This window comes from Megascapheus bottae, chromosome 19 (genome assembly GCF_031878675.1).
Source record: "Megascapheus bottae isolate mThoBot1 chromosome 19, mThoBot2.hap1, whole genome shotgun sequence".
Classification (NCBI taxonomy): domain Eukaryota; kingdom Metazoa; phylum Chordata; class Mammalia; order Rodentia; family Geomyidae; genus Megascapheus; species Megascapheus bottae.
In genome coordinates this window covers 5,648,381-5,936,738 of record NC_143527.1, presented here as the reverse complement: position 1 = coordinate 5,936,738, position 288,358 = coordinate 5,648,381, and the positions used below count along the sequence as shown (strand labels likewise).

The following is a 288,358-nucleotide window of genomic DNA, read 5'->3' as shown; positions in this document are numbered from 1 at the left end:
CACTGGTGACATAGCATTGCCCTGAGTGTTCACACATACTAATTTATTCAGTCTTACCACCAGGATAGATTTCATTTCTCTGCTCCCAATGCAAGCGCTAAAATGGAGAGGCAATTAAGGTTCAATCACATTTTCAAGGTCATCTTTCTGATAAGTTGCAGAGCGGAGATGGTAGGGGTACAAAGCGGAATATAATCCAATGAGTAAATTCTAAAACAGAATAGAGAGCTGAGGAAGAAAATTCATGTGTGAACACAAGCAGAAAAGACATTGCAGTGTTCCAGTTTCAACTCGTTTTGAATGGATGGAAAAGAATGATAATGTAGCAAAGAGACTTGGGGGAAAAGGTGCATAAGGAATATTTCCCTACTATACTACCAATAACTACTGTCATCCTGAAGGGGGAAGCTTCATTTGAACACTATTTAGAGAAGGAAGATAAAATGAGAACAAAGACTTATCTTTATTTGGAAACTGCACAGGGATGGATAAACTGTATCGATTCATCTCAGGGTTTGACTGAAGTGACATTAAAAAAAAAACCTGAATGAAGAATGAAGAATAATTTGACAGCTAAAAAGGAAAACCCAGAAACATTTGAGAAAAAAACTTAAATAGGTGGTATGCATTAAAAGTAACTTTAAGAAAAATGTGAAAGGATTAACTTCATGAGATATTACTTTAAGGAAATAAATCATATAGAATTAAGGACATTAAAAGTTATAGTTGCACTTCTAATACTAGCTACATGGGAGGCTGAGATAGGAGGATTCAGGTCTGAGGTCAGTGAGATCGAAAATTTCATGAGATTCCCTTCTCAACCCATACCTGGACAACACGGTGAGCTAACATCCTCAACTTCATAAAAAGTTCAGATTGGTTCCTTTATCAAAGATGAAGTGGCCATAGATTTGCTGGTTAATTTCTGTGTCTTCAGTTCTATTCCATTGGTCCTCAGTCATGTTCTTGTACCAGAACTAAGCTATTTTTATTACTATAGCTTTGTAACAGAGACTGAAGTTTGGTATTAATATTCCTCCAGCACTGTTCTTTCTGCTAAGGATTATTTTTGCTGTTCTGGGTCTTTCATTGTTCCATATGAATTTTTGGATTGCTTCCTCTAGTTCATTAAAGAATAACATTGGGATATTGATGAGTATTACATTGAATATTTAGATAGTACCTAGCAGGTTTGCCATCTTCATGAAGTTAATCCTTTCAATCCAGGGGCATGGGAGGTTTTTCCACTTCCTTAGTTCTGCTTTACTGATCAAGAAGATGTGGTATTTATACACAATGGAATTCTATGTTGCCATTAGAATGACATTGCCCCATTCATAAGAAAATGGAAAGCTCTGGAAACAATCCTATTACATGAAGTAAGGCAGACCCAAAGGAACATAGGCTCCATGAATTCCCTCCTTTGTAATAATTAGTACACATCTAGGATTCTCCTAGAAGAGGATCACAATAGCTAAAAAGCTATGTACATATGGTCACATGGGATGAGGCTAAGCAAAATGAACTCCAGGATATGGAAACAGGGTTATCTTTTGTGATTGTTGTTCTTGATGTACTATGTGACGTTTTCTCTCTCTTTATTTTTCTTTCTCCTTATAGTTCATCTCATGTTTTTACTGCATCTGACTTTGGTACCTGGTATATTGTACATAATTTGTTTTTTTGAAATAGGGAGGTGAAGGGAAAAAAACAAGATGACTGGGAAGGTTGCAGAGAGGAAACTGGGATGAAAACATGGGAAGGGGTTACCATGTTCAAGATGTACCCACTACCTGACAAATGTAAGATAACCCCATTATGCACCACCGCGACAATAAAATACAAGTATTATAAACGAAAAAGAAGGAGCAAGCTCAGATTGGGAGAACCATGCTTGCAGAACAGACCAAAACCACAAACAGAAACGTCCTTGAGACTCCATCTCCTTGCAGATAAACTCCACACAGTGGTTCCATTTCTTCTACCCCACCAACTATGGAAGCCCCAATCTTCCCATTTGTGCAAAGCTGTAAGCCACTGGATACCCATGATTTCTTATTTGGAGTAGCGAGAACTTCTGCTCCCTCACAAACTCCACTATTTTCTATCACTCTGACCACAAGTCTTTGAATGCCCTAAATTCAGCTGGAACACAGACTGGCTTAATGTGCCTGCCTCCCTGTTAAGATTATTTATTGTCATCATTACCATGCAGTTAAGGCTCCTTAATGTGACTTATAAAAGCGTTCACCCCTTGCTTACGGTGAATTTTTTTAATCTCCAGTTTTTGCCCTTTCCCCTTTCATGCTTTACCAGTTGACATGAGGGCACGGTCACCCTGGTCTCCGCATGTACTTTGTGTTGTCTCCCTGGCTGCTCATTTATGTTTGGTTTTCTCTCCCTGGCACATTCAGTTCCTTTGCTCTTGCTTCATAAATGTGGTGCCCCCACAGTAATCCTAAGATCTGTGGGCTTTATGCGGGGCCAAGACAACCTTGCAGGCTTTGGGCACTGTCTGGAGATGGTTTTCTGATGACCACTGGCACTGAGGTTGGACTGGGAATGGTGTTGAGCATTCCACAAGGGCCCCCAGAGCCCCACCACGCCTCCCCGCCAGGGGTTCTCACAGGCTGCAGGACCCTGTGGTGCACTGGACTAGTTAGTTACTCCAGGGCTGAGGGCAAAGATCAAACCAATGTGATTCCTGCCTTTCCTCTCACCCCCCATCCCAGGGCCTGGTTGCATGCTGAGTGGCACCTACAACACCAGTGCCCTCGCCTCTCTGGGAAAAACACAAATACAGTGCTTTCCTTCCTTCACTCCTTCAAGGAACAGGCTGAAAATAATTCACTTTGTCCTCACTGTGGATCTGGCTCCGTGGAAAATCTGTTTTGAATTCATCCTCCCCTGGGTAAAATCTCCAGGACAACTGAAACACAAAGCAAAACACCACATTTGTAATTTCCCCCTAACCACCCAGAATTCAATACTGGACTGAGCTGGGGTGGTGATTGGATGGTAATCCTTCCTGTTCCAGATCACAAGACTTAAATGTCATTTAAGTGATATTCTCAACGATGATTCACAGGTTTATCTCCACAGGGAATAATTCAATTATTCTGCTTCTCTACTTACCATGTCTATGCCTCCCTTCCCTGTTGATCAGCTCATTGGGGTTCCCACAGAAATGTGAGCATTAAGACTTGGACTTCCATGTGGCCCTTAGCTCCATGTATCTTGGTTGTTGCTGAAATAGGAAATTTAATCTTTAGTAGCTATAGACAACCAGAGATAACATGTGGACGGATCAATGTTAGCTTGGCTGAGAGTGAGAATATTTCTATAAGTCTGAATGGAAATGTTCAAAGTACAAGTATGTATTAGGCTAGAGAACTCTTTCTGACTAGCCAGGAATTTCTGGTGAAATGCTAGGGTGACCTTTGACCGCCATGAAACTCTCTTCCACAAATGATATCTGCTTTAGAAGCTCCAGATGCGGTTGTGCTCCCTGCCCACATGTCCTGTGAGATCAGTAGTTGAAACCTAAATGCAGTCCTCTCACAGCCACCAAAGGTACATTAGAACCCTGTTTTTCCATTCCTGCTGAGCAGACAGGAGAACCAAGCTTCACCTCCTTCCACCATGGCAGAATGGGTTTACTTATGCTCACGTCTTCCATCAGGTACATTGCACCAACAGCTTGTCTCCAGAGAATCATACATGTGTCCAGAGAATAGCAAGGTGAAATAATCCAGAAGGTCTCTCTACAAAAAAAATTAAACTAGAAACACTTTCTTTAAGCTTATGAATCATTTAATCATACCTATAAACCATCTGTCAGCCATTTACACTTAAGGAATGATGCCAAATCGGAGAGGTTACAATTACTAGGTCTTTTAAATTCTGAATTCCAAGGAGCTCTCACAGCCTGGTGGTTTAGGAAATGGACTAAGCAGAAATATGTATGGTGTGGATTAATACATTTCTCTGGGTTTCATTTGCATTTGTGCAATGTAATGACATCCTGTGCAGATTGTACTACCAAGGAAAGACTGATGGAACTAACACTCTAATTAAGCTGGCATCCAACAAACTTTCCTACAGTTATTCTATCACTTCACATGACTATATTCTTTTCTTAAAATTGCACACACAATTCAGGTTCAAAACTATATGTAAAATCATTTAGCATGGATAGAAATGTGAGTTTTACTCAAAGGATCCAATTAAACTTCTGGACCTTTATCCTTTTGTTAATGATACAAAGTAAAGACCACAGGGGTTATGAATATAGCTGAAAAAGATTCTCAGAATATCCCCACAGCTTTACATCATTTGTAAAGTCATTTGTTAAAGTTAGTTGAGAAGAAAAATTAATGAAAGTTCCAGGAAGGAAAAGTATGTTGATGATCACATTCAGTACCATCAAGTATTAATACCTTGTTTAAGTTTTATAATTAAATCCTAATGACATACCTATACACATATATGTATATTATATACATATGTATATATATGTGCGTGTACATGAATTTATATACATATATGTGTATATATGTACATATACTGCAGACATGTGTACATATATTCATATATATACATGCATACACACACACACACACACTCACACACACACAAAGGACAGTAATTAAAGGATATTCCAGGTAGAAAAACTGAGGAATCTTCACTTGCAAACAAAAAGTAGACCGGAAGCATGGTTCAGGTGGTAGAGCACCAGATGAAAAATAAGCATTAATTCTTGACTTTGAAGCCTGGTTGAAGAAAGAAACGGCAATGTATAAAAAGTGTTGACTACTTTAAAAGCATTTATTTTTCTGGAGAAAATAGTATCAGATTTGAAATAGTTTGAACCAAAATCAATATTAAATATTGAATAAATAACCATTTTTGAATTATAAATCTAAAATGCAAGAAGGCTTATTTGTATTGCCTAGATATTCTAATAACTGTTATTCCAGTTGAAAAGACATTTTAGTCTTTGCCAGTTCTACTGCATAGTTCTGTTTCTATTCGTTTGCTCATGCTAATTCCTCTGCCTCCCGTGATAGAAATTGAACCTTCCCATTTCTTCTCCACACTCTTCAGTAAGCTTCCCACTTCTGAGTGTTTCTAAAATAAAACATCTCTATTCTATGAGAGAAATCTAGCCAGACATATCCACTAAGGTCCTAGAAGGTATGTGCTTCCATACCTTGGGCACATTCAATTTATTGTAAAATTTGAATAATAAAAAGAACAATGAGAATGTTGGATCAAATTATATATATATACACTATATATTATAATATATTATATTATATATGTGTACACACATAAATATATATATGTATACATAAATATACCAAAATTCTAATTGACTAAGAGGACAGCATAGTCCCCAAGAGTTTTCAGTGTAGAAATCATCTAAATTACTTCACATGTAAATCAAAACATTTTTCTGCTGCTTTTTTTCCTCTATTAAACATCCTACACTTCTCTGGGCTGGACTGAGTTCACTCAATGGATCAATCCATATCCCTGAAAATTACATGTTATTATTCTAAACATGTACAGAGCCAAAGACACACAAATACAATTAAACTGGTCTAAGTATGCTACCTGCAGTTGTGGTGTCCTGTGGTGTAACTCCCTCGACAAACATGAAGTTTAACAGAGTGAGTGCCAGGAAGAGGAGCTGTGACTTGTCTGAGGAGAATGGGGGGTGGGGGGGGGTGAGTCTTCAGTGCTCATGCATGTATATGAAAGCAGAACTGGGTAATGGAGGGAGGAGTGGGGTTGGGTGGAGGAGGGGAAAATGTTGGAACTGTTACATTGACCAAGTTGCCTTGCACACATAGAGACACGCTTCACTGAAGCACCTTTGTAGAACTATTTAAAGATAACGAGCAATATTTGAAATTCTCTAGCAGTAGAAAAACTCGCTCTTCTTTCTTCTTTGTGTTCAAACAGAAACTCAGAATTACCATTCTTCTCTGTGCTGAGACTTGAACTGATGTTTCTCTCTCTGACTCAGTAAACCCCTCTGGCAGACACTGCTGTCATTTTACTTAAAATTTAGGTATATTTATGTGTATATATGCATATATATGTACATATATGCATATATATACATACATATTTGGGTCACTATTCTCCTTGGTCTTTAAAGTATTCTAAATTTATACTAAGTTTAAGGTGTCATCTGAATTAACTTATTTATATCATATTTTTTCTATTTCTTTCTTTCAAATACACAGCCAGGAAGGGTAATATCACTTGAGCCCTCACTTTTCTGCTCAAGCTTGAGAGACTTTCCAATAGAACAATATTAATGTAAGGGCACAAGACAACATTATCTGCTCATTTTCTCATAATTCCCTATCTTGCTCCACCTTTAAATTCTCTCCTTGGAATACTCCCATTTTTAATAGTTGTAATTACTGTGGCAGTGTCAGCTTAGCTCCACTGATTCCACTATAGGCCCTCCATCATCTGTTACCAGCTGACTCAGCGTTCATTCTCTCTCTGAAGACAGGGTCAGTGGTTAATGCACAGCCCTCAACCCTAAATCTCAATTTCAGCCAACATTGAATGGCTAGGCATTGAATTAATGCTTCCATTCTCTGTTGGACAAGATGACTTTACATTTATATTCTTATTTTAATATTTCCCTGTTACTTATGTGAAATAGGATAGGGAAGGGGGAAAGCAAGATGAGGGGTGGGGGTGAGGGGAGGGAAATGGTGACCAAGACATGAGAAAGGTTATCAATGTTTGTGAAGTAATGCACCTTCTGTCTGGTGAATATAATGTAACTCTTCTATTAATTACAATACAAAATATAAGGGAAAAATATTTCCCTGTTACTGATATTATCAAGCATAGTTCAGTTCAATCAATTATATAAAGGAGTGTGATAAAAAAAACACAATTATTATTCTTAACTATAACTTAACCATATTTTGCAAACTTCTCCCACATAAATTCAGCTTCCCAGTTTATGAAGTTTAAAATGGGGGCAGTATTTTCACTTTCAGTCTTTATTTGTTTTAAAGAGGAACTGCTTTAACATTTAGTATTGTAATACATAGAGCTGTTTACATTGTAAACATTGTATCCTGTTTAGCAAAAAGGCATCAGGGAACTTGGAATTTATTTCCTTGAGTTTAAATTTAGAGATAAGTATCAGAAATTTAAATGTGAATTTACCAGTTTCAAAAACTTTGCCTGTCTGTTTTTTAGAAAGGACAGGGCTTCATCCTGTCTCTTCCTTGCAGACTGACACTGAAAATCCGATGGTAAAGTGGGTGATGTGATTAGTATTTTTTTAAACTTGCCCCCTAAAATGTATTAAGAGAAATGTTTAACTAAAGTGTTACATATTAAAAGTTTTAAAGAAAATTAGAGATGGGTTTCCTGACAAAATTTGGAAGTGAGATTTCATAAAAGAGAAAAAAGGAAAGTTAGGGCTAAAAAAATGATTGCTTAATTGCTATTTCAGTTGGGCCTTGTAAGTTTACTTGTAACAGTTTCCAGCAGTTAGCCCTTGCAAATTTGTTTGTAAGTTTCCAGCGGGCCCACAGAAAAGAACAGCAAATCCTTATTCAGATGTAATTTTGGCCATTACCAAGTTTTAGGTAAAATCATGACTACAGACTATTTCTGTGTTGACCACCTTGGTGCTTTAATTGGAGTGAAGTGGCCTTTTAATGCTTGGCCATTCAAAATTATCAGAGCCAGGAGGTCATAGAAGAGTTTGTAAGCATGCCTTACTAATGCCTGTGTCTACTGGGCAGAAACTTGTCAGTATAATAGTAGGTAGTTAAAATTTAAGATTGTTAAAATAAATTTGTAGTTTACAATCATAATTTTGCACAAAGGCCTAAGGGAGCAGATTTGGGGTTGACACCAACCACAAATTCAGGAAAGAAGCTTGTAAACCTGAGGCTGTGTGCCTATCAATCTGTAAAATAGGCTAAGCTTTTAGGGTCCCTGGCCACATAGAGACAACGCCCCTGAGTCAGCTTGAAGAAATTGCAGAAGATGGATCTTTGCCCAGATTCCACTCCTGGGGCTTTAGCTAGCCTACTCTTGTCCCTAGGCCCCCTTAAGAAAACAAATCTAAAAGGGGGAATATGGGTACCTAAAGCATGAGGCTTCAAGATAAGCTCCTTGATGTTTTATTTACATGAAACTTTTTAAATTTTGATAGCTCAGAAGCATTGGGGTACCCACCGTGCTACCTCGCCCCACCCCCTGCCCCTTGTCCGAAGGAAGAACCTGATCACTAACGCCTCGCAGGAGCCAGCCCCTCTGTTAAGAGTGGGGTGACGGTTTGCTTGTGTTTTCCAGACAGAGCAGAAAAGCCTCTCTGCAATTTACAAGTTTCTGCCACCACACAATGGCCTCTCAGGGGCACCTTTGCTGGCCGCAGCCAGCTGGCCTGTGTTCTGCCTCCACCTTTGGGACCTCACATGTACGGCCTAGGACGCTGACCTATCCAGAAAAACCGCCCTGGATGACTGCTCTGCGGGATATGGATGCCACAGACGAAGCCTCCACACTCTCCTCAAAGCTGCCTCATCCTCTGTCTACCCCAGCATGGGAACCAGAACTGTGGATAATCATATCATAGTCCCGTGCCTGGGGGTCAAATATTTATTACTCCACCCTCCTAGACATCCAAGAAGGACCCCAACAAAGGTGTTGTGCAGAGGGGATTACATAAGTCAGGCAAAGACTACATTTTTGTTTTCAGTCTTTGTTGGTTTTTGTTTTGTTTTTTGAAAGTACTGGAGTTTGAATTTATAGACTGGCCCTAGATTTTTTGATGATCATGTTTCAGATAGAGTGTCCTTTACATGCTGGTCAGGCACCATGTCTGTCAGAATTGGAAGACTTTAGGTTCAACATTTGACGGTGCCATTTATTGTGATTACTGAAGGGAGTGTGTGTGTGTGTGTGTGTGTGTGTGTGTGTGTGTGTGCATACACTGGCATGAGAAGATGAAGATTTTTTGACATCATTTTCAGATAGATGTAGTAAATAAAGTATCTGTGGGAAATATGTGGTCTAGATAGTAATATACACAAGTCTGGAACTTAGGGGATAAAAAAAAGGCTGAAAATTATTTGCTCATCCATTTTTAAATTAAAACCTTGAAATCCAAGAATATAAAGACCTTCCAAGGGATTTTTGTCAGTAAGAGATTAAACTGACTACATTTTATTTGGAATAAAATATAACAGAAAGATAATTGTCTAAGCTTGGGAGACATATTGGACTGAAGAGAAAAAGAAGGAGGAGGAGGAGGAGAAGGAGGAGGAGGAGGAGGAGGAGGAAGAGGAAGAGGGATAGATAGAGGAGGAGAAGTGGAAGAAGGGGAGGAGGAACAATAAGTGAAGCCATATTGGATGACACATTTCTGAGAAAAATTTAACCAAAGCAATCGGAGAGATATTTCTGAGTCAGTATTGGCCAGGAGAAGACACTCAATCTCCCAGCTATGAGCTGCTGTCATTAGTCAAGCCATGGTTGATTATTGTCTGGAAGCAAAACTGTCAGTAGATTCCAGAGCTCGGCAGTCAGGGCCTGGTTACTGTCTAGCGAATGCTGAAACAAATCACCACAACCTCAATGAACTCAAATTACCATCAATCTATGCCCTCCTAGCTCAATGGACCATAAACCTGAAATAAATATCAACTAGGCCTACCTGAAGTTATTGCCTGGCCATGTTCCTTCCAGAACTCAAGAAGAATTCCCTCCAGGACCCCTCTTCAGCTACAGAAACTGCTTCGTTGTGTGAGGAGGGGGTGGGGGAAGCAGGATAGGAGAAGTTTCATGAGGAAGTCGTGTTTACTTATTTTTGCTCCCTTTGAGGAAATTGGACAAAGAAGCTTCAACCCAGCATGTCAATTTATGAAAACAATGTACCTTTGTACTAATCTTTTAAATTAGTTTTAAATTTTTCAATGTGTCTTGGTTGCTCTCTTCCTTTCCATCATTCTCAGGCCACTCCACCCAAGATCCTCAGGTCCACTCATCCCATTAGCTCCCAGGAACCACGAATTCACAGCTCAACAAAGTGAACACCCAGATGCTAACACACATTTTGTCAGAAGAGAGTAGAGCTTCGGGGAATGGGTAGGAGTGGGGCAGGTGGAGAGAGGAAAGGGAAGCAATACTCACTGATCATATTGGAAATGGAAGGACATCAGCAGACAGTTCCAGGTTTGCAGCTCCATTGCATTAATCTCTGCATTCTTCCTAGCAGGAGCTGAGTGCTGCCATTTAGGGTTGAATTCTGACCCCTTTAGTCTTATGCTAAAATGGGAATCCTCTAATAGCTCGGGATGTAACCATGCCTAGTTTCTTTGCAGAGGAATTGCAAACCAAGGCCTGGTGACTCTGGCCTGTGGTCTTCTTCTCCCATAGCTGCCAGGCCTGGACAGCTGCTGGCAGCCATTCTCTCTGCTCCCAGCAGCGCTCTGGAGGCACACCCGGGCCTCAGAGCATCCCCGGGACTTCCCCGTGGGTCCTCAGCCTGTGCGGGCCTGCACACCCCACCATCGCTCTCCGCCAGGCCTCTTCTTCTGGCCTTCATCTTGGCCCTGTGAGGTTGAGTCACGGTATGTCCACAGAGACCCACTGCCGTGATCACAGAGGAAGCAGCTCGTCAATAAATGCTAGTCAGAGCGGTCACCTGGCTACGAAGTTGCTGCTTTAAATTGAGCTGTCCAAAACATGGCGTATGCTGTATTCCCTATTCCTTGTCTTTTATTCACATTTCATGAGAAAAGTACACAGATTTACTCTTACGAAGCTGCATTTTAAAGATCTGGTTTTCAAAGACCTAGCAGATTTTTTTTTTAACATAAAACAAAATCTGTGTTCTTTCCAACTAATGTTCAAAATCCAAACATAAAAGGCAAACTTTATAACACTCTTGGCATAGTTTTATTCAAGAAGAGAATTTCTTTTCCTTTACAAAATTTTACTTTTTTCTGAATTCCAGTGTATATCATAGAAATATTCTTACTCCAAGGATTTCATTCTAAATTAAATGTTTGCTATTGTTCTTCAATATTATATGACACTGTAAAGTTCTAAATATCCAGAGAAATGGAAGATGCCTTCCATCTCTCTAGTACAGGGCTCCGTAGAGAACAAGGATGGCAAATTTAATTGAGAATGAAGAGATTGAAGAAATAATTTTTAGACTATGCACATTCTGAGCTTCAAACCATGGAAATAAGTTAAAGGGAAATTATAAATTCAAACCACTTCAGAGTAAACTTTCCTGGCAAAAAGAGAAACATCCAAATTTTCTTTGTATTGCATCAACAAATGGCATGCAAATATATACATATATATGTTGACATGCATATAATAAATGTATATATGTGAAATATATATATATACATATACAACTTTTGAACTGACATTGTAACTGTTTTTACCTTACAGCATCTTATCTTGGGATTAATAATCAAAATGTCTTGCGTGACTATTCTGTGGCTCATAACTTATAGCTATGGGAACCACAAATAAATCTCACTATAATTTTATTCTAAGTCAGCATCAATGTACTGATAACTGCTATGGGACAAGTTATGTTCCTTAAAAATACTGAAATTCTCTCCTGTCTTTCAGAAAGTGATGCTGTTAGGAAGCAGAGCTGGTGAAGTGAGCACACAGGTAAGTTCCAGCTGAAGTGCCATCCAGTGGTGACCCAGTGGTGACCCAGTGTGGCTGGGGTTCCTACAGAATTGGGAAGTCTGTATGGAGATTCATACGCAGGAGGCTCAACATGCAATGATGTGCAAGGAAGGCAGACTGACCATGGGAAGAGGAGGTGACAGGGGACAGACCCTTCCAGGATCTCCTCAGATAAAAGGCCAGATGGCGCCATGATTTGTGATAGGTACTCTCCAGAACTAGGAGATGAGACATTTCTACTGTGTCAGACACTCAGGCTTTGGAATTTTTTCAAAGCACATGATAAACACGCATTGAATTCGTGAGATAGTGAGTTGAAACTTATCCTACTTCAATTTGTTTGAAAAATTTTAAGGAAAGCCTGATGGTGAGCCATCTGCAGAACAGAAAACAAAGTGATACTTTTGTAACACTCACATTAGGATGTATTTTTGGCTCTAGCAATAATGGAAGCATGGCTTAGCTTTTTCTCTTAAAATTTTCAAGATAAAACCACATTATTAAATATTAATATGCTCAATCCTTTAATGTGGCTAAGAACAAAAACAAATTGATTGACCATGCCAAACAGTCTGCTAAATGTTTTCCCTTAACCTTATTTAATCCTCAAGACAACATTTTCGTGGAAAGTGCTAGAGTTTCATTTTACAAATAGAAGTTTTCACTAGGAGACATTTAATAGTCGACTTTATGCTAACCACTAATGGAACAAGGATCAAACTCACATTTGCCTCATCACAAATCCCTCTGTTCTTTCTGGGATTAAACAGGATACTTCCATAATGAATTCCATCACAGCTAAAGTTACAGTTTCCCAAAGTAACTGAGAGTTTATCTTCTGGTATGTCAAAGTAAGCTACTTCATACCACTTTCCTATGTGTAACTATTAATTTAGAACAAAATGAATTAGCTAAGGATTCATAAAATGGAGCAAAAGAGAAAAGTGAAATCAAAATGTATCTGGAAGAAACGGAGTTTTCAATTGGTGACTTTAAACATGCCAGATGAGTACTGGCACCACATAAACGACAGCTTTGCGCGGCATGCACTCTTGTCTCTGTGCTGAGAGGAAACCGGAGTACTCACAGAAAGTGAGGAAGGGATATCACAAAGGATACAGGACAAGAATCACACTATGAGTGTGAGCTTGTCATATTATATAACATTAGAACTCTAACCTCGTGCCCTGGTGATTTTAATCACACATCTATCTGGATCAGAGAATTATCAGGCAGATAATTTTATAGAAAAGACAGAGGTTGTAAGAAATAATAAGTATAGTAGAAAATCCTGAACTATCAAGAGGAAATCCAGGGCCCATGCACAAGGAAGTCTAAACAGAAAAACAAAAGGAGAAGGTATGGAAAAGATGAAACGTATTTATTCAAAACAATAACTAGGGAAGCAACAGCTATACATTTATTTCCTATGTCTTTGCTAGTACACACACAAGTGAAGATAGAGAAAGGTAATGTGTATGAAGACACGAATGAAGAATATATATAACAAGTTTCAACTCACTAAAACTGTTGGAACTTATAGTTGTAATATTTCACACTTGAGATTATTTGTTTCTAATAAAATAAAAGACAGTATTAGAAGCCCATCCGGTTTTTTAAAATATTTTTATTGTGATTAATAGAAGGGTTACATTATATTCACCAGATAGAAGGTGCATTACTTCACAAACATTGATACTCTTTCTCATGACATGGTCTCCATTTCCCTCCCACCCTATGCCGCTTATCTTGATTTCCCCCCTTCCCTATCCAATTTCAAATAACCAAATACACATACATACAATATATCAGATAACAAGGTGAAATACTGTAACAATATGAGATAACCAAGGGACAGCAAAAGAGATGAGAGATAACATAGTACATTAAAGACAACAATCACTCATTATATGGCTTTTGTTTCCTTTTCCTAGAGGTTCTTACATTTAGCATCATCCTATATGGCCTTATATGTCTAGGTTTTGCTCTATTGCAAATCTCTGCTAGGAGAGCCCAAGGTTTCTACTGATTATGACAAATGAGGGAAACCATTGAGCCTAAGTTCCTTTGAGTCTGGCTTACTTCACTTAATATGATTTCTTCTAAGTCTTTCCATTTCCTCACAAATGGGGCGATGTCATTCTTTCTGACAGCAGCATAGAATTCCATTGTGTACAAATACCACATCTTGTTGATCCACTCATCAACTGAGGGACATCTGGGTTGGTTCCATATGTTTGCTATGGTAAATAATGCTGCAGTGGATATTTAATTCATCCAGTTTTTTACAATGCAAAATCATGAAAGATTAAAACATGTCTATTCAGAAATTGAGAGGAACTGGTGCTGCCCAAATCAAGAATATCTAGTCAATAGAAATTTTAATATTAACCACACCTGAGATATCACTGACTCAAGAGGAGAGGCAGGGAGAGAGAGAAGGAGGAAGAGGAGGAAGGGAAAAAGGAAGGAGAGAGAACACTACATGTGAGTAAACACATTCAAATGCCAGCAGACTGGAAGTGGATAGGAAGACAGTCACACACAGAGACTCCAATTTTGCTGAGAGAGAAAACACTGTATAGATGTTCTCCTAAACTTGTTTGTCTGGCTTGAAATGGCAAAGGTTAAAGCAATGTGAAATCTACGAATTTGACAGCGCCTTGGTTTCCTTTGGGAAAAAATCACCAGTATGATTTTAATGATACCATACATGGCTCTAACTGAAAAGAACACATAGTTATGTTTCACAGGCTCTTTTACTGCAGGTTTATCTATTTGCCATCTTCAAACCATTTTATTTGTGTTCAGCTGCTCTTTTCATTTCTTCTTTTCACTAAAAGTAGATAACTTTTTAAAAAATACAAACACCTGTACTGAGTCTACATAATAAACCTTAGCCTGGATGCTACCAGTTTGAACTCCAAACTTAGCCATGGTGATCTCTTTTCTTTCTTTTCCTTTTTCTGATGGTTTTTGTTTAGGGAAGCATAAGGAAGAGAAAGTCAATAGTCACTAAAGAACATATCTCCAAACTGACATATGTTTGCTGTAATTTCCACTTGTAAATGGAAGCATTTCCATACTGATTGTCCAAAGATAAAATGTAAATTACCCGAACAAAATTGAACACTGTAGAGAAAATGCTGAGATTCTAAGGCATTTAGGAACAGCACACCTGGCTTTCACTAAATTGCCAAGTTCCTAATTTTTCTGTGTTTAAAAGTATAAATGGGCATCCATGAAGAATCCATATTTTAAAAGTTTCATTTACTAAAGCAGTTGAGACTCATGTTTCTACTCAAATGAAAACAGCATTAGAAATCTGTCCAATTTCCTATAATGCAAATTCTTAAAAGTTTAAGGCATTTCTGGTAGGAGATTGAGATGGATTGATATTTCACAAATCAAAAAAGAATCATCTAGTCAAATTTTTTAAAATTACCCGGTTCTTTTGAGCTATCAGGGACTTAAGCAATGACAGCAAATCAGAAGGCCAGCTAACCAACAGTTCCCAACAGAGTTCTAATATACATAGTTTTCCATTGGGAAAGCCAAGGATTCCAGACATGATTGCTGCTTTGCATCTGTCCTATGTTTATGATAATGTTGTCAGATAAATTACTTCATTCCAATCTTCCACTTCAAAAGTTTGTTTCTACATCAACTGAATCAGTTTGGACTCAGAAACTGATCACATATGACAATCTTCAGGAAGAAAAACTGGGAATGTCCAGAATTAGGGAAGGCTTCCCTCAGGTGACCACCTGCTTTCCTGGAGATTGTGGTCCTTTTCTTTAGTTATTGTCAACCTCACCATCTGCTAACTATACTTAGAAATACAATAATGTCACTGGCTCTGCAGGTTCACTCTAAATAAAAGACTTACTTTGTAGCTTTCACATAATCAGAAATCCCAAAGTCAGAAAAAAATTATTTAACATTCAATATGTAATCGTGGACCATCATCACCTATAAGCTGCATCAAAGGAGAAGAGTCAGGTTAGATCTTCTTCATTTCCACCATGTCACAGCATGCTATGATGAAGTTGAATCACATATTAAACAACTGAGCAAATTCCATGGAAAAGGCCATCCATTCCTTGTCATGTGTTTGGGATTCCAATGCTCACATGCACAGCAATGAAAGAAATAGGTACCACCGCCTACAGAACCAGAAGGTGATCGTAGATGATCAAGAAAGCAATAATTCAATGTTTTAAGAGACAAATGTGAAGAAGGGTATTGGGGGAAAAAATGGAGTGCTTTTTATCTCCATATATTATTTATCAGTGGTGTTTTACTGTCTTAAATAAGAGGTAAGGGGGAAAATTAGGAGAGAATGAGGGAGGGGTGACACTGTTTAAAAAGAAAGGTCCTCATTTCCTAACTTAGGTAACTGTGACCCCTCTCGACATCAAATAAAGAAACAATAAAAAAAATTTTAGAGAAAAAATGAAGAAACAATTATCTACATGAAAAGGTTAATGAGGAAAGAAACTCTTTGTATGTATAGAGTAATTTCACTGCTTTCTACTTCTTTAGAGTGACCCAAATTACCATTCTTATAATTTTCCTTATTCTGAAGGTGTTTATTATTTTCTGACCATGAAATCACAATGGTAACAGATTTTTAGCTCTTCTTTATCTGACAATGTCTACCACTTTAAAAGGTGTTTTCACCAGATACAACATTCTCTCTTTTCAATATATAGCAATATTTTTATGCGACTGGTAGTTTTCCCGAGAAGACAGTGATAATTCTTATAGTTTTTTACTCTGTGTAAAATCTGTATATTTTGAAACTTTTGCAGGTCTTCAAATATACATTTCAGTTTCACCTACTAGACTATTGATAATGCACCAAATTGAGTGTCTCCTCATTTGCTATCAGTAGTTTATATTCCTATGTTTGGGTCAGATTTTTAGTTATATTTTCGCATTCATTTTTTTGTGCCCAGCTCTGCTCTTTGGCCCATGCAGTAAATATTTACTTTAGATTGTGTTTCATCAAAATTTCATTGAATTTTATTATAATTTCATTGAATTTATGTATCAAACAATAAACTTTCATTTATCTATCCGGCATGTTCAAGTTTTTGGTTTTTTTTTTTAATTTGGAAGGTGTGAATTCTGAGCCTCGACACTGTCCCAAAACTCTTCATCTCAAGGCTGACACACTAACACTTGAGCCATAGAGCCACTTTCTAGTTTTCTTGTACTTAATTGGAGATAAGGATCTCACGGAATTTAGTGCCGGGGCTGGCTTTGAACCTTGATCCTCAGATCTCAGCTTCCTGAGTAACTAGGATTACAGGTGTGAGCTACTGCACCCAGCTTTGTTCAAGTTTTTATTAAATTCAAAATCAAAAGTATCATACATGATTTACCCTGCTATATACAAATGGTGACACCCCTGTCATTTCTTTGCCTCTGTTACCTAATCTTAGTTCTGACTAGATGCAATAGTTTGCTTTTCCTTTATGTGTTTAGTAATATTTTATTGCATACAAGAAATTCTGGATATCTTTCTAATGGCCTGGATTGTGTTCGCTCAAGAGATGAATTCTGGCTCTCAGCTATGGAAGACATAGACTGGTGCTGCTTTGGAAATTAGGCTGCATTCCAAGAAACCTTGGCTGAAGGATTCCCTAGCACCATCATGACTCTCCCTTATGAAACACCACAGAACATTCAGGGTTCCAGCTCTTCTTGAGTTTTGAAAATTACCTACTGTATGAGTACTTCAGGTGGTCTCCCCTGTACAGGTAGGCATGCAAAGACTCGAGGAATGAAAGCACAGATGTCTAGAAGGCTGTCTCTGCAGAGATTTCTCTTCCAGGACTCTCCTGCACCTTATGGCTCCATGGTTGCTCCCTCTGGTGACTGAGAACACTGGGTTTGGCTTGACACCCTTCCCTACATCACAGTGCAGTGAATGACTGCAGGCAAGAATCCTTCTATTGCAGAGTGAAAGAGGTAGAGAAGGAGTCTAAATGTTCAGATCTCACATCTCTAAATGTGCTGCCTTGCCAGGGTGATATTAGGAAAATTATTAGGTAGATTTTGTACACAGTGATCCCAGGAAATATAATTATTAACTATGGAAATAAAAAATGGCCACTATCCTTAGACATAATTGTAAATATAATAAGTGAGTCCAGCAAATCTAAGTGTCTATTTCTACCCGAGATAAGGTAAAGGGGTCTTGCAATGAGTAATCAGATAGAAGGATGAACACAGAAAACCACTGTTTCCAGATGTTGTGCAAAAGAGGCCCCAAGGCAGCAGGAGGTCTGGGTTGGATGTGGTGACAGAAGATGGGGCCTGGGATGTCCCAGCTTTCTGCCTGCAGTCATTCACTGCATTAACTGATCATTGAATTAGAAACAGACTTTAGTGACAAATATTTTATTTTACTAAAAGCTTTTACTTTCTTCTGGACCCATTGGAAATGATTAGTGAGTACCAATTAAAATTTGCTTGTGTAGATCATCCATCTTGTTTGAAGAGTTTTCAGAGAGACGCAAATTTTCTCCTGTAGGCATAAGAATAGGAAAATAAAGCAACCTGTGCTAAGCATATAAAGCCCTACATTGGTCATCTCCCCTTTGTTTGTTCAGAAAGAAAGTTGAGTGCAATAGTTCAGTGTATTTTGACCTAAATGGAGTTTCCTATAGAGCTGAAAGGGTTTTTTTTGAAAATCAAAAATCTTTTATTCACAAAGTGTTTTATCAAAGTGTCTTTCAAAAAAAAGGTGTACAGCAGTTTTCCAGAGACACCAATGAGGATGCCTGCCTCAAAATATCTCTCCTGACAATCTATCATTTCATCTTCTACTGCTCATTTTTTGTGAACAGTCCCTCCACAGGTATCTACTTTTAAAATGCCATTACTGTCGGTCTCAAAATGTAGAGAAAGGAGAATTCTGCATAAGTTGAGTTCTGCTAAAGGTACCTTGTTCTTTTTTCTTTCTTTCCTTTTTTTGGTCCCATTAAAAGCAACTTGTCAGTTGCCATTGATTGACAGCCAGAGTTTCCTCCTAGATCCAAAGTGGCAGAAAGTCTTGTGGGGTCATGAACCAGAACAGCTGAAGCACAGGAAATAAGAGCAGGTTTCTCTGTGAGGTGTGTTAACACTGGCCGGGCAGCAGAGACATAATCAGGAGACCAATGTCTAGAACAACAGGGAAACAAGCAGTTACAGGGTGAGACAGGAGATTATGGCAAGAACAACTTGTTTAGTTCAATGAAAACCAACCAAACAGAACATGTGAGCTAGGACTAACTCCCGACTTGAATGAAAATTAAAAATAAAGTAAAATACAGAAGGGAAAGGAAGAGAAAAGGAAGGAAGGGAGGGAGGAATGAAGAAAGGAAAAAGGGAATGAAGAAAGGAAAAATGAACTGAAAGGAAAGAAGAAAAGGAAGGAAGAAAGGAAGGAAGGAAGGAAGGAAGGAAGGAAGGAAGGAAGGAAGGAAGGAAGGAAGGAAGAAGGGAGGGAGGGAGGGAGGAAGGAAGTCAATATAAATAAAACTGATATGGACTTTGAAAATATAGTTCAGATCGCAAGGTCTTACCAAATAAATCTTAATCCTAAAAAAACAAGGATTCATGACCACATCTTGTTTAAAGGAGTTTGTTATATTCTGCTCCTGTTTTCTCATTACATTCTTAATTTTCTAGTTCCTTGAACATGTTTATTAAATTATTATAATTATAATGTATGTCAGAATAGATTAGAATAATTTAAATCCCAATTATGTGCCTACATTTTCCTTTTACCAATGAATCATGCTAAATTTTCTATGGAAATCTCTGCTCACGAAGACATTATTCTTTATTATCTTTATTGTTAGCTCTGCAGGCTTCATTTTCTTGTGAGAGTTATCTCTGCATAACCACAATGAAATTATATTTTGTTTACTCTTCAGAACACTTCAATGGCCACTCATTAAATTGTGTATACACACGCACACACACACACACACACACACACACACACACACACACACAGTTGGTTTCCAGTTCAACCAGAATATCTTGAATATAATTTGATCAAATCAACAAAAAATTAGTAGAGCTCAATGTCAGGACTTCAGGTTGCAGAAATAGTTTCTTTGTTGCCATTACTTATGCTATACTTTAAAATCTCTCACCATATACATTTTTTGTAAGTCACATGGAAACTAGCTTTCTTGAAGCATTGTTTTTCTTCCCAAACTACTCTGAAGAAAGGAAGAGATGACAAGGAATTCCAAGTCTTACTTAATCGAACCTCTTCTCTGGCAGCAGCTTTTTATTTTAAAGTTACTGCTTACTTAAACCTGAATTTCACCAGAGACAAATGTGTTTTTACAAGAGTATTATGCCGTGAGATTCACCCTTCCTTTCTTATGTGTGGTTTACTGGCAAAACTGGAAGCAAACACAACACTGCCATCCTTTGACACACATCCCCTGTTTGTTTCGTTAGCATGACGCGCTACCATCTCCTATACAGTCAATACATAAGGATGAGTTTTCACTAATTAGTCCTTAAAAATGTGTTTGCAGTCAATCCAAAGAACGTCTCATCCTAAGAGGTAATTGTTCCAGGAATATAACTTGTTTAAATCACTCAAATCGGTGACCTTGAAACTGTCGTGTTTGTGGGTTATATTGACAAATTCTCTGTGAGTGACAAGAATTGTATCCTATTAGTATCAACACTAAACCAGAACTAAAGTCTGAGTCAGAATAAATTATTACTAAGTTCCTCATAGGAATTATATGTATCATTCATGTCTTCTTAGAGAAGGCTAAGATGCTAGAATTCAGATGGTTAGTTAAACTAAATAAATAAGACATCCACAATTGCTATGCTGGACTTCAAAAAGTAAATTGCAATTAAAATGCAGATGAAGTCATATGCATAATACTTTCGTTGAATAAATAAAAACAGGGCAAAACTTACTATTTTGCCGGATATTGCAAAAGGAATGTACACACAAAGTTTTTAATTCCATTCAAGTATCACTATGGTGGCTCATTAATCTCTTTCTTCAAGGAGTTTACTAGTGCAATGCACACAAACACAGGCAAACACACTGAAAATGTGTGCTACAGCTTTATCCATTAAAATTTCCTCATGACAAATGGAAAAGGAAAGTTTTCAGCTGAGTTTTGAATTGTGAGGGATTTTATAAGAAATTTTACAAATGTGCTGAATACATGTATAAGGTCTCAATTTGTGTGTATGGGAAGGGTAAATTTTGAAGGCACTGAAAACTCTGATGCTAAGTACTTGCCAGAGTCATTTTGGGGAGAAGTGGTCAGATATGTAGTTGTTCCCAGTTTATAAAGAAAATTGTTTCATGCCATTCTAAGAATTTAGAAGTACATCCTGGTAGGTAAAGGAAGAACTCAGGTCTGTTGGAGGCCTATCATTTATTTTGCACTGTAGACAAAGTCAATCAGGCCACGAAAGGAGCATCTAAGTAAGCTGAAGCAACCTTGGCAAGAAAAAAATACTAGGAAAATACTAAGAATAAGAAAGGTCTGTAACTGGATCCAGTCCATGGAAGTTAGAAAGCAAGTTGAAAATTAGAAGAAGAAAAAAGGCATCTTGAGAGAAGAAATGTTGCTCTGGGTTTGGAGAAATCTTGTTTGTAACCTTCTTTCTCGTGTGTGGGATTAAATGTTGGAAGTGGTAGACTAATATAGGAAATAGGTATGTGGGGCCTTGTGAATCAGTGATTTGGCTTAGAATACTTACAAACAAAATTTACAAACAAAATGAATGTATATACTCCATCTGAGCTGAAATGTTTTCTCTGTTATGCACTCAGCCTGGTAAAGCCACAGACTTGTTCCTCTGCAGACATGTCTCCTGCATATTGTAGAGATTTTGTGCGGATCCTGCACAGCTACATCTCCCGTAATGGTTCAGTGCAGGTGGACCACCTCTCTTAGGACACCATAACAACTGGAACAATTACTGTGAAAAAAGGAAACCTTTTGCTCCATAAATGAAGGGATGGCTCAACTGCATAGCTCTAGGAGCTGTCCTAACTGAACATTGCAGACCTGTGTTGACGTCATCCCTTGTTCTTCAAGAACTCATGGCTATCACTATCTCTTGTCACTCTTTGTCCAGGTTCCAGCAAACATAATTATGATGAACATGTAGAAAATTCAGTACAAAGACTTGAATATGTCTTTAATGCGAATTCTCTTAAGATCTAATGCTGAATTTGTACAAACTGTACTTCTGAATGATCCAAGAAAACCACTTCATAATTTCTTTCCTGATGGAAGCATGATAGGTCTTTTTACAGAAATAAACCTAACATATTTACGTGACTGTTTTGTTTTGCATTTCAGTTTTAAAGATTTCTCCAACCTGCTTCATAGTATGCTATCTTCTTGTTATATGTGCACATTCTGAGCATAAAATTAGTTAAATGAAAAGTGTGTCTTGTTAAGCATGTGCAAAATAGTCAGACTGAGGTCGAGAAAGATATTCCTCTTTTATAACAATTTCAAGGTAGCATGGGAGTTTAGAGTGCATACAGTGATCTTCAGACCTAATTCAATTCTTTTGCTCTTATACTATTAGGTATGCTGAGAAAGAAATATATATTCCATTAATACAAATGTCTAACTTTTAATGTAATTATTGTCTTGATAAAATACGAGAAAGAAAACAATCATGATTATTCAAGGATTTAATGAATTGAAAGTCAACATCTTATTTCTATTTCTAGGTTAAAGACCTAAGATGCTCAATGATTGCAGTTAATTAAATTTGTTCTATGCTGTTATCCAAGACAAAATTAATAATAGACTAATTATTTTTCCATATATTTGTACTGTAATTAATAGAAGGGTTACATTATATTCACCAGATAGAAGGTGCATTACCTCACAAACATTGATACCCTTTCTCATGTCTTGGTCCCCATTTCCCTCCCCCCAGCCCTCACCCCTCATCTTGTTTTGTCCCCTTCCCTATCTTATTTCAAATAACCAAATATGCATATATACAATATATCAGATAACAAGGTGAAATACTGTAACAATATGAGATAACCAAGGGACAACAAAAGAAGTGAGAGATAACATAGTACATTAAGAACAACAATCACTCATTATATGGCTTTTGTTTCTATTCCTGGAGGTCCTTTCATTTAGCATCATACTGTATGGCCTATGTATGTATCTAGGTTTTGTTCTATTGTAAATCTCTGCTAGAGAAGCCCAAGGTTTCTACTGGTTATGACAAATGAGTGTAAACATTGAGCCTATGTTCCTGGCTTACTTCACTTAATATGATTTTTGCTAAGTCTTTCTATTTCCTTACAAATAGGGAAATGTCGTTTTTTCTGACAGCAGCATAGAATTCCATTGTGTATAAGTACCACATCTTGTTGATCCACTCATCAACTGAGGAGCATCTGGGTTGTTTCCATGTCTTTGCTATGGTAAATAGTGCTGCAATGAACATCATTGTGCTAGTGGATTTAGTATGTCCTTGTTTCTGGATGATTGGGTAAATGCTAAGTAGTGGAATTCCTGGATCATAGGGGAGCTCTATGATTAGTCTTTTGAGGAACTGCCATACTGCTCTCCAAATAATAGACTAATTGTAAACATGCGGTTAATGATAATATAGGTTATCATCTTCCTACTAGTAATTTTTCCAGTATTTACAACTAGGATTTTCCAATTCGGGTATGGTAGGGCTGGAGTAAAGTGATCGAGATGCCACCTTCTCACTGTGATGTTCTACAGTCACTGGCTAAATAGCAGCATGGATGAGTCATTACCACCTATGTGAATAAACATTCTGTCTTACCATTTGTAGGGCATTCTCTGAGGAAAAGTCACCTTGCTCAAAGATGGGGGCCTGCCTTTTCTGTCTTTATCCCTTCTCTGGAGATTGAAAGCCGCTTGCTTCTGTTTTATAGTTTTTAACACCATTTAGAACAGTGTGTGGGCCATTCTCATTGAGAGTGGAAACAACCCTCTCTTTACATAGACATCCTTCACCCACGTTTATTTCCCTGAGGAATTTTCCTGCTCTCCACTGACTTCCCCACAGGGTCCAGAGCACTGGGTTGCTGGGAAATCTCCGAGCAGGCTCTTTTCCAGTATGTCTATGACTTTTTGTAGGAGAATCTGTCTCTTCATCTGTTCTTTCTCAAATCTATTATTTATAGTGTAAATGCTGCCTTTTCACACTCAATAGAGAAGGCTCTGATGACACAAAGCCTGCTTCTCTCAAACCTCTTCTCTGCCATGGATGTCAAAAGTCAAGTTTCTCTACTTAGGCAGGTCAATGTTTCTTTCTCTATGTTTCTATGGTAACAATTTTGATCTGAGGTTGGAGTGTAAAGACTTCTCTGCTACTGTTGAGGGAAGAACTAGAAATGAAAATCTCCCAAGCTTACGATATAAAGCATATATATGGATATAAACAAGTAATCTATTATACATGGTAGGTATACATAGCTTATAAGTATGCCTAATTTTATAGGTAGCTTTGTAAGCTATCATATGATCAGGATGCTTGGCATAATGATTTCCTTGCTTTATGTGATTACAAGTATTTATCTACATCTGTATGTAGATATTTATAGGTATATTTTATTGTTCAGCTATGTCTTTGTTCATGAACAGTGCTATGATGTGTTTCTTTTCACAAGCACTAATTAGAATCACAGGCAGTAATCTAGGAATGGAGCCCCCACCATAGATTTTGACATAGCAAGATCCTTAGTCTCACCCCACGTCTTCCATTACAAGCAGAGTACAATGAGTTAGATATATTTTATACTTTTGTCAAATGTCTTCTATCGTCCACAAAGTATCTAAGCAGTATAACCATTGCAAGGCCAGCTTATAACAATAGAATATGAACATCCCTGCTTCTCCAAGTGTTTGTCAGAATGATGTTTCAAAATTCATGTCTAACCAAGAAATACTAGTATTATCTCAAAAATGTTGTGCTTCTTTGTTTTGTTAGGCTACCTTGAAAGAATTATATTTAACTGCAAGATGATCATGAAATAGAAGATTTGGGTCAGATATCTTGGGTCAATGAAGAAAATTAATCAAGGTTCTTTGAATTATATAAGGAATACACAAATGATAAGTGAATACTAGCATTCAGGCGGGTGACCAGATATCCACAATTATTGCAGATTTCTGCCCGTATTATTTTTCATTAGTTGATGTGTAAAATTATTACTCTTAACCATAGAAAACTTATGTGTGCTTCTACCTGCAGATCAGAAGGTAATTTTCAAATTGGAGAAAGACATCCATGTAAGTTAGACTCCTACTCACAATAGAAACTGCAATACCAGGGTACAATCTCCCAGGAAAATTAGATTTCAGATAGATAGCTCCAAGACACTTGAGAAAAAGCATTACTGAGAAGTCGACATAGCAATTGGCTTAAAAATTTACATCTCAAAGAGGCACAAAAATAATCTGCAATGACAAGATTTTGGAAATAAATAGTCTAAGACAAAAAAGAAGCCCTATCATTTTCCTTTCAGAGAGAATTGATTCTTACTGTTTTATTCACCTTGACACTGTCAAGTAACATCCTAAATGATTCCAAGTTTAGTTACCCTATAGAACAGAATACACGGGTGGGTCTTGTGCTGGAAGGTGACCTTGAGATAGCTGAGCAGAATCTGGAAATTTAGCCAGAAGTGAAAAGGAAGAACACACTCCCTCCTTATATCTGTGTCACCCCAAGGAGCCCCAGATATTTGAGGAAGGCAGCCATCTGGGACTTACGCCTGCAGGGGTGGCACCCAGAGCTGCTGCTGTGACCTCTAGTCAAATGTCTGTTGCATAGATTCTGGAGCACATAAACGACTGCTTTGAACCACATCAATTGAAAAGCAAAAAATATGTGTGTCAGGAGGAAAGTCTGGAAACAATCTAAAATATTGTGAAAGGATGACTTCTAAAATTAAAACTACTACACACCCAGGCTGGCTTGCTCTGTCTCTGCAGAATGCCACCACTCCCTGGGTCAACCTCTCACCTACTCAGCCTTTGCATTTCCAGTGACATTTGACTTTGTAAAGTTAATTTAGTTAGGTTATTCCATTTCTGAGGAACTTGAACTAAAATATGACACCTACTCTTTGCTCTTTAATATGAGTATTTTCTCACGAAATATCACGCATCATTTTCTATGTTTTCCTTTATACATGTCTAATTCTGTGCATAAGAAGGTCAGCTGTCTGGACTGTTTACCTTTTCTGTACAGAAAGGTTTACTTTACTGTAGGGATCAGAACAAGGAAAGAAAACTCTGTTTTAATATTACCTTTTTAACAATCTGATTTATCGTAACTTTCACAATCTTGGGTATTGAAATACCTATTCACAGAAAGGTCTAGTTCTTTGATCTATTCATCTCTGCATTGCACAGAAGGTTCCTGATCATTTCTCCTGTTCGTGGCATCTCTTCTGGGCCATGTGCTCTGAATTCTTTTTACTTTATCTCTTTAAATTTTATGGTTTCATGATTTCTGGTGAAAGAAGAAGTTCATGCCTCAGACTTAAGAACGTAACTGCTTTTTTTTAATGCACATAATTAAAATTGCCTTTTGATTGTGCTTTTCTGTCCACCTGATAAAAATAATATGTCCTGAACTCTGTATTTCTTTGCATCTACTCTATCTGTGTGGTTAATCTTTGACTCAGCCTTGAGACCAGCAAACAAGATGATCCTAGGTTAAGGTTACTTAACTCAAGATGGAGAAGCTGACATGGAAATGACTTGCATGAGAAAGTGATTTTATAATTGGTCAAAATAACTGCATTCTCAATAAAGCACTGTCAGTTTTAAGGTTTTCCCAAGATGCTAGGACATGCCAGGCATTTTTTTGCCAGTCCTGGGCTTGAGCTCAGGGCCTGAGCACTGTCCTTGGATTTTTTTTTCTCAAGGCTAGAGCTCTACCACTTGAGCCTCAGCACCACTTCCGGCTTTTTCTATGTATGTGGTACCAAGGAATTGAATCCGGGTCTTTGTGCATGCTAGGCAAGCACTCTACCACTAGACCAAACTCCTGGCCCCATGCCAGGCATTTTACAAGCACTCTAGGGTGTAACTAAGGTAGCCTTCACCACAACCTTTGCCAGATGAGAACTACTTCCCTCATTTACTGGTGAGGAGATTGACATACAAGGAGCTAGGCAATGCACTGGAGGGGCCTTCTGTGACAGAGAACTTGGATTTGAAATCAAGTTGTCTAGCTCCAGATTACACTACAGTTATATTAGAGAGTCTTTGAGGGAAAGAATTTTGAAACAAACCTTTTTAAAGCTGAAAGCAAAAATCCAGTAAATAAGGGCAAGTGTATTGCCTTAATATAAATATCATTTGTGAATAACTGTATCAGAGAAAAGTCTTTGAACTTGACCCATATTTATTCCAACAGGAAGAAATAATAAATTATGTTTGCTAGATGAAAGGTAACATTACAGTTAAACTCTTGTCTTGAAAAAAAGTCTACTGGTAAGTATAAGTATTTTATTTAGAAATAATTAAAAAGAATAGCTGAGAACATTGAAATTTAAATGAATGTGTGGCCTAGTACACAATTTCTTAAGGTGTTTCTTTTCTCATTGCATTCAAAATCTATTGGGAAATTACAAAGTTTACAATTTTCTATTTTAGGAAATGATTCACTCAAAAACTGACAATGATGAAATCATTTTACTTTCATATTTCTATTATAAGCAATTCCCAGGATGTGTGAAAGTACAGCCAGGACCTGAAAGTGCATCATTCAAAATACATTAATACTTCTTTTGCTTTGCTTGAGGTACCTTAAATACATTGGCACCCTCTTGAAACTAGAAATAAATCTCTTGAGTCAAGTGATATCAAGTATCTTCATTAAAAAAAAAACCCACTTCCTAGAATGATTTTTAGTAGGTATCTGGTCCTAGCACGGGTTGAAATCTGAAAGAAATGTTCTGCTTGAGGGTCTGGAGTGTAGTCTAGGGGTAGAGTGCTTGCTTAGCACGCAAGAAGCCCTAGGTTTGATTCCTGGGAACCACATACACAGAAAAAGTCAAAAATGATGCAGTGGCTCAAGTGGTAGAACACTAGCCTTGAAGAAAAATGCCCAAGTACGATGCCCAGGCCCTGAGATGCCAGGACTGGCGAAAAAAGAGAGAAGAGAGGAAGAGGAAGAACAAGAAGAAGAAATGCTCTGCTCTCCACCAGAGCTGTCAGCTGGACAAAACCCAGACCCCAAGTGTGTCCTTCCTCCATGGCCTCTCACATGGTCACTGCAGCCCTGCAGCTGGGTCATCACTCCTGGACTTCTCCTGCAGAGAGAACCGAGTTTATTCCAAGACCATAATCCAACTACTCATGCTTCTTATCATTCCATAGAGGGACCGGGGAAAAGTTAAGAATTCTTTCCTCCTTCCCATTTCTTTCACCATATCTAAAATCATCCCATCGCTATCACTGATGTTCTGTCTTGTGCTCCCTGCCTCGCTCACAGCCATGTTCTGAGCACAGTCTGACGCACTGCTGTGCCTCCATCTATATCTGACAAGTAGAGGGATGAATAAGGAAAGAAGATCAGAATATATTTAATTCCAAAAAAAATGTACTGACTGAGGACAATGACAGTTACTGGATTTTAAAGGATAAGAACAATGTGTGTGTTTATTAGTAATAAGAATTCCTTGCTTTGCTGTTAAATCAATTGAAAAAGTAAATATGATGATCAGTCTTCCGTGACTTTTAGAATGTCATAAATAAATATCAACTCCAGACAATTAAATAATTAGCATGAATGGGAATTTTTTGTGCATTTTCTAAATGCAGAAGTGACCTTGTATATGATTAATAAAAACAGTATTCAGAGTATATGTAATAAGTGCATAATATTTTCCCTTTAGACAACCACTTTGTTGCTGTTTGCATTTATATCCTAGACTTATTCACTCAGTAAGGAAAATGAGTAACATGGGAAGTTTTTATCATGAAAGAAAAAAAAGTTTGTTGCATGAGATGGGAAACCATCACGATGAAAGTGCCTGACAACCTGCTATATGAGGAAGGGTTTAATTAAGTGACATATTTAGCTGGAGCAGAAATGTCTTGTGGGAAGAATTACTTGCAAGTATTTGAAGGACTGTCATGTAGAAGAAGACAGTGATATAGACCCAGGGCTCCAGAGAACAGAATTTGGACCGATATATGGAAATTGCAGAAAGGCAGACTTATGACAGAGTAAAAAGAAAGCTTTCCAACTCTTTTAGCTTTCTGAAAGGAGAATGGGTTGCTATTAAAAGATCTCTGAAAGGAAGTAGAAATTTAATACTATGAGAAAATTCTGCTTTGGAGGAGAGTCCTCCTATTTGGCATGTTTAATTTTTAATGTAAGCTGTAATTTTTAAATTCTATAAGTCTTGAAACTGTTTTTCTTGTATCACTTCAAAAATTAGGTATTGATTTTCCTAATATTGTCTTCAAGGATATAAAACATTCTGCAGCTTAAAAGGTTACTTTAAAATTGAACCTATAAATTATTATGTTGACATAGGGTGGGACTGAATGCATTTGTTTTAACTTTAATTTGCTTCGTTGCAGAATGATGATAAACTCTGTATTTAAATGTAATAATTCAAGGGTTGAATCTATTTTGTGCATGCAAAATGCACATATATTCTTGTACATACTTAAATTTTCAACAATGCAATGATGTAGGTGAAACACTCCAGTCTGAAAGCTGCTTTTACTATATTAAAGCTCTCATAAAATCTGCAGTAATTTAACCTCACTTGGGTTATTATTCTGTGGAAATATGCTGCTTCCTAGGACAGGGAGGAAGAGCCACTTCTTGTTGCTGTCTTCATGATCTTACAGGTGTTAATTCCTACAACAGCTGATATAGCAGTGAAAGGGGACTCCAGCAAAGGTAAGTATTCTCAAAACTGGGTGAGCATTCCTACAATAATTGTTCCTGGCATTTGTGTGACTACTTCTTTTCACAAGAAAATAATAATGGATTATAGGGCATACATAGAAAATGGATAGACAATAAAACTAGTACTTACCACACAATCGAATTCAGGAAGCTTTTTCTTTTTTTTCTCAATTGAAGGATGAGATTGCCTCACATGCAAAAATCAGAGAAGAGCTGCTCCCTGTACCAGCTTGTTGGAAATTCCTAAGTGTACATGTATCTGCATGCAAACCAGCAACTTGACCTGAGAGCTGAAAATCACAGAAATGATATCCATCCATCACTCACTCCATCAGACTCAGGCTGTTTCCTAAGTATCGGCAAGTACTGCTCCTTCATGGCAGAAGACACACAAAACCAGGGCAGGTGTGTCAGAAAATTGTGCACACAACAAAATAATTTTAGAGAAATTGTGGGGGGTTTTTGGTCACTGCACATGAAACCGTAGCATAGTAAGGTGAATCGTGGCTGGAACACAAATATAAGATGAACGCAAGCATTCAAATGAGGGATAGAGAAGAGAATTCAGGTGGAAAAGGAGGGAAATGTGAAAGATATTGCTTTTAAGTAACAAACATGGAGTACATTGTGGTTCTTCATTGATATTTTCTTTAAAGTATGGACAAAATGCCAAGATTTATGCCTTAAAAACTCACAAAGGGCTCAGGTTATATGCCCTCGGAAACAGCTTCACAAAGCATTAACAAAACACAATGGAAATCCTCATTTGTGGTAATTTATGAATTTGAGCTACTTAATGAAGCTGCCTGAGGTGTGGTTCTATCATCATTTGCCAACATGCAAATATATGAATTCCTTATCAGAGCGCCGTCATTAAAATATCAGTATGGTCCCAGCTGGACAAAGGCCAACACAAGAGAACACTGAACAGTGTCCTGCAGGAAGTGTGAACAGCCCCACCCTATTCGTTTTATTTTATCCTAAAGCTATTCTGGAAAACCCATCAACACAAAAATTAGAAAACTTTGTTTTCTTATCCCAATGGAATGTAACTCAATAGATTTTTTTTTTAATTTGAGTTAGAGGCAGTTGATAATCAAATAGTTGTCATTAAAATATTAGTTTAAAATGCACAGATAATCAAAGAGTAAGGATAGCATTCTAAGGTTTAGATAAGTAATTATAACTAAACTTTTGTTCAAGAATATATTACTATGAAGAATAATGAATGAGAAAACCCAGAAGGTGGTCACAGATGACTTTTAAAAACAAAAATCAGAATATCAAGTTCGACATTGTTTGCTGTCTATAGAGTCAGATAACTCTTTAAGGAATGCCAGGCAGAATATAGTAATATGTACGCTTATATATTAGATAAATATCTATTGTATAATAATATGTATATATTATATATTATATGTATTGTATAACAAATATTATATAAACAAATGCAAGTATTATGAAAGCTTTTGCAATAAATGAAACTTTTTCAACATAATGTAAATATGTATGAAATTCACTTTATTATCAATGCATACATATTGAACACACTTGGAAGTAAATCAAGTTGATGTTTAAATAATCATAGGGTAGAAAAATATAACCAAGAAAAGAGATAGTAAATCATCTCAAAGAAAAAAATTAACATACATATAAATACAACAAATAACAAAACTATACAGATTTTGAAATGTATTCTTAACTTTCTTGCCTATCTATTGCTCTTAAACCTGCCAATAATCTAAAAGTCTAAGTCACATACTTTCTCCACCCAAATTGGATAGGTGATCAAATTGGATAGGTGATACCACTTGGAAGCATATTGAAACAAGGATAGTGGGTCTAACTGGTGCCCTTGTGGTAGGTAACAGCACTGGGTCTAACTGGTATTATCTTGACTTCTTGGTGGATGAAGGTGTGTTCCCATCACCAGATGATGGGTGTGCCTCAATGAATCCCTAGAGGCAGGGGCAGGGACTTGGACAACACATTACTGGACCTATACCATAAACTGATGAGACTCACTAACCTCTTGAGCTCCCTGTGACCTTGACCATGATCCTATTTAGGTCCCAACCAGCTCAGCTGCCATTTTGAGCCATGCCTGGTGTCTCCTGGCTCTCCTCATGTAACATGGTTTCCCCCTTCAGGTCTCCATTAGCACTGATCAGGTTGGTTGCAATTGTTTTTCTGCTCTCTCTTTACAGGTCTACATTCATGACTCAGTTTCCTAACAGTATTGTGTATTCGAGGCTGGAAGCTTTGGGGGATATGTGTCTGTTCGCATTTCTAGTAAGGATTCCTGATTCTACCTCTCAAAATGTGGCTTCCTTGTATCTTGGGATCGAATTACCACATAACAATATTTGTGCTAATTTTCATATCTATAAACAAAGACTTTAAGAAAAATGAAGGAAACTTCCAATGGGACAATATAACACAATACCTCTTGTTTTTAACTTCAAACATTCTCCTCCATGGAAGCTTCTGAATCTTCTTCAAGGTGCTTTGTATGCATGTTTTATGTGTTCTCTATTTGTGTGTTATCACCTACATCAGCAGACTGAGACTTAAAGACCTGAATAACCATATTGGAAGTTTTACAATTTAATTCTGGAACCCTCTCCTCACTTAATTGAAATCCTCTTATGCCATTCACTCATCTGGGTACTTAATTGGTTCTTAATCTTTATCTCTTTTCTGTCAGCTAATTATTCTTCCTCCTTATCTTGCTGACCATGATAACTTCAGCCGAATTCTGGAACCTTCCAAATATTTATGTTCCTCTGATCGCTGCTGAACAATTTATGAGGTATTTCTCAGTTTCTGTTGCATGTTAGTATACCAAAGTCAACTGTATATTTCATCAGAAGTTACATTACTCCTTATATGTAGTGCCTCTTTCTATTATGGAAATGTAACATCATGTATTAAAAAGAGAGATTTTGCCATGAGACAATGGAAACGACTCAATAAAATGAAACTGAGAAAAATAATATGCAATTTACCCAAAGGAGAGTGGAGATAGATGTCCAGTGAAAATTAAAAAAAATAATAAAACCTAATTCATCCCCTCACTTATCCAGGAAAGAAAAGGAAACTATAAGAGCAATTTCCTACCCAAAAAAATAGCAACTATTTACATGATTTGGTTTGGTTTGTTTTTTTAATCAGAAAAATCCTCTTTTGCATGAAGGTGTATGTGACAGCCCCATGAATATAATATAAGCTCTAGTGGACAGGGACATTGAGTTCAGGGTCCATCTACATGTCCTGGGGGCCCAGTTCCTAATGGGGACATTCTGGTAGCTTCTCTGGGAGACACCTACGAAGTTTCCTCTCAAAAACATTGTGACCTGCAAACTCAAAAGACTGCCAGTTAGTGGCGAGAGGACAGATGCCTACATTTCATCTGCCAGGGGATGAGTAGGGAGAGGAGAGAAGAGAAGAGGAGAAGGAGAAGAAAGAAGGGGAGGGGAAGGAAGGGAATAGAACACATCTACATGTGTAATTATTGAGATCATACACAGAGAATCTGGAGGTTTTGACGGGACACTGCTGTACTGATGATTTCAATACTTTTAGAATAGGAACCTGAAGAGCTGATGGAATGTGAGTCGAAGATGGAGGGGAATCATTCTCACTATACCAGCCTCTGACAGCACGACATCATCCACCAGCTTGGCATGCAGGCAGGCGGAAGCCGGCAGGGGAAGCTGAGGAAGTCACATGGTCAAGTACTGATGGAGAGCGGGTGACAGCACCCAGAAGCACCTTGGCTCCAGAAAAGAAGTGCAAAAGGGTGCACTATCATCTCATGTGAAAGATGCAGAGATGGAGTCCAGCCATAATGAAGCAGGCTGATAAAGAAAAAGGAAATCTGAAGGTACAGTTATGGCTTTGCAAAAATGACCCCGGATTAGTGAGCATATCAACCCAGGAAAGTCTCCTTATCTTCACTGATGCCTGGGAAACTACATGTTTTCAAACGGAGTTCTAGGCAAGAGAAGATGGAAGTAGCCCCTCAACATGCCAGGCTTTCATTTGCCCTTAAAATGAAAAGACCTGCTAACTCCTGAAAGTTTCATTTCCTTAGATATTTTCATATCCCTTACTCTTAGTAGTGGTAAAAATTATTTCTCTGACAACAAGCAAAAAATTTTTTAAAAAAAATGCAAAGAGAGAGAGAGAGAGAGAGAGAGAGAGAGAGAGAGAGAGAGAGAGAGAGTGCACAAAATGTGCACCTCAGAGTTTTGCTAACAAAACCAAACATGATTTCCATAAACTAACATATAAGGGGGAGGCTGAAGTTTGGTTTGGTATAAAGGAGAACATTTATTAGACTATTAATTGAAAATTTAGCTGTTGCTTCCAGCTTTTATTCACAGGTCTTAGGAAGGGAAGGGAAGAAGAGAAGGAAAGGAAGGAGGGAGGGAGGGAAGGAGGGAGGGAGGAGAAATAAAGGAGAGAATGAAAGGGAAAAGGGAGGAAGGCAGATTCATTTGTAACAATTAGTAATTAGTGCACATCTAGGACTCTCCTAGCAGAGGATTACAATAGTGCAAACCCTAGATACATAAGGTCACATAGGACGAGACTAAATGGAAACAAGAGCTCTATCTTGAGTGATTGTGTTCTTAATGTACTATGTTATTTCTCTTCTCCTTTGTTGCTCTTTGGTTAATCTCATATTGTTACTGTATCTGACTTTGTTACCTGGTATATTGTATATATGTTCCTTTGTTTATTTGAAATAGGAAACGGGGACAAAAACATAAGAAGGGGTGTCACTGTGTGAAAAGTAATGCACCTACTATCTGGTGAATGTAATTGTTACCCCTCTATACATTACCTGGATAATAAAAAAGAAAATGGAAAATAAGAAAAAGGGAGGAAGGCAAAGAGGGAGAGTTATTCTTTTCCAGAATGAAAACTGCTCCAATTGATATCAAAGACATCAGGTGAATTGATCCTCACTGTGAGAACTACCAGCTCCATCCGACACATTCCCCAGTTGGCTCCAGTAAATTGCATTTGGCAGAAATTCAAGTGCCCTTCTCTGAAGTAGCATGCAAGTGCATCCAGTGCCTTAAATCTTTTCTGAAATGGACAAAGTATAAATAAATGAACAGGCCTAAAGACAAGAGTATATTTTCACTATGCTTTGATAGACCTATCCATTTCTTTTTTTTTTTATTGTCATGGCAATGAGTCATGTCCATTTCTTGTTATTTGCTTATTTAATGCTTCTGGAACTTTTATGAAAGCAAACTGTTTATTTCAAAGTCCGTCATGAGCACTCTGAATATGACAGGCTTAGAAGACATTTCAGGATAATCACAAAAATCCTCACACCCACTACAAATAATAATGATAACAGTAAATATAATATAAAATGATCATGGGCCCTCAAGTGTGCCTTGGCTCACATTTCCCTGTAAACAGGTATTTGGTGTTTTGATAAACAAGTATTTTAAAATTGAATATGATGATGACAGTTCTGTTTATAAGAACATCTTTAAAGTGACAATTAAACTTAAAATGATGAAATTTAGGAAATTGGCCTGAAATATAATAATGTACTTCACAACATTTGCTAAATGTAGAAATTATTTTACATTGTAATCATCTTGTGCAGCAATTATAATTCCATGCCTACAAATGAAAAAAATAAGCATATCAGTGAGTTCTTGAAATAGTAACAGTAAAATTAAGGGTATGGGAATTCTACTCATCCATCATAAAAAATGGATATTGTACCATTTGAAAGGAAATGAAAATGCATGGGAAAAATTTATATTAAGAAATGTAAACCAGACACAGGAAAACAAAGGTTTCATGGTTTCCCTCATTCGTGATAATGAGGATGCCCTCAGAAATCTGCAACTAAATACTCCAGGTGGTAAACAAGGGCTACAAATACATTAATGGAACTATTATAGACTCTGGAGAGTCTATAGAGAGAAAAGGTGCTATAATTAAAAGACTAAGTCAAAGCTCAACAAAATGAGTACCAGAAAAGGTACTTGCAAGAATGGAAGGAAGGTCCAAGAGAAGAGAGGTAGAAGAATTACGGGGAAAGTGAGGAGGCAAGAATTCACTGTATATGCCACAGAAATGAGAAAATAAGGGAAGGGGTGGCTAAAATGTGGATGAAGATGTTGAAGTTGTGACACAGATCAAGATTCATTGTACAACAAACTGCGTTGTTAAACGGCAAAATACTAAATATACATCCTAAAATTAAGTAAGGGGTGGATTGAAGGGGGTAGTTGATGATGTTGAAAAAAAATGATGTTGACCAAGATACACTGTATTCATAAACTGCTTCAGTGAACAGCAACTCCTTTGTACAACTGCTTAAATGTAACGATATTCAAAAAAATTCAGAATTTGGAAATGGTGAAATTTCGCAGGAACTAGAGAGAAAAGAAAACTCACCCAGATCCAAAGAAATGGGACATAAATGAAAATACATTTGAATTTCTATTTGTCTTCATCCTATATGTATGTGTGTGTGTATATATATATATATATATATATGACGTACAAAACTCTGAGAAATTCCCTCAACTTTTGTTTCATGTTTATCAATTTAAAACCTTTTACCCCTGAATAGTTTTTCAACAAGTCATGATTTTTTCACAGACAAACTGCAAGCCATTTCAAAACATTTCAAAATGCTTGTGGTAGATAAATAGGTTTGTCCTTAGAAGAGACTCGTTCTTCATGAAAGGTTTTGTATCCATGTATTTGCATCATGCTGGCTGATAAACACGTATGGTAGATGTATACATTGAGCTCTCCACTCTGTCAGATGACATTCAATATTATTGGCCAAAAGCTAGAATAACCAGGGGAAAAAAAGAGAATCCATTGCCTTTTGAATGAGGGACTAGAATTATTGGGACATACATTTATTTATACAAGACATTGCCAGGATTCTAAAGTCAAATTTCTCATCGTCTTTCAACAGAAAGAAGAAAAGGCTTCTTTGTGTGTATTGAGATTTTTTAGAAACTCTTTCGTGAGCTGTAAAATGCTGTACTGTGTGAGGCCCAGGGGGCCTAGAAGTTACTCCTGGATTGATTTAGAGTGAAACATTGCAGAGGCAACTTTGACTTCACAGGAAGCCAGAGGGATTCACTGACTTTTCACAGTTAGGAAAACTGCTCTGGGAAAATGAATAGAAGAGGGTCACCTTGGCTGCCTCCAAGAAGAAAGCAAAAAACAGGAGCTGGACCCAGGGGCTTCTGCTGAGATGTGGACGCTCGAATGGTTGTTGTGATTCAGATTCTTTTACACAGCTTCCCAGAAGCTTCTGTCTGTAGGAAGCATGCAACAAGAATCCCTATTAGGCAACTTTATCCATAAATCACTTTATATGTTAGCTTCCTGTTATTTAGAGGGTATCTGCCACCATCTGGATGCTGGAACCTGACCCGTGTGTCAGAAATACTGGTTTTTGCTATTTGAAAAACCATTCATGGAATGTCCAGAATGGGGAGCTGGAAAATACATTGGCCTGAACAGTTCATTTGTCTGGCACCAAGAAAGTAAAACAACATAAACCACAATCCCAACTTTGTCAGAAGAGCAACTCTCTGAAATAAGGCAGAAAAGACACAGGGACCCAGCCAAGGATGCCTTCGTCCTGTCTGATGGACATGAGAGAAGCAGGAGAGAAAGGATATCCAGGACCCAGGATGGAGATACCACCGACTTTCCTAGTTTCTTTTGGTGTCAGAGAGAGCAGATGAACCATGGACAATCGGTCTACAGTTCCCAAAGGCAGCTTAAATAGCCCTTACCATACAGGGCCTGGATGAGGAAGGTTCTCTAAGAAAGCGTGGCTTTGCACGTGAGTCAGAGGTGGTGAACTGAGTCGTGGAGAATGCAGAGGCTCACCTGGCACATCCTACCTGCAGGGACTCCCTGCAAGTGTCAGCTTCTCTTCCACCTGTGTTCTTTTCTTGAGTGTTATTTGACTGATGTTACAGTCTGTCTCATATGCCTCTCTTTGGCTGTCTGTCACTATGTTTCTATACAGTTCTGGGAATTGAAACAAGAGCCTCGCAAGCATATTTGAGCACTATGCCCAGACACACTCCTTTTTAGCATTTATAATTTTGAGAGTCACTTGTCTTTTTCAAGCTCCTAGTTCTCTTGCCTCTGATGCCCAAGTGGCAAGGGTTGTAGAGCAGTGCCATGCTTCCCTATCAATTCTTGTTTTTAAATACTTCAAGAACTCTAACATTTTTTGGTAATGGTGGTTCTATATGAATATAAACTTCCATGAATTAGAGGAAGGCTACAGTCCCACTCTTCTCCTAACCTTTTGTTCTCCTTTGCTATTTTTGTGTTGGGATTTGACCTTAAACTCAGAACTATCAACTCTTGCTTGGCTCTTTTCACCTCTATCACCTGAACCACACCTCTGCTTCCAACTTGCCTGGCTTTTGGCTCCTTCTCTTCAAAGTAGTACATTTCATCATGGTTCTTTCAAATTCTTGTACATTTCTGTCATAGAGACCAATATATAATGGATCTTGGCAGTTTTCAAGGTCAGAGATACGCCAATATACCAGAGCATTTGTTTTCTGTAGCCTAATAAGAATTATTTTAAAATAAAGAAATGGGCCAAAGGAGAGACAGTTCCTATATAACCTAGACATAGCCTGTCCTTGACCATGGATGACAATTTGTCTCATCACAAGGCGAATGTTAAGGAATCATTTTAGGTACCATGTAAGCAGGGATTTGCTGTCTACTCTAGCTGTCACAAACACCCCACTGGACAGATGTTATTGAAGTCATTTTTCACTCTACAAAACTGAATGTGATCGATGGTGACAGTTAAGAGCAAAAGAAAAACAAAAGTCTTGCAGTTAGAAAAAGACAGAATTCTGGTTAAATCTGAGTCTCATTCCAAAATTCACAAATTAAAGATCCACAAGTAAATGTTAAGTAAATGCTATAAATTCTGACATAAAAGTGAAAAGGTGCTGATGGCTCATGCCTGTAATCCTAGCTACCCAGGAAGTTGAGATCTGAGGATCTTGGTTCAAAGCCAGCCTGGCCAGAAAAAGCCCTAAGACTCATCTCCAATTAATCACCAAAATGCCCGAAGTACATCTATAGCTCTGGTGGTAGATTTGGTGCTCAACACCTACACTCGATACTTCTGTGTTGAGCACAAAAGCTCGAGGGAACAGTGTCAGTGCTCTGAGTCCAAATGCAGGGCTCACATACAAATTAAAACATTCTCAAAACGTGAGGAATACTGCAACGAACCTCTCAAGCACAATATAAATATACAACCATTATTGATACTTGAATATCTGTTTCATCTATGCTTTAGAAAGACACCTGGAAGGACTTGACTAAAGGTATTTCTCAAATGGTAGAGCACACACACACACACACACACACACACACACACACACACAGAGAGAAAACCTGAGGCCCTGAGTTCAAATTTCTGTGTATCTAAGAGATAGATACATAGATATATACATACATAGATAGAGATGGATGCTTGTTATTTCAATACTTTAGTATATTAGTATTAATATTTAGTGTTAGCATTTGTCCATGCTCAGAAAAGCCTGGACACCTGTATACGTTACTATCACGTGAATGTGTTTTTCTCCCTCTATCTCTTCCAAGTTCATGTGATAATATGACAGTTCCAAGATGGTAATACTAAGTGATGGGAAATTTGAGAGGTGATAAGGGAGAAACAGAGTTATATGAGATTAGTGACTTCATAAGAGACACAAGAGAAGCTCTCTTTCTGCTAGTGGAGATTATGAGATGGCCATACATGGGTCAAGAAGAGGAATCTTACCAGACACAAAATCTACTGCAGCCTTGCTCTTGGGTCCATCAGACTCTAGAATTCTGAGCCGTAAACTTTAGCTTTTACAAGCTCCACCTGAATGTACAGAGATACATCTAAAAAAACACCTCATTGCAATTACATTAGTAATTACATATTAAAAATTAAGATTCCATACCTGTTGAAGTTGCACTGTTTTTGCTTTTAGAAGTACTGAGGTTTGAAGTCTATTAGGCTTGCTTGCTCTTCTTAGCTTGGAGCTCTCCCACTAGAGCCTTGCTTTTTGCTAGTCAATTTTGGAGACAGAGTCTTACAGACTAATTTACCTTGATTGGTCTTGAACCTTGTGCCCTTAGATTTCAGTCTCTGGCGTAGCTAAGATTACAGATGGGAGCCACCAGTCTCTAACTTAAAGAAAAACTTAAGTTTTTAAAATCATGCCTTTCTATCTGGTTCTTTCCTTTTCTCCCTCTGTATATTGCATGCCCTTACAAAAGTTTTGTTCATACTGTGCTGGAGATCTTGATCTTCCTGCCTCAGACTCTTCAGTGCTGGTATTATAGGATGCTCTACCAGAACCAACAAAATAAAAACGCTTTTTCATTTTTATTTTTGTCTGTCCTGGGGCTTGAACTCAGGGCGTGGGCATAGTCCCTGAGCTCTTTCACTCCCAGCTAGCACTCTACCATTTTGAGCCACAGCTCCACTTTGAGTTTTTAGTAGTTAACATATGAAGATATGTATCTCACAAACTTTCCTTCTGCAGGCCAGCCTTGAACTCTGATCCTCAGATCTTAGCCTTGTAAGTAGATAATACAACAGATGTGAACCACTAGCAACCTATATGAAAATTGAACTCTTACAGCAACCAATACCACTACTTTGGATAAGAATATCAAATTTTCCTCATGTTTTTCACTTTTTGTTTTTAAAAAGAGTTGCTTGAGAAACAGCACCTTCTATGTCTTATATAGCATGCCAAATAATCTTCTACTGGAGACATGAAATATAACACTTCAGAATTTTGACATATTCATAAAACACAATTCCTAGAGGATTGTAATAATTTTCTCTATGTGCATTTGGACTCCAAATTCGGCGTAGAAGTTCCTGAGGTAATGAGAGCCTGGAGAATTCAGCTTGAAATACTTCAGGAAGACAGGTCCACATTCTGACAAGCATTTTATACAGTTAGTAAATAATTAAACAGACTAAGCTAATTGAAGCCCCGAATGCACGCAGTGATTGGAATGCAGATGATTCTTGATGACTGTCTTGTTCTTTAAAAAATTCTGGTGTCTTATTTGTCTCCATCAGCTGGCCTACAAAAAGAGGGAAATGCTCAGAGCCCTCTACAGACTTCTCATTCATCAGCTGTGCAGTAAAATGGATTTACAAGACAGAGGCACATTTCCTCCTCTGAGACAACTGCAAATCTTATTAAACGAAATCACTGGATGGTAATCAGGACTTTCGACCACGCTCTGGACTCCCACCTCCTCACCTTACTGCTCACTTCTCCTGCCTAGCAACTCAGGAACATCTTACCTCCTACCCTGTATCCCGTTTTCTTTCTGTGCCAACAGTCTCAGCTTCCCACTTAACTGGAGTTCATTTGTTCACATGACTGCAGTTCACTGAACATGATTGAGAAGCTGCTATGCACCTAGCTAGCAGTCTGCTGGGGTTTAGTGGTGTGCTAACAAAGAAAGTGAGTTTCTGCATCTAGATTCTGACAACATATAACTGCAAGGGCATGCCCAAACACACCCTCTGCTCCCTGAATTCACTTCTGCCTTCCTCAGTCTTCCTCACTTTCAGGAACACGGACAACAGGATTGCACTGTGACATGCACAGCTCTTCTCTCCAACCCTGACCTGCCAGGTCTTCTGCAAGTCTTTAAATAAGTTCCTGATTTCATCCCTTACAATGTAGGAAGCAAGGCACACTCTGGAACTGCAAAAGTGCTTATGGCTAAATTTGTTCACACAAGACAAGAAGGCAAATGTAGAAAATGCAAATGAACTCCGCTCACAGCCCTTGCATGACTGGCAAGAGAAGGGACAGCCGGTGACTGTTGGGCCTCTGATGGCAATAACGAAGCTCAAAAGACACCAGGCCAGTAACAGAATCACAAAGACTGGCTGAGAACTGGTATCAACACAATCCAATTGTGCCACAGAAGCTGGATGCTGGAGAATTAAGTCTGACCCCCATTTTGACTTCCTCCAGTTGAACCGCCTCCACATACCTGTCTGGCCTCCTCACATGGAGAATTTGGCAGAGATCCATATGTTTATTCTGTATCCCAAACAGATCTGCTACAGCTCATTGTTGACAAAACACAGACTGACCCTCATCAAGCCTTTTAGGTCCAAAGGCTGTTGGGACAAGTTTTTAATCCTGTAATACGAAATAATACCTTACATAGTTTACACTTGCAAATAGTACTAGAAAATGTGAGCGTTCAGTATATCAATATATAAACTGCATAGAATTGAGTATTTGATGATGTATTTCATAAGTTAAGATTTTGAAGTGGAGGAGCTATGTGAAAGGATGGAGTGGTTTTAATTTTTAGGTGTAATTTTCTGGGTCCAAATTCAATCTATGTTCACTGAGAAGTCTTTTAATTACCAAGAACAAAAAAGAAAAATCTGGGGCTGGGAGTTTGGACACGTGGTAGAGTGCTTGCCTAGCATGCACTAAGACCAGGTTCGATTCCTCAGTACCATGTACATAGAAAAAAGAGTCGGAAGTGGTGCTGAGGCTCAAGTGGTAGAGCTCTAGCCTTGAGAAAGTCCAAGGACAGTGCTCAGGCCCTTAGCTCATGCCCAGGACTGGCAAAGAAAATAAAAGAAAAATCTGCTGTAATACATGGTTTTTGTTTGTTTTGCCAAAGGAATGCCACTTACAAATGACACTCAAGTCTGTGCTGTCAGGGGCAAAACTCTCATCACCTGCCTTCATATTATCCAAAATGTCTACCCCTGTCCTTGGCCAATCTGAGTGACCTTCTGAGTGACCTGCAGTTGAGTCCGCCTGTACCCTGAGTGGCTTCAAAATCTGTAGGATTTCAGGTGCTGACAGACACCACCACATCCTGCAAAGGATACTGATGCACTGTGGCTTCCTGGTACTGCTTCAAAAGCAAACAAGATGGCCAACTCATTGCTCAGTGAGTTTGCATGAGGAATGACAGTGTCATTACTGGCCAAGGCTGTGACTCCTGGATTTCATTCTTCCCAGCATTAGGGACAGGTGGCAGATTGTGCTTCTGTATACAGATGTACACTAGAGTCCACTGCTTTGCACTTCTGCCTCAAAACCATGGCCTTGATTGATAGCTGGGATTTACAGTGATTGCTAGTGAGAAATCCCAGCCCTGAGTATCTAAAGAGCAAGTGGAAGACCTTCAGGAATGGTAAAAATAAAAACACCTGTCTATATTTTAAAACATTACTTTCCAGATGTGTGAGGTTCTCTTGAATTTTATGGAAGGTGCATGCAAGCACAAATGAGAGCTAGAGAACTGCAGGAATAGAAGAATTATAGAATTCCACCCCCTCTTTTGGGGGCTTTAGAGTTTTGTACTCGAAAGAGAAATCAGTATCAGACTGGGTTTATGTATTACATAAACTATGAATACATGCATTCACAGGGAGGTTTTATTATTGAATGGCTACGAGTTGAGACAACAGAGTGTTTTATTGTTGTATTGACCAAGCAAGTATAGGTAATCACTGGACTTCCAGAAGAATGAGACAGCTAGTTTTGAGGAGTCATTGAGATCACTAGAAGAATGAAAGATGTTACTGCTACAATATTGCTTAGAATTTGGAATTTGTAGATATTTAACATGGTCTGTTTCTACTTCTATGCAAAAGTCCTAAACAGACTAATATGTTGCGTTTAGCCACATGCTGTATTTAAAGGGAAAGATAGGGAGGGGAAGAGAAGGGGAACAAATATGTGAGAAGGGGTATCAATGTGTGAGAAGTAGTGCACCCACTACCTGATGAATATAACTGTACCCCTTTTATACATTACCCCGACAATTGAAAAATAAGGAAAACATATGCTTAAGTGGGCTATGCAGCTGTGCAAAGATCTTCTGCTTGACGTCTAAAGGGCTGATTAAACAGGGGCCTGTTCACCTTGAAAACACTTGATGAGTTTCTTTGCCATTAGCTTATAATAATTAGTATTATTACATTCATTTCAAGAATGAAATTTCTATATTTGAGGAGGAATTAGTGCCTAAAAGCACTAATTATCAAATCAAGTATCAAAGTAAGAATGTCATATAGCCAATTTCCGAACTGTAATGTAGGCTTTTTTTTTTTTTACTAAATTAGCTCCATTGTCACATGCTGTTCCTTTTCAATGCAGTTTAACAGTCGCTTGTCACAATTGGAATTGATTGTCAAAATAAGTATGGAATTATAAAGGACAGATGAAGCTGTGGGGCTTCCCTGTATACTGAGGTATGCAAGAGGTGGTCGACTCTCCTCCTGCGTCTGGGTAAGATGATCAGATTCACACTTCAGAATGGTCTGTTGTCCAAGTCATTTTCTGCATTACCTCTAATTTTGTATTGTATTGCCTCTGTGGGCTTAATTACTGGATTTTTTGGTATGCTAAGAGGATAAAGATGAATATTTTAAACAAGAAAAGCTTCAGTGCTTGTTGTTCTTTCAGGGTCCAAGTTTTCAAAGATCTTTAAGGGAAGACAACTTTCCAAATAAAATGAATCCAGCTGAGGGTTTTTATTATCATTCATGCTGGCTACTACACACTATCCCTCATCCTTTATCCCTTTCCTGTCCAACACAAAGCCATTTCTATCAAATGAGATTCTTTGATTTTCAGTGATAAAAATATTTTTACCTACTTTCCCTTGCATTCCCAAATCAAAACTGTTCTCACCATCACAGTTAATCTCTTTTGTCCATTAGTAGTCTATGTGTTCTTTTTTCTTCACAAGTCAGATCTGGTTAGATGAACTGGAAGGGGAAAAAGTCTCAACCATTTTCCAAAAAATACTGCAATGGAGTTTATTTAGTGATAAATACGTAAGATGTTCAGTTTTGATGTAACTCCCCAAGTTGTCTGTCAAAAAGTGATGTTTTAGCTGGCACTCGTGGTTCCTGTCTGTAATCTTGTTTAGGGGCTAAGATCTGAGTTTCATAGTTCAAAGCCAACCCTGGCAGGAAAGTACATGAGCCTCTTATCTCTAACACGAAAACGTCCAAAGTAGAACTGTGGCACACTCAGCACAAGTGCATACACACACACACACACACACACACACACACCACAAAGATATTTTTTCATAAAACGAAGCCATACTCTTTCTCAATGTTCATCTTTAATGGAATTAATTTTTGTACATGAAAGTTTCTATTCAAATAATCCTGTACATCTATACACAGAGAATACTTCTTATATCTCTGTAACTCCGAGTAACACAGTAAACTCAAGGAGCTCCTAAGCCACCTGCAATCAGAAAAAAATGTTGCCATAGCTTCCAGAGCTTATTGTTTGCTGGTATCACATTTTAGTTCTTGTGGGGAGATAGTTTACTGGCTACAGAACTTATTTCTTACTTCAGGTGGTTTCCAGTTAATTTCAAAGACAAATGCACTTCAAATCCTTTTTCTTTTTTTGGTTTTTTTTTTGCAAGTTATTTTAACTTGATGTGAGGAATAAACCCAGGAGGCTTTTAGACCATGTTGGTCATGGCAATAGATAATTATTAATTTAGGGATTCTGCAAGCTGATTATTAAATTCTTAGTAGTTAATGTTGGGTATGATTCTTCATTGTTCTTGATTTTGCCACAAAGATTCAATGAATTCTCTTGTTACCCATAGTGAGAAATGTTCTAGATTGTCAAAAAAAACCCCACCTTTATCCTATCCAAATAAGGAAGGAATGGTATTCCATATTCATGCTCTGTATTTTATGCTTTAACAAAATACTTACCTTTGAATGGTATATATTAAATTCTACTGATTGCAGATAATTGTTTGACCATATTATACATGGGCAAATGAGGAGTTGTGACAATGTATTAATAATGGCTTACTTTCCACAAAACTGGAGAGAATAGCAGTTTTCTCAGTTTCTCTCTTTTTGTTATATAACATAGGTTACAGTATGCTTGAACATTCGAGAGTATTGTTCTGTTTACCATGGGTGAGTAATGATTTTTGTAATGTGAATTGCAGGAGTGATTGAATTCCTGTCAACATTTTCCAAAGTCTTGAGAAAACAGATAAGCAAATGAACAAACACACACACACACATACACACACACACACACACACACACACACACACACACCCCAGAAGCTATTTAAGATGTGTTAGTTGTTAGTCAGTAGTTGTTAGTCAGACTCTTTTGGTGACAAGGTCACATAAAAATTCAAGATTTATATTCCCATTAGCTGGGGCTAGGAGTCACTTAACTTGGCTGTAAATTTAAGATAATGGATACTAACTAATCTCAAAGGTGCTTTAATCTAAAAGTAGTAAATACTTACAGAGTCTTGGAGAAACCTCATAAAAAGAGATTGATGATTATTCATTTTGTCATTGCTACTGTTTTCTATGTAACTGATGCAATCAATCAAGAAGCCATGACTATTTTATTACATGAGATTGCAAGTGAAGCGCCATGTTTGTCCCATTTTCCTAGAACTGTAACTCTGGTTAGGTAAACGGGGTTACCGTGGTATTTTTTTTAAGACTCAGTTGGATTCTGCTCTAATTTCTGACTAAGGAAGAAACACACAGCTTCCTCGTCGAGATCTCGAAACAGGTGGAAGGGTTAAGTGCATCCAATTCCTGTGGAACATATACAACGTCTCAAACCATCCTTCAGTCGAGCATGCTGCGCAATCCACAACCACCAAACGCCCCTGGTTCTGGAAGCAAGACAGGCTTTCTTTCACCAATGGCAGCTCCTCCACCAACACTTAATCTACTGGGAGCCTCCACTTCCATGGCCCTCCCTCCATCACCCACTCCACTCCCAAAGCGGAAGAGGAGCTTACACCCTCTTACTGATTCCTCGTGGTTAAGCCATCTCTGCTGAGCTCTTCCTTACCACAAGGGTTACTGAGTTACAGGACTTGTCCAAGGTGGGTTTCTGATCTTTGGTGGCAGGCATTGTCTTTCCTCTTCTTTCTCCCTCTTTCTTCCCTCTGCCTCCATCCCTCTACTCTCTACCTAACAGACTGGTCACGTTTCAATTTCCTAGGAACTCATTTTTGTTACAGTGCATTTCATTCTTTATAGTTTCAAATACAAAATAATGAAGAACTTCTGCTTTTTTTCCCAACAAAGCTTGGGTGCTTTCCTTTTTTTTTTTCCTATTTTATGGCAACAATAAAGTTAATCAAATAAACCAAACATTTTCATTCGTGACTAAAAGAGTATTAACTGGTGAAGTATATTTAAGAAAATAGAGCCAAAATCAGAGTTGATAGTGGTTTCTTGCATTTAGCAACACACATTTAAAGATCCTCTAAAGTCTCAGTGCTTGACAATACATTTGTTTTAATGCTGAATAGCAGTCTGCTCTATAATCTTCGCCATTTATTTGTCCATTTGCTCTTAATGCATACCGGTTTCTTGCGCATTGCATTTGACAATTATAAATATAGCTGGTATAAATACATAGGTTTCTTGTGGACATAAATTATCAGCTCCCTTGGGGAAAATATCTAACAGCATGACTTTGGATTATATACAAGAACATGTCTAGTTTCATAAGAAATCACTAAATTCTTTTCAAGAATGTTGTATGCCTTGCCAGGACGAGTGACTTGTAGGGAAGATGGAATGTTCTAACTTTTTGCTTGTATCAGCTGCTGCCAATGAATTGGCCTCTGCATTCTGCATATGTGCAGTAATGGGTTTTCCCTGTAATTTGTAATCTCCTAATGACATATGAAATATTGTACAATGCATATTTGACTTTTTTCCTATTTGTCAGAACACAACTCCTGAAATCTTTGGTATGGTCAAAGTGCCCCTACTTTATTATCTACCATTGAATTGGTCTCTGTGGCTTCATGTCTGGGTCTGCTTCCAGGAGACCAAGTGTATCAGAAAATCTCCCCAAAAATCTGAAAGACAGAGTTTGGAGAACTCCAGGCTAACTAAACATGGAGCTACCTGGAGAGAAGCATGAAGAGATGAGGCTGTGGACATTCCATGCTCTTTCTCACATGTCTGGCCCTAACATCTGCTCATTTGTATTCAGCATAGTATCTACTATAATCTTTCTGCAAATGAATAAAACCTGAGCACTCTAGTGGGACAGCAGATTTATAATTGATTGGTCACAAGCATGAGGAGAGGAAGCTGGCCTGTCCACTGGAAAGGGAAGTGAGAGGAAAACATCTTGGGGACCGAGAATGTTGGGTTCTGACACTACCTTGAGATAGGTCTTATCAGTTCCAGGACTAGAGCTGAGGTCACAGGATATATAGGTATGAGATCACAGCTAAGCAGGTGAGGGAAACCCACACAGGTGGTGTGGAGAACAATGCTGCAAAAGTATGCAGAATATCTTTGTCCTAATTTTAATTTTGAAAAGTTTTGTTGTGTTTTGTGTTTTCATAGTTCTTAAGTAATTGGCAAGTTCCTTCAATTTATTATTGGCTATATTACAAATTGCAGGATCTGAGGGGTTTAATAGATTTTTAGGGTTTCTACTTGTTTCTAATGCTTGTTCTTTTAACTGAGGAGCATGCGTGTTCAGAGACAGGACTTGTGTCCTCATGAAAATGCCACAGCGGAGTGGCATCATTTGCATGATTCGCTCCAACAGTCCAAATATCTGCAAACTCTTATAAGCAAAAGACATATTGAGTCAGACTGGATCTGCTGAGACTGGTCCTTTGGAGAGAATATAACAAAATGTATGTAAAACTACACAAATAGTTGCGGTGAGCTCCTCGACCAGCGAGGAAGAACGACCACCACTCGAGGATTCTTCTCAAATCATACTTTAATGGAGAGCCTTTTGGTTGAAGGGAGAGCAGGAAGCGAAAAGGGCTGGGCAGGGAAATGCAGCTGCTTATATACATTCAAGGAACAAGGGGCTCTCTACCATTGGCTACTCTGTTGCTAAGGCCGTTTTGAGACTCGGGATTGGTCACGCCCTATTTCGTCATGCGCAGACTGAAGAGCAACTTGATACTTAGTAACGAGTAAAGGCCTCGCACTCACATACCAAATAAGTTACAAGGAGCGAGGCAGGAAACAGGTGCCATCCGGCTCCCCACATCTCCCCCTTTCTTGTTTTGTTGCAGCAAGTCAACATGGCTGCCTGTACTCCTATTCCTCGTGCAATAGACTAAGGTCTCGAGGGTGCAAAGGCAGTACAGGACACCTTTTAAAGCTGCAAGCCAAATTTTGGGGAGAGTGTCCTTGCTACAAGGCAGTGAGTGCATGAGCAATTAGTACTCTATCCCTTCTATTGCGAGATCTCATGCGACAGAGCAACCAGAGGCAAAAATACAGAGCCCACAACAGGCTGCAACAAACACTCCCAGCCCAGCCCACTCCTTTACAAACGACAGGGAATTTTTTACTCAGTCCAAAACTTGTTCTGCTGTTATTGTGATCCTGGTCCTATCAACTAACATAATTTCTGATCTTAATTGAGTGGTTAGATTTTCAAACTAATCAGTCCATTGTCCTAGAAGCATTAGTCACGGGCATTGGTAATGGAAAGGTCTTCATCAGCGCCCACAAAATCCTCTCCTGGGCCATCACTGGATCTGCTAGTATTGCCACCAACATGAGAATAATCTTCATCGTCAGGGCCTTTCTCGGGTTCTCCTTCCACCTTTCGCGTCAATCGCAATGGGACCCAAAGCGGTGTTTCCTGCTCCTGTGGAAAAACACAAACAGCTCCCCTGGATCTCCTTACTACGGGATCCGGTCCGCACCAATTATTTGTAATAACATCCTTCCATTTAACCATCTCAGTTATAATTTTAGGGTTTTGGGCAGCATGTCTATCTGCTGCTGACTTATCATCACTATTTAAAATTAAAAAATTTAAAGTAAAAAGTGCAAGGGAAAGTCTTTCCCTGGGAGATGCTCCTTCCGCAATTCCCCCCTATTTCCCTGCAGGCTTTTATCCATGCTTCCAGGCCCTTTTCCTTGACCGGCACAATAGCTCTCTGACATTCCTTTGTACATTGCTCAAAAATAATTTGTTGGACAACTGGCATAAAGGCTTCAAGATTTTCAAAAACGCGCTCCGCCGTTTCGAGCACACGGGCCACAAAGTCGGAGAATGGCTCCGTGACAGCCTGAGTAACTTTGGTGAGGCTGCCAGTGACCTGGCCTTTGTTTGGGATTGCCCTCCAGGACTTGTAAAAAACCTCATTTATTTGCTTATAAACATCCCAGGGGAAATTTGTCTGATCAGCAGCCCATTGTCCTTGCCCTAGGAGCATGTCCACAGTCCACTCGGGCCGCCCTTCTTGTACATTTACTCTATATTGAGCCTGAGCTCTGTCCATAACTATAGACCTGAACTCAAGGAACTGTCCATAATCGAGGCATGTCCGCGCGACCTCATACCAATCATTAGGTGTCATAGCATTAACAGTTAGTCTTCTAAGCAAGGCAGTGGTATAATTGGCCGCAACTCCATAATTACGTACTGCCTCCATCAAATCCTTTAACTGTTTATAGGAGACTGGTTCAAAGGTCCTTTCCTGGGTAACTAGGCTCTCAAAAACTGGGAACGCAGCCACCAGGCGGGACCACGTGCTTCCTTTTATGAAATGACTTTTTCCCGCCGCCACAGGATAAGGCGGGGGCGCAGAGGGCATGGCTCTCTCTTGCTCATTTCCTTTAGACACTCCGGCCAGAAGAGGTCGTTGAACTCCATACCTATCCTCCTTATACCTAGCAGCCGCCTCCTCCAAGCCTTTTCCCTCTTTCGGGTCCTGTTCCTCATCTGAATTGTTAGTCACTTCCTCATCTGAGTTGCTTAACTCCTCATTTGAATCGTTTAGCTCCTCATCTCTAGACTCCCTTATTTGTAAATGTTGAAACCTGCCCGGGTCCGGGTAAGACTGCCCTGGGGGCGGCTCCATTGTTCTTATGCCTTGGTCCTCCTTATCTCCCTCCTGCCCGGTATCTTGAAAGGGTGCGTCCACCCTCTGTTCTTTGACATAAAATCTCCCTTTTTTATTTTCTTTCCCTTTTCTCTTTGGCCTACCTTTTTCCTCCCCATTTGATTCTGCCTCGGAGAGACTATCCTGGTGCTTCCTCAATGTCCTACTGGCTCTCTTAATCTGTGAGCTGCCGCAACGCAGACCAGCAGCACACACAAAGGAAGGACAACAGCAAGCACCCAGAATTGTACCCAAAGAAACAGCATGCCTGGGGATCTCAGCTGATCAGGCTGATTCTTACCGACGTCTCCTCTCCGTATGTTGAGTTCTGAATCCTCCTCGGCCTTTTCGCTTGTCGCCCTGTCTTCCCAAGGTCCCGGGTTTCGGCACCAGTTGCGGTGAGCTCCTCGACCAGCGAGGAAGAACGACCACCACTCGAGGATTCTTCTCAAATCATACTTTAATGGAGAGCCTTTTGGTTGAAGGGAGAGCAGGAAGCGAAAAGGGCTGGGCAGGGAAATGCAGCTGCTTATATACATTCAAGGAACAAGGGGCTCTCTACCATTGGCTACTCTGTTGCTAAGGCCGTTTTGAGACTCGGGATTGGTCACGCCCTATTTCGTCATGCGCAGACTGAAGAGCAACTTGATACTTAGTAACGAGTAAAGGCCTCGCACTCACATACCAAATAAGTTACAAGGAGCGAGGCAGGAAACAGGTGCCATCCGGCTCCCCACAAATAGTATTTCTCTTTGAAATACCATTGTGGTGTTTTAACACTCCACATGATAGGGTGAGGAAGAAATGATGGTTTCTGTGTGAGATAATGACATAGATTCCTTGTTTTCACTGGAGAATTTTATGTAATGGGGAAAGATTATCTCTCCACAAGCATGTAGGACAGAATCAAAGAAAAAGATATATAGGGGAAATTGCCTGGTAGATGACAGCTACAGGTATTACCAAAGGAATTTTTACATCCATATAAAAACATCTGAGGAATCTCAGACACTAACCAGAATTATGATGATGATGATGAATAATGATAATAATAAAAATAATGCTTTCTCAAGCTAGAATGGTAAAAGAGGATATTTCTTGCCAAAAATAAAATGTAACAGAAAATAAACTCATCTGTCTCACAATAAGTACCACTTTTGTTTGGTTCTAGGCCTATTCCCAGTTTGGAAAATAAACAAATTTCACAAACAACAATTATTGAATCGTCATTCTGTCTGTAACATAGCTATCATGTTTTCAGAGTGGTTGCTGTGATTTTTCAGAGTAATCTAGTTCCTCTCTTCTATTTAATGCCGATGAAAAATGAAACATTATCTGAGAGAAGGAACACATTATTTCTCAGGCTTAACCATTTACCGTATCTGATGCATACCTGGCATGGAAAAACTAGTCTTTGAGCATTACAGAAATTCAAAACCCTAAATAAAACCACAGAAATTTGTTGGGTTTGTTTAAACTGTTTCTAAGTAGAAAAGGAAATTCCTTCCCGCTCATGTCAATTATGGTCTTTGATTATGTGATAAAAGATGCCTTTGGGTCTAGTTTAAATACTGGACACAGCTCAGCCTTTTATCAGCTGGTACCACACACAGATGGCTCCTGGAATATCCACTCTTCTCTCCTGCCCTGCATGACTATGGCACAACAACTAAAATCCTGTGTGTGTGTATATGTGGGGGGGGAATGAGAGGACAAGATTAAAGAAATCAAGACTTTCACTTTGTAAGTGAAAGAATAGGCACCGACAAATTGACTTTCCCAAAACCCATACTTAATTACTAACTCCATTGATTTTCTGTTGCTCCATAGTAAAGTACCAGACTGAAAAAATTCCCAGTCAGGAATCTTGGATTCGTTTTTTTGTTTTTTCTGCGATAGGGTCTCATTCACATGTTCTGGTCAACACATATTGTTTGTGACTTCTGTCATGTGAAAAATTGCCACGGCCATGGTACCAGCCTTCTAGGTCAGCAAGTGACTGCTGTCCAATAACCTCTGATTCTCAGGTCATGCCTGGGTAGTTTTCCCCAAAATGAGTGTTTGAGTCAGAGAAACAGCAAGCAAGCAAAAAGACCAAATAATAGAAGACAGAGAAAAAAGGTAGAATAAGAGGAGAGAAAGGAGGTAATGAGCTGCAGAGTTTCTCAGAAGCTAAGCCTGGAGGTGAGACACAACAGTATAGACTTGAGCTCACTGGTCACGCCCCTGTTATATACAGTCCAGTTCATTGATCACATACACGCTGATAATGGTGAATGCAGAGAGGCCTGTGCAGGTGCATAGCAGGGGTTGAGATGTGTAGGCTCCTTGTGTCTGATTGCTAGAGGAGGCAGGCCTGCATCACACAGCAAGCTGCGACACGAGCCCAGCGCTTTTCTCTACACTTCTCAGATTTTTCATGTCCTTGCTCTATTCAATGCTTCATAATTTCCAATTATCTTTTTGTGATTAAAATTCAAAAACTAAGACAGTAAAAAGCATTCTCGACCACAATCAGTTCTCAGAATCATTGGCAGTCATTTGATATTTTCTCAGTTGTATAAAAACTATATGTATGCATAAGAATCATCTCATAAATGCATACAAGGACCATGTATATGATCAAATATATACTTATGAATGATCATATATATATATGTGTGTGTATATATATATATATATATATATATATACATGGTCAAATAGTTGAGAGACTGAGGCAATAGAATCACCAATATGAGGCCAGTCTGGGCAATATTAGTGAGATTACAAGAAAAATAAAAAGTATGCATATATTGATATATTTTCTTCTTTATTAAAACATCATTAGATAATATGTGTTATATAAGTAACATATAGAAAATAAAATAAATTGAATGAGGACAGTGTTCTTTGTTTGGCTCAGAAGTTTGGAATTTAGATCACATTTCCTTCAACATGTGAATTTTTTTCTCTTAAGATTTAAATTAAATATAAACATATACATGTATTCTACTTCCTTTTTCCATTGGCACAGTGATTATTCATTATACTACAGCTGTTTATTCTCTTAAAAAATCACTTTAAACCAGGCAACAGTGGTTCATATCTATAATCTTATCTACTAAAGAGGGTGAAATCTGAGGATCATGATTCAAAGCCAACCTACACAGGAATGTCCATGAGACTCTTGTTTCCAGTTAGCTACCAAAAAAGTCAAAAGTGGAGTTGTAGCTCAAGTGGTAAAGAGTCAATCTGGAACAAAATTGTTTACAGACCACCCCCAGGACCTGAGTTCAAGCCTCAGGACTAGACTTAAAAAAGAATTATCTGAGCAGAATGGCCTGTATTCAAGTGTAGGAAGTGTAAAGTACATGGATAGACCAACAGAATGGGAATGATCATCCCCAGGGCCTGGGTAAGAACAATTTCAGTAGTCCGCTAACCTTTTCAACTCAGGCCAAAAAGACTAAGCCAAGAAAAATGTGTAATTGATCCTTCTGGTGAGAAAGATGCTAATTAACTTTGCTGCAAAGCAAATTAGTTTCATCAGTACAAACTCCTTATAAATTTAAAAAAAAAACTTTATAATCCTAATTGCTTTCTTCTTTGAAACATCAAAGATCTCAGAGGAGAACCAGCCAATAGCTACCTTCAGATCCAACGCAACCACAGGAAATTAATCATTACATGGAGTTTGCTGTTGCATTGAAAAAGAGCTGTGATGTAAAGCCTGCGAATGTATCCTGTGGCCAACTTTGGGTATTTTTTTTCCTGAAATTTCCCTATTCTCATTTTAAAACTGTATACTTTGGTTATTATTCTCATTTTCTGTGTTCTTCCTACTTCATAATTTCCATGCCTAGTATGTGTCAGGTCTGGACAGTTCATCCTCATAACACTAGTCCCCTAAGGGTATGTGGCACATGAGAAGAGGAAACTTCTCCTAAGGTGCAGCATATGCAAGATTGTTTATAAATGGGATAATTTCCAGGATTATTTATCTTCAAATATATATATATGTATTCCCTTAATCTCTGATGAAATTCCCTTAATCTCTATTGTGTTTCCCTAATTTACAAAATGTAGAAACTGATAGCACTTTTCAAAACTGAAGTTTTGGGTTCTTTATTTATGTATTTTGTAAATGAGTTCATGCCTACTGAATATACAAAGTGGTGCTTCATGCTTAGCTGCCAAAGCTGTCTGACTGGTGAAAATCATGATTTAAAAAAAAAAAAGCTGATTTGGTCATAGAGTGCCAGCAGCTATTACTAAAAGATTGGTGCCGAACTGTCCTTCGGTATTACTGTGCATCACCCTATTTATCCTGCGTGGGAGATCCTGCGGGAGCGGAGGATCACAGAAGGGACAGTCCTCTTTGCAGTATCTCCATCAGTTTTGGAAGATGACAAGAGGGAATCTGCAGTGGCAACTTAGGGGAAGACGCCCCGGGCCCCAACCCTGGAGAGGGTGTTCTTACAGAGCAGAACGACTGTTTGCAAGACATAAGAAGAGATATGATTGTCCCCTGAAAGAAATGGAAGAAATCTGAAAGTCACAGCCATTTTCTGTAATCTTTGAATCTTCATACAGAAAAAAACCCATTCCTTGTGATCCCCAGTGATGTCTGGGCTATTTACATATGAAAAGCATTAATTATACTCTGAGTGCTCCACCTGTCCTACAAAGGTAATCAAGCAAAACAGGGTCAGGAAGAAGGCACCACTTGCACGGGCAATGAAAGGGGCCCAGTCTCCAGAGAAGGGAAAGGACACATTTGAAGGGTCCATCAGACATGGCAGCATGGAGGCCCGTGAGCTTACAGGGGTGTCAGCATCCAGACCAGTTCAGGCAGCTTTTCCAGCACTCGTCATAGGAGCCCAGCTCTGTCTCTGGGGACAGCAAGAAAATGGTGCTCAGCAACCTCAGCTCTCCTGAGTGGAAATATCACACACACACACACACACACACACACACACAGAGAGAGAGAGAGAGAGAGAGAGAGAGAGAGAGAGAGAGAGAGAGAGAGAGAGAGAGAGAACGAGAGAGAGCGAGCAGTCCTGTGGGAAAAGAAGATGCCTAATGATGAAAGTAAATAGGCAGAGAAAAATACACAAAAGATGTGCTTTGTGACTTCAAAGAGTAAAAGCCCTTTCACAACAGTTCAAAAGAACAGAAGTAAATTACCCAAGCTACCCCACTGACTGCCGTCTCCAAGATATTTAAACTGCAGAATTCTTACCAGTGTCACAGAAAGTCTGAAGGTACCCCCACACTGTCACAGTTTTGTTCTGTCTAGTGTCACATTCTTCAACGTGTACATCGAAATTATCCCCATTTTAAAAATTAGCAGTAGATCTGAATTTTCACTCAGTTCCCAAAGTTAGCTTGTTGCTGCTCAATTCAACTCTAGAGAAATTCAAACTATATTAGCAGAATTAAATATCCAATGTGGAGCATATTTAGTGACTTACAGTGAATATCTGTTATCTCATGCATATTGAAATACCAGCCTCTATCAGAAAATGCCATTATTCTGAAACATTACCTTCTCCAAAGAACACACACCCAAAGAAAGATGAAATCAATACAAATCTGAATTTCCTTTAGACCTGACAAATTTTAAATTTTATTCAATTCATATAATTATTTGAAAAGGCTCACTACTTTCAAAGCAGGGGGGAGGGACTTGGCACTTTTCCAACTTCTTGGTTCCTCCCCTCTACCAAAACATTAGCATTTTAACGCAGGTGTTGTGGAGAAACAAAGCTATAAGACACAGAAAGTTTTCTTATAAGGAAATCAGGTGATCGCTGAAGTAGTTGATTTACAATCTGTGGACCCAGGACAGACACAGACTTAGTTTTCATCTGAGTCTGATGGCTTGAGAACCAGAGAGCCAATGGAACAGATCCAATTGGAAAGCCAGCAGACCTGACACCTGAGAAGGGCAGGGTTCCCTTATAGCCCCAAGATAGAACAAGGCTGTAGAGCAATAAGAGTTGCTGCCTCTTCCAGCAGGCCTGCCTTTTTGGTCTATGAACCAATATGTCCAAAATGGTCTTTTGCCAAATAGCTATGCACTCTGAGACCCAGTCAAGCTAGCACACCATACCTACTTTAAACCATTATAGCAGCTAATGAATGAGGAAAGTCAAGAAAGATAGGTACAATGAAAAAAAAGGTGTAAACATAGAGTTGTATTCCTGTGTTGGATTAGAAAATTGCAATTTCTCCTTAATTAAAAGGAAAGATCCTTAGCCCAAAGAAAGTAAGGAAAAGTTCATTTCCAACTAGTGAGTATCCATGTTGCATTAATTTTCCTTTGTTCTGCTGTTTCTGTGATTCCCTTTCCCTTCTATGGGATCAGATAAACTGATATTTTCTGTACTTTTTGTTCAGAAACCCTAAACAGAAAAATAAATAGAAATCACTGTATACAGGACATAATTTAAAAAAAAAAACCTTGTTTCCAATTCTTGGAGTTCAGGTTAATGCATGTCATTATATATGGCTCTGTGCACTTAGAGATTGCTTTATGGTGATCCCCTGCTGAGGAGGAGAGAGGAGGGAAGTGGTAAGCTAGAGAAAATAAGGGAGGGATAATAGTGTTTAAAAAGAAATATACACATCGCCTAACTTCTGTAACTCTAACCCCGCTGTTCATCACCTTTGCAATGAAGATATAATTTATTTTTTTTTTAATTTTCGCACTCCAAGACAACAGACAAAGTAGTAGGAAGCCTTCGCTAATGCTTATTATTAGAAGCTTCTGGGTACTTCCTCTTGAGTGAGTGGGCCCTGGTCTTTCCCATCCTGAGCTCGCAGGGCGCCTATCCCAGCTCCTGGGTTCCCAGCTGATGCTTCCATTTCAGAAGTGTGAAGCTGTGAAGCACCAGGCTTGCACCGAGGCAATGAACCAGCAGAACGCCACTTTTCATTTCTTCAAGGGCAGCCGGCTGCCTTCCTCGGTAACACCTCAAGCAGTCTGTAATTAGAGCTGCTTTCAGTTTATTTCCACTAGACAGCCTTGCCTCCCGTGGAATCCGAGACCTAACCTTGGAATTGTTGAGGTAGATTTTAACGCGTTTTGCAAAACCTGTAGGTTGTAGATTCTCCCACTGTGATTTGGTTTGAACCAACATCTCCGCTCACACGTTATTCCCGACACCAGTTCCTCCTTTCCCGCCATGGTCTGACCTAAACTCAATCCATTTCACCACACTTGATATAAAGGAACAACTGCACAGCATTTGGGCTTCTTGCAAATAATAAATGAAAAAAATTCTGAATACTATTTTTTATATCTCAGTTTATACTGTGTGTTTTTTGCTACCTTCAATAAAAAAATAACATTATTGTCTAAAACAAACTGCTACAAACCTAGTAGTTATTGAGTGAGATACAAACATCAACCATTTGGTTGCATTTGTTGAGTAGTGGACACTGTTCTTGGAACTACATATCTCTTAACCTTAATGAATTCTCACAAACTTCCACATGACATAGAATATCATTCCACTATGTAGGTAAAAATTTGGAAGCATGGACAAATGAACTTGCCTGACTTGGGCCATGAAGATGGTACCTGATGTGGTGAATATTTAGACTGGTTAGCTTTAAAAATGAAAAGTGTTTGAAAGCTTTTGAAAGGCAAGCTTTCCAAAAATTTTTTTTCATATATCTTTTATTATAATTATTAGAAGGGTTACATTATATTCACGAGATAGAAGGTGCATTATTTCACAAACATTGATACCCTTTCTCATGTCTTGGTCCCCATTTCTCTCCCCCCACTCCCACTCCTCATCTTGTTTTCCCCCCTTGCCTACTTTATTTCAAATAACCAAATACACATATATACAATATGTCAGATAACAAGGTGAATACTGTAACAATATAAGATAACCAAGGGACAGCAAAAGAGATGAGAGATAACATAGTACATTAAGGACAACAATCACTCAGTAAATGGCTTTTGTTTCTGTATCCTGGAGGTCCTTTCATTTAGCATCATACTATATGGCCTTATCTATCTAGATTTTGTTCTATTGTAAATCTCTGCTAGGAGAGCCCAAGGTTTCTACTGATTATGACAAATGAGGGAAACCATTGAGCCTATGTCCCTTGGAGTCTGGCTTATTTCACTTAATATGATTTTTTTCTAAGTCTTTCCATTTCCTTACAAATGGGGTGATGTCGTTCTTTCTGACAGCAGCATAGAATTCCATTGTGTACAAATACCACATCTTGTTGATCCACTCATCAACTGAGGGGCATCTGGGTTGGTTCCATATCTTTGCTATGGTAAATGGTGCTGCAATGAACATCGTTGTGCTAGTGGATTTAGTATGCCCTAGATTCTGGACGATTCGGTAAATGCCAAGTAGTGGAATTGCTGGGTCATAGGGGAGCTCTATGTTTAGTCTTTTGAGGAATCTCCATACTGCTTTCCATAGTGGTTGAACATGTTTGCACTTAACGCATAAATTATGAATCTTAAGGCAAAATTGTACCTCCATATGGAAGTAGATAGGCAATCTTCAGGCTATGTAGGCAGTTAACATCACTCTGTGTGGATAGTAGTTGCTGTAAACACAACACAGCAGCTGGTATAAATAGATTAAGGGCCGGGAGTTTGGCCTAGTGGTTAAAGTGCTTGCCTAGCATGCATGAAGACCCGGGTTCGATTCCTCGGTACCACATACATATAAAAAAGCTGGAAGTGGTGCTGAGGCTCAAGTGGTAGAGCTCTAGCCTTGAGAAAGTCCAAGGACAGTGCTCAGGCCCTGAGCTCAAGCCCAGGACTGGCAAAAAAAAAAAAATAGCAGATTAAACTGTCATTAACACCAATTATTGTATTACAACAAAGGTAAGGACATTGCCTACTTAGTAATGACAATCTTTTTGAGTTCTAGAATATTCTTTTGTTGTTGTTATTGGTTATTGTCTCTGAGCATTATGTGTTGTTGTTCAAGGCTGACAGTCGACCACTTGAGCAATCACTCAGTATCTGAAAGAAAATGGAGATGACTGTCTCAACAGCTTTCCTGCTCACACTGCTTTTGGCCCACAATGCTCAGGTCTCAGCTTCCTGAGTAGCTTGTGGTGTGAACTGCCAGGCCAGCCTTTGGCTACAGAGAACTTTTTAGGACAATTGGTATGAAAATTTCAAATCAGAGAAATAAATCCGAAACAGGAAATTCTTTTTTAAAAATTCAACAGATTAAGCCAGGCACAGTGACTCACGCCTATAATCCTAGCTAATCAGGAGACTGAGATCTGAGGGTCAAGGTTCAAAGCCAGCCTGAGCACCAAGGGACCTGAGACTCTTATCTCCAATTAACCACTAGGAAATGGGAAGTGGGTCTTGGCTCAAGGGTAGGGTGACCTTGAGCTGAAGAGCTCAGGGACAGTGCTCAGGCCAAGTTCAAGCCCCAAGACCCACAAAAAAAAAAAAAAAAAAGAAAAGAAAAGAAAAAAATCCAACAGATTCAAAAAATCTATAATGAAATATAGCCAAATGCATCTGAGTCATATCTTGACAAGAATAAACAAACAACAAAACACCTTTGGGAGTGATTATGATTATGGTTCTAAGTGAGCCTAGGTAGCAAAATCCATGACTAGTATCTTCACTTAACTACTCAGAAAAAGTTGGAAGTGGCTCAAGTGGTAGAACACTAAGTGGTCGGGCACATACTGGCTCAGGGAGAGTTCAAGTCCCAGGACTGGCAATATGTATGTGTGTGTGTACACATCTATATGCCCCAAAGTGCCACATACTTTTCAAGAACATCTGAAAATATATAAGGATACAGATCAAACAATTTATAATAACTGCTTTCAACACAGAAGAAACACAGGAGTAGGAAGACAGGATAAAAGAAAATAAAATAATGAAATAAGAACAAGAGCTCACATTTCATTATAATTAGAAGTGACAATAACATATGAAGATACTATGGTATGGCAGAAGAGGAACCAAACTAAAAATAAACAATAGTATTTTAATTTCAACCAAGTCCCATAAAAAGGTATTTTTCTCTCTATGCATATAAACTTTTTTAGCCTATGTCTAACTCAAATAGACACAAATATTGAGACACAAATTATGACATGATGCTGTTTTTGTGTGTTCAGCACAGGAGAGTAAGTGTGTGTTATGGTGCACAATTACAGAGAGAAGACCTCATGCAGTCCCACTGTTGACCATACTGAACTTCAGCAAGGAAACAGAAGCTGGAATGATTTGAAGAAAGAAGGATCATTATCAATTGGTGTTTCATAAAATTTTCTAAGCCCATGTTTACTCAAAAACTTTTTAAACTCTTGCTCTCCCACTTTCCAAATGATATAATTCATTCCAGAATAAATATAATAGCTTGAAGTAGCAATCATATAAATATTTGCATATGAAGAAATCTACTTAATTGTATTTTGACTGCTTAGCCTACTCCAAATAGGAAACCACAAAACAACAGCAACTAAAAAAAAAAAAAAAGAGAGAACAAAAAATTAATACCAGAGAATCAAAGAAAGAAGAAAATCAGCAGGGAGCCTAGACATCAATAATAAGAGAGTTTCTAGCAAGATATTATGAATTAGGTCTTTGAAATTTACATCTCAATAGAATATTTTTTTCCTTTTTATGCAAAACCAAAGAATAATAAAACTTAAATTAAAAATGCCTGTGTAGGTGAATTAACTTTAAGACCATACGCCTGTGACATGGATACTCTGTAGTTGATTACATTGGATTTTTTTAAACAGTTACAGGATTATACAATTTGCGCAACACTTTAAAGCACAGTCTAGGTAGACTAAGGTTCTAATTCAGTAAGCACTCATGAGAAGTACATCTTCCTTAGATCCTAGTTCCCTGGCTCAGTTTCCAACACTCAAACAAGAGCAGCAGCTTTGTGCCTACAGAGACACTGATAGAAGAGTTACATTCTGAGGCTTCAGTCAGTTATTCCTAACTGCAAATACTCAAAGTTGTTTTAACATTGGTCAAGCCATAACACTCAAAAATAATCGATCATGAAGAGCAAAGAAGGTAAGTTTTAGACATCCTTCAATAACATGCACATTTTCAAAATCCATTCCGTATACTTTGACTTGGTAAAACTGTATGACATTTTCTTAAAGACAATGTCAAAATTCAATTTTAGCAGCTCTAAACTTGAACCACTTTTGTGTCTTTCCCCTCAAAATCAAGATAGTAACACATTAATGACAATTTTATTCACCCCTTCCCACTAATTGTTCTTTACCACATGTACCAGCTGATGTTTATATAAATGTCAGAAGGAATAGGCTGATATTCTGAACACTACCATACTATTCTAAATTTTACTGGGATACACACTGTACAAGTTATACAGAAGCTCTTAAACACAAAAACATGTCTTCTAATTCTAGTGAAAGAATAGCTGTTTAAATTGTGAGGATTAAATGAATTCATACCTAAGTAGGATTTAAAAGAGAAAATGATTACCTTTTAAGAGATCAATATCTTTACCTTTACTTTATTATTATTCCTCTAAGTCCTTTGGCAATTTTTCACAGGTGGATAAACAAACTTTAGTCAAATATTTGGAAGAGGAGAAAAAAAGGAGAAGAAGAAAGAAAGAAACAAGACAAGCAAGTAAACAAAAACCCAGAATTTAGTTATAGGGCAATGAAATGTTTTAGAGAGGCACTGGCTTCCAGTTCAGGGATGTAAAGGGTAAAAGCCAAGGAGTGAATGCTAAAGAAGTCTGAGACGCAGAAGTGTCTCTACAAAAGATGAATTCAGCATAGCAATGACATCAACAACAATAAAAATCATGCAAAACAAAATAAGGCAAGTAAGAGCTCCATTAACATGAAATGCTTCCAAAGTGAATGAGGTATCCTTGAGAATCAACAGTACTGGAGATTGTGGAAGAGAGTAACCTAATTTCACCATGTTTTATGTATACTTACATGTAATTTGTTTCTGATATTCAATTCACCATATAAACTTTTAGTTATACATGTATTCAATTACAAGTCAAGGCATGATACTTTAAAAAAAATTAGGCTTGAACATTTAGTCATAACTACTTGGAGAGAAAATTAGTCTCTCAATTCAGACAAATATGGGAACTTATCACTAGATTTAATGTAGAAAAATACAATACCTGTTTCAAAAAACTGTCTAAAACTATAAAGAATGTCTCTTGAATATAGTACTGGAATTCCTAGCAAGAGCAATAAGGCAAGAGAAAAATATAAAGGGAACCCAAATAAAAAGGCAAAAGAAAAACCATACGTTTTTGCAGATGATATCATCCTGTATTTAAAGGACACTATAGACTCCTTCGTCAAAATACTAGAGCTGATTCAAACTTTGGCAAATTAGCACAATATAAAATCAGCCCACAAGAATCAGTAGCTTGTCAAGTGTTGGTGACTCACACACTGAATCCTAGCTACTCAGGAAGTTGAGATCTGAGGATGGCAGTTTGAAATTAGCCTGGGAAGAAAAATGCCCATTAAAAAAAAAATCCCTGAGCAAGTGGCGCTATGGCTCCAGGGATAGGGTGGTATCCTTGACCTAAAAAGCTCAGGGACAGCGTCCAGACCCAGAGTTTAAGCCCCACGACTGACCACAAAAGAAAAATTCCTTGAAAAATTTCTCCAACTAACCACTCAAAAACTTGAAGTGACTCTGTGGCTCAAGTGGCCAGAATTACCCTTCAGCACGAAGAGGCTCAGGACCATACGCAGGCCCAGAGTTTCAAGCCCTACAATCAAAAAAAAAAAATCAGTAGCTTTCTGTATGCCAACAATGAGAAAAGCAGTCTAATTTACAATAGCCTCAAAGGAAATAAAAAAACAAAGCTATAGGAATTAACCAAAGATGTTCAGGATGTCTACAATAAAAATTCAAAATGTAAAATAAAGAGAATTAAAGAACATTTTTTTAAAAACTGGAAAATCTTTCCTTGCTCATTAATTGGAAGAATTAACAGCATGAAAAAGCAATGCCAATACTACCCAATGTGATCCATAAATTCAATGTATTCTCCATCAAAATCCCAGAATATCCTTCAGTGAGACAGAGTAAGAAATACAAACATTTATATAGAGGAAAAGCAGCACTTAGCAGGCAGAACAGTGCTGGAGGAATATACTAAACTTCAAACTCTAGTACAAAACTATAGTAATGAAAACAGCTTGGTACTGACACATAAACAGGTCTGAGGACCAATGGAACAGAATAGAAGGCACAGAAATTAACCCACAGACCTATACCCATCTAATATTTAATGAGTCAAAAGAATAGGTTGGGAGGAAAACAGCCTCATCAGCAAATGGTGCTGGAGAAAACTGGATATCCACATGCAGAAAAACTGAAATTAGATCTTTACATATCAACCTGCTCCCGCATCAATTCAAAATTATTCCAAGATCTCATTGTGAGTCTGAAAAACCTTGAAACTACAGGGGAGCTCCTGAGCTCGGGTTGAAATTTTCTCTGTAAACATTCTGAAGTATAACAAAGCAAAGGAAGACTTGATTAATGGAATTGAACCAAACGTAAAAGTTTCTGTATGGCAAAGGACATAGCTAATGAGCTGAATAGAAGGATATTTCCTATCAGCTCCACAGTTTAAACACCTCCTCCAATTTTGCTTTAAGTTCTTATTTAAGTCTGCATTTGAAGTTTAACAAAAGCAAAAACGCCCCGTGAATTATCTTATTGTACATTTTACCTTGCCCATAAGTTGGTATTTGGAAGTATTTCCACACCTAGCAAAGACCGAATGCCATGGCATCATGAGGCATTGAGCTCCAGGCCTTTCCCTTTCCAGGCAAGTGTTCTACCACTTGGCTCATGCCTCTAGTGCTTTTAACATTGGTTATTAGGGAGGTAGTACCTAAATTGAGCTGCAGTCTCCTTCCTGACCTGAATGATGGAGTGAAAGTACAGGCGTGCCACACTGCATGCAGCCATTGGTTGCGATGCAGTCTTGAATTTCCTTCTTAGTTTGGGCTTGCCACAGACTCTGATCCCCACCCGGCCCTTTCCCACCTAGCTAGAATTATCTCCATGGACTCTTAATCTCGAAGCCTAACATGCTCATTTTGTTTGCTTCGAAGAACTATGTTATAGGGGTATTATTGATTACAACATAAAATCCGGTAACTTCCCACCCCCCCACCCCAGTAACAGAGGATTAGTAACAAAATAAAGATTTGGATCCGTTCGATTCCATCTGGTAGATTGCCACAGGTAATGTAGAAAACAGTATAAAATCCAAAGCAGTGTAACATTTTTAAGTAAGCCTGCTGTTTAGTCTCAGTAACTCCAAGGTATGTTTTTTCACTCAAGTAAGAAAATTGCTTAAGTTTAAAGTTCACCCATTAACTATTTTAAGATGATAAGCATTTCATATTTTAGACATTTAGTATAGCTAAAAGGCAACACTTAAAAAAAAGAACTGGGGGTTTGCCTAGCAATTAAAATTTATTGCACTAAATTTAATGGCAAAAATTGAGATGTAATTAGCTCAGAGCAGAAAACTGTGAGAGAAACCTGTCAGTCCTCCCCTCCTCCCACCTCCATCCACTCTCACCATGCTGTGATTTCTCAGTCTTAACTCCTCTACAGCTTCCCACGCTTTCTTACTTATGCGAGAACTTAATCTCTGAATTGCTTCATGCATCATTGCAAACTGTTTTTCCTGTAATCAATTAGTCCCTTCTTCCCATCTCTTCTTCACTGGTAGACAGCCACCTGGATGTTGACTACAAAGCTCCCCTGCTCACAATACAGGCCATATTTGTCTCCCACAAATTCAAATAGGTCTTTAGGCATGCACTCTTCCAAATCTAACATTCCATAACTGTTGAAGTTGCCAACCTAAGTTATTTCACTTCACAGTTGAAAATCCTGGAAGCACAGAGTTATGCAAAAGGGTGTCATTCCAAGGACAAGCAAAGAGCCTTGACTGTCTATCCCCATCCAACATGCTAGAAAGAAAACCACTCTCCTTTGCCGTCCTTTCTGCTGATATTTCTGTAGCTTGCACACCTTCCCCTTCAATTCATCACTCGCCTCCGGTCCATTCATCCCAATAGACCCTTCCCAGCCTCCCTCCTCAAGTTCCTGCTCGTGTATTCGTCTGCAGCTTTAGAACTCTGTCCTTTCTCATCACCTGCAGGACACTGTTCTAATTACAATCGAATAGTCAAGGTTCTGTCACGACTAGCTCAGGGATTATTTCCTAACTTCTTCAACTTCATACTTCCGAAGTCTTTCAGCAGACATTAACATGGTTTAAGGAATTTCCTCCATGCCCACCAGTTTTACAGCCTCAAATAACCATGGTGCTTAACCTGAGATGTGTACCAGTCCTTCAACGCCCCCGGCAATCCTATATGGGCCTTGAAGAGCCAGAACACATTCTTGGTGCTGCCTAGTCTATTGAACTCCTTAACCCTTAGGGTCTACTTTATCATTTCAGCTTTAAATGTGTACTTAGTCTCATACATCAACTATGATGGAGCAGATTCAGGTAATGTGGCCAATACGTACCAATTAAAGAAACTGGGGATTTGATTCTAAATGATCAATCAAAAGAACTACCTCATGTATAAAAGCTATTAGACATCGAAGATCTAAAAAAAAATCACAAGAAGGACCCGTTATGCTGTTCTCCAGGGAATCCCAATACATTCTGACTGATCCATGTGAATATCAACAAAGCTGCAGATAGTACGACTTAATAAATGCTGTGCAGGGAAAATGAATACCAAGCCTTGCATTTCATGTTAACCTTTAGTGTACATGCAGAAGTGTTGATTACTGATACACACTCTCTTGAGACACAAGGCAGCAGGGACACCAGTGAAGGAAAAGAGCAAGAAAACAGAAACCCTCCTGAGACACATTTTCAAGGAACCATCCATATCAACTGTTCCACAGGGCCAGGAGGTCAGAGAAAAAATTAAATCCTAAATGCCAGGGGAAGGCAGGCACATTAATAAAGTCGGCTCGTTCGGTCTTAGATTCTAATTTCTGTAACACTATTTCATATGACGCTTCCCCCTGAATCAGCTCCAGTGGACAAGCCCACGAGACCCACTCATTGACCAAGGCTCTCAAGCCCACTGTCTTCCATGCAGCACGGTGTAGATAAAAGTGATCTGAGTTGCTTCAGAATCCCAACGTCATGCGACCTTATGGGCAAAGTCAGCTCTGAGACTGTGTCTGTCCTGTCAGGAAACCACTGTCCAAAGAGAATCACTGAATGTTTTGTCAAGGCAAATTATTCTTCTGAAGCAAAGGGAGGTAGAGGTAGAGTTGCCAGGTTCACAGGATCCTTTCTCCAGTGAGGAAGATGGTATCTGGCCATTCCAAACAATGCTTTACTTGGCATCTACTCACTTTCCTCGTCTCGAACATTAAATCACCACTCTCGGCCAGCCAAGGCCCAATGATCCTTACCTTTAGCCTGACACTAGCCTACAATGATTTCCTTCAATCCTCAGGCCTGAGGGTCAAATGGAACATTCACTAAGTAATGTGGGTTGAGGGATTATTATGAAGATGGAAGAATGATTTGTGATTGCCTCTTATTAGGTGATTTGGGAAATTTGAAATCTCAATTGCCCTTTTCACCATATGTTCTTTGTAGGGCCATTAGAAGCAGCCAGACACATCACAACTGCCTGTAATGTCATCATTACCATCATAAATAAGTTGCTTACAGCCACATCCTCTTGCCCTCTGCTGCTTTCTGTGGCAGACCATCAACCAACTCGACAAGGGGAACAATGGTGATAGTATCATGCCACGTTTACTAAGAATGTCGCATTTTTCTTGATGAAAAAGCTAAGCCCATGCTAATGCTTGCCCTAATTTGTTCAAATAAATTCCCAAATCCCATGCTGCCATTACTGTCCCAACCAATTATAGCTGTTATTATTGCCCATCATCTTATCCCTCAAAGTTTTCACAGGAAGCCACATGTACAAAAAAAAATGGAGAAGCAGTTTAAAAGGATGGAAGGCCTAAGGGGAAGACCCAAAGCCCATATATAAGTTCTCATCCATGTTGGAATTTACAGAGCTACAATTACTTTGACCTCATGAAATTCCAGTGGGTTAATCTAGCTTCTAGCAGAAGCTACAGAATCTTATTGGCATGCAGCTAGTTCTAAGATAATTCTTATACTTCTCTCCCACAAGCCCCCAATCTATCACCCACGTCTCCCAAATTCTAAAAGCTCAAGTCAAGGGGACTGGTTCCATGCAACTTATGAATCTTATTGTATAAATAGACACAGCAAATTGGACAAGGCACTGAGGGACAAGTATTGTCTTCATGAGAACTTCCAGTCCACACAACAAAGAGCTGAAGTGTCTGAGTACACAATACACTCTCAGCTCTTTATCCAGTAAGTGGATCAAAGTGTCACTTTCTGCGAAACGACTCTTGGATCCAGTAATTTCTGCATTTAAAGAGAAATCCTCATGATAAAGTGCTTGAGAAGCAAAGATGGGATGAAATTATATGTAAGATCTGTTTGCATGTTCAAGATTTTTGAGGCAAAAACATTTAGAAATGGTTTTTTAAGTTCAAGCAACAATCTTATGAATGCACAAGACAGGGAAATGACCAAGAAGCATTTGAAGTTATTTTAAGAGCTAGGACGTCAAGTAAGTGAGAAGGAAGGGTTTATCAACCACACAAGCAGATCTGTAGCTGTAGCTGAGGAGGGTGAAGTGAGGAGATGAAGTTCTACATTAAGACTGTGCTACTTTGCTAGAGAGCCCTTAAACTAAGTGCTAACCCTTAGATGTTGCAAGTGTGTTTCTAACACAGTTGTTGTGTGAACTGCAAATGCATTTGCAGAGTGTTAAGTGCATAGAAAAAGGGAAAAGGCCATCCAGGAAAAAACCCTAGCTGAGGTGACAGGAAAGGAAGGCGTCCATAACACTCTTCCTGAAAAAAAGAAAAAAGAACCTTGAAATTACAAAGCAGACACTTAAAGCAGTAAGTTTCCTACCATTTCTACAAATGTATATGTATACTTTTACTTTAAAAGACTTGACTTTTGCAAAGGCATTTTTCTTTGGTCCTTTGCAGCCAGGCTATATGGGTTGTAGTCTGAGCTCTAGTGATGGAAAATTGAACAACCTTATACTATTTTTCTGCCCCAGTTGGAATATATATCACACCGAGAATATGTTACTGGGTAAATGATTTGAACATAAAATCACTTGAGTTAAAATATGACCTAACAATTAAAAATTCTTTGCCCAGGCAACATCATCTGACTTTGTTACCTGGTATATATTATATACATATAATATATAATATTATAACACATAATATTATATATGTGTGTTTATTTGTTTATATGAAATAGAGAAAGAAATGGGAAAAGCAAGATGATTGGGAGGGGTTAGGGAAAGGAAACTGGGAGTAAAACATGGGAATGGGTATCAGCTTCTTGATGAATTTAACTGTAACCCCTCTATATGTAACCCCAGCAATAAAATATAATTTAAATAAATAAATAAATAAAATTCAGAGCCCAAATATCTTAACCAGTAAATATTAAAGGGCAATTGTATTTTTGTTTGCACAAATGCAAATGATTACTCTAAAAATCAAGGAAAATGGACACTAAAAACAATAAACAGATAGCTGATACTCATCTAAATATTAAATTTCAAAATATCTAGTGGAAGAAATGTATCTGAAAATTCATACTTCAAAAACTTTTATGAAAAGGAAGAAGTAGATACATGCTTTGCCAAGACAAAAACATAGGGCCAGAAAGAATGACAGGGTCAGAAGTGAAATAGGAATCTGAAGCAAAATGCAGATGAAAGTAAGCCACGATAGTGTGTAAAATCATACAGTTAAAAATGTAAACAAGATGGCATTTTTTTTAGAAAATCACAAGTTTCTGGGACTGAGGAATTCAGAAGCGAATGATTTGTTTACCATTGACAAAGTTGTCAAATACCTATGCTTGAAAAAGTCACCAAAAATGAATTTATTCACAACGAAGTTATTTTCTCTCTTAAGAGAAAATTCCAGTCCTGGTCACAATAATTCAAGAACAAAAGAGAAAACGCCTAATTTATTTTATGAGTAGAACACAAACAAAATTCAATCTCAAAACCACTGTGACTTCAGAATGCATAGTCAGATATAACAAAGAAATATGAATAGAAGCATCTAAGAAGATACAAAAAAATCCATTCCTCAGTTTTTGTGTTAGGGCTATAAGAAGTTCTGATCAACTGAAAGCATTCTACAGAACATTTTACCACTGCAAGAGGCCAAAGAAGAAGACCCAGCTGATAATACCAATAGATACTGAGCAACTATGGGTAAAATGCCACAATCATTAACAACAGCTAAACACAAATCAGCAAAAGGCTTGCTCCAGAATTAGTAGAATTCTCACAGTGTTCTGTAGCTTCACACACTTAATTTCATTAGATAAAATAAATGCTGCTCCTGGAAGCAAAGACTCTATTAACAAAAGACCCCTGGAGCTTTCAACTCTATTTCACCAACATTTTAAAATATTAAACATACTACATTAATTGAACATAGAGAAGGAAGATTCATGCTAATGTTAGACAACCAGCAATGGATGGTAAGGAAAATGGGTGTGTACTCCTCCAGATGGCTAAGCAGACTTATATTCCCACTTTACTTTCTACCTCAAATAGATACCAGTATCTTCCTCAAAGAGAAATAAGCAAAGGATTTTCAATTAAAAAGCATAGCTGTTCACATTCCCAACAACAGAAAATTAGGTTTCTCCTCTGGCTGCTTTCTCACCAACAACTGTTATCTTTTGTTTTCTTGATAATGACCTCTCAGACTGGAATGAATCTCAGTGTTTTGACTGGCATTTCTTCTCTGGCCAGAGATCTTAGGCATGTCTTTATGTGTCTATTGGCTATTTCACTTCTTCTGAGATGTCTCTCTTTGGGTCATTACCCCATTTATTAATGGAGTTATTGGCTTTGGGGGGGTTAATTAATTACAGTACTATTCATCATTTGTATGGATTCAGTCCAGATGCCTGTCAGTGGACAAAGATATGAAGAAAATATGGTACACACACACACACACACACACACACACACACACACACACACACACAAAGGGAATTTTACTCATCCATTCATTGAAGTCAGGACCGAGAGATAAAGAATGCATTTTGCCCTCATGTAGTAAGTATGTTGGGTGGTAAATACCTGTATACAAATGCATTAACTGGAATGTGGTAGATTCAAGGGAGAATTCAAATAGTGTAACTCTTTAGAAAGGCAAAATCAAAGTTCAGCAAAGTAAAACACCAGGAAGCCAGTACTCAATAGCTGTGGGGTCTGGTCAAAGAGAAAGAGGCAGGCAAATGAAGAGAAGAGGGAGGATTCAGTCAATAATCCAATGTAAATACAAAGAATTCTTGCCTGCATTCTCCCCACTTTCTCCCTTTATTCTTCCACCCCTTTCCTCTTGGTGCCCCTTCAAGTACCCATTTCCTGGTACCTATTTTGTTGGGCACTGATTTTGTCTTTCTAAAGAATTATACTATTTGAGCTCTCCATAGAGTCTACTTCATTTCAGTTGATTTGTTTGTAACTGATTGTATCCCATCCAGTGTGTTCACTTACAGATTTATAGGCACATTCTAAGTACCAAAAAATGAGGGAAATCATGCAACTTGTTTTTCTCTGGATCTGGCTTACTTCTCTTAATATAAATTTTCCAAGTATTTTTTCCATTTCCTTATGAAATGGTAAAATATCATTCTTTAGGATGGATGAGTAGAATTACATTGGGTATATATACCAATGTCTTGATCATTCATTAATTGAGTGGCATTAGATTTGATTGCTTATCTCAACGATAGTAAATAATACTGTTATGAACATGGTTGTGCTGGTAGCTTTTGTGTGGCCTTGTATGTATAAATACTCAGGAGTGGAGGAAGGAGGGAGGGAGAGGGATGGGAGGTCATAGGAAAGGAAGGAAGGAAAGAAGAAAGGAGGGAAGGAGGAAGGGTGGGAGGGAGAGGGAGGGAGGATATCATAGGAAAGGAAGGAAGGAAAGAAAAAGGAAGGGAGGGAGGGAAGGAAGGACAGAAATAAGGAAGGAAGGAAAGAAAGAAATAAGGAAGGAAAGAAATAAGGAAGAAAGAAAAAAGAAAGGAAGGAAGAAAAAAGAAAAGAAGGAATAAAAAGACAATGCAGGCAGAAAGAACGACATCGCCCCATTTGTAAGGAAATGGAAAGACTTAGAAAAAAATCATATTAAGTGAAGTAAGCCAGACTCAAAAGAACATATAGGCTCAATGGTTTTCCTCATTTGTCATAATCAGTAGAAACCTTGGGCTCTCCTAGCAGAGATTTGCAATAGAGCAAAACCTAGATACATAAGGCCATACAGTATGACACTAAATGAAAGGACCTCTAGCATATAAAAACAAAAGCCATGTAATGAGTGATTGTTGTCCTTAAAGTACTATGTTATCTGTCATCTCTTTTGCTGTCCCTTGGTTATCTAATATTGTTAAAGTATTTCACTTTGTTATCTGATATATTGGATAAATGTGTATTTGGTTATTTGAAATTGGATAGGGAAGGGGGGAAAACAAGATGAGGGGTGGGGGTGGGGGGAGGGAAATGGGGACCAAGACATGAGAAAGGGTATCAATGTTTGTGAAATAATGCACCTTCTATCTGGTGAATATAATGTAACCCTTCTATTAATTACAATGAAAAATATATGAAAAAAGACAAGACAGGACAATTTTAGAAACCCACGGGTGGTATAAAAAGTGCAAGGCATAAACAAGTTTTCATATAAAAATATTATATGGTTATAAAAGTAAACACATACATTAATGAATCCATCATGTATTCAAGGACAGAATCTAGCACAATGCAATATGAATATATGTCCAAAAACACCAATCTGAAGTCTGTATGAGTGGAAAATATTTAGCAAAATCATAAGGAAAATTAATTTTAAAACTTAAAACAGGACTGTGATTACCTTTGCAAGGATTGAGAGATGTCATTGCTGGTATCAGGAAGAAAGAAGCTCTCCACTATGTCCGCTGTGCTAGTAATTTGTATTTATTTTATTGTAATATATTATAACGCATTCTATACATCCATGTATTTTTGTTTGCATTTAAAAAAATTTACAAAAAGAAAAAGTCTGGGCAAAATTCAACAGCCTCAACCACTTAGAGTGGTACACACCCCAAATCCCAGCTATTTGGGAGACAGAAGTTGGAGGACAATGGTTTGAAGCCAGCCCTACACAAAGTCCTGGAGGCATTCTGATAAGGGGAATGAAAGCACCGAGATGGCATTCAAGTGGCACGGGGCTGGTGCAGAAAGTACAAAGACCTGGATTCAAACTATAGTGCTATCAATCAATCACTACGGCAATCAAAAACTCCAGCACAGAAGAGAGGAATAAGCTCTTTTTTTAATCTGGCACTTACCATACGCATTCATTATATTCACTCAATCATCAAAACCAAGTTCTTCTATATGTTCAATTTTTCTAACATATAACTTAAGAAAACTTTTTGGAGGTGGTTTTGGGGCTTAGCTTCAGGGTCTATATGCTGTTCTTGAGTTCTTTTGCTCACGGCTAACTCTCTGGCACTTTGAGCCACAGCTCAACTTACCATTTTGGGGTGGTTAATTGGAGATAAGAGTCTCATAAGGACTTTGCTTCCCAGGCTGGCTTTGAACTGTGATCCTCACATAGCCACCTGAGTAGCTAGGATTACAGGTGTGAGCGACCAGTGCCCAGTAAGAAAGCATATTTTAAATGTATGGTTTTTTTTCATTATTATCCCTAAAACAAGTAACAAAACAAAAATTATTACTATAGCATTCTTCTACAACACTGTGTCTTAAGGTTCTATGTGTAAAGATGGAAAAGAAAATTCCCAGAGAGATTTCATATAATTGATCTGGGGTGGTCTTTCCTGATTCATTTTATAAATCAAAGGTACAATTTCTGACCCAAGTCTGTAGAGGAAAGACCAACCAGTCACTTAATTTTATTCACCAATGTTGTGACCTGCGGCAGATTGTTAAAGCAGATTTAATATCCTAGCATTTAGTTCTTGCTTATGAAATTATACTCGCTGCTTTATTGCAGGTAATGAGGACCTGACTGGTTCTGCTGTAAGAGATCCCCAGGGCTTTTCTGAAATTGCACACTACCAACTCCTGCAGATTTTCACCCACCAACCCAAGCGGAGTCTTGGGTTGAAGAGTAATACTTGAAACAATATAACAACCCTTGCCTTTAATGTGTTCTTATTTAACATGAAAAGGGAACAGATTTTAGACCCAAATGGGGATTGATGGGTACAGAAGATATAAATGACTTGTTTAAATTTTAGTTTTCCTGGATTGGATTTATTTTTTCAGTTGTTAACCATATTAATGAATGTTTGTTACTCTTTTATGGACTTGAAGACGAGATAATACATTTTGCTTCTCGAGGAGCATATAGTCTAAATAAGAAACGCATGAAACAATACGAAAGTAATTTTAAAAATTTTTAAAAATGTGGCACTACTTTGGACCTTTGATCCCATATCCAAACACACACACTCACACACACACACACACACACACACACACACACACACACACTACAAATACTTTTATATGGGGTGGGGTGGGGTCAAGGGGAAAGCAGTAGACAAATGAAGTGCAGATAGGGGACAGAATGCAGTTAAGGATTCTTAAAAATTTAAAAGAGTGAGGGAAAGGGTGGGCAAGGGAGGGGTGGGTGAGAATATTGGAAGGGGGGACATTGTTCAAGATGCATTGTACTCATAAACTGCTTTGTTATATTGCAGGGCTTTTGTACAACTACTTCAAAATAATAAAGAGATCATTTACAATAAGTATTATTTACAACACATTCCACAACATTTCCTTAAAGTTTGATTTTGTTAAAGGACACATATCGCAAGGCTCAGTGTGGGGTATATGTTTAATAAATTGATGATGGAAGATGACAGTTGCCCCCAGGCAATCTGTAAGTGTCTGGTACTGTGTGCAAGAATACGGCTGAAGTAGGGCTTTCACCTGAGCCCTGCTGACTTCCAGCAGGAAAGACTGTCGTTACTGTAGAAGCTAGAATTTCAGCAACACAATTATGCATTCCATCTGTAACTTAATGTAAGAGCAGTAACACTTTAAAAATCAATGATGAGTCTCCGAACATTTTTGCTTCAAGCAACTAAACCTACAATAGTCACACTGCCCATATCTCTTATTGCATTTGCTACTCTGACACTTCGTTCAACAGGAACTTGGGGCAGGAAGATTATTAAAACTTTACTGATTAATAGAGAAGAAAAGGGCTGATATATTATCTGCACTTCACTGGCTCATTAAACTTTGAATTACCCTCCCTCACTTGCCTTCTACTGAAATTAATTGCAAACTATTAAATAAAACGTAAACATTGAAGAAAAAATCCATGCGTTTCAAACATCTTATATATTTTCTTACATAATAAAATTGTGTAAGATTAAATATGTATTTAATTGAAGAAAATGACTGGATAGCAATCATTCACAACTGTGAAATGCAAAGTACCCCAAAATGAAAAATGTGGGGAAGCACACACACTCGTTCCACAGCTGACATCCCTGAGGGAAGTGTACTCTGGCCCAGCTCAGGCCTGCTTTGTCTGCCACAGTAATGCCCTGGCTTTCTGATGGCCCATTGTGTGCACTTTCATAGATGAAATCATTTGTCTCTGTTTCCATTTTATGTTTTGTGGTACAGGGGTTTGAACTCAGGGACAGAAACTAGCCAAGGACATGCTCTTCTTGAGCCATGACTGCAGAGCTTTTGCATGTGTTTTACAAGCTGTATCCCACATTCATTCCCTGAACAGTGATTCTCCTATTTATTCTTCCTGCACTGCTGGGTGATGGGTACTGTATATTAAACCATAGCCAACTTTTCATTTTTTTTGAGATAGGGTATGGAGAGAGTTTTTGCTGTGAAACCATGATCCAGATCTTCACGTCTTGAATATCCAGAATTAGGAGCATGTGACACTAGACAAGATAAAATTGTTAAACATTCATTTAAATTTACCTTCGGGCAATGTATACAATACAATGCATATGTGAAATATGCATGAATTCAGGGTGCCGAATGAGGTCCAGTTTTCAAAATAGTGCCCTGTGCTCTCATCCATCTATCTGTCTGGCTTTCTACTGAAGTAACTTCAAGTCTGTACCTGCAACACTTTCCATCCCAAGCATTTTGAATATGATATTCAATGTGTTTAGTATGTGCATATGTGAAAGCATCTTGAACATATAGTCATTATATTTGTATATATGAATTTATGTATGAACTAAATAATTAATTTTTTTAGCAATGCTATTTTTCTCAAAGCCACCAATAGCATGTATACTAAGTCTTCCACATTTTAAATCATCATGGATTTCTACTACAGAAACAAAATACCCAGTCTCCACCTTAGAAAACTGTATGCCATTTAAGGAATGGATGTTTTAATTCAGAAGTGTTAATAGTTTTTAAGTATTTTCATAACGTAGTCACCAGCTAGATTTCTGGGGGTGAGAGATTTTTCCTTACCAGGACAGGACAGGAAGATAAATGAGAAGATGTTCAAAAACTGTGGATCCATACAATAGTTGATAATTTATTAAATAACTTACTAATAGTTAAATGGTGAACCAAGAAACACTTTTAACATGTATAGCTTTCTAACATCTTTCAGTTTCCAGAAAAGACTGAGGACAGCACCTAAAAAGAGCTCTTCATTGAAACCTTTCCTTTATCCATTGAAAGTTATTGAGTTTTGTGCCACTTTTCAGATACAAATGCTCAGATCTTTTAACCTATGGATCGCATTTATGAAAGGATGGACCATACAAGCAGAGTGTGCAGAAAGAGTTTAACAGTCCACACCCTCATTTCCATGCCAGGATTCAAGCATGCACAGAAGTTCAGAAGTGCTTTCTCTACCTTCAAATCAGAATTCCTCTCCTTGCTATAATTTCTCTATTTACATAAACTGAATGCGTGTCTCACCTAGATCTTTATATCCTTTTATGAAATGCCCAGTTTCCCTGTGCCCTTTGGCTATTTCAAATTAAAAACTCCCTAGTGCACAGCAATTTACATAAACTCTTCAGCTCCCTTTGCTGCTGAGGTTTTCCGCACTTCACCCCTGACACAGAAGCTTCTGGTTTAGGAAGTGGGCCCCAGGAGGAGCTAAGAACTCCACAGCGGTCTTAGAGAGGAGAAGAAACGCTCTCAGCAGTCCTGTGGCTGCTCAGAAACAACCAGCTGAGGGTTGTGGAGAATGGTAGCTTCCTGAATCTGAGGATTACAGCCATGTCCACAAAGCTTCCCATACACCGCACTGTGCGAGGCCATGAAGGCTTGTGTCACAAGCCCTCATGTTAGTGATGCTGCATGAAATCACTTCAATGGAGGAGAGGCCTCTACTTTCCTCTTGTCACTTTCCCATAAGCTAACGCTTGTTAGACTAATTTATAGATGATCAAACTTGATCATTTCTTTCAACCCGGATAACTGAGAAAACAAAGTGTGTCTAACAATGTCCTCATGCAATAAATAAATAAATAAATGTCCTCATGCTCAGAAGTTCTCTCTGCTGTCCTGTGCTCCCCTCCTGGGAATGCCAACCATGCCCAAGGATAACTGTTGTGTTCCCCAAACCTAGCCCCATGACCCCAAGTCACCTGAAGCCCCTGTGTCATTCCAAACTGCCAGTCAGAGAGCCTTGCAGAGCATCCTGTGTGCCTCTGAGCCATAGCTCCATTTCTTCCCCAGAGCTGAGATGGGGTGGGTGGGAAAGCTGGGTTTTGCCCTGGCTTGGCTGGCCTACAATGCCCAGGAGTTTGGTCAAATGCCATTCTGAATGTTGCTGTGATGGTGGCTTGTGATGAGAGCTCCAGTGAAATCTATAGACTTTGCGTTGAATTAATTCTACATTCTACACTTGAAGGTAAGCTTCATCCAAGAGCCAGCTTACATACCATAGCACGGGTGTTGGTCACTGGATAAAGAAAGCATAATGACAAGACAAACAAACAACCATGAACTGTGCCTTGTGCAGCAGCCTAGATGAACCTAGAGGACGTTACCTAGAGGAGGTAAAATAAATGAAAGACAAAGTGATATGGCCCACCTATGGGGCTCTATCCAAAGTAGCCAAAGTCCTACGAAGGGAAAGGCTGGGGCTGCAGGAGGTCGGCTGGAGGGCAGGAAGGGAGACTTCCACTTCATCTGTAAACGGCTTCTGTAAACCATTTTGGCTTTGAAAGAGGAAAAAAAATACATAAATGTATTTATCAATAATACGAATACCCTTAACTGCACATTGAATATTGTTATCCAGGCAATAACAAAATTGGGTACACATAGATGCCAGTGCATTGCAGAGAGATTTTTTTTTAATTTTAAGCATGTGGCTTAAGAGCCCTATTGAAAGGCACAGTGAGAGTTTGATTGTCCCAGAAACATCACAGTGCTCTGTCATTTAGCTTAGAGAGAGGAGGTTCAAAGGAAGACTGGGTTCCTGCCATTGGTAGTTAGCTGTTAACCCTGTGGCTCTTGAGCACAGACAATCTGCACGCCAGGGCAGGCACTCCTTCCTGTGTCTCCAGGAGTGCCCACCTGCAGGCCTAACGCTTGTCCAGAGACCTACATGGGCTCAGTGCTTGGCTTCTGCTTTGCCATCTCTGGCCAGCTGAGCCAGAGGTCAGCGTACATGTCTGATTGGCGCCATGTCCGTCTGTATTCTGCAGCTACAGGGGACATGGAACATAATGGAAAAGTAAAAATAACGGCATAGACAAAGAGAGCACATGGCTCCAGTTCACACAGAGTACAGAGCAGGGAAATGCCAGGGAAGGCATATTTTTAGAAATCAATGGAAATTTCTCAAATGTTACAGGCTTTCTGCTGAGAAGGTATTCTGCATGATAAGATTTATGAGCTGTAAATAAAGTACAAATGGCCCAACAAAGGTATCTGGACAAAATGTTCCAGCCACTGAAATCCTTAATTGCTGCTGTTCCATGTACTTAGTTGCAGGGAAAGTTACTACCATTATTTGTGAAGAAGTGGGTTTGATATATAAAATACATGTGAAATAGATTTTTCATATTCTAAATGTACTGGAAGCTAATGGTTAAAAACTCCATATATGTAGAGCATTTGGGAATGAAAATATAAATAATTGTCCCTCCTGGGATTATAGTTTTGCATAAAAATGGGAATTTTCTCAAAGCATTCTGTATGCTTTATTAATAGCCTGGTAGAAAAGACTTGGGAAAGGTGGGAAGGGAAAACTTCAGTCCCTGCCCCTGGAGGGAACTTTATGTCAGCTGAAGGCTCAGACAGAAGTTAGCCGAGTCTCTCTTAGATATTGTGAATAGTGTTACAATCAGCACGGAGGTATAGGTATGTCTTTTACATTGAGATTTCATTATATATATTTATATATATAGTCATATTTAGAAATTATATAATTTATCATATTCATATATTTTTACAATTGTGTAATTTTATCATAAATTATTTATTTTATAATACTTATATGTAAGTATATATCTATATATGAAAAAACAAAATTTTATATATATATATATATATATACAATCAGATTGAGAAACGCAGGAAGTTTCATATCATTTTCCATAGTGGCTTTGCCATTTTTCAACCCTCTGTGCATTGTGCTAAGGTTCTTATTTCTCGTACACTTGTTATTTTGTTATTTCCTGAAGTTGTCAGTTTTTGACCATTGAAGTAGGTATGGCTAGATAGCTCTGTTCGGTTTGATTTGTGTTTCTCTAATTTTGACCCACTACACATTTTGGTTGGCTTTTTGTCTGTCTCAGAAGAAATGGCTAGTACTGTCTTTTTTGTGTGTTTTTGTGAGTCATGGGGCTTGAACTCCACCTGGGAGCTGTCCTTCAGTTCTTCAGCTCAAGGCTACCGCTCTACTCTTGAGCCAAGCCCCACTTTCCATTTTCTAGAGGTTAACTGGAAAGGAGAGCCTCAGGTCCTTTTGTGCCAGGGCTGGCATTGAACCTTGCTTCTCAGATCTCACCTCCTGAGTAGTTAGGATTTCAGGCGTGAGCCACCAAGAGCAGCCTATCCTGTATTTATCCATATTTCATTCTGCATTTCTCAAAGTTGTTGGGGTGTTGTTAAGTTGTTTTCATTTGCATCTACATATTAAACAGTAGACAATCATCTCTTTTGAAAAGGCTCCTTTACGCATGTAAACTCACACATACCACACAAGAAAGTTATACTAGAAGAAACAAAGGGGGAAAACAGACAAATGATTAGTCACTTCTAAACTTACACTTTTATACATAGCAGAAAATATCACTGATAAAATTTTAAGAAACTTTACAGGACATTGAAATACTTGCATTTGCATGATGAATTTGGTTTTAACATAGCAAGAAGATTATATATATGTGTGTGTATATAGATACACATGCTTACAGTTAAAGTAAGAGTCACAATTTCTTCACTACCTTAGGTCTGCTCAGTATATGTTTATTCAGCCATGCCAGGCACAATTATTCTTCCACAATCTTGGCAGCATACCATTGCTGGTAATCTGCCTAGCTGTTCGGCTCTGGCCCTTCAAAGCAGCAAGGTAGAAACTACATGGTAGAAAATATAGTAGTATGAATAATGTTAAGTCACAAGAAGTGTATGGAGAACAAGGCCTGAAACTCAGCAGAGAGATGGACTACTGATAAGGACAGTTCCCAGAAAAACAAACTTTTAACCATATGAAAGAATACTTGACTTCACACACACACACACACACACACACACACACGAGAGACATACAAATTAAAATCACACTGTGGTGCCATTTCTTATCTATCAGAGGTAGTGAAAATATTCAATTTTGATAACAGACTTCCTTAGTAAAGCAGGAGAGACACAGATACCCTAGCATATTGCTACTGCAAAGACAGATGGCACAAAACTCCACAGTAGAAAAGTTGGCAGCATGCATCAAAACTGCATATTCTTTTATCCTTTGATTTAGAAATTCTAACTCAGGAAAACATACCTTCTTGTAGAGCTTCAGTTATTTCAAATGGTGAAGTGTATTAAGGTATGTATCTCAGGATTGCCAGCAAGACTAAAAGATTAAAATCATTGAAATATTTATTAGCAGGTATGAAATAAACTTGGCACACCTACAATAGCCTTTAGAATAAAATGATTCTTCCTTAACTGTATCAATTTTTTACAAAAGTCAAAATGTAAGACAAATTAGGAGCAATTAATAACCGCATATCTTAGAATTTCACTATTTAAATATTATTTTCAATAATTAAAAAACCTTTTTATTGTACATAAGTTTATTGTACATCGGTTTGGGGAAAGGTAAGGAGGAGCAGAGCAATGCTCGGACAATGGCTTAAAAAATGCAGCAGTGCTACTCATTAGACACTATGGTGAAAATGAACTGTACAACTTGTTGAGGGAACAGGAAAAACTGGAAGAAAATGCAGGAAGAGGTGCTACATCTCAGAAAGAAATATACTCAATACCTGACTTATATGACCATAACCATCTGCACATCACCTTTACAATAACAAAAGTATAAATGGAAATAATATTTTTAAAAGATCTTGCCTTACAGAAATGGTTATTAGTAGGTATATCATAAAAAAGAAAAATGCTTAAAATAAACTTGAGTCAGGATCCTATCCCAGAGAGTAAGGAACTCACTCTTTGAAAAGCAAATGGAACTAGTTTACGTGAACAAAGGAAGCAACCGTACAGCTATAAGTTCAAACGTCAGAAAAAAATGAAGATTGTAGAGATGTTAAATCCTGACTTATTACTACTAATAATGAAAATCACAAATGAACTGATAAATCTCTCCTGGAGCTTTCTAGGGTCCTCCTTTAGGAGTCTGATAATTGATAAATGCATTCAATATAGCAAGTTCCTTTAGCTACACAAATGTTATTAAGACACAGAGTTTATTTATATTCCTTTTCATTTCTTGAGGGAGAATAAATGAAATCCCATTATGACTTTCTTGTCTGTTTTCTTGGAAAGTTAAACAGAAAGCATCATTCATTAACAATATACAAATAAAAAGCAGAATTAAGCTGATTGCTAAACAAAAGAGATTTTTTTAAAGCGGCTTGCAAATTTTGTTCAGAATCTGTGTCTATACACAGTTGTATTTTAAGAGAGAAAGATAGTATCATGCTTACATAAGAGCCTTTGTTTTAGGCTGTTACTGCTCCAACAAAAAGAAGTACCGGCACACTGGCTCAGAAGTTTCAGGCCTTTTTCAGAGATCATTCCACAGATTTCTTATACCAATAGCTGGACTGGAGTGGATGCTCTGTCCCAGTCAATTATTCAATCACAAAATGATCTGTGATTCAGAAAGGGAAATTTTCATTGCTTTGCAGGTGTTTGGGCTGAAAGACCTTAGAAAGTGGAAGATGAAGATGAGGGCCAGGCCAGTTGTCATTTGGAATTCAGATGGAAGATAGGTGGGGCAGAGCACAAATTCATAACAAAAAAAGCCAGAGATAAAAAGATCAACTAGACCACAGAGGCTGTCAGGCCCTGGATCTCGGTCCATTCCAGCATCCATGGGGCTTGCTGGCCCACACTTCCTTAAGGACATTTGAGAAAAACCTTCAGATGACATAAAAATGAATCGTTCCTGGGGCTGATTTCAATGGATTGGGTATTTGTTGCTCATAACCCACAGGGACATAAGCTAAAGACTATGTTTCATTCTAAGTGTGAGTGAGCACAGATGGAAGGGTTTTAGGTGAGATCCAGTAGGATACTGCCAGATGGAGGATGGGGTTAGACTGAGGCCATTGAAGTAGCCTGGCAGAAAGCTAGACATCCAGCCTAGGAAGATGGAGGTAAGGTATATTTTGAAAGTCAAATTGGCAAGCTTCCTAAATCAAATGTGGAGTATCGAGGGAAAACCATCATCATGGAGAATGCCTAAGATTATTTTTTTAACGTTCACATTGATAATGTTGCTATTAATACTACATATAATCCCAAGCATGATTTAGATAAAAGTTTTATTCTTCTGACAAATTAAATTTGGCATCTGTGAGTCTGTTAAGTAGGCATATAAATAATAAGTTAGGAGGTCAGAAAATTCTACCACCGGAATGTAACTGGACGTCGTGGCCAACTCGAGAAGTTTTCAAAGCAGGGGTACTGTTTGATGAGGGCACCATTAGAGACTAGAGAAAAATTATGGCTGGGCAACCAGAAATGCAGGGTGATGTGTGACAATGAAGATTTTGAAAAGTCTGAGCCTGGATTGTTAAAATATAATGTAGACTTTGGGAGGTAACAGCAAGAGGGGAAATAGGATGTCTCTTGTGTTGCAGGAAACGATGTTTAAAATCTCAGAAAGACTTCCCCTTAGATATGCGAGGTTACTTATGTGGAATAGCTGCCAGAGAACCCGCTCTACCCAAGACCATGTCCAGCTACAGCCAGACGATTAGAAGGCAGCACACCGGTAAAAAAGGGTGCAGTGGGTTCAAGAAAGGATACTCAATGCCATGTATTTAAGACTCCCAGCTACCTGAGACTATTCCAGAAAAAAACTCGGATAATGTGTCAGCTGCACAAGTGAAATACAGTTGATCCAGAGATAACCAAACTGAATCATGACTCATCTTTTGTGCCCTTTAACCGTCGGACACATTTGAAAACAACATCATTGAAAAAAATCCATAGATTATCTACATTTGAAGAACCCAAGGGCACATACTACCAAACTCAACAAATTCTGAGGAAGACAATCTTAAGTAGAATGGATTACATATACCATTTGTGTCCAATGTTGGGCAATTATAGTTTTTTTTTTGAGAAAACAAAGAAGCAAACAATAATAAGCAAAAAGAAACAGAATTTTTCCCAGCCCTGAAAACATATCCACAAAAGTATAAGAGAGGGCAGCCAATTTCATTATTGAACAAGCACTGGATCAGAATGTACATGCTACTCCAGCCATTCCACTAACAGACCACAAAGCCCAAAATAAATCTGACCATTTGCATAGCAAAGTAGCCATCACTCCCATGCCACTTCTCAGGTCAGCAACCGCCAGTCTCACTTTAGAGGCGTTGACAGCACCATTCCTCACTCACAGTTCAAACTAAATGCACTCAGAAATGGGAGAACTGTTTGTGTTTGCTAACTGCTCTGTACCGAGGAAAACCGCATTTCCTCTATCTCTGTAACCAGAAGCAGTGCAGGGGAGAGCTGCTGCTGAAGCTGGACTTCCACCCTCTCTGGAACACTGGGAACCAGAAGCCCTGTCCCAAGTACTTGAGAAGGATACTCAGGAGTCCTAATGAGTAAAAGATGATAAACAGGCTTATCTTTTTAAAAAGATTGATCTCAGTTCAAAGAGAAAAGAACATCTAGTTACATGTTTTCTAAAAATAAATGTTATGAAAGAAGAGATGGCAAGATGTCACTTCAAAAGGAGAATTTAACATGTTAGTTTCTTTGTATTGACCCTAAGGTTTGGAACCTTCCTTGTCATCCTCTCCATCATCACCACCATCATCATCACCATCATCAACATCATCACCATCATCATCATCACCACCACCATCATCATCATCATCACCATCATCATCATCACCATCATCAACATCACCACCACCGTTTAGCACATTCGTGCCAATACTGTTCCAACAAAGAGTCTTTGAATTTCCTTCTAAGATCACTTGTCCAAAAGCGATTTGAGGAAGACAGGCAGAGTGATTATTTTTTAATCGTGTCTATACAAATGACTTGCGTGCATTACCTGTGCCGGCAATCGCATTTCCCTTCTCTAGGGGAAGTGTAAAATACGGGTGTGAAGGAAATCGTTCTGTCTTCAGTATTCATCAGCTCCCTCCAGCCTTGGGCAGCGTTACTTCATTATGACCAGTAAATAACAGACATGGACACTGCGCATGCTAAGATGCTTCTCAAATGCCAGTGACACGTTACAAACTCGTATTTGACCAACAAAGTTAATTTGCACATTTCCTAAGTTTCTACCCATGTCTTCCCCTTAAGGATAACCTACTAAAATTACCAAACTAAGAAACGTATAGGCACCAAAAGTGCACGTGGTCAGTCTAGAGTGTTTGCACATTACAGTGCTATCCCAGGAAAACAATAGAGAGTACCCTGTGGTTCAGTGAAAAGTGACAGAACAAAGCTTAGGAGCTTCTAAGTAAATATGCTGGGTGGTGTGCAAGTACAATGGAAATATGGTGAATTTACAGTCAATCTCAAATAGTGAAACTTCTTAGAATGGCCAAATTACAGTTCAGGAAAATAAAACACCAGGAAGCAGATAGTCAAAAAGATTGGGGTGGGGTCAAGGAGGAAGGGGTGGACAAATGAAGAGAAGAGGGGAAAAGCCAGTCAAGAATTCAATGTATATCCAACAAAATGAAGAAGGGAGGGAAGGAGCAAGTAGAAGGGCGATGGGTTAGAAAGCGATGATACTGATCAATGGATATGCTGTTCATAAACTTTCTTAAATGGCAGCTCTTGTGTACAACTACTTAACTATAATAATAAAAAGGGGAAAAAGACAAACCCTAAAATTAGAAAAGTGCAACAAAGGAAAAAGAACTTTCAAACCATTATAACAAAAGAGAACAAAAATAATCAAGGAAAAAATAAATGAAATATTACATGGATGTACGTGACAATATACATTGTCAATTCCCTGGGAAGGATTGTAAACAGATACTTCAGTTAGTGGACTTCCTGTTGTAGATGGCTTGTCTGGCTATCATGATGAAAGTTGTGATCTGAACGTTGGCTCAGCGTGATGCTAAGTGCCTTGGCTGTACCAGTTTACCCTCCACAGGATCACATAAGCGTTCTTCAGTTGGGGGGGAGATGCCCACAGAGTTGTTCAAGCTCATAATTCCACAAGTGGAACCAAAGGCTTCAGTCCTTGACTGAAGTGACTTCAAATAAACATCGAAACGCTTCTGCATGAACGGCAATAGTGAAGCCTGGTGTTAACACTTCAGTTGGAAAACAGTCAGCACCTCCTTCCGAAGTGTTGATTTTGATTCTGACTAGGAAACTGTGCACTAACTGGAAGACCTTTACTCTGTGGGAAGAGGGGAGAAGGTAGAAGAGGGAACACTCCAAGCTGTCCCCCCGTTCACAAACAAGTCTGTGCATGAGACAATTCACAGCGGTTCGAGTCTTCTGAGAAGTTACTGGGACAAAGTCTAAATTTGCTCTTGCAAGATGAAGTGATTAAATGTCTGGATAAAGAACAAATCATCTTACCTTCATTACAAAGCAAACAAACAACAAAAGCTGGGCTCCGGGGAGGAAATGCGGCTGTGTCCGTCACGTTATTACCAAGGGAAAGCACAGAAAGCAAAGCAGGCCTGCATCGCAACACTGGGACATTTCTGGCATTATATTGTTTCATGCCCTTTAAAATGAGCGCAGGAGAGAGCCATGCAAAATCACGTCCCCAGTTGCATCTTTTCTTTTTCTGAGGTATGCCTGTGTTCAAGTAGTTTTTCCTGAATTGTGCCCACCGAAGACCCATCCATTCATAGTCCAACCTTTCCATTTCTCAGAATCTGGCAGCGTTTGGAGTCTGGGTGTCCTAGAGGTCACACAGCTAGCAGAAGTGTCACTAAGGCAGAGCCTTGTTGAGGGCACCTGATATCCACAGTCCATAGAATCAGAGGAGCTAGACACTGATGTGGACGGGCTGAGTCCCAGGGTGACAGTATGAGGGCCAACTTTCCTCTCCAAAGAGAGCAGAAGGACGCGGTTCTTCCACGCAGCTCTCAGAAGAAACTAGGTGATGCTTCTCTGCTCCTGGAACTGCAAGCAGGAAATTCTTGTTCTTCAAACTGATCTGTGCTCTATCTGACAGCAGCTCTCACAAACCAATACTGAGGCAATCCCAGGATGAGTGTATGGGAATTGATGGGGACTGCAGCCCCAGAAAACACACAAGCCAGGCTGAATGCAAGCGATGTCGAGGAGTGACACATGCTATTTATACAGAGGGAGTGCAGAAAGCCAGAAGAGAAGGCACGGGGCAGTGAGATTACGACACAAGTATACATGCGTTGTCCTTGGTCATCACTCAAATGTGACCGTTCTGAATGTCAGCATTGCAAGGACTCTATGCCATGACACTCATAAAACGTGCACATCAGTCACTCAAATTAAATGGCATAGGTTTATATTTCAGGATAAGATTGATAATGCAAATTGAGTGGTACAGATTTACATTTCCTTCTGTCTGCGCCTTTAAATGCATTATTCATTTTAGAAGCTATAAGTTACAACGGGCGTGAATCATGTGAAATATAGAATGGAACAGATGAGTGTTCGGTGACATTCCCCAGTGGAAGAACAAGTATTAGCACGAGGCAGTTGTTTGATGACGTGTCGGCACAGGCAGATGGAGTTGTATTCTCCCCTTTTGAAAACAGCCTTGTATAGACATATTTTTCATGTCTTAGAGCTCAAGGGCTGGTGATTATCTCATTTAAAGGAACTGCTAACCATTTTGGGAGATTGTTGCATATAATATCTGAAAATGATTTCAGAGTGTGAAAACATTTTATACATTTTGCAAATCAAATGCATTCGGCTGGAAGGGACTAGCTCATGTTGCTGGCTCTGTCTTGCATACTTTTAGTACTTAAGAGTTAGATGGCTTAATCTGCAGTTTCTTTGGTAAGATACAAGTGCAATTTCATTGACACACTTCACTAGGTATTCTCCCTTAATACGAGTTTTTGATGTTGCCTCATGACAGGACGCTTTCTGTTTAATAGTGGAATAGTATGAAAATTACACAAATCTTTTGCCTACGTGTTTTTCCTCCTATTTCCTATCATACCTAGAATTAACAGAAATTTTCACTAAGAATTGATCCAGAAAGGAACAGGAATAGTAAAATGCAAAAAAAAAAAAATGGGGCCAGAAATTGGCTCTAATTAACTCAGCTGAGAAGACAATCTCCAACCACGAGAAAAAAACAAAAACAAAAACAAAACAAAAAAAAAAAACAGAGGCCTGAGGCCCTGCTACTACCATAAACATAGCATTATTTCCCAATCACATAAACCCTACTCTCCCATAAATTAGCTTATTTCAAAATAGACCTTCTTATCAAGACAATGTTGAGGGATTGAAAACTCAAATAAATGTTTGCACAATAAATACCAGGTAATGGAAAAGTATAATAATATACCAAGGGCGTGTCAAATTGCAAAAGGAAGTTGCAAAACCCAACATAATGTGCAAACACACTAAAAACTCTGAACAGCTAATTCACCACAGGAAATGCATAAATGATAAACAAGCATTTTAAATGATCATTAACATAATATTAGGAAAATGCAAATGCAGATAACAGTGACAAGTGATAGGACAAGTAACGTAATTGGACATTGACAAGATGGATGCACACAGTCTAAGTCATAACACATCAACATTTGATCCTGAATTATAATGATTGTTCACAATTCTAGTATGTTAACACTCCTTATTTTGTATGACTTTCCTATGAAGATAAAACTAACTGATCAAGCTGGGTGCTGGTGGCTCATGCCTGTAATTCTAGCTACTCAGGAGGTTGAGGTCTAATCATGGAGATTCAAAGCTAGCCTGGGCAGAAAAGGCTGTAAGACTCTTATCTCCAATAAACTGCTCAGAAAATGCTGAAAGTGGTGCTGTGGCTCAAGTGGTAAAATGCCATACTTAAGTAAAAGAAGCTCCAGGACAGTGCACAAGCACAGAGTTCAAGCCCCAGGAAGAGGGGACAAAAAAGAAAACAACAACAAATCTTGTTCAAATAAAGTATACTAATCTTAAACCTGCAAAGTTTTGTAGTAGACATAAATTCATACCACTTCATTTTGATGGCCAACCATACAGTGACTTTTCTGACAGGAATCCTTACATCCGCCATTCCAATTATGTAAGAGGCAGAGCTTGAGTGGATTCTGGTTTTAGGCCAGGCCAGGCAGAAAAGTCTACACAAATCTGTCTCATCAGGAAGAGCTGTGATGGTAGTGCATGCCTGTTCTTACAGCTAGGATAGGAAGCCTAAAAATAGGCAAACTGTCTTGCAGCCATGCACCTGACAGAAATTGAGACTCCCCAAAATGACCTGGACACAGACACGCACAGACATGCACAGATATGCACCCACACTCACATGCACACACACACACACACACGTGCACGCCAATTGCATAACTCAGTGGCAGAATGCCGTTCTAGGAAGCACAACGTTCTGAATTCACAAATCAATACTACTAAAAAAAATGGACAAAATGACAATGCCCACAGATCTAGTGAGTGATTCATGAGCAGAGATGGGAGAAGAAAGTAATTTTACAGCAACACATGCAAGTTATTATCTTAATCCTTTCAACATTTTCAACTTTCAGACAGTGTCTTGAGGAAACAGGACCACCAGTCCTTTCCTTTATTCTCTTTTCTGCATCCTAATGTATTTTTTAACCTATTTTCTGATTTTTCCTTTGAAAATGTTCATTTCACTGGAACTCAGCCAGCATTAAGTAAGCACCTGATATATCCAAGTCTCCAGAGTGAGAACTGTGAGAGAAGAACAAAGATTTTATGATCACCCGATGATTATCCGTTATTTCAGAAAGACAAATGCACTCTTTCGTGTCATCTGAAGTCAAATAAGTAGGCCTTGAAGCATACTATAAAAGTTATATGTCTAACACAGACATCCTCTTATTTAGTCTTTATAAATGAAACAACAACAATGAGATGAGAAGGGAGCGACTCGGGAGGCAGAGGTAGGAGGATCTTGCTTCAAACTCTGCCTGGAAAAGTCTGAACAGTATCTTTTCTAACAGAAAAACCAAAATAGAGATAGATTGGTGATATAGCAAAATTGTAGACTGGTTATTTAGAATGCACAAGGGCCCCGGCTAAATCCCCAGTGTTGCATAAAATTAAAACAAAACAAAACAAAATGACAACCAAAAAGAAATGAGAAGACTCACTGAGCAAGCACTTTACAAATTGTGCTAAACGCTTTCATTTAAGGAAGTAAAAAATAATTATGAAGTTCAGAAATTAAGGAGGAAATAGTTAATAATATTTTAGTAATTAGTATTTTACTTATAGTTTTATGGACATGTAAATGAATTTATGCCTTTCTAAGAGGTCGGTATGGGTTGTACAGCTGTTCTTGATTGAGTCTGATTATCGTATCAGAGTGAGAACTGAGTCTTACCTCTCACTAGTGTCTGTTAGACTAAATTATGCTGGGATTAAACTTATTTGAATGTTTGTTATAACTTTTCCTTTAAGTCATGTTAGGTAACTTCTGTAATATCATAGTAGCAAGTTTGGAGAATTTAGAAAAGAGGACTGGGGCTAATTAAACTTTACATATTTTTTATTTTATGTTGATACCTTATATTTTCTCATAAATTCTTCATTCCTATTCAGATTCTAGAATTCCAAATAGCATTTAAGATAACAAGCTTGTCATTGTACTTATTCTCTCACTCCTAATATTTTTTTTTTGCCAGTTCTGGGCTTGAGCTCAGGGCCTGAGCACTGTCCTTGGACTTTCTCAAGGCTAGAGCTCTACCACTTGAGCCTCAGCACCACTTCCGGCTTTTTTCTATGTATGTGGTACGGAGGAATCTAACCCGGGTCTTCATGCATGCTAGGCAAGCATTTTAACCACTAGGCCAAACTCCCGGCCCCATTCCTAATATTTTTTTACCAACACATTTTGTAATAAACTAGGACTTGATTTAATTTGGTGCTTCATTAATTTCTGCTTCTATCCCTGTGGCTTTTCACAATGTAGTCACTTGATTTGTACTCATTTTCTGTCCTTTACCTTAAGTCTTGAACATTTCACTTTCTTTCTTTGCAAAACAACAGCATCTATAGCTTTAACGTGTCTTGTTACCACGCTCGACAATTTTTCAGAAATGTGTTCTTAGGGTAGTACATAGGCTTTATTTCATCATCTGTTTTTATTTCTGATGGTGATAAATTGATCTCACCATGGTCAGAGGACAGTGATTGGGCACTTATCCCTCTGGAATACTTAATAAGAGAAGAGTCCCTGGCTTTAAGCAAAATCTATCTGCTTCTGTGGTTGTTGAGCATTGTTTAAAAACAATACAGCCCATCTCTTGGGCTGTATTTATTCTCATGGTTGAGCATTTATTCTCATGGTTGCTCAGTGCTCAATGTAAGCCCCCGGCATCCCATTTATTCTGTGGACTGCCCCAGATATTTTAGTTTCCTACTTTACTTTGTTTCTATTTTCTTTTATCAATTTCTATTTCAGATATTTTAATCTTGCCATATGCAGGAAGATTCCTGACTCCCACATTTTACTACTGGATTTCATATCCTATCAATAGGAGACAGCTCTCTGAATTTCCTTATTGTATTTTAATATCAAATGCTATGCTCTGAAAGATCATTTCCAAATCTGCTTCTTTTTTAAAAGTAATTGACAGGAATTATTTCTTTTTTTCCTTTAACCTGCTCTCTTATACCTCTTTCTTTGTCTCTGTTCTTTTCAGAAAATAACAGGGAAAATGCAAGATGAATGAGTTTCCTTTTTTCAATTGATCAAACTTCTTTTCCATCTTGGTACGCATTTAACTATTCTAGGAATATCTATGTTGAATCTGTTGTTGTCTAATCTTTATAGGTCAAGAGCTCTCTGACCCAAGTACCTTTTCCAAAAGAAAGGGAGATTTGTCCACAGTTTGCTTGAACTGCTCCCATCCTGATGCAGCCTCAAACTCCAGGCTTGTGGGCTCTCACGCCTCCACACTGCAGGACAAGAGTGAGGGCTGAACATGCCGGAAACCCCAGCTGGGGAGGGGACAACAGCACAGTGAGGACAACAAGGACACAGTTCTCCAACGCAGAGACCTTCTACATTTCATAGAACGTGCTATGTTTTGAACCAGGACCGACCTGATGGTGACCCGGTGACAGTGTGGGCCTGGCCAGCCCAGATGTCCCCAAGGAAACCTGCTGGTCATGCAATCAGGGGCCCCGAGCTGTCACTTGCACGGGGGCCCTGGAGATGATCTGGTATGCGCAGAACCACTCTCCCAACTGAGAAAGGACTGGTGAGGCATTGACAGTGTCACTGTGGACTGTGACACTGCTGTGGCCATTTCTGCACCCCGATACACACAAAATACTCTGCATGCCTGTCTGGAATGCCTCTGTAGAAATCACATTTCAGAATATTCACTTACACGACTTGTTCCCAATCCCTGCTTTGTATTCCTACCTTAAATGCTTGCAATTGGTGGCTCAAATCCCAGTGCCTCAAAGGAAAACGGCTGGGAAATGAGTGTCAATATCTCATTTCTAAACTACTCAGATGGAGTCCACAGATGGGGACTGCCAGCACTCCTACATACCCAGAGGGCTCCTCACTTGAGTTACCTCAAGGCGAGGGGTGTGCTGCAAGCCCAAGCAAGATAAGATGGTCCACATTGTGGAGACAGAAGGAGGAAACCCGCTGAAACCTTTAGGAGCGAGAGTGAGAGGGAAGACGGACTTACTGCACACTTTCGGAATGAGACGTCCTAATGAAATGTCCGGCGATTGAAAAATAAGGCAAAAACTGTACGAAGAGAGTGAAAGTTGGCTAAAATCTTCATGAATACTTCATACTTTTTAGGTCATCCAATATTACATATTTATATTAAAAGCATTAACCTCCTATGACCATGGAATAAATACTATATTTTAGATTATTATCTCAGCACTTGTGTATCTCTTCTTAAACTGGATATTATGATTATTATTTTTTGCAATTATTGTCATTTTGTCCCTTTTTTGTACTTGATCCTATTTAGCTGGCATGAAGGAAATATTGGGATAGGGAGGAAATGAAGGTCAGAAAGGGAGAAACGGATATCACACTAAGTATATATTTACAGTGACGAAGATGAGATAGAGAAATTAACCTCCATTCCCCACGTATCCACTTACATTAGCCTTTTGTGAAGAGTGAATTATAAAAGACTTGAAAAAAGTGACCATAAATGGGGATACTTTCTCTCTTACCTCAGCAACTTGAGTCAATAATGCCTCGTGATGTTTGAAGCCTGCACTTCCTCCTATCCACACACACAACAGAGAGCAGAAATAGAAATAATCAGCCTGATTATCTAGAAATAGACTACAACACGGGGACGTGTGGACTAGGAACCACTGGACGGAACGTTTCAGCTGACCGTGCAGGAATTCCTGGAAGAACAGCAAATCCAAGCAGAATCACAGCGCTGGAAGTCGATCCACACAAATGCACCCACCTGACTTTGGGCAACGATGCAATGGACGTTCATGGGCCAAGAAACAAAACCACATCTCACATTCTGTTCAAACACAAATGCGCCACAGACGGAAAACTATGATACATTGGATGGCACCAAGGAGAACCATCTTCAGCTGGTGGGATAGATTTGGTTGTTTTTCATTTCCAGAACTTAGTCCCTAGAAAGAGCGGGAGAGAGTGGAGCCCGGGCAGGAGAGACAAGAAGAGGAGCTGTGTCTTTCCTGTCTCCTCCTTGTATCCCCTGCTGTGACAGCCTGATGAGAAAGAAGCCTCTGCTGACCACCAAGCAGGGCCACATTTTCAAGGACAAGGTCAAGACACCATTTTATTGAAGAAATCCCCTGGGCATGGCCTACAGATCAAGTGCCCTGCCTGGAAGTCAAGGGGCTGGTTTGTCCCTGGAAACCTGCTCTTTCAGAGTTTCACCATGTTATTGAAGAGTCCCTGAGTTAGGGCTTGTTCCTCTAGAAATAATCCCTTTCTAAATAACCATCTGATAAAGCGTGGTTAGAGCTGAATGACAGGGTGTAATGAGAACATTTGTTTGCTGAACCACTGGACTTTTTCTTTCCTTGAGGAAGCACTAGGAACCTAAATAATTCATGTAACAGGACTCACTGCCACACTCTTGGTCACAGTGGTGTTGGTCAATTTGCTCTCCCCTGCAGTCCTCCTCAACAGGTCAGGATGTCCAGATTGAGGGATGACTGGCTGTCACAATTCCATCTTTAAAAACAAGTATAAACAACAGGAGAATTTTTTTAGCCTACCACAGAGTTTCTTTCCTCTTGAAAATCACATAAGCTACAGCTCTGGTTTTTAATTAATCAGATGCCAAGTGTTAATCCTAAATTTTCAAGTGGGATCCACTGAGTGGCAAATGATAAGACTGAAATAATTATGTACAGTAAGGGAAGAAGATTATTAGGGTGATTTCAGCATGATTTAAAACGCAGCCAGAATAATCCGACTGTGATTATTCTTATTAAAATTGATAAAGAATAAATGACAATCTTGCAGCACACTACCCGCTGACAATGATCGTGGTAATTATAGGGTCAGGCTCATTGATATATGAAGATAAATATGACATGGCATCACAATTATTGATTAAGAATTAGGAGATTATTAGTTAAATATTAAAGAATTATCTTGTTTTTTCCTCTGTTTAGGAGACTTATGCTATTTTAATGGCTAGAAATACAATAAAGCACCCAAGATATCACTGTGCCAATCTAAACAAGGTATAACTGAAAAAGAGAATTGCAAACTCTAGCCCAAAAAAGTCCCCTAAAACACATAGGAAATAGTACAAAAAGAGTACTGGGTTTTAACATGCTTGTTTCTTTGCTAATACACTATCAAAGCACAAAACATTGTTTTTAATTCTTGATTTTCTGGGTGATGTACATGGTTGCTAAATGAGTTCTTCTCCAAAACTGTTCCAGTATTTGTGACAAGCCACTATATTATAACAGGCACAATTTCAGCAATCTCAACTAAAGATGATATATTTAAAGAGGCACTTGGACAAAAATAGCCAGCCAAAGGCATTATTCACTGCATCTCTTGTCCCGAAGAGAGGCATGGATAATTTTCCTGGTTTCTGTGCTTCCAAAGCTGAAAACAAAAATACCTTAATATCTGCTATGGCTCCACTGTGGCTCACAAAGCAGGCACTGGGTTCATACTCCAGTACAATGGTGGAGAGGGTTGGGGCCCAAAGACAGATGAGGCCTCAAGCCTGACACTCTTTATAAATGGGTTGATGCCGTTGTCTAGTAACTGTGGTCCTCCTAAGGGGTACATTTGCCCTGCCCCTCTTCCCACAGCCCTTCTTTTCTCTTCTTCCCCTGCCCCAGCCCTCTCATCTACCGCCTCTCTCTTTGCCTTTCACCTAGGGCTTGAGGTAACAAGCATATCAGGGCTAAGCTCCATACTCTGAAATTCTCAGCCTCCAGAACTGTCAAACATGAACTTTGGCTCAGTCTTCTGTATTTTTTATCATAGCAGCACAAAAGAGAATAAGACACAGTCTTTGCCACATTTTATTATAATTTTCCAATTTTCCTAAAAACTGAGAGGTCCCTATTTATATATTTTTCTTTCTACCTATCTTACATAGTATTTATTGTACAACAGATGATAGAAAAACTCTAGTTAAGCTGAATCTAACAGCAACTACTAGCTTCATATAGTATTAAACAATGTAATCAAAATAGGAGGCCACTCTGCCTATTGTTTATACAAACACACATATGCACACGCATGAGTGCACACACACACACACACACACACACACAGCACCTGCTCTTCAGCACTCTGGTTCCCTGTGAATTCTATTCTTGAAAGTCAGGTGGCTTTCTCTTAAAGAATCAAAGCATATTGTGTGTTATTTCTCATATTATACCTCATCTTTGGGCCATGTTTTACTTGTTATTTGACATTCTTAGGTCAGTTTAGATTGCTAAGTGTTGGGTAATGGCTGTCCCTGTATCGGCTCTGGTTTACCTGATGATCAGGGGCATGTCGTGTCCAGTCTGAGTGCTTCTCTATGTCACTGAGAAGGAGAAAGTGGACGAAGTGGGATGTCTTTGTGCACAATTCGTGGGAGAATTGTATTCAGTTTTATTAATTCAACCAGAAGAAAACTTTCGATTGACCAGCATCCCGTGAATAAAACCACCATCCCTTTCCTATAGTCTAGACACATTGTTCTTCTTGTAGAACTGATGCTGTGTCTCCAGAGTGCTCGAGTTCTAAAGCCAAATTTCTACGGAATCTGATTTGTCAGCAAATCGCTGACCCAATGGCTTTTCTGGTTCCATGCCACGTTATTTCTTCTTTTATATCACATCATGGACCTTAGCTCTCTTGAGACAATTATATTTCCTCTTCAGCTAAAGAAAGAATGAAAACCTACACATGCATAGTATAGGTTTAGACATTGTAGGGCCTCTTATAAGTACATGGTTTAACATCCCATCCATTATGCAAGTTCTGATGTCTGTGGGCCATTTTTAGCATCATTTGCTTTTGCATATATCCTGATAGCAATCTATCTCATGATAGATTTGCATAGTTTACAGATCAAACTGCCTCGTGAACCAGTAAGGGCAAGCCAAAATGCAAATCAACAGCAATATTGATCGCTGTTTGCACAACCTAATATTATTCTCCATCAATCTCCATCATGAGCCCCTCAGACTACGTGCTAACTCGCTTACTATCGATGACTCAGACAGCCCTCATCTATCTTAATTTTGTTCTCTTATCTTAGGTTTCGTTCCCTTTTACCATTCATTTAAATACTGGAAATAGCTTAATAGTCAACATAGGAAACAATTGCTTTTATCCATTTTACCAGAAGTTCTGAAACCCCACCATGTTCAGTAGTGCAGTGAGAAGCAAGGAGAAAGCTTGTGTTTGTTTCCTTACCATTCCTTGCCAGGCCTGGAGGGCACTTGCCAGGCTTCTGGAGGAGGGGGACTTACAAGGCCTGGGAATCACAGCATTTCCCAGAATCTCCTGCCAAAGCAGCCTCTTTCTGCTCTGAGAGTGTTAGCATGTGTTTTCATCCCATCAACATGAGAGGCATAAGATGGAGGATTGAAGTCTAGATTTCTGAGAGTCTGAAACTTTCTCTGAAAAGTAACTGAAACAAAAGAGAAATAAGAAAGAAATTAGATGTTCTTTGTGTTTTGTTTTACTGCCCCCAATTTTGAAACCTTAGCGGTGGGCCTGCAATACCATGTTTCTGTCTGAGTCTTAAGTATTTGTTCAGACTGAAAATTGGGTAGGCGTGTACTTCCTTTTGTATCCAATTTTGCACAAGTGAGAGATGATTAAGTTGCTTGTACAAATTAAACACAATTATAATGTAAGCAAGGTGGATTTTTGAATAATTTGATCCTTGGGTTCAATGTGTCCTTTTGCTTAGTTTATTTCACTCATCTCACAAATATAACAGCTGTGTTAAGTAATAAAAAATGAACATTATTTAATTTTAATCTCTTTACACACATGAATGTATAACAGCTGGTATCTACTTCTTGGGGCATAGAAAATGTCACCAACAACATTTTTCTTATGATAAAATGATTTAAAAGACTAGATTAAGGAATATAACTCATTAACTTGAAGATTATATACAGTATTATTACATTATATCATTTAGGAAAAATCAAGCATCACATCTTTAGTCTCTAGCTCTTCCCTGACAAAATACAACTGAAATAAACACTGAAAGCTGACACACAAAAATAAAAGCAGTTCCATTGCAAGTCTGCTGATTCTATTTTCAGACAAAAGTTAGTTATAAAACAAATCAAGTCAGATAAGGTAAATTAGAAGAAAGAAGGTGAACTATTACATAAAACTGTAAATCACATTAAGTGTTCACATAAAATATCTAAGACAAGCAGTCTGAAAGTATAGCATGTCAAATTGCCATTGATTTTTTTCACCTAAATTCTCCAGGAAAAATTTAAAACTTATTGCAATATTTAGTTGAACGTTACTAACACTGGGGGACGTAGTGTCTCACTCCTGTAATCCTAGCTACTCAGGGGCTGAGATCTGAGGATGGTTTTTCAAAGCCAGCCCATGCAGTAAACAATGTGAGACTCTTATCTCCAACTGATCACTAGAAAATGAGAAGAGAGGCTGGCTTTGGCTCCAGGAGTAGGGCAGTATCTTTGAGCTGAAGGTCCAGGCCCAAGTGTAGGGTGGTGGTCTTAGACTGAAGAGCTCAGAGACAGTGCCAAGTCTCAGAGTTCAAGCCCCATGAACCAGAAAAAAAAAAAACAAAGTAATGACTAACATTAAAAGGCAGTAGTTGTGGAAAATTTAATACCTATGATGTTGATACTAATTACTTCTATGTAGTAATATTTTCCTATGTGCCCACTAAATGCTAAATAATTTTTTATGTCATCTAATTAAAGCCATCATGGGCTTTTATTTTACAGACAAGAACACAAGACAAGAAAACTAGAGCAGTTTATTATTCCTCAAGGTTACCAATCAACATAGGAAATAACTGAACAAGGATCACTCTCATGAAAAATGAATTCATCTAGTAGAATTATGCAGACACAATTCTTTAGTTGGTACTTTTACAGAAAGAGGCTTTCCAAAATATATTTCATAGAATAGAAAATGCGTTAAATAATGCATACCTGATATTATTTCGCTTGTTGCGGCGATGCCTCTATCTTTCAGATAATATGGTCGTATTCATTTTACTGATGAAGAAAATGGTACCAGAAGAAAGGTTAAGAAATTCATCAAGGTTCACACAGCTCATCAGCAGTTTTAAAGCCAGAATGTGGGGGTCAACCTGCCGTCCACTTTGAACCAAATGTGGTGATTTTCAGAGAACGTCAACTTAGAACTGTATTGAAGTAGTTCCTCCAAACAACAATTGCTTCATTATTAGGTAGGTGAAGAATCAGAAAGGAAGATGGTTGAATGGATTGAGACAGAGTTCTTTCTCTTCCCGTAGTGGTTGGAATGGACTCGAATATTATTGCTGAATAAACCACCTATGTGTTCACTATTTTCTGTCCGAATCAGATCCCTGAGGCTCTTCACCTATAAACATAACCGTGCTGAGCCAAGGAAGGTTTTCTCCCATGAGACCTGAAATCACAAGGCTGCATCTGCTTTTCACTGTCACGTGAGGGCATATGCTCAATATTTGCCAAACTTTGGGGTTGTCTAAAATTCAAATCCCATTCCTGTGTTGTGGACATGTATATCACCATAGACAGGATAAGAAGTCTCCATCCTAGGAGGGTTAGATTTTTCAAATTAATTAGATCCAGGAACATTTTGTTTTTAGGTTGAGTTACATGTTTGAAAGTGACAGAGAAAATAACGAGAGAGGAGCAAGCCATCTAATGATGAATGGTTTAATCCAGCTAGAGATCTGAAACTCAGCTACTGGTACTGGTGGACCTGGGCTGCATGGGGAATGGTAAGTCATTGAGAATGCGTCCTCGGGGCTCCATCCTGTCTGGGCAGAACCAGGGAACAAAGGGCTTGTATCCAAATATGTTACAGTTAAAAGACACATAACTCCAATGTTTAAACCAGCTTTTACATGAGCAAAGGATCTGAATACTTAGCAAAAGAATACAAAAAATAGACTTGTGAAAAGATACTCCACATATTTTTTTCACTAAGGAAATAAGAAACCACATCATACACACTCAGGTAGCTAAGATAAAAGTGTCAACCAGCAACAGGTGCTGAGAGTAACTTGAAGGAACAGAGACCTTTATAAGGACTGCGGGCTACTTAAACTGCTGCAGTTGCCAGTAGGGAAGTGACTGACAGTGGATATCTGGGTAAAATATCATCACGTTAAGTAATGATGACAGTTTCATAACTAAGTGGGTCTTCCCACAAACTTCACCAACATGAAATCACACAATATGAAAGGATGAATCTTATTGTATATGAACTGTATATCAATATAGCTCTGCCCAAAGGAAATAAACAATGGAGAGTTAGAAGGTGAGTGTGAATTTATTTTAGGAAAGATAAAACATCTTTCTTCGCCATCTTGAGAAATTAAGTTCCTAAGAGGATTCACAGCATTTTTTAAAGTCCATGGGGTTTCTGTCCTTCACAAGGCAAAAAGGACAAGACAACTGACACATGCAAGAGGATACAGACAGGCCAGATGAAACTGAGAAACCTAATGCTGTAGATCAGAAAAAGAATATTGTATATCTGGTTTCCAGATATACAATGTCTTTGCCCTTGCACAGAGGCTTCAGAGTTCCCTGGGATAGTGACAAGTTCAGGTAAATGAACATAAACAGACATGAAGGAACTACAGACATTGCAATCAAACTGACAACCCTGGAATGGAGTCACCAAATAATTTACTGAAGGGCAATTGTTCGTGGTGAAGTAGCTCAAGTCTACCTATTTGCCCAGTGCCGCCACTCACTTATTTTGCCTGCACATAGGAGATTGAAAACTATTAAACATTTAATAAGGAGGTGACTCTACTAGAACACAGTATGGTCTGATGAATGCTTTTAATCTATCAGCAGACTTAGAGGCAGAATCCAGCTGGTAGAAGAATCCGGCTGATAGAAATTTTTCAAACAGGCCTTGGTCTAAGATAGGACTTTACATGGGTAAAGAGTTAAACAAGTGAACAAAGAGTAAGGATGGAATCCACACACATTGGTCTCTAAAAGAATTATTGTTCAGTCCTTTAAAGAAAAAACTTGCTGACCCCTTGTGGAACTTTCAGAAAAAATACTTTTTTGCTATGCTATACTGCATGGACTTTCTGAACAAACTGGATTGATATTTGGGCTTTAATATCAAATCTTGGAGTCATTTTTCTGGTTACAGAAGATACAGAACTCCAGAGCTCTCTATTTTTTTGGATCTTTATTTCAAAAGTACTAGCCCTAAGCTAAGATACCTCTGGATGCTAGTCAGAGAAAAAGAATGGGACATCATTCCCTGGAAAGATGTGTTTACCAACAAAAGATGGAATAAGAACTCGGATCTTCCTGGAAAAGTAGAGCTCATTCCTCTTGCTGAAGAGGCTAGACAAATGCATAAGCACTATTGTTAGTTTCTGCAGCTTTTCTGAAATCTCACATGCCTAAAGACTGGAATAAGACTGATCACATTGGAGTAGTGTAAAAATTCATCTGAGGGAAACTTTGTAAAGCAAGTAACAAAAGATCCCCTCTGCTTCAGACATACTGTGGATACATTCAGGATAAAATTAACAAATTTGGAGACCATGGATTTAACACCACTCACTGGAGAAATTTACTCATTATCTGAAGCAGATAACTGAACCATTTCTAAAACACTAAAAAAGAAGGAAAAGAAATCGAAGCAAGAGGCTGGAATGGAAGCTTTGCATATGGTTTTCAGCTTCCCTGGTTCTGTTCAGTTTGTGTAAACCTCACTGTTTCTGACCATGGAGTTCATTCCATGTTAAATGAGGTACAGTGGGAGGCCTGCCATGCAATTAACCAATAGTACTGTTGCTGCTGACTTAAAAGAGATGACACAAAATCCCCAATGTGGGTGGCAACTACTTGCGACCAGAATGCAAGGCTTTGGGTCACCGTATAAAATTCTGTTTTTCTTCTGTAGTAAGGGTATGTGATCTGGAAAACCAGACATTGGAGGGAAGTCCTGTTTCATTACGGTCCCTAATCCATCCCTGAACTAAGTTCTTTTTTCCTCCCCTTGCAGTCCCAGACTCTGCTGGTCTAGGGTGTATTACGAAGAGAGAGATGCTTGCATGAGGGCTGCTGTTCATGGTGGGTTTCCCAATCCACTGAATCCACAAGCACGGACAAGAAAGACTCTTTTGGCTCTGGTGTTTGATACTGACTACCGGAAAGCAATCGAGGGCTTGGATAGGATGGGGGCACGGGGTGTGTCTGGAGCACAGGAAGTCCTCAAGGGTGAGCTGAGCACTTCATACTCAACAAGTAAAGTCAGCAGAAAATTATATGAGACTACTCAAGCAGAATCCTTCTGGAAATGTAGGCATCTCTCCATTAGGCAAGGACTGGTGATACATGGCTAAGGGTTGGGGCTAAATGTTGAATTGGAGGTAGGTGACTGTAAGTACCAGTTACAATCAGATACTTCTCTGGTTTCACAATTAATAGGTATATAGATATATCGTGTGCATTACTAGTTTTTTGGCTGTCTACTCATTCTCATGCTCTTGTCATGTGTCATAAGTTGTGTTGATGGAAGTTAACTTTATATACGTACTTAAAGACAAACACACACTCACACACACATTATCTGCTTCAAAGATACACTTTATTTTATAGCCTTACTTATTAGCTGACTATACACAGGAAATTTTTGTCTCTTGTTTTCATGGAAACACATAGTGGAAATGTCACCTTGTTATAACTGACATGTGGAAAAGCCAGACAATTTTAAATAGTATGCAAGTGTCTGAAGCTACACAATATCAGTCCCTAAAATGCCATTCAAATTTCAACAAACGCGTAAAGAAACTTATGTAATTCATCAGTGAATTCTATACATTAAACAGCAGACATAACATCTTGTAAGGACAACATGAAAAGAGAAACTTCACAGTTTCTTAGTCATCAAAGGGCTGTTAATTTATGGATTGAGCAGGACATGCTAATGATACTTTGATATATACTGAGTAATAATAGACAATTATACTTTGTTGAAAAATTATAACAAACTGTAGATTTACCTGTTATTTTCAGAGTTGAATGAAAAGGATGACATTTTTAGTCTAAAATGATGAATGTAATTATCTACTTCTTATTCACAATAAAATGCTTTCCTTAGGTCTCAAAAAGCCAATGTTATACAAACTTTTCATATGCACTTTTGACAGCATGCATTCTTATCTCACAGAAAGACATTTTGCCCCTGTTATTTGAGATAAAGCACTTTTACATATCTCACAGTACTGTTGAGCTATTTCATTTAATACTAAAAATATCTCTAGGTATATAAGCAAGATAACCAAAATAAAATATTTTTAAATTGCTCAGTGTTAATTTTTCCTGAACATTTATTTTGAAGTTTTCTAAAGCTACATAAAAAGTTATATGAAAAAAGGCCAGGAGTTTGGCCTAGTGGTAGAGTGCTTGCCTTGCATGCACAAATACCCAGGTTCAATTCCTTGGTACCACATATATAGAAAAAAGCAGGAAGTGGTGCTGAGGCTCAAGTGGTAGAGCTCTAGCCTTAAGAAAGTCCAAGAACAGTGCTCAGGCCCTGAGCTCAAGCCCAGGACTGGCAAAAAAAAAAAAAAGTTATATGAAGAGTAATTGGTGATTCTGGTGGAGAAGTACACAGGTTTTTAGTGGAAATTCCCATAGATATTTTTAATAGTTGGCCACTATGACTTTGCATAGTGTTTCTCTACTTGTGTACAAGAGGAAGTTCTCAGAAAACAATCATCTTTCCAACCAGAACAGTCAACCCACTGTACCCATACACTCCAAATCTGTGTATTCAAACATAGATGACTCAGAAAAAAAAATTGTGAGAGGCTGGAGGTACAGCTCAGTACTAGAACATTTATTTGTACAGAAGGCTCTATGTTCAATGCTCAGTCTATTAAAATGAAAAATTGAAAAAAAAACTGCCTGTACTATACAGGTACAGTGTTTTTCTTTATTATTCCCCAAACATTTTTACAGTAGTATACTTTACAGTGGTGTGAACATTCTACAATAGTATATTTATATAGCATTTACATGATTGTAAACAATCCAGAGATGATTCAGAGAACAGGAAAGATGTGGCTATGTTGTAAGTGTGTGCCATACCATTTTATATCACCGATTTGACCATCTGTAGATGCTATGGCTGAAACTGTCCCCAGTCCAGATTCCGAAGATGTTGAAAGATGATTGTAGTCAAAGCAGAACTACTAGGGTCAAAGCCATAGTGCATTTGAGAATTAATTCACTTTACATAAGTCCAGCTCTTTCTTGGGTCCATTTACCAATTATTAAAAATAAAAAGTGGCTTTACATGAAGCTGACTGTGAATATAAAATTCACTATCACTTTGTACACACATGACTTGTGCAGATGAAGGGAAAGAGTGTGACCCCATGGGAAAGCTTCCACATGTCTGCATCCACCACCCTCTGCCTGCCATGACCCTGGCAGCCAGGGCATTGACCCCAGGCAGAGAGCCGGCGATTTCTTCTACAGGGAAGAAGGGAGAGTGAACTGAGGCAAAGAATCCCAGCTGGATACCATCTACTTCTTGTCTCCTGACAGGCAGCTGTGGAGCCTGCACACTGACTCACAAGGCTGGGCTGAGGTGTCTGGGGCAGCTGTCCAAGTACATCTCATTGGACCTGGGGATGCTCTCTTACACTCACACGCATACACACACACATACACACAGGCACAGACACACACCATGATCAAGATCTTTTAATCTGCTGGCTCACAGCTTGGAAAAGACATCAAAATGAAGGTAGGAAAGGTTTCATTCATTATTATTTTTCTCTGTTCAGGCCTCCAGCAGATCAGCTAAGATGGACCAAATAGATTTTTCTGAGGTTTATGTGTATACTGACAATTCATCAGAGGTCACGTTCTTGCAGTTCTGATAAGCAACAATGCTGTTTTTAGAAACCCTGCCTTAAAATTTACTAATTATCTGGACAAAGGCTAACAATTCTAGAAGAGCAATTGTAAGATAAAAAGGTACTTCATTTTTTTATATAAGTGACAGGGAATTTATGTGTATTTTCTAATGTTTGAAATCAAATTTGTTCATATTTTCAATGATAGGTTTTAAGGTTTCAGAGCCCAACTACCTAAAAGAAAGTTTTCCACTTTAAGGATAGTTACTCTTCTTTCATGTTGTGGCGTATGTAGATACTAAAATAAAATGAATGCCTGTGAGTTTTTAAAATTCAGAATATTTTCTTTTTTGTTTGTTTGTTTGTCCTAGGGTTTGAACCCAGGACCCGGGCACTATCACTGAGCTTCTTTTGGCTCAAGGCTAGTACTCTACCACTTGAGACACAACTCCAATTCCAGCTTTTTCTGTGATTAGCTGGAGATAACAGTCTCATGGACTTTTAGGCCTAGGTTGGCTTCAAATCCTGATCCTGCAATCTAAGCTTCCTGCATAGCTAGGATTATAGGCGTGAGTCACCGGCACCCCGCTTTAGAAATTTTTAACTCTTAATCTGTAAAAACATGATACAAAAGTAATAGATTCTATAATCTCGTTGATTTGACAAATATTTATTGAGTATGTATTGCACTGAGCATATTTTAGGAATAAAGCATTGAAAAAATAAAGTCTCTGGCTATTAGAGATTACACAGTGTATATGAAAGGCAGAGTCAACAATGAATAATAATATATGTTCCAAACAAGTGCTGATAAAAAAAATAAAGCAGCAGGGTAAAGGGTGAGAAAGACTCAAGTCTAATTTGCAGTGACGTATTGACAAGAACACGACTCAATATTAAGGAAGAAGTCACGTGATGTTCAGAACCCTCCCACTCAAAGATCACATCAAGGGTGAGGGAGCATGCTCAGGGAGCCTGCGGAGGTGGGAACAGACTGAAGCAGATAGGGACTACAGGATAAGAGTGACCAGTAGAAATAGGTAACAGGGAGATTAGCTGATGATAGATGATGAAGATAGACAGACACAGACCGAGAGATCACTGTAGCCTGTTACCTTGTTAGGACTGCTGAACAAAGTACCACCAACTTCCTCTGCAGAAGGGCTTGCTGTGGCTCGGAAGGCTGTGGCTCATGACAAGGGGTTGGGAGAAGAGGCCTCTGGGAAGCACAGGCAGGACCTTGTCTTAGCCCTCTCAAGCTGCCGCTGGTGTAGACAATCCTTACCACTTAATTGGCATCACCAGAACTCTGCCTTTCTGTGGACATGCCTCTCTCCCAGTAGGGTGGTCTGTCTGCAAATCGCCCCTTTCCAAAGGACACAGAAGGACTTGCTGGACTCCACTGTGGCTCTCGAGGCTACATCCCCTGAGTGGTGTCTGCACAAACTTACTTCATGATGAAGTGGCATTCCAAGAGGCTGGGGTTGTGAGCTGTGTCATGTGAATCTTCAGAGGACATAATTTAACCAGCGACACAGTTCATAAAGATTGTGGCTACGACACTAAGATAGGAATAATTTGAGTAGAAAAATAGGTTTAGTGGCTATGCATTGGCAGCAAAGCTTCCACGACAAAGTGGTTATAGAAGCAGAACCAGCAGGTAAATCCTGTATGTGGTACAAAATAGGATTTGGGATGTATTTCAAAGCTATGACAAGCTTGACTCATCAGTTATGGGTTGTTTCAGATGGATCTAGAGTTCTGAGTATAAATTAAATGATCACTTAGGGAGATGAGAAAACTGGGGAAGAGGCAGATGGTGAGAAATCAAAAATATGTGGTCATCGCCTTTGAACTACTAACTAGACTTGAAAGCTGAGAATGAATTATGGCAAACTTAATACCTTATTGACTAATATTAAAGATCCCTGCTTATTTGTTCTGCTTTTATTGTGTTGTCCTGCATATATTGTGTATCCAGCATATATTGTACACATCAGCTCTCTGGTAGAGTAGGCTTTATTACAAATGTTCTCCTGGTCTCTTTTCCAGCTGAACTTTCTTAATGGTGTTTTTTGTTAAGCAGAATTTGTTTCAATGAGACCCACTGGCGGCTGGCTGCTTCTCGGAGTAGTCTATATGTGTGCTTTCAAGTTGTTCTTAAATACCATAAAGATACTCTCGTAGGTTGTCTGCAAAATAGTGAGATTGCACACATTGGGTCCACTGTCTTGAGTTAACCTGCACAGTGGTACACAGAGTCAACATGCATGTTTACTCACCACAGAGGGAGAAGCAAATTGGTACAACTCATTCAAATTCTCTCTTGTGCAGCCACCCGAGAAAAGGAAACAAAATGTAGTGGTTACTCCCTCTTGAAAATACCCATTTTATCAAACAGATAGCAAGTTTCGCCACTGTCCACTGGTGGATGGGAACATTTAAAAAGCCAAAGCTGTGGTAAAACCATACAATTTCACCAACTGTACAAGAAAATTTGAGTTAGGGTCACAATTTCAGGATGTACAGTTACCTGGATTCATAAGCAGCCCGACGTGCTTCGTTCCCAATCAGTTTCTCCATCACTGCAAGTCTTTCAAAGGAGCAAAAGGAAATACATGCACACAGTGAAAGTAACAATTAGCATTTCAATTAATTTATTTTACAAAACAGGGTTACAACTGGTGCCATTTGGCAGAGTGTCATGAGTTAAACAAGTTAGTTGTAATACAGACTTCAAAAACCTTTTATTATACATTATTAGTCTAAAGTAGAAAATTTTTTTGCTCACTCTTACGCTCACATTCAGAAAAATAATATATATATGTAAAAATAAAATGGTAACTCTAATCTCTCCAATTAATTGATAAGTCAACATCACACACTGGTTTGAGCAATTTCTACACAATAGTAGCTTGAGCAATGTTTTTCCCTGTCTTATATCCATACCCCAAGAAGCAAGGCTAAAATATAGTTAAGCAACTTTATGCATAAGTACAGTCAGAAAAGCATCCAAATCCAAACACAAAGAACATCATTAGCGATATGATCAACTGAACAAACACACAGAGCTGTTACTCTTTAGACTCTTCCCCAGCCTCCAAACAGTGGCATGTTAATGCTTTTTTTTGTCGGTCATGGGGCTTGGATTCGGCCTGGGTGTTGTCCCTGAGCAATTCAGCTCAAGGCTACCACCCTACCCACTGAGGCACAGCCCCACTTCTGGTTTTCTAGTGGTTAAATGGAGATAAGAGTGTCACGGACTTTAGTGCCCTGGCTTGCTTTGAACCGTGATCCTCAGATCTCAGCCTCCTGAGTAGCGAGGATGATGGGCGTGAGCCACCCCGCCTGGCTAGTTAATGCTATTTTTAAACCAGATGCCAAGAAGCACTGTGTGGGGGGAAATAAAAGCTCCAGGTCTAACCATGATCACATGGCTTTAGGGCTGGAGAAAAATATGGGTGCATACAACGGACAGGTCAGCAGACGCCAACAGGGGCCTAAAGTACTGGAAATCCTCCTCCTCTGAGATATCCTTACATGTTGGCCAAGCACCAGAAGCAGAAGAAAGGAGCTACAAAGTAGGGAGAGAATGCTGTTGTGACTGAAAGAGAAGACACAATTTCCTGAAGGATCCTACATAAGAGTCCTGATTGAGCAATGGCTCAGCGATGGCTGAATTAGAAGGATACCAGTAACCTTCTCCCACATCAAATTCTTAAGAGATGTGCTTTTGTTTTGACATAACTTATCCTGAAATGAAAACAGTGCTCAGACTAATTAAAGTTCACACACCAAGGCCAAAGAAAAGCACACGAGTGAGCACTCGTATCTGCTTTGTGAGCAATCTGAAAGGGTAAACCAAATATCCCCAAAGAGAAGCAAGTGAAAAGCAACACTTCAATACAAAAATAAAATTATTCATAAGCCACCTCCACATTTTGTTTCCCAATAAACAAAGATAAGGACCAACTGAGAGCTGTGGAAGGAAGTCCTTTATAAAGACGCAAATACAGAGGACGCCCGTTGGGTTTTCTTTACTGATTCACGTGAGAGTTTCATTATTTTTTCCTACTGAGGTCACTTTACGAGAGGACAGACAAAAGTAATGAGACACAAGCTGCAGCCTAACCTCTGCAGTGACCCACCTTAGGATAATCGATTACATCTTGTGTGACTGTTTTCCTCTGGGACTTCCTTATCACCTGAGTGTGGAGGGAAGCAGCTGTACTCCCCAAGGCCTGAGACGACTCCTGGGAACTGAACATTCATATTCTCACACACTCCCACCTCACACATTCGAGCGGAAACTGTGTGGAGGTGAACAGTGCTGAATATTTCCTAGTAGTACTACCTGACATTCTCTTGTGACAGCACATGTACTTCATTAATTACAAAGTTAGCAAATGGGTAGAAGCAAAGAATGGTATTTAATCATCAAATACTAGAAGAGCAGAATGGACACACATGCACTCAGAGCTGACCTATCACTACCTAGGAACTTAAGATATCACGAGTCTCAGTTCAGTCTTGACTAACGTGACACTGGAAACAACCAAAAGCAGCCTACATGATCAAAATGCTAGATGCAAAAATTTCAGTGTTAGGACCATAAATTACATACTTTAAAAGTGACTAACCATTTTGAACTAAACTAAGTAATACCACCTAAGTAGAAATTAACTCAATAAAAACTCTAAAAAGTTGATGTATCTATGATAAGCATTCCAAACTTCTACTACAGAATACCAATATTCTGACTTTAGTGGGGCCAGAATTCCTGTATGGTTTCATTCAGGAGCAAAGATGGGCAGTACCCATTGGGAAGGCTGGCCCACCTCCTCACCGGATGTGACTTCCCGTCTAGCCTGCCAGTCATGTCACTCTCTGTGACATCAACATGCCACAGCAGTCCACAGAACATGTGGGACAGTAACTTGTATAGGGATGTATGCATAAAAACACACATGCATATTTTGGACCATAAGCCACTATAAAAATTTAAATACATTAAACAAAATTTATATATTACGTTTCAATAATTTTTAGAACACACACCAATACACGCAATAAAAATGAACCCAAATAAAGACCCTAAGCTACTTAGGCTAAAGCAAAGTAGAATTAAGAGACCTCATTTCCTTCTAGCCAATGAATGCACTGGCTGGAGCCCTGCAGGGTGGGGTCTGAGGCTGCTGCAAAGGCTAATGACGAAGTCTTTCTTCCCTATTCTAAAGACCCATATAAAAACTTTATAATAACAGAAATGAGTATATAAAGTTAAAAAGTAACATCTCTCCTTTAAAAGTAATTAAATAAAATCACTATCCTGTATAAAACCACATTAACCTCAGAATTTTATTAACTTGATACCTGGAAAAATTACTAGTTTTCCTTTAAGTGTCTAAATTTTAAAGATTTAATTTTGTCTATATAAATCTTATACAAAATATATGAGAATGGATAGTGAAAGGGAGGAGGTACTGTTTCTTTATCCAACATGTATTTTCTATCTGAATGACCAACTTAAATATTCTGCTCAATTTTACCTTTGTTGCAGTCTTCAGATAGAGTAACATGCAAATAAGACTGATTTGTGTAATAACATCCACAAGATAATGAACGCTGATGGAGAGATCGGATTTTTAGATAAATCGTTCACCTCTTTGCTACAAATCTCTCCTCATTGGTGGAAGGACTGCTTTAACCCATGCAATGGATAGTAGCAAAATACGAATATCATGTTCTTTTCCATAAAAACCATGATCAAATCTCTAAATGTAATACATAGACTCCTGAAGATCTTCATGGCTGCCAAGTTTTCTCAGTCCTCCTTCTTCTCTAAGTCACCCTTGGCCTCAGGCACGGCTCGCACCAGAGAGCCTCCACCTGGTTCCTGTTGCTCTTTGCTCTCGTCTACCTGTCCCGGGCTCTCCAGTTCACTCTTAGACACTTCATATCTCTCTTCTATGTAGCCTCCATCAGTGTCAGCTGTGTAGATTCCATAGCACATGATACTGATGACACCCAGTGGCAGACCGAAGAGAAAGCAGCCCATGAGCGGTGAGCTCTTGAATATGGACTGAGGAGAGACATGTAAAATTCAGTTTTCATGAAGTATAATGGTGATATAAAAACCACAAAGTATAAATAAAACCCTTAAGATTCCAAGCTGCTATCCAACTATCTTTAGTTCCTAAGAATAAAATAACTACCCGATTCGTGTCTTACTATAATACAAATTTTATATATCCAAGCATATGTGTATGTGACCATGTGCATTCACAGAACCAGTTCTAACCAACAGAAAAAGACTTCAAATAGTGGCAAATTGCTTTCCAAGTGTTCTTTTTCACATCATCTACCAATCACTATGCTCACTAACTTTAGAGGCATTTGCTGAACCTTAAGAAATCTGCTCACAAAGAAGGCTGGAATCTTTACCAAGAAGAGAGTGAAGGAATTTTTTCCCCCCTCTTCTCAGGGCATGGAAACACTTGATATACATCTTCTTGGTAGTAAAGCCTTAATTACTTTCTAATTACCATCATTTTATATGCTATTTACTCATGTCTCAGAAAGGTAAAATTAGGTTCTTGAATATGATTCTGACGTGTAATCTGTAGAATTCCCAGGAATATCTGTTGTATTGGAGATCTAGCTTCTGTACAGAGAGAAAACACTGCTGTTTGTCTGAGCTTGACTTAGCTCACGAGGACCCTCTGCACAAGCTATATTTTCATGATTGCTTTGCGCCAAATGAACTAAAAATGTCCATGGAGTAGCTCATGCTAGGTAACTGGAACTAACTTTATGGCTTAAACAAGTGAAAAGAATGTCTGTCTTTGCTTTTAAGATGACTAAGACTTAAATCTGGGAAAGAAAGAATCATTTTTAAGGGTAGAGTTCTAAGCAAGAAGGCCCAATATCAGGGCCTGAAGAATTATTATTGTCATAGCAGAACAGGAAAGCAGATGCCAAGGAAAAACTGCTGCGATGGGCAGAGGAAACGCATCCACAGATGAACCATGAATAGGCAATGAGTGAGGATGGTGGGGTAGCACACAGGAAGATGAAGGGAAAGCTGGTGGAGAAGACGAGGTGGAAGAAGTGGAGAGAGAGGACAGAATATATTTACTACAGGTAGCTCCAGACAAAAGACACAAGTTTTTTTTAAGTCTTATGCTATACTTGAAATGATAAATATTAGATGAACCAAGTGTTGAAAATATTGATGAAAAGAATTTGACCCATTCACACCTTAAAGTCTGCTTTTTAAACAAAGAATCAGAAAAACAAGGGAAGGAAAGAAAGAAGCAGAGAAAAAGCAATGAACGTACTTGTCAATGAGCCTCCCTACTTAGCAACTGGGAAAGGTACAGAACTGACAGAGATGTTAAAGCATTAAAAGTGGAAATCTCTCTTTGATATACTGTGAAAGAGGAATGGTATCCCAAGACAAATCATTTTCTTCAACAAGAGTAATTACATCTTGGAATACATGCTAAAAATTTCCTAGGATCTATATTTTCATCAAATTACAGTAATTAGTAAAACCTTTATATGGTAGGTTAAGAAAATAAAACTGTTTAAGTCCTATCATCAGTCTAGTCAATTCTGAATTTGAGTAAACTCGTTAGACATACGAAGAGAAATGTTTATCTGCTGAATGTTTCTTTAATGTAAATACTGAGTAGTTAATATCTTGAAAATAAAAGAAATATATTGACCTAATTCTTTGACGTTGTAGGTTTTACCACTGTCAGACATAAAGAATCCATACTTCACAAATCACCAATGACATTACAAAGCTCCAACTCACCACAATAGTAGATTTGGCATCAAATATTATTCTTTTCACTCTCTGAAAAATGCTATCACCGCCTTGGGCCTTCAGTTAAATAAGGAAAAAATATATTAATACATCACACTGGCAGAACAAAAGGTTGACTTACAAAATTATTACATCAATAGACCCCCAAGTCACCTGTTATATGTTTTCTGATGTGCCCTGTCCTAGGTTCTGCTCCTTCTTCCGCTTGCCTGAGTCAACACTTGCTTTTGCCTCTGAAGATCTCATCCTCTCCGCCCAGGACACGCTCAGCTCCGCTGAGGCCCTCCCACCAGAGTCCAGGCTGGCCAGGCATACAGGTGCTGACTTGGGCCTGGACTGCTAAACCAGACCTGCTGAAGGACCTCTGCTATCATGCAGGGAAGTCCTTCTGAGGATACAACTCCACAAGGAATTCTGGTATCATCAGTTACATGCCTGCATGAGCTGACTCCCAAGTCTGATTCAGTTTCTCAAATTCTACAGCTCTAGGACTGACAAATTTCTGTCCTCCCACATTTTAACTCAAGCTTCATTAAGTTACACTTAGCTAAGTCTTCACACATGTCAGTTTCACTTCAACCAAGATACCATTCAGTGAAATACAAAGTTCCCTCTACAGATTAAAAAATGTCTTTCAAACCTGAATTCAACCCGAAGTAGATATGCTACTACCTTGGTCTAGAGGTAGAGTGCTTGCCTAGCATGCACAAAAACCCAGGTTCTATCCTTTGATACCATGTACATAGAAAAAGCCAGAAATGGTGCTGTAGCTCAAGTGGTAGAGTACTAGCCTTGAGAAAGCCCAAGGACAGTGCTCAGGCCCTAAGTTCAAGCACCGAGACTGGCAATAAAACAAAAGCAAAACAACAACAACCCAACAATATAACTTCAGTCTGGTTGTCCATTTGACTCAGAAACGGATTAAGTTCAAGAAAAGTTCACTATAAAGACTACCCCACACCAGGAATGGTACAACACGAACGCTACAAAAGCAGCTCTAGGCCAGGGGAACGGGACTGCCAGCGCTGGGAGAGAAGCACAGCGTAGAAGCCATTCTCTGTCACATGCCACCCTCTAGCTGCTGTTCTACTTCATCCTGTCCTCATTCTGAAAACTTACTTCTACTGTGCCATCCAGGATGTTATTAATGAACTGGACCATGTCTTCTGTATCCTTAATTTGTCTATCTAGCAAAAAGTACTGTTGGTTTGAAGTATTCAGTACAACTACAGTTGGAACTGTTAACTCACTGAAAATATAAAATCAAACAAATCAAAATCACATTAACACCGAAGTATGAAGCAGCAATTTTTGAGCAATGTTACAGATACAGTCCCATCACAGATGCATGCAGGAGATGTAGAAAAGGGCATTGCCATATCATGCTGCTTGTGTGTAAACTGCAATTTCTCCTAAAAGATGTAGGATGTTAGGAAGTAAATTAGCTTCTCTCGTGTAACATTTTTTTCATTTACAAAGAAGAGAGCAATGTACCTCTCTTGCTACAGAAGTTATAAGGCAAAGTTCAAGTAAAACATCAAGAACAGTATTTCATATATTATATATGTTCAGTAAATTTCACTTCAAATTTTCTACTGTACATTGTGTTCCCACGTCACACTATACAGACATGCTGCACAACAACAGCACAGTATACAGTACTGTATGTGTGTGTGTGCGCACAGCTTTTCAAGTACACGCAGAACATCTGTTAAGGGTGATCTGAGGGAGCTAACTGCCTGCTAAGGTTTGAATATGAACTATCCCTGAAGGGCTACTGTATAGAAGGCTTGGTCCTAGCTTATGGTGCTACTGAAACTGGGAGAAATGTTAAAGTCAGTTAGGTCTAACTGTGTAAGTTAGAAACTCTATCAGCACTTTACTTACTCCATCAGTAAGGTATTTATATAGTCATTTCCATCCATATGGCCAAACTGAATATCTCTTAACAGACAATAACAAAGAAGACAGGGAGAAGAAGAGAGAACAATTATTTCTTTTGAAAACAGAAACAATAGTATAAATTAAACTTTACAACCTAGTAAGTACATAACTCTGTAATAGGACAAGTGTACATTTTGCTTGCTTTTGAGATACAAAACACATGAGTCATACTGAAGGTTCTAAGTCACTAACTTCTAAGTTTTAAATTCAGAGAAATAAAGTTTTATCCAAGTCAAGTATATTAACAAAAAACTAAAAGTACCCAACAAGACTACTCAGGGTGCATGAAAAGCACACACAGACACCTAATCAGAAGGTTTGTAGTAAGCAAATAATACCAATTGATAGTACTGTCTTTCATGGTAGCAACAAACAGAATGATTTGAATACAGCAAAAAGTGTTTCTCATTTCAGTTTTAATTCACTCATCTAAATTCTTGTAAAATGATCTGTCTCTGACTTCTCGGTATTCATTTAATCTCAAATTTATGAAAATCCATGCACTTTTTCCTTTTTATAAAACTCGCCTCAAATACTAGTAAGAAACATGACAGCAAGTTATGCAAAAAGCAATGCATTTTACCCTAATTCATATGACAGGACATCAATGAATTTCAAAAACCAGACAATTCGGATGTATAGTGCATCAGCGTCTGATTTGCCTTTGAAAGTATGTAATACCAATTGAATATCTTTCATCCAGAATATTTAGAAACACAAGTCTTTGAGGAGGTACTGCATTTATACAATGAGAAACATTGGAAAAGGGACACAAGGCTAAGCCTAAGTGAAATAGTATTCAACAGTCAAATGAGACTGGGGTCCAGTGTGGAATTCTCCATACATATTGTCAGGTCAGTGCTCAAAATTTCAAGTCTAAGAATATTTCAGATTTTTAGAGTGGCTCAATGCATACTGGTGTAATATATTACAAAACACAATTATGCAAAAACAAAGAAATCTTCTAGAATGAAAGTACATACATACCTATGGAAATGATCTCTATAATCTCTAGCCACTTCTTGAATAATTGACTTTAATCTGTGGAGAAACAAACACATAAAAACTTCAACTCCTCACTTGAAAACTACATTGGATATTATTGAAAGTAACATTTGCCGCATTATCTAAGTGAGTTTAACAAAAGGGACTTCCCACGCTAAGTTCATCTAAACCATGCAAAGCCTGAATTAGATGATGTTTAGAGCTTAAGTGAGTTTCAGGGAAACTATACCTGGTATGTTCAAGTGATGTATTTTTCTCATCAATAACTGCAATCGCCACAAGCTTTCCTGAAATGAAGAGCGACATATTTTCACTTCTTAAGACTGAGAATGACAGGTGGATCTGGTCCCAAGGGGCCAGTGAGGAGAGAATAGGGAAATGAAGCAGAGCACTCGGGAGGTTTTAGCACGAGGTGCTGTGACCACACACTGCTCAGTCACTATGGCCAAGCTGTCTAACCACTAGCCAGGAGGCCAGGGAGGTGACAGGCACAGGTGGGATAATGAACAAGCCGGCACACTGGAAAAGGAGGATGTCCCCATCTCACCAGACACAGCACACTAAACCCAGCAAGGGAGCCAGAGCAGCCGCAGCTGTCATTAGAACAGCACGTGAGAACCTTTCTAGTTTGTCTGAGCAGAATGAAAAGCAGGACAGCACACTACTTCTTATACAGAAGGCTGGTTCTCTTAATTCTGTCCTGCTTATCATACAAACAGTGGCAACAATAGGCAGAATTGCTCATTTGTAATTTGCAAAACTCACAAAGCACTTTCTCCTAAATCCAAGCTTTAGACATTTTGTAGTTTGTATTAATACCACTTAATTAACTCTTTACAGCTTCTACTGTATATTCACATTCATATTTGCTTGGACTGTCATTTTTAATCTTTACTATCAAGAAATGACTTACTAGTTCCTTTATCTCCCCTTCACAAGTTAAAACAGGCAGTATAAGGTTGTGTAAGTTTTACTTCAAGACTATTTGAAATCCTCTTGGCTTAGTAGCGGTGGCTCACACCGCTCTGAGGACTGTGGTATGAAGACAGTCCAAGTAGACAAATCGTGGAGATTAACTGGAAAAACTTTTTACTGCAACTAGCCAGCAATGAAACCGAAGTGAAAGTGAGGCTGAAGGGGGAAGATGTGGAAGCATGCTCCAGTGGAAAAGTGACAAGCCAGGAGTGGAAAAACCCAGGGAGCACATGAGGCCCGGAAATCAAACACAGTTCTGACAAGGTAATTGAGCAAAATGAAAAGAAAAGCAGCCTGCTGCCTCTAGCTTCTCAGCAGATTACCTTTTGCCATTCCCTGATCATCCAGTCTCCTTCACTTCAATTCTGATAGCAAATTTTCTTTTTCATCTTTAAGCATTATACGTGGCATTCTTTGGGAATACCAAGCAAATGAGCCACAGTCAACACTCAGGTCTACTTTGATTAGGAAATAAGAGCACGAGATCCATTTTCTACAGAATCAGTTCTGTGCTTTTTACCTGTGTCTCCCAGTTCATACAGAAGGAAGCCATCCATGGTGAGGTAGTTTTGAAACCTCTCCCTGCTTATCCATGAGGACAGATCACCATCTTCATATTCTTAAAAAAAAACAGAACAAAATGAAAGACAATGTGACAAGGACCACGCTTTATCATGGCAATGTCTGTAAGAATAGTTGACAAGGGTCTTAATTTTAAATCTGAAAACGCTATATTTAGGAATGCACTCTAGGCAAACAAGCAGATATACAAACGGATAAAATAATACGATGCAAGTCTGAAAGCATTTGGGGATTTAGACTTGAGGGAATTTGGCTCTGGTGATACCAGCAGGATCTGCACATAATTCTTGTGCACTAAGCACAGGCAACCACACCTCAAATACAGGAGGATGACAGGGTGTCACACATTTACATCCACACTGCCATGACCATGTACTTGCCAAAACCATCAAGTGGCGCGCGCGCACACACACACACACACACACACACACACACACTCTCTGAAAGCTGGGCCTAATAGCAGTGACTTGAGCCTCCTTTGTAAAGAGGTTTTATCTGTAAAATAGGAAGAAAATGAGTCAAGGATTTTTAATTCTGTTTTTATTGTTTTTAAGTAGTTAAATTGTATTATTATCTTTAAGCTCCAAGGGGTTCCCAATGACAAAATCTGTTTATGAATACAATGCACCTAGATACACGTCAACCCTTTCATGTCCTCCTCAATCCCTCCCAACCCAAGATCATTTTAATGTATAGAACCAAACAGAGCGCCAGGGAGTTATCCTGTCATCAAATAGCAGGTGAGAAGGACAGATTAGATACACATTTGTCTTCTCAGTTTTTATATATGCAAGTTCTTCTTATGCTTCATCTTGGGCTGCTGTCTAAAGCAAACATCCAAGGAACATGCAGTAGAAGAGAGACTGCAAGAGCACATGCATCAACTGCTGAACTGCTGCACACGCCATCTTGGTCAATACACTGTTGCCGCCTTTGTAACTTAAAGACATAAGCTATTTCCTATGCAAGTTCTTCAGAGGAAAATGACAATGTCAGTATAGCAAGATAGTAATTTCAGTTTCTAGTTTATTTAAATGCAGCGAAGATTAGCAATTGCTTAGTGTGCATGACTGTCAAAATCAATACAATTTTCTTTTTTACTGAAATACTCCCCTGGACACTCTCCTGTCCACTTGAATTTTTAAGTATTTCAAAGTCTACTCTCACCTAACTTCAGGTTCTTTATTAGAACTCAACGCAATAGCATTTAATGAGAAATATACGCACACTATAAAGCTTCACACCTGTGGCCTTCCACGTAGCACTCAGGCCACATCAGCCCACTCACTGTGGGGATAGCAAACTGCACTTTGTATTAATTACATCCTAATTTATAGTGCTTCGGAGACGGCCATGAGGTGGCTCTGCACTCGCTGGGAGAGGACGCGTGCTGTCGGGCAGCCAGTACTCCCTACCAGTTCCCTGGAGATGAAAAGCAGTTCCCTGTCTCCCACTGCTTTTGCTGCTCTGTCCTGTTTGGAAATCATGTGAGTAGGTAGTTGATGGCAAGAAGGAACTAGTAATCAATCACCTTATGGGTACTTAATAGTATGCAGTCATCAAAGATGCAAAGTTTGCGCTACGTAAGAGGTATAACAAAGCACGAGGGGTCATGAAATGTCTCCGGGAAACACTTTAAAATGGTCAATAAATGCTACTTAGGTATCTCTTAGAACCTGGTGACAGTATGTGGAGTTTTCATTAAATCACTCTGTTCATGATGCTTAATATAAAAAAAAAATCAGTTCAAATGAAAGTATCTGCTTCAAAGAAGTAGTTTATTTGACATGGAAGGGGAGATACAGTTAGGAGAAACTTCTATGTGTGTGCGTGTGTGTGTGTGTGTGCAAGAAACTAATACTATTCCTTCATCTTAAAATATCATAAGGTTTCCCAAGAAGCCAAGCCATCTGACAAACCCACTGAAAACAAAAGTCAGTAGAAGTATATACAAACATGAAAACCTACCACTGAAGGATTGAGAAAAATTCACATTTAGCTTTCGCTAACAGGATTATAAATACTTACAGCCTTACTAAATCTTTTAACAACACTTCCTAGAATGGATACAACATTCTACATTTCCTATGAGTAAAATCTTTGAAACTCACCATCATAAACAAAGTATGTTTTATCTTTGAAAACAAGCACCGCAGGCATCTCTTTCAGTGTCACATACTGCAAAACATCAGAAGTTTAAACAAGTTTTACCAAATTTTAATTCACAGCTATGATTTTTAAAAGTACAGAGAGGGGTGAGGAATGTGGCCTAGTACTTGCCTAGCATGCATGTAGACCCAGGTTCAATTCCTTGGTACCATATACATAGAAAAAAAAAAAAGCCAGAATTGGTGCTGTGGATCAAGTGGTAGGGTTCTAGCCTTGAGAAAACCCAATGACAGTGCTCAGGCCCTGAGCTCAAGCCCAGGACTGGCAAAAAAAAAAAAAAAAAAATTACAGAGAGATACTAGAAACACACCCACACAGCAAAAGAAAATTAGAAAAAAATACCACCAGTAATAGTAGTAATAATAATAAAACCAAAAGCCATTGCCAAGGTTGGATCTAAATGTTTAAATGGCATATACATACTTTGGCACAGTGCTGTGTTTGCCATGGGAGACCAGAGATTATGCTTAAAGCTAGTAACAGCTCAAGTGTACTTCCCAGAGAAGGGAGGAAGCACATGGAAGAGCAGGGCCGAGAGCGTTGCTTCTCTACCACTCACCTGCTGTGTGGTACACAGCCAAACACTTGACTCAGGGGAAAGTCTGCGGCCTTCCCCCACTGACACAGATACCGAGACTGCCCACCTCACACAGCAGTTGTGAACTGCATTAGAGAGCAAGCAAGAGCACAATGTAGTCAAAGGATTTTGAAAGTCAGCTTGCCATGCTCATTCATATGGTTATTAGGAAAACACTTGTTTCTATACAGCAAGTGCTTCTTATAAAGAGGAAAATTACTGTATAGAATCAGTGATCGGTTATCACATGAACATGGCAAAAATAAAAAGTAGATACAAACAAGGGGAAGCAGAAGGCAGGTATATCTCAGTATGAGAAGACAGAAATGATTTAGTTATGCTACTAATGAAAAATGATGTGGACTGTGGAAAGAACTGCTTCGGGGGAGTAGTGGTAAAGCACTGGTTAGGCTCAGTGATCAAACGCAGGTCACCTCCCACGCTCTATCTGCTCCTGAGAACTCTTCTACAAGGATGCCTGGGGAGGATGTTGAGTGGCACTGTCTAGAAGAGCACTAAACTAGTCTGAAGACTTGTAGTGTCACCTAGCACCACATACTCCTGTGTTACTGTAAACTTTCTGTCTTACAGCTGTCTAGGTACTCTTTTCCATTCATCTCTAAGTATTCTCAAGTTAAAAACTGCTCACCATACCTACTAAGTTTTCATAAAACCTAGATCAAAGCTAAAAAAATTCTGATAAGACACTAATATTCAAAATAGGCCACAATATCACAAACCAACTTTTCTTGAGAATCTCCTACAGCAGCAAAACTTTTTAATTATTCTGAAATTATTTTTTCCAATCAATTATTTACAATAATATACTATGACCTAAAAAAGAGAAGTGAGAAGCATTGACATTTTGAAAACTGACTTAAAAGTGCTTAAAGAAATTAGTTGGAATGGCTAACAATTACATGAGCCCATCAGCAGACATTTTTTGTACTCTGTACCCCAAGCTTTGGCATGCTGGAGGGCTTTGACTAATGTAGCAGATTATGATGTCTTGGATGGTGCCAGCACCAAGAACTACTTGAAAATTTGTTAGTACTATGCACTTTACTCAACTTTTTGACCTACTAGGAATTGAACCCAAGTCCTTGTACATGCTATGCTAGAGCTCTATCTATCCAAACCATGCGACTAACCATATACTTTGCATTTCATTTTAAAGATAGGGTCTTGTAAAACTCGGTCTGGAATGGTTTTGACCTGACATTCTCTCTCTTTTTTTTTTAATATTTTTTATTTATTTATTTAGGCCAGTCCTGGGCTTGAGCTCAGGGCCTGAGCACTGTCCTTGGACTTTCTCAAGGTTAGAGCTCTACCACTTGAGCCTCAGCACCACTTCCGGCTTTTTTTTTTTTTTTGCTATATATGTGGTACCGAGGAATCGAACCCGGGTCTTCGTGCATGCTAGGCAAGTACTCTACCACTAGGCCAAACTCCCGGCCCTGGCCTGACATTCTTTCTAACCTTTACCTCTCTGAAATCTTGATAACTACTCATAAAAGTCTTTTGCACTGTTCAACTGTTTATGTGAAGCTATCCAATTCTTTCTACACAGAGTAGAGCTCACAGAGTGACATTCTGAGTAACCCAAAGTAACATTCTGGTCCATATTCTGTAACTTTAACCCTATCACCTTCATTGTCACAATATACAAGACATAGAGAGGTCTCTGCTACTTTCCTCTCACCGTTGATCCTTTTGTTGATCTTATGTTCCAGAATTGTTACTGAAAGCCTGCCTACTGGACTTTCATGTGCTCTTTGAAATCAGGTTAAATCACAGTTTATATTATTTTCTTCTCACACAGATATTTCTTGGTTAACCAATAAAGAATAGTTATTCTAATCCTGAATGTCCCTACTATCACAATACCTTTTGCTTTTGTTTTTTTTTTTTTTTTTTGCACGTGTCCTGTTTATAAATGTTTACTGTAGACTCCACAGAAGATCTCATCTGCAACACATATGCTACTTATAAACAATACCTGGGGTTCAGATACCACTTGTTACCTATGTTACTGTATAAAGACAAAACCACAAATGTAATGACTGTTTTCAGTAAATGTCAAGAATCTGATGAGAGTCCTTTTTATAAGCCGTTTGATATGAGCAGTAAAAAAAGCTAACAAGTTTACACTTTCCACATGTCATCAATAAATATGATAAAATCAAGTGGTAATCGAAAAGACGAAATTTTTAAATATTACCTCAGGAACCACTTCTTCTGAGGCAGAAAAGAAGTATGTATAGACAATAAGTTCTGAAGCAGCATCTATATATTTCTCCTGTGACAACACAAGCAGAGAATAAAGGCCATTTTACAATAGTAAAGATCAAAACTGACACCCATTAAACGTTGAAAAAATTTTACATGGTAAACCTGATAAAGCTATCAACTTCCTACTACACACTGAGTTAAAGAACATAAAATAAAGCAAGTCAAATACACCCTTACTAAGGCAGAAGACACTGTCACTAAGCGCCAAAGTCTTTTTCCGAATAAGGCTGACGTGGCTCAGGTATGAATTTTGAGTGAGTGAGTCCAGGGACCCCTCTGGGGAAGACATGTGTGTCTTTCGTTCACCATGGTAAGTTGTGACCCGCACAGCAGCAGTCTTGGTCCAAGACTGTTAAAAGTGATACAAGCTTTGGGTGGCCTTGGTGGTAACAGGAAAAACACCAAGCCAGGCGGCATCTGCTACATGGTAACTCATCTGCGTCACTATCACTAACAACACAAACAGCAAGTACACAACCAGTCTTCTTAGTTCAGAAACGACTTGGATAACAAAATATTTCCAGTAAACAGTGGAATAAATTTTGAGGTATTAGTGAAGTCTAAAACAAGTTAAATTATGTCATGCCAATTTTTTTGTAGCTAAGAAAGTAATTTCGTACTTTCAAAGGTGATTCGCCGCCTATGTAAAGAAAGAATACAGGATGTCTCTTCTGCACGTGCTCAAACATCTGCTGACTTGGAAGTGGCCGGATTAGAGCCCTATCAAGAGAGCAAAGTGAACAAATATGAACTAAAAGTAGATGATGTCAACACAGTCATATAATGGCCAACCATATCTAAATGGTAAGGTTTTAATAATGTCAAACTGTAGATTAAGAGTTTTGACAAATCAATATAACCTAACAAACTCCCAGCCAACAACTATTATACCCATACCTTCACATCTATGAAGGATCATTATTCATTCAATTAAGTTGCAAATAAATACATGGTTCCAGAGTATCATCACTGAAAATATTTTGACAGGTGAAAAAACAGAACTGTCATTCATTTAGTCTTCAGCTAAAAACAAACAATTCACACGAAATCTTATTTCCCTTCCAAAAACACATTGTCATTTAAATGTACTGAAGTATTTGATGAGCATTTAAACCCCAGAAAGTTTTAAAAAAATATATTATTTTCAAAAAACTAAGAACAGTAGAGTGTGTGCATAAGAGGTTCATAAAGAAAAAATCAAACTCTGCAAGTATGTTCATTACACAAGCATTTGACAAAAGCCAGCAGATTAGGGAATGAGTGAACATGTCCAATAAATAAAAGAAGTAACCCTGTAAATATGGCATACAATTTGAGCTTTGTGCTGCAAGACAGTATTAAAAAGATCACAAGACAGGCTGAAGACCAAGTTTCTCAAGGTGCACACACAGCTAATTGCATCACTTTCCCTGTTCTATTTTACTACCTCGTAATAAGCTAGTTAAGTGATGCAATTCCAGGACTGGCTCCTGACACTGCATGTACAACAGAGTACCAGCCACTTACAGCAGAAGAGTCTCTTCTTATGATGAAACCAAGCTTATTACTGTAACTATTAACAGTGCAAGCCTCTTAGGAATAAAGTACTTCCTAACAGCAACGCCCTCATATGTCAGTTATGGCAAAATGTTTTTATTCACATAGCACATGAAAACGAAATAAGCAATCACAATAAGACAATGAAAGTTCTATTAATCAGGAATCGCAAATGTATTTTCTCAAATGAGCTGATTGAGTATCATCCCAACACAATGAATCTATGTTGTTCTAATTTATCATATAATGGCTTAAAGCTATCATTATATATAAATAAACTAATGTAATAAGTAGACAAACTCATTTTATTTAAATTTAGGTTAAGTCCCTAAAGGGTAAGTGCTAGGTACAGTTTTACTATAATCTACTGCATTTTCAAGTATTAATATATATGCTAAGTTTTTTTCATAATAAGAACTTACCCAGATACTCTATGAGCAAACTCAATGATATCATCTTTAGTTCGTGGTCCTCTGTAATTATATGCCAAGTCTCCTTTTAATCTTAAAAGCAAAAAATGAAAAAGGATAAATACTAATTATCAAAACTGCTTTAATGTTTAAGAATCACGATCTGTTGCAGCATAAACTTATAGTGCTCAGAACAGCAAGTGTAGGGGAGTTTTATAAGTGGCATAGTCTGTAAAACACAATGGGTAATTAACTTAGGATTGCCAGCATTGCAAAAACAGGCTGCAGTCCACTAGAGTTACATGAAAACAGTTTTCTCTGTATGGAACAGACACACTGTGTCTAAGCCTTCAGCGCACAAATTCATGGACAAAAACTGGAGACACTGTGATTCTCACTATCTTCTCTATGAAAAGGGGAAAAAAGGAGAGAACTAATAGATTTAAACAATACCATATCACCATTACTTAATAGATGAACAAATGTCCAGTATATAAACAGAATATAAAACTCTTCTACAACTTCACCTAATTCTTCAAAAGGGCCTTCCAGTGAGTTATTATATATCTAATTAACTGAAAGTACAAAAAGAAGAAATAAAGAAGCATAACAGTACACTGCAATTAAACGGAAGAAAAAGAATGATCTGCTTAATTCAAAGGAAAAGAAACACTGGCTTTTTTTTCAACTACAAGAAGGAAGTTCACACACACACACACACACACACTCACACACACAATAGGAAATAAGTTTAAATTACTCAATTCTGAAATGTTGATTCTAAAATGTTGAAAAAAATTCCTTATCACTAATAACTTTCAAAACAATTCACTGGTTAAAATCCTTTAAAAATCATCAAATCATTTCATCTAACCTGTCTACTTTTTATTACATGACTTCAATACCCAAAATCAGAATTAGAATTGCGATTTTCTTTTTGTTTCAAGTTAACTATATCCAACCATGTGATCCACAAGGAGCTGTGAACCCTATCTCCCTAACAAGAGACCACATTCCTGTGGTGACCCCACATGCCATCAGCAAAACACACTGATTAGCCATAAACAGCCAAACTATTCAAGCAGAAGAAAGGCAGAAAGGTGTAAGCCCGATTTAAATACTTTGCCTATAAAGAAAACCTGGCTAAGCCCAGATCTTTCAGTCCTCCACGGTTATTACTTGGAATGAATATAAAATGTAAGCAGAGTGAACTAATAAAATTATACATATAAACATACAACACTCAACTTACAGCTTAATTGTTGGATAACCTCGAACTCCAAACTCTGAAGCAATGCCTTGATAAGAAAAAGAATAAATAATTCTAAATTTTTTTTAAATGAGAAACTAGGTAATAAATAAGCCTTTTACTTAAAAGATATAGTTCTATGTATATAAACCCATGTACATATGTTTTAAAGCATTAAAAAAAATGACAATTTATCATACAAAATAATTTCTCCGTCTATCCTATGTACTACACAAAATATGACAAAACAAAAATGAATATCAAAAAGTAGTTAAAATAAGAACTCATTATAAAAGATATTTTGGTTAAAAAAAGAAAAACAAATATATAACGTACAAAAGTACATCTCATCAACTCCATTCCAGAACAAGTATTTATTCTATCTCAAGAATTTATTAAAAAAAAAATTAAAAGGCCTCAATCTTCCTTTATTTCCTGACTTTTCAAAGAATGACAGTATATTAAATTATAAAATATAAACTATACTTGCAAAAAAATCACTTACTGTTGTCAATATAAAATCAAAAAATCAATTTTATCTACATTTTGGGGTTTCTGCTTTTGTAGTAACAGGATAATCCTAATAACTGAATTTTCTTCAAGATTGTTCTGAAATACACTACAAGAAATATTTGCTACAACAGGATCATTGGAAAACAAAAATGAACAAGCATCAATAGAGAATCAGAACTTTTAAAAGTATAGCACTGTTTATCAAATTAATTACCATACTTCTTGAGAGCCAAGTCAAAAACAGAAAAGGTAAAGAGTCTCGGTTATTTGATCTGATACAAAATAGTTAAAAAATTATGCGAAGTGTACAGAATTAATGCACATAATTTTTCCCTTTACAACTACCTTACTTCCAGGGTAATTTGTTCATTACTGCTGGGGAAATTGTTCCCAGACTTGGGCTTAGATCTCTCAACTATATTAGTGATTTTCATAAGTATTGTTTCTTATTCCTCCCCAAGACAAAAGAATGACAAAGGAAATCTGTGGTTAAATAAGTCTCAAATCTCTCCCTCTTCATTGTCAACCCTCCCTAGACCTGTGGGAGAGTGTGACTGGAAGGATCTCCTTCGTAGGCAGTCAGCATACCTACTAGGAGAGGCACCATAAAGAGCAAGGCTACTCTGGAGACTCAGGCCTGTCCGTGAATATTCATGTGAACTATTCTAACAGAGTATGAGCACAGTTCTTGGGACCACACTGCTCAAACTCAAATGACCTGGGGCATCATAGAATAAACTATTTTAAATGTTCCCCTTCCTAATGTGGGGCTAGCAAATACAAATTCTTATTACATTCTACTAAAACTCATTTAAAATGTCCAAACCATAAAGAATATAAAATTCAAACATAAAACATAAAAAAATAGCTTGATTAGGAAAGGGAGTTATGTTCTACTAATAATATCGCCATATAACTATTTTTTAAAAATTGTAAGATCAAGTGTGGTGTGACCCCAGCAACCTTGGGAGACAAATATTATTAAGAGGACTGTAGTTTGAGGCCACCCTGGGACAAAATTTACTGAGGCCTCCATCTCAACCATCAAACCAGATGTGGTGACTCGTGATTCATGCCCATTGAATCTATGTGTAAGTAGGAGAATCAGGTCTGAAACTAGTCTAGGGAAACAATGGAGGCCCCTATGCATAAACGTAAAGCAAAAAAAAGAACTGGGGCACAACTCAAACGCCATCCCCATAATGCCAGAAACTGTACTTGCACAAATTAAAGAAAGAAAGCATGCAACCAAATGGAAACACAGCGATGGTCTTACAGAGTGAAGTTGTGAATCTCTAAATAGGCTTCATTACAAAAATACTTGCTCCCCAAGGATCTGTATCCTATCAATTAACTTGCATGACCTCCATGTTCACATCTAGAAGATGGAGATACCATCTGCCCTAAATACCTTGTCTACTTGACCACTAACCTTCATTTCCTAACACAATTTTTTGGTAGTACTGGGGACCGAGTCCTAAGTCATCATTAGCTTTAGCTTTCCGTAGAGAAGAGGAATCGTACAATAAAAAGCTACTGAGGAGGCTGAGATCTGAGGATCACTGTTCCCAAAGCCAGTCCTGGTAGAGAAATCTGCAGGACTCATTCCCAGTTAACCACCAAAAACCCAGAAATGGAAGTGTGGGTCAAATAGTGGAGTATCAGACTTGAGTAAAAAAGCCAAAGCTAAAGTTCAAAGCCCAATGTTAGCAAGTGCGCACACACACACACGCACACGCACACACACACACGCACACACGCGTTCACGTTCACATACACAAACCAGAGCAAGAGGATTAGAGGCATGGATCAAGCAGCAGTAGAGTACCTGCCCAGCAAGTTGTAAGGTCTTAATTTCAAACTCTAGTACTGATACATAAAGTGTGTTTGTTTAGCTAACTTATCTAGACATAAAAACTTACTTTCATGAGTAACTACTAAACAGTAAATCTGTAACTTTAGTATCATTAAATATTCGTTGCAAGAAATATCAACTCAATCATGTTATTCTCTCCCTTTCTGTAACAGTATGTTGATATGTTTATTGTCTTTGCAAAGTTTCAAAAATTCAGCTGGTAGCTCACGCCTGTAATCCTAGCTTCTCAGGAGGCTGTGATCTGAGGATCACAGTTCAAATCCAATATGGGCACTAAAGACCATGAGACTCTTATCTCCAATTAACCTCTAGAAAACCAGAAGTGGTGCTGTGGCTCCAGAGGTAGGGCAGTAGCCTTGAGGTGAAGAACTCAGGGACAGCGCCCACGCCCAGAGTTCAAGCCCCACAACTGGAAAGAACAACAAAAAAGATTCAAAAATTCATTTGTACAACTGGAAATACTGCTCAGCAGTAAAAGGGCCTGTTTTATGAGCAGGAAGACTTCAGTTCACACTCCAATTCTAACCAATTACATGCAACCACACCCACGCTTCTGCATTCTTCAGTAATTCTAGCTCTAATTCACTGCAGTCTACGTTCCTGATTCAAAACACTAATAAAATTATCAGTTTAGATAAATAACTGAAAATGCACACGAAATGAATGTTCTTTTCCAGTGTGTGTGGCACTTCATTGAGATGTGCACAGTGTCACTTCCTCTCATGTTCTTCTTCATCAAGGGCCAGTCCCTCCTCCACAGCACAACACAGACACAAGTTCCTCTCATGGTCCTCTGGACTATCTAGAAGCTGTGTCAGCAGTATTTTTTTCTAGCATTCGCCTTCTCAAAATTGTGCACTACTTCCCAAGGGATCGATAACTGGTAACAATCAGAGTATCTTTCAGCATCATACATGTGCTAGGCTTTATGCCTTTTAAAAGACTCTGAATACAGAACATTTTTATACCTCCACAACTCTGAAGATACCACTCCCTGAAGGCAAGGAAACTAAAATTCAGAGGGACTACAGAAGTATTTTCTCCAAACTACAAAGCTGTGAAGATTAAAACCTAGTTCTGGCTCACGTCAGAGGTGTAGTCCAGACAAGACAGTGGACTAAGGTAAAAGAAACGTAGTTTGTATTCTACTTTCTCTGTTAGTTAAAAGATACAAAGGATGCTATGTGCTGCATCATTAAAACTTCAAAACAAGCAATGAAAACATTACAATGGGTATTTACCAATATGGAGAGTAAAGTTTAGGGCCTCAGAAACAATCCCAGTGTTACAGAGAGGACACAGGAAACAAAGGCAGGCCTTGCTTTCAACAGCTATGACACTTCCTGATTTCTATGACAACTTATACTTCTTTAGAGTTAATTTCTTTTCCAAAATACTTTAAGAACTTTGCTGGGAATGGGTCAGGTGATAATTATTTTGGGCTTCCAATAATATTTTTAGGAGTTAGCTACTTTCTGTTACAACTGCTCATTTTTTGCCAATGGACCACAAAACCCGGCAAGACTACAGTAAACAGAAGTGTGGGCAGACCACACATGCCCTATCTCATTAAACTCATTTTCAGCTCCAATACCTTCTTAGCCCTTATTGTGTCTACACTACTTCCACTCACGTAAACATCCCACGTACTCCACCGTGGTGGTGTCCAAGGCTGTCACACGACAGCAACATCAAGAGTGACATTTAGATTCCTGTACGTGGCCCCTGTAAACTAACCACCTAAAATGGACTTCACTGGTAACAAATGAGGGTTTATAACTCCCCTAGGGCCCCACTGCACTTTAAGTACTAAAGGCTAATTCATTTAACTCATAACCTATCAAGGCAATTTTGTAGGATAAAAAAAACCCAAGTTCTCCTGCAAGCCTTAAACACAGGAATGCACATAATTAAAACACTTTCCATGTAAGAACGGTAGAACAAGAAACTTGAAGAGAAGGCTCACTGGAGTAGGAAGTGGCATCCATCTTTCCAACTTTCACTGGAGAGCCAATGCTTTTCATCTCAAGACCAACTTCGTTCCAGATTGGTTCCAGTTTTTTACAATGGCCACACCATGGTGCATAGAACTAACCAAATTAAAAGAAGAAAACATTAAAAAGCATTACTATATCGGCCTCCATGTTTAAAGAATGCTGTTGACTCTCAATATGGAAATTATCTGTATTAGACAGTCATTTCAGCACTGGTAGCTTACACCTATAAACCTGCCCTACCAGGTGGCTGAGATTTGAGGACTGTAGCTTGAAGCTGGAGTGGGCAGTAAGGTTTGTCAGATTCTTATCCCCTATTAATTGGCAAAAAAGGTAAGGGATAGTTGCCCAGGCCCAGAGTTTTAGCCTCAGTGCTAGCTGCATGATGAAAGATAAATGCACACATCCACACGAACACACACCTCATGCATTTTTAAAAATTGTTAAATTATATGTTTATAGTTTGTACGATTACTTGAAGATGATAAAAATATAATTAAAATATACATAAATGTAGACAGGTTAACTTCTAGTACAAAAATTTTTCAGTTTATTTAAAATGACTAATGCATGTTTTTTTTGTTGTTGTTGTTTTGTTTTTTGCCTGTCCCAGGGCTTGAATTCAGGGCCTGAACACTGTTTTTAGGTTTCCTCAAGGCTAGAGCTCTACCATTTGAGCCACAGCACCACTTCTCGCTTTTTCTATGTATGTGGTACTAAGGAATGGAACTCAGGTCTTAGTGCATCCCAGGCAAAACTCCCAGCTCTAATAGTTTTTAAAAGATACTCAATCTAACAAAAATATGACTTCAAGTGACGCTTCAAGTGAATGTGTACATATTTTATAAAAAATAAAACCCATCCTAGAAACCATGTGAATACCACACCACATCCACCCCCGTTAACAAGCATTTGACTATTTTTTATTCCAGAAATTTGAGCAGAGTAGTTGCCCGACTTTTATGGCTTCTACTGGTAAAATGTGGGAGATCATTTAGATGACTGCTTTGGCTGAGAGGTAAGTCAGGATAGTTAAAATGAAACCGCAGCTTCCCTTACTTCTTTCAGAATTATGAAACTATGAGGTGATACTTAGGCTCTTTGGTCAGACGCTGTACCCAACTGCTCATGAAATTAGCTGATTTCCACCTAAGGAAATGTCTAGGGACATGTAGAGAAAGAATGAGGTGGAGGGTCTGGTGCCCCACTGAATGGCCCTGGAACTGTCCCCTCTGCTGCTCTGCCCCACTGATGTGCGACCACTTTCCACTGTGCTCAGGCATGTAAAACAAGCTCCAAATAGGACGAAGGGTAAGTATCTTCCAAACTTGAAAGTGAGGAAAGGAAAATGAAGCATGAACTGCCCATTATCAAGATGAACATATGCTGTGACCACTAAGAGATACACTCAATCTTGTGGAAAGCATGCAGAAAGTGGATTTCCTAGGAAGAGCATATCATAATTCACGGATTCACTGCGCTGAAAGTGGGCTCCAACTTCTGTCCTCGATGATTCCATGCCTCTGAATTTCATCAAAAATAGATAAGTTCCTTTGCCAGAAACTTTAAACTCAATGGCTGAGTTTTATATGAAATGAGTAAAGTTAATATAAAACCTAGAGAATGACTGCAATAGATTATGTGCAACCAGGAAGATGGAACAATGACATCTGCTCAGGATTTTTTTATTTTTAAGGGAGGCAAAGAAAGTGACAGGGACTGTAACACCTTGATAAACTTCCTCACTCCCCCCAAAGGGAAAAAAAAAAAAAAGAAAGTGACAGGGAATACAGGGTATGTATAGAGATGTAATAATGAAATCCCTACCATCAATAACTAATATACTAACAAAAAATTAAAAATCAAACAAAAACCCTAAGAGTAAAATCAGAGAAAGCAAACTATAGATCCATAAGCACTGAAATGCACATTCTCTTCTTTTAGAAAATGTTACTCAACATAGAAGAGGAGGGTAATTAAACTTATATACTCACATCTACAAGCCAAATGTCATCTTTTCGATTTTCTTTAAACCTAAAGGCAAAAAATAAAAAGAGCAATCTCTGATTTGACACTAGCAAACATATGCAAGTACACACCACATGACACAGTTACAAACGTGAACACTACAGTCTCAAGTTTATAGTAGAAATAAGTTGGTAACTACAGGAAATGGAATCAAATTCTATCAATCATTTTTTACTCTATCAACTCTAACTTTTATCCTATTCGTTCAAGAATAAAAGAAGAGAATTAAGCTTTAAATAGTCAGACTAAACAATATATTTGTTTAGTCTAATAGGCAAAAAAGAAGCTTTAGAAATCATTTCTATGTCTGATGTTGGCTTTATGAGTAGGTAACTTCAAACACTTGAAAATACTCTGGGAGGAGAGAATTACCATGTGCAGGTATTCTTTCTCTTGTCACTATTCCCTAAGCAGTAAAGCATGACAATGTTATACAACATCTACATGGTAACAGGCATTCTAAGTGACATAGCTATGACTTAAAAGGGACACAGTACATATACACAAATCATTTACATTAGGTAATTTAGCATCCAAATCTTGTTAACTTTGAGTCCTGGAGCCAATCTCCAGGGACACCGGGGATGACTGAATGTGTATGTGTATCTATATATCTATATCCATATCTATAGATATACAGATGCGTACCTCAGCTCCTTACCATCCTGGCCACCAACATGCTCTGCCCTGTGGACTAGGATGCAATGTGTGCACACAGTGTGCCCGGACGGGGCCCACTATGTGTAAACCACGTCAAAAATGTAATCATCCCTCAAAGCAGTGTTCTTAAAAATTATGAAAACGCACACGTGGTCCTCTAGGGCCTAGCGCACGCGGATCAACTCGACAGACAGATGGGGACAGAAAAGCTAGAAAGGCCAGGAAGTGAGACTCCCAGAGAACATCAGCAATGGCTCCCAGGACCCGAGGGCTTTCTGGCTTGGGGGACCTGTCCCCAAGCTGTGCACTTAGCCATGCCACATGACCATAAGGATATCTTCTTCTCCCAGTCTTGGCGCCCTTCCAACATTGGCATGTCAAGCTCAGTCTAGGGTCAGGTCATTCATAAATTCCATGCAACTTGCAAATCCTGGAAACCACGGGCTGTTCAACTGCTCATTCTACTGCAAGTCAGCTCAGTTTCTCTAGTTACGTGATAAGCATGGCATGCCACTGGCAAGGAGTATCCACAGGGATAAGTTTTCAGGCTGTCACTGCTGTTACTACACCCTCAAAAAGGATATACCCAGCCAGATGCTGGTGGCTCACGCCTGTAATCCTTGCTACTCAGGAGGCTGAGATCTAAGGATCACAGTTCAAAGACAGCCTGGGCAGGAAAGCCTGTGAGACTCTCATCCTATTCATCATCAGAAAATAGGAAGTAGAGTGCTAGCCTTAAGCTGAAGAGCTCAGGACAGTGCCAGGCCCAGAGTTCAAGCCCCATGACCAACAACAAATGAATAAATAAATAAGAATATACTTTGCAAGACACCAATGAGTTCAACCACTTTACCATTTGTTCACTGCAGCTTTCTTCACAATCAGAAATTTTCTGTAAATAGTACATGGGTACTTCCCATGTTTGGGACTCCTGGGACTTTCAGGGTTTTTGCATTTCCAGAGCGGTACTATACTGTTAGCACCAATTCTGCCACCCAATCAGTGTCATGGCGGTGGATGATAACAAATCACCTCGTCATTCAAATATGGTCACAGAGGGCAATCAAGAGACTACACAAATGGGCCAGCTCTGTGGTCCATTTTCTCCCACACAACAGCAACAGGCAAGCCAGCTGGATGCAGCTTAGACTGGGACATCCCTCTCAGGGCTGAGCAGCTCTGAATAAAGGGTTCTACTGAGAGGCCCCCACAAGGAGGTAGTGGCAGAGATAAGGTCCCTAGGAAACAGGCCTCCAGGCCTCCAACCAGATGCCACTGGGTCCAAGAGAGCTAGTTACCTATATGAATCTGACTGGCCTGCCAAAAACCGTGAATCCTTGGCTAGAAGGCAAAATCCAGAGGCTGCAATGCACTGGTTGTACACCCACTGTGGGGTGAAGAAGTCAGCTTTGCTCATGTGACCTGCTGGGAAAAGCAGCATCGCTGCCTGCAGCTAGACAGGAAAGATCACACCAAGGGCTAGAGGATGGAGCTGAAACCTTTTCCCTGCTGTCAGGCCAGATCTGGAGACAAATGCTTGGTACCAACAAGTTATGAACCTCAGCGCCCACTCCGTGTGATAAAAGGGAAGCAAATAGGACATGTAAACTCTTAAAAAGCTCTTTGGGGGCATTCTCTACTTCGGGTAAACGTAGCACTTACGATTATTCTTGAAATATGTCAACACTGGACAGTAAGGGATCTGTCCCCACTATTTAACATGAGATGTAAATATTTAGGTATTGAAATGGATATACTCACGATTCATCTAAATCTTCCACGAATCCTTTACAGAAAGCCACGTTAAATAAAATAACTAAAGGTGGGGGCGGGGGGAAGGGGGAGAGAAAAATGAAAAAGACAAAAGGTAAAACATGGTGATTGATTTGAATGCACGCTCAGTCATCTAGAAAACGCTTTGATTCGTTTTTTTTCCCCTTTGTCATCCACCAAAGATCCATCCTTGAGCGGGGAGGCAGGGACACGGGCCGCATCTCTTTGGTCCGTCGGGACCACCCCCCCCCCCCCTTTCCCCAGCAGACGCTTCCGAAGCACTTCGAGGGGACCCGGTGTTTTCCTGGGGCACCGGGGGTTCCCGAGGCCCCCACCCAGGGGGCCGGGAGGAAACGCCCAGCCCCGGCGGGGGAGCCCGAGGGGGCCCCGGCCGCCCAGAGGGCCCCGAGCGGCGCAGGCTGGGGGCGCGGGCCGGGCCGGAGTCGGGTGAACCTCGCCGGGCTCCGTAGATCGCGATCCCGCGCGGGCCCGACCCCGACCCCGGCCGCGACCCCGCACCGCCGTTACCTGTGGCGCAGAGCCTGAGGCCGGCCCGGCTCTCCCGGCCCGGCGAGCTCGCCATGGACAGCCGCCGCCGCTGAGCGGGTGGAGGTGAGAAGGAAGCGCCGGCGACCCTGCCTGCCAGTCCGGAAAGGGAAGCAGGGGCCGGGCTGGCACCGGGGAAGCTCCGGTGCGGAGCGGGGGCGGGGCTGACGGTCTCCGCTCGCGATGCCGGCCGGCTCAGCCTCTGAGCATGCGCGGGAGCGCGGCGCGCCAGCGCGGGAGCAGTGCGCGTGCGCGGAGCACCGGCGCGGGAACAGTGCGCGTGCGCGGGGCGCCGGCGCGGTCCTGGCCGCGCAGCTCAGGGGTCTGTGGAAGCTCGCGTCGGGGCTCCGAGGGCGGCGATCCGAGTCCGAGCCGCAGGCCCGCCCCCGACCTTGCCGCGTGCCGGCGGATACTTGAGGGGCAGTTCCAAGCTTCCCCGCCCGGGCTGGCCGAGCACCGTGGCCCGGAGACGGAGGCCGCGCGGACTGGGCGGCGGGGCGGCCCCGGAGGCCGCGGCCGGGCGCCGGGATTGTGCCGTCAGCCCGCCCGCCCGCAGGTCCGGGCTCCGGCCAGGTGACAGGGCCGCCCGCCCGGGTCCCCGCGCACCCCGCACACGTCAGTAACCCAGCTAAGACCCGGTGATGGCGGCGAGGCGGATCCCGCTCTCATCTGAAGGGAAGAAGGCGACCCCTCCACCCCCGAGAGCCGGCCAGGCTGGGGCGGGAGCGGCGGGAGCCACTGTCACCCCGCGAGATGCGCCCTGAGTTCCAGATGAGCTCGTGGGGTGGGGGAGAAGAGGGGGGAACCTGTAGCTTTGCCTTTCCTCTCTGAAGAAGTATGGCCTAGCCACATGGCGGGAGGGGGTGGTGGAGGGCGGCATCGGCTTCTCACTCAAAAAGAATTTGTTTTTCAGCCCAGTCAGAGTGACACAGAAAAAAAACACTTCGCTGAAACCAGTGCAGACATGTCCACACCAGAGGAGACCTGTGCGAAAGAAGGAAGTTAGACAGGCCAGCTGTACTCCTGAGCCGAAATGGAAGCGGTGTGTAATAAAAATGCCACGCAACCATAACAAGCCAGCTTCTGGTGGCGCACACCCGTAATCGTAACGACTCATTAGGCTGAGCTCTGGCAGGAAAGTTTGTGAAACTCTTTATCTCCACTTAGCCAACAGAAAACCAGACGTAGAGCTAGCCGAGGCTAAAAATGGTAGAGCATTAGCCTTAAGCCAAAGATCTCAGGGACAGTGCCCAGGTATGGATTTCAAATCTCAAGAGGGACAAAAATAAAAACCATCACTATCCATTTTGCCCTGCAAACAAAGGGGTAAATTTTAATCTAATTAAGCTATGTAACAATTTAATAACTAAACACACAAATCTTAACAGTAAACTAAGAATAGTAGAGTAATAACTGCTATGAAGGTTAATTTGTAGCAGACCAAATAAATCTCTAGTCCAGATCTAAAACCTGCTTAATATTTCTAGATTTGTGGACCCAAAACATTTTTTTTTCTTTACCAGATTTGCCAGCCTTGTTAGTTCCTAAGACATTGATTTACATTTAGTCTCCGTGAGCAAGAGAGTCCCATCGAGTTCTTTTGAGGCTGATTTTGCAGAGGGAATCTACTAAGTGAGAGCAAGATACAAAGTCCCAGCTAAAACTCTGCTTAAGTCTTCCTCCTTGCATGTTCCTTGCTACTACAGAAAGCTAATGGAAGCTGTTTTCCCAACCCCCTGGAAATGAGACACTTTTTTCTAGAGCACTGTTGTGATATAAAGTATTCCTGCAGTGAATTGTTGATTTGTCTGCATTTTTGTTTAGGATCTTGTGTTTCTTTGTATTTCCTGGTCCTGGGGCTTGAACTCGGGGTCTGGGCATTGTCCCTGAGCTGCTTTGTGCTCAAAACTAACCCTCTACCACTTGATCTACAGCACCACTTCTGGCTTTTTCCTGAGTAGTTTATTGAAAATAAGCCTCATGGACTTTGATGCCTGGGTTGGCTTTGAACTGTAATGTATTACAGCCTCCTGAGTAGCTAGAATTACAGACGCAAGTTTTTGTCACCCAGCTCTGTGACTGTGTTTAAGCAAACTGTCTCTATAGTTGATATGAGAAGCCAAATTACTTTAAAAGATTCCTCACCCATTTCTTTCTAAAAATATGTCTTAGGTATTAGAAAAAAAATATGAAGGGATAAGTGTGCTTGAATAGCACATTGCAAAGCCTTGGGTTTGAACCCCACTATTCCAAAACTCACCAGCTAAATAAAAAACAGTGCGAATTGTTTTTAAAAGAAAAATATGGAGGGATATACTTGGTAAACATTTAACTCTTAATTCAGACATATTTGCCAAGTTGCGCCTGGTTTGAAGTACAACAGGCTGTGAAATTACTGATAATCGTTCAATGAGATCTAGACTTGATATGATATGAACTGGAGCTAGAGATCCCTGCACTGACAGGGCTGCGGATGGGGTGCTTGTGTATTTTAAATAGATTGATAAGATTGGTATTTTCATAGTGCTTTGCACAAAAGACTAGAAATCATTTTACCTTAAAATCTTAATTCTTCTAGGTGGATGTTTAGAATTTTCCTTTTTTTTTTTTTTGTAAGACTAGATCCAATGCTCGCTTCAGCAGCACATATACTAAAATTGGAATGATACAGAGAAGATTAGCATGACCCCTGCGCAAGGATGACACGCAAATTCGTGAAGCGTTCCATATAATAAAAAATTAAAAAAAAAAGACTAGATCCAAGTCAGTTTTCTTTTGTAATCTTCAGCTGATGACAGCTAACACAACAGCTTCTCTCTCTCATTTTTAGGTTCTCTTAAATGTTTCAGGATGTCATGGCTGGCAGAGCTCCTCATTACAGATCTGAAATTTTGAGATGTCCCTATCATGTCAATTATAGCCTACTGTCCGGGGAACAGTACTGATTTAACATCAACTTTTTAGGAGTAGAGTTTCCTTCTTCTCAGACCAGAAACCTCTCATGGACTGACATAACTTAGGGACAAAAGGAAGAAACACAGTTCACAAGGAAAATAGTACCCAAAGCTGTAATTCCTGGGGAGACCTCTGAGTGTCATAGGCTAAACACTCAGTTTTAGTCTCATAGGTGACTCCTCTAGAATAACTGAACTAAAAACAGATCAGCAAGGGATCCAGCTAGCCAGGTAGCCTCAGCCTCAGGCAGTGAAGGAGAGAAAGGGAGGTGAGTTTGAAAGCATAAGAGAACCCTCACAAGAACTCCCACGGGGCCAGAAAATGAGACCACAGTTTCAGCATTACAAGTAAGATGATGCTTTACTAAGAACAATATTTGGAAGTGTTGCTATGGCTCAAGTGGTAGAGCATATCCTTGAGCTTAAGAGCTCAGGGAAAAACACCCAGGTCCAGAGTTCAAACCCTACGACCAAAGAAAAAACAAAACAGCCTAAGAACAATATTTAAGAGGAGAAGGGAAGCTGAGGAAAGAGTAAGGAAATATATCAGGAGCATAAAGAAAAGAGCTTTAAGGCAAACTCTATACACCAACAGAATGGCAACAAAGTCTCCTTCAGTCCAGCTGGACAAACAGTGGCGCTACCACCTTACAAGCACTGCCCCTTTAAGTATTAGGCAAAAAAAAAAAAAAAAAAAAAAAAAAAATGAGGTCAGGCAGTGTGAGGCAGACCTGGGTGAGATGGCTGGGTGGGAGAACCATCTTACCTTGAGTGGGGGGTTTCAAGGTTTCAGCAGCTTCTGTGTCCACCAGGGGCATCAGACTTAAGATGTGGCCTGGCTTTCATGCTGTCTTCCAAGACCACAAGGTGTATTTGTTCAGCGGGGAGGGGAAGGAAGGAGAGGGGACTTGGAGGTAGACAGCCTGGACTGGTCTAAGATGGAAATAGCTGAATGTTTCCAGTTCAAGTCGTTTTCCATCAGAAAGAGAATGTGAATCACAACTCCCTCTGATATAACAGAATTCTCTCTAAGCTCTTCTGGCTATTTTCTAGCAGTTGTCAGAAGAGCTGACAGGAAAGAAATGACACTGTGACTGTCAGCAAGGGGAAGCTCTTTAAAAGAGACACTGAAAATATAGGTTTCACTAGGGAAAGTCTATTTATGGATTTGTGATATAGTTGAGGCTCTTGTTTAAAACCCTGTCTGAACCCTTGCAGGCTCAGTTCTTCCCCATTTGACTTGAATAGTATGTGCGTATTTGCATTGGGCCGGCCATGTGTGAGCAGCCTCCTCATCCACTGCTCTATTATTTTGAACCAGCAGCCATTCCTTATGGATGAGTACACTGGAATTTAGAAAATCACCAAGAACCTTCCCAAATTCAAAATTCACCAAAGAGGCTTGTCTGAGCAACTCAGCAATTTATTTATTTAAAATTGACATATTGTACTTGGTTGCATGAGTATAATACTTTCTGGTAAATTTTGCTGGGAAAAAGCACACATCCTTCTATCAGTTGGGAAGTGGTTTGGGATCTCAGCTTGGGGAGAGTAAGAATGACACTGTCCACTGGAGTCCAGAGCTTCCGAGTTGTTAAAGACTAAGATTTGGAAGATAAATATGCAAATAGAGAAATGAGATCTTTCAGAGATTTAGAATGGACAGAGTGAAGCCCCCTAAGCAAGACTTCTGAGATCTGAAATCGTATAGCATAATATTTTTCAAGTAAACCTACACTGCTAAGCTTAAAATGTCAGAGGAAAGAGCAATGGTTGCTATAGAAGCAAATGTAAGCCTGTCTTCTGGGAACCTCAGAAGAGTCGGCTGCCCTCCAGGGAATTTGATTTTTGGCCTGAAGAGACATACAGGTGATGGGAGAGAGCTAATGCTGAAAACACACAGGGCTAAAGAAGTGCTTTCCTGTAAATACTTCAGTGACCATTGGTACATAGAGATTAGCCTCAACAGAATGTGTGTGTGTGTGTGTGTGTGTGTGTGTGTGTGTGTGTGTGTGTAATTTCCAAACCTTAATTACATTTTCCACTCACCATGATACAGAGTATTTTAAATGCCACAGTATGACAGAAGCAAGGAATTCTTGTCATCACCTTGCCTAGGGAGAAACTTTATGCATCTCGTATATTTAAACCACAAATAGCAATCCATAAATGCCAAGGGTTTATGTATAGTGATTTAAATGTCACGATTTGAAATCTATTTCAGATTTAAAGCACCGCTTCTTCATTCAATATTCTGAAAGTGAGTAGCCATATTCATTCCTTTCATGCTTTGGTAAATGTCAACCTTTTCAGAATCTTTTTCAGGCTAAGGACTACAACCATTTAAATGCATTTCTTATAGGAAATACTTGATAGTTTTAGTCACCATTCTGTAAACATTCCCCGGTTTATTTTCTACAACTTAGAAAGAAGAAGACAAAGTGGGTGAATGGTATGAATAGTTCTTTTTACTTCTCCTTTTTCAACCTGCTATTTTCTAAAATTTGGACAGTTTTTTTAATAGTATTTCTTTAATATTTTGTATTTTAGGCCACAAAGTACTTTAAGATATCATTTAGATCACGCTTCTTTCCCACCTCTTGCAGCATAACTTTTTAAAACTTGTTTCATGGATGATAATAAAATAATTCTTCATGTAGAAGCATTTCATGAAGCCCCATATTTCACACACACACACACACACTTGTGTTTGTGCATGCAACAGTATGTTTATGTAACAATTTTTTCCTGAAATTCCTAAAATCATACTCTTCCTTCTTTCCTCAAATATTTTTATTTTATTTTATTTTATTTATTTTTTACAGTCCTGAGGCTTGAACTCAAGGCCTGTTCACAGTCCCTGATCTTCAAGGTTGGCACTCTACTGCGTGAGCCACAACAGCCCTTCCGGCTTTTTCTGTGCATGTGTTACTGAAGAGTAGAACCCTGGGACTCATGTGAGTTAGGCAGGCACTCTACCACTAGGCCATACCCCCAGTCCCACATTCTTATTGTTTAAGGACGGATGCCCTTCTGCTCCTTTTTTCTTTACAGGTGATCTATAACCAAAACAAAAAAGAAAGAGAGAGAGTCTTACTGATCTGAAATAAGTTTCTGTAAGTTTCCGGTCTTTGAAGTTCTTAAATTTCACTCTTTGTATGTAAGCATGGATCCTTCATTGTACACCTTGTTTGTTGAGAAGGCGAATTTGGCAAGTAAGCTGGGGGCACACAGAAGAATGGATTTTCTCCTCTGCTCACACTTTTTACCAGTTCTCCTCCCCAAACTGCCCAAGAATTTCTTGGTAAGTGATTTGTGAGCTCCAGGATACATGCTTCGTGTTAATTAAAACTGCTTTGTGTTGTAAGATCTGTGCTGTCCTTCCGTTCCAATCCAGTATTTTCGTATGTAAAGTCTGTCTCCAGCTTGCTTCTGCAGGACGTCTCATCCTCGGTGTGTTTCTGTGGAGCGACACCTTGTGGCAGTGGACGGTAATACAGGTCTGTCCTGGCCTTGCTGGAATCATATACCTTCTTCCTTACAGTACCAAACATTTCATGCCAGAAATAAGGTCTTTCATAGAATGATGTCATATATTATTTAGATTAAGAGGAATTTTTTAAAAGACTTTTGAGAACATGCTTCCAAATAAATACAGAGAATAACAATTCTAAAGACCATGAATACAAAATTCCCTAGTGGATATCATTTATGACAATTCCCTAAACTTAATGTCATTAAACATCTGAATCTTTATCACATCTTACTGCCTCTGTTTCCAAGTGCTTCTTGAACGTGTGAATTTTCCATTTGTCCTTCAAAAGTGGTTAGGATAATCCTAAATATTGAGCTTCAGAGGAGCTCTGGGAAAGGCAAAACTTTATCTCCAATATGACAGTGAGTTAATACTGTATATTAGCTAGCATAATACTATTATGCTTTAAAGTGTGCTTTTGTAGCATCATGGCTAAACTTTTTAATATATCTGGCTGTGGAGTCCTAATATTATAAATTAAGAATACATCTTACAGAATCCACTTTTTAAATTTTTCATTGTTATCTGACAAAACAATTTATGAATACAATATATCTTAATTAGTGTCACCCCTTCAACATTCTCAACCATTCCTCCTGAACCTACTCCTTCTGTCACTTTTCTTAATTTTGTAGGATATGCATTGGCTATTCTTGTCTGCATTCTCCCCCTTTTCTCTTCATTCATCTACCCTTTGACCATTGACCTTTCCCTACCTAGTGTTGGTTTTTTGGTTTACTTTTTTGGGGGGCTAAAGTTTGATTTATACTATTCTTGATGTAATAGTTCTAACCATATTTGTCCTCAGTTCCTGGTATGCTTTTATTTTAGTGATTTACACCATGTGTAGTCATCTACTGAGTATTAAATGTTCTGCTTCTAAACAAAACCTGAAGGTTTGCTCCTGGCTCAGCTTGATTCTTGTTCTAATAACTCAGTGAGGCTCTGTCTTAGGGAAGAGCTCTAGCAGCTCAGAGTAGGATGGGGGAAATCTCTTCATCGGCAGCGTACGCCAGCTCTGTCCTACCAGAGAGTTCTGGAGTCACAACCTCTAGTAGAAACAGGTAACTTGCTACACAACATAGCCACACTTTCTTTGCTAACTGGCCTTTTAGCACAAGGAGCTCAAATCACGCAGAAAGAACTAAGATTGTGTGGAATATACACAGTGTTCCAGCTAACAGCAGAGGGAGCATCTGCACAATTATACTGACATAACTAGATAAGCAGAAGAGGAGAAATAAGAGGGAGGGATGAGGCATAACCCCCACCAGTGGTCAAATGTCCACTAGTACTTGGAATTCAGGAGGTCAGCATACAAGGAACTGTTGACTCATGTACCTAGAGGATGGAATCTGGTGTGAAAGGGTCTGCAGGACTGGTTCCTTCTGGAGGCTTTGAAGAAATCTGGTCTCTGCCTGCTTCTCGGGGAGATGGCTGCCCTTGACATTACTTAGCTTTCAGATTAGACCAGTTTCCTTTGTGACTCATTCATCATGCCAGATTCCCATGTTCTTCTCTCTGAGTCGTTCCTCTTGTAAGGATACTGGTCACTTGATGGTTTCACAATGACCACATCTTGACCTCTTATTAATTACTTCTATAAAGACCTTATTTTCAAATAAGATTTAGTACTAGGGATTAGGGCCTCATGTCCTTCTGGGAAACACGATTTAACCCACAAAAGACAAGTGAATTTTAAATGTAGCTGGTGGGTATAATGTTTATTTATGGAAGTTAAACATAATGGCAGAAAAAATAGCATTAATTAATTAATCATGGCCACTATCTGTGCATGGTTGCCCCTGGTGATTTTCTGCACCTGCTCTCTTCTCACTGAGTTTCACTGTGGGTTTTGCTGTCTCTGAAGTAATGAACAATAAAAGAATTTTCCTCATTTCCTGTCCAGGATGAAGATTCCTTTGTTTTCTAAGTTTGCTAGATCATTGCCTTAACAGAAACAATAGTAGAGGCAATTTAGAGATGGCTTGCCAGAGCTCCCACTTTATTTTTGCTTGCCTGGGTTTCTGGTTTTGCCTCTTGGCCAAGATAAGAGTAATTATAATAATTTTGTGCTTAACTTGTGATTCTTGAAAATAGTTTTCTAACTCTTTTTTTTCTGACATGAAGCTTGAACTCAAGGTCTGGGTGCTGTCCCTGAGCTCTTTTACTCGAGACAAGCACTTTACCACTTTGAGCTACAGCTCCACTTCCAGTTCTCTGGGAACCAACTAGAGACAAGACTCCCCTGGACTTTCCTGTGTGGGATGGCTTTGAACTGTGTAGGTGTTCTGGCTTAGGACACCAGTTGAATTCCCACTCAGTAGAGTCAGCCACCTGCAATCTATCTCTAGATATGAGCTTGAAGACTTCTAGATGATGCTCCACAATCACTGTCATGCTACCCCAGATGTTGAGTTACCCTGCCCAAGTCCTCAGAGAAAAGTCGCTCCCACAACTCCATCCTGTGAGCTTTAAAACCATCGCACATCACTGCGTTGGAGTGGTCAGTACTTGTAAACAGGGCGAGGTTCTAAAAACATCTGTTTATGCCCAAGGAGCTGATACAAGAGATGCAACCCACTCAAGCGCTGGAGATTGACCTGGGGATTTCCATTCTCTGGGAAAATAGCTATGGCCTTGATGAGTCACGAGATCTGCAGACTGCAAAAGAAATGAAAAGGTGAGAAAGGCTGGGGCAGGCAGATTCCTCCCCACTTTGGTATCAGGAGAGAGACTTAAGCACTTACAAGTCTAATCTCTGAGGCATGGGCCACAAAAATAGGAGACAAACAAGTGGAAGGAATGCGTTTATTACAAAGTTTAGAATAAAGAAAGCATGCCTGCTTTCATTCACACATTTCTGCGTTCCTTTTGGGAAGCTGCCATGGCCCCTGGAAACCCCTCTGCCTCACTTGACCGCGTCCTGTTCCAAGGAACCCACCTGACAGGAATGGCATGTCTGTGATCCTCTACCTTAGGACCAGGCCTCCGAGTCAGGCTTCCTGCTCCCCCACAGACACAAACCATAGTCAAGGGCTTCATTCCTCCATTATGCTCAGGGGAAGATGGACGATGGCATTTGTTAAGTGCTAGATGGTCCCCAAAGTTCTTATTCTGCAAGAGCTTTATGAACTAATTGATGTCTTTGGCATGGAGTGAGCTAGTAATCGCTAGAAAGATAGAGTTGCTGTAAATGCAAGTTTAAATCCTTATCCTGTCCTTCCCTTCTGCCTTCTGTCGTGGCTACAAAAACACCTCACTGGCCTAGCCCTTCATATCTAAGCTTTTAGAATTGTAAGACTTTAATCTTTTCTGGTGATATTACCCAGTCTGTTATAAATTGTATTATTATCCATCTCTGTTATTCTGTGCAAACAGTACAAACAGACTAAGAAATTGATTTTCCTTGGAATGACAGCAACATTTTTATATCTTTACATTAGGCACTGCAGTCTATTTTTCTTTCCACTGCTATGTGAATTATGTAACCACAGGATAGAGCAGGCATGTAATGTTATTACTAACCTATAGCACATTAAAAACCAAATACTACGCCTGACATCTTGTCTTAATCCTTATAAACACTCTCCAGATGTATGTGTGGAAGCCACTGTCAGCTTCTAGGTACCACCTTAAGAACATATTGCAAAAGAATTGAGCTTTGCACATTTTCTTTGTCTTAAAGTTAGTCTTACTTTAGCAATTTCTAAATATATTCCATCACCCAATAAGGTAAGAAAGCATTTACAGATTTCTTTTAGGAAAAAAATTCAATTGTTTTCAGATGGGAGTCTTTTATATAAAAGAAATTTCAGAGTGTTGTTGAAAGATTTATTAACTTTTTCTCTAAGAGGAATCTGTTTGTTACCCCTTGTGATATACCTTTTTCATAATCACATCCATGACAAAATTGCATAAGGGAACAAGAAAATTTCTACTTATGGAATTCCAGAGGAGCTGTCAGGTATATGTGTGTGTGTGTGTATATATATATACATACATATATATGTAGCCTTTCCTTGGTCATAGGGCTTGAACTCTAGACCTGGGAGCTGTCCCTGAGCTCTTCAGCTTGAGGCTACCACCTTACCCCTTGAGCCACAGTGCCACTTCCAATTTTCTACTGGTTAATTGGAGATAAGAATCTTTAGTGCCTGGGTTGGCTTTGAACCTTGATCCTCAGATCTCAGCCTCCTGAGTAGCTAGGATTACAGGTGTAAGCTATTGCGCCCAGCAAGCCATCATATATTCTTAAATTAATAGCAAACTAGTATCTCTCTGTGGATGTTAAAAAAATGGAAAAAATAGGCAGGGAGTGTGGCCTAATAGTAGAGTGCTCACTTAGCACTTAGGTTTAATTCCTTGATACCACAAATACAGGGAAAAAAAGCCACAAGTGGTACTATTGCTTAAGTGGTAAAGCATTAGCCTTGAGAAAGCCCAAGGACAGTGCTCAGGCCTTGAGTTTAAGCCCCAGGACCATGCAATCATATAGCATTGTCTTCCTAGCTAAAAAAAACAAAATCCTGTGAAATAATCTTTTTGTTGTTGTTGTTGTTGTCCCTAAATTACCTAATCCCAGGCAGCAAAGTCCACAGGCTCCCACAGAGAGCTGGAATGGAGAAAGCATAGCTCAAGGGGTGGAGCACTAGCCACAGGAAGCAACCACCTGAGTAAGGACAAGGCCTGGAATTCAAACCTCAATACAAGAAAACAAAGAAGGAACTGAAAGAAGAATAAAGTTCTGCATAGGGCCTTTCTTATTTACTTATCCTGTGTGCTTTTCTCTCTACAATAATAACACATTATTCTGAATTTGGGATTTATCCTTGTTGGTTGTGCTGTTGGACTGTTAGTACACAGGAAATTTATCAGGTACAGTTTATTACAGAACTACAGAATCTGTATATGAAAAGGAGATTCATTAGTACACGTTACATAGATTTTAAAGAAAAACTCAATTCTCTGACTTAAATCATTTGAATGGTACACAAACAAATGTGTGCCATTAATTCCGTTTTCTCATTTGGAAAACAAAATACTTATCATTTTTATGCGATATTAGATAGGACTTTTTTTGCATGTTATTTATTCCACAAAGGATTTGAGGGGGCTTACACCCAAAATGATCATTACAAAGTAAAGTGGAACAAGAATGAGTGATACCTCCCCTATCCTTCAATGTACCTTTCCTATATCTAGCAGATTAACAAAGGAAAAGAAAATTAAGTGCAAAACAAATGAGAACAACATGAGCAGAGGGGGTAGGGAGAGGGAAATGGGAACCATGACATGAGAAAGGGTATCAATGTTTGTGAAGTAATGCCCCTTCTATCTGGTGAATATAATGTAACCCTTCTGTTAATCACAATAAAAAATATATGAAGAAAGAAATTCCAGAGAAACAAATGACAGATCTCACAGGGAGGGTTAGGAGCACAGGTTGAGGAGAGACTGTTGTGGTCTGACTGTGAAATGGTAACCTCTACTATGACAATATTAGGGGTATGAAGTTTTGAATGTGTGGTTAGGTCATTGTGGAAGAGCCCTTATAAATGAGATGAATGCTCTCCTCAGCGACACCAAGAGAACGCACCATCCCCACATGAGGACTCAGCGTGAGAATGGGAGCACATAACTCCAGCCGCTCCTCCTCCAGATACTGAGTCTGCTTGTGTCTGGAACGTCCAGTCACCAGAGGCATGAGACTTCTGTTCATAAGCCACCCTATCACTGGATTTCTGCTGTCGTGGCCCAAATGGACCAAGCCAGGCTATCAAGTACATGACTTCAGTTGTCAGAACAATCACTGCTACGGTAGGTGGAACCCATGGATGTAACCGATCCCTAATAGATTTAATAAAACTATGAAATTTAATAACAAAGGTCATATTTATATTAGAAACATTTTATCCTGATTACTTCACCTACTAAAAACAAATGGGCAGGCTATGTATGTATATAAGTGACTCTGTCTGGAGTTCTGCAGAATGGTAGAAAACTTGTGGGAATGCAGAAGTCTATATCACCATTACTGTTAAGAAAGGTCCAGAAGTCAAGGAATCATCATGATCATTGAGAACAGTGCAGACTTCTTCCATATGTCATGTGTCCTATTAATGCAGCCTGAATAGTAAGCCCATGACTTAGAATGTTGTATGTGATGTGTGTGTGTAGACATGTGTATGTAGGTCTGTACATATGAGTATATTCTATTGAATATTCTGAGTGCTAAGGAGAAGGAATGGTTGCATCCCTGTCTACTCTCATCTCCTGGATGAGATTTTTCTGTCTTATCTAAAATTGCATCTCTCCCCATTACACAGACTTAATGATTACCAAAGCTTGTTTATAGCCCCTCAATTGCATTTTTTTCTCCTGCATTATAATTGCACCATACCACGACATGTTTTTCTCTTTATCCCTGACATTTAAAGGTATATAGTGTGTTCGCTTACATAAAAAAGAATCTGGTATCAGCTTGCCTGAGGAGAACGACCTCATTGTCTTCAGTGGAATTGTAGTTTCCAGTGAGAATTGTGGCTGTTGACATTTTCACCTCTTAGGAATCCTTAGGAGATGAAATGACTCTTTCTTTTGGGTAAAAATCACTTAAAACGGAAATCAATCTAAAACAGCTGTTGAAATCGACCTGAAATTGTCATGCAGAGAAAGAGTAATCCTCTTTCATATCATACTCTTTCATGTAGAGAAAGAGTAATGCTCTTTCATATCATGCTCTCTTGTATACCTCATAAACCCACCCTCCTGGTGGATGCTGGGGGTTTCTCAAAGGAAGAGGGGAGAGTTTTCATTTCTGTATGTACCAGTGGCAAATACAAGCATGGGCATGGCACGGGTGCCATTTAGAAAGAAGAATTTTCAAGATGCTTGGCTCTTAAATATCTGTTGGAGTGTTTCATAATGGCTCTTTCTCATTTCACAGTATTTTAGAATTACTGCTTCAGCAATTGTCTGGATGTCTATTACTTCAGTTTTAGGCATTGCCAAGTAGTCAGTAGTGACAAATGTAGCAAAGGGTGGAGGCCCTGTGGGGCACAATGGAAGTCGGTCGCTTTTACTCTCAGTGTTCCCAGCTCCAGCTTTGTACAACGCCTAAGATGTAGCCTGGTACCATCCATTAAAAGGGAGGATTATTTTCACACAAATGCATTTATTTAGTGAAACACTTCAGGTTTCCAGGAGGAGGTGAAATGGAAATTTGGAGAAAATGCTGAAAAGCTGGCTGGCATAGTGGGCAAAACAGATACATTAGGCACAGAACCAGACTCACCCCCTAGTTTTCAGAATGTGTAGCAGAAAAATTATCTACAGCTGTGAAATAACTTCCAATCTTTAACCAATGGTGACATTTTGATTTTTAACCCAAAGCATCGGTTTTGACTCTTTCCATGAGCCTGATGCCAACTTTCCATCTTGCTTTGTACGCGACAGGGTTGGGCAAGTCTGGACTGTTAAGAAACCCAATAGTTTGATTTTTTTTAATATAAGAAGCCTTGTATTATTCATTTTCGTATGTACATCACTTGATAATTGTTTTAAATATTAAATATATAAATTTTCTGTTTATTTGGAAATGAATATTAAGAATTAAATTGTCTAGCCAAACGAAAGAAAGAATGTTTTATAGTGCAGGATAGCCAGAATTTCCTTGATCACTGTAAACAGACAAATTAAAAGATTATTTAATATTTTCTTTGGGAGACCTAACTGGTACACATTTCTAGGATCATTATTTTTTTTAACAGAAAGCAAATGGAAAGAAAAAAATGTAAAGGAGATGAAAAATTCTTTTTTTTTTGAGAGAACTGAGTCTGGAAATGAATCAAAGTGGAATGTGGTAGGTTGAAAAGGGCAAATAAATGTTACCAAGTTCTGATTCCCAGTATATGAACCATGAAATGTGGACTCTGAAAGCAAAGTATGGTTTCAATACCAGACTCCATTGAAAATAAAACACAAGAACAAGAATTCTATCCAAAGTAATGTGAGGTGCTTTGATTCTTGGAAACAGCTTTTTAAAACTAGAATAAAATTGCCAATGCTGAGGAACTGGATTGAGTTTCTCTTTCAAATTTTAAACCTGGCTATTGCCAATGTTGAGATGTCTACAGCTGTAAACAATTTGAGCTACACAGTTTATACGCAAGAGTAAAACACTAATAACACCAGAGGAGGCCTTGGAAAGAGGGAAGGTAAATTTGATATGTCCTGAGAACCCAAGAAGTCAGATTATTTCATGTGTGGCTAAGAAAAAAGATAAAATTTATCCAGAATAAAGATCTTTCAATTTCATCTCCTATATTTAATTGCTTTTCATGACATTTATGTAATGTGCCTAATGGAACATCTAAAACTAAATGACCTAAATACCTTTTCGATGTAGCATCTGTATATAATTTATCTTAGTTGTAGATCAATTTTTAAATATGGTCTTTTAGCAGCTTTGATTAAAATAATTTCACATTTAACACAGAATATAGTTTATGTCTAATAAGAAGCTGTGTGTGCAGGTTTATGTTATGCAAAACATACTATGTTTCCCATTACTATTATTCAGGGTTATATTTTTAGGAAATAAAAACATTCTTTAACTTATAAGACACTTTATTTAAATATAATGTTGTGGTTGGTTTAAAATGTTTTGAGTATCTGAATTGACAAACATTAATATGTCTTATATAAAGTTAGTATAAGGACAATATTTGCTTCTGACTCTTCACTTCTTTAAACATTTATTTAATACAAACAGTAATAGTAACAGTTGTGTTAGTCAAGTAACATTTTCACCAATTCTGACTCCAATTTTGCCCCAAATTTAATCTTTCGTTTAAGAGAAAAAATCTATTATGTTCACTTTTTATTGCTTGTTTAAATGGTCAAATAAAAGTGACCTTAATATGATCAAATATGATTAAGAGGCAACATTAAAACAAAACACTAAATTAGGCAGGAAGTTAACTAACAGCCTCCATAGACACTAGAAATTATTGTTACTTACTCTGGAATTGTTCCATTGCTTTAATTTTAGTAACCGGGGAGGGGGTGTAATTGTAGACTTTACTTTAGTAACCTGGGGGGGCGGTATAATTGAGACGTTACTTTTGTCTTTAGAGTAGCATGTTGGTCATCATTATTACGAGGCCATCTCAACAAAGCTTAGAATAACCATGTATCTGTCTTAAACATGTGTGTGTACCTATATGGATATTTACATATGTAGCTATAAGATAGATTTATATGAAATACAGAATGGATTTTCATTGGTATTTTCATTCAAAATCAGGGTCAGACCTTGAGAAGGAATGACAGGAAGCAGAGCCCGTTCTGGGTAGTAATTGGGGGGTGAATGAGGAGAAGAGAGTATAGTCAAAGCCTCTTGGCACATGCATGACCAAGGAAAAATACATTCCACTGAAAACATTTGAGGAGGGGAGTGAGTGATTATGAATGATAGATGACAGAGGGATAGATTAGATGATATATATTAATTTAATCAGGATACATTTGATACAGGTGTGGAAATATATGAAAACATCTTATATAACTAGTTTATGCTAATAGAAATGTAGGAAAAAGAAGAGTTTTAGCAATTCTACAAACACCTTGAATGTGACTGCTGTCATGGTACTATTTTTGCCAGAATCTCATGATGTAAATAAAATGGAATCATTGATCATCTTGTGGTTCCACCACCATAGGCCTGGGAGTTCATGTGTTTAATTTTATGTTAGCATCTTGCTGTGTATCCCAGGCTGGAGGTGAACTCGGCATCTCCTATCACTGTCCGCTGAGTACTCTGAGTTTTGAGATTACTCCCAGGAAATTCTTTTGTAATGAATGACAAACACTACTGATGAGCAAGTCAAAAGGCTTCATTTTTCAACAAAGGAAGTTTCTTGCTTTTATTTTTTTTAAATATTATCCAATTTTGTCTAAATTTTGTAACTTCCTTTCCATTAATCAGTTCTCCCATTTTGTGAATTATATATTGGATTTTTACCTATCACTTTTGCAAACCATGTCCAGAATGGTTTCTTTCGGCTCTGACAATCTTCCTTTTGCAACTGAGCACTGAAAATGTTTGATGGTGTGAGGAGTCTGCTTTAATTTGTCATCTCCCTGGAAGTTATCAATTCAAGATGAACAAGATTTCAGCTATCAGGCTGACATGTTTCTAATATAAGTCAGAGGTACATAAACAAGGAGAAGCCACAGTGATTTGAGAAAATTTCCATAAAGAAACCCTATTCACTGGCACATACATATACTAAAAATAACCAAATGTATCCCTGATGCATTGATGCATGACTGATTTAGTAAATTACATGGTGATTTAAAGCTTTTTTTTTTTTTAAACCAAGTACTTGTCAAGCCAAGCTGCTGGCAGCTGGGATCAAAATGTGAATAACGCATGGGAACTGCTCTGAATAAATTCACAATTTGGGAAAACGTAACTACAAAGCATTAGTCATCATTCTGCGCAAAGCAATTTCTAGCTATGGTCTTCAACACTTCCTCTCCAATTTTTCTCACTGTGAATGATGAAGAAGGAGAAAAGTCAAGGAAATACCAAAATTAAAACTGGAAAGATATCAGTGCCAGAATTTGAAGAATTAAGACATTATAAAAAAGCTAATGTGGGCATGGATATGGGGAGGTTATTCAAAGTAATACTTTTTTTTTTTGTCATGGGCCTGCGTGCTGTCCCTGAGCTCTGCAGCTCAAGCCTGCCACCCTACCCTGGAGCCACAGCTCCACTTCCAGTTTTCTAGTGGTTAATTGGAGAGAAGAGTCTCGTGGACTTCAGCGCCCACATTGTGTAATGGGAAATGTGGTGCACACACATGTGTTTACTTCTCTCCACAGTCGTGTGAGCAGACATGAAGCCCTCACACAGCATTACGGAGAGCTTGACAACAGGAGAGCGACACCAACTCTAGCTTGAGTGAAACCTTCTCCAGATGCTGTTTGGCTGGATTACTTAAAACAATCAGAAAATATAAAGAGCCCTTCTGTCAGCTCTGTCTGTCTGTCTACCACTTGAGCCCCAATTCCACTTCCAACCTTTTCTTCGTGTGAAGTGCCAAGGACTGGAACCCAGGTCTTCATGCATGCTAGGCAAGCATTCTACCACGAGGCCACACCCCAGACACTCATGAAAATGTTAACAAATCTGACAAAGACTTCAGTGTGTCCAGGCCCCAGCATTGCCTGCTCCACTATTTGGTCTTGATACTTAGGGCAGAAATCCTTCCCATCCCCTGGTAATGAACGGTCTTGTCACAAATCTGTCAACCTTTCTTGCTCTATCATATGAAATGAAGAAACCTAGATTGCCATCATTGTGGTAAAAGAAATCACACTGTGAGCAAGAAGTGTTAGCACATTAAGACCTTGCGAAGTCACCTTTATTCAGGCTGCAGGGAAAACACTACCATATTAGCGCAAGGCTTGGTAACTGGTACAGCAAGTCAGATTAGCACTACTTGAAACTAATAAGCCTAGATAAACATGATTTATCACTCACACTATATATCATCTGCAGTAATTAGCTGACAATGTCATGAGAGTTACAAAAGAAAATGACTTCACTACTCAGCTGAAGCTAAAGAGAATGGGTGTTGGTTTTCTTTGTGCTCATTTTTGTTTTCTGATCTCTTCAAAATAAACATCTCTGATATATACCTATTATAGATCATCATATATTACCACTACACATTATACCTATTATATGGTATGTACACATATATGTATATGCATATACATATATGTATATGTATGACAAGACATATTTAAGATCCAAGAAGAAATTCGAATGTGGACTTTCGCCTTTCTTCATCTGTAAAGCAATGATTTTATTATGCTGGTTGTCTGTGTAGTGCTCTCTGAGTCTGGGGATGTGTGGATAACCTCAGGGGCTCTTGTTTGGAGGGAACAGGATGGCTGGAAATGTGTGAGTGGGTGAGTATCCCCTTTAGACACTATTGGGAGCAATTTCACTCAGCCTAAGTGACTTCTGCGTAATACGAGAACTTTTTAATTCTTAAAGGAAGTTCTCCATGACTTCAAGAACATTTTGAAATATATTTCTTGTACAAAGATGGATTTTGTGCTTTCAAAACATTAACATATGATTATAATCTAGAAGTTGAGTTTTGCTTTTATGATGATTAGAGAATAAGTAGGAGAAAAACATGGTGAATAATGGCTACTTTAAATGTCTTCATAATAACTTTTATTGTCACTTTATATTTATGGCATTACATATATCACGCTCTCATAATGTAGCAAAAAGTTTCCATATCACATATACAAGATGGTGACTCTATTTAATCATTGCCTTGATTAGTATATAAAAGAAAAAAACAGTGAGATTATTGTTTTCAATAAAAAGAATCTACATGGCCAGTACTTACACTTTTTCTCCCCGTCCTCCTCTTCCCCCTCCCTCCTCCTCCTCCTTCTGTTATTTGTATAATAGACTATTATATTTGTGTAATGATTTGTATAACATTTGTGTAATTGAATTATCATTACTATTATTTCTGTAATTTACTGAACGTGCAGCGTTCTAGCCTTGGGATTGTGTCTTGAGTGTTACAAGCCAATGCCACCATGAACCTTTCAGACGCTGGTTATGTATGTGAGATCCACTGGAAACTGTGGGAATTGGTGCAGTGAGCTCAGTTGTCTACTCAGCAGATCGGGCCCCTCTACTGACCTCTGTCTTTGTGAGAAGTGGGGGGGGGAGGGGGGAGGGAGGCTGGAAATTGGCTTGGTTTTCTAAGTCCACAAAGCTGACAGCTGGTTAGTAGCAGAGCTAAGTTATCTCTCGGTCTCATCTTTCCAGTACTGGATCATGGAATAGTAGACTTTGATTGACAGTGGTTTTGGACCTCAGGGGACATTTAGCAGTGTCTGGAGTCATTTGTGGTTGTCACACCTGAATGTGCTACTCAGTACTAGAGAATAGGAGCCAGAGATTCTGCTGTGGTATGCAAGGCAGCTCCACCTAAGAAAGCCTTGTGATATCCAAATATGAACTGTAGGTATGATACATGCTTCCAAAAGTTGGGGTATATTCTGAAATTGTCACAGAAATAATCTGATGATGTAAAAATGAAGTATTTATATTTGAGTTTTCCACAACCTCTCTCCCCCCCACCCCCTCCTGCCTCATGATTAGATAGCCCTTAATGTCCCTGAAATCTCTAAATCTTACAAAAATAAAGTCTCAGGGTTTTATAACAAGCGTAAATAACATATCTAATCTTTTTTGTTAGGTCTTAAATTTGGATACCAGAAGATCATATCCATAAACTTATCCCTTAGAGAGGTAAAAAATTTATGCCTACACTTATTTAACACATTCAGAACATTAAAATTAAAAATCCTTTGAGGATATATACTTCAGGTTAAAAGGATAGTTTTTATTCATTCAGGTGGTGGGTACATGTTAATCAGCTCATGTCCTTTGTCTTACCACCTCTCATTAGATTATAACATCCAACTCATAAAAGGAGGGACTGAGGCTCAAAAATGTCATTCTAGGCACACTCAGCTAAAACTCAGTTGCAGGCCTTACTGACTTCAAGATCTCTTTTATTCTTAATATGCTAGATATTGCAACTCAGATATATTTTTCTTAAACTTTTTCTTAACTTTTCCACCAGTTCAAAAGAATAGGGTCTGTGTTACATCTAGACATTTTAATAAATATTATTGTGTGTATAAGGCAGTTCTTGACATTGAGAAAAATAAATTCTATTTTTAAGATAGAAGGAAGAAAAAATATTTTGTATAATGCTACAGTAAGTCTTCTATATTGCCATTTGGATTTATGTAACCAATGAAGTCAGATAGACACAAGTTGGTTTTGTAAAAGCTTCATAGCCTTCCAGCTATTCTGTCTTTCTTGAATGAGGGAGGGAAGTTTTGCAACATCAGAGCTATGTGGACACATTTCTGGTCTGTGATTTTAATCCATCTGGCATCTTTCAGTAATAACCAAATTGGCCTCTTTAGCAAAAAACCTTCAGTTCTGACATAGTTGCATATTATTTTCAAGTGGTATTCAAAATATTGGTAAAACTATTAAAATTGTAATCATTACAAGGTTAAAGCACAACTGAATTCAAACCTCACAGGAAGTTCTGTTTGTCTTACTTTGTTAGTATTACTATTTTGTTTAATTTGTCAGAGAATGTTTGATGTAGGCACTATCGATTGTTTTAATGTATAGAAATAGGTAATAATACTTGGAGAAATTTGAGAATCACCATACAGCTTTTCACTACTCACACAATATGTCTTCCCAAGTTTTGTGTTCTCTTCAACTTGCCTGGTTCTAAAATATTCTTGTCTGTTCTTTTACATTTCTACCCATTTCTACTCTTCTTATGTTTCTTACTCAAAGGTGAATAAATGCAAGGTGTTCTCCATAAGAAATCCATGACTTTTTGAGGAAACACAAGGAATTAAGTTCAAGAATGGATGTTTGGAATTAGTGTGGAGAGCAAGACCTAGCTGAGCCAGAGGAAGGATGCTGTGGCAGGGGCCGCTTTATGATTCTTCTGTACTTCCAGTTAATGGATAAGGATCTGGCTAAAGCCTGTTTTGACTAATGTTTACTCTTCAGTCTTTCTCAGGTGAAATGCTATTACAACTTCCCCTTGGCCTGAAGCTCCTAATCTCACAAGATGCCTGCAGGAAAACCCTCATGACACTGAATTAACCTCATGTTTACTCTCTTTTTCCCCACACCACTGAAAGTCCATACAAAGCTAATGACACCCCAGGTTTCTTCCTCTGTTCTCTGTGGGGCACAATTATTTTCCTGAAAATGTTCACGGGGTTTCCGTTTGCAATTTGTCAGCAGATTTGTACCACCTAGGACTTTTGTATGGGAGGTGTAGTTATACAGGATATAGAGGAAAAAATTGACATCCTAGCCTTAAATAAAAATAAATATATAGGAAAAGAAGGGGAGAAGTGATCTAGAACTGGAGAATAGAATCTAAAGGGGAAGATCTGATATAGAAAATAAAATTTGAATGTCTGAAGATATTATGAACTTGCCAACACATTAGAAAGGGCTGCCATGGAATTGTCCCATGGCTTTTTCCTTTGACTCGTGATAATATTTAGAAAATGGAGGTGTGTTGTGTGCCAATGTCATGGTGCCAGACGCAGGATGGAAAGGATGGGTTAAACTCCATCAGGGAAACTTGGGCATGTGTGGGGAAAACAGCCTTCATCTTCACAGAGCTACAAGGGAGACAGCATCGTTCCCACATAGATCTTTCTAGGGAATGATTTTGAACTGGCGGCTAAAATCTTGCTGTGCCAGTGGCTCACAGAGGCCCACTAGCTACGCACATCTCATCATGTAAGACAATATTACCAAAGTAAACTTCAGGAAGTGGACACAAGAGGTGCTTTTTCAGTTGCTGTTTTTGTTTTGTTTTGGGTGAAAAAATGTGGAAGATGATCTATATAACTTAGGGGTGGCGATGTTCAAAAAGAAGTGCACAGGCAAGGACCGGCCTAAACCCTGCAGTTGCTGAGACAAACTGTAGGCACCTTGGAGTCCAACTTCCATTACAATGGGGTCTCCTGAACGTCTCTGCCTGGCCTGCCCTGGAAAGGCACGTGTGAACCTCCCAGGAAGGCTGTAACCTCCTGTGGGTCTGTGTCCAATTTTCTCTCTTCTCATGAGGTTCCCATCTCTATCCACGGGGCTTCAACTTGGTGAGACTCGTGGATACTCTGTATCTAATTATGCTCCTGTGAATGGGGTTGTAGGGACGGAGATGTTTCATCATACTTCCTAGATTACACAAAGAGGAAGCTCATGTAATGTGAGCAGTGCCTCTTTCTAAATACGGGGAGGGAGAGATTTGAGCTAGAGAAGTGCCATGAGAGGATGATGGAATGGTCTAGGAAAACTTGGTGGTTGCCTGAACCAGAAGCGTGGCAGTGGAAAGAAATAAGTAGGTTATTGAGCTGCGGTTGAAAGGAGCTGGAACAGGGTTAAATCAAGAATAAAAGGACCTGGCCCGGGAGTTTGGCCTAGTGGTTAAAGTGTTTGCCTAGCATGCTTGAAGACCCGGGTTCGATTACTCGGTACCACATACATAGAAAAAAAAAAGCCATAAGTGGTGCTGAGGCTCAAGTGGTAGAGCTCTAGCCTTGAGAAAGTCCAAGGACAGTGCTCAGGCCCTGAGCTCAAGCCCAGGACTGGCAAAAAAAAAAAGAATAAAAGGACCTGAAGATGGATGCCTTAGTGAATTAGTGCTACCAGCAAACCTGGTGGAAAGACCTTTCCTGCCTGGAAAGATGATGATTTCAGTTTTAAACAAGTTGATGCCTGGCTGTGGCATGTTGTAAAGCTAATAGCCACCAACTCAGGGGATTCAGGAGATGATGGGGTGTGAGCATTGATATTTGGGAGGCATCTAGTAGAAGACGGGATATTTAAAAACATGAGCGTAATGGCAGTAAACAGAAAGTGATTATACAATTTTTTTTGGAAAAATATCTGTTGTACAACAAGGATGGACAGGAAAGTGGGGGGGGGTGGGCAGAGCACAAGGAGAGTGAGAACAAGTGGCCAGAGGAAAATTGTGCCAAGAGCACCTTGCCTTCAGGCTGGATTCTGAAAGGCCTGAGAGATGCCAGCAGCAGGAGGACAGAGAGAAGTCTGTAAGCACTCCCCGCGACCATGGTTTTCTTTCACAGGTGCATGATTGTTTGCTTTGATGCCTTTTGGGGGAGAATGCCAGACTGGAGGGGCTTACCCATGCTTCAGTCATGCCGTCACCAGGGAGAGAGGGATGGTGCCTCGAGGGAACATGACTAAACATTGATCCAAGAATCAGGGAGTTTAAATATGTCCCCGGGAAAATGCAGACAAGGAGAGTTCCAAAGAAAGTGAATCAAGGCTGAGAAAGGTGAGCTCAGAAGCCTGCATGGCTTCCTAGCAGGAGGAGAATGGGCGCCTTTCCCAGTGCATTAGGAAGGGAAGTTAAATAGAAACTGCTCTTAAAACTTTTATTCGGCTAGAATATCTCTGCACATCAACAAGGGGGCAGACTGATCATTTGAAGCCATTTGCTTCCAGCTTCCGAGGTAACATCACTCAAAAGAAGCCTATGGTTTTTCCTTCCCTTAGACACACTGTTGTTGGTTTCTAACACTAAGGCTCTCTTATGTGGTCCACTACCGTTCTTCATGAGAGCATTCCCTCCTCCCTCCTCCCTCCTCCCTCCTCCCTCCTCCCCCATCCCTCCTTCCTCCTCTCTCCTCCATCCTCCCTCCCCTAGAAAGGTGGCAGCTCACAATCCCTGCCAAGGTAACAGATCAGAGGCTTGACACACAGTCTGGTGTCATGATTTTGTGTGTCTGCGTATTTATTAAATGATTTGTTTTGCTCTCTTTGGGAATCTACTAGGAACCAGATCTCACCATGTGATATTTTCTAGTGTGTCTGTGACCCACAGTACAATTTCCCTTGAAATATTTTGCAAATTGACATTGGACAGCCTTTGTTTTGGCATCTCTGTCTTAGTGTTCTCTAGGATTCTGTTTGAAAGTATTTATGTATAAGTAAAGAGGTGGGTGTTTTTCTTTCCCTTTTATATTTAGTTTCAAGTGGGTTGTTCCAGGAGGCTTTGGGTAATCAAGTTTAAATGCCTAGGAAATATGAAGAAAGATTTTAAATTGATTAGCTCACTTGTAATCCAGAGAGAGTGTTGTGGTATTGGTTTTGATCAAACTTCACAACCAATGGGAATCCTTACTGAGTTAGTGTGGCTTGTCCTTAATGCTGGAATAATCCTGTTGGCCAAGACCCCACAGCTGCACAGATGAGCAGAGGACAGGGGAAATTCTGTTGTTTACACGTCTGCAGTGGAGACCCGCGCAGCCTGAGGCTCCAAGGGTAAGAGGGTCTCTTAACCCCGTGGCTTTCTACTTCAGGTTTTTATTTTCGTGCCTGGGCAGAGCATGTGTGATTCTCAGAGCAAAGGGAAAGGGGTTGCTTACAAGAGGCACAGCAAAGCTCCCTGGAGCTGAAGGACTTGGTAGTTCTGTCACAAGGGGACTTGATTTCTTCCTTTCTCCTCCCATTTTTCCACTCTTGAGTGGTATTTGTACTGACAGCTGGCCATTCATTTTTCTCCCTTAAAATGAAAATAGCTATATACCAAACAAAACTTAGGTAAGAATTTCAACTTGTAAGTTTACTCTTTAACAGAATATGTTGATGCTGAAACTTCCGATTTTATTTCTACATGAACATGAATTCGTGTGTTTATAGTGTATATTTCTACAGTAAAAAATAAGAAATTGGCATGTAAACTCTGCATATGTCATTTTGTGAGGCTTCATACCGGATTCCTGCTGTAGTAACTGCAAAGCAAACTTTCAGCTAAGCAGCAATATTACTTTCTTATGTCTAATTCATATAGCATGGAGGAGATAGGGACACAGAACAAAACAAAACCTTGTACTTGGTAATAAAGTAATTACTAAGTATATTCAGAAATAGATTTCAAGACTAGCAAAATACCTCTGCAAACAGTGAAATAACATTTGTTTCTGTTTTTTGTAAAGCTAAATTATCAAAAGAGCTTAAACAGTTAAATGTGTTACATATAAGGAAAATAGCCTTAAATGCAATAAAAAATATTGATGTAAGTATATATCAAACTATATAGTTTGTAATTACATTTGTAACAGTGCCTGATTCCTTCTGTTTTCTAAATCATGTTAATATGTTTTGATGATTCTTTGTGGAAGTATGGCAACAATGACTAAATGTTTGGAGGTTAGAAATCTACCTTCTTGTTCAGAATATATGCACCATATTTTATGCGAGAAGAAAAGCATCATGTAGGGTCTATTTCAATCAGTAAATAGCATACATGAAAATTTAGTTGTTAGTAACAATGTAATATATCCATAGTAACAAGACTGAAAGTTATTAAGAAGATTTTCCAAACAGATCCTAAGTTGAACACATTATTTTCTTTCTGAAATCAAATTGGATTGTTAACCTGGGCTGTCATTCATTTTCTCTTTTCTTTTCTTTTTTCTTTTCTGGTTTTGGGGATTGATTGAGGAACCTGCACTTGGAAAACAGGTACTATCATGGAGTCAGCCTCTCAGCCTTTCCATTTAGCTTTTTAATATCTTAAGTGAAACAAAAATTTATAGCTTATATAATAATTATATAAATGATATATATACATATACATATACGATGGTTTTTATACTACAGTATTAAAATGCTATCAGCAATTTAGAAGCATACTATCAGCTGCTCTGCAGAATATCTTTTTGCCATATCCAAAAACAGATAAGAATATTTGATATTAAATATTTTGTCTCTGTCTTTATACTTTAATTAAGCAGGGCTAGGTGATATTTCAAGATTATATTCTACTGAAGGCATTTTTATACCCAGTGCCCAGGTCTCAGTGTCCTGACTCACTGCAGATACTAAGTTGGGTTTGTTTTCTTGAGAAATTGAAATAAAAAACCTAGACACTATTAGAAGTTAATTACCACTTAGATATCATAGCACTGAAGAGGGTTGATATCATCACTTTATACTTCTATACTGTCCGGACTGACTTATATTTTGTTTAAGATAAATAAAGAACAAGTCTAGAAATGCAGAATAGGCATTAATATACAAAAGCTGCAAACTGGCTAACTAAAGCAGGAAACTCAAGCCTAGGGCCAACCATTAGTTATACTTGGGCTCTCTACTACGTAACCAGTTGGTATCACGAGATAAGTTCCCTGGTTTTCCCGGGCCATGGCTGTAACACCTGGTCAGGGATGTCATCCCCTTATCTCCATTTATATGCTCTGCTCTGGTCTTGGTTACAAACTAGAGGACAAACATCCTTCAGACAGTGACAAGATTGAGTTTCTCACATACAACAAATGTTCGACACATGTGATTTCTTGATATTTTGCCTTTTTCCCCAAGTTTTTAGTTATATCCTATTTATGAATAATGTTCAGGAAACATGGGTGGGTAATATTTTTCTTGGTCTCTGGTTTATAAAACTGATATTTGAGCAAATTCATGTAGTTTTAAAAGTCAATGATTTTCTCTTATCTTGTCTAAACAGCTTGAAATGAATGTCAGTGGGGTTGCTTGAATTTAGAGCAGAATGTCAAGCAGATATAGCCAACACTTTGAGTGGTGACCACTTTGGTTTCTTTTTCCATATATTTTTTATTGTAATTAATAGAAGGATTACATGATATTTGCCAGATAGAAGGTGACCACTTTGTTTTGACAGGACTATTTTAACTAACTTTTCTGCTTTACTCTCTGAGCATGTGGTAGAGAATTAAAACTCCCGGAAAATTATAATTGAATGACAGCTGTGATTGCTTCTGTGTTTAGTGTCATTATCAGCAGAAGGTACTTTTCAAGTATTACTTATAAATATTGGTATGATATGGGTAATCATCTTAAGTTGAGGTTTACACATGACACTTCTACATGACAGAGACAGGAACGTTGCCTGTGCACATGCAATGGACTTTATGTATCAAAATACGGCTTTATATTTCTTTATAATCATTCATGAGGAGAAAATTTCATAATATTTTGGATTCTTTGAAATTATGCAATCCAATAGAAATATGACACAAGTAGCATTCTCAGCTTAAAGCACCTATATTGCTGAGTGCATAACATTTGCTACCAAGGAGAGGAATGCAGTAGATTCATCATTAGAGGCTACTCTGGGCAAAGGTAACAGTGAGACCCTTACATAAATAAATAATAAACAAATGAATAAATAGAATCAAAGTAAGACAGAAGATAGAGAGCAGGGATGTAGTCTATAAATGTAATCCCTAGTAGTAAAGAAAAATGACATTTATATGAATAAGTAAAAAGGTATATACATATATTTTTGTTCTTAAGCTCTATAATTCATTTGTGTCAAAATACTATTTCAAAATTTAATGCATACCAAATTAATAAGATTTTCAATATATACTTTTGGACAATTAGTTTATACATATGGAACAATTTCAGTCAGACAATTCTTCATTATTCACTTGCAGTCAACGACTGCATTTTATGACATGCAGGGTTGTAATCCAGAATATAAATAGTTGCAGAATATTCTCATAGCAACCATAGGTCATATCTAAGGCATTTATTTCCCATGAGTACACATGAATTCAAATGACCTAATTGAGAAAAGTCTTTGCCCCAGGGTTTCTGAAACCAAGCCATTCACTGTTCCCTGAGTTCTACCATCCAATCCCAATATTGTTATATTTATACAGTTTTGTTGTCTTGCCACTGAGATTAAAATAGAAGAAAATTTAGTAATTTAAGAATGCCTGGTTGGGGGGATAGTGGCTCACTCCTGTAATCCTAGCTACTCAAGTAGGCTGAGATCCGAGAATTGTGGTTTGAAGCCAGCCTAGGCAGCAAAGTCTCCGTGAGACTGTTTTCTCCAATATACTACTAAAAATATATTCAGTGGTGTTGTGGCTCAAGTGGTAAAGCACTATCCTTGAGCACAAAGAGGATTAGGGACAGTGCCCAGGCCCTGACTTCAGACCCCAGCACTAGCCAAACACACACACACACACACACACACACACACACACACACACACACACACACACACACAGCAGACAGCCTAATTGGTATAACGTAGGCAATAAAGGGATAAGTCCCATTCTATAAATCCAATCTCTTGATGTTTTGCAAATTAAATGAAACACATACATCTGACAAGGCATGGGGTATTTGGAGCAAAATCAAAATAGTTACTAAAAAATTACAGTTTGGCATTGGAGGTATAACTTGAGAAAGACTGGAGACAAAATACTCATAGAACTGGAGACAATGGGTAAACAAGTCAAAACCATGGAAACTTAGTCTGGTCTTTGACTGTGGCTTTCTTTGTACATGACTTACATTTTCTATTTCAGATCTCTCAAAAAATATAAACACTGACTGTTCACTTCCTGTTACTTTGACATTTTTAATCAAAGTCTTCTACTTTTCATTACTAAGGAAACAAACATCTATGACAAATAAAAGCAAGCAAATGAAAATGCTTTCCAGATCAATTAACAAATATGATAAAAAATTTCTTCTTTATCTTGAAACTGTTTTCCTTTTCTTTTTTGCTACCATTCCTTGTGTTTCAGATCAGAAAACAGAAATGAGAGAATTTTAGATGACTAAACTAATTTCCAATTTGTTTTATTCTAATGCAGAGAAAATATGTGCAGTGATTAAAACTAGGAAAAGATTTTATGAGTGTTTAGAACAATGAATCTTCAAGCAGTTGTCTAACACTTAAGAAAATTGTTCATGTTATTTCCAAGAAGTTATGAAATCCTAAAAATGAAACTTTCGGGGGAGTCAGCATTTGGATCTCACTATTTTAGAATGTGGCTTGTGTGTTACACAACACTTGTATCATGTTTTCCCAAGAGACATATCTCAAAGCTGATTGCTTGCCTATGTTGTCTTAAAACTAAGAGAGTTCGAGAAAAATTGATTAGTAGAAATTTCATCCCTGAAGAGTAGATGCCAGTTATAATGAACCAGGATGTTGACAGAGACAGTTACCGTGTTCTGTAATCATCAATATATTATTAGGCCTTGTTTGGATAGCTTTTAGTAGTTCATGTGGATAGTCCTTATTCTTTTGTCGTAGCACATTTGGTTTTAATAATTCCATAGTTGTTTTGTTTATTCTTATAACTTCTATTTGTTTTGAATATTGAAATGCTCTTAAGACAGAGAAAGTAATTGGGTTAGTATCATAGTACAGTAGATAAATGAATGCTATTTGATTTACAAATAACACCTACATTATGTTTTCTACTTATATTATTTTCTTTCATGTCACAAGAACTGTGATCCACCTTCTTACTATTTCAAAGGTACATAGCCTTGTGAGTTCATATTAAATAAATCAGGCCTATTAAGAAAAACATAATTATGAAACTTGGGAAATTTCCTATTCACTAACAATTTTGTTTCCTTAATAGCTCCTATAATTGCATTAATGCAGGCACATAATGTTCAAGGACTAAATCTGACATGTATGGTTTGGAGTACTCAACAATTTAAATGTGTATTGAACTTTGAACACATTGCCCTGGGTGGGTGGAATTTCCTGTCAAAAAAAAATACTTTGAAAACTTTTAGAAACTCAGGAAGTTCATTTCATTCTCAGCCCCCAATCTCTTCATTTTCCATAAAGGAAGAAGAGACAAAAGTATAAATATCCATCTATGGGAGCTAATTCAGGACATTGAGACAAAACTTCAAAAGTTATGTCACGTTTACATTGTAGTTTAAGCAATTACATTTTATCCAGTTTTTCCAAACTGCTCAAAGTAATCTGTTTTCACCCATTCTTAATATAATTTCTATGTCTCTGAAAAATATTAACATCCAGATACATATATTAGAATACCCAACTTTTCCTTTCTTCTCTATTTTTCTTTTCTCTTCTTTTAGAGTGGGTCTTACTACATAGCCGTAGCTGGCTCCAAGTCAAAGTCCTTCTGCCTCATCAGCCACAGTGTTGGGATTACAGATGTTTGTCATCATGCCTAGATACATTTATTTTGTACAGACATCTGTGTGTTCTTGGGAATAGGATTTCACTGGTTACCACAATGTGAACAGCTGGATCATAGACTTCAAATCTACTTATCTTCTGATAGGTTTTCAGCCCAAGAAATAATGTGCCTGACACTTACTGAGTACATAAATACATGAAAGGCTCAAATACTAATAGCTATTTATTCTGATATGTCTTTAAATATCTGCATGAATGAATAGACATTATAGTTTGTGTGTATGTGCATTTATAGTAAAACAATCATCAAAACCCATTAGGGTCCCTTGGTGGTTAGTGGCACTCCGAACAGTCTTTTGACTCTCACATTGGCATTGCAGAAGTATTTTTACTATGGAAACGTGGATGGCGATGGAATTAAAGACAAAGGAAAACGATCATAGCTGTTGAAAAATCCTAAAATTATATATTTTATCACTTTTCCTTTATTTAGTTAATATAATAATTTCTCAGTTATATCTAGAAGCTCAGAGTTTTAATAGTCTTCAATAGAACTTATTAGACACAAAGGATATAGACTAAAGAAAAAAATAACCATAAAACAAAAACTTTGGTCAGAATTAGTAAGCAGCTGTTTTATAAAAGTGCAATTTTAGATTATTTTGTTGTATAATTCTTTCTCCCCTCTCTCTTGTCTCTTCTCTCTTCTCTCTCCTCTCTCTCCCTCTCCCTCTCCCTCTCCCTCTCCCCCTTCCCCCCCTCTCTCTCTCTAAAAATCAAGGTATCGATAAGCCTCACCTACCCACAATCATTTCTATGAAGCACACAGTAGGTATTAGTAGTCTTTTCTAGCTGCTGTCTCAAGTGATTAATGCCATTCATGTGTTGAAAATAAAATACCTCAAAAAAGACTCAGCATAGTATTTTTTTGTAGTTTTACAATATCACTAAAATATTAATAAAATAAAACTCATTATACTAGAGCATCTTATTCACATCGGAATGCTTATTCTATTTGCATTTGTATGTCTAAGCAGTTTCAGTGGGCCTGTTTGCAAAAACAATTCTTAAATTGGAAGAAACTCCGAAGATACATTATCGGCAGTTTCTCCTTTATGTGGAAAAAGTGTCGACTTTAAGGATGGCGAAGGTACCAGGACTTTCAGAAACTGTGCTTCTGAGTTCCAACCAACCGATTCACCCACGCTTTGGAAAGCGAGTCTGAGAACAAAGCCTGGAGCTGAAAGCCATCAAGACAGGCTGGGTTAGGATTCATTGCACTCAGTGAATCCACTTAGAAGAGACAAGCTTCAGTCACCACTGTGGTACTTTTCCACAGTGGTGGAACACTGTGGAAATTCTGGTAACACTGAATGAGATTAAAACTCAATAGGAATAAAGATGCTTTAGTGTTGGGTTTTGTCTTTCCAGACCAGTGTTTTATTGTTGAGACAGAAACTGCAGAGCTGTAAGTTGTGGTCGACTTTACAGAAAGGCATGGCAAGCAGCTCTTCTTGTTTTTGTTAGGAAATGAATCTGTTTCGGGGGAAATATATTCAAATAATTTTGTTTAAAAACAGATTAAGCCAAGCGCAGTGGTTCACGCCTGTAATCCTAGCTACTCAGGAGGTTGAGATCTGAGGATCAAGATTCAAAGCCAGCTCGGGCACAAAAGGACCTGAGACTCTTTTTCTCCAATTAACCTCTAGAAAACAGGAAGTGGGGCTTGGCTCAAGGGTAGGGTTGTAGCCGTAAGCTGAAGAGCTCAGGGACAGCACCCAGGCCGAGTTCAAGCCCCATGACCCACAAATAAATAAATAAATATATAAATAAATATAAAAACAGATTAAGAATCAAAGTAGATTAATGTAACAATTGCCATTCATTCTATTTTATGAAATGGCATGCTTTTGTGGAGTTAGGGATTGAATACAGGGTTTCTCATTTGCTAGGCAGACGTTCTACCACATCTGTCATCTAGGTTTTGCCTCAGTTACTTTCTGGGTAGGAACTTGGATTCTTTCATGGATTCTGGGCTGTGACTCTCCTACCATATCTATCCATGGAATCACAGGTGCATGCCACTACACTGAATTACCGATTGAAAGGGGGTTAGGCTCTCTTTTTGCCAAGGACAGCTTTGACCCCAAATCCTCAGGATTCCCCAGCCTTCCTCGACCCCTTCCTCCCCACACTTCCACAAAGGAGTGAGCCATCATGCTGTGATGAATAAATAAATGAATGACTGAATGACTTCTACCAGGACTGGTGTTTGAACTAAGTTCTCACACCAGGTTTTCTTGTTTGCCTGGTGCTCTACCACTTGAGCCATGCTTCCTGCAACTTAGCCTTTTGCTAGTTGTCTTGGGAAAAAGAGTCCTGTGAAATGTTCTGCTTAGGAATATAAGTATCAACCCATCAGCACCAGGTTGGATATGAAATGATAAAAGTCACCAAGTTTATTCTTAACCAAATTATTCATTTCAGAAGATTTTCTTTTATGACATCTAAATGCCATCATTCCGAAATTGTGGCTAGGTGTGTGGGTGTGGTTATCAAAGTGGTAGAGAGCTAGTCTTGTGTAGTAGAGCTCAAGAACAGTGCCCAGTCCCTGAGTTCAAACCCCACGACCACTACCCAACAACAAGAACAAAGGATTGAACTGGTAATCAAAAGCATTTAGTGTTGAATGACTCAAAGCCCTCAGAAAAAAGTTACGATAACACAGTAAAAGTACTATATACTTGTGTCATAATTTATAAATCAACGTGATATATGAGCATGTGTTACTCAAGTAGAAAGGAGTGAGGAATGGCTTATGTACAGGGAGAAAACTAGCAGAATAAAGATTGTATCCTCTTTCACGACTACCTTTCCAATCTGATAGGACAGGGGTGGAGTTTATTAATAGGGAAAGTGAAAGGCGAGAGATTTAATTTTCTATAAGTTGAGAAGAAATGTGAAGATTATTCCCCAAAGTCCCTGAAACAGCAGAATTCATGCTTTATTTCTAGGAAACAAAGGATATTTTCCATACTCTGATTTCTAAGAAAGGGAGAGAAATCTCTCCCATTCCATTTTGAGGAGGAGAAATTCCTGGGAGTGCAAATTACTGTTTGGCAGTGACTACTTTGGGGTAGAGGGGGCAGGAACTGATGACTTGTGATCAAGGCCAAGTGCTTTGTTCCTTAGTCTCCCGAGTGCTGGGATTCTGGGTGCACAACCACGCCTTGTATCACATGAATCACTTTTTTTTTAGGTTTTTCTCTTAGCGCTAGTCATTTGACATTGTTAGATAGAAATAGTCATTAAATATATGTGTTCTATTTATGGAACTTATTTTTCTTTTATGTATATTAATGATACAAAGGTGCTTAATTGTGATATATCCATACATGTTTATATCCATACATCCAATGTAATTTTATGAAATTCACCCGCAATTTCTCTCTCCTATGCCCCTCCTCAATTGTTTGCAATTTTAATGGGCTTTAGTATTTGATGTATTTCAATGAGTCAGCAACCAGTAAAATATACTGGTTTTATTAAGAGACAGTGGGCAAGGATTCGAGTATATAATTCTTACTTCATAGAAATAGCAGCATGGTACTTTGGCAGGAAATATAAGCTAGCTCTAGACTCATCTGTCTCCTATTCTCAGACTTAAAGTTAATTATGCATAATTGTATTGTGCTTAAAGGCAATCTGATCAAAGATTAAGGAATAGTCATTTTTTATTTTTGAATATTTCATTTGATCTGCCAAAATAATTTGAAGGCAGACATAGCAGCAAATAATGGAACAAATATATCACAGGGTCAAATTTCTAATGTTTGGAAATTGCATTTTCAAATGGCCCCAGGATTGCTTTAATTTGCATCAAACATATTTCCCACAATACTTCATTTGAAGTAAAAGGGATCTGAAAAAGAAAAATCAATCCACCATATATTTATAATTTTAAAGGCTAAAAGCTAACTTTGATGAGGAAAGCTTATACTTCAGACACAATGATATTTGTCCTGCTGGTAAACCTTCACATCACTGCTGAAGTTCGAATCGACCGGCATATTTGCCAGTACCAATTATATTTTCCTTGCTAGTAAGAGAAAATGCAGGTGGCAGTACCTTGAAATATGATTGAATCAGAGCATGTTAGTATTTCATGTGGGGAATGATAGCTCTGGGTTGCTTATCTGATGACTTGTTTGTGGCAGTCCTTTCACAAAAGTGATACTTTAAGCAAAGCCATTCTTTGTGTGCCTCCAGCACTGTCCACACTCCCAGTCCTGCTTTTTGCTTTGACTTCTCTTCCTAAATAACCTATAAATGGGATCTTTGGTATCTCAGACAGATGAGTAGATGAGATTCCAGGCTTAGCCTTCCAGCACTTGGCTAATTCTGAGGTTTATTCCTCATTTTTAGTGGAACTCCTTTGAATGGCCATTTGGAAATAGCAGCCATAACTAAATAGTTCCTATTGACTCTGCTCATTTTCTCCTTTCAATAACTTCCTCCAAAATACTCATGCCAGAAATAATTTTTTAATCTCCAGCTAGCCTAGGGACTATAAATGTATATGATTAACTTGTTTGTCTCCATGGGCATTCATAAACCTAACTACATACTGATTCAAATCTCTTTTTTCCACTGAATTGTGTTTTTAGCCTACTCTGGTTCCATTCATTGTATATATTCTATGTTCTAGTAACCTTGAAGACCAAGATAAATAATGAGATGAAAGTTCTAATCCTAAGAAATTTAAGATTTCAGTTTCTACTGTCATCAAAACAGAGATAATTAAAATCAAATCATTACTCAGTGTGCAGAATAAACAAGACATGAGACTTCAGAGAAATTAGGAACAATCTTCTCAGGAAACACAAAATAGGTATACCATATCTCCCACTGTTTTGCACAGTTTTGCTCATACCTGTACACAAATTAAATATGTCTGCCCTTTAAACTTGAGCACTGACTTCTTTTTCCCAAGCTTATTTTTCATTATTAATAGGCATGAGTCTCCTTTTTAATCTATGCTTTCTGCTTCATGAGATCCAGGTGTAAGTTAAGAGTTGATGACAGGGCTTGAATCCTATGCTGAAATAACCTGCTTTTACTGCTTTGTGCTGTGTGAAATGTTTGTTCTATCTGGACAAGAGCTGGAAAGCAGCTCAAGTTGCCGACTTCAATTGATCATTTCCATAACTTTAGATAATTTGGAGTGGGATTGTTTATATTCCTATATCCTGATCTTCATTTTATCCTAAAGATGCTTTGTTTTTCAAATTGTAATTAATCTCCTCTTCTCTAGTTTTAGTTTATCAGATTGTTTTCCTGCTCAAAAGAAGTTGAAAACAAAACATTTGCTAAAAAGTGCTTCATTCTTGTGGAAGTTTTGCTACTACTATTCATGAATGAGAAAATTGGTTTCTGCATTTTTGTCTCAGTTTCAAATTCATCATGTCCAGAGAGGGAAGTTGGAGCAGTGACAGTAATAAGCATACAATAGTCACTGCTCTTTATTGAATGTCTGCTTTTTGCCTGGAGTGTCCATGCATGTTACAGCTTGGCATTCTCATGACAACCTGAAGAGCCAGCTGTACTAACTCTGGTATTGTAGCTAAAACAGACTCTGGGGAAATGGTCTTTTTCAGGGGCCTCACATCTACGTAAAAACACATCCAGTTCCCTTTCAGGGCTTCCTATTTGTTTGCCATGCCTTGGGAAAATAAATAAGTTGTAGAAATTTTCTCTTGAAGACTTATTAACTATTATAAAAAGCATTAGTAGTGGCTAAAAGCAGCATATGAAAAAAATAGATGTTTGGTTGTTTTAATGTGTAATAAAACAGGACATAAGATGTTCGTGTTAAATTCTGTTATAATAAACAAGAAGCTATTTCTTTGCATTCAGGGAGAAAGTAGTTAGTGTGTAAAGCCTGAAGAGAACTATTGTGGACAGACAATGTATCACGTGCTACATTGTAGACAAAAAATGCTACATAAAATAGTGCAAATGTTTTTGTATTTCCATTTCAGTTTATTGTTACTTTTATGAGTAGCTTGATTCACATGATTATATTTTTCTGAGAACTATTTTGGCTTGAGACAGTGTAGATAATCTTACAGCATAAAATGAAATTGACTATGGGTTTGTTTTTTAGATTCTGTACAGTGGAACTCCGTGGGAAACTTGGGGCTGTAAGGTAAGGTTATAATGTTCCCAAAGATAGTTAGAAATTTAAAAGTGATGTTGGCTTTCTTAACTACAATGAACAATAAGAACTTCATAATGGAATTTATCCTGTTCACCAAATATCAGTTACCCATTTTCCTTTTTTCATTTAAAATTTTGGCATTTGTGTAGCACAATGATCACTGATCTTGTCTTTCTTTATTCTGGACCACCCTTCCTTCCTTTCTTTCTTTCTTTCTTTCTTTCTTTCTTTCTTTCTTTCTTTCTTTCTTTCTTTTTTTCTTTCTTTCTTTCCTGTTTGCAATTTAACATATATTTAAAGAACATAAAAGTAATAATACTTAGTTTCTTTTTCCCTTCAGTTCCACTAGTCTCTGTCTTCGCTACTCATGATTTCGAAACAGAAAACATTGGGGCTTATCTGTATAAATTAAAGCTTTTTAAAATAAATTGTTGGTGGAATGATAACTCTGAATGGAGATGCTGTGTGCTTGGATAAAAACTTAGTCCTGAAATTGAGAAAATCTGTACACCTAATCTGCCTACCCACATTCATTTTTATTTCCATCACAAGAATGTGTTTGTTAGTGAAATTTGGATAGCATGAATGTACCTGTTTCAATGGTCATTGATTTCATAAGACAAAAATATCTGGATGTTTTGTTTCCTTCTGTTTTATGAAGACAGGTCTAGCTATGTGACTCAAACTGGTTTCAGATTCTCTGGGTAGCCTACATCATCCTTAGGTGTTCAGCCTTCTAGACTCAGCCTCTCAAGTGCTGGAATTATAGGTGTGTGTACCTGGCTAGAAATTTGAACTTGGGTAGTGGTGTAGCTAAAAGTGAGTCAAATAGAATATTCATAGTAATAATTACTAGTTTGTCATCTGTCCCACATAGGGGGCAAATCTTCTTGCCTTTGCTGGCTCACTGTCTGTATTTTCATGTGGACACAGTTAAGATGAAATCTGGAAACTTCTGACAGGTGATAATTGCCAAAGCAATACATGGCAATTAGCTGCTTTCTGGATATCTGAGATTAAATCCAATGTTGTTAGCTATACATACAGTAAATAAACTGGATGGCACATAGCTCAATGAACCTTCTGTGAATATACAGGCAGACAGCTATCACTCATAGCAAATATGAGAGTCTTGCCAATATTTGAGAGCACTCCGTAAAGCTCTCTCAATCTGACTGCACTCCCAGGTAAACACTTTAGATCCCTGCATTTGGATCTGTGCCTCTTTTTTTTTTTGGTGGGGGGGGTTAGTGTAAGTGAGAATCTGCTGTCTCTTACCAGGAGCAGTATTTTTTAAATTTCCTGTTGGGATTGTGATATTAATTTATCTATAACAAGTGCCGATCCGTTCTTTCCATGGCTATGGTAAAAATTATGGATCTATTTTATGTCACAGACAATGGGTAGGTTGAATTTTGAGCTGTTAGGATTAGTGATTGGCATTTCAGGTCTTTTAGTGTACACTAATGATTCAGAGGAGCTCAGCATGGCATCTGGTGTGTCAAACTAACACTCTTCTCTCACGTTCCCTCGCTTATCCCTCATAGTTCAGCAGCTTGCAGTGAGTATGGTTTTGCAATCTTCATTCCTAGATGGAATTGACCTTACCATAATGGTTCTATGGATAAGAATTTTCTATTGCACGTTTTTTGTAATTAATGATATAAATTCTTTGCTGGGGTTAGTAACTCTGAGGATTGTCTTTTACAAGATACATTTTCAAGTCCATAGCATGTTATTTAAAAATCATGTTGTTAACTCTTCTTGTTGACTCATGACCTTGAGTCCCCTCTGTGCTCTTCGTGTGTGCACATTTATTCACAGTTACAAATACACATGGCTAATAGTTTCTTCATGCAATTTTCTGCATTTTAATGATGTTGATGGTATTTTCTCAGGGACAGGTATTTCAGGATTAATCAGAGTCTAATTTGTAAGGATTTTACTTTGTGGCTAACATTTGGTATTCTGTGTAGAAAATCTGCCTACTGCAGTGTTCTAAGTGGGTTTCCTTCAAGACGTTTTTTTTGTCTTCTCACATTTTTTGGTGAATACTGTATTTGGAGCTGATTATTGTTGCATATAATGATGTAGCAGTTAATTCTGAGGGGATATATTACTTGAGCTGGTTGTAGTATTGAGAAAAAAATCTCATACTGTCATTAGTCATGTTCACTGAGGTGTGTTTATATATGAATTTCCATTAGCCTGTTTAATATCATCACTTTGTGTTCACATCTTACTGTCTTAAGTTCTGTTACTTTATATTGTTTTATATTGTCTAACTTTTTCTTGTTTAAGACTTTTCTTGACTTTTACTGATTCTTGGGATAGCTAAATGGATTATAGACATAATTTGTCAATACTGAATTTTTCACCTGGAGCTATGAAAGCTAAAAGCTGAATGAAACCATGTAGTAAGGAAATGAGAGTGTGGCTCAAGTGGTGGAAGGCCAGCCTTGAGAAAGAGAATACATGTCAAATACATGACTGGGAAGACTGTCTTTCAGAACTGAAAGGTAGCTATCGTTTCTGCTTAAAAAGTCACCGGAAAAAATCTTTTTAATAGAAAGAAAATTATAGGACATCTCAGCATCTGAAACCAGTAAAGGAAAGCAATATGGCAGACATAAATCCCTATCATCGAATAGATTTCTCCTTTTCTGGTTCTATAATTCATCCATGGTTACTGGAATAAAAATTAGGATAATGGAACATGGCTGCAGTGACAACACTCAGGAGACCACACCTCAGGTCTTGTGAGTTTAACGCTAGCTAGGGCTGGAAACTAGAAAAAAGAATGGTAAAATAGAGCCCAAGAAAGAAGAAAGAAAGAAGAAAAATGAGAAATAAAGGAAACTTAAAATAAGCAAATAGTAGAGAAAAAAGAACTTTTTTTTTCAGTAATAAATGGCAAGTCAAGACTCTGATTCTGACAAACCCACGTCTCACTCTAGCAGAAATGGTGACTTCCTAGTGGAACTAAGCAAAGAATGAAAAAAAAGCAAATCCAGCACGCACAGCGGAGAACTGATCAAGAAATAAGACATTACCATTCACAGACAGAGGTGAGAAGGTAGCATGGGATATCCACATGGCAGATCTTTACAGGCATGTGGGAAGCATGTTCATAAATACAGGCACACACCCACAATCACTAGCTGTACACCAATATAACTACAGAATACTTATTCCAGTAGAATAACCTAATGTGGAAGGGAATTTAAGAATTAGAGTGTATCCATATCTTGCAGAAGAGCATCTTCTTTACCTGCTATAAATCACTATTTGGTAGTACTCACAGTGAAGCTATACACATCTTGAGTATTGGTGATTCTTTTCAATGACTTTCACCATCCCCACCAATTCCAGGATTTATTGAGTATTTTGCATGAAAATGTGTCCCAATTTTAGAATTGAACTAAAGTCTTGATGCTGTGAACTAGTGCTTTGTCATCTGAATGCTCATGGCACGTGGAAATGTACATTTATGTACTTTCAGGCATTCAAAATTTGTCTACATATACCAGATAGAAGCATATTGAAGGGACTTAAAGTCAAGCATACTAGATAGATTACTCTTCAATAGCCAAGTCTTTTAAAATTGTAATTATAATTACTTTAAAGATTAGTTCATTATAGCAGGGCATCGTCATGTATGCATGTAATCCTAGCACTACAGAGACTGAGTTAAGCAGATAGTAAACTCAAGATCGGTTTGGGCTAGATAGGAAGATTCTGTGTCAAAAATCAAAATAAAACTTAACCATATGAGAATACTCTATGAAATTTTGTTGCTATATCAATATCTTAACTAACTTTCTATTTAATGTAAGCTGGCAAGCTTTATTCCTTGTGTGTTATGTATTTATTGACCATATGTATTATGTATTTTTGGATTGACTGATTTTGAGACAGGGTCTTCTTTCATAGTCAGAACTGGACTAAAACTCTCCATCTTCCTGTCTCTGCCTATTCAGTGCTGGAATTAACACCTGGTTTTTATTATTAAATGTAATATTTTTAGGACAATAATAATGAAAAAATACTTTAATTGACAAGGCCCTGGCTTCAAGCTTAAAACATACTAATATGTGTTCCTCTTGCTAACCATATATTATAAGATTAACTACTAATCAAAAGCATGATTATTTGGAAAATATTATGGTGTTATAAATAGGAAAAAATTGACTAAATTGTGTGGGGATTTTTAAAAATATTTTTTATTGTAATTAAGAAAAGGGTTACATGATATTTGCCAGATAGAAGGTGCGTTAATTCACATATATTAATACCCTTTCACATGTCTTGGTACCCATTACCCTCCCCCGCACCTCACCCCCCCATCTTGGTTTTCCCCCCTTCCCTATCAAATTTCGAATAACCAAATACAAATAAATTCAATATTTCAGATAACAAAGTGAGATACTGTAACACTATGAGATACCCAAGGGACAGCAAAGGAGATAAGAGATAACATAGTACATTAAGGACAACAATCATTCATTATATGGCTTTTGTTTCAATATCCTGGAGGTCCTTTCAATTAGCTTCATACTATATGGCCTTATGTATCAAGGTTTTGCTCTATTGCAGATCTCTGCTAGTAGAGCCCAAGGTTTCTACTGATTATGACAAATGAGGGAAACCATTGAGCCTACGTTCCTTTGAGTCTGGCTTACTTCATTTAATATGATTTTTTTCTAAGTCTTTCCATTTCCTAACAAATGGGTCGATGTCGTTTTTTCTGACAGCAGCATAGAATTCCATTGTGTACAAATACCACAACTTGTTGATCCACTCATCAACTGAGGAACATCTGGGTTGGTTCCATATCTTTGCTATGGTAAATAATGCTGCAATGAACATTGTTGTGCTAGTGGATTTAGTATGTCCTTGTTTCTGGATGGTTGGGTAAATGCCAAGTAGTGGGATTGCTGGGTCATAGGGGAGTTCTATGTTTAGTCTTTTGAGGCATTGCCACACTGCTTTCCATAGTGGTTGAATGAGTTTGCACTCCCACCAACAGTGTAGTAGTGATCCCTCCTGGCCACATCCCCTCCAGCATCTGTTATTATTCGTTTTCCTGATCCTGGCCATTCTAACTGGAGTGAGGTGGAATCTTAGAGTTGTTTTGATTTGCATTTCTTTTATGACCAGAGATGTTGAGTGCTTTTTCATGTGTCTATAGGCCATTTTTGTTTCTTCTTCAGAGAAGACTCTCTTTAAGTCTTTGGCCCATCTTTTAATGGGATGGTTGTTACTTTGGAGTGATTCAATTTTTTGAGTTGTTGATATATTTTAGATATGAGGCCTTTGTCCATTGTTTGGTTGGTGAAGATCTTCTCCTGCTCTGTAGGCTTCCTAATTAATTTACTAGCTATGTCCTTTGCCATAAAAAAGCTCCGCAGTTTAATGCAGTCCCACTTATCCAGCCGTTCTCTGATTTGTTGTGATTCTTGGTCCTTATTAAGAAAGTTTCAACCTGTGCCAAGGAGACCTAGTGTATCTCCTATTCCTTCTTGTAAAGTTTTCAGTGTGTCAGCTTTTACCTCCAGGTCTTTGATCCATTTGCAGTTAATTCTAGTGCAGGGTGACAAAGAAAGATCCAACTTTAGTTTTCTGCAGTGGGGATTGCTAGCTAGCTATCTATCTTTCTATCTATCTATCTATCTATCTATCTATCTATCTATCTATCTATCTATACACATACACATACACATCTACTTGGTTTTTCTGATTACTCCATTTTCCCTGCTCTGGAATAAAACAAACACATAAACAGAAAAACTCATCTGTCTACTATTTGCATTCATAACGATTTCAATTTCACATAGTAAAAATTGACATCTTAATTGGATGTATGTGTTTAAAAATAACAGGATAGAAACTGTAGTGTATTCAGTATTAGTGTGGAAATCTCATCTCCCTTTGGGGTAGATAAATTTCCCACGGTACTGTTCAAATAGGTTGTGTTACATATACATCAAATGCATTTTTTTTGCTATCTTTACCCCTAAGGTTTAAAATAAAGGGTCATTTAAAGGAAATTCTATCCACATGGCCATAATTTAATGCATTAGGATTCCCTATCCACTTTCAGAGTTGATGTTCAGGAGGTCTCTGGAGCCCTCTCTTTATGGGATCTTTTGGCAAGATAGTGAAAGATGCAAGCCAAATGTTTCAGTTTGGATTGCATTATACATCAATACAGTGCAGACACTGAACTTTCTGAGTATGCCCTAAGCTTCTGAACTTAATGCCATTAGATCCAAGACTACTCCATAAAATCAAAGTAAATCTTGTAAATCCTTGGGTTTATGTTAACTCAGAAACAATACACTCCCTTCTTCATAAGATGTATACATATTTTCTTATGGAAAAAGTGATAGTATTCTCAGGAATTCATTGACATTTCTTCCTTCTAGTTACTGTTTAATGAGTAAATATTCAATGGAGCTTTCCAACACAATACTTTCATCTACTTTACTAATTTGATAATTTCTGATTATCTATGACATTAAACTTGATTTTATAATTTTCTATTGTAGCAAAAACATGTTAACTAAAACACATGCTCAGGAGGTAAAAATAATTTCAAGATATTTCAGTAGATATTAGTTCATAATCTGCAATTAAATAAAATTATTGATAACTTGATAATCTCTAAGATGGTGTGCGTTTTTTGCCAGTCCTGGGCTTGAGCTCAGGGACTGAGCATTGAGCTTGGACTTTCTCAAGGCTAGAGCTCTACCACTTGAACCTCAGCACCACTTCTGGCTTTTTTCTATGTATGTGGTACCAAGGAATCGAACCCGGGTCTTCATGCATGCTAGGCAAGCACTCTAACACTAGGCCAAACTCCCGGCCCAGTATGCATTTTGAAATGAGCCCTGTATGTGACATTAACTTTCCAAGCATTGATGAGATATAAAAATTTATATTCAAATATATTGATGGTATTTTCTCCTATATAATCATAATGAAAACAGAATTTAAAGTAAATAATAAGAGGAAATATTTTTCCAAATACTAATCACATTCACCTTTACCAAAAGCTGCAATTCAATCTGCTTAAATGGTCATATTAAAACCACATTCTATCCAGTTAAATTATCTCTCCATATGTAGGATGTACGTATGTGCTTAATTATATACAGATATACATGCACACATTTAAGTATTTCCATGTATAGTACATTTTTAATATGGCAGGGAAAAACAAGTTAAAGAATGAGCACTTCAATTTTTCAGTTTCTCACCTTTGAAAAGCGACATAATAATTTGTTTACGGAGATCTGAGTTCAAACCGTCCAAGAATATCAAGATTAGCTCTCATTTGCTTTGTGTATGGATTCGCTGTTTCTTCTCTGACTATCTGGATTTTCTGTAAGAAATAAAGGAAATTGATTAAGAAATCATGTGGCCTTCAGGATGGTTTTGTGATGAAATTAAATTTTTCTCCTTGGCCCTTATTTCCTCTTCTTTTTTTCTTTTCTTTTTTTAATTAAATAATTTATTAACATTATTTTGACATCCTATTTCAAATGACGTATTTAACAATCAAGTATTCAAGAAGGAAATCTCTATATACAATCACTGGCACTTAGATTTTAGAACATAATTAAAATTAAGCTGAGGGTTTGTATGTCATTTCCTCTTCTTAAAGGGTCAATAAGACCTCACATTTTGTGTGGTATTTGGTCAAGCTATTGATACTCAATCTAAATATTTGCGGAGGAAGAAATTTGGGCTCACTAGCAACAGCTCTAAACATTAGAAAATGTGAATTTATCTACTGAACTTATACTGCCTACCAAAGTCTGTAAATTTGTGAGGTATCCACACTTGCTTAATAGAAGTGTTATAAGCATCATGCAAAACATATACTTAAGTACGTTATAATAACTGTACTTTGCAAGTAGAAAAGACTTTTATACCTCTTCGTTAATGCTTAAAATTTCATTAGTATATATCTTTTATCCATCGAACTTTCAATGCCTCCTAAAGTACTTTGGGGCCACCTCTCCTGCCTCTTCCATCTCTTGGGCTTTTTCTTTCCCACCTAGGCCATTCAAAATGAGGATCAGCTGGGACAAGGGTTATTGCACCATGAATAAAGCTGGTGGTCCAAGAAAATACCAGCACCATTCACAAGCTTATCCAGTGGGTGCCCTCCAAGCTCGAAGGGGTGCTCCAGAGACAGATAACGAGAACAGCAAACAACAAGGCCCTGAGTTCAAATCCAGTATTGATCCCACCCCTGCAACACAAAACACAAACAACAGCAAACCATGCCTCTCAACACTCAAAGGGATGTGGACATTTTCCAAGTAGAGGATGAGGACACAGGATGTAACACTAACACAAAGCTTAACAACACATCCTGTCCAAAGCATTAAGAAACATCCTATGTCCAATCCTCGTGAAACTGTCCAGAAAACAGAATGAGAATAAACTTTTGCCAGAGGAGCCTTGTATTTGGCATATCCTCCTGACATTACCATTTGTTTTTTTTTAATTAAAAATTTTTATTAACACTGGAATTTTTTACATCATATTTCGAATGTTATGTTCTACAAACAAATATTCAAGAAAAAAATCTCCATATGCAAGCCTTGGCACATAAATTTAAGAAAAGAATTAAAATTAAGCTGAGTCTGTATGTCATAGATGCATATCAATCTATATACTATATCAACATATGTCTATAGACTTTATAACTTATTGTAGTCTTAAACGTCTAGATAGATATATTTATGTCTCCAAATTCATGTCAATGACCGAGAATATTTGAGTATTAAGTCCTCGCTCTTGTACTGTTTGGATTTAATATCCATGCACCTTTCGTTCGTTTGGTCTTGACTTATCTCACTCAACATGATTTTTTCTAGTGTACATGTAACATGTACATGTCTCTTAAAATAGCATGTGCAATGCTAAGCGTGTGGAAAGTAAGGAATTCATTATGTTTCATCTTTCCTTTTAATGTTATTTACATTTAAATATTACTGTTCCTGAGATATCTCTCGAACACACAGTGTTATATATTTAAAACGTGCAATCTGATGCTTCAAAGTCTAAAACTGTGGGACATTCCTGGATAGACATGGTTCCATATGTATCAGCTTTATCTAGTCACGTGTGTGTGTGTGTGTGTGTGTGTGTGTGTGTGTGTGTGTGTGTACGTACATTTTTTAAAGCTACTTTGGGTGCCACATGAGCTCTACCAGGTCTGCTGCAGCAGTGCTAACAGGCACCTCAACAGAAGCTGAGAGGTGGAGGATTTCACCCCAGAGTAGAGGCAGGGAAGCAGAAACGGGAAGTACCTGGGAGGAATAAGAGACTTAAGAAGCAAGAAGTGAGTGCTTCAACTTGAACTGTTGGGTGCACAGAGACACCATGGATGTCCCGGATGTGTACAATAGAAAGAAATTAACTTCCAGAGGCTGTGTCCAGCAGAGCCATAGAGAGTCCTACAGAACACATCAGATAGCGAGCTAGCCAAAATACACACTTTGCGAGGCAGTGTTTGGTATGCATGAACTTGGCAGGCCATGTCGAAGATAATTCTACTGGGAGTCATTCTGGACACATCTGAGGGAAAAAAAGGAATCCAAGAAGGAACAGGGACGGAACCATCAAAAGACAGGTAGGAAGGGAAATTAAGGTAAAAATGGCAAAAGAAAAAAAGGAATTTTTAATTGTTTGGTATATCGTTAGGGGCCAATTTGGCAAGAAGGAAAGAACATCTGGATGGATAATTCTGAGCTTATTTGTAATTCTGACACCAAAACTTACCGTAGAAAGGAGTATTCACAGGCAGATAAAACAGTGTGAAAAGAAGTAAAAGCAGTACAAATGCAGCACACTGGTGAAAATGTGACTTTGTTGTGGAAGCTAAAACAAGGAGAGGAAACGTTCATACAAAATTCTTGAACTAAACACATTATAGATTCCTGAATATTGTATTCATTTTTTTATTCCAGAGAAACTTTTTAAAAATGTTTATTAAAGAATTTATTAACATTGATTTTTACATCATAATTCAAATGTCATGTTTAACAAGAAAGCAATCCAGGAAACTTTTAATGAGGTTTTATAGATCAAAGATCTGACAAGTAGCAAAGCTAGAGTTTGAACTGAAATTGATGTGCTTTCAAAGTCAATTAGCTTTTTCCTGCCTGTAGAAAAGATGACCATGAAACAGGTTCACCCCCTAATCTACAGAGGTTGGGATATATCATATTACAGAGTAACAGGTAATTATGATAATCATTTTGAGAAGAAATGATTATCCTGGACTATCTGTGTGCATTCAATTTAATAGCAAGGATCCTTGTTAGAGAGGTAGTGTGCCGTATTGCACAGTTAAATAAGGAGGGTGGAAGGATGAGAGGGGTGGCCTCTAATGGCAGAAACGGATGGAGGTAGCAACTCCCTCAGAATCTCTGGATTTTAGCTTAGTGATATTTCCTGAAGACTTCTGATCTTTCAGAGCTATACTATGATGCATTTGTGTCAGCTTAAGATACTTAGTTTGTGGCAATTTGCTACTGCAAACTCTGGAATCTAGGGTCCCACTATATAGTGTGATTTAATTACCATGGGATTATCCCTTCTCAAGTTGAATGGCTTCTATATGGACAAGGTTCAGTGGAGATACTGAAGAAACAAGTTAGATATTAACTGCTATAGGTTAAAGTTTTTGGTTCATTGAATCAGTATACAGGGATAACCTTTCTGTACAACTGCTTAGGGGCATATGGATAAATTGTTTTTATGTTCCTATCCTGGAACTCTAGTGGGCGCATGTAGAATTCTTCAGTCTGGTCTTTTTATTTGTGCAGAAAAAGTTATCTTTCCCTTATTTTCCCCCCTTAGATGCTCTATATGGCATTTGGTGCAATTTTGGGAATGTCGATATTGAAGTATTTCCTTTACTCTGTTTTGAATTATAGAAGAATGAATTGTTTTACTCTGTAGCAGCAACATGGTCATCACTGCTTAAAGAGAAAACAAAATTCCAGATAAACAATATGACATATGCATAGACGTTGTGCACATATGAGAACCATTGGGACTGCATTCTTCAGCCCTCACTCCCTTGGCCCAAGAGGACGTTCCAGTCAGCGGAGGGAGCAGCTTGGCAGCCCTGCGCATTCCATTGTATGGCTTGAGAAAATGGAGCCGAATGGTTTTTTTACACCAAAGAGCTCCCTGGCCATCTCCACAGTGCAGAGATCTGTGAAGTCCTTTCTCAGTTATGTGTGTGTAAACAGGGTAAATGACTTGGGAACGCTGCTTAATAAGAGCAGAGCAAAGTTGTACAGTTTGCAGTTTTGTTCTCTGGAACCTTGAAATGCTCATAAATATTGGACAATATTGGTTACCTCAATGTTTTAAGAATCCATCATTTACAGCTTTTAAGTTTTTTAAAAAAGACCAGTCTTGGAAAGCAATGTATTTTTTCTTTCAACACCACCTAGTTTGCAGTGACTGTGCCCTCCTGCCCTTTAGTAATAATAATTCTTTCAAGTTATTTGTTTCTGCTCTTAAGTTCTTTACAGGTAAGATTTATGGAAACAATTTTGTGCTCTTCTTTGTTGACTAGTCCTCACAAGGTTATATAAGATAGCACTTAGGAGGCAAGGTGAACTCTGGAATCAGTGCTGTCTGTCCAACTTTGGAAAGGGGTGAAGTGTTTGCATTACTAAGCCTAGTCAGTATTTTTCCATTAAAATGAATACTTTCTTTCTTAGCCATCTGGAAACAGGGCTAGAGATATACTTAAATAAAAATAAGCTTCTTGGTAGTTTCTACCAAGTGGTAGAGTGCTTGCCTAGCATGCACGAAGACCTGGGTTCAATTCCTTAGCACCACATACATAGCAAAATGCCAGAAATGGTGCTGTGGCTCAAGTGGTAGAACTCTAGCCTTGAGAAAGACCAAGGACAGTGCCCAGGCTCTGAGTTCAAGGCCCAAAACTGGCAAAAAATAAGATTCTGTGAGCCTCTGGAGTTCCCATACAGGTAATTTTAATTTCATTATTTGACTTATGGTCTTAAAGAACCTTTTAACTTAGTATTTGGAACTATTAACTTATATTACATATGAAAGATTGATTTGTGGTTTGGTCCACTGAAAACTTGACATGAATACAAATATTTTTTTAAATGAAGTGGATTCAATAAATGTCAAATCTTCATATAAATGAATAAGTGGTCTAGATTATAAATATATTGCTAAAATACACTTAAGCAGTTATACTTTCATAAAGTATCTTTATGCTTCAATGTTTACCCATTGATGAGAAGTCTCAGAAATGCCTTCAGAAATCAGATCATTCTTAAAATTATTTTGGTACTAATGAAAGTGGTTGCAAACTATGGCTAAAGAAATCTTCAGTTTTTTTCATTCCAAATTTTGCTTGGATTTCAAAGCTCTATTAAGACTCTAAGATGATCAGTCTTCCAGCAAACAGAAATTTAATTTCTGTAAGACTCATTACAAATGGCACACAGGCAATTTACAAAATGTGTTCTACATCCAAGGTCTTTTTTCCTACCTGGACTCACAGTCCAAGGAGGTAAGGCAGAACACCTTTTGCCTCTGACCTATAAGGTGATATATTTTTTACTTCAGTTCATTTTTGCTTTCTTAAATCAATGGCAATGGTAATAGTATCATGATACTAAATGGAGCAATTATTTTGAAAGTTTATTTTTTTAAAAAGGATATATTTTTATAATCGTGCATCTCCAAGAAACATTGTTCTCAGACATTTTTCTGAAGTCTTCCTGTAACTCTCAGCTTGAGATCGGAGGGTCTGTTGATTTGCAGCAGCAATGCAGGAGTCTCACCACCACAGATGGTACTCCAAGATCTCAGCCCTGGGAAGCAAGCAAGGACAGAGCTCCTTGTGTGAATCCTGTGTCATTCCTCAAAACGAAGGCAGGAAGATAGCTTTTACTTAATCAGATCATGCAAGTCTTAATGTCACCCTAATTCTTTGCCCCTATAAATATACATATTTGTGTATTCATGTACCTATGTTTTAAGCAATTTATTTCTATCATTGATTTAAAATTACAGTCCTTTGGTGAAGTAACCATCTGAGCTTTAAACAACTGAAAAAGTACTCATTTATTCTTTTCCTAATGACTGTTCTTATTACCATTACCCCTCCTTTCTTCTCTCCTCCCCTCTCCTCTCTTCTCCTCTGCTACTATGTCTGGATCAACAGATTAACTTTTGTGTAGTACAGTCTGTTGACATAAAAATGTCCAAGATGTTTTGAAATAATCTAGAATATATTTCATTGTGTATTTTTTACGAATTTATTGAAAGGGTGATGTATAGAGGGATTACAAATGTATAATTGAAGTAATGAATATATTTCTTGTCAAATATTGCTACCATCTCCCTCATCTTCTCCCACTTTCCCTCCTCCAGCTTCCCTCCACCAAGTGGTAAAGTTCATTACCAATATAGAGTCTTGTGATTATTGTTGTCATATTGGTTTGCCATTTTTCCCTGTCCCACCATTTTTTTATTCTCCCCTTCCCCAGATAAGATAAACATATACACAAGACACAGGGTGCCAAAATCAAACACTGACAACAGGGGCTAAACTAAAGGAGGAAGGAAAAAGAAGGGAAAAAATGAACCTCATACAGTATATTAAAAACAAAGCAAAAAAATCTCTATCTCCATATATTGGAATTCATGTTTTCTTGATCCATTCATATTCCGAGGGGCATCTGGGTTGTTCCCATATCTTACCTATTATAAATAATGTGTAGTGAACATGGTTGTGATGGTAGCTTTAGTGTGGCCTTGTGTGTGATTGTTTGGGTAAATGCCCAGGAGTTGGGTTTCTGGGTCATAGGGGATTTCTATGGTTAGTCTTTTGAGGAACCTCCATATTGCTTTCCAAAGTGGTTGAACCAGTTTACATTCCCACTAACAGTGTAGTAGCGTTCATTTTGTCCACACCCCTGCCGCTATCAATTTTCTTGATAATGGCCACTCTCACTGTATTGAAAATGAATGTTATTTTGACACTATTGATTTTTTTCATAGGGAAAGAATTATTCCTTGAGATTTTCTTAACATATTTTACTTGAATTTCAGGGCACTGTGCATCTCATTTGTCAAGCACTTCCTGTTTTGGTTCTTGCCTTTCTGTTATGGCTGATGATTGGATTTACCATTGAACACTTGTTAGGCATGTACTCTACCGTCTGAACCATGCTCCTAGAATGGCTTTTAGTTTGTTTCTCAGATATGATCTCACAGTTTTATTCCTGCCTAGCCTCTTAACAAGATCGTCCTCCCTATCCCTTCATACTAACTGGAACTAAAGGCAAGTACCACCATATCTGGTGTGGTTTTGCCATAGGGTTTCATCACCTTTTGTTGATCTTTTCTGAAATCACCATCCTCCTAACTCTAACTCCTTCCTCCTTTTTTTTTCTTACGAATACATTTCTTTTTCAAAAATTAAATAGAGCAACAGTCCAAGGAGACACATGTACTAGTGACGTCTGTAGCAATTTTTTCATATAATGATAGAACTCAATGTTATTGACTCCATTCTATTTCTGTCAATTTTTTTTAATGATCATAGATAGTTCAATAATTTGTCAAAGATTATTTGTGCAAAAAGAAGATGAGTTGAAATCACAAATAATGAAGTTTAGAACTTATACATTAAGCTCCTCTTTGGCAAGAGTCATAATTTATTAATAATATGTTTTTGTAGAATAGTCACTATTGATCTACTTGCTTTTTTTTTGGCCAATCCTGGGCTTGAGCTCAGGGCCTGAGCACTATTTTTGGACTTTCTCAAGGCTAGAGATCTACAACTTGAGCCTCAGCACCACTTCTGGCTTCTCTATGTATGTGGTACTGAGGAATTGAATCCTTGTGCATGCTAGGCAAGCACTCTACCACTAGACCAAACTCCCAGCCCCATCTACTTGTTTAAATTAAAAATATCCACAGTGTTAACGATGGCTTTCCACCCTGAGCATCTTTATAATGCAGAAAACAGTAGGAGGATCTAGAGAGTAAACAGCATTGAAATACTTCCTTCCATGGAAAGTCTAGTGTTATATCCTTTGGCAAACACTGTCACAATCCTTTGAAACAAACCTGGAGGCATGTACAATATATGGGGAAAGTGAATGCTTTAACAAATGCACATGTGTACTATGTACTACCATCTCAAGCATGGTACCCTTGCTTGATAGATAAACAATAAATAAAATATTTTTAGAAAAAAATATTATTAACGTTCAAGGACTAAAAAATTGAACCCAGCTTATTTTTATTTAGTTAGATGTGAAAAAAAACCCCACATACTTAATTGGTAGGAAGATCTTAATGCTCCAGAATACAATTATAGAGTCTTCAAAATATTGGTGTTATAAAAGTTAATGAAACATTTTAAAGACATTAGAATTTTATGACACAGATTTAATTTGAAAAAATGGCATGGATAAACGTATGTGTAATATGTTGGATTAAATTCTTGGTTTTCACTTTGGGATCCCAACCAAAAGATATAGAATTATATGTTTTTTTTCTATTTTCTCCTTTATCTTGGTTTTGGTTTAGTAATGCTTTAGAAATGGTAAGTAGTGTTACCCCTGTCCTCTGGATTATAGACAATGAAAGGAAAATAAGACCAATATATCATTAATTAAAATATTGCTGGACATATAGTAATATTAACATATAAAATGACAGCGGTGAACCTATATTACTACAAACTCTAAAGAAGGCTGGACTGGTCATTCTGAGTTCTTGTTAAACTGTCTTAGCCCTATAACTAAAAGTTAACACCCATCAACTTGCATATTATGAAGTCTTTTAATTAAATAGCACTACTGTTGTAGTCCTTTAAAAATACCTTATACTATTTTTCCTAATTATAAAGTCATGTTTTGTAAGTTAGTTGTCATAATGAGAGTCAGTCAGTTGATTAAATCAGTGGATTCATAAAGAGATGGTTTATGATCTGGAACTACATAAAAGCAAATATAAAAAGGTAGGAGAAATTAATGTCATGCACATAAAGTACCTAAGATTATTTATATCAGAAAGTGTTGGGCTTCTGAAAATAAAGTTAGGTTAATTTCACACAACCTTGGACATTTATCAATTTGAAAACCAACCTGCATGCTTTAAGCAATTGTTTTCAGGAAAATGTATTTGTCGTGGTCTTTATTATTTTTATCCACGGGTAGTTATTTAAAGGAGGTTCAATTCAACATTTCAATTTTGAGCACAGCGTATCTTGATTAATGCACCCTTTTGACTGTTCTCCTCATGTCATATTCTTAATATGCTGCATAGCTAAATTGAATAAAATAATGTGCATACATACTGATAAAAGTCATATACGTTTTCACATGTATTTGTTTGGGGATTTATATAGAAAATTGGTTTGAGTTCCTTTGCAAGGCTTTGTAATGGCCAAGATTATTTTTACTTTTGCTATACAGTATCCTCATACCTAAGTGAAAGTTGGTCATAATTCGCCTTAGGATTAATCTTTTCAGTGTTGAGCTTATCATAATATTGAGTATGGTAATTAATTTAGGCATCAATCGCTTTATCAGTTGTGGTCTTTCTTTTGCCAGGAACAGAAAACCCACCCATCATTGTTCATATAAATATAGGCAACCCTTCTTATAGAGCAAAGAAATCAGAGGTCTAGAAATCAAGGTCACTAAATCAAGATGCTTCTAGCCTGTGTGCCACCCCCACTTCAGATGGCACAAGATGGCAACTTGCTTCCTCCAAACTGTCTCACATGAAAGAGTTTGTCTCTTGATGGTTGGTCTCTTCTTCCTGAGGCCTGCATTCTCATCAGCCAGAACCCACCCAGTCGTGTCCTGGAGATGGAGAGCATCAAGGGAACTGTAGACTGGTCACGGTACAGCCTCTGTGGACAGGAAATGGTTCTGTGTGCCTGTATCAGAACAGTCTGCACTCCACCTCCATAAATTTTGGCTAAGGCTAGTGGACATTCTGGTTGTGTGATGGGGCTATCACAACACATATCCTACTGGAGTTGTGGAGAAGGACAATCGGAGTTACATTTTCACTTGTATCTTGCACAACTTGCCTGGGGCGCTTGGTGTTTTCTTGGGGGACAGTCACGAGCGCGTGGGTTCTTCTGTGACATGAATCCCAGGGACCCGAGGACGGTGTCCCGCGGCTGTTCCTGGGAATTTACCTGTGCGCCTCTGTTCTTTCAGATATGGCCATGAACTTGGACGCCCTCCATCGCTTCCTTGAGGAGACCCACGTCTTCCAGGGCCCCCCCCACACCGAGCAGCCCCCAGCCCGCGCCCACCCCAGCCCCGCGCGCACCGGGGGCCCCGCGTGGGACATCTGCGAAGAACTTCGCCAGCGCGAGCTCCACGAAGCCCAAGCCAGGGCGGCTCAGATGGAAAAGACCATGCGCTGGTGGTCAGACTGCACGGCGAACTGGAGAGAAAAATGGAGCAAAGTGCGAGGCGAAAGGAACGTGGCCAGAGAGGAAGGAAGGCAGCTCCGACTCGAACTCGACCTGGTCACCAAGGAATTGAGTGCCCTGAGAAAGAAGCAACGAGTGACATGTCCACCCCAGGCCCCTGGAGCCCAGCCCAGCCAGGACCCCGGGCTGCCTGGCGGGGCAGAGCTGCGCAGAGAGCCCTGGCCCGGGAGTTCCCCACCGTGGGGATCCGCAGGGGACACGAGGTCTCCTGCAGGGAGAAGGACACGCAGCAAGGTAAGGAAAACGATCCTCCTGGGGCTGAAAGATGATGGTGAGGATGGGGAGGAGGGGGAAGGGCCACCGCCCAAGGGCCATGGTGAGGATCTTCCTCTGACATCAGTTTCCCTTTTCTTGCAATTACCTCCCCAAACACTCCTAACAGTCCACCGAAGAGGTGGGGCCCTGGTGGGAGTTCATGCTCCCTCCCCCGGTGGCATCCGTGGGTCTCGCTCCACCTGTCTGTGCGATGGCTTATCTAAAAACGCCAGTCCATTCCTTACAGCGGTGAAGGCCATGAAAAGTCTCCTTCTTTCCCAAAATGTATGGTAGATGCGACTGAAATTCCATCCGAAAAGAAAGGCCAAGACGAGGGGAGGAACGTTGCTTTGGCTTCTTGGGCCTTCTAACTTTTGTTTTATTTGTTTGAGTTCACAGTCCAGGCTGCTAGTACCTTTGTGGATGTATAGATAGAAACCTTTATGCTGTTAAAATTCATTTTATGGCGATGGGCAAATCCAAGCACAGTGTTGGGGATGAGGAAGTTTAGATGGTACAGCGTGCCTGGGACTCCCAAAATATTTCTATAGATGGCAAAAACGCCATACTGTAGGAGTTAAGGAATTTATGCATGTGTCATTCTGGGAAATTCTTCAAGTTTAATTTGGAATATAATCAAGGTCAAGAATAAATTGCAAATAGCAGGTTCTGACTAAAGTTTTAGAGGGGAGAATAAATATGATTCCCTCTGATTGTAGGGAAATAAACATAGGACGTTCAAGAAACTTGAATCAACTGTTTATTCTGAACAATTTTCATGACAATTCTGGCCTAAGGAGGAAGATATTTGCCTATTCATAGCTTATGTGGTATATTGCATCCTTTCTTAGACTTTAAAGGAAAGATACATGTCTTACTATTTTAAATGATGTATCAGAACTTACAATATTAAATTCTGGAGGCCATTGGGATAAATAATGTAATATAACCTGACATCCACATAGTGCTTTAGGATTGAAATGTGGTAAAAATTGAAATTCAATTTAATTTTATTTAAAACTCATATATCTGGGGGAAATTTAAATTATGTACACATTTCTCCAACACAAATTTAGTAAAATTGTGGAATTATGACATAGGATTTTTTGAGCAATATGTTGTGGTAATTGCTGTCTGTACTAATTAAACTATCATGCTTAATTCTCCTTGAGACTGAACTAGTAAAGTCCAATAACCAAGTCTATGGTAACATACAAGGCCCTGAGAATTCTACCTGTTTTCCAAAAATATGTGCTTATAAAAATCCTTTTGCTTTACTTGAAACCCTCAAGGATCTTGTGCCAAAACCAGCTGTAAAAAATCATGAATTTTTAAAAAACCACTTTAAATATATTCAAGTTTACATAAAGGGTTTCTTTTGTAATGATTAGAAAAAAGAGGCAAAACTTAAGGCAAATTGTTAAGGCCGTCTTCTTATTCTAATAGTAGAACATGGAAAAGTAAACTGGGGGGATGCAGGTTCATTTGGTCATATAATACCTCTTAGGGAATGGCAGTGATCATCATATAAGCTTGGTGCTATGAGAACGTTTCCTTCCTTTTGAAAGTAGATTTTGTTCTTGAGTTTTGCAAAGAGACTTAAATGTTCAACACTAGTAATTTTCATGTGTTTTTTTCTTCAGGAAGATATTGTTAATGACCCGATAAGATTAAATGAAGAGATGAACCGCAGTCTGGATTGCAGCGGTTTATTCCCCAGTGGTAGATGTAGAACGACTGCTGGGCTCACACTGCATGCAGTGAGTCTGCCTGCAGAGAACAGAGGGGCGGACACTTCAGCATTGCAGGCTCAGCTGGAGGAGTCCCACAACGTCTTACAGAAGGAGCGAGAGTAAGTGACAATCACTACCTCCCATATCCACGGCTGAAAGCCAAAGCTCTAAGATACTCAGTGTCTTATTGAACATTTATAATACTACTGGAATTCTGTGAGTCAACAAATACAAACAATCAGGATAATAACACCAAGAGATAAATCAGTTAGCAAGGAAAATGATGTGGTGTACGTCGCTCACTTCAGTCAGAAGGGAAAATTCGGTGCTTTGTGATGAAGTGATAATAAACACAACTATCTGTTTTAGTTGTGACATAGCTGTATGAAACCAGACTGTTTTCTTCTATGTAGAAGCCAGGGTACTTGGGATGCTGTTTTCTAGTGTGTGTGTGTGTGTGTGCATGTTTAAACTGATATTGCTCAATAGTGTTTCCTTAACTGACAGCCACTGTATTCTGTTTCTGAGTGGTCAGGGTGGCGTGGCGGACGCAGCTGGATGTCTCAGACGCTGGAAGAGCAGAGGCTGAGCCAGGCTCTGAAGCCTGGCTCCCTCACACAGCTGGTGGCTGACTTAGGTTAACACTTCATGAGGCCTCTCCAAGTAGAACCTTCCAGAAGAGTGCGCAGGTCCCTCTGAGGTGTGCACAGGGTAATGTGTGGTATTCAGTGACCATGTCTCCCAAATCAGGCTATTCATTCCTCCTCACACTAACTCGGGAGAGAGTCTCTCAAAGCCTGACTCAGTTTCCAGAGAGAGGGAGCTTCTCAATGGTAGGTGGTGTTAATTAATTTCTAGGCTCTTTTTGTTGCTTTTTCATGAGCACAGCGTGAAACAATTGGCACACTGTAAAATTTGGTCCAACCTCAAAATAAATATTTTGTTTATATCTTTAGTAATGGGACTCAATAAATAGAAGAAGAAAAATGAAAATACACCTATCCCAAGATATGCTGCTCCCTTGATTAAATGGGCAAGAATAGTGATAAATTAGCAAACAAGCCATTCAGATCTGACATTCCTATCTGATCATTCTGAAGAAATCTGTCTGCTAGTGTTTCATCTTTCTGTGTCTCCATTTCAGATTTCATGGTTGGTATTCACAATCGACCGTGGCAACACCAGCATCTCTGTACAGAATGAATCTTCATTATTCCATCATGGAGCATAAATTCCTGATGGAGACAATAATTAGCAGAAGAGAGCCTGGCCTTGGCCCTGGGGCTAGGACAGGTATTAGCAATTTCATACCCATGTAGAAACCGCAGTAAAATTCAAACCTCTGAATCTTTATTTTTTGAAGGTTTTAACTTTCAGCACTTATGAGCTCTTCTCACACCCACTCGCAGTAGAATAAAAAGCAGTGTGCTTTATGTTCCTGCTTGGAGGCCTGTCTCCTACTGTGAGAGGTCAGTTTTAATGACCTGCATGTGTTCTGCATACGTACTCATGCACAAGTATCTTTTCACAATATGTTCACTTGCTTGTGATAAATGACCAAACTCAGCCCAAATGTCAATAATTTGTGCATGTCATACATTTTAGTAGCTATACTTACCATGAGCAGGGTAAAGAATAATGCAAAGGTGAGCCTCCGTTCTCCTAAATGTCTCATCTTAGAAGCAGCACCAGGCATATCACGAATCACCATTGCTATCAATTTTACCAAAGGGGTTACAATTCCATGAAGGAGGTGTACACATACTATGCATCTCGACCAAGGTCCCTGCCCTCCACTGTTTTTCCCCACTTTTCCCCCCCGAACCCTGAAGTAATTTTTTTCTTTACTATCATAGGAAAATGCTTCCCAAGGATCTAGTGTTCAGTACCATAAATCTGTCTGATCTTTCCAAGTTGTCCTCTGGGATTTCAGAGCGTAGGTGGCTTGTGTCTAGATTATGTGAATGTAAGTTTTTATGTGTTTCCATAAAGTGGGAAAAATTCTCTTGACTAGTTCCCAAGAACCAGCTGAGAATACTCAGAAAGTTGATTTCAGCATTTAATGCTGAAATTATACTACTATCTGCACACAACATTATTCAATTTTATGAGTGAATTCCCAGTGTTGAGTAGTTCCTCCCTACCTGAAAATCTGCATATTTCTCCTGAAAGCCTTCCTACACACATTATCTAGATTGAAGTCAGGAAACACCAGGGTTGGTTTTACTTAGGTACAGGCATCTTGTACACTTAAGAAGAGGAGTTTGGGCAATTTTCCAATTAAAAAATAAAAAGAATAGGGGGATAAAGTATTTTGATTAACTATTTCAACCCGTGTATTTGATATTAATTCAGTACAGAGAGCACTTATATCCTCTATGAAATGTGCATGTCATGTAAACTGCAATTCTATTCAACTTGATTAATTAATTAATTTATTATTAATTTTTTGTGGGTCATGGAGCTTGAACTCAGCCTGGATGCTGTCCCTGAGCTCTTCAGCTCAAGGCTACCACCCTATCCTTGAGCCAAGCCCTACTTCCAGTTTTCTAGAGGTTAACTGGAGATAAGAGTCTTTGGTCCTTTTGTGCTTAGTCTGGCTTTGAACCTTGATCCTCAGATCTCAGCTTCCTGAGTAGCTAGGATTACAGGTATGAGCCACCCACACCCAGCTTGATTAATTTATTTTCGATGTAAAATACTGTGCTTATTATATTGATCTGCTTGATTAAATACTTTGTTTAATACAATGAGACTTAAAGCAAATATCAGAAGACAAAGCAAATAAAAAATGAGCCAGGCTAGGTGGACTCACATATAATTTTAGCATTTGGGAGGCAGAGATAGGAGAATCAGTAGTTTATTTGAGCCCAGCACAAGCTACCTTGTGAATCCAGGGACAGCTTAGGCTGCATGATAAGACCCGCTCTCCAAACAACTACAATGTTTAAAATTCAGCCACACACACACACACACACACACACACACACAGAGAGAGAGAGAGAGAGAGAGAGAGAGAGAGAGAGAGAGAGAGAGAGAGAGAGAGAGAGAGAGATCTGAAAAGCCAAAGTACCTGAAGGATTAACATACATAGATTTAGAAAAATACCTTCAGCTATACTAAAATATAAATTGATATGCGAATCTGCTTAAGCAGTGCCTACTTTCATGGGGTTACAACTAGAAAGTCAGGCCCAGATCACTTATTTATTTGCTGTCACTAATGGACTATTTAGTAAGCCTTTGTCCGCTTTTGCACTGCCCACTATCTATTGGGAGTTTGAGCGATCCTAGGGGTAATGAGACAGACAGAGCCCATTTCCTGTGTACAGAAAGTGCGCGCACGTCTTCACCACTGCCTCTCCTTGCCATAAGAACACAGGCAGGCGGCCGGGAAACAGCTATGATCATCAGGAGAAAGTTCAGATGGCTGCAGATCTGAGCCTTGATATTAACAACAACTGTAAAAATCATTTTTCTAATTAATTTACTCACTTGTGACTTCGTTTCCCATCAGGAACAGGTACTACTAAAATATGTGATCATGAAGACAGACATTCAATTACAGAGGCAATTCTATGTTCCTACCTAAAATTTTATCTGGAAAACCTTTTATAGCTAATGTTTCACTACTAGTTGCACATCTTAGCTAATATTTAGATAAAATGTACATATATTGTAGTTACAATTTTGGGTTACCCAGAACTTACTAACACCAACGTATCTTAAAGAAAATGTCCACTAGATAGTTTACAGAACTCAAAATGATTGGCGTCTGTTCCCAGACATAAGACTCTTCAGCAGGAAGACCTTTTGGAATAGTCATCTTTAGATATTATATTCTTTTTTTTTTTTTGCCAGTCCTGGGCTTGAGCTCAGGGCCTGAGCACTGTCCTTGGACTTTCTCAAGGCTAGAGCTCTACCACTTGAGCCTCAGCACCACTTCTGGCTTTTTTCTATATATGTGGTACCGAGGAATCGAACCCGGGTCTTCATGCATGCTAGGCAAGCACTTTAACCACTAGGCCAAACTCCCGGCCCTAGATATTATATTCTGAATTAACATAAGATCGTAATAGAAGTATCAAAAATTGGACATAATTATTTTCACATCGTTCACTAAGATATTTTTGTGTGGAATCTGATCACTTCCATATTATAGCAATATGATTCTTAAACTCTGAATCATCAGATTGAAGATATAGTCACACAAAACTTTAATCATAATTAACTTTGATGATTTTGAGTATTTGTGTATTAGATATGCACTGTTTTTCAAAGGATTTATTACTTTGCTTTCCTTAAGTTCAAATAGCACCATCATAATATGTATTTTAATTATGGATTTAAACATAATATTAATCCATCCTGAAAATCTCTCTGAAAAAGAATAAGTTGATGAAAATAGAAATTTTATGGATTCATTGAGTGCCCTCTGGTGTGTAAAGTTAGATGTGCAGTGTTGGTGGCATTTATTTACACAAACATACCACTAAACAAAGTTGGGCCCTAGTACAAAAAATGTGAATACTTCATGTCCTGAATACATTCTTATGAATTTCCTGCTCCTAAAACTCATGACCAGATTGAAGTTTTTCTAGGTTTCTTGTGCAGCACCATCTGGCCACAGACTGGAAATTCAGCCACCCCAGCCTGAAGAGAGCTAGAACTGCAGTTATATGCCACCACACCTGGAAAAAACTGTGAAAACTACTACTTCACCTGAGATAGTACTCATTTCCCTTAAAAAGGCTACAAGAATCATTTGTTTTAACTTTCATGTGATAAAATTAGTTTATTTTAATTTCAGTGGCTAGCTTCTTATTCTAGGTTTACTATAATATGTTTTTGCTACATTTGAATAATATATTGAATTTTGAATAATATGTCATTGAAAGCAATTTTGATATGATCTGGAAATTGTAATAAACTCAAAGAATAGCTTCTTCCAATCATTTTTATAACATTATTGAGGACCAACATTATTCTTTAATAGTCATGAAATATTGATTATTAATGTGAACTACTTTGCTCTGAAAAGTTTGAGTTAATATAAAAATTTATGTTGTTACTTGATTAAAGTGAAATGTCAGAATATATTTTTCTCAGTGAATGTGAATTTACAAATTAAATTTATACAAATTTTGAATTATAACATGCCATTGATGAGTGAAATAATTTCCAATTATAGTTTTTCTATCATACTATTTGTGAGTAAAATAGTTTTTAAGATTAATTTCAGAAAAAAATATATCACTATATAATCCATTATGTGAATATAATTAATTAAATCCTTTGTGTATATTACTTCATGTAAGATTTAATTTCCTTTTAAAGTTTCTTCATTATTGAGAAAGGCTTTCGAAATTCTGCTCATAAAAGCTTAAGAACATGAAAATGCAAGTGTGAGAATACCCTAAGTGTTCCAACAAAGTTACAATTAGCAACTGTAATTTTTAATATTTTATCTTAATTTCACAAATTTTAGACTTTGCTGTGTCTTTTGAATATTCTAAATTATCATCCGACATGTAAAATATACTCACTCATACATCAAGTCTACAAAGATCTGTATACATGTTTTCTAATTTAACCCAAATTGTTACTATTTGGTGGCTTTATATTTATTTTTGTACTTTAATTTCCTTCACATCCTAGCACACCCCTGAGGACAATCATTACATCATTGTAATTAGCATAGGAGTCAACTACATAGCTCTGCCTAACCAAGAAATATAAGCTCAGGTAGCCAACTTGGAATCTTGGCATTTATAAGAATTGCCAGTGAGAGATTCAGAAACACTGAAATTATTCCCGGCATTCTATCAGACCACAAGAGCATCAAATTGGAACTGAACACCAATCTTCACCAACGAAAACCCTGTAACTCATGGAGATTGAACAACACATTGTTGAATCAGCAATGGTCATCGAGGAGATCAGAAATTCAACAGTTTATGAAATATAACAAAAAGGAGCATACAAAAATACCAGCTCCTTTGGGACACAGTAAAGGCAGTACTCAGAGGAAAATTTATAGCTCTGAGAGCTTACATTAACGAATTGGAAAAAATGCAAATTAACAATTTAATGTCACACCTTAAACTCTTGGAAAAAGAGCAACAAATCAACCCTAATCCCAGTAGAAGGAAGCAAATTATTAAAATCAAAGCAGAATTAAATAAATTGGAGTAAAAAAACTATAGAAAGAATCAACAAAACAAGGAGTTGGTTCTTTGAAAAAATTAACAAAATTGACAGACCTTTAGCAAATCTTATGAAAAAAGGGAGCATACTGAAATAAACAAAATCACAGATGAGAATGGTAATATCAAGACAGAAATTACCAAGACCCAAAACATCATGAGGGAATACTTTTCAAACCTTTATGCCAACAAATTTGAGAATCTAGAAGAAATGGATGAATTTCTAGCCAATATTAACATACCCACACTGAACCAAGAAGACCTAATCCAACTAAACAGACCTATTTTAAGCACTGAAATAGAAATGGCAATAAGAGTCCTTCCACTGAAGAAAATCCTGGGGCCAGATGGATTCACAGCTGAATTCTATAAGGTCTTCAAAGCAGAGCTCACACCAATGCTCCTCAAGCTCTTCAATGAAATTGAAAAACGAAGGCTCTTTGTCAAACTCATTCTACGAAACCACTATAACCCTCATCCCAAAACCAGACAGGGATTCATCAAAGAAAGAGAACTATACACCCATTTCTTTGATGAATATTGATGCAAAACTTCTCAACAAAATACTGGCCAAACGTCTATAACAACTCATCAAAAAAATTATACACTATGATCAAACTGGATTCATCACAGGGATGAAAAGCTGTTCAACATACTCAAGTCAATTAATATAATTCAACACATCAACAGGAGCAAGGACAAGAATCACAGGATTGTCTCAATAGATGCAGAAAAGGTATTTGACAAGATCCAACACCCCTTTATGTTAAAAGCTCTGGAGAAACTAGGAATCCATGGAACATTCCTCGGTATAATAAAGGCTGTGTATGACAAACCCACAGCTAGCATTATACTTAATGGCGAAAAGCTAAAGCCATTCCCTCTAAAATCAGGAATGAGACAAGGATTCTCACTGTCTCCATTCCTCTTTAACATAGTATTAGAATTCCTAGCCAGAGCAATAAGGCAAGAAGCAAGCATAAAGGGGATTCAAATAGGGAAAGAGGAAGTAAAACTTTCCCTCTTTGCAGATGACATGATTCTATATTTACAGAACCTTATAGACTCTATCCCCAAGCTCCTTGAGCTGATTCAAAACTTTGGCAAGGTAGCAGGGTATAAAATTAACCCTCAAAAATCAACTGCCTTCCTCTACGCCAACAGTGAGAGGAATGAGGCAGCAATCAGGAAAGCAACTCCTTTTGCAATAGCCTCAAAGAAAATAAAGTACCTAGGAATTATCTTAACTAAAAATGTAAAGGACCTTTTGGATGAAAACTTTAAAATCCTGAAAAAGAAATTAAAGCAGAACTAAGGAAATGGAAAAGCCTCCTATGATCCTGGATTGGAAGAATTAACATCGTGAAAATGACAATCTTTCCAAGGGCTATCTACAAATTCAACGCAATACCCATCAATATCCCAATGTCATTCTTTAAAGAAATAGAAGAGGGAATGCGAAGTTTCATATGGAATAATAAAAGACCATGCATAGCAAAAACACTTCTTAGCAGAAAGAACAGCGCCGGAGGAATTTCAATATCAAACTTTAGACTCTATTACAGAGCTATAATTATCAAAACAACTTGGTACTGGCACAAGAAAAGGCCTGAAGACCAGTGGAATAGAACTGAGGACCCAGATATTAAACCACAGACCTATGGCTACCTAGTCTTTGACAAGGGAGCCAAAAAAATAGAATGGAAGAAAGACACATTCTTCAACAAGTGGTGTTGTCAGAACTGATAAGAAAATAAGTTGCAACCTTGTTTGTCACCCTGCACCAGGATTAACTCCAAATGGATCAAAGACCTCGAGGTAAAAGCAAATACACTGAAAACTTTACAAGAAGGAACAGGAGATACACTAGGTCTCTTTGGCACAACTCAAAACTTTCTTAATAAGGACCAAGAAGCACAACAAATCAGAGAAAGGCTGGATAAGTGGGACTGCATTAAACTGCAGAGCTTTTGTATGGCAAAGGACATAGCCAGTAAATTAATTAGGAAGCCTACAGAATGGGAGAAGATCTTCACTAACCATACAAGGGACAAAGGCCTCATATGTAAAATATATCAACAGCTCCAAAAATTGAATCACTCCCAAACTAATCTCCAAAGTAACAACCATCCCGTTGAAAGATGGGCCAAAGACTTAAAGAGAGTCTTCTCTGAAGAAGAAATAAGAATGGCCTATAGACACATGAAGAAATGCTCCACATCTCTGGCCATAAAAGAAATGCAAATCAAAACAACTCTAAGATTGCACCTCACTCCAGTTAGAATGGCCAGGATCAGGAAAATTAATAACAACAGATGCTGGAGGGGATGTGGCCAGGAGAGATCACTACTACACTGTTGGTCGGAGTGCAAACTTGTTCAACCACTATGGAAAACTGTATGGCAGCTCCTCAAAAGACTAAACATAGAGCTCCCCTATGACCCAGCAATTCCACTACTTGACATTTACCCAACCATCCTGAAACAAAGACATACTAAATCTACTAACACAACCATGTTCATTGCAGCCCTAATTACTATAGCAAAGATATGGAACCAACCCAGATGCCCCTCAGTTTATGAGTGGATCAACAAGATGTGGTATTTATACACAATGAAATTCTATGCTGCTGTCAGAAAGAACAACATCACCCCATTTGTAAGGAAATGGAAAGACTTAGAAAAAATCATATTAAGTGAAGTAAGCCACACTCAAAGGAACATAGGCTCAATGGTTTCCCTCATTTGTCATAATCAGTAGAAACCTTGGGCTCGCCTAGCCGAGTTTCACAATAGAGCAAAACCTTGATACAAAAGGCCATATAAGAATCTGCTAAATGAAAGGACCTCTAGGATTTAGAAACAAAAGCCACATAATGAATGATTGATGTCCTTAATGTACTATGTTATCTCTTATTTCTTTTGATCTCCCTTGGTTATCTCATATTGTTACATATTTTACCTTGTTATCTAATTTATTTTATGTATGCTTATTTGGTTATTTGAAATAGGATAGGGAAGGGGGAAAACAAGATGAGGGGTGGGGGAGGGGGGAGATAAATGGGGACCAAGACATGAGAAAGGATATCAATGTTTATGAAGTAATGCACCTTCTATCTGGTGAATATAATGTAACCCTTCTATTAATTACAGTAAAAAATATATGGAAAAAAGAATTGCCAGTGAAATCTGAACTTCTGTATTGAAACTTTGTGTTTGTTAATTTTTAAAATACATATAGTGATTTCCTTTTCAAGGTGTGATTCATGTAAATGTAAATATTCAACTCTTTAGTAGGTCCGTCATCCATATGATTAGCTTAAGCTGACAGTTATAGTCTGTCTTCTGAGTTTCTTTCAACCTATTGTTACCAGGATTAGTCACATTTCTTACAAACATGAAAATGACATTCTGTTTTGATGCTGGATATGTATTCTAGCTCTGTGAATACAATTTAGGATTTTTTGAGTACATTTAGTATCACTGGTGTCCACCACAGGCTTTGGAATTACAAATCTGACAACCACACAAGTCCCAGGTACCTAGAGATCAGAATCTGTGCACAAGAGTTCAATTCACCCACAACATCCATTTCTATCCCATCTGTGGACAACTCTTGTCCACCGCTAGACTTGAGAGACGAGTAGCTGACTGTGTACTAACTAGGAGAAGAATGAGTAGTTTTTATCAGTGGTCGAATCTACAGCATAGACACCAGTTCCCAAGGTCAGTGTATTTGACAATCACAAATAACTCAGTTATTTCCAGTGTCCCCCTTTAATGCATATTGTAAGCAGATAAGGAAAAGTCGATGGCTTAATTGTTGGTTGACCAGATTTTGTTCCTAGTGTTTTTCTTTTTTCCACAAGTGGAAAATTAAATCATTTTAAGCAGAGAAATGGGTATATTAAAACAACATTTCAAGTATATATTTTTATCTCTAATACATGAGAGATTTTTTTGAGGCATAGTCTCACCACCTGGCTCCTATTGTCCTCCTGGCTCACCGCTCCATACTGGCTTCACTGGTATACAACATCTCTCCCAGCGGAAATGACTGATTTGTTTTATATGAAGATGGGCTCCTTGACATTCTGTGTTGAAACTTTCTTAATTCACCCAGAGCCAGAGTATAAAGACAGATAAAAATGGTGTTAATTTAGAAACATGAATTCTTCTGTATGTAGAAATAATACCAAGGGGAGGAATTGAGAAGTGTGCAGAATATCCTAGAGGAAAACGGCAGAAAACCCACATCTTCAGGGCTAAGTTAAATATGTTTTATCTGCCACATAGAGAATAACAGATTGAACAAAGTCATATTCAATATTTATAATTTCAGTAAGTGGGAAATGCTTTGTCTCATAATGAACATAGGAAAATAGAATATCTAATGTATTTCCAAATTAAAAAAATTTATTTCTGCTTTACTTTTAATGATTTAGAATGCGTGTAGCTTTGGAAAAGGAGATCGAAAGACTGGAGTCAGCTGTGTCTGTATGGAAACGGCTGTATGAAGACCTGAAAACATCAAAGGTGCCAAGTGTGAAAGAGGTACGGGAACATATGACTTACAGAAGAAATAGTTCCAGGGTTTTCTCTCAATGGGTATGTGGATTAGGAGGCAAAAGGAAGAACATGGAAAAGGCAGGATAAAGAACAGTTAAAAAAATTGAATTCTCTCTAGGGAAGAAATCTTTGAAATCCTTTGAATAGATAACTTAGTCATTTTAGGACATAAGAAATACTGTTGTTGGGGCTAGGAGTTTGGCCTAATGGTAGAGTTCTTGTCACAAAGACCTGAGTTCAATTCCTTGGTACCACATACATAGAAAAGGTTGAAATGGTGCTATGGCTCAAATGGTAGAGCTCTAGCCTTGAGAAAGCCCAAGGATACTGCTCAGGCCCTGAGCTCAAGCCCAAGACTTGTCAATGACATCTTTTTTGCCGGTGTATTTCTTAGTCATAATTTAAAAAGTGAAATCATGTCTTTTTGTGGGGTTCAACATAATGTTTTGGCATATGTATAGATGGTAATGCGTTAGTGGTTAATGCATGACATTAGCAGTTACGTACAGATTAATGAAGTCATTTCCTTTTACTCATGTTATGTCCATGTATCGATGGACATTTTTTCCTATTTTTTTGATGAAGCAGTCTGAAAATACTAATCTATACCAGGTTCATTAGGATTCTTATATTAGCATGTGGCTTCATTAGCGTCGACCCCATTCCATTGTACATTTTTCCTATATTGCTAATTTCATTGATTTATTGATGTTGATTATTTAAACATTCAAAAATTAAATGCCCTGTGGGGTGTGACAGAATGGTTGGAAGATGATAATATTATATGAAATAAGCCAAGCACAGTGATAAATATCACCCGTCCTAGTTTTGCTCATAAATGGAAAATGTGGAGGTTGATCTCATGAATGTGCAAAGCAGTGATACAGGAAGAGCAAGGGAGAAGCACAGGCTAATGGACGGTTTGTAACCTACAGCTGCACACTACCAGGAAGTTCTGGCAATTTCTTCCACAGTAGTATGACTGCTGTAACGATCCTGTTTTCCACATTACAAAAACCTAGAGGACACAATTTTGGCTGTTTAACCCTAAAGGAACAATATAGCTGTCACATGACTTACGCACTACCAGATTATTATCCATGCATTCATATTTTCTGTATCAGTTAAAATAAATTAAATACTATAGAAACATTAGCTATATATTCTGTGTAGTAAAGTATGTTATCAGATAAGTATGCAGGAAAGAGAAATGAACATAGAAAAGAACATGAAGAGAAAAATAATGAAACGCTAAATACTTTATCTAGGTAAGTGATTGGCAGATGCATGAACAAAATACTCAGATGAGCTTATAGTATTTATCGTTACAAAGGTATCTAACTGAACATGATGAATTGCTATGAACACTCGTAATTAACATTTCTTGAAAGAATAATTTACCTTTCACAGATCATGTTATGTTCCAAGTGCAGGTGATTATGAGTCTGCACAGTAAGGTATTCTAAATGTAACTAATAGAACAAATGTTTATGGTAGAACTAGTCTTGAATTTAACTTGAGATGAACCTGCATGTCCTGTCCTTAGCCACTAGTGTGCAGTGCAGACTTGATAATAGCATTTAACGTCTCATAAACCTTTCACTCGAGCAACCTAACGTGTACGTTCCAGTCATCTTGCGAACAAAAGTTGCTGTTTTCACTTGGTTTATCCCACAATATGCATTAAAATCTATACTGTCTGCAGAGGTGTGATTTACTGGTCACAAATCTGTAAACATTTAAATGAATAAACATAAACGTACAAAGACAGAAAAGTGGTTGTGAAGTATAAATTGGGTCTCTCTCTGGTGCCCCTCTACCTAATGATAAAGTAATTCAGGTATGATGTTTTCAATAGATGCAATATTGATAGAGACTTCAAGATAGGAGAAATGTAAAATCTAAAATTTTAGAAGATTGTATCTACTTATTAAGCTTTTTATTTTCTTTTGTGCCCACCCTAAGGCATGAACTCAGTGCCTGGGCCCTGTCCCAGAGTATTTTTGCTCAAAGCTATCCCACTTTACCATTTGAGCCATGGATCCGCTTCCAGTTTTTGTTGTTGTTGTTGTTGGTGGTGGTGGTGTTTGTTTGTTTTGGTGCTTAAGAGTCTCAAAGGACTTTCCTGCATGATTTCCAGATATTAGCCTCCTGAGTGGCTAGGATTGAAGGGTGAGCCCCTGGTACCTGGCTCAACTACTTTAGCTGTTGATTATATGTTTCAGTAGAATAAATTGCAACACTGAAAAGTGACAATAAATGAACAAATAGTTTTTATTTTACTGATGAAAATTATAAACAAACTCATAAAAACATGATTTTCACTATTTATGTTGAGTTTTAAAAAAACCTCTCCATTTCCTAACATATTTTTTATTTTTAAAATGTTGTTGAACAAATGTATGCTTATATACTTAAAAACTTATAAAAGAGGACAAGAGCTTTCAGTTTTCAAAACTAAATAATAGTCTCATGCAATCATTCATACACATGTACACAGAAAAATTATTTGTACAGTGAATTATAACAAAAGAATTTTACATTCTATTTAGTGATGCCATTGTAGAGTGTAAAATATTCAAAGCTAAAATGCAGTTGACTGACACTCAGAAAATGTTTCTTGCATCATTAAAACTTTACATGAGTATTTCTCTCTCCCTTTCTGAAATGTCTGGTATTGTTCTTCACTTTTATCACAGCAATTTATATGTATAAATATTTGAATATGACAATTCTTTGGTTGGTGCCTGAAGTTGTTAGCAACATATAGGTGTAGGGTTCAGAACTGCTGATGAAAAGACTGCCATTTTTTTACAGCTAAAACAGATGGACATGTTACACCTAGATTTAAAAACTGTATCAAAAAGCTAAGCGTAGAAAATGGCACTGTGGCTCAAGGGGTAGGGCAGTAGCCTTGAGTTGAAGAGCTCAGAAACAGTGCCCAGGCCCAGAGTTCAAATCCCACAACCAACAACAACAACAAAAAGAGTCAAGTGTACTTGAGAGGGAAATCACTGACATCTAAATGATAGAAAAGGTGAGAAATTAATTATAAAATCTAAGTATCTAAAATTCAACAATTTTAGGAATAAAAGCAGTTAAATCAAAAATATTGTTTCTACTTTCAACTTCAAACTTATTCAGCCCTTGTTTATAAATCTGTACATATCGATTTAGAATTAGAGTATATATTCCAGCTAACCTGAAATGATTATTCTCTGAAACCTCATGTTTCAAGGTGATCATCAAATATTCATGCAAGTAATATTGATTGCAAATAACTAAAATACATTATTAAAAAGACCCTTTTATTCCATAATGGAAGTGATTGTTTAAGATAGGCTAAAATGTTATAAACATTTTAAAATGAAAAATGAGTTTTATTTTTCTTGAAAATCTTGTGCTTTAATGGAATACACTTTTATTAAGGCATCTCTTTATGATTATAAAGTATGTCTAATAGCTTGTAATTTATAATGTTGTCATAAATATTTATGGGTACATATTTTGAATTACCATTATGATATTTATAAAGTTATATTCAAAACACTACTTTTCTTATTTGGGAAAGAAATAGAATTACTTGCTGCGTGCTGGTGGCTCCCGCTTCAGGGTATGAGGAGATTAGGGTTGTGGTTCAAAGCCAGCCTGGGCAGAAAACTACATAAGACTCTTATCTCCAATTAACTAAGCCAAAATTCATAAGTGGAGCTTTGGCTCAAGTGATAGAGCATTATCATTAAGCACAAAAGCTTATAGTTAGCTCCCAGGTCCTCAGTTGAAGCCCCAGGACCTGCACACACACATATCACTTCCTTCAAGATGGATCCTTTTTGTCTATGGCATCCTTCCAGTGAGATTTTCCTGCAAAGAAATGTGTGAGAAGGGGAGAGACCTTCCCACAGTGTGCAGATCTTTGTGTGTTTGCTGTTGACCTTTCCCGCTGAGATTGCGCTTTCATGAGGGTATGGATCAAGTCTGCTGTACTCCGATCCGCTAGCCCAGCACTGAACACACATGCTTAAACTCTGGAGGCTGGTGTTAAATGAGCAACACTTTTCTTACTAGCTGGACGGGCTTGTCTTCTGAACACTGGCCTGGCTCAGGTGTGAACGGTATAGTGAAACCATGGCCCTGGCTTTCCCTAGCTCAGGCGCTCCACATCCATCCAGGGATTGAGGGAAATGGAATGAGCTTTCACCTCTAAAGTCCTATTCATCATAAAAGTCTGTTCAGCTTCTTCCCTGTAGACATAAATTAGCTTATGGGGCTTAGAATAAGACAGATAAAACACCATATTAGAATGATGTGGATATATAAGAAAAATGAAACGTATGGGACCAACTGTGATGATTTAAGTACCTTTAAGACCTTTTTAAACAAATGTAATTAAGAATAATATAAGCATTAGATTACGTTAGTCTGAATTAATTAAACTGCTAGTGGATAATTTATAGTCATTGCTAAGGTAACCCTCAGAACATTGAGATGACTTACTTAACTGTTAGACTATTATGAGATGCAGGAAAGAAATGCAGGCAACTCAGAAGACATTTCACTTGTGGAATCAAAATGATAAAGAGAAAGATAGGTTACAATAAGGCAACCTGCCATTTATTTAAGTAAGGCTACTTCAAAGTTTTAAGCATAATAGAAAGAAGCCAGGGTTTAGGGAGGAAGATGGTCAGAAGAGAGAAGAAAATAACCTTAGTTCTACCCAAAGATGGAGCAGAGCTTTAGAATCCCATAAGGCTTTCTATGTCTTGAGACTCACACCAAGTGAGTGCTAATTATACAGAGATACACTCCAAAGAAGATAATAAACTGATTGTATAAGAAGGCAGAGACCAGCACATACCAAAATTATATTAAGCAAATAAGTCAGACCCAAAGAAACATAGGCTGCATGGTTTCACTCTTTTTTAATAATTAAAATAGGACAATAAATCTACAAGTAAATCTAATGGATAGTAAAAGACAAACAATTACACTTGGACATGAAAAATTAAACAGGACTCTAAACATTCACACAATGACTGGTGGAGGATATTCTTAGGAGAGGATCACAAGGGCTCAATAGCTATTTGTATGTGATCATATGAAATGATGAACTCTAAGAAATGGAAATGGGTTTTTTAAATCTTTTTTCTCCTCTTGACATTGTTTTTGATTTATATACCTTATGTGAGTTTACCTGATTTGGGGAAAGTAAGAGTAAGTACAGAAATGGTGGGACAAAGGATGCATTAATTCAGCAATTCATTAGAACCTATATTGAAAATTAACTATAAAACTTGTAGGGTTGGGGAGTCAGGAGGGAAAAACCTGGGAGAAAATCAGGGAGGAGGTGCCACTGCTCAAATAGAAATGTACACATTATCTGACTTATGGAACTGTAACTTTTCTATACATTACCTTTACAAAAGAAGCCAGTTGATGTTTAATTACTCTACACAAATCAGGAGTTTGAAAATAATGGTGAGAGTAAATTAAAGAAAAAGAGAGAGGAAAAAGTCTCTAAGCAAGTTATACAGGGAATCAAATGTCTTGTTCCAATGAGAGCTCATAATGGATGAAATACTCTTGTTTTAATGCTTCATGGTGGATTGCATTACTGGTCTCTACCTCAGAAATCTAATTTCTGAGCTTTCCTATTGGCTCTTAATTTTTGCCTGTATCTGCTCATTCTGTAGATGAGGAAGGATCTTTCAGTAACCAGTATTGGTTTTTTGAATGAGAGGATGCAGTGTGCCACTGTAAAGGAGACCTGCCATTTCTTCTGCCTTCTTTTACCCTAACGGCCCATCGACCCTCACCCCAATACTGTCACCAAATGTGTGGGTGTGTACCTAATGGAAAATCACATTGAAAGTCACAGTGTAGGTTTCCCATGTTTGGAATTTTCTCTTCATAATGTAGAAATATTAGAAACCATAAACTTAAAACTGGACAGTATATAATTCTACACTAATTGTTACATTACATACGCCTTTTGTTTTTTTTTTTCAAACGATCTGCAAGTGTTCTCAGGTAGGGAGTTAATAATTTGTAGAGGCTTGGAAAAGACAAGTTGTGTACTGTAAGACAGATTTTGAGAGATAAACGGATGAACTCATTTTCTTCTATTCATTTGGAAGTTTGTTTATTTTGTCATGGATGGTAACCTGAGCATTTTATATTCATACATGTGAAAGCTAAAATACAAAACAATTTCTAGATTGGCATTTGACTAGTGTGTACTTAATGTTATTAAAGTAGCATGGAAAAAAAGATGGAAATGAACCATGCAGGGACTAAGAGACAGCTTGGTTCCTTTGAATGAGAAGAGACAAAAGTAAAAATCCTCCCAAAGAATATGAAACCAAATGATCAGACAGACACAAAAATACATTCACAAACCTCTTTTCTTAGATCATTGAAATGTACATTCCCGTCAATATCATTTTGTTACACAAACCAGCCGTGTCCAGGTTGGGCCTACGTTTCTGCCCACTCCTGAGTGGAGTTCTTGCTTCCGATCATTTCATGGGTCCTTGGTTGAATGTTAGGATTGTACCCTGGAGAATAGGCCATATTGTTGTAGATTATCTGGTATTCAGTTTTACTGCTCTGATGAGAAGGGGCCATGAGCATTACACGAGCAATACTTTTCTTGGGTTGTGCTGCATCCTAAGCAGTATCTAGAATTTCAGTGGAATTTAGGAAATCACAGTGGTGAGGTTCTTCAAGCAGTCATTTAGTTTTCCTCTAGGTATTTCTGGGTGGTTTGAAAACACATTGCTGATATTCAAAAAAAGAGAATACATTTCAAAATGCACTTAGAAAGGGAAATTGTCACTTGAGGCCCTTTTTCCTTTGTAAGATAATGCTGAAGTTATGATTAAAGCCAGTGAAAGATACAAATCTTTGTTTAGACTAAAACATTTTATAGTGTGTTCACAAGGAGATGATGATAGAATCATATAGGCTGAGTCTCATATGAATAATCTGAAAACATTAAAATATTTTCATTCAGTTCACTGTATTAGGAGAATTCATTTAACTCATCATGGAAACATTTAAAATTATAAATAGAGGTACAGATAAATATAAATGTATCTCTGTCTTCATGGGCTTTCCCTCTTGGAGATTTTGATTTAATTGGTTACTGGTTCTTCTCAAATATCTGTTTTAAGAGTGTCATCATTATACATACCAACATGAGATCCACTGCTACAAATGACCATATCACAAAGCTGGATGGGATCACCGACAACCCAGATACAAAGTGTGCTGGTGAAGGTCTTATGTCATCCTGAGTCTGGTACTGGCTGATTATTTTTGGTGTAATGGTGAATGTATTTTGGAAGAGACTACAATTTGAAGCCGGATTGATTAAAACAGATTTCCCTCCCCAAGGCATGTGGCTCTCCTTCAGTAAGATGAAGGTTGAAGGCCTGAACTCTTTCTACCTGCCATTGAGTAACCCTGAGTAACTGGGAGCTGGTCCTGCTGGCAGACTTGCCAACTCAAACACCAGCTACCTGCCTAGATTCCCAGCATTGCAACTGAAGAGCTTGGGATTTAGGCTACGTTTTGTAAAGATCTTTTGGTCTTTAGGTTTCTCTCTCTGTGCGAATGCTGTTTACCTGGTCAGGAACTTCAACCTGAAATATGATGATTTGTTTAATGAATGTTTTGTTTATAGGTCAACTTAAAAGTACTCTTGTATGTACTATAGAAAAATGAGTTGTACTAATGGGTATTTGAATTATTTCTTTACTTTGCACTAAACTGGTTTTGATTTCCAAAGAAGAAGGGGCACAGTTCTCTGTAGACATAGACTTGCAGTGAAGTTAAAGAAGAGTGTGTATTCAGGTGTCCATATTTTGTTTTTGTTTTTGTATTTTGGTTGGTCATGGGACTTGAACTCTGGACCTGGGTGCTGTCCTTGAGCTTTTCAGCTCAAGGCTAGCACTCTACTACTTTGAGCCACTTCAGTTTTCTGGTGGATAGTAGGAGATAAGAGTCTCAGGGAGACTTCATTCATTCAGTGGGCTGGCTTTGAACCATGATCCTCAGATCTCAGCTTCCTGACTAGGCAGGATTACAGGTGTGGGCTACCAGTGCCGCGATGTAAACTTGTAGCAGATGATGGTTTCAGTCCATCGACTTCTGGTTTATGGGCCTTGCATATTTCTGCTGCACTACTCTGCTTGCTTGGGGGTCCTTTTTTGCAGCCCTTCTACGACCTGGATATAAGTCCTAGGGAATGTCGTAAGAAGGTCTCATGCTTTAGTGTCATTTTTAAAATGAGATGTTTGACATGTAGTAGTTTAAATTTCTAGTTCTGCTTTTTACTTTGGCTTTTTCTCCAACACTGTTTTTTTTTGAATTCCTGCACATGGATGATCTGTCTAGAAATTCATTGTTTCCAAATCAAAGTTAAGTAGAAGATGAGGTAAACTACCTACTGGAATACAGGTTTGTATTCCTTTCTCATTGGTTTGTAGTTAATTCTCTTCTCTCCAGTGTATTTGATAATGCACTGAACATTTAAGTGAATATTACATAAAATACAATGTTTAGAACTCTGTGTTTATGAAGTGTACGCTTGAGAGTGATAATTCCATGTAGCAACTAAGGCTTTTTGTCAATAAAATAATGATCAACTTTTCTAGAAGAAAGGCACTGTTAGATTAAAAGTTGGTTTGCATGTTGAGCAGTTAAAAATTCCAGGATTTTTAAAATTGTAAATAAAGGTTGCTTGATGAAGTTTTGTGCTCCAGCATTTGGTTTGTAGATATTTAGAATGGTTATATCCTCCTGAAGAAGGATATAACCTTCTTTGTCTCTTCTAACTAATTTTATTTTTTCCATATAGTTCTGTTGTAATTAATAGAAGGGTTACATTATATTCACCAGATAGAAGGTGCATTACTTCACATACATTGATACCCTTTCTCATGTCTTGGTCCCCATTTCCCTCCCCCCACCCCAGCCCCTCATCTCGTTTTCCCCCCTTCCCTATCCAACTTCAAATAACCAAATAATCATATGTACAATATATCAGATAACAAGGTGAAATACTGTACCAATATGAGATAACCAAGAGACAGCAAAACAGATGAGAGATAACGGTACATAAAGGATAACAATCACTCATTATATGGCTTTTGTTTCTATATCCTGGAGGTCCTTTCATTTATCAACATACTATATGGCCTTATGTATCTAGGTTTTGTTCAATTGTAAATCTCTACTAGAAGAGCCCAAGGTTTTTACTAATTATGACAAATGAGGGAAACTCCATTTAGAATGGCCAGGATCAAGAAATCTAATAACAACAGATGCTGGAGGGGATGTGGCCAGGGGGGATCACTACTACACTGTTGGTGGGAGTGCAAACTCATTCAACCACTATGGAAAGCAGTATGGCAGTTCCTAAAAGACTAAACATAGAGCTCCCCTATGACCCAGCAATTCCACTACTTGGCATTTACCCAATTGTCCAGGAAACAAGGACATACTAAATCCACTAGCACAACGATGTTCATTGCAGCACTATTTACCATGGCAAAGATATGGAACCAACCCAGATGCCCCTCAGTTGATGAGTGGATCAACAAGATGTGGTATTTGTACACAATGGAATTCTATGCTGCTGTCAGAAAGAATCATATCGCCCCATTTGTAAGGAAATGGAAAGACTTATAAAAAAATCATATTAAGTGAAGTAAGCCAGACTCTTCTCACTAATTTTAGTTTGAAGTCTATTTTATCTGATATAAGGGTGGCAACTCCAGCCTGCTATGGAGGCTGTTTGCTTGATAGATTTTCTTCCAGCTTCTCACTTTAAGAATATGTTTGGGGATTTTTTTGGCAAGAAGATGTCTCTCTTGAAGGCAGCATAAAGATGGATCTTGTTTTTTGATCCAACTAGTCAGTCTATGTGGTTTAATTGATATTGAGGGTTAGGCTTGAAAGGTGTTTGTTAGTTCCTGCCATTTAAAAAAATTATGGAATATTTCATAAATGTGCAGGGGCCTTGCTAATCTTCTGTATATCATTCCAGTTTTAGTTATATTTGCTGCCAAAGTGAGCACAGGACATTTTCTTAAAGCTTTCATCTTTCTGGGATATGTATGCTATTTTTTAAAATACATTTTTCAGACTTCCAAAAATTTTTAACTGGTCTCATTCTCATTCTAAACACATATTTGGTTCCCACCTTTTTTCTTTCCCCTTAATTGTAAAGAAATCAGGATGCACAGAACCTGTGATCCCAGGGTCAGTCTTCCATATCCCAACAGGTGGCGATCTTTCCCACTCAGTGTTTTCTTACTCAACACAGGGGCATCAGTCAGGGCACAGTTATAGGTAAATGCTTTGGGCCTCCATTTTGAGGTAAAAACAGCCCACTTTCATCCCGTGAGCTCCTCTGTTGCCCCAGCCTCTGACTGACCACAAGGTAGATGTCTGCAAGGGGACTTAGCAGGAAGAATGCTAAGAAAATTCAGAATGAAAAGAGGTTCAGGAGCAAGCAGGATTGCTGACTTTTGAACTATTTATATTCATCATCATTTTGACTGTCTCTACTACATATGAGTTATTTCTTTTTTTGTTGCTTTTGTTTTTGCTGATTCTGGATATCTGCATTGTGTACTCAAAAAGACAAAGTCCCAAAGAAAAAAAGTGATTCTGTCAGCTATTTGTCTATGATCACTTTCTAGACCCAGACCTTCTAAGGATGCCATGTGCTTTGAGCAAGTTTGGGAATACATTAGCAAATTTTAAGTCACCTAAATATTGACAGACTGTGAGAAATATGAAATACAAAATGCTACCAGTCAACCTTCTTTTTGGTGTTATGAAATACATGGAGAAATGACTGGATTTTCAATCTTTCCTAAGATTCTTGTGCCATAAGCCCAATTAAAAGGTTCAAGTCAGATTCACTTTCAAACTGAGATTACTTCAAACAAGCTCCTTGACATGTTTGATAAATTAAAAGACATAACCTCTGTAATCCTGAAGACCCAGACAAAAACAAACACAAGCACAAAACAGCCTCAGTTTTTTATACATTTTAGTAGATTTATTGAAGTACGGGCCATTTATTTCACTTGACTTATATAATTCAGTTGAATAACAGCATAATCAACTTCAGAATATTTTCAATAATTACAAAAAAAGCTGGTACCCATTAGCAGTCACTCATCATTTCTCTCCAACCTATGGCTTCAGATAATGTTGTAAGATGGGAATACAGATTTGCTTTTCTGGGTATATTATATGATGAAATTATAGACTGGCTTCTTTATGTGGGTTTTCATTAAAATTCCTACAGTTTACCATATTAGAACCTTTTTCTGCCATGACCTAATAAAGGATATAAATCTGCTCATTCTTAAACACGATGATTTCTTTTTTGGTTGTAGTCTTCTATAAGAAAGACACTGGTATTTGGGAGTGTTATGCTTGTCTTGGGTAATACATTACATCTTGGTGCTGATCTGAAACTTAGGGTGTCACAAGCACCAAACAAGATCTCTACCCTTTGAGTCATCAGACTCTTAGTCCATTTTCAGAGCCTAGCTTTTGTCTTGCTGTAGTCAGATTGTGATTCTCCAGCTTCCACTCCCAAGATGATATGAGTGACAGATTTAAGATGCCACACTCAGCCCAGGGGAACTATTTCAAAATTACTTTCTTTGCATGAGAACTGTGGACTAGACCTTACATTTAATAGTACTGGGATACATTGATAGGAAGAGATGGAGTCTGAAATAAAGGAAATCCATGCTAACAGGTGAAGGACATTCTTTTACTATGACTACTATTATTGCTGTCTTTTTCATTTGGAAAAATTGGAATTATGTACTGTACCCTCAGTAAAACATATTCAAATGTGATCACTTGACCTGTCCTAGTTTTAAACTATCATAATTATGTGTAATTTCAGCAACAAAATTAAATTTAATGCTAATTCATTAAAAATCGATTTATCTACAAACAAAAATGTGAAACTTACTTTTACCATTATAATGTTCATGTAGCAGATAGGAGCTTTCCTATGAGCTGAAAATAACCCAGAGCTTCAGAGGAGGGGGAAGAAGAGGGACAAAGGAGTTTAGAGATAATATTCTGCCAGGATTAAAAAGTCTGTAAGTATGAAATTGAGGTCACTTTCAAAACAAACTGGAAGGTGCCTTCACAGAGTTTTGTCATAAAATTGCAATAATGATTGATTTATTTGCAATAGCTACAGTTGAGGAAAATATTTATTATAGAGATGCAGAGTCTTTTCAAGGAATCCTTTGTAAAGTGAATATTTGAGACATGTTTCACTTTGAAGAGTGAGATGTGTTCCAAGTCTTAAAGTACTGCATTTACTATTGATGGTTTCAGACACTAATAAACTCAGATCTCTCTTATTCACGGTAAAAAGATTTTTATTGCACTATGGGAAAGTTTTCCTGTGAGTATGCCAACCAACAGCTTACTTCAAGATCCATCGAGGCACTGCTCCAGTGCTGAAAGCTTTTATCAAGCAAGGGATCAAGAATTGGAGCAAAACTAGCTGATCCTTGAGCAGGAGGTGAAATTATGTATCTTTATTTAAGAAACAACTTATTCTTTATGTTTGTTCCATTTCCTTTCCAAAAATGCACAGATATTTATTTTATATGCATACACACATAATTCTATGAATGTGCATATTTTAACCTACATTGCTTTACATATTAATGTAGTATTTCTTCTTGTATTGATACGCTACTACCATGTTCTATTTATCCTTCCTTCATCTCTCCTGAGGTTCTTTATTATCTTCCTCTACGCTCAAATATAAATCCATGTATATATGTACATATATAACTATATACATAGATGCATAGAGTACACGTGTACATAGTAATGACAAGTACATGCATTCGTCTAGAGTGTTGTAATTTTTAGACCCTGGAGCACATTCTGCATGCTTTTCCATAACTTTTGTTGCTTTTCCAACACCTTACGGACGCAACACTAAATCAACTGGTGCAGTGCAAAGGCGCGTCTCTAATGGCCACTGAACGCTTCACAGCGTGATGGTCCCTAGTTTAATTATTTCTCTAATGATGCACATTATCTCGCCTCAGCCTTTTGCCCCTGTGAGAAAGGCTGCAATAAAAAATAAAACCCACAACTTTGCACCTATATCATTACCAACTGATGTTTTTATGCTTACTCTATTATTTTTTTAATCTCTCAGCTCATGGTCTGATTAACAGTTATTGAGTGCCCAGAAGTCTAACCAGGTGTTAAGATTCTCCTCCTTCTCCTTAGGAATGATTTTGGAAAATTGCATACCATGATATTCTTGAGTACATTTGCATGCACTGCACTGCTTGTGGTGGGTCCACTGGTCTCCGTGGCTTCATGTTCACAGGAAGATATATATGTGGCATCTCATAGCTGGTGCTAGGTTTTTGTCTACAACCCTTCACCCAGCATGACTGTTTAGAGAGGCTTTCCAAAGTGCTTGCCTTCTCTCTGGTTGTCTTTAAAGGTTTCTTTAATCATTTGTTTTAAGGAATATAACTTCTCATGTGTACTGCGACAGCCTTCATATTTCACTGACCTATTGTTTATTGATATTCTAGAATCATTGAATAGATACTTTTTTAAAAATTTAAGAAAACGAAATCCTCCATATGTCGGTGTATTTTTTCCAGCAGGAAGACTGTGGTACCAACAAGACTGATACTTATTGCCTAGAATCATAGATAATTAGGAGTAGAAATAGTATAATATTCCAATTCCTTCTTATTATCAATTGTAATAGTTAATAAAGAAAATGTCTTGTGTTTATTCAGTTCACTTACAAGGCTCGGTTTTGCAATCATTTCCCCCCTCTTCTTTACCACATCACAGAGTAATGAACTGGGACACTGCCATTCACTCTCTATGGCTGGAAAGTTTTAACATTTTTAATTATTTGCTTCATAGGAGAAACTTACATGATGAGTTTCAGTCTGTCATAATTAATAGTCTCTCTAATTTTCTTTTTTTTTTTTTTGCCAGTCCTGGGCTTTAGCTCAGGGTCTGAGCACTATCCTTGGACTTTCTCAAGGCTAGAGCTCTACCACTTGAGCCTCAACACCACTTCCGGCTTTTTTGTATGTATGTGGTACCAAGGAATCGAACCCCGGTCTTCGTGCATGCTAGGCAAGCACTTTAACCACTAGGCCAAACTCCCGGCCAGTCTCTCTAATTTTCAAACTTTAACCTAGAAAACAAAACCTGTTCATGATTCCCACTGAGTACAATAGACAATATTCCAGTAATGCTTAATACTTTATATATTCTACTGAGTGGCAAAATTCACTGGGATTATTCTGTTCTATGCCTGGAATAGACATTTGTTCCAAGGGTCCTGCAATCTGAGAGAACAGTATCACATCACATGCTTAACCACCAGCAGCATCATTCTTTCTGGCCCTGTCAGGGAAAAGAACTGGGAAATTATACGTATCTGGACCCCTTCGGATTTCTCCTCTGTTCTTACCAGGTTCTGAATCCAATTATAATCTTTTATCTGTTACTTTTTGAATTTTTGCATTTTATTCTTGTTTCTGTTCTCCCAAGGAATTCTCTATCAGATATATTTTCTTTTTGGTTCCTTCTTTTGGTTGATACTAAAATGATTTATATTTTCTTTTTCCCTTTGCTTTTTCATCTTGAATTTTCTTATTTTCAAAATAAGGAGTACCAAAATTTACAAGAATTCAATTACAAGGCAACTCTGGAAAACCACTCTGAGGAGTCCTATAGAAATTCAGAGTAGATGATGTGTGTGTGTGAGTGTGTGTGTGTGTGTGTGTGTGTGTGTGTGTGTGTGGAGAAAGAGAGAGAGAGGTTCTAATATTGACTATTTTTTTAGATTTCATAGACATAAAGCAAGGCAAAGTGAAATTGGCTTACTTTTATTTCTAATTCTTCTCTCATGGGATTACAGTTCTTAGTTTTCATCTACTTGTTTTCACACTAATTTTTATGTCATTGATCTTGTTTAGATTGCATTGAACACTTTTATTCATATTTTTTGTTTTCCTCTGGCAAACACACATTTCTAGAATATTTCATTTTTCAACACCATGTTTTTTATTGCTGGTAATGACATTATTTATTGCTTATTTATTGCCTAATATATGATTCAACTGTGATCCTTTATTGTTTTATTTTTTTTTCATATATGTTTTATTGTAATTAATAGAAGGGTTACATTATATTTGCCAGATAGAAGGTAACATTAATTCACATACATTGATACCCTTTCTCATGTCTTGGTCCCCATTTCGTATTATTTTCTTTATTCCATACACAGTTATACTTATAATAAAAAGGATCAAGAAACATTTTATAGCTTCACACCTCCAGAGGTCACTATATTTAGTATTATGTCTCCGAAATGACGGCCTTGCCCTTTCCCAGAGCTCCACTCATGATGTACGCGACAGCTCCATCTGCACCATCCGTTTCTAGGCCTGGCTTGCTGTGCTGCTCTGGAGACAGGGCCTGTTCTCAGTAGTTGCTCTCAGTGTGCGGGATGAGTTTGAAGGAAGCAGTGTGTTTTCATTTACTTTATTTCATTTTTAGATATTTTATATCCTCCTACCACGTGATCTCCTAACATCACTTGCTGTCTTGACCGGGCCTGATCTCTGGATGAGGGGAAGTTTAGGTGCAGTTTTCGGATCTCCCCTGTCAGCCTCCCTTCCTTTCCCTTTCTCTTCAACAGGTGTTGATATTCTGCAATTCTTACAAGTGTCAAGAGATTGCCTTAACCTACTTTTCTCTTAGGATCCCTAGGTCAGACCTGTCTATGGTGTTTGTAGCCATCTACAGAATTTTCGTTTTGTTAATCTTGTTATTTTGATCTTATGGGATTTTATGAACAACCCAGAATAATTGTCCCATAATATCATTCCTACCTTTTTATGATTCATTACAGGCGTAATGCCATGGCTGTCTGTGTTTAGAATTTCAGCTTCTAGATATTGTCTTTTGTAAATAATTCTGCCTATGACAGAAAATTGCAAAAGAGTTTACCTTTTCCATATAAACTTCATCTACTTTGGAAATGAAGAGTATACATATCTCTAGCCTCTAAAGTTATTTAGAAGCATCTTGCCAGAGTAGGAAAAGAGATAATTAGAAATATGGATCACTCAAAAATCAAAGAATCACAAAAATCTTTGGCATTTCAGCTCATTTTGCCATGTAGTTAGAAGTATATTAATATAGCTCAAACAGTGACAGTATTACAAAGGAGTTTCTGTATCTCCTTAACATATGAAGTTAGCATACGTTAACTAAAGAATAAATAAAACTGAAGACAACTCGTATCTCATCCTATCAATAAGTAATTTCACCCATGGATACACAAATTAATTAAAAATATGTATTAATTCATCTTATTACCAAATGAATTTTCAATAAATAATTCATTTAACTTTAATAATTACCTATCAAAACAAGCACTGTCATCTTATTTTTAAGTGAGCATGAATCCACAATAATTAAGACAATTTAATTTTAAAACTTTAACATCAGAGCCATTTAAGACATATATGTTAGATTCAAAATTTCATTATCTGTATAAAATAAAACTACTACAAATAGAAAAGATGCTATATAATTAAAAGGACCTCCAGGATAGTGAAACAAAAGCCATATAATGAATGATTGTTGTCCTTAATGTACTATGTTGTCTCTCATCTCCTTTGCTGTCCCTTGTTATCTCATATTGGTATAGTATCTCACTTTGTTATCTAATATATTGAATTTATTTGTATTTGGATATTTGAAATTTGATAAGGAAGGGGGGAAAACCAAGACGGGTGGGGGGTGTGGGGGGGGAGGGAAACGGGTACCAAGACATGTGAAAGGGTATCAATGTATGTGAATTAACGCACCTTCTATCTGGCAAATATCATGTAACCCTTTTACTAATTACAATAAAAAATAAAAAAAATTAAAAAAAGAAAAGATGCTATAATATGATAATCTGAGAGGAACGACATAGAATAACATAATTACTGTTTTACTGAAATTATTATAAAGTTACTGAAGATTATTACTGTTTTCAGCAAAAGATTTCTTTGAGTTTGGAACCTCATTACTTAAAGTGTAATACAAACAAATTATAATAAATGTACACTTAATTTTAAAACTCAAACAGTGAAAGTCAAACACATCTGTGATCCCAGTTACTCAGGAGGCTGAGATCTGAGGATCACAACTCAAAGCCAACCTGGAGTTATCGCTCTTTAATCAAAGACTATAAATAAAAAGAAAAGCCAGAAGTGAAGTTGTGGCTCAAGTGGTAAAACACCGCTCGAGCAAAGAAGCCAGGGAACTTTGCTCAGGTGCTTAATTCAGGCCCCATTTCTGGTGCAAAACAAACAAAACAATGATTTCAGTAACTTGGTATTTCAAATTGCTTAGATATTTTATTTTAAACTTAAATAAATATACTATATTAAGACAAACTTAAAAATACAAATGATACAGCAACAGGAGAACAGGGAATTGATATACATTATTCAGTCTTATTTTTTTCCTGATGTCTGAAATAAGATCCTCATCTAGTGAATATGTATTTCTGACTGTGTACTTTTAAGGGATGACATTAGATAAAGTATTTTAAAAGAATTTTGTTAAAAAGTGCTAGAGTTTAGGAGTTTGGGAGTGGAGTTTGTTGGGTTAGTCAAATAGAGGATCATGTCATCTGCAAATAGAGATAGTTTAATTTCTCCTTTCCCTATGTGGATCCCTTTGAGATCCTTCTCTTGCCTTATTGCTCTCGCTAAGAGTTCCAGCACTATATTGAAGAGAAGTTGAGAGAGTGGGCATCCCTGTCTAGTTCCTGATTTTAGCAAAATGGCAGGATACAAAGTTAACCTTCAAAAGTCAGTAGCCTTCATGTACACCAACAATACACAAACAGAAGGCCAAATCAAGAAAATGGTCCCATTCAAAAGAATAAAATACTTAGGAATTAACTTAACCAAAGATGTAACGAAATTATTTAATGAAAACTATAAAAGCCTAACAAAAGAAATTAAAGAGGACACCAGGAAATGGAAAGACATCCTATGCTCATGGGTAGGGAGAACCAACATAGTGAAAATGGCCATACTGCCAAAATTGATATACAAATTCAATGCAATTCCCATCAAAATCCCAAAGACATTCTTTACAGAAATAGAAGATACAATCCAAAGGTTCATATGGAACAAGAAAAGACCTAGAATAGCCAAAACAATTCTAGGCAAAATGAGCAATGCAGGTGGTATTAGAACACCAGACTTCAAACTCTACTATAGAGCCATGATAACAAAAACAGCATGGTATTGGCACAAAAACAGACCAGAAGATCAATGGAACAGAATAGAAGACCCAGAAATAGAACCACATACCTATAGTCTACTTGTATTTGACAAAGGAGCCAAAGATATACAGTGGAACAAACACAGTCTAGTCAATTATTGGTGCTGGCAAAACTGGGCAGCACATGCAGAAAACTAAAAATTGATCCTAGCCTTTCACCATGTACAAGCATTAACTCAAAGTGGATTAAAGACCTCAATGTCAGATCGGAATCCGCAAAGCTGGTACATGATAGAGTCAGAAAGACACTGAAACTCATAGGCACAGGCAAAAGATTCCTGAACAGAATCCCAGGGTCACAACAGATGGGAGAGTGACTTGATAAATGGGACTACCTAAAAATAAAAAGTTTCTGCACAGATAAAAACATAGCCACAAAAATAGAGAGATAGCCAACCAACTGGGAAAAGATATTTACCAATAATACATCTGAAAAATGCTTAATATCCAGTATCTACAGGGAATTCAAGAAACTAATCCCCCCTAACCCAACAAACTATTCACTAAATGGGCAAGGGAACTAAAGAGAGACTTATCAAAAAAAAAGATTAAAATGGCAGAAAAGTATATGAGAAAATGTTCATCATCCATGGTCAAAAGGAAATGCAAATAAAAACAACCCTAAGATTCCACCTTACCCCAACAAGAGTGGCCAAGATTTTGAATTTAGACAATGACAGATACTGGCAGGGTTGTGGAGAAAAAGGAACCGTACTACACTGCTGGTGGGATTGTAAGCAAGTTCAGCCACTCTGGAAAGCAGTGTGGAGGTTCCTTAAAGAACTGAAAATTGACCTTCCCTATGATCCTGCCATACCACTTCTGGGCATCTATCCTGAACATCATGACCCAGGATATGATCAGGACACTTGCTCAGCTATGTTCATCTCTGCACTATTCACAATAGCCAGGCGATGGAAACAATCCAGATGCCCTACTACAGATGAATGGATACAGAAAATGTGGCATATATATATATATATATATATATATATATATACACAATGGAATTCTACATAGCCAACAGACAAGATAAAATAATGGTATTTGCAGGGAAGTGGATGAATCTAGAGTGAATCATGTTGAGTGAGACAAGGCAAGACCAAAGGAACAATAGGCGCATGGTAGCCTTAATATGTGGATATTAGATCCACACAGTACAAGAATGATGACTCAATATTTGCATACCCAATGCTATGGACATGGTATGGGAAATACAAACACAACTACATAGACATAAAAACATATGATTCTACAGACATAATGTTTTATTACATAGATTAATATGTATCTGTGATATACAAACCCTTAGCCTAATTTTGATTATGTTCTAAAACTAAGTGCCAGTGATTTTATATAGAGATTCCCTTCTTGAATACTTGTTTGTTAAACAAGTATTTGAAATACGATGTAAAAATCAATGTTACTAAATTCTTTAAAAAATGAAATTACAGTAAAAAAATAGTAGTAGAGTCATAATCTACACTGTGTAATACTACTCTGAGATGTGTTTGCACATTTGTAATTATCTCAAACTACTTGGACTCTAACCTTGTTATACATCCATGCCTGTGAACGTTCATTTTCTTATGCACGGTTTCTTCTATCATTTGTCTTCTTTTATGGGAATAGGGCACTACTCATCAAGCTGAGAGAACTGATTAAATGTCTCCTGGCCTGACGTCACTGATGCTCAATTCTAATACCAGGAGATAAGATCGTGTGCCTCAACATGAAGGCAAGGAATACAGATGGGGTGGTTGGTGACCAGGGTCAATTTTACTGCAGGTTCACAAAATGGCTCTATTTCGGTAGGAATGAGAAACTTGGGCGCATGGGTCATAAAGATACTATTTTGAGTCTGTCTTGCTCATCTGGAAATAAATTTTCAGTAGGATATTAGCCCAAATTATTTTAAATGTGGTGAGTTAGTTTGGATAGGATTTGGGGACTACCACAATTGAAAGTAAATTGAAAGGATTTGGAGGAAGACGGCAATGGGTGAAGTAGCTACTTTGACCTTGGTTAGCGTAAGTAAAGGGGAAAAAACTCGAAGGAAAAGAGGGTTTGTAGGTCTGACATCAGGAAGGTGGAAATGTAGAATGGCAGGGAAGCCTAAGGAGGAGCAGAACTCTTTCTTCAGCTACGACAGTCTCCTAATGAGGGCATTCTCCACACCACTGGTAATTCTGTGAAGCATTTAAATAAGAAAGGCGGAATAGCCCAAGTGCAGCCATGAAGGTGGCAGGACTTTGTGAGATGGATGAGTGTGGCCATACTTCAGAGACCTTGGTAGAGGGAACAGAGTCTCGGGGAGGACGAGTGAAGTATGGAGGGCAGGAGGATTCTGTTCTGTGCATCTCTCACAGTTGCTGCAGCACCATAAATGAAAAGTATTGAGCAGTCAAGTTTGGACAGTTATACACCACACACACACACACACACACACACACACACACACACACACACTTCTTAGAATGCCTGGGATCGCAAAGATAACAAATCTTGAGTGCAAGTGGAATGGTTAACCTTTCGTTTCGGGGAGAGGTATTTGACCTCTTTAAGAAGATGAAAGACAAAAGAATGTGCATGGACGCACGCAGATCTGGGAGTTTTGTTATCAGTGTTTGGGGGTCCTGAGGGTGAGTAGCTTGACTTTACAGTGAAGGAATCTGCATCACTGAGAGGGAAGAAATGGTGGATTTAGTACTTGGAGGAGATTAGATAATGATGTGTGCTTGTTAAGATTGGCATAGATTTCCCTGCATTATTCTACAAAGATCAGAACTTTAGTATCTGTATTAATTATTTAATCATCCTAAGATTATATTGACAGATGAACTGAAAGGCAAAATGAAAACAAGATCTGTCAGGTTATATTTTTGTGTCCTTTTCATGTGAATTTTCTTTCTGAATGAATAAAGAAATGCTTTTATTTGTTTGTTACATAATATATTTGGTTTTAGACATCTCATTTTTTTCCCTGCCAAACTTATCTGAATGCAGAATATATTGTTACATATAATATTGCTAATTATCTAGAAGCAAATTATGGAAGCTATTTCTAAAGTTAGAGAAATTGGCAAATTGCCTGGTTCTCATTAACATGATAGTGAGAAAGAGGATGTTTAAAGAATAATTTTGAAATTATATCATAGTGCAGCCTCAGAAAAGAATGCCTCAAAAGAGAATATACCAAAGAACTGTGAAATTAGGGGCTATGAACTCAAGCCTTTGTTAGGTAGCTTCTCTTACTGTCTTTTTCAGTTGAATAGATATGGTCTATCGCTTGAGGATGGCATTCATACTTCTATAGGATTAATCACTTTTAGCATCTGCAATTATGCTGTTTGTAATTTTCAGTTGCCAATTCACATTGTTACAGCTCCATTAAACTAAAGCTAAACGTGAGGAAGAGACGAAGTCAAAGTTATATCACAGGAATCATTTTACAATAGTAAAATAACTCCTTTATAAAAAGGAGAGGGTAGTTTGATTTCGTCAGATTTCTTCTGCCAGATTTTTAACAGCTCTAGCTGGGCTCTATTTTACTATTTTTATTTAGTTTTCTCTTATGTCCCCTGGGAGGTGCAGTGGAGAGTGAAGACAGAGGAGCTGGAGAAGAGTATAGTCAAGAGTCCAGGGATTATAGGGCCATATAGACGAAAGGATCTGGACTCACATTCTCAGTGGACTGGGGAGCAACTGAAAGATTTGAGTAGAGTGGATTGTAAGTCCTAAATTTATTGTCAACATATTTATTTTTGGATGCTGTTTTGACAAAGGTATGGATTACACATAGAAACACTGAGACTGAGGCTGTTAAAATCCTGGAGAGGTCCTGGTGGGAATCATAGTGGAGAGACCTAACTAGATTTATGATTGTCTGAGTAGCATACAAGAGAGAAGTCAACAAATCCAGTATTGTTGTCTATGAAGAATAAAGGAGGGAGCAAGAAACATGCATTGAAAGATCAGGAGAGAAACAGTCATGAGCCACTGGTACCAGCACGTAATGCCTTCTGCCTCGATAACTCTAGATTTTGTATTGGTTTTGTATTTAAGGAATGAATTCAGTAAGAATTTTCTCCAAATTTCCTTGTTCTCCTCACTACCCTTGTAAGTTTTGGAAAGCTTTGCCTATGCAAAATACGCTTCACTTTTCTGTACCCTAGGGATACTAATAATAATGATGATGATACCTAACACATAAAATTAGTAGTAATGTGAACAAAAGCTAAGTAAAGTTTAGTTCTAAGAGATGGGAATGTGCTTAAAATTATTATTAACATTTAACATTTAATATTAACATTAACACTAACAACACTAGTCTTCCAAATTAATATCACTTTGATTTTAAGTAGACATTGTGACCTCAGCTTTATATCATAATTTATTGTAAGATTATCTAAAATTATATATGATAGTTATAGGATAAAAATGTTTACCTACATAATATAAAGCAATACCTATCACTAAAATATAATATTGATGTGTAACTCTCCATACTCACCACACACGCACATATAGATAGATAGATAGATAGATGGATAGATAGATAGATAGATAGATAGATAGATAGATAGATAGATCAAATTCTATGGTTTTGCAGAAAATTTCAGTTATAAAATTAGCTTTGAGGAAATAATCACTGTTTATATGTAGAGACATTTTCCACTTCCATGAATCTTTATTTAGTAATTTTCTTTAGCAGTTTATTGGCATACATATTGCACATATTCTTCATATAATTCATCAGTCTGAATATCGTGTATTTTTTCCATTGCCCTGGTTTGTCTCTGTTACAAACTACGAACTTGCTATTTATCCTTTATGACAAATAAGTGTAAATAAGATTATAAAATTACCAAGGTGCTCAGACCAGGATTAAGAGACTGGAAATAATTGGGTTAGTTTAAAAATTGGTTGATACAATGTTTAGGAAGTCATTTAGTATAATCAATATATTGGAATTCATGGAGATTTGCTGACTTTTTTTGAATAGCCAGTTATAGTATCAACAACAGCAATAATATCATAGTACCTGATCTAATCTAGACTTAAAAACATAGAGCAAAATGAGAATAATGTGGGTTTTTCTGGTTCCTGCTTTTCTAGCATCATGAGATTAAAATTAAAGTTGTTTCTTGTTTTTGTTTTTAGTTTCATATTATCCATGATAAACAAGAAAATGGAATGGAAGGATTATTGAGGGAAATAAGAGAAGAGTCAGAATCTCAGAACAGCAAAGACCTAGTTATCTGTGAGTTAAGAGCCGAGGTAAGTGAGCTACTGGATGAGGGCCTCAATGCACATGAAAACATACTTGAGCAATTAAATTCTGTTTCAAGTTATATAACTGAAATGCCTTTGATGAACAAGAGTGCTGCTTGTGATGCAATCATGTGTGATTTAAAATTCTATGATGATGTTGGTTTATCATGGAGATGAGCTATCTCAACATAATAAGGATGAGATTTGTCACTCCAGGGAGCGAATACAAGACTTAGTGTATGTAAATAATGCTTACCCAAAGTTAAATGCATTTCTGATTCATAGGTTCATTTTTGTAAAGAAGCAGTGACATTCTAGTGACGTGAGTTATAGGTTGTGGTGGAATTAGCAGCCTTTGGCATCAGACAACACAAACTTCTCATGCAGTCCATTCATTGCACCTAACTGATTTCTTAGGTGTTCCAGGTGGTATTTCTGGAAACATCTGTTTTCCACTCTTTCTACTACCATCAAATAAATTTTCACTGACTTATAAACTCAAAGTGATTTTCCTGTCTTAGAGAAAAAGGAGGAATTATTGTTTACAGAGATAACAGAAGGGGTTAAGGTAGTTATACTTCCCTGAATATTGTGTCACTGCATTAACAATTTGTGTTATAACAGGTGACAATGGATGGGTTTTGGATGCAAATATATCCAAATTAGGAAGCGATCTGAGTGTAGTGAAAATAAAGACCAGATGGGAGGAGATTTCTGTCCAGCATTCCGTTTCGTGGATAATTTTTAAAGACTGATCTCCTTCCTAGTAGGCTCTACTTTGTATCTGGTGACCAGTGCCACGGTCACCAGTGCCACAGAAGGTGCATGCAGTGTGTGGGCCCCTGAACAGCTTCATCACTGCCTGATGAGTCTGGCCAGCCTTTTATGTCTTTCTCTGTGTGAGATAACAGACAGAAATAATAAGTAATAATAGCAATAATAGCTATTGTGCAGGATTTTGAAAAGATTACATACTGCCAGGAAAGCATGACATGTGACAGAGAGCTCTTGTGTGAGTGATTAGAGCCTGGCTGCTCACGAGAACATGTCCTTTCTGCACTGGCTCTGCTGCAGCCTGACTTCTCTTCTGGAAGTCCAGTGAGGGAGCCTTGAGGCAAAGGCAGTGTATTAGGAAAGCCAGATGAAGAAGGGTGAACATTTCATACTCTCAGGCTTGGCCCTAGCAATCCAGGGGTGCATGGAGCCGAGATAGCCCTTCTCTTAGAGAAATGACGTCAGGGACGACTCAGCATTCAGCACTCATCAGAACACACCATTGGGCTGTGGGTAACATTCTGTGGTGGAGAGAGATGGAAGCAAGATAGCAGATGTTAGAAGAGCTGATCCAATCAGGAACTGTAGATGAAGTACTGCAGATCTTAACGTGTGATGTGGTTAAATGGTATTACCTGTGACTAGAAGGATATTGCCTCATTAGAAACCCAGTCATTTGTAATTTATTTTTTTAGACAGTCTTAGTAGATGTTGATATATTTGTCTGAATTGATTTACAGCTCTTGTTTCTTAGTGACTAATATTGGTATTACATATTCTGGCAACAAGATTTATATTACCAAGAAGATTACGACTGTATAAGAAATGGTTGTGTGATTTTGAAGCCTGATATTGGTGGCTGCAAAACTTCAGAAGTCTTTAAGTGATATGGATTTGAACATCCTGAGTACTTATTGGCAAAACTCAGAAAACAGAATCTATAAAAGTACATTTGCCATGATTGATCATTTAAAGAAAAACAGCCGTCTGGGAACACTGAAAATCAAACTCAGACGGATACACGTGCTATCAATTTAGACAAATGCAAGTCTGAATATTTTACTCACCCAGGACTAGATCTGTCATTCTGCATTTACTGAAATATGGCAAATATAAATATGAATGGTGGGTCAAAGTCTATGATCATGAATCCAGAAAACATCAGTTACTTGAGAAACATTCTTCCTCTAAAATAGTTCTGAGTTGCATAGGGTGGAGTAAAATGGATGAAACTCTTCTTCTTAGATGTCTACAGAAGTTATTCACTTTCATATGAACAGAACTTTTCGATATGAGATGCCTGAGACATTTGATGTTCAAAACTTGTCATTGATTGGGTGAATCAGGGAAATGTAAAACCAAAATCTCCTGCTGCATCCTTTATGAGGTGGAAAGAAAATAAAATGGCAATGATGGGAGGACATAGCTCTGTCTATAAATTTGGAATACGAGATGATTTGTTAAACAAAGCTCTATACTTACTGTGCTCAAAACGTCTATGATCAGAACAATATGTATTTTCCTTCAAGTCCAAATGCATAGGCTGTTATCCTGATCTCAAACTGGAGGGTGTTAAGAGGGGAGGGAGGAAATCCCATTGAAATATCCCCATATCAATATTTGCTAATGAAAATGTTATTGTTTTAAAATTACCATCACACCCTAAATAGCAGTGGTGATTTGCATTACAAGGGCAGACGCTGAAATTTAGGCCTTTGACGTACAGCCATTTTAGTAGCCATGTAAAGGAATATGAATAATTATTGATTTTACAACTATAGGCCACACAACTTAGAGAAAGACAATGGGGGATGAGAAGTCAGAGCTCGGCCATCTTTATTGCTGGGACCTGAGCCACAGGATCCTTCTCCGGAGCAAGACTAATTTTATTTTTCTCATTTACTTTTTTCCTTCAAGTCCTAAAGGCTGATAGAGAAATGTAACAACGGATGGTGAAATAACTCCTGTTATTTTTTTCACATGAAATATGGCATTAAGAAGATGGATTGTTTTCTGTTCTATCCATTGAGTCTAGAGTGGTCTGTCGTACCATTTAGGAAATTATATGAATGAATGTTCAATCCATTTACTCCACTCAGCTCTTCAATAAACTTAAAATGTAACTGTTATTTCAAGTACATTTTTAGTTTAGGTTTTCAGTCTTACACTATCTATAAGCTCACCTATTAATGTGACAAACACCAAAAAAGGCACTTCCATACTTTCAAGAGAACCCACAAAAGAAAATGAATCCCTTCTAGGAAGGTTAAGCATAATTTTTTTCCCTCTGCTTTACTTCAATACCTGCAGGGATTTGGGAATGAGAAATAAAATATAGTTTGGGAATTGGTGGGGTGGGGGTGGGCAAGAGTGTTAATTTGAATACCTGACAAGAAGCTAGATAAGCACAAATTTAAAAGAAAATGATACATCTTAGAATTCAATCATATTCAATTGCAAATAACAATGTAAGTATTACAAGACACACAAATCCCTAAATAGTATTATTTGTGTGCCTTCTTACTGGTTCATAAAGTAAGTCCCAAATCCTAAGAGTTAAAAAGGAAATATAGCTAAAATAAAAATAAGCCATATGTGTGAACTGCTAAAAATAATATTCTGGATTTGCTAGTATTTCTACAAGATATTTACCTTCATTATGGTTTTCTAGGTTAATGATAAACACCTAGAAAATAACAAAAAAGAAAATATGAGGGTCTTGATAAAACCAGAAAACCTACAAGACTTAGAGTGAGATAAATAATATATAGCATAATACACAAATCTCATGCAATTTATTTTTTAAATGTTACATAAGCATGTTTCCTGCCATTTTCTTGATTTCCTGTATTTTGTTTTTTCCCTTTCTCTGTGTTTACTAAATTGATCTTCTAGTACTTTTTGTCTGATGTGCTTATTTGATTTTGACTGTTTTCTTCTTGTATTCCTCCTTTTAGAACTCTTTGTAATGCTGGCTTAGTGGTTGAATTCCTTTCCTTTTTGCTTGTCATGGAAGGTTTTGTTTTCACATTTAATGTAAATGGTAGCTTTGCTGGACAGACATGTTGGGGCTGGCAGCTGATGCACCTCTGTGCTTGGGTTATACTATTCCAGGCTGTCCTTGCATTGAGGGTTTGTGTGGAAAGGTTGGCAGTGATTCTGATTTTCTTTCAATTGTAATATAGCTCCTTCTTTAATTTCACAGCATTTATAATCGGTTCCTTGTTATTCACATCTAATGTGTTTACTATGAGGTATCTAGAAGTGTTTCTCCTTGAATCCAGACTACTGCGATTGTTTATGCTTCTGTTAGACAGAGGAGTTTTTAATAAGAGGAAGAGGAGGAGGAGGAGGAGGAGGAGGAGGAAGCAAAGTCTCAAGCATATGGTCTTTCCTCCACCACCTCTCCACCTCTCAAAAGAAAGAAAAGAGGTTTTTTCCACCTCTGCTCTACCCAGATTTCTGAAATAACCATAGAGTTGGTGATCCAGCTCTCAGCCTGCCTGGCTCCAGTCTGTGCCATGCTTAGTCTTTACAACAGCCACACATGGCAGACCTTGTATGGTGGTGTTTTCCTGGTGCAGAGGCAGAACCTGCTTCTCTTGGCAATGGGTCGATCATGGGCTATGTGAGTCTTCATTTGAAAATCTGAGAAACCTGGGATTTGAGAGTAAGCCAGGCTGTCTTCATTTCTCCCACTGATACACTGTGATAGAATTGAACACTTCTCTTTTTTTTCCTCCTAACTCATACATGCCATAACTAGAAAAAAAATGTTAGGTAACATATGTAAAAAAATTCTCTGCAGACAAGCAAGGATTATAACCTGTGGGAGGAATTTGGAAAGAAGAAAATTTAAACTTTTCATCATCTAGTTTCATTTCTAATATCTAGAATTTAAAACTGCAGTGCTTGATGCATATATGCCAGAAAAAATTATCACAGCGGTCTAATACATATTAGTGATGATAAGAAGCTGGGACCCTGAACTGGTGCTGTGGCTCAAGTGGTAGAGTGGTACCTTTGAGCTGAAGAGCTCAGGGAAAATGTCCAGGCCCAGAGTTCAAGACCCAGGACTGACAAAAAAAAACCTAACAAACAAACAAAAATAAAATGGGGTGGCATTCTGCTTATAGTTAAATGATAAATGTTTCATTTATCATAACTATAATGTCTTGACTTTTAAGGGCATGTGCATTCACCTATTTTTTTTAAAAGTAATACATTACAAGGGAAATATAAGCAAAAACCAGGTTCAAAATTTCAGTTATCCAACTCATATATTACAGGTAAGAATGCTGAAAGTTGTTACTCAGAAATATTCCATAACACATAGCAGGTCCATGTGTTTCAGGCTTCTTGTTGTTTACGATGATCCCCTGGGAATTTCATTCAAATGAACACACATTTGCAAATAAATACTTAAGAAAGCTTGACTCATTAAGTGTAATTTGGAGCTCTGATTGCTAATAGGAAATAAGTTCTTGAAGGAAGATCATAGAAAATGCCTCCATTCTCCCTCTTTCTATGTGTTATCAGTATTATCTTTACTTTGGTCCTCAGAGAATAACTTTAATAGAGACAGCATCATAAGTGGTTGCATGAGAGGTATCGGAGTCTTCTCCCACCTACACCTAAACTGGGTAGATGATTCCAGGCAGGAAACAAGGCCCATTCTGAAAATCATGCAATGAAGCAAAGGGTTGGACATTTGTCTTTTGGGTAGAGTGCTTACCAGGTAATCAAGGGAACTGTGTTCAAACCACACACGCGCACACACACACACACACACACACACACACACACACAGAAAGAAAAAGAATAAAAAATCCTTTCATTGAATGGTATTGATAGGAAATTAATTCTTCTTATAGTTTTCAAAATGCATATTTATATTTTAAGATTTTTGAGGTCCAGGAACATGGCCTAGTGGTAGAGTGCTTGCCTAGCATGCACGAATACGTGGGTTCAATTCCCCGGAACACATACACACAAAATAACCGGAAGTGGTGTTGTGGCTCAAATGGCACAATGCTAACCTTGAGCAAAAAGTGTCCAATCACAGTGCCCAGGCTCTGAGTTCAAGCCCTAGGATCTTCCTCCCTCAAAGAAAAAGATATTTGAGTCATTTTATATCCTCAGCACTTGTTTTCCAATAACTAAATGCACTCATCCTTGTTTTTCCTCAGTCCACAAAGCCTCTTATCCTAGAGAGCATTTCACACCACACTTGAGGTCTCCAGGGGTTGCTTTCCGTGCCCAGCACATATTATATTCTAACCCCATTTCTTGGTCAGGAGAGTTCTACAGTACACTGTTGTACTGTCCTGTTTATCAGTACACCTGTCTATTCATCCCACACGCCCTCAACAATTTTCGTTTGCATTGAGATAGAGTGCTTCTAGAGGCTACACTATTGGCATGTGGGGTAAAACATTCATTGTCACCACCGCCACCACCACCACCACCACCATCATCACCGTTCTGTAACTAGTGACTTTTATGTTACTCCAGAGCACTGAATGCTGGTGCAGAAATAAGATGGAGATCTGAGGTAACACCAAGTCCTTGCCAAAACTCAAAAGGCAGAGTTCTGAGATCCATTTAAAAGTTTCTTCACAAGTTGTTTTGAATTCTGGTCTTAAGTAATTATTGGAAACTACATTTCAAATAGCACTTAAGTTTATCTTTTGACCTTTATCAGATCTCTTGGGGGAATTCTTTCCTCCTCCATAAATGTCTACGAAGTTTCTGTAAAAGGTCAGATGAGTTGAAGGTTCTTATATAATCGATCCATAGCCATTGACATTTGTTTTTGAATTTGGACAAATGTTCATGTTGGACTTTGGTTTCCAGACATATTTGAGCAATTGATCTTTTTGACTGACTTATTCTTAAGGAAATATTCTTCTTCTGGAAAGAAAATAAATTGCAAATGTCGATACCTTTAGATGCATCTTTAATGTTGCTATTAAAACCACGTTAACTTTCCTCATACATCTGAAACTTTTAACCTTGTCAGTGAACCAAAACTTGGAAATACATAAAATATTATATTTAAAATGTGCAGAGAAAAGCATGATGTATTTAGAACAAAATATGTCTTCTGTGAATAAAGGACACCAGCAGCGATGGTACAAGGTCCTTTCTGTTTTATCTCACTGGCTCAGGGACATCTGTAGATCGGTAAACTGGGCCAGAACCCATGGGTTGCTTGCTGGCAGGGCCTAAATATCAGAGCAGAGTGCTGCACACAGTTATTCCACTGAACTTTCTTACATTTGTTTCTTTTATTTGCAGTGGGTAGCATAGACATAGTCACAGGACTCCAGACTTGAAAGATGTAGATTTATATGCATTGGTATTTGTTCCATGAATGAATAAATAAACAGTGCCCAAACAACATTTTTCCAACACTGATTTTTTTATCTTCTCTACTTATAAGTGCTCATCAATTTCAAATGGAAATCACTGGACAAAATCCATAGCTTTCCCTCCTGACATGTTTGCTGGCATGTGTGTGTTTATGTAGACATGTATATATATATATACACATGTATATATGTATATAGACATGTCTATATGTATATAGACATGTATATATAGACACACACCCATATATAAACAAATGGAATTTTCTTTTTAAAATTCCATAACCAAACAGATACATGAACGTTTCTTCATGAGGGCCCACTGGTTGGGTGCCTTATCTTTTGGCATTTACGAATTCTATATACTGCTCCTTTGTGTTTTTGATATTTAGCTAGAGAGACTACGGGCTGGAAATAACATGGAATGGGACAAGAGAGAAATACTTGAATCAGAAAAACAAAGACTGGAGAGAGAAAATAGGAAGTTGAAGATCCAGGTGGAAGAAATGAAAGCACTCCTAGAAAGGAACAAAAGATTAAGTGCAGACATTGAGGGTCCTGATCTGAAGACATCACAATGCGACCTGCACGGAAAGCACAAGGTAAGGCTTCATAGCGCCAGCCCTCTGCTCAATGAGGCTCTCATGCCAACACAGGCTGTGCCCCATTGATTGGCCTTCCCATCTGGGTATTTCCCTTTGGGCTATTTATTGTCTCATGTTTATTGTTCTATGTGTGCACCGTCCACACACATAGTACAGTGTGACAAATCCTTTGGATGGAAATATTGGGGCATGCCAAAAGTTTCCTATTTTTTTAAAGAATCAATTAATTGTACAAGGGGCTTCATTTTGACATGTCCTCATATGCATACAATATCCCTTTGTCCAACTTACCCTTCTGTGACTTTCCTGCATCTCCCTATTCCCGAAACAATCTCAGCAAACTTAACTGTTAAGTTAAGGAAGAAAAAAAGGAATTGGGTGAGTGGTGTGTGTGTGTGTGTGTGTGTGTGTGTGTGTGTGTGTGTGTGTAGTGTTTCCCATGCTAATTTTTTAAAATATTTCCTAAGATATTGATCTTCTTTTCAGTACATATGTTTCTCCATTAATTTGGGGAAAAGTATAACAAATAGTTGTGTTGTCTGCATAAACAAATTTACCAGAGGCTGGCTGGACTTTGGTTCCTTTATTGTTAATCTCCAAATCATTATTATTTGTTGTCTTAATGTCTTAAATGTTTGTTTGGGTGGACAAAATCATGTGGTTTTTGTAAGCTTTTTGTCATGATTTTTGTTGTGGCCAAGTCTAGGATACGCATATGTCATCTAGGTACCAATAGATAGCAATGATTTCATTGTCACGCAAAACCAATACATTTCTTTTTTAAAATTACTGGTATGTAAAGACAGGATAATTCATACAGCTTTGCATTTTTTATAACAGTGTTACAAGGACACTGTTTTTTAAGGATATTAAGTGCTTCTTAATTTGAAATTGAATTGTTAATATAAAAATCTCTTTGAGTAGTCTTTTCTCATTAATGTCCTCTGCTAGTTAGTCTGATATATTACATGTAAGGATATTTGGACATCAATCTTTATCATAAAAAGAATAAAATATCCAGCCATATCCTGGTGGTTCACTCCTTAATCCAAGCTCCTACTAAGAGGCTAAGATACAAAGGATTACAATTTGAAGTCGGCCTGGGCAATAAAAGTCCATGAGATGGCCTGTAGACATAGCTCACATGGTAGAGCATCAGCTGAGTAAGCAAGCAGAGGACATAGGAGGCCCCAAGTCCCAATCCTAGTACATAATGGGAAGACCTTTTCATATCCATATTGGAAAGTTATCAGCAGCATTGCTTGTTTTTGTTTGTTTGTTCTCTGATTTCTGTTTATTGTGACCATTTTGGTGCTTAAACTCAGGGACAGGGTGCAGTTTCTGAGCTTTGTTGGTCTACTACCAGAGCCACTGAAGCTCTACTGCTGGTTTTTTGGTGGTGAGTTGAAGTGTCATGGACCTGTCTGACTGGATTGGCTTCAACCATGGTCCTCATTTTTCAGCCTTCTGAGTAGCTAGGAGTACAGACGTGAGCCACAATTGCTTACCAGTAGTATTAAAAAAACATAAACTACTGTCATTGACTTTTCTAAAGTAACATCTGCTTTCCATAGTGGTTGAACGAGTTTGCACTCCCACCAACAGTGTAGTAGTGACCCCGCCTGGCCACATCCCCTCCAGCATCTGTTGTTATTAGTTTTCCTGATCCTGGCCATTCTAACTGGAGTGAGGTGGAATCTTAGAGTTGTTTTGATTTGCATTTCTTTTATGGCCAAAGATGTGGAGCATTTCTTCATGTGTCTATAGGCCATTCTTATTTCTTCTTGAGAAGACTCTCTTTAAGTCTTTGGCCCATCTTTTGATGGGATGGTTGTTTCTTTGGAGATTAGTTCTGGAGTGATTCAATTTTTTGAGCTGTTGATATATTTTAGACATGAGGCCTTTGTCTGTTGTATGGTTAGTGAAGATCTTTTCCCATTCTGTAGGCTTTCTATAGAGTGAGTTTGCTAGCTATGTTTTTTTGCCATACAGAAGCTCTGCAGTTTAATGCAGTCCCACTCATCCAGGCTTTCTCTGATTTGTTATGTTTCTGGGTCCTTATTAAGAAAGTTTTGACCTGTGCCAAGGAAACCTAATGTATCTCCTATTCCTTGGAAAGTTTTCAGTGTATCTTTTTTTGATATACCACAACATTTAGAAATAGTGTAACTTAAAAACACTGAGACTGAATGAGAGAATGTTGGTGGCTGGACAGAAGCTCTTTACAGAACAGAGCTCTTATTCTAAATAATGGCCAAGATATTTTAGAATTTACTTTATAAAAACAGTAAATCAAAGAGTCTGATTTAGGAAGGCAATGAAGCTGTATGAATCTGAATCCATAGCCATTAGTAAATTATGTTGGTGATGTACTCATTAGAATTTATATAACTCATCCAGCTCATCCACATTTTTAGAATCTACTCATATTTCTGCTTGCACAGGAACACGCCTATTACAGTAATTAATGTGTATGACTATTTTATAAACATTCGGTTTATCCAGAAAATCATGTACTTCATACTAAGAAATATTTATAGAACATTTTATAAGATATAGATAACTACATGCATTTAAGTACATTAAAAATTAAAGTGATATAAAAATAGTATTTGCATGTCATTAGCAATTACTAGTGCCATTTTGGATTCATTTTAAATATTCATTTTATGATTTAATATAATTATTAGTATATTAACATATACTAATTTTACAAACCCTAAAGAGAAATTTAAAAATAGCAACTTAAGGCACTAAATGTGGCAAGTATGCCAAAAAATTTTATTTAATTCATAATTTTTGAAGCATATTACATAGAACATTACAGCCAGTTCAAAGGAATTGCACATTATTCGAAGGCTAAGAAGAGGAATGATGCAATGTCATTGCTTAGTAAATGCAGAACTTGTTTTTCAAGAATTCACATATAATAAACTGTACTACCTTCAGATGAAATTATCCTGTGGGTGTGGTAAGACCTAAAGTCTTGCTTTGCTATGGTTTAAATACAAATGATATCCAAAAAAAAAAGAATACACATTCTGAAAATCATAGGACTTCCAAAAAATTCTACTGAAGCAACAATTGTCAAAGATTGCTCTTATTCATGTCAGTATTTTTCTTGATCTCCTGTGACAGTGTGAGTTACTTTGTGTGCATTCTTGATAACCCCTGTGTGAGGCAGAAATGCATCCACAGGGAGAGCGAGTCTGGATTAAAGATGAGCAAACATTCTCTGTAAATGTGAAGATCCTAGGCCATATAAGTCGCTTGTGAATTTTGAAAAATGCTGATGTTATAAAAGTATTCTCCCTCTGTGCGAGGAACAAAGGAGGCTTGGAGTTAGATTTGGTAAATGAATCGCATTTGTTTATCATATCCCAGTCTAGCCATTGCAAAAGCTTCAATTCACAGGAACAACCAAGAAGGAAATGTTCTGACTGGGCCAGGTGTCCATTTGCCAGGAAAAAGCAGCACTTTTACTCCCACAATTCCTTCCACATCCTGGACTTTTAAGACATTTAAGAAAGGAATGAACTTTAAAGAAAAAAGTGAGGAGGTCTTTGGTAAGCAGTCAGCTCCCCTAGATGATTCACTGTATGAGCCACAGTATGGGAAGATGAAGGGCAGAGGGTTTCTCTCTAAATGCCTGGAAAGGGAAGCTGGATCTTAGAATCTCAGTGTGAACAGACCCAATACCCACTGCAGGACACAGAGAGAAGTGGGTTTCAAGAAAGTGTAGTTCTAGAGTCAACCCGTCATCTTCTCATGCTCAGAGAAAGACAGAAAAGGGTCAGGTCTTTCAGTGATCCAGTGTGTCTCCACTCACTTCCTTGACACTGTAGGACAGAGAATAAAAAGTGAGGCAATTGCAGGGAGAAAATGAAAAGTGAGTGTTTGCCCACTCTAAGGGGGAAAACATAACCAAAGAGGGAAGAAACACTTTTATCTGGTATTGACTAAGGTAAGTGCTAAGATTTCTTAAAATATAGAAGAGTAGAATGGTAACTCCCTGTTGTCATTTTATTTGAGATCAGTGGAAGAGATGCAGATTTGCTTGATTCAATTTGAACACATATTCTTGCATTTACAATGTCTAAGTTCTGCTACTGATATATAGTCTTTGTTGGCAATTTTTTGGTAAAGGTCCAAAAGCCAATCAACATGCATCTCATGGAATGCTTTGGAAGATTGTTTCTCAAATCATATTGGCTATCAAATCCTTTCATTTGGGTCACACAATAGGTCACTTTACCAAAGTTAAGGTGATAGGGCGGTAATCGATGTGTCTGAGGGAAATGATGAATTAATTTGAAAGTTGAAAGGCCATCAAAGTCAATTATAATTGATTTATGTTACTGACAGTGCAGTGATTCAACAAATGACATTATATTTATTGCATTTAGTACTATTGGCTTCAATATGTTGACTTTTGTTTGGAAAACTTTTTCAGCATTAAATCTCCACCCCTGCTGCAGTATATAGTATATCATCATAAATGTGTCAAATGAATAAGTAAGTTTATGTGCTTTTATTTCTCTTTCAATGTTTTAGATTTGGTATATCTTTTTCTTTCCTTTTTTTTTCACTCCTGGGGCTTGAACTCAGGGCCTGGGCACTGTCCTTGGACATATTTTACTCAAGGCTAGCAATCTGCCACTTGAGCCACAGCACCACTTCTGGTTTTTTCTGTGTATGTGATTCTGGGGAATCAAACACAGGGATTTGTGCATGTGAGATGAGGTCACTAACACTAGGCCACATTCCCAGATCCTAAATTTGGTATATCTTACCTTTCATTTTTATATTTCATTTTTGTTCTGTCAACAAGGCAAATGTTAGAGGTTTGTGGGATATTAAGGATTTATTTTACCCTTTGCAGTCACCTTGTATCCAACAAAATTTAGATATTTTAAATCATCTGATGACATTAGAATTCTATACAATTTTATAATATAATTATGTGTTAAATTTTATTTCATATATATCATGATTAACACCTACTGATACCTTTTTAGAATCAGACTGATACCTTATTAGAATCAGTTTATATGAGTTGGACTTTATCCACTCATACCCAACCTCCAAAAGTTTTCAAAACTTCCTACTGCCACTGGCTGGGAAACAAGCATTCCAAACATGAATCTTTGGGAGACACTGAACTTTTGAACCATATCATTAAGCTAGCAACCTCCCCCCCCATGCTCATAGTATTTCATGGCACAAAATACACTTCGTTTATCTCCAAGAGTTCAAACCATGTTTACAATTCAAATAGTACACCAAAATCTCCATCAATGTGTCTTTCCATTTCTAAGGAAAACTCTTGGCAGTGAGCCTAAATAAGAATCACAAAACACCCTACGTTCTTCCAAGATTTAATGCCACAGAATAAACATTCTCATTCCACATGGGAATGGAAAATAAGGATTGAACCAGGGTGAGACTGAAACCAAGTTGGGTAAACATGTAGTTCCATGGCTAGAGTCAGGGGAATTGGGATTCAGGACATGAGCTCAAATACAGGTCTTTGTCCATTCCGTTTGCAAGCCACCTTGTCTCTTTCCCAGGCTGGATGGGCTCTCTTGGATGGCAGGCCTAATGTCCTCCCTGCAACTTAGGCGTCTTCTCCTCAGGGCTTTCCTACAGAGATTCTGTCTCACCCTGTTATTCCTTGCCTTGTCTACCAGGCTTTTCTTTAAAATGTGATATCTTTTTTATTTTTTAACCAGTCCTGACGCTTGAACTCTGGGCCTGAGCACTGTCCTTGGGCTTTCTCAAGGCTATAGTTCTACCACTAGAGCCACAGCACCACTTCTAGCTTTTCTATGTATGTGGTACTGGGGGGAATTGAACCTGGGTCTTTGTGCATGCTAGGCAAGCACTCTACCACTAGGCCCAACTCCCAGCCCCAATCTTTTTTTTTTTTTTTTTGCAAGTCCTGGGCCTTGAACTCAGGGCCTGAGTACTGTCTTTGGCCTTTTCAAGGCTAGAGCTCAGTGTGGATGATACCTAGTCTGGCAATTATGGGATTCTTGAAAGTCATAGCATTTGGATAATTCCACTGTCTACTATCCACTCAAGAATTCACAGGATCCATCTGGGTGTAAGTCACTGGACCACTCAACAATGCGAGAGGAAATTTGGAAATACACTGCGCTAGGTTGCCCCTTGAAAGTAGGTCTCTTCAGAAGCATTCAGCGGAAAGGAAAGTCAAATCAGCTTACTTTTCATTCCCTTGAGCTGGTAATAAGTGGGCTAATCACTGAAATGCCCTGAAAGTATCTTCTCTATTATTGTGCTACAATGTGGTTTGTTTCTTTCTCATGGCATTCATTTCTAAAGAAACCATGCTTTCTTTTGGGTTGATATGTGCTTTTCTAATTGAACTGCAGGTTTTTCAATTTTTTTTTGTTCCCCTTTTTCCCTCCTGATTCTCAAAATAAGCCTGGATATAGCGGCTATCCATGTCAACTCTGCAGCCTGGATACTACTAGAATATCTCAAAATTCCCTCCCTGAAACGTGTGCATCACCTTTCAATGTCACCCTCATACAAAGTCTAAGGGCATGGACAAAATGTGGGCAAGTTCTTTTCCAGTAAGTAGCATGATTAGCGGACTAATTCAGTTCCCAATATTTTCCTTGCTCATTGTGGATCCTCACGGGCTTGCCCCTCACTCTCCACATTCCTGTTCCCATTCTGGTCCTCTTCACTACCACCACAAATGACCATGAAACTCTGCTCATAGTATTCTAATGCTTATTCAGCCTCTGTCTCCAAAACATTTTCATTCCTGCCACAAACCTGTTTGAAATACCTCAAAACACACAGTCCGGTTTAGTCACACCACAGACCTCACTTATTGGTATCAAATTTCTCTAGCAGTTAATTTTATACCACTGTTACCTACCAACATCCCAGATACAGCCAATTAAACAAGAATGGTTTGGGGCTCATGGTGTCATTGATTTCTTGTGCAGACTGGCTCAACTGACGCAGAGCCATGAGGAAATAGATCATCGGGGAGCTAGGAATGTTGGCAGATACTGTAGATCCCGTGGTGGATAGGAAGAGAAGGAGAGGAGGAAAGCGTTCATGTTCACTCTGCTTCCTTCCTCGCAGAGTTCTTCCCAGTGTCTGGATTGGTCATGAGCTGGCAAGTATTGAGCACACAGCCTGGGTGCAATCATGTACACGAAAATAATGGTAAATAATGACTTCCCTCCATCACGTGGCTTCATCCCAGGCTTTCTTAATCAGAAACTGTATGTGTAGGAACAGAGATGTCCCTTAACAAGCCCTGGAGAGGAACCTATCTCCATCTAAAGTTAGAGAACGATACAGTGGAGATAGGTCACTCAACATCTCCATGTGTTGCTAATGTCTCGATTGTGCTGTCAATATACAGTAATTTCATCCATGGTTTCATGTTTATTTCATAATGTAATGAAACTAGTAACTGGTGAACTTGCGATGTAAGTCATATATGATAAAGAAATGAAACAAAGAAGCTCGTGTTCTTTGTCCATTCTGGTAAAGTAAGACACTTTATAATATATGTTACATTCATATGGCATTAAGAGGATCATCTGAAATAAAGAGCTGAGATATCGTCCCTTGACAAGCTCTGCGATCTTCTTGTGTTCCCCAAATTTATACTGAGTCAAGAGAAATACCTCTGATTTAGGTTCATGAGGATAGTGTAATATTTCCTTGAAATTTCACTTTCTTTTCGTGAAAATGGCTGCTGGCTTCTGATATTGCTACATGTATTCTTTTCACTTGGTGGCTTTATTTCTTTTTAATTCCCACAGTTAATTTTAATATGGTTGTTGATGTAATTGAGAGATATTTCACTTCATATTTCTGTGCTATCGCTTTCTGTTTCCCTCTCGTTTCATTATGGTTAATTTAATGGTGCTCAAATCTGTTTAGCAATTGGAAGACTCTCTGTTTCTCTTTAAATTATGGAGGGAAAAGGAGAGAAAGCATCAATATATCAGTAATGAGCAAAAACCATTTCTTTGCCTTTTAACTGACTTTGATTTAATTTTCCATTACATGGTTCCCTTTTTGGCAATAATGTGAGCATGGATCAACACTTATGCAGTTCAAATAGGATGCCAAAAAAAGTTGAAGGAAGAATAATTATAAATCACATTCCTGTGTTACAGTCAGCTCATCTCCATCATTCAGAAATTACAATTGCATACTTGTTCTGTAACGTGGCCTTTCTTTAGTTTCTCCTTCTTTCTTCAATAACATCTCTGAAATTGGGTTTTGGCTCTGTGTCAGTCGGGGTGCTTTCTAAGGTAAACTTTCTGGTTAGTTGGCATGCCCACTTGGGAACCAGAAAACATGCATTTTAAAAGTATACACTTGAGTGACTTTTACGTGCACTAAAATTTGAAAAAAATATAAATCAGTTTTAGCGTTTCTAAAATATACTTATCTAATAATCTTAATGATAAATATAAATGATGTTATTTCTATTTTGTCAGTATTGAAGTATGTGTCTGTGTGTGTGAGAAAGAGACAAAAAGAGAGAAGAAAGAGAAAGGGAGAGACAGAAAAAGTGAGAAAATAAGGGATTGGGCTGCCTTTAGGAAGGGCAGTGATTGATATAATTATCTTTTGTTACTTTAAATACAAATTACATTTCCAAGGATATTTTATTTTATTTTTATTTTTTATTTTTTCCCAGTCCTGGGCTTGAGCTCAGGGCCTGAGCACTGTCCTTGGGCTTTCTCAAGGCTAGAGCTCTACCACTTGAGCTTCAGCACCACTTTCAGCTTTTTTCTATGTATGTGGTACTGAGGAATCGAACCCAGGTCTTCGTGCATGCAAGCAAGCACTCTACCACTAGGCCAAACTCCCAGCCCCCAAGGATATTTTAGACACCCTCATTATACACTTAACTAGATATCACAAATAAAATAAATTTGGCAATCTGCTACCCTTTTGCTTGGGATTCTGGGTCTGGCAGTGGAGCCACCAGGCTGGGAGTGGCCCTATCATGTTGTCCTGTTCAGGGTTCAGAAGGAGCAGGAAAGAATGAGAATTCTATCTCAGCATGGTGGTGCAGATGTGGAGCTCAAAAGCAAATGAACAAATAATCAACTGATCGAGTGTATAGTACAAGACTTACTTAAGCCAGTGAAAATCAATTATCCTACCTTATGTCAGGTAGAATTAATCCAATAGCTCCCAAAGAAATTGTGTACTTGGGCTGGGTGAAGTGGCTCATGCCTGTAATCCTAGCTACTCAGGAGGCAGGGATCTGAGGGTCAAGGTTCAAAGCCAGCCTGGGCACAAAAGGACCTGAGATTCTTATTAACCCCTAGAAAATGGGAACTAGGGCTTGGCTCAAGGTTAGGGTGGTAGCCTTGAGCTGAAGAGCTCAGGGACTACGCTCAAGCCCCATGATACACATACACACACACACACACACACACACACACACACACACACACACTCAAGAAACCGTGTACTTGGCACATTTGAGACGGATGTGCCTAACATGATTTTTACCTGTATTAATGGGAATACCATAAACAGTATGTGGTCTTGGCTTCTATGTACAGCAGAGGAAAAATAAATTCTGGATTTCTAATTTTCAATGAACATTTTCTGTCCTTTTGTCCACAAAATTATTTGAGGAACTATTTTTTGGCATTACTGGGACTTGAACTTAGGGCTTTGAGATTTTTGTTTGTTTGTTTGTCCACTCAAGGATAATATTCCATGACTTGAGCCACACCTCTACTTCTAGCTTTTGCTAGATAATTGGAAAAGTGAGTCTCACAGGCTTTGCAGCCCAGGCTAGCTTCCTATTAATTATGTGCAGTTTGGAGCTATCCGTTTAATATACTATTGTAAATAAAACATAAATAACAAGAGATAACAACAAGTGTAAGTGCCTTTGAAACTGTTCAGAATTTGCCTGTTGATAACAGAACATAGACATGTGATAGAGAAGTCTATAAATTGAGGGACTGATTGATTGTGGAGAAGTATGAGTCGGGGTCATGCTGTGAGAAATACCCTGTTTCCAGGAGCAGCCCAATGTCATCTCACGAAGGCCACATGCTCTCAAGGGAAGTCAGGAAGACACCAAGAGCAGGTGATCATGTTTCAGGGGCTCCCTGCATGATCATTTGCCCCTACTTATGAAAGAGGTGAGGTGATATTCTTAAATCTGCTCTCTCACACACCATTGCCTGACTTTCCTCACCTCAGGCAAGTCCACATCCAGATGTTGCTTGGGTGCATTGCTTTTCTCAGCATGAAAATCATTTCTAGAGCTGTTCTTCTATGAGATTCAGGGGAATAAGCTGCTTAGCATTCTGGGAGGAAAACCTAGAAGGAAGTCAGAAGAGAGGTTGAGATGGCCAAGCTCCTATGTGGTTTCAGGTGCAGTGGAGACAGAAGACAGTGGGCAGTGACACTCCTAATGCAATGCCCCTCGTTGTGTGTTGAGAGTCAGAAGAGAAGGTGAAAACAGTTGAATTGTTAACAAATCATGATACTGCTTCCCTCTGGGACATGGCAGTGCTGACCGAGGAGAAGGGGATCTATTAAAGGGAGCTCCAAGAGCCTGCTATCCCGAGTGTTAGGAAAGAGAGCTGAGAATCAGATGTCCAGATTTGGTCATGCCTGACTCCACAGAGGCTTCCAATATTCTGTTACCAAGAAGATGCCTTGTAACCAAGATGTTCTCTATCTGTTGAATGATCTGTACGTTTCTTAAATCCCATATTCTGTGTCTACAGCATGGTGCATTTTGCCCCAAAAGACAAGTGAGGTCTGTTAAAAGATACACACAGAGGAACCTGGAGTTTGGTCTAGCGGTAGAGTGCTTGCCTAGCATGCACAAAGACCCAGGTTCAATTCCTCAGTACCACATACATAGAAAAAAGCTGGAAGTGGTGCTGAGGTTCAAGTGGTAGAGCTCTAGCTTTGAGGAAGCCTTGAGCTCAAGCCCAGGACCGGCAAAAATAAAAAAGATACACACAGAAAATCACTCTCACTAATTTTTTTCTTCCCACTCTATATTATTTTTATAAACATCTGGAAAATATTCTTTTGTGCCCCCAAATAATTTTACTGACTGAAAATATGTATTTATTATGTTCACAAGATGCATATAAAACATGTATTTTTTTGTGAAACACAAAGAATACAGAAGTGTGAATATATTTATTATCTCTAACAAAATACATATTCAAAGAACACCATGTCCATGACTAAAAATAATAATATTGTTGTTTTGTTTTGTCTTGTACATTTTATAAACAATGCCTTCTGTTAGGAATGGCACAGACATAATATAATAATAAAAAACCATGTAAGGTAAGAATTTTAATCCTCTCCTTTCCATAGATGAAGCCTGCCCGATAGGGAGCCTGGTGCTAACACCGGTTTGTATTGAACAGAGCAGAGGATTATTCTTTGAATCCCGCCCTCTTTCTGCCAGCCAGAAATGAAGTGTTAGAAGAGACCTTGGTAAACTTCTTGCTGTCATCACCCAGAATACAGTAAAACTTCCGCTTGTGGCCGACCTGGGTTTGCAGTAGACGATTCAGGATGTTGAATACACAGATCCCCAGAGAACGACTCCTTGACAAATTACACAACAGGTCTGGGCCATTATCAAGCAAAACTTACTGTTTATGGCAGACCTACCTCCCTAACTCACTCCTTTGTTCTGTGGATAGTGCCTTAGTGGGTGTCAATGTCATCCAAGAGCCTCTCCTAGGATGAAGTTATAGGCCTCCTGGTTTACTAAAATTTGTCTAAAAACTTCTTCAAGGTTGTCATCTCTGCCTCCGCTTCCTCTCTTTCGCCTTCACTGCAGCAGGGCTCTGCATTCACCCAGATGTCAGCAAGCATGCTGCATGAAACACTCAAGATGCACAGGGCTCCAAGCGGGAAGTAAAGTTTGCATGGAGAGAATGCTACGGGGCCCTGAACTTTATTCACAGGTCATCTCCAGGTCATCTCCACGCGAGCCTGCCCCAGTTAGCAGGTGGAGGCTCTTGTTAGATCCTTGCTAAGTGACCTGCTTTCACCAGTGCACGAGCCCTGACTCCTCCCAGGTGTGCTGGATTTTCAGACTCATCCAGGACACACCAGCCTGGACCTCTCCTCTGCGTTCACACCCACGTGTGTGCATTCCCTATAGGTTTCCAGCCAAGACTGCTGCGGCTGGATTGTAGACATTGTTTTAGGAAACAAACAGAAAGGATGGGTAGAACCTTCATCCAAACACCCATTCTTATGGGGGAAAAACACCTGTTTTTCTCTGGTCATCCTACAGGCAAAGATTTCATTGTGCCATCCTAGCCTGATCCCATTCACCACTTTTCTGAGAAAACTATATTTCATTCCACTAGCTCTTGACCCCCACTTTCACACACAAAGAGGTTATGAAAAAAATACCTAAATATTCTTAAGTATCTTCTCAGCCTGATCCCGTGGGGCTGGGTGTAGCATTTTTAATGACCCTTTCCAAATGATTCCAATAAAAACCAGGCCTAGGAACCACCACCTCCCTAAACAGGACATGCCGTCTTCCTTCTTCTTTCTTCTTTGTGACACTCCCCTGGAGGAGGGGGCCTAACGCCAAGGATAAAAACAGGTATTAAAGAATAGCATTCTTTAATGCAGTTTCCATATATATATATATATATATATTTTTTTTTTTTTTTACCAGTCCTGGGCTTGAGCTCAGGGCCTGAGCACTGTCCTTGGACTTACTCAAGGCTAGAGCTCTACCACTTGAGCCTCAGCACCACTTCTGGCTTTTTTTTTTCTACGTATGTGGTACCGAGGAATCGAACCCGGGTCTTCATGCTGCTAGGCAAGCACTTTAACCACTAGGCCAAACTCACGGCCCAACTTTAATGCAGTTTCTATATGATTTTTTTTCCTTTTACCACAAAGCATGTTCAGTCTTCATACTTTATTTTATTCCATGACTATCTATTGTGCTCCAATGTTTTCCCAAGGTATGAAACACTGGATTTTTCCCATTTATATTTCATGTGACCTATACATTCAGATAAGCACTATTAAACTTTAAGGTGTTATACTAAGATATTACTCAGAGCCAGCTCATAACTAGGAACATATTCTTGTTCAAAATAATACACATCACTGGTCATTCTACCAGAATAGATGCTTGCTAATCAACATTAAATCTGGAATATAGACACAAATCAGTTCTTGTAGCTATGTATGTCACTTTTGGTGGCATGTTATCAAGAGTCTGATTTTAAAAAAAGCCCTAGCACATTTCTAAAGAAGATTGAAATGCTAAGGTCTTCCTTGATATTTCCTTAGTTTTCTAAACTTATTTTCAAGAAAAGATGCCTTACTAGGTGGAGTAAGGGGAGGGAAATGGGCACAAAAACATGAGAAGGGGTATCAATGTTTGTGAAGTAATGCATCTTCTATCTGGCAGATATAACTGTAACCCTTCTATTAATTACAATAAAAAATTTAAAAAATTATATACCACCCGTCTGGAAAGTAGAAGGCCAAGAATGTAAACCTCAGTAACACACAAAACGGTAATTGTCCATTTGTTTATTCAATTTCTTATCAAATAATATATAAGCCCCCAAATTAAAATCAAATATCAACTAACTTCACGATAGCATAAAAAAGAAAAACACTCATGTATAAATCTATTGTACAGTCTTCTCTAATAGGTATAGTAAATCAACAAAATAATGTTGAAGTTAGAATCAGAATAAAATGAAAGAAAATCCAGCACACATAGCTGATGACTATAACTGATAATATTCAAGGTGGAAAAGATAGTGGAGAACATTTTATGGCCTATCTTTGTCAATTCAGATTATTTAAAAACATGCTGGGTATAGGAAAAGCTTAAAATTTAACCTGAAAAGATAACTTACATAGGTAAAATATGCTGATAAACATCGTAAGCTGCTTCATCATGAGTAGTCCCAGCATTTACAGCCTTAGGTTAATTACCACATCTGCCGTGAAAAATGTCTCTGGCATCTTTGCATCAGAAGAGGTGAGTGAGTGTGGGACATCAAAAGCTTCTGTGGATTTATAGAATGGTCATTAGGGCAAGATGGGGTTGACAAGGACATCCAGCTATTTTTCCTTGACACATTTGTAGCACCTAACCTTGAAAGAAAAATGTCTTTATTGGAGGCATTATAAGGACTAAATAGGATGTACATTCTCTTTTAGAAACAACTACAATAGACATAATTATTCAATTTATTTGAAATTAGAAATTTTTTTGAGAGTATTATGTTACATGCCCTGAAAAACCATGAAAACCAATGCTGTTATTAAATATTTTCACAGTGACTAGTCCTGCCTTTACTTCCATAAATGGTTTTCACGATTGGAATTAATTACATAATGAGTACTTTCATGTATGTTGTTAAAACTTACAATCTAAAGATGAATTTTATTTTTTGAGGATAGGTTCAAAATTACTCAACTTTATTGTGTTTATTATTTTCCTTGAATAATCTTCATAAAGGAAAATTTTATGGTTGCATTTATTTCATTTTTTTGTCAGTTGTGGGGATTGAACTCAGGGCATGAACACTGTTCTTCGACTTTTCTAAATGCTAGAGCTCTATCGCTTGAGCCACAGCACCACGTCCAGCTTTTTTCTATGTATATGGTAACGAGGAATCAAACCAGGGTCTTCGTGCACACAAAGCAAGCACTCTACCACTAGGCCAAACTCCTGGCCTGGTTTCATTTATTTCAAAGTAAAATTTTACAAGTGATTATCTTGTCAAAAAATGGTTCAATTTTTTGAAAAATTGGGTACAGACGAATGGGGAAAATACTAATTTTAACTTATTCTTAAAAAGTTTGTACATGTCGTACAATAACATGGTTCATATAAAAATCTCACAGTAAAATTTCTGAGTTTATACTTGATTTGAGATATAGATTATTGTAGTACTCAGAAATTCTAGATTCTAAGGTAAATGGACTTGAGTGTAATTAAACCAATAAGGTACAGATAGTGAGCGGTCTTCATCATTAGGTGATATTGGTGCTCGGCAGATTCTTTCTTTTCTTTTCTTTACTTTTCTCTTAAGCCATGCTGCGTCCTAGATCCGGCTGGATGAGAATGTTGAAAAGTATGATATTGATCAAGATATATCGTATTTATAAGCTGCTTTGTTAAATGTTGGCAACACCTTTGTACAATGTAAATATCTTTTTAAAAATAAAAATTAAAACTTTATAAAATTAAAAAAGTTCTTATAAAATATTATGAAATAGGCCAGAGCACAATGGTAGCTCTTGCCTGCCATCCTATCGACTCAGGAGGCTGAGATCTGAGGATGGCAGCTCAAAGCCAGCCAGGGCACTAAAGTTCATGAGACTCTTATCTCCATTGAACCACCAGAAAGCCAGAATTGGTGCTGTGGCTCAAATGGTAGAGCACTAACTTTGAACTGAAGAGCTCAGGGACAGCACCCAGGCGCAGAGTTCAAGCCCCATAACTGACTATAAAATAAAATAGAATAAAATATATATGAAATAAAATACAATTTCTCATGTATCACGTTAATAATAATTAATGCACAAAAATTGCCCAGTTCAATTTCCAGTGAATCCTTTATGGTTTTCATCTCCCCTACTTCCCGTCCTGTGAACTGTGTGATGTCAGCAGGATGAGGCTTCTCCCTTAAAAATGTATGCATATAATAACATACACTGATCAAATTCATCCCTTTATATTGCTCTTTCTTACTCCTCTATTTCTTTCCCTTCCTTTTTTTAAAAAAAAAATTTATGGCAGAACAGAAGAGTGATCAGATGGTAGTGCAGGGAAACAGATGAGACAAACTGCAACATTAATAATTTAAGTGCAGTGAGTTAAGTCGCTAGGATTAAATGCTGCTCATTACTACATATTCTTCATAAAAATCACATTGATAGAATGCTGAAGCTGCAGTACCAATTTTATTAGCTTGGAAGTTTTAGTAATCTGAATAGAACCTGTGGCTCAACAGAGGCCCCTGGGAAATCCCACGCCATGGGGTATCAGAGCCAGCAAAGCCTTAATTTCACCCTTCAGTGTCTCAGAAGACTAAAAGCTTTGATTTTGACCAAGTGGACGGAAAAAGGGATCTAAAGAGATTTCTACCTGAAATGGAACAATTTTACCCTGCTACTGAGTTTTCCATTTTATAATAGCATGGGTTTTCCAACAGACTGCCTTCATATTGGCTTACTGAGGAGAGAAAAGAGCTTTATGGAGGTCCCTGCTGCTGGACTCTGGGGTTTGGCTCCTGCTTAGCAGGGCAGAAGCATGGGAAGGCTGAGTGGAAAATGGGAAACAAATTTAAGTTGCCATTTTAGTTCTCTCTTTCCCAGCTTTTTTATAATTTTCAATGGGTATCTAGGCATTTCATTGACTTAATTTCAAATGAAAATTTCAAGATTTAACTGTCCCAATATCCTCTTCTAGATGCTTGTTGGAGAATCTTTTTCTGCCTTCTGATAAAGTTCTCTTGAGTCCTGCTTTGTTGGATGAAGTAGAGGAGAGTATGTGAAAGTTGGGCTACCACATATACATATACATAATGCATATTTAATGTATTTATACATATACGAAAATACGTAATCCTTGGAATGTCCAGCTCTACCATAACGAGTGTGTGTGTGTGTGTGTGTGTGTGTTTGAAAGTTGCTGGGCATTGAATCCCATGCTTTGTTCACATGAAGCAAGCACTTTTCCATTAAGCCACACCCCCACATTTAGCTTTTTGTATTTCAATGATAAAAGTTGTTGGTCTAAGAAGAAAAGAGGCAATTGTGAAATAATCTTAAAAATAGGAGTAACTTAATTGCTTGCACTCTAGTATCAGGTTTTCATTTATGATTTTTTATTATAAACCTACTCTAGCATAAAAAATTCCTAGCACTGAGCTTGGAGAATCTAGCAGGCCCTTCTGAGCAACTTTGTAAGCAACCAAGAAATAAACAGCCAACTATATGATTTATGTGTGAAAGATGGGCCATTCTTCAGTTCAGGTTTTAATATATTATTGGAGGCAAAAATGGTTTATTTATACTGCTAATAATTAATACATGCTAAATTATAAACAATAATTACCACAAGGCAGCTAAGGCTGTGAGTGGCATTATGGTAGAAAGCTGGTGGGCAAAGGCAGCATGGCCTGTACTGAGAAGCCATGTAGGGAAGGCTGGGGTTGATGTCAGCAGGCGTGAGACCCCACTCTTATGCCCTGGATTGGTTTTATGCTCGGTGGCAGAACACCTGCTCTATGGAAATGCCTGCTTTAATTCATATGAAGTTATCGAGTGAGTTTCCTGCTACAACTGGAAGACTGTAGCTAGGATGAACTAAAATATTCATGCTGACTGATATGTTTACTGTGAAAATTACCAGTGTAAGACCCCCGACTCAGCGGGACGTCTTCCAGACGGAGACCCTTCCCAAGGAACAATGAGACCACGCAGTCGGATGCAAACAGCAAGAGGTTTATTTGGGTACACGGGCGCCCAGGGCGTCAGTCTCCTAGAAGACTTGTGCGCCGAGGCTGGGGAGAGGGGAGTATTTATGGGTAGCTGAAGCGTGGTTACAGAAGCAGAAGCATGGTTACAGTGTAGGGATTGGTTAATTCAAATAAGGCTGGGGGTTTATTCTGGGCAGTAGTGGAATTTTCCTTTTTGGCTAGAGAAGGGCTTACGTGTCCTTCTTCTGGTCATAACATGTTTTTCACATACTCCTTATCTTACTCCTTATCCTGTCTATACAATTTCAGTTCTCGGTCACTCTGACCGTGAACATCTTGCTGGTTATTTTTCAATTTCTTTTTATAACTAAACTGCAGCTGCTACACAAAATGGAGTCACTTCTGCTATCCCTGGTAATTACAGTTAAGGCTATACATTTCTCATTCCCCCATTTTCTTCTGGTTCCTTGAATGGAATCTTTCATTCAATGAAGACTGTCTCTCTATTTTTCACTTGCTGATATTGCTGGGTAAGGCTGGGCTACCAAGTGCCAGGAGTATGAATTTCGGTAGTTGACCAGACAACATCTCCTGTTTGAGATATTATTTGCCAAGTGATGGCTTTGGGAACATAGGGATTATCAGAAGCCAAAAGGAAAGGAAGTAGGCAAGAAAGGATTACAACTGAGAAAGTCTTATCTTTAAGGGGTTTTGGGTGCGCTGCAATTTCCATTCTGGGGTCTGGTTGGTGGAATTGTCCTGATCCTGACGAGCCGCTTTCACGTGGGAGGCGTGGACCCAGGCAGCGATTCCGTCTACTTTGAGAGCGGTGGGAGTTGTCAGCAGGACTGTGTTGGTTTGGTGTCATCGCACCCACACGGAGTCTCCAATTTGGAAGGGATGCGGGACAATAGGCCTGTCCTGCTGCTCCCGATATGCCGCCGCCAGGGGTTTCCAGACTTCCTTCTGGACTATCTGAAGAGCCTGTAAATGGGCCTGGAAAGAGGGGCTATTAGCATAATCATCATTTTAAAGTGCTTTAAATGTAAAAAACAAAAACAAAAACAAAAAACAATCCTGTGGCCCAAGGAGATCACTACTTCACTGTTGGTGGGAGTGAAAACTCATTCAACCACTATGGAAAGCAGTATGGCTGTTCCTGAAAACACTAAACATAGATCTCCCCTATGACCCAGCAATTCCACTACTTCACATTTACCCCATGGTCCAGAAACAAGGACATACTAAAGCCACTAGCACAACAATGTTCATTGCAGAACGATTTACCATAACAAAGATATGGAACCAACCCAGATGTCCCTCAGTAGGTGATTGGCTACATTGGAAGAAAAGCAAGAAGACAAGAAGAAAGGTGTGGGGGGATGGGAAGAGAGGAGAGGGGAGAGGGAGGAGAGGGAAGGGTAAGAGAAAATGAGTAGAGAAGACAGGACCCAGCCAACAGAAACTATAAAATCACAACGATAACTACTCCATATATACACTTTTCACACAAGAAAATTATATACTTTTATACAGAAAATCTTTCATTTCAACCGCTAGAGAAACTCCAATTACTTTCATTTGACATTTACATTGCATCTCTTTTGCTTCTTTGAGAAGTCAAAGAATTGTTTTTCAATATTTTTGTCCTTTAAATGGCACATGTTATTAAGCGTAACATGTATGTCTAGACCCAGGAAGACAGAATCCATGAATGGAGAATTGCACTATAGCCCTCTTTCATTAAAAATGATTGAAGTTATTAGTTGACAAGTTGATAAATTTTATTGGAATCATCAATTGCTTACAGTTTTGGAGCAAATGATTACAGAAATTTAATTTGGTTGTCAAATGAAAGGCATGGTGACATAATTAAGTATACTAATGAGGGATTTGTCTTCAAGTGTATACAGATTTTTATGATGTAGTTTAATTTAAAATTAGAAAATATTTAGGTTATTTTACCTTAGTTTAACACAACTGCTAGATGAGGATTTGAAGGACTTCCTCTTTATTTCGTGTTTGTGAACTAATAGAGATGTGTGGAGAGAAAATAGACTTGGTTTTAGAACGTATTTTCTGCTGTGCTTACTATGTGTTTATTTTAAGAAGGAGGTGGCCTTTGCATATCCAAAAATTGGCACATAGTTTTTCAAAGAGACAGTGCTGAGGCCTACAAGACCAAATATAAAAAAGGGAAATAGTGACACCATGCATTACCAGTTCTCCTCAGTTCAATCTTATTTGTATTTTAAACAAAGTTCTGTGATTGTGGGAATAAATTTAGTTCCTGACAACCTTGTGATTAACACTATTTTTTTCAACTTAAATATCTATAAATAACTGTTGTCTTATCTGGAGGAAAAATATGTATATGTGTATATATATATATATATATATATTCTGTTTTGCCATGGGTGATTTCTTAGGGTACAGATTCACACAAGTACTGTGTTCTCTCAGAGGGGAAAACTGGTTTATGAGGGTGGAGAGCAAGTCAGGCTATTGTAGATATTATTGTGTATTGTCATTCTCTAAATCGCCACAGGCCATAAATAGCATAAATAGCATACTGTACATATCCATGGTTTACAATTATCATGGGGAGAGAGAATTCAAAAAAAGAGGTCTAAAATATGATAAAATACCTTAGAAGTGTAGAAATATTACAATGAAGCCTCTCACTTTGTTATGTGTAATATGTCCTAATTAAAGCGATTTCTAAAATAAGAGTTTGAATTAAGTACTTACAGAAGACAATGACGGACAGCAGGAGTGCCAAGAAATATTGAGTGTGCTTTGTTTCTGACCTTCCTAGAAGGGCTGAAAGAAGAAGCACAAAAATGTCAGCTGATGCTCACACTGGTCCATTGACCAGACCCCAGCCATATGGCCCAAGCTAACAACCTGTGAGTCTGGGAAGTCCACCCCATTCTGCATCTAGCAACAAGAAGGACATGGGTTCAGGTGGCCCTCAAGAGGTGTCTTTTCATTTTTTATAGAAAACCACCTTATAGTTTGAAATATAAGTTGGTGATCCACTACACACACACACTCCATGTACTGACTGTTCGTAGTAAGGGGTGTTTTCGCTTCCTTGAACATTTGTTAGTGTACTGAAGGAAGCCTTGCAACTTGCCTCTGTCTTCTATAACTCACAAAATTAGTAGCTCTAAGTTATCATCACTGCTCTGTGCTGTAGAAGACCACACACATTGGCTTTGTGACTGGGGACCCGTGATCTTTCTGCCCTTCACTTACCCTCTGTATTCAGTGCTTTCTCAACAAGCTGCAGACCTGAAGTGTGCCTCTCTGAATAAACCCTGTCAGGACTCACAGCCCAGGTCTGTAGATCTGGTCATCAGAGTGTTGACCAATTGTGGAGATTTGTGAGTCTATTTTATTTTTAAGAATTTATTTGGTAATAAGCACTCACATTAGACAAATATACCAATATTACTCGGCGTCTAGTCTGGGATGTGCCTTTTCTTTTACACCATCTTATTTTGACATTTAAATATAAATTACCTTATCATACATATAATATTTTTATTGCTAAACACACCATTTTGAACTGATTTAAGTTGTTCTCGAACCTATAATTTGTGTAGACAAGAAATGTTATTCCAGATGAAGAAACAGTACTTTACAATAATGAAATTAGCGGCCGACACAACATTCTAGATCACATCTTGCTCTTAGATTACTTATATTGCAGTGGATTATGGATGAAACTGTTCAACCTACCTTGAAATGGAAACCTGATACATACAATTACTTCTGGTATGGTCCTCAGAATAACATTTATTTGTGCTTTATTCCATTCTATACAACACAATCTTCTGGAAAAAATCCTAGAATTGTATTCTTCTATCCAAAAAGTGCTTAGCTTGGGAATCGATTGCAGGTAATAAGATCTGAGAAGAAAAAGAAAGTAAAGCACAATATATGAGTGGGAAAACTTAGATTGTAGGCCTGTCCTCACTGTGAAATATACAGATCATTAAACCACTCTGGGTTTTAATTTCCTCAGAAGTAAATGGGGAAGCTCCCTTGGAGAAACTTTATAGTCTTTCCACATTATTAACAACCTATCTGGAAAGGCTTTTGTTTTTCCCAATCCCCTTTTCTGAACTTTTATTCTCTTTAAAAAGTCATACAAAGGGTTTATTATTGAACACGATCATTTATAAATACAGTATATCTTGACTGATGTCACACTTTTATCTTTTTCTCCCATCCCCCCACCCAAACTCTCCTTTCCTCTTTTCAAGATTTGTAGGAAATACATTGAATATTCTGACTGCCTTTTCCCCACTTCCTCTCTTAATTTGTTTACCTCCTTCCTTATGGACCTCCCCCTCCCCTTTCCAGCTCAAGTACCAGCTTTCTGCTCTTCAGTTTTTGGACTGTGATTTTTTTCCTAAGGATTTGTACAATTGATGCAAGGGAAAGAACCAGATATTATTGGTGAACATGTAGGCTTCACACCATACCGATTGAAGGCTGGTCCTTGCAGAGGTCTGAACATCCTCCCGCCATCTGGCCATCAGCATTTAATGAAATTCTCATGTTTCTTCTGGATAATTTGTTCACAATTTAAAGTTAGATTTTAAAGAAATCAATTATTTTGATCTGATGTTTAGAACCCTTATTTTAAGCAGATGAGAAGAAACAATTTTAAACATAATATAAAATTTATATTTCTTTCTTAATTTTAAACATGATCACATAAAACATATTTTAATGAAAGAAGCTCTCATGTTTCTTCCAGATAATTTGTTCACAATTTAAACTTAGTTCTGTGGTCAACCAAGTATTTTTTTCCAATAAGAGCCAATAGCCAAATATTGCTTTTGTATTTTTTCCTCTAAAACTAATTGTCTCAGCTCTCATTCGGTGTTTCTGTATAGGCAGGCACCAGAGCTTGAGTAGTTTCTAGAGAGAAGCCCCAACATGTCGGGAGGCCTAGATGGTACACAAAATATTGTGAGAGCACAGTGGAAACGACTGCGTATGGAAGGGGCTGTCTTTACCTTCAGTCACAACCTGCAGTCAGGAAGACTTGTCCAGGCCTGGAGGACTCTCCTCATCCTGCCCAAGGTCAATGCTCCATGACCTCTTGTCAATCACCTTCTGCTAAACTCCACCTCTTAAAGATCATCACACCCTCATGCCTTCACTGTGGTGACAAGATTCCAGCACATGAAACTTCGGGGCACACATTCAAACCACATCCAAATCATAGTAATGATTGTTTAATTCTGTAACTTACTAAAATCAAAGTAAGTTAAGTTATTTAGTGTATGGCAAATCTTCACCTCAGTCTGCCCCAGGAAATAATCGTTTATACATAAATTAAAAATACATAAAATAGAAAGTCTGATGACAAGTGCAACAATGACATTTTCTTTTATGCTTTTTAGCAAGTTCTGTACATAAACATATTTTACAATATTTTGATTTTCCTGTAAAGATACAAGCGTGTCTTCGATTTTTGCTCATTCCCTCAACAAATATTTATTAAATAACTATAAGCAGAAACATCTGTCACTTAGAACTTATTTGAAATTAGTTTTGATTTTTTTGTTCATTGCAAGTATAATAGGAAGCATATAATTTTGTGTTTTGTTTGTTTGCAGCACTAAAAATATATACTGAAGATAACTATTGCTTATGCATAGGTAGTTGCATTAATTACTAGCACTGCATGTAGGGAAATCATGTTTTAAAGAGCCAATGCCATTTCGTGAAATCCATACTAACTCTTTGATTACATATAAATTTGCTTTAGAAAATCTCAAAAAAAGACTCCGTGATATAGAAGTTAATGTGTTTTCATTAAGAGTTGTCACATTTCTCATTTCACAGGATTATCTTTACTTTCAAAAACCAAGGAAACCTCTTAAATCTTATTTCATTTAGGACATGGAGTTTTATAGGAAGTCTGTGTTTATGACCTTTATAATAATGACTAACTATATAGTCTCACCTTTTGTAAAAGTAAAGGGCTAGAATTAAAGCACAGTATATAATTTTATTACAATTTTACAACTCAGATGTTTTGACATACAATATATAGTGGAGAAATTTAATTGCTGAACTGAATTTTGTAATTCCCCACCATAACATTTCTTTAGTGATACTGTTTATTGACCAGTTACATGATCTGTAGAAGTCCCTACAGGCTGGGGACACAGAGGAGGTATTTGCTTTTCTATATCAGACTGGATCAGACTTCGCTAGAGACCATGATGCTTAGAAACTAGCATCTCTATGCTCTCTTCTTCTCTTTTTTTCATATGTCTACACACACATACACACACACACACGCACACACATGCATACTCACACGTTATATACACAGTAAGTTAACCTGTACTTATGGTCATATGCCCTTTAAAGTAGGTATTAGATGACAAAGGAAGGAAAGTGAAGGAATTCCATTATAATTAGTATAGAGAGAAGAAAACTCACAGGTCAGAGGATTCAATAGCTAAACCACTTTTTTTTAGTTCTATTTTTAAACATCCATTTTTAAATCCATGTATTTTAATATATTTATTCTTAAATTCTAATGTTTTCAGGCATGTTTTGCAGACATTTAAAACTACTTCTTAAAATGTATGTATTAGATGTAATCTAGCTTCCTATGTGTTATTGGTTTGGGTCTCTGAATTGCAAGGTGCAAACCTCTTGGTTGACTGTAAGACCCTGAGCTGAGTGCAGGACAGTTTGGCCTTAGGTCACTACTATTTTACATTAGTTTTAATTGTTCACTACTGTACAGCTTCCTCATGGATAAACCTATGATTAATTGTACAAATGCCTTCCATTCTCGTACAAAACTATGCCGTAATCTCAAATCTAAATCCTGGCAGTGGAGAGTCTGCCTTTTAGATTCAACTTCGAATGTGCCAATGAAATAAAACACAAACGGAAAGATGGGATTTGCTTGACTATGAGCAAACAAAAGCTTTTCAAACATACCCACCTTCACTGCACTCCTTTCGGGCAGAGAAGGCACTTCTGACCAGCCGTCTTAATGTAGACATCAGAACAGTCACATGTGGAAGTTCTCTACCTCATTTATTTTGATCCTCCTTTGTTTGGCGGGTTGCCATAATGTTTTTGTTTTTCAATGTCTCATATTTTACATTGTATTTCATTGACAAATCATGATTTGACTTTTGAAATACAGTTTAAAATTCATCCAGCTCAGTGGTTCCTATCTATAACTCTAGCAACTTCAGAAGATTGGGGTCATAGTTTAAGGCCAGCATACCATAATGTTTTATAGCTTGGTGATTTCCAGTAGATAATGGGTTGAAACCATTTTTAATAGGCTGGGTTAGCGAAGCCTGCGATTACAATGTAACATTAAGACTATTTTCCATGAATGTTGTGGACCACCAGCCAGATATCTGTTCTTGTTAATTTCTGGAAGAGCACACTCATATCGTGCCGCTTGTGGCTCATGCCACTGGACTTTCTCATGCCATTTATAGATATTAAAACAATGAACCACAAGCACTAATCATCAGGGAAGAGGCACTTTGTCTTCCTGAACGGTTCATTTTATTTTCTGCTGAGACATTGAATGGGCATATTTTTTTCCCTCTGCTGATTTTTGCATGTTACTCAAAGCGTGCTACACTTTATTTGAGACTCAGTGGCTTAACTGACTTTAAGTTTCTTGGTTACTAAACGTTCTGTGCCTTTTGGGTAGAGGTATTATTTGTTATATTTGCAAACTCCAATTAAAATACTTAAATGAAACTGAAATTCATTTGCAGTTCGGCATGTAGGTGAATAGAACCAGGTTTTCCTTTGCTTATGCATGTGAATTCTCTCATTCACACATACATACAGTGTGAAAGGCCTTCACAATTTATTCTTTGACTTTTCCTCTCCATCTTAAGAACTATGCATCTACATCACCACACTTTCTAACTGTACAGGCAACTTGCTGTAAAAATTACACAATTGTGCTACATGCTTTAACACAAGGCATTCTTAACAGATGAGTTGAGAATGCGGACTTGTCAATATTTCTGCCACTCTTCAAGTACAATGAGGGCAAACTGATTCTGAACCTTTATCTTAAAGTCAGGTCACTTAAAAGGATCCTAGTCTATTATATGCCTGTAGAGAAATATTTATGATGAGGATGAAGATGCGAAGAAAACTTCTGCGTGGAAGCAAGCGTGGATTCTGCGCCATCTGTCTCCTCCAGTCACCTTCTTTACCCTTACATGCATGTCTTGATGTAGGTAATAGAATGTTAGAATTGCTGAAGTAAGGAAAAAGATGAAAATGTAAGAGTAAGGTGAGCTTAATAATTGCAGCACTCCCACTGCTTCCAGACAGGGCCAACAATGGAATGCCTGCTGGAGACTCAGGAATTTCAGAGCTGTGCTTCTGCGCTCTGAAAATGGAAGAAATGGAGGGAGTAGTCCTCACATTCCTTTTGCTTGGGTGGGATCTACACAACTAACTCTACTGTCAGGTCTGTTCTATGTTCCTTCCACAGGTACCTGTTGCTTATCAAAAATTCAGGGCATTGAGTATGCTCTGTTTGTGAAGGTGGTTTCCTCTGTAGTGGTGCACAGATTCTTGTTTACAGCCATTCTTCTGCAAGAACCTTCCTTCAGATGTGAAAATAATTCATTTTGTTCATTCTGCAAGAAGGAAACTCTCACATGATTTAACTTGCTTTGGGCAGCTATTTTATTTTTATTAAAATATTACATATTTTTTTACAATATTTTACCTTGTTATCTGATATATTGTATATATGTTTGTTTGGTTATTTGAAATTGGATAAGGAAGGGGGGAAAGCAAGATGAGGGGCAGGGGTAGGGGGAGGGAAATGGGGACCAAAACATGAGAAAGGATATCAATGTATGTGAAGTAATGCACCTTCTATCTGGTGAATATAATGTAACCCTTCTATTAATTACACTAAAAATATAGGAAAAAATACTGAAGTATTACCTGAAGTGTGAACATCAGGAATTGCCATGTCATATGGAAAGAGACATAGTATAAGGTTTTAATTTGATAAGGTGGGGATGGAAAAACCCTAGCAGAGATTTGCAATAGAGCAAAACCTTGATACATAAGGCCATATAGTAGGACGCTAAATGAAAGGATCTCTAGGATATAGAAACATAAGCCATATAATGAATGATTGTTGTTCTTAAGGTTCTATGTTATCTCTCATCTCTTTTGCTGTCCCTTGGTTATCTCATATTGTTACAGTATCTCACCTTGTTACCTGATATATCAGATATATTTGTATTTGGTTATTTGAAATTGGATAGGGAAAGGGGGAAAACAAGATAAGGGGTGGGCGTTGGGGGGGGAGGGAAATGGGGACCAAGACATGTGAAAGGGTATCAATGTATGTGAATTAATGCACCATCTATCTGGCAAATATCATGCAACCCTTCTATTAATTACAATAAAAAATATATGAAAAGAAAAACATAAGCTAGCTCCAAGATTTTGACAAAGAGGCAAGTTTTACTATGCATAGAGCAAGGAAAGGAGGTAGACAGAAGTTAAATAACATGGTAAATAGGGAGAAAGGGAGACACAGAGAGAGAAATAAGAAGCCAAACTGACACAAATTGTTAGGCAAACAGTTGATCTACAATTTGGTGCTATCTCAGGATCCAGAGCCCATTTGGGGACATGGAATTAGAACAGGAAAAAGGCCTGTGATTTTTATTCATCAGTTGCTCAAAAGAGTACCTCACTTAAGACTTATTTTTACTTAAAAAAAAGGATAAAATGGTTTTGGAACAAAGATGATTTTAACTCTAGTCAGCAATTTGGGAAAGATTACATACTTTGAAACAAAATCTGTTTTTTTCATTCTACAATATAAAATTGTCACATATTTTTCTATTCATGCAGAATGAATAGAAAAAAACATTTACTGGAATTGTTTGTTAGTCAAAGAAAGATACTGATTCTTGTTATTGACTATCTCCATTAGTATCCATAGCTATATACAATCTTAACATAAATTATAAAGTCCACAGATGAAATTAAATTTCACTGGTAAGTACATTCCAAGGTACACAATGGAAACAATCTTGTTTCTCATCTACATGAAATAATCTTATTTCTCATCTACATGAAATTGTGTTTAAAGGACATGTACCACCGACCTATAAAGAATAAATTCTTCTGTGTTATGCTACTCTAATATATGTCAAGTGGATTAGGAGGCAGACAGCTTGAGTTTTATGTCTGCTTCTTCAGTGATGAATCAAAATGATTTTTTTTTCAAATTGTATCACAGTAAGCATGGTAAATTGTATGTCTTTCTTTAAAATGATGTCAATCACAACAAATCTGGACTTCCCAAAATTGTAACTACCATATAAATGAGTTACGGTATATTGAAAATCCATATTATGTAGCTTGGTTTAGGTTTTAGAGAAATTACTTGGAATCATATGCCTCATAATTCTCAATAAATCATTGATAACAATGGTAGAAGTGGGCCGTAGGGCAGATGCATTTTTGGGATTAAAGTACCAGATACTGGGAGGAGATCTGTACTCTTTCTCCTGCCCAATGCTTTAGTGTTTGCTCAGAATGAAGATAAATCAAAAGTTAGGGCCCCTTTCCTTTCTCTTTTATTAATTTTAAGTAATTGTACAAAGGAGTTGCTATTTAACAGAGCAGTTGTGGATAAAATGCATCTTCACCAACGCTTATAGTGAGATTTTTTTTTAATGAATCCCTTATCAGATGTATGGTTTTCACTAGTTCTCTAGGTCATCTCTGCTCTGCTGTCTATTTTCTTTGCTTTCTAAGACAGTTTAGTTAATGGTAGTCTCACTCATCCATTTTTTTTCTTTCCTTTTGTGTTTGTTGTCATATTCTAAAAACATTGCAAAGACTCATCAGTCTTTGCAGCTTGTCCTTCGAATTTTTTTCTAAGAGTTTTATGATTTTGAATTGCAAATTTAAGTAATAAGTTCATATTAAGATGTGTTTTGTGTGTGGTATGAAATAAGGCTGTTACTTTCTTATTTTTTGGACATTCAGTTTTGTCAATATCACTTACAGAAGAGAATATCCTTGCTCCTTTAATAGATAGGTTGATGAGATTGAATCCAGGCTTCTCTGTTCATTCTATTTCTCAATCATTTATTTTCATGCCCTTATCATAATTTATAAATTGTGGTATCCTTTTAATCAGGACAAATCTAGACCTAATCAAGAAATTTTATTTTATGAATTCATTTATAATCAAAATTAAAAATAAAAATTAGACAAACTTATTGGCACTGCCATGTTTATTTCAGCACTATTCACAATAGTCAAGATAGAGAAACAACTTAAATATCTAGTTTTACGTGGGTGAACTATGCAAATAAAGTGGGCATACACAATGGAATGGGATCTATCCTTTTAAAAGGAGCAAAGTATCTAATATGTGATATCATGCATAAACCTTGATGGTTATGAAAGATAATGAGTGGGGGAAATTGGAAGCTATTAGTTAGTGGATACAAAGGTTCACTCATGGAAGTTCTGAAGATATGCTATAAACATCATACCTCTAGTTAGTGAAATGATATTACACAACTAAGATTTCATTACAGGAATTCTCATGTTAAATAATCTTCCAAAATCAAAATGAAGTGAAACAATTCATTCTTCTCTTAGATTTTATTAACATTATTTTATGTCATATTTCAAATGATTCTTAAGGATTGTGAACATGAAATACAAGGCTTTATATACTCTCAAAGGCTTTTTGGGTTAGAGTTAAACATTGTCACTGCTAATAATAAGCCTTCATGTCAGCACCCTTTTACTGTTTTCTTCTCCTTTAAATAGACTGAGATGTTGAGGGATGTTCAGATATTTGATTCCCTAATTGATGGTTCTTAGACCCTTCACTGGTGACTTGATGCCTTGAGTACATTTGCTAAGTAGCTTGCCAGATGGCCTTCATGGTAATGTAGCTGCTTTGATACCTTGAGGAAGCAACCATGCAACCACACCTACTTGCTGTCAGGAAACATCTCTGGCTCCATAAGGTCTGTATATCACCACAGATTCTTCAGTCAGCTGACATCAGACATTCTCTATCACAGGCTTTGGTGAACTATAGCTTCCACTTTCACCAAGATTAGTGGGAGACGTGGGGTTACATTTTCCCTGTTGGCCAGCAAATGGCTTTTGATGAATGCCTCCTCGGAGACTGAGGATTTGAGGTGGAAGGAAAAGGGACCAATGACACCCACTGGGATTTTATGGTGCTTTAAAAACACCATGAGTTTTAAAATGAATAATAATTTCAAGAGCTTTAGTTGAATCAATTTACATAACATTAAAATGCCCATGTGATTTTTCATTATTTATTTAATATCTCATTGATAATTGTATTGCCTTATCGTTGGCAACCCCACTATGTTTCTATACTCTAATTTACATAAGTAAGAGAGGAAATATTGAGCTGTGGATTCATCATACCACCTGTTAAAGCCTAGATATGACTGCTACCATTTCTTCATTTCTGACTTTTCTTTGTCTGAAAATCAACCAGTGATCACTGATAATCACAGCAAAATTCATGATCAAGTATGACTGCTTTCAAGTAGAGGGTGCATTCCTATTTGAAAATACATACATGCATAATCAGAAGGGCTATGAAGTCAATTTATATTCTGATGAAGAAATAATATTTTTGGTGGAAAGAAAAGAAGTAGAAAGTCTAGGCATAGTAGCTCTTATTCTGTGTAAGGTACTTTGTTTACATTGCCTGATTTAGTATATATGAATCTGTAATCAACTTGTAGAACTAATAATAACAAGTCTTGCTTCAAAATAAAGAATTGTGATGTTAGGTCATAGAAACAGTTTATATATCAACATTACCCACAGTGAAAAAATAATTTGAATTAACTTTGTTCTAAGTGAAACCAGTCAATAAAATGTGTGAAAGCAGTGACTGTTTCATGTAAATATCACAGTACCATGGAAAAGCAGTGGAAAAAGAAGATAGAGAATTTGAGTTTATAATGCTATAAAATGGTTCACATATTTCTTTAATAAGAAGACAAACATTGAATGTCTTTAATGGGTTTACAGTAAATTGTTTTATGAATATTCCTGTATAAATTACTTTCTTAGCATATGATTTAATTTACAGGAAGTATTCAGCAAGGTAATTAGCATAAAATATTAGAATGCAGCTATAAAGCAGTTATGTTATTTGGCCAAAAATGTTATTTGAAATGAATAAGAAGGCTTTGGAATTTATCTTATATTTGCTTCATTTGTTGTCTTGTAGATATTTCATAAAAGTGTTTTTGCCTGTGGTATTCATAGAAGTTAGCAATTCTATAGAAATGTTATTGTACCATGAGGTTTTCTGTATTGTACATGACTTTCAACTACTCTAAAGATTTTAATGAAATTAACCTCCCCTAATGTATTTACCCTCTATAAGCTGTATAAGTTTATTTCATCTTTAAATTCCATGAGAAATAGGATGTCTGAACATTTTACTGCAGATATCATCCTTATTTTTACAGAATATATTTTACACACTGAACATTTATTTCAACAGATATTTATGGTTAATGTATCCTGGAAGATTACTTCTTGCTTTGCGAATGAAAAGCCAAATTCGTATTAAGGAATGTCACTCTGAGACTTGTCATATTTTCTAATGTGTTCTAGCATATATCCTGTCTTAGGACTTGCTTTTAACTTACACTCCTTTCCTAAGGTCAGAGGAAAGTTTTTTTAGATTTGTGAAGCAAATTAAGCATCATTTCATTGAATCCCTAGAGTCCTTGCTCCACATATTGCATAGATAACTGTAAGTGTGTATGTTGGGTCTACTTTCTCCTACTCACTACAATCTGCCCTCTGGCTCCAAGAAGGGAGTTTTCACCTCACTAATGTCTCAACATTAACTTATTATTTTAGTATCCAGATATATCATGACTTTTTTTTTTGTAAGTCATAGGACTTGAACTCAGGGCCTGGGCTCTGTCCATGAACTCTTTTGCTCAAGGCTAGTGCTTTACAACCTTGAGCCACAGTGTCACTTAGATCATGACTTTCAAAGCAGAAGTCCTTACACAATGAAATCTTTACACGAAATAAGATTGCCTATTCCATACATCGTTTACAGTGCTACTTATGATCCGCATGAAAATTATATAATCAGTAAGTTATTTTCCATTCATTTATTCCTTTGCTCAGTGTTCAGTAATTATATCGAGCACTTGTATAAGGGCCTGGATTTCTGTAGTAGTAAATCAAAGACCATTGCCTGCACTGAGTTTTCAGTCAAGTAAATTGATTTTTTAAAATGTCAGCTCTCACTAACTTCCTTGTGTCTTTTTATTCTTTCTTTCTTTTTGTAAATTATCAGAGTGATGTATAGAGGGGTTCAGTTACTTTTGTAAGGTAGTGAGTACATTAATTCTTGAACATTGTTACCCCTTCTCATGTTTTCTCCTACGTACCCTCCACTCATCCCCTCCCGCGTTGTAGAGTTTATTTCCGAGGTGCCGTTTTATGAATATCGCTGATTCATTGGTTCATTCTTTGTCCTTTGTCTCATCAACTTGGTCTTCCTTTACCATTCTCTGATTCAAATAATCATATACATAAATGCATATACAATACACCAGGTACCAAAGTCACAGCATTCCTTATGTCTTGTTTTATCACCTAAATAACTTCTTCATATTGTCACTAATCCTTCAAGTATATGTGTGTATACATGTGTGTGTTTATTGTGGTAAGAGAGAATTATGCATTATATATTATTTCCTGCAAACTTTCTATCATGAAATTCCATCAGCCATGGTTTCTTTCTTATGGAATTTGATAACTAGAAGTTAAGGCTCTTTTTAAGGTGTCCCCCTTTAGGGGACACCTTAAAACATCCCTTTAAGCTGTTATTATGAGAGGTATTTATAAATGTATCACCAAATGAGAAGTGTTTCACACAATATTGCTGGGAAAATCATAGAAAGCCTGTTTCCACAGTAATCAGAGACAAAATATTAGGAACATATTTAATGGGCAATAGTTTATTTATCATTCAAGTTTTTTGTTTTTTTTTTTACTTTTTCTTTTTTTTCTTTTTTTTATAATTTTTTATTGTAATTAATAAAAGGGTTACATGATATTTGCCAGATAGAAGGTGCATTAATTCACATACATTGATACCCTTTCACATGTCTTGCATTCAAGTTTTTTACATATCACTTATTCGATACAGAAAGAGGGTTCTTTGAGATAAAATAAACCATTATACAACAAGTTTTATAAATTAGAGGTAGTGTAAATATTCATATATTTAATTTAGGTAATTCTTTTTTAAATGATTTGCCCAGACCTTACTAGAAAAAAAATAGATTCTCCTGTTTCATGGCAAGTATAGGAAAATGACATGCTTTAGGGCGTTACCTAGACTCATCTGATTCTTCAATGATACCCAAGCAAAATCTCCATTATCTGATTGCATGAATGGTTTTTATTTTCCTCCTTGTTGCTTATCCCATATTTTTCCACTCGTTTATCTTATCTGTAAAATAATATGAATAATAGTACAAATATTGTTTGGAGAATTAAATGATTTTATATTTGGTAATAGCCTAGACTACTCTATAGAAAATTAGCAACTAATGTTTATTGGTATAATTTTTTACATTCAATATACTTGATCTTTTTAAGCAATACTAGAATATAATGTAAGATATTGATATAAGTACTATGGAAAGCAGTATGGCAGTTCCTCAAAAGACTAAACATAGAGCTCCCCTATGACCCAGCAATTTCACTACTTGGCATTTACCCAATTGTCCAGAAACAAGGGCATACTAAATCCACTATTCATTGCAGCACTATTTACCATAGCAAAGATATGGAACCAACCCAGATGTCCCTCAGTTGATGAGTGGATCAACAAGATGTGGTATTTATACACAATGGAATTCTATGCCGCCATCAGAAAGAACAACATCTCCTCATTTGTTAGGAAATGGAAAGGCTTGGAAAAAATCTTATTAAATGAAGTAAGCCAGACTCAAAGGAACAGGTTCAGTGGTTTCATAATCAGTAGAAACCTTGGGCTCTCCTAGCAGAGATTTACAATAAAACAAAACCTAGATACATAAGGCCATATAGAATGATGCTAAATGAAAGGACCCCCAGGATATGGAAACAAATCCATATAATGAGTGATTGTTGTCCTTAATATATTATGTTCTCTCATTTCTTTTGCTGTCCTTGTTTATCTCATATTGTTACAGTATTTCACTTTGTTATCTGATGTATTGGATATATGCATATATAGTTATTTGAAGTTGGATAGGGAAGGGAGGAAAACAAGATGAGGGATGGGGGTAGTGGAAAGAAATGGGGACCAAGACATGAGAAAGGGTATCAATGTATGTGAAGTAATGCACCTTCTATCAGGTGAATATAACGTAACCCTTCTATTAATTACAGTAAAAATATATGAAGAAAAAGATATTGATATAAGTTAAGTATCCAAGCAACCAATTTGTTTTGGCATTAGGTAACTAGGCTAACATTCCCACAACGAGGTGCTATATTGAAAATAGTTTTACAAAGAACATGAGCTTCGTACTTTCCCCTATGGAATAGGAAATGAAATGTGATTTTGTGTAGCACACGTGCATATATAATACGTGAATCCGAATACCTGATTGCAGTCAAAATAGGCATCGAAAAGACAAACGATGCCAAATATTTTGACCATCAAACATCAATTTTAGAGAGGCACAGTCTTTTAAATCATAGTATATCACATGATAAAACCTTTCACTAGCATTTGTATTTAATAAGTTTCCACCATATTCATTTTGATAAATTCTAATTTCTCTGTGTTTTCGTTTGCTTCTTGGCATACATATGTAAGTCTGCCCCAATCTATCAAATTAAATAGAATTGCTCTCCATATCACAGTGCCTGATGCAACTTGTGATTGTGCAATGAGACAGCAAATTCCTACTCAATTGTGTTTCCTCCTTTAACTGTTCTTCTTCCACAAATCTGTTTACATTCTTTCTCCTGGTCCCAGCAATTTGTGCATCAAAAACACAATATGTGCGTGCCTGTTTAGGAAACCCCACTTTCAATTTTGGCTGGTCTAGCTTCCTAGTCCATCCTGAGGAGTCACTATCAGATCAGCTATGTTCCTGCTTCCATGCCCCCCTTTTTTTTTTTTCCAGTCCCCGGCTTAAGCTCAGGGCCTGAGCACTGTCCTTGGATTTTTCTCAAGGATGAGCCTCATCACCACTTCCAGCTTTTTCTACGTATGTGGTACCAAGGAATCGAACCCGGGTCCTCGTGCATGCTAGGCAAGCACTCTACCACTAGGCCAAACTCCCGGCCCTCCATGCCCTTTAAAACTAGCTCTACCTTTGTGAAGACTTGCACTGCTATGTAAGAACAAGCGCAGGATAAGTTCTAGCTTTTGCATACCATCAGTCAATTTCTCTCTGAGTAGAGAAACTTGTCTAGGCCACTAAAAAGACAAATGTAGTCTTCTTGCTTCTGTTGAGGCCTCTTGTCCTTTTGCATAACCCGTAGTGGTCATTTATGATTTGGCATGTCATAATGTATCACAGCTATGGATGTGCCTTATTTCTATACTGTAATGTACATGCATCCTTTCAGATAATTACTAATTACATAACTGGATCTGTCCTGTATGAAATGGATAAAAATAGGTTATCTTTGTCTTTCCTCTCCTTTTCCTTGTTTTTTTTTTTATTTCTTTCCTCATGTATCCCTTCCCCTCAATGGTGTCTTCTGAGAACACAGGCGGTCAAAATGATGTCCCCTATTCCCACAAAGATGGAAAGTACACTTAAAATATCTTAATTTTATTTTACTGTGTGTAAAGTATCTTAAACCACAAAAGGAGGTTTCTATAGATATTGACTTAGTAACTTGGAAAGTAGGTGGATTTTTAAAACAACAAAGCAAAAGCAAAACTAGACTTGGGGCTGTCTTGTGGTTCTTCTACTACAAAAAGCATTAGAATTTGGACTAAGTTTTTTGTTCCATGTTTCTTTGGGTAGACATTTCCAATAGCTGAGATGGGTCCATGAAATGCACATAATTTTTGTAGCACCCAGTGCTTTCTTTTCCAGTGATTGGATTAAAGATCAATCATATTTTATGTGATTGCATTATCCAACATAGTCACTAAATAAAATTTCATTAGTTTAGAGTCATTATAAGTAAACAACAAACTCGTAAATCATCATGACTGTGGGGACATATTTTTGAGCTCCTGCCTTTTTACAGATCATATTTGTCTATTCTTGTCATGACAGCCACAGGCTGAAATATTTTTTACTGTAATGTGTTTTAATTTCATCAGTGAAACCTGTAGTATTTTATTTAAAAGGTTTTCTTGGTGCTTCTCTACATTCATGTTGCAAAAGGCTCCCTACATTATTGTTTCAAGTTCTAAACAAAATTTTATTATGATCTGTTTGATTTGGATAATTCATTTAGAGACTGGATTTTTATATCACTGATGGTTATTCTTCTCAAAAGGAGTAACGACAGTATGTAATCTCCTGACCCTTTAAAATGTGCTTTAAGGCCGGGAGTTTGGCCTAGTGGTTAAAGTGCTTGCCTAGCATGCATGAAGACCCAGGTTCGATTCCTCGGTACCACATATAGGAAAAAGCTGAAAGTGGTGCTGAGGCTCAAGTGGTAGAGCTCTAGCCTTGAGAAAGTCCAAGGACAGTGCTCAGGCCCTGAGCTCAAGCCCAGGACTGGCAAAAAAAATGTGCTTTAAATACAATTTATGAATTTATAGCTCAGTTTATTCTTATTTCACTTGGTTCATGATGATCATTGATATTAATAACTAATATTATTAAATCTTCCTTGTGTCTTAGCTCTTCTAGGTCATTTTTACCTGTATTAAATGGCATTAGATTGCCTGTATTCATTTTGTAAATAATAACCAAATTGGGCCCGATGCATTTTCCCAAGTTTTCAGTTTATATTGATGTTTACTTGTTTACCATTGCAATGAAAAAATAAATTTCTTCCTGTATTTCTAATAATGATAATGCTTAAACATTCTAAAATGTTTATTTGGGGGAAATTTGGATAGTAGCACTAAAACATGATGAAAATAGGAATCGTAAATGTTTGTCTAGAACTATTTTTAAGGTGAAATATTGAGTGAAGATGGCAGGTATGGCTCTCTTATACACAGGGGTGTACATTACCTCCTGTTTCAGGTAATTTACTGAATTCTTTTTAGATTTTAAATTTTTCACCAAATGCATTTAGATCATACATTAAAATGATTTAAGATTATCTTTTCTCTTTCCCCTTGGCAACTTATGGGTTGAGTCATATAAATAGCTTCCTAATAGAAAAAACATTTCACTCTGCCAGAAAAGGCATGTCTTAGTCATGTTTTATTATGTATTTAATCCACCGCTAGATTCACTTTACCCCTACTTGACTTAGGATTTATCGTTTTTATTCTTCATTTCATTTCATATTCAGCTAAAATACTTCATTTCACTTCACATTATATTGTATGTGACAGCATATTTTGTCATTAAGCACCAAATTTGCTCTGGATGCGTGCTCCTTAATGTATGAGTTGGTTTTGGCAGAGAATTGTCATTTGATTTTATCCATGCACGTACACTTTTGTGTATCTGTATATATACAGATATGCGCATATATACCTATATGTATGATAGACATATATATTAGCGAGTTAAATGATATATTCAGCATATGAATAGGTACAGACGTTTGCCATTTTCACTTCTGTTGAAGGCAGATTGCCTTGAAGTCTGCCATCGTTTTTGCTCTGTCCAGTTCAAACCACATGGCAATGCTGAAAGCGAAGGCTTTGTAGGCACACACATACTCACGTATGAACTGAGAATTACTCTTCCTTATGCATTCAAATCTGTGTTAAGCTAGACACATCAAATGCCTGTTAACTAAGCACTTGTGAAGGGTAAGCACTATGGATTGACAGTACCTAGATCAACGAACAAAAACACCGTATCAAACAATTAGTCAATCAACAAAAAGATGAGCTAATAAAATAAAATAGCTCCTGCCTATAATTTTTGCTACTGAAATTAAGAGGATTGCAATTTTAGGCCAGCCTGAGAAGAAAATGTAGTAATGGAAGTATCTGGGTAGCAAGTTCCTGCCATCTCAGCTACAATAGGAAGCACAGAATAGACAGATCACTGTCCAAATACATGCCCAGTCAGGAAGTGGGACTTCCACTCAAAAGTAGTGAAAAATAAAAGCTTATATGTCTCTGAGGTGTGGAGAGCCTTTCTAGTGAGCACAAGGCACTGAGTTCAAACTTCAGTGTGACACAAAGTCCACTCTGAGTCGATGGCTAAAATATCACATTGAAATTTGTAACTCATGTCCTCAAGCCCAGCTTTAAATTGCATAATACAATGCCAATACAAACTGCATAATAAGTATTTCCTCATATTAGTACTTTTGTTATTATCCTTTTGCTGTTATAATTCATATTGCTTAATGAACTTTCAAGAATACAGTAATACTTCTTGGTGCTTAACAAATTCTTTTTGCAATTTCAGTCTCAAATTGTCCTACAATTGCTAATATCCTCTTTCTGTATTGTCTAGAGAGACAATCATGCTATTTCCAACAAAAGATCAAATATGCCAGACACCGAGACAAATGTAAATGCCAAACGTTAAATGACATTATAAAACAACTAAGTATTTTTAATCCCAGAATCCGTTTATGAAGATTAGAAACATGGAAATGAACGAGTGAGGATAAATATGCTTAAAATATATATCATTATGCAGTGCACCAAAGGTCTGCATGTGTAATCCTAGCTACTCAGGAACTCGAGTCCTGAGGATCATGCCTCAAAGCCAGCACAGGCAGAGAGCACAAAACTCCATCTGTGGGCTGGAGGCCTGGCTCAAGTGGTAGGTCCAGTACCATGCCACCAAAAATCAATTAATAAGCAAACTGTTTCCTCCTTTAAGCAACACATGCTTAGTTAAATCCTATCATGGGTCATTATTTTGTGTCTTAGGATATATCAATGAACAAGGCAGTTGAAGTTGTATGGAAGCAATGTATATTTTAAGAAAAAAATAAAGCAACACATAACATAATCAACCTCACAAATGCATACCCTTTAGAGAAAATAGAAGTTACCTAATTCTCAGTTTGCTATATATACAAGCAATTTTTACTTTCTAGTATACTTTTTTAGCTTATTTATTGCTTTTTATTTTTTAGAGAACACCTAGGTGGTCATATTTTAATTTTATGGAAATATTAAAATAGTCTTTAACTTGAGGTTTCAGATAATGGATATATATTTTTGCAGCACTTTAATCATTAGAATATAATTTATCTTTCCTTCTAAGATTTCCATCTATAAAGATATAGAAGTATTGGTAGAAATAGCCAATAAAAATATTTGTGAGGTGATTTGGAGCCCAGTAAAACTATTCAGCAGGATTTTAATATCGTGTGTTGTCATCTTATAAAATACATATATATATAGTATTGTCTTCTAAAGTTATACATAAAACTCTTTGGTAAGATAAAATCCTAAGATGCACTTATATTTTTCCAGTTAGCCTCATAAACCACCAAGATTTGTATCATCAAATAAAATACAGTTTTCCACATGAATGTTTTCATCTTACAACCGTGTCCAAAGTACTCAATTTCCATTTTCAGGAACTTACCATTTTGTCTATAATGGGAAGAGTACCATAATCAGAGAGAGATCTTGAGGAGTAATTAAATTATCCTGAGTATGATATATGTAATTTGGGTGAAGATATGAACTCTTCCAGACATTTAGTAGATCATTTTCTCACTCTTACACTTTTCATCCGTCTGCCAAAATGAAATGAACTTTGGGCAAGTAGCCAGTCAATTTGGACGACAGAGATGAGGGTGAACCTCACTCACGAAGTAGGTTTCTTGGCACTCAAGTGGCTCAGTGGATGCAGCAGAGAGGATAGAGGCACCTTGAGGCCCCATGTCCTCTCTTTCTATGAACCAAATCCATAAAATTCACATGATAGCATGTGCTGCTGGCAATAAAAACATTCTTTTTCCATTCTTTTTCACCAGATAGAAGGTGCATTACTTCACATACATGGATACCCTTTCTCATGTCTTGGTCCCCATTTCCCTCCCCCAACCCCTGCCCCTCATCTTGTTTTCCTCTCTTCCCTATGCGACTTCAAATAACCAAATATGCATATATACAATATATCAGATAACCAGGTGAAATAAAAATGTTATTATTTTGCAAGACTCTAATGAAATGGGTTGGATTTTTTTAATGATCTACATATGTATTGCTATGTATTTACTAGAAGCAGCACTTTTTGTACATGCATACATTTAAAGGACAATTTGGCACTGAACAGTTTTAGCTTTAAGGTTAAAATGCATCTCACACGTGCAAGGTTGAAGTTCAATAATGTCAATTTGTCTATTTAGGGGATAATATGAAGCAGATTGATATATGGTTAGTTAAGGAATACGTGCAGGTTCCTTTGAGAAAGAAAACCAGTGACCTTAAGGTATATATCTAAAATCACAGACTGAAAAAATAAATTGCAATAGCAGTAATTTCTAGCATCTCAACACACTTGTCAAAATAAAGGACTTTAGAAAGAAGCCAGCTTCTAGTAAACCAAAATTACATATACTTACACTTCCCTCCTAGATCCTGTGTGTCCCTAGATCTTAGGAAACCATATGCTGTTTGGGCAAAAAAAGGAAATCTTTCCTGTGCTTGTATTTGATGTCACTAGTATAATATCATGAGACCTCAACCGAACTAAACTAATCATTAGTGATTTAGTTATTTGAAAGTAAAACTAAAAAGTGATGGTCAAAATCCATTAAGATTATAGAATAAATGTTTATTCAATCCTCAATAAACAAGTCATAAACATCATTTCAACTGACAATGCCTCTAAAATAAGAACTATAAATATATGTATACTTAGTATACCACCAAATAGAAAAGAATAATAAATATTTTCAGCTTAGAAATTTTGACTATTGATTAGTATGAAACTTAAAATTTACTTAGAAGCACGTTACTGCATCTTCTATGAGTTCGACATTTGAAAACTTTGGTTACATTTATCTTATTGTGCCTGGTTCATTTCATCTGTTTTTATACCTTGCAGGTTTATACATTTCAGTGAATAACAGGATTCTTTCCTTTTTCAATCCTGAATGATGGTCCATTATTAATATTTAATTCAACAATTTTTCACCATTTATCTTGCAATCAGTATATAAACTGCTGCCATATTTTAATTATTGTGAATTACTGCAACAAACAACTTAAAGACCTATTGAAAATACTGCAGAAAATGTTGGAACAAAATCTGCAGTATGTAATATGAGCTAAGTATAATATCCATTGGCTGTAGTATCAAAATATATTTTAAAATGTAAGAATAAAAATCTGTGCCCTTGTTTTTGATTATAGACCTGGAGGATGTTTGGAGCTTCCATTAACAAGGATTGTATCTCAAATATATGACAAGCTTCCAAAAACCTAAGTGAGCCTCTCACATTCTGGCATTCTGATTTACAGATTATTTATGTAAATAGCTAATCCAGGAATCTGAACTGCCAGAGAAGCTGAATAGCTGCACCACTAGCTATGAACAACAAATTACATATATAGCTAGGCATGCTTGACAATGTAGCAACTAGTCCTGAATAACTAGCTCTTTATAGAAGTAGTCACATATTAGTTACACAATTAGACATGTATAACTGTTTCATATATATATATTTATATAAATATATGATTAGTTGGTTGCTGGTATATAGGTGTGGTTAATTTTATGTAAATTAAGCTATTGGATTTATGGTTTCATTTTAACTTTCTAACTTTAGCCTCCAATGCTTTTCTAGAATTAACAATGCAGACAAAATTCCAACTTAAATATTTCCCACTGGAATACTTATTTTCATTTCCTATTTTACAGTAAAAAGAAGTCTCCTGACTCCCATGCTATTGCTTGGGTGTGCCTCTTCATATTAAAATATAAGATAATTTTAGGAATTGTAATAGGTAACACATTCTGAGTTTTGGATGGGGAAACCTGAATTTGGGAAAAACAGATAAGATTAAAGCAATGAGTTAGCCTTATGGTTTATATCTAAATTTTTTCAGCATTCAATAATGGCTCAGAAGATTGATGCAATAGTATCCTTGTCTTCTCATATTTTGTTCCCAAAGCAAGAGCTTAGATTAAAAGATGATACCTCTTGATATTTTATGAGATACTGCTTTGGAGGCATTTATGATCTGTATTTATCAGCATCTCAAACAATGTTACAGAAAATCTTAAATTCAAAGCAATAGGATGAAGTCATTTTGGAATATTTCCACATCAATTCATATTTTCATTTTTGTATGCTTTTGAAATACCTCATACTAAAATGATACAAATAACACTCACCTCATCATTCCAATATTCTGTAGATTCTCAGAGGCCAAGTGCCAGGAGGGCCTGGGAAATAATTTCCCAGAGTATATGTACGGAATGCGGGTGGGGACAAAGCTAAGAGCAATAACCAGATAGCCAATGAGCACAAGAAATAAACAGAGCCATTCAAAGCACTGATTTAATGAACCTTTGCATGTCATGAGAAAAGCAGGTAGTACTGAGTGAGAAAGTGAAGGAAAATGTAGAGCTAGTAGCTGGGCAGAAGCAGATAAGGTTCTTGATTAAAGCAGTACGTCTCTTACCATCAAAACCGATAGGGTTCTGAAAATGGAAGAGGGCATTGTTTACAAGTACTATAAGCTTGCACAGACTTGAAAACAATACATGCAAAAAACCATACAGGACTGATGATCAAAATACCAGTAAAATCTCCACTGGAAAAAAAGTTTTTGATTCATTGTAAATATCTCTAGCAATTAGTTCTCATATGACACACGAGAGAGGATCCACCTTGCTTTGTATTTGGGCCTCAGGAAGCAGTGTGAGCAGGACATTATTCTTTTTTTCTGGAAAGAAACCATATGGTAACTAATTGCACTCATTAAGTTTGCTTCCTCTCATGTGGTTCATGTGTCACCAAGTTCTGTGTTCAGATCCTGACATGGTCTCATTTCAGCTCAGCCATTGGCTTCTTCTTGCTCCTCCCTCCTCTCCTACCTGTTTCTGACTCCATGAGCTGGTCTCTGGCTATTTATCTCATGACCTGGTCTCATTTCTGGAGATCAGCCTGCCCTCTGTTTTATTTCATACCTCTGAGTGTTCTGTTTTGTTTTTGTTTTTGTTTTGTCTTTCCCTCTCTCACACAATTCGCTAAGGAAAGGCATGTGTCAGATGCATCCTACGGTTTTCAGTTTTTACACTTCTCTACGATTCTGATGTTGTTGTGGTTAACGACTCCTTTGGAAAAGACTGATGCTCTTAACTGAAAAGATCTTTATACTTTTTTACTCTCCTAATAAAACTGAAGATTAACTGCAAAGTGAAATACAAATTACTTTGTTCTTAACCCAATACGGAAGATACTGTCTGATGTTAGAGTGCTTGGTTGATCATACAAGCCACAAATGGCATGGAAAGCAGGAAACGTCTTTCCTAGATGGCTCTTGTGAACTACCTCTGCTCTTCTCCTTCACTGATTAAAAGGCAGAGTCACACACACAGAGCTGTTTCCTATTCTTAGTGGACACTAATTTCTCATGGTTGTGGAATTTGGTCCCTTCTCTGGATCCAAGTTTCTGCTGCTCTTCACTTTGGCCTGTATTGGAGGGAAGGTGAGAATAATGGCTTCCCACAATGCTGCCATCTTCTCCCTTCTCAGTGGGCTTTTGCAGAGCTGGCACCTTGGCTAGAAGACAGGAAATTGGAAGGAAATGTTTTCTTATTAGTCTGTGCTCTTCACACACCCTGGAAAGCTTTAAATTATTCCACTGTAGAAAATAGTTGTTGTCAATTCAATCGTGTTTATTCAATAAGCCCCAATCATGCAGATGATTTTTATTATTAATGGTAAAATGAAGTGAATATTTAAAATGGGCACTTTGGTTCATATATGGATATTCCCTAGAATAGCTTTACCTAATGAAATACAACAAAGATTTCAAAACTGTTGTGTCCCTGATAAATTATCCTCTCCACTAAAAGTAAGAGGAAATTGCAATTTTCCCTATCAATATGTCTAGTTCTTTATTTTTGTTTTTTTAGAATATTGTATTCTTTCTCTGGTGGATTTTCTTTCCTTTCTCTATCTTGATCTTGGTCTCTGATTACTTCCTACTAAACATGAGGAACACTTCCTCTGGTGTTATCTGTTCCTAATTGTTTCAACAGCTTCCTTATTTTTCTCCTCATTGATCCTTCTTTCTCTTCACCAGTGCAAGAAGAATTACTTGGCCATTGGTCCTGTAAAACTCAACATACAAGTCCACTAATTTTATGTAAATTATTCATTGCTAGGGAATTATGAGCAAATGCAATAGCTTTCATTTATCAGGAGAGTTTCCTCTGTGCCGTTCTTATGGAAAGAGAAGCCTGATCTATAAAATAGAATTTAGCATTTTTAGCAACAACAGGAAAAGATTTTTCTCTGAAGATTTTTGGCTGTGTTAAATTACAGGGCACTGGGTGTGGGTGAGAACAATTCTGTTATGCAGTATTACTTATGTTCATGTACAGGGTGCGGAAAATCAAGCGTGAGTCACTCGATAACTTCCTCTCCTCTAGGCTTCTTGGGGAGGGAAGAGAACCTGTGATTCAGTCCACCGTTTTCAGGAGCATACATTAAGGGCAGTCTCTTCCCAGCTTGGCTATGTCTGCTTCCTCTGCTTCCCTTCATTTTATCTTTGTGGCCCTCAACTCTGGTGACACACTTGTAGAATGATCTCTGAGTCACCTTCCACACCAGCCAAGCTGTCTCTGTCCCAAAGCCTTAAAGCTTTTCTTTCTTCACTGGCTCCAAACTCCAGTCCTCAGGTGTGAACCTCCTGGGTGGCTAGGATTGCAGAAGCAAGGCAGTGGGGAAGCGAAGAAACAGGAAAGGTTCTGGAGTCAGAGCGAGCAGAACTTTGTCACGGTTCTCACTTGTCATTTCACAATGTCTCATACTCATGAGATATACATTCAGATATCTTTGATTTTTTTTCTGGTGTTACTGAGGGTTGAACTCAAGCCCTTCTACTTGTTAGACCAGTGCTTCACCACTTGAACCATGCCTCCAGTTCTGCTGTGTCTGGTTATTTTGGAGGGAAGTTGACTGAAGCTTTTGTTTTTGTTTTTGTCTTTTTACCTAGGCTGGTCTAAGACTCATGTCCTCCCTGCTAGATCTCTGAGCAGTGGTTGTGGTCTTCTTATTTTGATACAGTGCATGCTCTCTGGGAAAGGCTTGCAATGAAATCCCACTCACTCAGCAAAGAACATATTCACATTGAATTTCTGTTCATTATGCTTTCCTTTGAGCCCCACCAAAGGGCCTTTGTCTCCAGTGATGAATTTATAGTTAGGGTTTTATTCTTTAGATAATAATAATAATAATTATTAGCTAAATGTCTGCAGAAAGTGCCATGTTACTGCTATTATGTAGTAGGCATTCTCTAAACATTTGAAAATACTATACATTATTCATATGCGATGCATGAATATACAGTACAAAATATCCCTTTGAGATATTTATTACTATCTGGTACCTTTCATACAGTAGGAAAATATTCTTCACAATCACAGATGGCTTGAGTTGTACTAATGAGAAATGATTAAATGTGTATTATGGAATTAGAAATACATTTGTTTTCAGCTCAGAGAGGGAATTTAGGTGACATATTCTCAATAAGTGTTTCACTAGACATAGAACATATTAATGAATGTGTAAACTAGAGTTTTATCTCACAGAGTGGTCTCTCTCTTCTCCCCTCAGCCAACGGTCTCTCTCTCATGTCTCTCTCTGTCTCTCTGTCTATCCTCCCCTACACACACACACACACACACACACACACACACACACACACACACACTGCTATGACTCACTGCTCTTGAACAAAGCAAAGGCATTCTTAATGCAGCTTTCTATTTTCCTTCTATTCCATTTGGTAATATCAGAAGCACTTAGTCATAATAACTGGAAAAATGCGGTTTTGTAGACAACATGACAATTATGTCAGAAAGCCATTGCATTGAGATATAAATAAGAGAACTGCATTACTCTTGTGCACTGTCTCTAATATCTGAGCCTACTTGCGGAGACTGAAAACCTGTAATATGAAATCTGAAAGGTCAAAATGGAAATTTGTGAATGGTAATTCGTAACGGAAGCACACGGCTTAGTTCCATATAACTAGAATGGCTAAGTCTCTTTGTTGAGTATTGTTCACATTTAAAGGACGTGCTTAAATCAAAACAACTCTAAGATTCCACCTCACTCCAGTTAGAATGGCCAGGATCAGGAAAACGAATGACAGCAGATGCTGGAGGGGATGTGGCCAGGAGGGATCACTACTACACTGTTGGTGGGAGTGCAAACTCGTTCAACCACTATGGAAAGCAGTGTGGCAGTGCCTCAAAAGGCTAAACATAGAACTCCCCTATGACCCAGCAATTCCACTACTTGGCATTTACCCAACCATCCAGAAACAAGGACATACTAAATCCACTAGCACAACAATGTTCATTGCAGCACTATTCACCATAGCAAAGATATGGAACCAACCCAGATGTCCCTCTGTTGATGAGTGGATCAACAAGTTGTGGTATTTGTACACAATGGAATTCTATGCTGCTGTCAGAAAGAATGACATCGCCCCATTTGTTAGGAAATGGAAAGACTTAGAAAAAATCATATTAAGTGAAGTAAGCCAGACTCAAAGGAACTTAGGCTCAATGGTTTCCCTCATTTGTCATAATCAGTAGAAATCTTGGGCTCTACTAGCAGAGATCTGCAATAGAGCAAAATCTTGATACATAAGGACATATAATGTGAAGCTAATTGAAAGGACCTCCAGGATATTGAAACAAAAGCCATATAATGAATGATTGTTGTGCTTAATGTACTATGTTGTCTCTCATCTCCTTTGCTGTCCCTTGGTTATCTCATATTGGTATAGTATCTCACTTTGTTATCTGATATATTGAATTTATTTGTATTTGGATATTTGAAATTTGATAGGGAAGGGGGGAAAACCAAGACGGGTGGGGGGTGTGGGGGGGGGAGGGAAATGGGTACCAAGACATGTGAAAGGGTATCAATGTATGTGAATTAATGCACCTTCTATCTGGCAAATATCATGTAACCCTTTTACTAATTACAATAAAAAAATAAAGGACGTGCTTAGCTAGTCTCTGCCAAGATATGGACAGGAATCACTACAGAATATGGAAACATATAATACAATATTTTATATGGATATGAGTTCATCTTTTGTTTACAATATAGAGCCAACACACATTTAATACACTCACAAACATAGCACACATAACACATACATACAAATTCACACACACACACACACACACACACACACGCATACACACATGCACACACTCTTGCAGGGTTGGAATCTCCATAAGGCACTCTGTATCCTTATCTTCTGCTATTCATTCTTAAGGCAATTTCCTCCAAAGCTTTCCTCCTCATTTAGTAACTTTTAGTTAATGTTCAACTGTTAGATACTACCTGAGTTCAGCTGGCATGGAAGGCAGGCATCTAGTGTTTGTGTATCAGCAGCCTCTAAAAGAGCAGCCATAAATATTTATAAATAATATTTCAGGCTACCAGAGTTCTCAGTGGAGAAATACTATCCCAGTATTCAGTGAAATTACTGAGCTGCCAGAAAGCCAATCATTACCGTCTACTCTCATATGATAAATATTTTCTCTGCTTTTTAATATTAGTTGCAAATGAAAATATATCAACTAAATCAACACTGTTGTAATTTTCCCTTCTTCCTGGCTTCTCTAGTTCTGCCATCCAAGTAAAACTAAAACTTCCTTTTTCCATTTAGAAACTATGGTCCCCAAACTCTTTTTGATGTTTCCATGTTCCCTTCCCATCATAATTAAATTCTCTTAATACTAAGATTTAAGTTCTATGCATAGTCTAGGCAAAACTAAAATACCTGCCTCTCCTCTTTTTCTTCTATACCAAATGCTTCAAAAAAATCGAAGAGGTTTTCTACAAGTCTGCACGCACCTCCCCTCATAGGTCTGCTCTCTCCTCTGATGTTTCCAGTGATGTCCCAGTCTTTCTGACTTTGCTTTCAAGTGAAGCCTGTCCGTAAAAGTATGTGTAACAAGGATTCCACTCCCCCACCGTCTGTCTCTCAATATTTCCCACAAGGATCATATTTTTATTCTATCAAATTAACTGTAACTTGAAAAAAACTAAGTAGCAGTTGATTTGTAATAGATAATGAATAATATTATGGTTTCATCTTTCAAGAGTAATTACATATAGTGTGAGTATGTAAATCGGAGGCATATAAGATATAATGTAAATAATGAATCATTTTTGTTTTTATTATTTGAAAAATTCCAATTCAGTCTTCTATTGTCCCCCCAAAATATTTTAAATGTTGCCTTAATAAGTAGTTAATTGACTTGATTATTCTGTGGTAGGAATGGGACCCTTGGCCTTGAGTGCAGGCAAGCTTTCTACTGCTAAGCTATATCCTCAACACTCAAAATATTCCTTACATTTTGAACACTGGAAAATAAGTTATTTCAGATAAATTTTATGGTTTCCCTCATTTACCATAATCAGTAGAAACCTTGGACTCTTCTAGCAGAGATTTGCAATAGAGCAAAACCTAGATACATAAGGCCATACAGTATGACACTAAATGAAAGGACCTCCAGGAATAGAAACAAAAGCCATTTAAAGAATGATTGTTGTCCTTAATGTACTATGTTATCTCTCATCTCTTTTGCTGTCCCTTAGTTATCTCATATTGTTACAATATTTCACTTTGTTATCTGATATATTGGATATATGTGTATTTGGTTATTTGAAATTGGATAGGAAAGGGGGGAAAACAAGATGAGGGTGGGTGTCGGGGGGAGTGAAATGGGGACCAAGACATGAGAAAGGGTATCAATGTATGTGAAGTAATGCACCTTCCATGTGGCGAATGCAATGTAACCCTTCTATTAATTACAATAAAAATAGATGGAAAAATTTCATGAATACCAAAATGTCTTTTAGGTAAATGCTAGAAGTGATGAAATTTGAAAAATGACAGAAATCAAATTTCCACTTTTCTTTTTCTCATCTCCTTGTCTGCCTCTTTCCCCTCAATCTTTCTTTTTCTTTATTTTCATATCACACAGTCTTTATTTATATGATTTGTTCTAAAACAACTTAAATAAATTTTGTAAGCCTAATAGCAAATCACTGAGGAAAAATTAAAACCCCAAAGCATTTGCGTAGTGGTAAATATATAATTCCTGAGACACAATCATCATCTTGTAGATTTATTATGAACTTTCCATTAAGCTCTACCTTACTGTGTATACCACGTGTACTCTTTTCTCTTTGACAGATCTAGAAAGATCTTTGTAACATTTTCCATTGTCAGTGCAAATGGTAGAATTGTGTACCTTATCATGTGCTTCCTTGTCACAGGACAAAGCATTGACCTTGACATGTGGTGATTGTCTTCTGAGGGGAACTCAAAAGTCAGTGTGAATTGTAAATGTGATTGGTGATGTGATTCAGGAGACACAGCAAGTTGTTGGATGGCAAGGTTGCCTTGACATCACTCACCATCAGTCAGACCTCTGGAATGCCAGGGCAAGCTGCTACCTGCTCACTCCCCATCTGTCTCCCAGTTGAAAGCAAAGGTTGTAAAGTTAACTCACCTGGTTAAGTTCACTTAATACATAGCTAGATCATCTGTGTTTCCACGAATGACAACTCAGACTGCCCAGTGTGCTCGTTGTTAGAGGACTGATTGTTGGCTCTGTCTGGTCCACACATGTCTTATTGTCTCCTTGAGACATGTTTTATTGTTTCCTTAAGGCACTAGATCCCTTTCTCAAGTTCTCTGAGCCAGACTTTTCTAGTTTCAGGAGGGGGAGCAATTGACAAATGAGCAGGGCATCTAAAAATACCTATATTCATCAAAAAATTTGAAGAAACAGTTAACTTTTAGTACTTCTACTAACTATGTAGATGAATAGTTCTCTGGCATTTATTATATTAAATTTTATTCTTAACATTTGAAAATATGGGTAAAATAAAATACCTCTTTACAGAGGTAAAACAAGATGATTTTATTCAACAACATGAAGAGCTAGGCATGATGGCCTATGCCTATAATTCCAGATACTCAGGACACAGCCCCCGAAGTATGATAAACTCAAGATCAGCCTGAATATATTAAGGAGACTGTGTTTCAGAAAATAAATACAAACTAAAGGACTAGTGGTGTGCTGAATGAATGTAGGTATTTGCCTAGGGTATGTGAGGTCATGGATTCAATCTCTAGTACCACTGAAAGAAATGGAATAAAAAAGGTACTATTTTTTTGCCACTTTAGCTACAAAGGAATATGTCTTCCATTTGTAGTGGAAAGCCAATCATAATATTTAATTACAGAACCGTGTGTTTCCAGATGAAGGGTGATTCAGCTGTCTTCTTCCTAAAGTCTTTTCTCCTTTTCAAAAGAGCTTGTCATTCTCCAGACTGCATCAGTGCAGAGGAAACATAATGGGACTTGTGTTTTCATTTGAAAGGAAATGTTGGAGCTTCAGCATGCCTTCCAGAAGCTCAGCAGACAATACGAGGCAAAGGAAGCAGAAGCGACTCATGCCAACCACCGAGCAGAACAAAATGAAGCAGAAGTGAAGAGACTGAGACTTCAAGTGGAGGAACTTAAACTGGGGCTGGACCAAGAGAGTGAGGTATTCAGAAGGGATCCCATGCCAGGTAGCCCTTTATGGAGTACACGAAAATAATCAAATAACAACTTCTATAAGGCTGGGAGCTGATGGGTCACTCCTCTAATCCTAGCTACTCAAGAGGCTGAGATCTGGGGGTGGCAGTTTGAAGTCATCCCAGGCAGGAAAAGTTTGTGGGACTCTTATCTCAGGTAAACTACCAAATGGAGAGAACTGCAGCTGGGCTCAAGTGGTGGAGTGCTAGCCTAGAGCAAGCAAAAACTCACACACACACAGCCCTTTATAGGAATCACTAAAATCAGCTTTGAAATGATAACAAAAACATGAAAAGATCTCATAGACAATACGTATGTCAGAGGTGGTGTGTCAGTATCTTCAATGTTTCATTCCACGGAGTTCTTGTCATTGTGTGTATTTCAACTTTACTTGTATTTTAAGATTGGAGCATGTGTCAAAGACAGGTTCTATCTGTGTGATGATATATCATGATATTCCAGGGCACTCTGGAATAGATAACTCATTTTGTTGTATGAAGTCATCTCCGAATTGATTACCAAATAGTCCAGACGTTTCTAGAAGATAGACATCTCAGTGCAGAATACTGAAAAAGCACTTGTGCTCATGGTGTGATTTCAAATGCACAAGCTCTCCTTTAGGAAACCATCCCCCACACGAGCGTGACTGGGAGGCAGTCCCCACATGCCCTTGTCCCCACACACCGTTGTCTCAGGGTGTCACCTTTCACATCTGCTTATCCGCATCAGTTCATGACTCTGAGACAAAGCGTCATAGACCCCCTTCAGAAAGTCTCTTCTGGTCAGTGCCTAAGAAATTAATATCAAAAACAAACCACAAAACCAGAAAAAAACAAAACAAACAAGACCTCCAAAACAACTAAAACCCCACATGACGTTCTTTTCTCTAGGAATATTTCTAAGGATATGTGTATAGTGAATTAAATTAATTCCTGTAAGTCAGAAGAAGAATGTAGTGGTGTCACCAGCCTGTTTAGAGGGATTTTTGCTGTTGTTGTGTTAGTTTAATCATCACCACTACTCCTATAGTTTATCCTGTGGGCATTACGAAGTTGGAGGCCGGTAAGGTGATAAGTGAACTCCCTGGTTTGTGGATATTGCCTTGGGAAATTGCTTGTGATTAAATCCTTGGTAAAGCCATGATGATATGTTCTAGCGCTTGTGGTTTCATGAATTATTAGTCTACACAGATCTCACTCAACAACCTGGTTGAATATTTTTCCAGCGAGCTACCTTCCCAAAGATGGTCCCACTGGTTTCATCTGCCCGGGATTATGGTTCTCAGGTAGCAGTGCTAAGCTGGCCCCCATGAGGTGTGAGCAAGCCCTGCTGACAAGAGCTGTGCACACTGGCAGCCAGATGAAGCCTGCAGAGCCTCGGCAGGCCTCTGGGCACCTGTTCTTTCCAGTCTTCAGGCCGACAGGGCCCAGACAGACTTGGCTTTATCATAGACTCTGAGAAGGACACTGAGCAGACTTTCTGATTTATGTTGGAATCTGCATAGGTAATAATCAGTATTTGCTGTTAAAAGCTGCTCACAAATTGGAAGAGTTTATCACTGCAAAGGAAAATAAAACCTAGTAGGACCCGAACGACATGTCACTATGACAATCTAGGAAAACAGGAGAACGTTGTATTTCGTAACTGGAATGATGGAAATGTCTTTTATGGAAAGGTGAAACTTTTGGTTAATTTGTTTCCTGTAATACCCTGGAAGATAGATGATAAACAGAAAGCACTTCCTGTGATGGGTAAAAAGATGTGAAGTAATATTTCTTGATTGTTTCAGGTACATGTAGCAAATACCTCATGGAAAGGTGAACTTAAAAAATCACTGTAAAGCTTTCAAAGATATATAGAAGATTATGTAGTCATTTAAGGAGTTGTGTGACTTCCAGGATTGTTAGATACATTTTTTTTCCAGAGGAGAAAATATAATACAGGAGATGTCGTGAGCAACAAAGGTCAATAAAAGTTGAACTTGAGTAGCCAAGTCCTTGCGAGCCAGTGCTATGGCCATCAACGGTATTAAGGGGCTGCTTCCAGTAAGATCTTTCCCTATAAATCCTAAATGCTCAACAAAATATTGCTGGGAGAGATGAAGAAGATTGTGCTGCTACCAGAACATCTCATAACTCAAAGTAACTGCAAGTAGCTCAGAGACAGTGAAATGTCTCCAGAAGAATTGTGCAATGGGATATCGACCTGTGGAAGCTACTGGAATTAAAAAGAAGTAGACTTATTCTTTATGAAAATTATACTGACAAATTAGCACCCAGCCAAGGCCAAAGAAATTTGTTCCTTAACGATTTGAAATAACTCTTGACTCCTTTAGATTTCCATGGAAATGGATCTAGTTAAGCATTTTATTAACACCTGAAAGGGAATAATGGCCACGGGTAAATTAAAGTACGGCACATCACATAAGAACTGACGAGGATGGTGAAGAAGATAGGATTATGATGAGGCCTGACTTTATAAATGGCAAAATTAAGGACCATAGAAAACACCCTTTGTTGGAATGGCTGTCGTAGATCAATAGCTTCCTAAACACAAAGAAACAGAAATTATATCCTGCTTTGTAGGCAGGTATTTTCAGCAAGCGCTATTACTAAATACAAGGCCATCTCTCAGGGGCGGGGCAGTGGCCTCTTGCAACATTCCCAAGTTAACATTTCATGGATATTTCCTGTTTCCCTTTATTATACAGAAATAGTCATTGCTATTTTCTTGCCCTACGTTTATTGTGATATTATTCCGTGGTAGGTGAGTCGGAAAAAAGGACCTCTCCTTAGAGTTCACATATTTCTGGAGCAAGAGAAGACATATGTGATGTAGAAATGATCACATGCTCTTACATCTTTATACAATGCTGTGTTTACAACAGTGCAGCTTAGACCATCTTAATCTTACGTAGAATAGCATTATTGAAGGGTAAATAACTATTTAGAACAAGAGTAAATATTCTGAGTGAAGAAGTAAAGAAAGTAGACTGTGAGCAAGAGGGTGTATGTGAGGAGAGCATGTGTGCATGTGGGTGCGTGCGTGCATGTGTGTGAGCACACACCCACTTGCACACGGTAATTCTGAATACACATCTCACCATCAGTGGCTTGATCTTAATACCCACCTGACAGTTCAAATATATGCATCTTTCCAATAGAATTATTAAGTGCTTACAGTTCCCTAAGAAGAAGCATTTGGGTATTGCACAAACCCTGGAAAAAATGCATTGAAATACATATTCAACACACAAACTATCTCAGAGTTTTGCACTTCTGGGCCAATTAATTGATTATCAGAGAGGATTTACCCAAAGTACTCTTAGCTCTTCTTGGTTGTGTAATCTAGATTACTTAATTGCATTTTCTAGGCCTTCAGTGTTTTTTTTTCTTCTGATTAACGACCATCACTGTTTTAGATGATTGGAGCCAAAATTGTATTTCATCAAGGAAATACAATTTTAGATAGCAGTCAACATTTCCATATTTTAACTTATCATTGAGAAGCAAAGAGAATTATGTCTGTTTCATTGCAAGCTTTTCAATTTCATAGTAGCAAATTCTTCAAATTGCAATTAGTGTTTAATTGGAACTGCCAAATGCAGAGTTTTCAACTCCCACAAGTCAACAGATTTTTAAATAAGTGCAAATGAAATATTAATCCTCTGTACTTTGGCAAGAATAAACATCCTTGTGCTTTAGGAGAAAACCCAGGGTCTGATTAAAGGAGTAAAGAATTAAAAATTACTTTTTGGACTAATTGCTTTTTGTAAGCAAATTTACACAAAAAGCCAAACTTCACGTTTACTTGTTAAGAGTAAACATTCATTAGTCAACATTTAAGTTTTGTTGAGGGAGTCGTTTATATTACTTTATATAAAAGTAAAATTTCAAGTTGATATCAACATTAAAATTTCAAAATGACTTACCATTTTAGGAAATAATTTCATGGAAAACAATAATATAATAAATTGTTAGAGAGAAATAGATATGAACTGAAATCATTAGTGTATATCTCAAATATTTAGGAGACAATAAATATATCTAATCATTAGCAAGAGACAAAAGTGAGGTCACCAAAAAAATAAAGAAAATAATGAGATAGTGTTTACCAAACCAATATTTTAACTTTTGCAAAACCACATCATACCACATGAAGAAGGAAAAATAAAAGCATGTAACACTCTGACACTCTACAGATGTCTTGATGTATAGATCTCATATGCCCAGGCAATTGTACATAGAACTGTATATAATTGTACATATAATGAATGCAAAAGTTTGGACAACTCAGCTTATTCATAAAATTGAAAGTGTTAAACTTAATCCTACTACATAAATGAATCTTTGACAAGCCAGTTTGCCTTCCTGGTACTGTCTCCCCTCCACGGACCCTCGGTTTCCTTTTTCGACTGTTTCGGATCCCACATGATGAGTCATGTTGTAGTTCTGACAGATTCCACACAATTCGTATCCTTCCTGCTCATCCCTGTGTCAGAGATGTCAGACGGGCTGTTTTGAAAGGATGCGTCCAATCCCATTATGAATATTAAATATATAACACTACTTAATATTAGTAAATATATTGCAAGCATTCATTTGCTACGTAATACCTTATGATAGCCTCTATCTAACTTATTTATCCATCCATTCAACAATAGACCTATTATAGAATTGTGAAGAATTCTGCAATGAGCAAGTGATTGTAAATATCCCCAAGGTCCACTTTTATCCTGTAGATAAAATCCAGAGGGATTGCAAGGTCATACAATGTTTCTACTTTAGATTTTCTACTGTTTTACATTGCCTCTAGGCAATGTAAAGGGATCACTATTGATCCCTTTAATCTGTATCCTCACCAATGCATAGTAGCTCTGGTCTTTTTAAATTTTATCTACCATTAACAAGGTGTTAGATGAGAGCTCATCTTAGGTTCTGCATTCCCATGATGATTAGTGATGTTGAGTACCTTTTCACACAGGTTGGACATTTGTCTGTCTTTATTGGAAAAAAAGGGTATATTCAGGTTATTTGTCCAGTAAATTTTTATTGAAAGAAACTACAACACACATTTAAAAAGAATGGAAAGCAAAAGATACAAGGAACAATTGAGGATTTGACAGCTCAGACTCAAAGGTGTCAAGGTTTTGCTAAATGGATGGTTCATGTGGCTTTTTTCACTTAACAATTATCACCTTCTGTTACAGCTTAGCTCCTTCTGGCATCACATTTTAATGCCTCTGGTGACACAAAGGTGACACTTTTCCAAAGTTGGCCATTATCAGCAAATGATGAATGTGAGAGACAGTCTGATTAAACTAACAGAACGTTACTTAAGCTAACATCTATTTCTTAAACAAGTCTTTATTTAGGACACAAAAACTCTTGCTTTTCCCTCCATCTATTTTTGTAAAATCTCATTAATTTACACCCTGCTGATTGTGAAGTTAGTGATAGACTGAAATTCACATCTATT

The 288,358-nt window shown here is 37.9% G+C and overlaps 2 protein-coding genes, 1 long non-coding RNA gene, 1 other non-coding gene and 1 pseudogene across 6 annotated transcripts; 3 read left to right on the top strand and 2 right to left on the bottom strand.

Annotated features, from left to right (window-relative positions):
• Positions 1-106,936: 106,936 nt before the first annotated feature.
• Positions 106,937-134,430, bottom strand: Tmx3 (thioredoxin related transmembrane protein 3). 3 transcript variants are annotated; one of them, XM_090352976.1, is made up of 16 exons: positions 134,248-134,430; positions 133,708-133,762; positions 131,253-131,292; positions 129,231-129,354; positions 124,879-124,924; positions 123,639-123,719; positions 122,301-122,400; positions 121,610-121,687; positions 118,754-118,820; positions 116,581-116,679; positions 115,315-115,372; positions 115,068-115,121; positions 114,024-114,080; positions 113,256-113,385; positions 112,125-112,193; positions 106,937-110,384 (listed from the first exon to the last, which is right to left on the bottom strand). In XM_090352976.1, exons 1-16 carry the CDS (start codon positions 134,300-134,302, stop codon positions 110,127-110,129), a joined length of 1,371 nt encoding a protein of 456 aa, XP_090209102.1. In that variant the 5' UTR covers positions 134,303-134,430; the 3' UTR covers positions 106,937-110,126. The 3 variants fall into 3 exon arrangements, with proteins under 3 accessions (XP_090209102.1, XP_090209103.1, XP_090209104.1); XM_090352977.1 differs by lacking the exons at positions 133,708-133,762; positions 134,248-134,430 and adding an exon at positions 133,245-133,263; XM_090352978.1 differs by lacking the exons at positions 124,879-124,924; positions 131,253-131,292; positions 133,708-133,762; positions 134,248-134,430 and having other exon boundaries at positions 129,231-129,315.
• LOC150049579 (uncharacterized) lies at positions 134,219-136,860 on the top strand. The gene is made up of 3 exons (XR_016538807.1): positions 134,219-134,331; positions 135,179-135,519; positions 135,789-136,860. It is a non-coding gene; the product is annotated as an uncharacterized LOC150049579 (long non-coding RNA).
• Positions 136,861-136,892: 32 nt separating this feature from the next.
• On the top strand, positions 136,893-136,999 carry LOC150049578 (U6 spliceosomal RNA). The gene has a single exon (XR_016538912.1). It is a non-coding gene; the product is annotated as a U6 spliceosomal RNA (small nuclear RNA).
• Positions 137,000-143,386: 6,387 nt separating this feature from the next.
• Ccdc102b (coiled-coil domain containing 102B) lies at positions 143,387-283,964 on the top strand. Its single transcript, XM_090353530.1, has 9 exons — positions 143,387-143,437; positions 146,335-146,574; positions 170,545-170,586; positions 187,872-188,692; positions 190,051-190,259; positions 200,790-200,898; positions 224,494-224,610; positions 232,142-232,351; positions 282,681-283,964. Exons 4-9 carry the CDS (start codon positions 187,874-187,876, stop codon positions 282,900-282,902), a joined length of 1,686 nt encoding a protein of 561 aa, XP_090209656.1. The 5' UTR covers positions 143,387-143,437; positions 146,335-146,574; positions 170,545-170,586; positions 187,872-187,873; the 3' UTR covers positions 282,903-283,964.
• LOC150049577 (U6 spliceosomal RNA) lies at positions 210,906-210,998 on the bottom strand (annotated as a pseudogene).
• Positions 283,965-288,358: the final 4,394 nt, after the last annotated feature.

What these genes read in the sequence shown, in the direction of transcription:
- Tmx3 (XM_090352976.1), bottom strand. Translation starts at nt 134,302, where the DNA reads ATGGCGAGCTCGCCGGGCCGGGAGAGCCGGGCCGGCCTCAGGCTCTGC. An exon ending in ATGACATTTGGCTTGTAGAT is followed by an intron (nt 129,355 to 131,252) that starts GTGAGTATATAA and finishes TAATTTGGTTAG; the next exon opens with TTCTATGCACCATGGTGTGG. An exon ending in GGTTATCCAACAATTAAGCT is followed by an intron (nt 123,720 to 124,878) that starts GTAAGTTGAGTG and finishes TTTGCTTTTAAG; the next exon opens with ATTAAAAGGAGACTTGGCAT.
- Ccdc102b (XM_090353530.1), top strand. Translation starts at nt 187,874, where the DNA reads ATGGCCATGAACTTGGACGCCCTCCATCGCTTCCTTGAGGAGACCCAC. An exon ending in GTCTTACAGAAGGAGCGAGA is followed by an intron (nt 190,260 to 200,789) that starts GTAAGTGACAAT and finishes TTAATGATTTAG; the next exon opens with AATGCGTGTAGCTTTGGAAA. An exon ending in TCTGTGAGTTAAGAGCCGAG is followed by an intron (nt 224,611 to 232,141) that starts GTAAGTGAGCTA and finishes TTTGATATTTAG; the next exon opens with CTAGAGAGACTACGGGCTGG.